Source organism: Delphinapterus leucas, chromosome 15 (assembly GCF_059928025.1).
Source record: "Delphinapterus leucas isolate spDelLeu-1000000601 "Yukka" chromosome 15, BTC_Dleu_Yukka2, whole genome shotgun sequence".
Classification (NCBI taxonomy): Eukaryota; Metazoa; Chordata; class Mammalia; order Artiodactyla; family Monodontidae; genus Delphinapterus; species Delphinapterus leucas.
Genome location: NC_143143.1, coordinates 23,453,099 through 23,741,456, shown reverse-complemented (window position 1 = coordinate 23,741,456; position 288,358 = coordinate 23,453,099). Strand labels below are relative to the sequence as shown.

The following is a 288,358-nucleotide window of genomic DNA, read 5'->3' as shown; positions in this document are numbered from 1 at the left end:
CCCAAATAATGAAAAAATCTGTCACTTCTTTAAGTGACCCTTACCATTAACATAGTCTACCTCCTAGATTTAAGGGGAGGGGGAAAGTCCTAGCTCTAAATTACTGGCATTTTACAATCTCAAGATACAGAATGGAAGGTCATTGGTTTTCATATTTATCTGGTTTTATGTAAAACAAAGGTACTTAAATGTGCTAACAGAAAAGCGTTCACTGATTTTTGATGTATACGAACAGAAGCTAACAAGGCTAATTGTAGATGCTTTCTTTAATATGAAAAGAATTGGGAGAAAAGAAGAACCAGCTTCTTTGATTTTAGTACTGCCAAAACAAGTAAGCCCCCAGAGTAATCACAAATATGTGGAGGAAAATAGGCCAGGAAGACTTTTCAATTCAAAGTACTGCCTATATCACCCCAAATTTAAAAGGACCTAAGATTGCACATCAACTCTAATATTTGGCTGCACTTGCATTGCCCTGCTTGGAATTTTTTAATGGCTCTTTCCTTAAATTTCACACATCAGAACAACCACAGTTAAAAACAAAAACAATGCAGATAACATCAAACACTGGACAATATAAAGAACACTACATACTAAGTTCAGGTAATAGAGGCAAGTGTTAAGGGCAGAAGTGATGGAAGTTCTCCTTTGTATTATAAACCCTCACCCTGAACCTGGGGTTTGGGCTCTAAGAAAGCAATTTAGGGAAGCAGATCAAGAGCTTGATTCTCAGTTCTCACACAGAAACCTCACATATCTCAAAAAACTCACAAGTGTCAGACACAAAAGAATCTTAATAACCATCTAGCAAACTATGTGAAGAATTTATGACCAGAAATAATGAAATACTGCAAGACACACCAAAGAAACAGAGTAAAAGAGAAATACAGACAGTACCATAAACTACTAAGCCTCCACAGCTTTACAGATAAATCAACTAAAACTCAGGCAATTCTAGAAAATTAAAGACAGCAAAACACTTAAGATAAACTTCAATTTCCAAGGGTCATAAGTTATTCTGTACCCCCTGAATCTTAGAGAGGGAAAAAGAGAGAGAGAGAGCACAACAGAGACAGGGGAAGGGGGTGCGGCGGGAGGGAGAGAGAGCAAGAGGAAGGGGAAGGGAGGGAGAGGGTGAGAGAGAAGGAGGGAGAGAAAGAGAGAAGCAGACCCCTGGTTTTCCACAGGTATTTCTGTATCATCAAAAATGCATGACTTCATAACCACAGCACTCTGAACTCTACATTATTTTACAAGATAATTACCAAAATATATCCCTGTCTTCTCAAACTGCTGTATCACCAAGGCCTCTGTACCTCTGATTAAATCTGACTGTTGAGTTCTCTTACAACAGGTCAAAATGATAAAGCTACTTGCCAAATGACTTCCCAGAAGAAGCCAAACTGTACAGACTGGGAGTCTTGTTGTCCAGAGTGCAGTGAAGAGCAAGCTTTGAAGTCCCCAGTTATTCCTATCTGCCCTACAACCAAACATGTATATGCCACACTATTCTCTGAGGGACCATTTTAAAGTAAAAGTGATGGACAATTTAGCAGAGACACATGTTTTTTATGTAAAGCTGTTTTGTTTTCGCTAGGATAAGGTGCCAGGTACCTCTGAAGCCTGAAATTCACAGGCAATAAAATTAACCTATTTCATTTATCTTCTTTACCAAAGAAGAAGCAATTTCTGAATACTACCTATAGGGACAAACTAGTGTGAACTTGTTTCATCACTGTGATAAAAGTTTTTCCTGTGACAAAGAATGTTGTTGAAAGACTGTTTAATCTTGAGAGAGAATAGAGGTAATCAAGTGATGAGTGCAATAGCCTCTAGGAAATAAAGCAGTGTGCAAAACACAATATGGCATTATTATTCCAGATAGGTTGTTTTGATTGTGAAAATAAGGTTCAAGATGAATGAAGAAAATAAAATTTGATGCACTAGGTTCCTTAACTTGCTATTAGACACATGGGGGTATTCAAAGATACCACCTTTCTTGTAATACCTGTCGAAGTATTAGAAGAGCACTGATACTGAAATGCATTCTCCCATGATATTTAAAGATTATATATTAACGTGGCAATGAGGATACAGGAAAGGCCAGAGCTATGTGGAATTTTTCCTTAATACCTTTCAAGTTTGTGAAGACTGGCAACTAGAAAGTGATCACAGTGCTAATCTCTAAAATGCAGGAAAAATGTACTCAATCCAGATTTTAATCATGTTCTACTTTGTGTTGATACGTGACTTTAGGAATCCTATTCTAGTCTGGATTTTTATTTTGGATCAACAATTGAGCTTACACAGTCAGTACTGAAATGCAATGCTAAATTTAAGGAAACCTTGATCATGAATTCACTACTGAACAGGAAACTTAAAATTGTGGAAAAAGTAAAGTACTTCACACACTAATAACTGAACTTAATAAAAGATGTTGGTGGTTCGCACTTTTGCTGATGTTTCATGTATATGTCCTAAAATGCCAGGTAAACTAAAGCACTTTTAATTTACACCTTGTAAATTGTAAATTAAAAGTACCAAATGAGAAAATTGAATTAAAAAAACATTTCACTCTACCTCCACCAGAACATCACTTTATTGTTAATCTGTCATCAACAATGTAAAACTCTAATAGGTACTCGATCCTGGTTTTTAAAAAGGTAAAAGATTACATTGGATTAGCTACTTTCTATGAAAGAAACTACAGCAATCACAGAAGAGGGAAAATTTGAATGACCTCCCAAAAATGTACACTGTAAGCGAAGGGGAGTGTACATTAAATCAAATGTCTGTTAGATTCATTACTTGTGAATGCACAGTGACAATTCTGGAAACTGTACATGATAGAATCACAGAAATGACTTAAATAATCAGAATTACATTTTGTATGTGATCACCAGACCTTTAAACAATCCTTGCATTTTCCACGTTACTGGTGGTTTTGGAAAAATTTCTGTTTATCACTCCAAATATAAGTTGTTAACAGCATTGAGATGGAAGAATATGAAGTATAAGGACTGAAATAAAAGTGAATGTGAAAGATGGCTAATCTACTAGATCAAGTAAAGGGGGATGGGCAGATGGTGGGGGCTGGGGAGGAGGAGGATGGGGTGGGTTTTTTCCCTTCATTTCAGAAGTTCTTCCAACGTAGTGTTATCTGTTACATAGCTCTCCTTCTTCAGTCCATTTCTGAAATTCATATCGCATAGCCTTTTTATACTTACTGGTCAACCCAACCAGTACTGTTGCCAAGCAACAAGTGTTATGCAAGAATCTGAATGCATCAAATCTTCCTTGGCTGTGTCGCGGCCCCAGTTTTCTCTGTTTCTGAGCGGGGTTTGATTTTTCCTGGATTGTACACACAGGGTCAGGTGGAATGGAGTTCCAAATCACTCTGTGCTCCGCGGCATCCCGATTTCTTTCTGCAGCTAACCTCCTGACACGTTTGCAGCTGTTCTGTGGCAGAAAGACAATCTCCGTGTTCAGGCGGTGAGCTTTCTTTCTTTCACCCTTGACCCTGGGGTTGCAGGCCATGGTGTTGGGCGTATCCCTGAGTGCAGCTGTCCTGCAGGATTCACTTCCTAGCGCACCGAGATTTCCTAGGTTTCCTCAGAATAAGCCCCCAGTTGCATCACCACCGACTGTGGTGTGGCTTTGGATGCCTGAGGCTGAGTTGATTCTGGTGGATGTCTGACCTCGCTTAACCAGACTCATCTACTGTCTTGCCATTCATACCCAGGCTGTCCAACCTTCATACAGCTGAGCCAAGTTATCTAGATTAGTCGCTTCCTTAATGACATAGTCAACCTGTAAAAATAGGCAGGATAGAATTAAAGCCATTTAAAACTTGAAAGAACATGGCTCATATATGAGTTATATGAACTGTTTAGGAGTAAGTTCCCCAATTAATTACCCAAAGATGTGTAGTTGTCATGGTGGGAAGAGAAGTTAAGTAATCTGAGCTTCCTTCATAATTCCATAACTTACAAATGTGTGTCTTGGGAAAGTCACAATCCCCTTTGAGCCTTATGAATCCTTTGATGAAGAGACAGCACCACTGACCCCACAGGTGCCCTTGGGATTAAACATGTGAATTCACTGGGCAAATGCTTAGGTGCATTAAAAAGTGCCCAGCAGATAGATTCTGAAACAGATTGGTACTCAGCAAATATCTATTGATTCTTCTTTTTTTTGGGGGGGGGTGGGGCACACTGTGTGGCATGTGGGATCTTAGTTCCCCAACCAGGGATCCAACCCACGCCCCCTGCAGTGGAAGCACAGAGCCTTAACCACTGGACTGCCAGGGAAGTCCCCGTATCTGTTGATTCTGACTCAGCTAAATTTTCTTTTATAGTAAGAGATATAATCGTTATCTCTATCCAGAGCACCCATCAGGGTCCAATTATATCGTAAATGCTCAAAATAAGGCTGCTCAATTGTAACCTACACCAAAAGTTGTATGCAAAGAACTCTATACTTACCCCACTCCTGTGAGCCCCTTAACTTTTTCATATAAAATTTAATAACTATCAGAATAAAAAGCACAATAGCCAAGCATCCTTTAAAAAGATGGACAGAGACCTAAGATGCACAGTCATGAAAGCACACAGCCCATTAACCTACCAAAAAGTTTCTGAAGTAAGGATACCCCTGGACCCAGAACACCGTCCATGGTTTTTGACAAACTTGACGAACTCTCTCTAAATAATGAGTCTTAACCAAGAAGAGCTTAAGCTTAGATCCTATACAGAGATGTAACAGTGTTTAAAAAAAAAAAAAAAAAAAACTTTCCTTGCTGATGTTAAATTTGAATTGTGGATGCCAAACCATTAAAAAAAATAGGACATTCACAAGTCTCAAATTTTTACCCCACAGAAGAAAAGGCATATGTGTAATGGAGAATTCAGGAGAACACTACCCTTGACCAAGTGATCTAACTTAACAACAAAGATAGCACAAACACACACATGCCCCCTGATGTAAGATTCTAAGAACACATCATTGGTGAAGTATTCTTGCGAAAAATGTTGATTCTGAATCTAATTATGAAGAAAATGTCAGACAAATACAAACTGAGACACATTCTGCAAACCAAGTAGTCTGGACACATCAAAAATATAAGTGTCATAAAAGAAAAGAAAGAAAAGGCTCAGGAACTGTTCTAGACATTAAAGGAGATTAAAAGTAGAACAAGTATATGAAATTCAAGATAAGCCTTGACTAAATCTTGTATGGGTTGGGGTGGGGTTGGGTTGGTGGTTAAGGAGAGGCAGGCTAAGTAATAAAGGACATTTGAAGATAACTGGAGAAATCTGAATACGGACTCAATGTTGGATAGAAGTCAATGGTTAACGTCAATGTTAAGTTTCCTGAGCTGATAATTACATAATTATATCATAGCTATATATTATTAAAATGTTTTGGTTAGGAGACAAAGTATTTAGGCATGAAGTGTTAGAATGTCTGCAACTAACTCTCAAATGTGGTTCTGAAAAACTGTGTGTATGAACACACATACACAGAAAGGTAAAGCGAACGTTAAGAAAGCATCAACAATTGGTCTACCAATTCTAGGTAAAGAGTATATGAGCATTCCTATATTTCTATAGGTTTGAAACTTTTCAAAATAAACAGCTATGGGGAAAAGAATTCATTCTTGAATTTATATATACAATTTTAGAAACACTAATGATAAAATTTCAGAGTAATAACTTCAGACAAACTGACACCCAAGAACACTTTATAGATACTACTTATTTATACATACTATGACACCCAAAATGTCATCCTCATTTCATTCAAAACCTTCACACAGCCCTCTCTAAAATGCAAATTAACGGTCTTCTGTTGGAGGAGAGGGGGTCAAGCCACACCCCAAATTTTTGTTAAAAGAGAACTGGGAAGAAAGGAAAGTGCTAATAGGGTAGAGTCAGAGTCAAATGCTGAATATTTGATAATCCTAGAACTGTGTCACTCAAAATCTTCTGAAGCCAATAAAATCAATTTAAGTTCCTTATTTCTTGATATATCACCAAAGGATAGGGGTGAGGGGATCTTTAAACCTATACTGTTTCAGCAGCATTAAAATGTGTAGCTCAAGTTTAAAAAATGGTCACCTGTTCAGCAACTGACATCCTCCTATTCGGATCAACATCTCGGCCCTCTAACTTGGCTTTCACTCTCTTCCACACGCTCACTGCATATGAGTTTCTCTCCTGCACAGCTGTGAAGCAATGGAAACGTGTAAGTCAAACCACCACTTAGTATTAATATTTAAGGTATCCTTATTCTGACTAATTACCTTTTCCAGTTTTAGGGTCTCTGACAGCCTTTTTAGGACTACAAGCAACACTCTTGCCAGTTCCTGGAACAGTGCTTGGTGGAGTATCTGCTGATGTAGCTAGATTTTTCTGAACCAGCTTTCTAGCATTCTGTGACATGACATCAGGCTGAGTCTTCTGGCCAGTGTTGCTCCGGACTGCTATAGAGAGAGAGTTGGTAGCTCAATTTACATGTACACAGAAAATGAAGGAGCAGGGCAGTGCTCTCTCAATCATCAACTACAAATGGACAGCCCTGATACTAGATATGATTTTACAACCTTAAAGTCCTTATCCCTTAAAATAAAAACTCTCCTCCTAAAAATATAGCCTAAACAGCTAGATATTCAGATATAAATTTGTACAATGATGCTCACGAGTTTGTTGTGGCATTAAAAAACTACAAATATCTTAACTGTCCAACAATTAATACGGTAAAGTCATAGAATGGCACATTAAATCTTGCCATTAAGTCATTTTTTAAAAGATTACTTAATGATAGGGAAATTATCTATTTAATAGTAAGTGGGAAAAGACAACAAAAGTTGCATTCACAGAATGATCCAACTTGTATATGTGTGTGCATGCATATAGGGAATTCAGCAAATACATAGTGGTTTTACCTCTAATTGGAATGGAACTATAGATTTTCCTATAATTATTTTTCTGTATTTTCCTAACAGAATATATTTTATAATCATAAAATAAATTATTTACAGAGTATCTGAACACACGGTATTTTTACTAACAATAAGTACTTTTAAAATTAAGCCAGAATTTGTTCAGTTTGAGATATGACAAGAGTTTATGGAAACCCTTTATTTATTTATTTCAAATAATTAATTTTTTAAATTGTAGTATAGTTATTTATAATGTTGTGTTAGTTCCTGTTGTACAGCAAAGTGAATCAGTTACACATATACATATATCCACTCTTTTTTAGATTCTATTCCCATATAGGTCATTACGGAGTACTGAGTAGAGTTCCCTGTGCTATACAGTAGGTCCCCATTAGTTATCTATTTTGTATATAGTATTATGTATATGTCAATCCCAATCTCCCAATTTATCCTTCCTCCCGCTCTCCCCCTTTCGACATTTGTGACTCAATTTGCTTTGTAAATAGGTTCATTAGGGAAACCCTTTAAAAAGGTGATGACTAGAAACATATCAGACACTCATTAAACATCTTAGCATCTATGTGTAGATTATTAACAGGTCAAGATTCAGGTTCTTCTGAAGTAGGGGAGTCTTACCTGCAGCAAAGGATGGCTGGTAAGTAGCAGATGACGTTGGACTCGAACATTCATTTGTTGCATCGGTGACTAAGGGTGATGCAAAACTCACTAAATTATTATAGACACTGAAATATAAAATAAAATGGCTCATTTATGATATGCTTTAGCAAATAGCTACTTATAAATATGAACAAAACTGAAAAAAAATTAAATGAATTAAATAAACAAAACTTACTCTACCAGATGTTTTGCTTATATTTTAAATTCAGGCCAGAAGGCATTCTTACCTCTGACTTTGTGTTTTCAGTTCTTTCAAGGTGGGAGTTATTTCCTGGAGCATTTCAACATGTTCTTGACTTCGAACCTGACCCATAGCTTGGACTAATGTAAACAGCACTGTCTGAATGTTGTCTTGCCATGATTTATATTCACCCAAGAACTGCCTAACACTGTTCTCATAGGGAACATCTTCACCATCTGCCAGAGCAGCTTCTTCATCCTAGAATTAGTATGTTAATGATCAAGAAAAATGGTATTTGCTTCAGTAATTACTCTTAAAACCATCACCTTTTGGATAACAGGTAATAAGTGTTTTTCAAATACCAATGTGTTTATAATATGCTTATTACAATTTAACTCCTTTTCTACCGGAATCTTGTTTCCAGCACAAATAAAAACTCCAATTAAAAACAAATCCAGGGGTGGGAGGGAGGGAGACGCAAGAGGGAAGAGATATGGGAACATATGTATATGTATAACTGATTCACTTTGTTATAAAGCAGAAACTAACACACCATTGTAAAGCAATTATACCCCAATAAAGATGTTAAAAAACAAACAAAAAAAGAAACAACAAAAAAAAACAAATCCAGGGAATGCCTTGGCGGTCCAGTGGTTAGGACTACACACTTCCACTGCAGGGGGCACGGGTTCGATCCCTAGTGGAGATCCCGCAAGCCACGTGATGTGGGGGGGAAAAAAAAAATCCAAAAAGGAAATGATTTACTGTTTTGTGATGATGAAGTAATGCAGCCTTTTCTGGGGATTCAGTTTCCTTACTATCTAGATTCTGTACGATACTAGAGGGAAGATATTTCATTTATTTTGGAAGCAAGCTATACAAGTTTGAGTAGGGAGGCGGAAGAGAGGTTAGAGATCTAAATACTCTGTGAGACTAGGTTCAAGTTTCAGCTCTACTATAAATTATATGACTTTGGATAAATCAATTTCTCTAAGCCCCGGTTTCTCTGTGAACAAAATCAGAATACTACTTATACTTACTACCTGCTTAAAAAAAAACAGTTGATGAAAACACAAGTTAACTCAGTGACAAACTGGAAATATGACCTGAGAGAAATTAGGGTTTTTTCTCATAAATAAAACTGTTTGTAATTTTATAAAAGGGGGGAGTAATTATGTGTCAATGGTATTAGTCTTACCTTGGCCATTGCTTTCAGGAGATGTTTGACATCTCCAAGCTGCCGGTTATGACCAGTGAGCACAGTCTTTATATTATCAACCAAATTCTGAATTGTTTCACAGACCGTTTCTATCTGTTGCTCTTTCTCTGTCTGAATTGCTCTCTGAGTAGACATATCCTGGGTCAGTTGTTTGTGTGCTGACAAAAGCCATTCAGAGCTGCCAATAGGATGTTCAAGACTCGTGTCCTAAATAGAATAAGCATTTGTTTGATTTTAAGTATCAGCCAGAATGATATAAGGTTCTTTTCTTCATCATCATCTCAAAAGACATTCGTAACTCAAGCCGCAACACAAAGAACCTCAGTTGCTGAGTCATGAATTAATTACCTACAAAACACTACTTGATAATAATAAACAATCTATAAAATACAGACTAAGATTTTTACCTTTTCTGCATAATCATACAGGGCATAAATGTTTAAAGTTTAAAACCTAAGAAAATATATCTGGAATAACAAAGATGATCCATATCCGGGAAACTAAACCCACTGTAAATCACTCTTTCTCACTGTTGTGGCCTCTCCCGTTGCGGAGCACAGGCTCCGGACGCGCAGGCTCAGTGGCCATGGCTCACGGGCCCAGCTGCTCCGCGGCATGTGGGATCTTTCCGGACCAGGGCAAGAACCCGTGTCCCCTGCATCAGCAGGCGGACTCTCAACCACTGCGCCACCAGGGAAGCCCTAAATCACTCTAAAATGAAACCAGAGTCTCATAATACATAGTCTAAAGCCTTCCCACAAAGTAGAAATGCCGAATTTATCAACCTGATAATCCAGCATTCATCTTCCACTAGCCCTCTGTCTGCTACCCTACTTCCAGTGCATCTGAGTCATTTGCTACACACCGTCTTTCTCCTCCCCTCCGAACCTCCACAGTACTTCCAGTTGTAACTCTGAGAGTTCTTTTCACTTTTTCATTCACTGTATTATTTGTGTAAATAAGTTCCTTGGGGGCTAAAAGCAAGATTTAATCATCACGGTACCCCTCATAACATCTCATATACAGTACATGCTCAATAAATGTAAACTAGTGAGCGAATGTATTAAATTGATTTTGAGGGCATACAGTTGGTCTTATTTTAATCACCCAATCTCTTCACTCCCACCAAGATTCAAGACTTACCACTCTCTGTAATAAACGAAGCTCTAACTCAGAGACCGAACTGTTAAACTGTGATGCAAATGAACACATTTGCTGACACCGTTTGATTAGTTCAAATAATGAGGCATCCAGGTTTAAGGCTTCTGCAGTTCTAGTACGTAAACTTTCAAAATGAATGATATTGCTGCAGAGGAAAGTGACCTGTGAAGACGAAAAAGAAGAGTGGAACCACCACAATGAGGAAAAAATTTGCAATTAATGAAAACAAAAAAATACTACCTATTGATTTCCAGAATTCAGGACCAGGTCCTGAAAATGTATGAATGTAGGACTTGTGGGAAACAGACCTACTCCTTATAAAAGCTAAATAAATGAACATTTTTTGGTTGATGCTGTTAAGACTGAGATGGCCAAAAGCACCTAAGGAGAATCAGGTAAATATTATCTTCTGCACGATTGTTTTTTAACTGAAATTTTACTCCATACTAAAACTGTTATCATATTCAGCTGCAATTTGTTTGTGCTGTGTCTGAATTCCAACCTGAAATGTTCCCCTTCTGCTTCTACTCCTGCCTAACTTTACCATAAAGATCAGAAAACACTAACTGGATATTTGACAATATTAAGCACATCTTTTAAGGTACAACAATAGTATTGTGACTGTGTTCCTAAATAGTTCTCTCTTTTTTTAAAAAAATAAATTTATTTATTTTTGGCTGCGTTGGGTCTTCGTTGCTGAGTATGGCCTTTCTCTAGCTGCGGTGAGCGGGGGCTACTCTTCGTTGCGGTGTGTAGGCTTCTCATTGCAGTGGCTTCTCTTGTTGTGGAGCATGGGCTGGTTCTAGGCATGCAGGCTCAGTAGTTGTGGCTCGCGGGCTCTAGAGCACAGGCTCAGCGGTTGTGGCACATGGACTTAGTTGCTCCGCAGCATGTGGGATCTTCCCGGACCAGGGCTCAAACCCGTGTCCCCCGCACTGGCAGGCAGATTCTTAACCACTGCACCACCAGGGAAGTCCCAATAGTTCTCATTTTTATACTTATTGAAATACTTACAGATAAAATGATATAATATTTGGGATTTCCTTAAATATGGGATGTGAAGGAGGAGTAGGAAGTATAGAGGAAATAAAGTAGGGCTTACGTTGATAATTATTAAATTTTGGTAATGGGTATACGGGATATGGGAATCATATTAGTCCAATTTTGCACCTGATTAAAAAGTACATAGTAGTTTTTGTTTGTTTGTTTTTTGCTCCCAGTCACAACAAAGTTAATCCACAACCTCTGGCAGTACACAAGGTCCTAAGACATTTTACTGCCATGTGGAAAAAATAACATTCAAATCTTCATAGTTGCATATAAGGAAATTCTTAGATAAATATGGAATTAAACTCTTTATTTTCGAAGAGGCTGGATCCACCTTATATTTAACTGCAAGGTAATAAGGGTCTAGGGAAATAACTGGCTGTGAGCTCAGCCTAAGGATGCCCCCTCTTTCTCCCCCAAGGCCTATCAGTCCTTCTTCCCAGTGCTGTAAACTAGAGAGTGGCTCTCAAGCTACTCCTAAGTATCCCACATGTAACTTCCAATCAATTATATAATCCTGTAACAGAAAACAAAATGGCACACATGAGTGCCTATACCTGACTTGCTCTTTGGCTCTCTTTAAGGACAAGATTTCTTCTTTCAGCTATTGTTGCTTCAAAATCTTGTAGTACAGGTGTCAGTGCAGGATTGGCACCTCCTGCCCACTTGAGTCGTTGTTCAATACTTGCTTCAAGTGCTGCCAGTTTCTCCTATAAAAGCCAGCAGAATCTCAGTGAAAACGACACTCTTCACTTCCTGTCTGTTGAGCATTTTATATAAATACAAGAGATTCAAAAGAAGTAGGATGGGGCATAAGTAAATTAGAAAACATCTTTAACAAACTGTCACCTTTTGGAATTAATCTTGATTTCACGTTGAATATTTAAGGCTAAACACGTTTTGGATAGGTAAGGATTGGCTTTCAGTTTATTGTCTTAAAATTTGCAGAAAGAAGTTTCATTTTTAAATAAAATAGTCCTTAAAACAAAACACCTGCTACACCAAATTCCCACTGCACTATATGTGCTATCTACAAGAAAATCCATTTATACTTCTGATTGTGAAAGATGAAAATCAGATTCCCACAAATGCAAAAATTTACGAATAATGGTAAAAATACAGCCAGGTTATCATGATGAGGAAGATTTTATATAACAAAGTTGCTTCATTATTTATTCAACGTTTTGAGCGGAGGAATTCACATTCATAGTCTCTCCCTTGCTCTCGCTCTCGCTCTCCCCTCCCTCCCCTATTTCTTTCTCTCACACATATACACCTCTAAAATCAGAAAGGGCATGAGTTCATTCTCCTAAATTGAAAACTAGGACTAACATGCTGTAGAGAAAAGGTATTTCAATCTTCAAAGAAGTGAGCTCCAGAAAAATTTTATTAAAAAAATTTAAAATATTATAAAAGTGATTATACTTGATTCTATACTAGTATTAATCTATAAAAATAACAGAAACATGTCAGTTACTACTGAGTGTACGAGATATAGGAATATTCACTATAGAGAGCTATATAAAGCCATCATCAAACCAGTTTTTCTTATTTAAAAAAGGAAAGCAAGATTAAATATTTTGCTGAAATGACCAAAAAACAGTCAATAAAAATGGCTTGGAAAAATATTCTGCTGCCTTTGACATCACAAAATTCCATTAAGTAACTGCACAATAGAAGTAAAGAAATGCCTAAGCTTCTTGGATATTAATAATAAGCCAAATATAACTGCTTTGTATACATTTCAGAAAATAAATTTGGTATTCGAGTTCTTCCCATTACCAAGGTCCCCTTAATGTATAAAAGCACGGTAATATCAAATTCATTAAAAACTTGTAATATTTAGTATATCTCTATTCTTGGTTCAAAATATACTGCTAAGATTCAGTTACTTCGGAGGGTAAGAAAAAAAGATATAAATTAAAAATAAAAGTGAAAAGGTATTATGTTTCTGTGGCTTAGAAGCCAAGGACAGACTGAACAACAGAGCACTAACACTTCACCACAGTGGAGGTCATTTCTAAAAGTAAGAGGTACCAGAAGGAGGATCTGACAAGACACACCTGAACTGTTGCAATTGAAGTTTCAATCTGGCTCAGAGTATGGAGTTTCTTTTTCATGCTGGTTAAGATGGCAGAACGAGGGGGAGGAGTGACCGACATGGCTTGTGGTCTGTTGATAAGGAGATCTTCATGCTGCCACTGTTCAAAGAAAAAGAAATGTAATAAAATAAGCAGGAAAAAGGCCTTTAGATAAACAAGGGAGGGGAGGTGTGATTTAGGACTGGGGGAAGAGGGAAAAAACCCAGCTGCAGCAAGGTGGGGTGAGCAGGGAAGAATAACAGAAACACAATAAAAGAATCAACCAGGTGGAAAATTTCCTGAGGTAGAGAATGGCTGATAAATTTCTGGGATCACTGATATGCAACATTTAAATAGTAATTCTGAAGATGTTTCCTAGTCTAAGTAAAAATCTGCTGCACAATCCCCCTAAAATATAATTTCCAGTTAAGAAGTTGGAACAGGCAAGGTAGGGGAAGAGTTCCCCAGCACGGAATTAACAAGTAACTGAAAGAAGCAATGGCAGCAGTCACAGAGGAAAGAATTCTCCAGAGAACCTACAAGCGACAGAAAGGCATAGGTAACTACTGACAGAGGATCAAGCCATCCTGTATGCTGTAAGGTGGCCCCAGAAGGCCCAAGGGACATTTGGGTTAAAATTTAAAAGTTACATTGTGCTTACAGCTTAAAATGTGTTCAGATGAACAAAACTGGATGGATTTTGATAATGTTTTCCATATAGTTGTCAATTTTTTAAGGGAATAAACTCTAAAATGTATTAAATAATAAAACTTTTCAACATTATATATATATGTATTTTTAAAATAAATTTATTTATTCATTTATTTAATTTTTGGCTGCACTGGGTCTTCACTGCTGCACGCAGACTTTCTCTAGTTGCAGTGAGCGAGGGCTACTCTTTGTTGCGGGGCGCAGGCTTCTCATTGTCTTGGCTTCTCTTGTTGCGGAGCACAGGCTCTAGGCACGTGGGCTTCAGTAGTTGTGGCACACGGGCTTCAGTAGTTGCGGCTCGCGGGCTCTCGAGCGCAGGCTCAGTAGTTGTGGCGCACGGGCTTAGTTGCTCCGCGGCATGTGGGATCTTCCCGGACCAGGGCTCGAACCCGTGTCCCCTGCATTGGCAGGTGGATTCTTAACTACTGCACCACCAGGGAAGCCCCTCAACATTGTATTTTTTAGAAGTAAAATAAATACCAAAATATCCCAATGTGCTAGAAGGACTGTTAATATATAATAAATGCAACTTCAGAATTTGAATAAATTACTTTTCCTATGAGGTAAGAACACAGCTAATGATAAAACTGCAAACAGAAGGAAATACACTGGTTCCATGCCCCACCAATTCCACTCTTGGGAAGTAGCTTCAATATAAATGAAGTTATTAACTGGTTTGTAACACTGCCAAATATAACTGCTTTATATACATTTCAGAAAACAAATTTGGTTACACAAAGTAACCAGTGTTTGTGCCAAAACAGATCCCAGGATAATGTAGTCCCCCAATATTACTCCATGAGTTACAACTTGTCTGAAGCTACTGACAATATTGAAGCCTATATTTGAAATAAAGAAAGAAGAAAAATAGCTATAATTTATACTGTGCTTAGTGTCTTACACAAATCATCATTTTTAACCTGCACAGTCATCAACATTTTAGAGAGATACTGTCCCCATTCTACAAGTAAGGAAATCAGACCTTAAGGGAAGTTAAACTTAAGTTCATATACCTGAATCCAAATCCATCTCACTCCCCCAAAGCCTGTCATACTGCCTCTAAATAAACAAGGACAAAAACAGGCTTCTAAAAAACAGTTCCCAAGTGATGACCAATGTATGCACAGAGCTTAGAGAATCAGGGAAACAGAAGTCACTTTAGAAATAATTATGTTAGACAGTACAGAAGGCATATCCACCTAACGAACACATTCAACTGTTAGAAATTACATTTACAAGTAATACTTAATGAAAACACTAACCATACAACTCTGATGGAAACTAATTCAAAGGACACAAACCATGAACACAAAATGATCTCAACTACGTAAAAGAGAAACAAGGAATAATTGGAAAGACAGCACCGGAATGCTAATGCATTTCGGTGTTTGCTCTGGGCTGGCACAATCCAGGAAGTTTAAAATTTTCTCTTCTTTATACTGTTCTGTATTAATTCCCGCAGTTTTTCAAATTCCTACATTGAGGAAAAACCCCTTTATAAAGAGAAATACTAACTTGAAACATGGCGATATGCAACTGAACGCGCTGTAGGCTTGTCTTACAGGAGGAGATACTCGTCTCCAGCCTGCGCACCAAGTCGTGCTTCTTCCAGGCAGTGTCGTAGGAGCTCGCCAGCACAGTCGCCCTGTTCATGACCAGCTGAGAGAACTTCCCAATCTGGATGTTGTGCTCCACTGCTTTTTTACACAGATCATCAACTGAAACTTTGCTTTCAGCACCAAAATCCTTTGCCTCCACTTGAGCAATAATGTCTACCCCTAGAGCACTGATGAAGCTGCACAGCGTGAGGCCCAAGGCTTGGTTCGGGAGTCCAATCAGGAGCTGCCGCACAAAGTCAGCTGTGAACGCTTTTATCGGTTTAGCCATCTGGTCTTCACTGAAACAAGAGTTTCTAAAAAGGGTTTTCACATTGACAATCTGTACAGGCCCATTTACAGTATTCTGATCTTCAAGTGAACTTGATCCTAAAAAAGGAAATTTTTCTTTCAGTATTTCATGCAACACTAAAATAAGGTAATAATGCTGCGTATTTAAAAACTTGAAGATTGCATGAACTTAGTATTTTAATTTAATTTACAATTAAATTAAGCCTACTCTATCCTGTCCCCCTCCAAAGTACTACACAACTAAACCCAGCTTGTTTAAGAGTGAAATATTACCTGACAAAGTTTTAGAAAAGGTACCACAGAGCCTGAAGAACTCCTTAATTGTCTGTAGTCGTTTTAGAAAGAAAATCTCTTCAAGCACCTGTCGGTGATTATCATCATCAAAAAAATTGACTTGGGTGCTCCTGGCTTCCCTTATAATGTCAATCTTTCGCCAAGCTATAGGAATTTCCATCTTATTTAGCTATGTAAATGAAAGAAAAGCAAGTTCACTTCTCCACTCTTCACACACTGAACAACTACTTTCCTACACTTGCATTATTCATAAAACCAGGTCAATATTTACCTTTTCAACTAATAAGCCAAAAGCAGTCTCAACTTGGGCAAACATGCCATCAAATGCTACCAAAAGCATCTGGCCAGCTGACATTTTTGGTGTTTCATCAACTGAACCATTTCTTGGTTGGATTAATTCACCATATTGAGCATGAAGTATTCTAGAGGAAAAGAAAGGGGAGTTAAAACCCTCGCTGAAGAGTATTAAATTTGGGGGAAAATGTAAGATCAACAAGTCTTACAGCTAGTGTGTGGAGTCTAGGGGAAAAGTCTCTGTATGAAGGAAGGAGTGTTATTAGCCATCATTAATGTGAGTAAATTTTATGCAAATTTGAACTATGACATTTTAAAAAGAACTATACATAAAGTATTACAGTCTCACTATTATACACAGAATGTAAAATAATATAAAATGCCAATTTTTTTTTAAATGTCGAGAATCACACCGTTCTAAAGCTGGTGGACCTAGCAAAAGTTGCCAAGTATGTTCACACTACTGTCACATGGCAGAGCCAGCTACAGACAGTAAATGGAAATACCTATCATTTTTGGCATGCTGAGTTTCGAATAATGCATAGCTTGAAGGTAGGTCTTCAGAAATTTGCCTTTCACATTATCATTAAATTAAGAACTTACGTAGTGTTTATGTATCCAAGCACTATTCTAAACATTTTATATAAAAAAGCAAAAATACAATTCCCAGTACCTATGACTACTATCAGTAAAACTAATGTTAACTAGATTTTCAACTTTATCACACACACATAAATAGCTATAAAACTATTAGGAATTATTAAGAGAATTTAAAATTTAGGCTACCCGAGAAATTTCTAATGGAAAAAGAGCTGCATGATGGTATAAAGTTTTACTTGAGATTACCAAAAAGTTTCTCTAATACAAGATACACACAGGCTGTAACAGAATCAAACATGAAGTCTGTAACCCAATGCATACATGGAAGGAAACATTCCACCATTTGACAGTAAAGGGAATTTGGATTAGATATTAAGGGAAAATAAGGGCTGAAATTTTGTGAGGAAGAAAAGTGTATAGATTTAGCATCTAAGTTTTAAAATAATGTTAGAAATTTTATGATAAAGCTCTTGTGCAAATAATCTAGATCACTATTTGGCTGGCATTTATGTTTATGCTATACTGATTACAGTTACTTTTTAAATTTTATGGTAAAACAACTACAAAGAAACAAGAAAATAGGAAAAATTTTAATGCAACATAAAAGAAAACATTAAGGAGTTGTTACCTTTTTTGGTGAAATAAGGCACCATAAATTAAGAAAAATAAGTTTACATTTTAGATATATACTTCCTGCAGTTTAAGAATGAAAAGGTATTTGCTTCAAAATAACTGGAGCAGTACAATTTAAATAAGATTAAACAGGTGCAAGAAAGAGAGAGAGAGATTAACCAGGTACAGATAATTACTGAAGCTGGTAAAATGGAGGTTCATTACTATTCTACTTTCTTGTATCTTGGAATTTTCCCATGGGAGGAAGTATGGTGGGTCAATTCATTTCTACTCTCTCAATTATACCTTCTGAAGGGAACTGGACATCAGAATGCCAAAGAAAGAGGCCTTGAGTCACGAAGCACAAAGGGTAGGGCTTAGCTTTGGGTACAGTGCATGGCTGGAGAAACTGCCCAACCTCTACAGGTTCCAAAGTCAAATTGTTACCCTAGATTTAAGAGTCAAGAAATACAATGTTCAATACCTAAAACAAACTTATAAAACTTAAGCTAACTTAAAAGTGTTCATCTGAAATGAGGTGTATACTCCACTAGCTAACTAAACTGGCTCAGATGCTTCCATGGAGTTCCAAGGGCTGGCTTAAAAAGTACCACACTCTACTTTGTGTGTGTGCACATGTATGGTGAAACTACAGCCCTAAAAGAATACATATATGTATGTGATAAAACTACACACACACACACACACACACACACACACACGAGTGCATGTGTAACTGGTGAAATCTGAGTAAGCTCTCTGGACTGTACCGATGTCAATTTCACGGTGTTGCTACTGTACCATAGGTATGCATGATGTTACACTGAAGGAGGAATGAAGGGTACACAAGACCTCCCTGCACACTTTTTTTTTTTTAACACAACTTCCTATGAGTCTGTAATTATTTCCAAATAAAAGGGTTTTTTGTTTTTTCTTTGTTTGTTTTGGCCCTGCCTCAAGGCTCACAGGGTCTTAGCTCCCAACCAGGGATTGAACCCGTGCCCTTAGCGCAGAGTACTAACCACTGGATCACCAGGGAATTCCCCCAAATAAAAGGTTTTTTTTAAAAGACATTACTTATAAGTGCTTATATATATATATATATATATATATATATATATATATCTCTGCTCTGAAAATTAAAAGTAAGCTTACAGTAAAATAAGAACTCAAAACTTTTATCTGGCTACCCATCTCTTTCACAAGAAAAGAGAACACAGCTTAGCATTCACTTGCCTGGCGACATCGATGTAATGCGCATGTGTTTCTTCCTCAAGTCCCATAGCTGCATTTCTTAAATAGGCTTGAAGAGATTCAACTAGAGTCTGCAGAGGAACACCATCAGTTGTCTGCTCAATAAGACTGTCCAGTTCATGAAGCATACTTTCTAATGTGTATTCTCCTTTCATTAAACATCTCAGTGCTTCTGGAAATATGATTTGCCGGAAATTTGAATTTAATTCCTATAAATATGTGAGAAACATATTTTAATGCTTTCTGAGTTTAGAGAAAGCAGCATTAAAAAGGGAGGAAGTCAAATCACTTTTCGGACCCAGAGATGAGAAACACAACGTTCAATACCTAAAACAAACTTCTAAAATTTAAGCTAATTTAGAAGTACTCACCTGAAGTGAGGTGTATACACCATTAGCTAAGTGAACTGCCTCAGATGCTTCCATGGGGTTAGGAATGTCTAAGTCTTGTGGCACTAGGTGACACTGCTTCAGTAACTGAACAAGGCATGTGACATTTCCACTCATACTGCAGAGCTCCTCCAAGAACCAGGCTCCATCCCGAGAAGTCAGATCAACCAGCTGCTCTCCAGCACTCGAAGCTGCACCTTCCATCATTAGGTTACGTCTAAAAAATGAGATAAATATTTGTACGGTGAAACTGACTTAGCTAAACACACATAAATGGGATACCTCAAAATCTGAAAGGAAATAAAGCAGTCTTACACCGAGCAAGACTAATGAAAGAAAAAGGATATCTTAAGTTTGGGATCAAACAAAAGACACATGAACTCTCCATAAGCATCAATGTTCGCAAGACAATGAAATGGTCTCACTACGTGGTCAGCTAACTCACCTTGTGAGGGTACAAAGGGCAGAAATAATAACACTTGCTAGACTCAAAGATCCTTCCTCTCCGTTCTCGTGAAGGAAAACTTTGATACAACGTTCAATTTCTTTCAACTGATCTTCACAAACAGGTACAGTGACAGCTTCCTGTTTCAAGCGTTCCACCTGTCTAATAAGACGGCTGTTTATGTCTGTTGCGTACCGCTGCAGGGTCATCTCAGTGGCAGTGATGAACTGACACACTGTTGGGGGTGGCTGAGGCGCATACTGCACTTCATATCTGTAAACAGAGAAAGAGGTGCTTGTAAAGAAAGTTCACGCCTTACAAAATACGAAAAAAGACAATATGGAATACTGCATTTGATCTTCAAACCTTGAAGAGTAGAAATCATTATTTCCATTTTACAGAAAAGGTCTCGAAAGCGAAAGTAACTTCCTAAGATAACTTGTTAGTGAGCGATAGAATCAATATTTGAATTCAGCTCTCTTTACCCTGATCCAACCATGCTTACACTGGGATACATTTTAATCAATTAGGAAAAACACACTGTCTTTTAAAGGAAAACATGAGCTCAAACCCTCTTAAAACCAAGAGAAAAGTGACTCCATTTAAATTCCATCTATCAACCATTTCTTTCAGAAAAATAAAATACTATGCAATTAAAAACATGAACACAACTTTGCTTCCAGTCCCAATGAGAAGTAAAGAAAATGGAGAGTGATCAAACTTACTTCCTGTAGAGATCCTGACAGCGCTCTACTGTGGTGTTACAGATGAGCTCTTCCATCCAGGTTTTCCATTGCTCAATTCGATGTTTCTGAAATATAGCCTTCGGATACTGCAGAGCTACGGTTGCATAGTGGTGCAGCTGCTCCAGACAGCCTCGCAGCACCGAGCGCCTCTGCTGCAGGAGGGTACCGACTTCCCCCTCCAGCTGCTCACACTGGCTGATCAAGTGGGCCTGACCAGCATTCTGCAGAAAGGCTGTTGCTGGCACATAGCTTGGAGGACCTTTGGGTAAAAGATGATCATTGATCACAATGAAACCATTTCAAATCAGCAGTTACTGAAAGGGAGTACAAACCAGAACTCCACACATGAACACAACAACAACAAAACCCACATGCTCACATGTATATCTAAAATAAGTCAGCCCATACCAAGGTCCATTTGTGTGCTTATCTCCTGAAGCAAACTTGCCAGCTGTGTTGCTTCTAAATTACTGAATGCAGCCTGATAATGTGTTATCCACTGTTCAAATTCATTCAGCTTCACCTGGATTGCTTCCTGAACAGCTCTTTGCTGAGTCTGTAGTTGAGTGTGTTCAGAATACCTAATGGAAGGAAAAATTTCTGATTGCTCTTCTTTCTTCTGTGTACTTTCATCACCCTGAAAGTACATTTTGCTTATACTTGGACTGCCTGGTAAGCTCCTTTTCAATCTTGAGGGCACTGCTCAAATGTCCTTTCCTTCTCTGTTTTTTCCTGACCCTACAGAGTTCCCTAACTACACTCAGAACATTTTAAATAAAATTCTACCACATTTGCCAGGGTTACGAGTTATTTGAAGTATGGAAGACTGAGACTTAATAGGTCTCCGTAATCTCAGCGTCTCCGGCAGTGTTTGGCACTTGTATATTTAACCACCCTTCACTGAGCTGGGTAGCCGCTCTGTGCAAGGTTCATTCACTTAGATCACTTTTAGTTTAATGCTCAAAAAAACTCAGCCAAGCAGACAAGATCCACTGTACAAATGAATAAGGATTCAGATACAAACTGCAGAGAGAAAACCAAACCCCAGGTTTTCTGAATCCAAGTTCAGTGTTCTAACCACCAAGTCCACCATCTCCCATAGTTACTCAAACATGTAAATTAAATATAATAAAGCAGAAAATTTAAGTGAATTCTGCTTTATTAACACTTTGAAAATGCAGTCCTTGGGAGAGCTTTATTTATCTGAGTTGCTGCAATAATTCTAATTCAAGTTGACAGTGTTTACACAAAAATATGAAAATTATCCTTAATGGCATATCTTTAGAAATAAAAGTTCAACACTTGTTTTAAACCTGTGTTGCAGAGTATGAGAAGGATGATCCACTCCTTCAGCTCCTTCTAGAAATTCTATTTCTTCCAACAGTTTGCCCTGCAGTTTTTCCACATCTGTTAGTTGCTCTTGCAAGCTCAGGTATTCATCTAAACTGCTGTCCAGCTTGGGAAGTACAACCAGCATCTCGTCCCGATTCTTAAACCAGTTCACCTGTAGAAAGACATTATTAGGAAGATTCTTATATAGGGCTGACTATGAGATATGATGATGTCTGTCAGAAGGATCATGTTAGAAGGACATTCTGCACATGTTACTCTACTTAAATCTCAACAAAGCCGGGGTGTGTGTGTGTGATGGCATCACCCATATTTTTACAAAGATAACGAATGTGGTCAATTCAAACAGCCATTAAATGAAGACTCAATTCCACAATAACACGCAGTTACCACCACAGCACACAAAACAAGATTAGCATCACTGGCTACCACGATATTAAAATCAAGAAGGAGGGAGGCTATCCAAGTAAAGAACACTTAAAACCGTCATTGGTAAACATTTTTCAGTCTATTAAGAAAGGTATAATTTTTTCAAATCATTAACCCACCTCCCATGTGTGAGAGTGACTGTGTGTCTTTGCATGGGAGCATTTCTTAGTGAAAGATCACAGCAAACTGCGTCTTACTTCGCTGTCATTTCAGTATTTATACACTACAGTCACATAAAACCAATTTTTAGAAAAAGTTTCACTCTTGGACTTCCCTGAGGGTGCAGTGGTTAAGAATCCACCTGCCAATGCAGGGGACACGGGTTTGAGCCCTGGTCCGGGAAGATCCCACATGCCATGGAGCAACTAAGCCCGTGTGCCACAACTACTGAGCCTGCGCTCTAGAGCCCGCGAGCCACAACTACTGAGCCCACGTGCCTAGAGCCCGTGCTCTGCAACAAGAGAAACCACCGCAATGAGAAGCCCGCGCACCGCAACGAAGAGTAGCCCTGCTCGCCGCAACTAGAGAAAGCCCGTGCACAGCAACAAAGACCTATGCAGCCAAAAATAAATAAATTAATTTTAAAAAAAAAAAGAAAAAGTTTCACTCAACTTTTTTATGGACATGTTAACTTTTTTTTTTTTTTTGGCCATGCCACACAACTTGTGGGATCTTAGTTCCCCGACCAGGGCTGGAACCCAGGCCCCAGCAGTGAAAGCGCCGAGTCCTAACCACTGCACTGCCACGGAATTCCCTGGACATGTTAACTATTTTTTTTTTTTTGGTTCCATCAAGTCTTAGTTGTGGCAGGCGGGCTCCTTAGTTGTGGCATGCATGTGGGATCTAGTTCCCGGACCAGGGGTCGAACCTAGGCCCCCTGAATTGGGAGAGCGGAGCCTTAACCACTGTGCCACCAGGGAAGTCCTGGACACGTTAACTATTAACCAAAAGATGACGATGACTTATTATCATTGGCCTCACCTTAATTTCAGCTACTCTTGAGGAAAAAAGGCTGCGAGTGATCTCTCGTTCCATCTCCCTCTTGCTCTGCTTGCTCTCGGCCTGCTGGCCCCCTCCACCATAGACGGCACCAGCAAACCCAGCCTCACCCCCAGCTGTCCAGTCCACCAGGGGGTCATACACAAAGGCTTCTAGCAGTGTCAGCAGAGTCTCTCTGCCACGCCGCATAATGTGTAGAACCTGTTTTCAGAAGACTTTTAATTAAGTTTTGCCACAAGTTTCCTCATTAAAATGCAGTTTTTCATTACAAAGGATTTGTTGATTTAAACAGGTACACTAAGAGGTGTAAGAGAAAAAAAACACATACCTGCTCACATGAAAGCCTAAAAACACCTTCTACTCCAGTTACACCCAGTGCTGTTTCAATGTTCTGTGTCATTCGAAAAGGTACTTTCTCAGGAACTCTAAGGCTTTTACCTTGAAAAGATAAATCATTATATTTTTGTCCTTTCACCAAAATAAATTCGACCCTCATATAAAAAGTCTTTAATTTTACCTTTTTCAAAGCAAACATTGTAATCTATGTGAACAACCTCTCCAGTCGTCATATCTATGAGAACATTATCCAGATGTCTATCTCCAAGGCCAATTATGTATCCGACCATAGACATGACTGCAGTAGATCTGGCATAAGACTAAAGAAGAGGGGATGGGGGAGCAAGTTAAGCATCATTAGCAAATTTCCTTCCAACATGGACTTGATTCTCTAAAATTTACAAACCTCCATAATCCTACTCCCTTATTTCTAAATAAACAGCTAGCGCTCTGCAGGGACGCTGCATGTAGTCACAGAAACTCTGCACTGAGCAACAGCATACGACACGGGTTGGTCCAACTTAATCACTATCAGAATGCAGGATTTAAAAAAACAGCCTCTCTAGTTTTTCCCTTTCTAAAGTTTTTATTCTCCTTTTCATTTCATCCATAATCCCCTCCATTCTGCCTTCACACAGTCATGGCTATGCCTCATAAAAATAAATGTAATATAAGATTCAAATGCAGGTCTCAAGCTACCAAGTCTGGAGGGAGGCAGGAGGAGGGTGAACAAGACAAGACAGGAAGCAGGCAAAGAAACAATAATACTCATGATAGTCTAAAACAAAACACATACCTGTGTGACTCTCCACCATTCATCAGGGGTGGTGCAAGATGACCAAAGCTCTTTAGCAAGGAGATTTGGGGGCGTGGCCTCCATTAACTCTTCTAATACTGCCTTCATCACATGAAGAGGCCAATCCCGTCGGGACACATCCAGACTAAGTCCAACTGCTTTCAAAGCAGGACTAATTTTACTATAATAAAGTTCACTAGGACGGGGTACAATTCCAGGATTCTGAGGAGTTTGGTAGGAATCTTGGGCCTTTAAAAAAATTTTTTTTAAGGAAAGATCAACTTTGTTTAAATAAGGATAAAGATTACCTTGAATATAAAGCAGTATTTTAAAAACTGGTTTTTCAGCGGAACTCTCTACTTAGCTAGCTAAATCTCATCCATCAAATAGCCAAGTCGTCTGGACTATGCATCTTTCTTACAATCTACATATCATTTTCTTAATTTGGTATTACTACTTTATTGAAAACTCTGTCTACTGTTATATTTTCTTGAGGTTCAATTCAAGCTCAACATCCAAGTTACATTCTTCTTTGTAACATATAATTCTGTTTAAAATTTATCACTCATTTATTGCACATATTTCATTCTTCGCCAATATGACTTAATCAATGTAAAATTAACAACAGATATTCAGAAACACCTTAGACAAAAATTTAAATAGCCCTTCTCTAATTCCACCTCCAATTCACCCCCTCAGTACCTGTTCTGTAGTCTCCTAGGCCTACCTAAAAAAATCTGAAGCCTTTCAAACTCTTGCTCCTTCCCATACCTACCCTACTTAGATTCATTTTATTTGTCTAGATGTTGGAACCTGAAGTTGTGACTTTAAAAATTTATCTTCTTATCTGTAGTACTTAGTACTACTCCTGTCATATACACTAAGCACTCATACTTAGCTAAAATGAATTCTAAAAAACTGTTCTAAATCGTAATAAATTTCACGGGTACAAAATAGGATGCCACAGTGATTAACTCCAAATTTAAAGTTGTGTCTATTCCTTCTTTAACTCTTATAAACTTGGAAAAAACCTCAAGGGCAGTAAGACTAGAAATATGTCACATATAACAGAGAACAGACTAATATATATACTTGTTTATTAACATTCAAATAAAAGCACATATATTAATTTTAATCAACCTTTTGTGCTTGTAAGGCAGCTTCCCGTTGTTGCCATCGTTTGTAAAGACCAAATAAGGGTGTGGCTCCATCCACCCACTGGATTAGGCCTGATCGAGTTCCTAGTGGTGTTACAGAATAGTGTCGAGCATGGAAACGGGGTGTTTCCTGGCGATTGATTGTAGCAAACATAGTATTTACAATAGACAGAAATTGCATTATTCTCTCATCCAGATGTAAATCCTCCAATCCTATGGAAACAAAATTAAAGTAGCTAGAGTAGGTGACCAGATGGGGTGAAGTGCAATGGGATGGGACTGGAAACATACCAGTTTTTTGTGTTCCTCTCAATTAGCAACAGCAGTCAAGAAGTGACAGCCAAAGAAGCACAATGAGAGCATTAGACAACATTCTATTGTCACAAGGTATTAGATACTAGAATTATTAGCTGTACCTCAGTTGCCCTGCTTCTATAGTTCATAAGCAAGAAGAGAGGAAGCAATGGAAAATCATACTACACAGCCTCCAACTACTTCTATCAAAATACAGGACACTCCAGGCTATTCACAACATATATTCACCTAAAACAATCCTAACACACACTCACACACACACACACACACACACTCACACACACAGTGTTAATAATAATCAGACTAATGTTCTTCTTTTAAATCTCACCTTTAAAAAGATAAGGATAGCTCTTCCCATCTGATCCGAGAAAGAGAAGCTTCTTTGGCTTGGTTTTGGTAGGTAAGATTGTGATGGTTCCACCCACACTGTGGATTGTGACAGTGTCTCTGGCTGAGACTTCTCCAGGAAGAGCAATTTCAGTGTTAGTCATGGCAGCCAGCCACGGGCTGATTTCTTCAAGACGCAAGATGTAACTTGCACGTTTCTGTGCTCTCTGTTGCAAACTCAGCATTATCTATATTTAAGATAGGAAAAGTTTACAATACCATTACAACACTTATTTTCTTCTACATTCAATCTGGCTTAAAGATAAATTTAAAATACAAACACCTCCTGTCTAGTTCTTACATTTAATTTGATGTTACATATTCGGGCCATCCTGGGAGGGGAAACACTGGTGTGCTGATATGCTCTAGGTGATTTCTACTTTGTTCAGACCTCTCCCACCTCCTCCGTACAAATACGCAATGAAATCATAGCAGATGGAAAGAAATCACTACTGTGATCACAAAATTCAAGGCTTATAGCAAATTCCCCACTGTTAAGCTATGTCCAATCAATGCCCAAACAAGTCACTTCAGTCCTTGCAGTAGAGCAAAAGATATAGCCAGCTATTGGCTGTCAGGTAGACACACCCTTAAGGAAGCCATCTGAAAATGTGGTAACAATTTAGAGCTCTGACTACTTTAAGTATGCAGAAAAACACACAATCTCTTCTAACTCACAGGAGTGGATCATGTATAGCTGTATCTCTACTTGTAGCTAACTCAATAATCTACACCTGATTTAATGAACTCTGGGCTCTGCTTTCATGTGAAAATGTTTAAATCAATCTTTTGCAACATTTGTTCATAAAAGGAAAAAGACAACTGGAAACACCTCAAGTATCCACTGACAGGACAAAGGATAAACTGTGGTATTGTCCCATAATCTATCAATGTTCAGCTGTATACAAAATATGGATGACATTAAAAAAAAAAAAAAAACCCTAATGCTGATCCATCAATTATGGAAGTGGTAAACACATGCATGTACATACAATATAATCTCATTTATATGAAATTCAAAAACAGGAGAAGCTAAACAATATACCATTTAGAAATGTATCAATAAAAACTGTTTAAGTAAGTAATGATTAATTCAAAATTCAGAGCAGTGGTTGTGGAAAGGGAGATATAATTATGGAGGGACATAGGACTTCTAAAAGTTTTCTCTATGACTTATTTCACACACACACACACACACACACACACGGGGTTTTTTAAAAGTACTCCCCCTGGGAAGGGGGTGGGGGAAGGACTGGGATCAGCAGATGGATGAACAACAAGGCCCTACTGTATAGCATCGGGAACTATATTCAATATCCTGGGATAAACCATAATGGAAAAGAATGTAAATCTATATATATAAAAGAGTCACTGTGCTGTACATCAGAAAGTAACGCCACATTATAAATCAACTATACTTCAATTAAAAAAAAAAGTATTCTCCTTGTCTCCTCCTCTGGATTTCTTGGTTGATTTACTGAGAAGAACACAAAGAAGCAAGAAACTACTGCTGGAACACGAGAAAACAAGTTTTGGCTAGGCCACACATAATAAACTTCATCCTTCATGTTAGTGCTCTTATCTTGTGCTTCTAAGGCATTTCCCCTGAATTTAGCATTTCCTCTAGTTTCCTCTACTTTGCATTTACTAGTTAAAGTCAGGTGTATTTTTTGTCTCTACACTGTATCTTTTAATAGTTTTTCCATTACTAAAGTTAATGAAATCAGTTAAGAGCAATATAGGAAAGGGATAGGAAAAGAAGGGATAAGAAAAAAAGCTACAAGGTAGCTTAAATAGACTCCCCTGGTGGCACAGTGGTTAAGAATCCTCCTGCCAATGCAGGGGACACGGGCTCGAGCCCTGGTCAGGGGAGATCCCACGTGCTGCGGAGCAACTAAGCCCGTGTGCCACAACTACTGAAGCCCGCGTGCCTAGAGCCTGTGCTCTGCAACAAGAGAAGCCACTGCAATGAGTAGCCTGCGCACCGCAACGAAGACCCAACACAGTCAAAAATAAAATAAATAAATTTAAAATAAATAAATAAACAGGCTCCCCCAACTAGTGCTGCTGTTGCTGAAACATGTGAAAACCAAAGAACATACAGAATTAAGGGGACCAAAACATAAAAGATAAGGATTCTCAAGTATTTAATTACACTAATCATCCCTCAAACAGGCTATGCAGAATTGCTGTCAAAGAATTCCTTATAAAAATTGATGTTGTTACGTGTGAATATTTTGTCTGTTAGAAATACTGAATACCACTCCACCGAGAAAAACTACATAGGTCCAAGATTAAATTTCTTAATCTTTTATGAGAAGAATATAGCAGGCAGGCAGTATTTAGCTCAAGGCCACAGCTCCCTCCTTGTCTAATTTCTTACAGTATATTCTTCCCTGGTGTGAACCCTCAGTAGATTAAAGTTTACCACCCTAGGCCCACTCACCCTCAAATTCTTAAAAATGAAGAAAACACCTTTCTCTATATTCTTTACAAGCAACTGACCACTGGCTGCCTTGCATGGGCTTAGAAAGTTCTCTTGTGTTCTAAGTAAAAAGAGTCCCCTTACTTAAATTTTTCATCTCAGGGAATTTCCTATTTCAGTAGCTTTCTTGAGATTTTTCTGTACCTCTTTAAATGGAATCCAGCTGCTTCCAGGCTTTGCAGGGTTTGATGGTGTCTTCAGCTTTTCTAGGGCATTTTCTATTGCATCACCGTAGTTATCCTGAAACCACTTTTCATGAGGTGTTTCTGCAGGGGCCGCCGTGATGCTCCTCACATGCTCCAAAGCAAACACGATGGGTTTCATCAAAGCCGTGTGCTTCTCCCGCATGATTGCAATTTTCTCTTCTCTGACCAGAAAGACGTAAAGAGTTCAATACAAACAAGGAACAATTTAATTGTCAAGTGTAAATAAACAGTATCAAAGAACAGTCGAAATAAAGTAATAAAATATAAGCAAGGTAACTGACTAAAAACAGCATTGCAAAAAATCCAGCATATAAAAGAGGCGCCTTCTCTTTTCAACAAGTGGTGCTGGGAAAGCTGGATATCTTTTTGCAAAAGAATGAAGCTGAACTCTTACCTTTTACTATATGTCAAAAAATAAGTCAAAATGGATCAAAGACCTTAACATAAAAGCTAAGGCTTTATTTAAAACTCTTAGAAGAAAACAAAAGAAAAAATTGATAAACTAGGCTACATCAAAACTAAAAAGTCATGTGCATCAAAAGACATTCTTTTTTGACTTCCCTGGTGGCGCAGTGGTTAAGAATCCGCCTGCCAATGCAGGGCACACAGGTTCGATCCCTGGTCCAGGAAGATCCCACATGCCACAGAGCAACTAACCCCATGTGCCACAACTACTGAGCCCACGTGCCACAACTACTGAAGCCCACGCTCTGCAACAAGACAAGCCACCGTGATGAGAAGCCCGCGTACCGCAACGAAGAGTAGCCCCTGCTCTCTGCAACTAGAGAAAGCCCGCGTGCAGCAAAGACCCAAAAGAGCCAGGAATAAATTTTTTTTAAAAAAGACTTTTTTTTTCACTCGAGAGTGAAAAAGACAATGCATAAAACAGGGGTAAAATATTTGCAAATCATGCATATGATAAGGGATTAATATCCAAAATATTTAGAGAGCCCCTAAAACTCAACAACAATAAAACAACCCAGTTCAAAAATGGGCAAAGGATTCAAATAGACACTTCTCCAAAGGAGATATACAAATGCATAAGCACATGAAAATATGCTCAACATTATTAGTCATTAGAGAAATGCAAATCAAAGCCACAAGATACCATTTCACACACATTAGGATGTTACTATCAAAAAGACAGAAAACAACAAATGTTGGCAAGGGTATGGAGAAATTGGAACCCAGTTTACCAGTTTCTCTACAAGTTAAACATAGAATTACTATCTGACCCAGCAAATCCACTGGCTCACACACAATTAAAAGCAGGGACTCAAACAGATATTTGTACGGTGATAGAAGCATTGTTTACAACAGCCAAAAGACAAGAGCAACTCAGGTGTCCATTGACAGATGAGTGCATAAATAAAACGTGGTATATCCATACGATGGAATGTTATTTAGCAATAAAAAGGAAGGAAATTCTGATACATGCTACAACATGGAATGAACCTTCAAAACATTATGATAAGTGAAATAAACCAGACACAAAAGGACAAATACTGTATGATACCAGTCACGTGAGGTACTCAGAATAGTCAAATTCATAAAGACAGAAAGCAAAATAGTGGTAACCAGGGGCTGGGGATAGGGGAGAAGGGAAGTACTATTAAATGGGTACGGAGCTGTTTGGGATGATGGATAAGTTCTGGAACTGGACATCACACTGTGAATGTACTTACCGCAACTGAATTGTACACTTAAAATTAGTTAAAATGACAAACTTCATATGTATTTTACATTAAAAAAAAAAAAAGAGGCAGCTATGTTTTTGGAGTGTAAGTATATGAAAACATACTTGCGTAAGGTATTGTTGTTCTGGACTCTCTTCACCTCATCTTCCAGCTGCTGAATTCGTCTCAGGACATACATGTGTTGCTGTAACAGAACTCCCAACCAGAGCTCATCCCAGAGAACAGTGACCCTGCGCAGCTCAGCCACGAGCATCTGAACCTGCACACACGGCACATCCAAATATGCTCATCTACAAATCTACACACAGCACAGTTCTGCAAACACTGGATATTGCAAGTGAAATGTGTGCATCTTGTTCATTAACCAATTAGAGAACCTTGATCAGTGATTCTATCAGTAAAGATTTATAAAACCAATTTTGGTTATTTTAAAAGCTTTACTCCTTGAATAATATTTCTGTAACAGTTTTATGGGTTTAGTTTTTAGGTGAGTTTTTTTGGGTGGGGGGGTGGTGACAATAAAAATTTATTTTAAAACATATGAGTTGGTTTTTTTTGTACCTGTAACACCATAGTTGGGTTTGCAGAGGACAGTTTATCTACAATTTTGCTGTAGCAATCCTGCATCATGGCTTGGTCTTCATTCAATCCACTTTTAGGCTCATCCTTATTGCTATCTTGAGAAGCAGGAGGACTTCCTCCCTCACATTCAGAAACTAGCAATTCTTCTCCTTGAATATTGCCAAGTAAAGTTGGAATTGCAGAGGAAAATTTATTTCCTAAAGTGAAATGGGAGAATAAGGTATAATTTGGATACTTCTCCATGTGCATATGTTGAGTTAGGAAAAACATCAATAATGTATTTGATCCCAGAGCACTCATTTAACTAATTTTGCCTTCTGTGCACTAAGCTGACCAAAGATCATGGATATTTTGCCTTTTTACAAGTTCAGCTTCTATATTTATTAATATTATAAGCTAATAAAAGATAAATGGGGGGGCTTCCCTGGTGGCGCAGTGGTTGAGAGTCCGCCTGCTGATGCAGGGGACACGGGTTTGTGCCCCGGTCTGGGAAGATCCCACATGCCGTGGAGCGGCTGGGCCTGTGAGCCATGGCCGCTGAGCCTGCGCGTCCGGAGCCTGTGCTCCGCAATGGGAGAGGCCACAACAGTAAGAGCCCCGCGTACCGGAAAAAAAAAAGATAAATGGGGGAAAATATAATAAATGAGTCTCAACAAATAAAGTGTTCCCCCAGCCAGAGTCCAGAACTTATTTTCCATCCTTGTCTGCCAGTTAATTCAGCTAGGTGAACCTGAGATTTCTCCAAGCCTTGGTGGGTTACTGTGAGACTGAAGATATCAAGTAAAGCACACATCCTACTGCCAGACATGGTAGTTACTCACTCAATAAATGGTGTTATTATTGTTACTATTATTATTATGGAAAAATTACAAACTCTATCAACTCTGGAACATAAAGCTCAAAAAAATTTACCTAACAAACGTTGTTTGCAAACTCATTTATACTTAAAGTAGCGGTATTTTAAAATTCCTTACCTGAAGCCTGTGATTCACTACTAAGCGATATGGTGCCCACTATTGCAGGATACAATATGAGATGTGGGGAATCTTGAGCCACACGGCAGAGAAGGTTACAAATACTTTGGCGCACATACACTTCAGGGTGGTTTAAGCGTGAGAAAAGTTGTGGAATAATTCCTTCAGGATAAGAAAGAAAAATACTTTAAAGTTATTAAAAACAGTCAACATGGCGGAGGCAAAAGGATAAAACTTGATATATGTCAGCATTAGTTCCAAGAACCTCAAATTTCTCCCTGTGATAGCAAAGAACCATACACAATAGTTCTTGATTTGCAAGTTTAGTTAGGGTACAGAGCTATAATCAAAATCCTAAGCAATTCAAAAATGTTATAGAGAAATATATTTTCGTGAGTGCCTGTAAAAGAAGGCAGAAACAGACAATTTTTTCAAAGGGTATATGAAAGTTTTTGAAACTTATTCTTACCACTCTCTCCAAAATTCCTTTTGTATATAAAAAGCTTCCGCCTCTCAGCCTTCCATTTCTCTGAAAGGTGGGAGGGAAGTGGTATAACAAGCAGTCCAGAGTGTCCTATGAACTAATATAGCTATTTCATAACACACTCAAATAGTAAACATAGAGGAACTTTTTTTTTTTGGCCACACCACTTGGCATGTGTGATCTTAGTTCCCTGACCCGCAATTGAACCCATGCCCCTCTGCAGTGGAAGCGCAGAGTCTTAACCACTGGACCTCCAGGGAAGTCCAGGGAACTTTATTTTTCAACAGTCTTATTATCTTCTACCCAGAAATAATTTTTCCTGAAACATTTAGACTATCACCTCTCCATGGCGCAGTAGGTGTTGTTTCCAAGCCATGTTCCAGATACTGCCTAAGCTCTCCAGCATGCTTCACAAGCAATCTGAGCAATCGCAACGTGGCCATCACAATCACGTCGTCCGTGCTCTGCTCTGCTCTGTGACTTAAATGTAGCCGAGGGTCATCTTCATCTAAAGGAATCTAAGGATGAAAAACAAAAGGAAAAAATAAGACAATTCAGAATAATGTTTCCATCTACGAGAAAAGAAATTTCAAATAAACTTTCCTAACAGAACACTGTGCTACCTACCTGACCAGCATTGAGTTTAAGGAAAGTAAAATATGCACTGCAAGATAGTTTGTACAGGCTGAAGATTCTATCTACAACTTTCCTCCACACTTTAATAACTCCTTCTGTTGCACTTTCATCAAGTTCTGAAAGCCATGGGCAGCTTGATATTAACTGACGCCAGATAACATCAACCATGTCATCTTCCTCATTATCTTCACTTTCTGTTATCTGAAGTGTTATATCTTCATCCTGAAGAAAAATAGGGCAAAAAAAGTTGCTATTTTTGGGCACAAATTAAAAAAGGGAGAAAGGTACGTGATTTTCCTAATATATGCAAGCATTTTCTCATTTATGAAAGACCAAAATACTCCACATTTAGTGTTATACATATTAAATCAATGTTACTATGCTTCTCTTTATGATATACTCACTAACATAGCTAATGATGAAGGATATAAGCATTTAGCAAAGATCAAAGATTTTGATTTGGGGAATTTAAATGCTTCAGAGTTACAACATAATACTCTGCCTGCAGAGAATTACCTTACTCTGTCTACAGTACTGCACATGTACTTAAACACCAGCTTTGACAGACACTGATATATGCTGAAGTCTAGAGCAAGAACTAAGTCAACACAGTTTTATCTCAGCAAATAAAACGCAAACTTCTAAAGTCTACAACTAAATACTTAATAGTTATAACATTCTAGAATTCATAGAACTTTGAGAGGGGAGGGAGTAAATGCTACAGACCATCTAGTCAGCTGGTTTTCAGCTATGGCTGTATATTTAGAATCACCTAGTAAAACTTCAATAAACCCTCCCATCCCCAAGACATACACAAACGTTCCATCCAGAATATGTGGAGAAGGGCTTAGACACTGGCATATTTTAAAAGCTTCCAAGCCAGTATTAAGAATTTCTGATCAGAAGAGCAATTAAAAGAGAAATCTACATAAAACAAACTTTGCCTTTTTTAACAGGACCCTAAGGAAATGACTTGATTTCTCAAGAAATCACACTATTCTTATTAGAAAAATACTTTAACTCACTTTCATCTTATCAAAGTTTCATTTGAAACAAAACATTTAATCAAGTATATGTGATTTAGAACAGTGAACTTGACACTATTTCCCCCAAACACTGTATCATGTTTTCCTTGCCTGAATCCCCGCTGGCCGACAAACAGCCTGACCAAGAATACCATATATTCTCTCTTTTTCTTCTTCGGTTATAGTGTCTGGGAGCAGATTCTGAACTTCAGCTTTTTCTCTAGGCAGCAGACGAACACCTTCTCCCTGACTATAAAAATAAAACAAATCATCAGTATTTCAGCAACCTAAACTTTGCCATGTCAGCAGAGATTTTAAATCTCTAGTTTGTGGGCTTCCCTGGTGGCGCAGTGGTTAAGAATCCGCCTGCCAATGCAGCGGACATGGGTTCAATCCCTGGTCCAGGAAGATCCCACATGCCGCAGAGCAACTAAGCCCGTGTGCCACAACTACTGAGCCTGCACTCTAGAGCCCACGAGCCACAACTACTAAGCCCATGTGCCACAATTACTGAAGCCCACACCTAGAGCCCGTGCTCCACAACAAGAGAAGCCACTGCAATGAGAAGCCCGCTCACCGCAACCAGAGAAAGCCCACGTGCAGCAACGAAGACCCAATGCAGCCAAAAATAAATAAATAAATAAAATAAATTTATAAAAAAAAATCTCTATTTTGCAATGCATTAAATAAATTACACATTTCAACATACATACCTAGCATTGTCAACCACCTTTCTGCCCCACCTGTAAGCCCAACTAGCCAACGCTGCCCAAGATTTGGCTACTTCAGGCGCCTGTACTGAAGATAGGTGATACAACTGTCCCAAAATGAAGTCAGGTTCTCCAACTCCAATATGTACTGCCGTAGTGGAGAAAAAAATAACAATGTCACATTCATAAATTTCTACTGGCATTCCCATTAACATTTTAGGATTTTACTATCTGCAAATAATAAGTTCTATAATGTTATATAGTACATAATTTGATAAAGCACACATTTGTATTATGCTTTTCTAAAAGGCTAATATGTTGAAATGAATCACTCAGCTTCCCAAGTAAGCTTAAATTATCACCCTGTAAAACACATCAATGTCTTTCATGATACTGAACTTTACGAACAGTTCAGGTGTCAGATGTGTTCTAGAATGTCTTGTATTTTGGATCTGACTGGCCATTTCCTCACAATTAGATTCAGCTTAAACATTCTGGCAAAAATGACAGATAGGTGATGAGTATACAATTTCATTCAATCAAAGATTCATGAGGTAAATATCTTTATTTCCAGTTTAGAAGTGAAGAAATCTCCTGCTATAGTGCCACTTGCCAATATGAAGATTTATAATGATCACAAGACATATCCCTTGTGAATAAAGATGCCTACAGTACATAGATTAGAATTACTTAGTAAGACCAATGTAAGTAACTACAATTCTAGGCTTCACAACAACAAAATGAATGACATGAACAAAATTCTCATGTTTCAGCAAAAAGGTTAGTTATCTCCCAATCTGTAAAACCTGGACAATGGTGCCTACCATAACAGGCACTCAAACACTGAATGAATTAACTATCCTATTTGTCGAGTACCCTTCTGTTACTAGCACTAGTGTCAGGATGTGAAACTTGAACCTTTCTGTAGTTTCTGTGCTCCACCAGTCAACGGGACCAGAGGCCACTATTCTGTAACTTTGTTGTTCCTCCTAGCATGAGGTAGAATTTTAGATATCACAGGCAGGACCTTACTGCCAGGAAAAACATCAAGGTCCATAAAAGCACCATGAACTGGGGAGATGGGAAGTATGGCCTGGGAGGCGGAGTTCAGTGACTTCCACAGTGGCATCAGATGCTAAAGAAATGTGCTTTAGTCACTTCTGGGCAACATAATATACTAAATTTCCACAGAGACAGTTTTTGTGGCCAATTATAGCCTGCCTAACACTGTGAACTTTAAAATAGGGGGAAATAACTTCTAAAATTAATATTTTAAAGCTAATCAAACAAATCCTACCTGTAGATTCGCTCTCGATCCGAGGATACTCTTCTTCCATTGTATTAACAGACGGTAGTTCAATTAGAGTGAGTATGTTTTTAGATAAAGTAGAAAGACCTGTCAAGTTCTGCTGTTGCTGAGCTCTGTAAACCTGTTTCAGCTGCCCTGAAATTTCCTTCCATTCTGCCTGGATCCATTTAGCCAATGTCAGAATTGACTTGGCAACAGCATGTTCAGCCTTGGCAGACTTGCAGAAAGATATGGCGCAGGAACTCAACATCTCCATTGCGTGTGTTGACTGGCCTATAAAAAATCAAAACACCAGCCCTTAGAAGCCTTAGAAGCAAACAAATGACATTCTTTCAGGATAAAGTAATATTTTAAATTCAGTGATAACCAATGATCTCTGGAAACATTTCCTACTTTAATAAACAATAACAAAATTACCTCTTTTAAAAGCACCAAATTGCAGAGGTAAGTCAATTACACATAACTTACTCTTCAGGACCCAAATTTTCTGCAACAGTTGAAAAAAATCAACTTTCCTATTATTGCCTTACACCATACACAGTAACATTCACACACATGATTTTTATTATAGTCGTGTATTAATCATAATTCATTTTACTAACCTGCTGTATATAGCAATTTGGTTTTTTCAATGTCAAGTTCAGGCCCCCATTTTTCATCCATTTGACCTTGAGTTGATAGTTTTTTAAAATGCTGGACCAAATCCTGCGCAGTGGTGGTCTTTCCCAGCTGAACCTCACTACACTGTGCCAGCAGTCTTGTTGCAAGTGACACATTCCCCCGTTTTCTAGCAAATTTTGCTGCTGTTAGACCTAATTCCATGAGATGGCTTCTAATTGGAATTGTTTGTTCTGGAGAGAAGAAAATGTTTTATTAGTCCTTGCCTGGTCTAATCCCAGATTGCAGAGAAACATGGCCAAAAAGTTGCTTCCCCAACTATTCCCTTCCCCACTACCTCCCTAAATAAAGATAATTCGTTTTTCATCATCTTTAAATCCCTAACAGCTAGCATAGTGCTTGGCATACAATAAACAATAAATGTTTGTTAAAATAAATGTATACAACAGAGTAGACAAAAGTAAAAATCGTTCAGTATAAGAAATTTAACTTTTGGGCTTCCCTGGTGGCGCAGTGGTTGAGAGTCTGCCTGCCGACACAGGGGACACGGGTTCGTGCCCCGGTCTGGGAGGATCCCGCATACCGCGGAGCGGCTGGGCCCGTGGGCCATGGCCGCTGAGCCTGCGCATCCAGAGCCTGTGCTCCGCAACGGGAGAGGCCACAGCAGTGAGAGGCCCGCGCACCGCAAAAAAAAAAAAAGAAATTTAACTTTTTAGCTTCTGAATCGTTTTAGTATAAAGAGCCTAAGCCAAAGGGTGAGGAATCAGGGTTAAGGCTACACCATCCCCCCTTCTTGAGTAAGTACCCTCTGCCCTTCTACCATGCCATTCTCTCCTGGTTTACTCCTACCTTTCTGAAGAATCTTTCTCAGTCTCCTTCTCATCCACTACCCATCCATTATAATTGGTGTTCCTCGGGGTCAGTCCTAGGCTCTCTACTCTACTCTGCATACTCTCCCTGGACAATACCATCTGCTCCTGTGGCTTCCATTACCATACAAATGCTGATGACTCTTGAATCTTTATCTCTAGCCCAGACCTGACATCTGAGTCCCACCTGCCTACCAGTCACCTATACTCAGGTATTTCAAAGGCACTTTAACCTGTGTTACATGGAATCCGTTTTCCACCACCCTCCAAAGCTACTTCCTTCTCTGTTTTCTCTTTCTCAGGTAAAGGCACATGATCAACTTGGCTACCTAAGCAGGTGCCTGGCAGTCATCTTAGCCTTTACTTTCAATCCTCATATCACATCTGCTCTTTTCTGTCCCTACTGCTACTACCTTGGTTGCCTTTAGCAGGGACTTCAGCCTAACTGGTCCCTCTGCCCCCAGCCTTAGCCTCTTCTAATTCATTCTCCAATCTGCAACTGAACTGATCGTACACAAAGGTAAATCTGAACACTTAACTTCCCTTTCAGGCCTTCCCACTGTCCTTCCGATAAAGCCCCAACTCTGAAATCTGGCTTAAGAGGCACTGATGCTTACACTGCATTCTAATCTCAATCTCACCCAGTTTCATCTCTTCCCATTCTCCCTTAGGTGAGAATTGAGAATTGAGTCATCTAAGAATATTTTACTACTGCTGCTGGACTTCACACATGATATTTTCTCTAACTAAACCAGTCTGCCTTCTTTCTCATCTCTACCCGCCCCTTGGTCTCAGCTTAAATGTTACTTCCTCCCCAAGTCCTTTCTGATTCCTAGGATTAAATCGGTGCCCTTGCTGTGCTATTTTAAGCACCATGCATGTGCACTTCCATTTAGCACACCATATTGCTGCTCCTTGCTTGATGACAATTTTCCCTGCTAGACTCCAGAATCTCTTTGGTCCTAGGAATGCAGAAAAAAGGCTTGTCTTGTTCACCATTACATCCCAACTTACAGCAAAGTACCTGGCACAAAGCACATATTTTGACAAACACTTGCTGAATAAAGAAAGAAAAATAAGGAGGAGTGAGGTTCTGTCTCCAAATGTAACTACTGGGTTACTGACTTTTTCTTCTCAGTTTTAAAACTTATTCAATATGGGAAGGATGGGAAAGGAGATGATATTTGTATTCCTATTATATGCCATGCTCTGTGCTAGGGCTTTTATATACCTTGTCTCATTTCCTATAATCCTTACAAGAATCTCATGAGTGGGGCAATCCCCATAACTGAAAAGCAAAGCGACTCAGAAGTTTAATGACTTGCCCTAAGGTCCCTCGATTTGCAAGTGTTGGGCTAAAGATCCAAACCCAGGTCTATCTGGCACTGAGGGTCCAAGTGAGTCACAGTTGCCAGTAATCACCCTGCACTACAAGTCCATATCCCAGCATTGGCTTACTTAAAATTTAATACTCAAATTTATTCGGTAACCCTAGCGACCACATTTTTGACTAATTCTACAGGATTCTGGCAACTTTTCTGTATTAGAGTGAAAAGGAAATTGCTAATATCCCTTTAATATGACATTTCTTTCTTAAATATGAGACTTATGAATATTGATACAAATACTAATTCTCTAACTATTCAATTGAAGCATTTAAAACATTCACGGTACATTGTATCTGACAAAGAATTTGAATCCAGAATATTTAAGTCTTATGACTTCATTAAAAATGGCTAAGAGTTGAACACTTATAAGATATACAATGGCCACTATTCAAATGAAAAGATGCTCAATATCATTAATCATCAGGAAAATACAAATAAAACCACAATGAGATACTACTGTATTCACTCCAGTGACTAAAATTAAAGAACCACTATAGCAAGTATGTAGATGTCAGAAGGAGTGTAAAATGTACAATCACTTTATAAGAAACTGCCGAACTACTTCAAAAGTTAAACCGTATGACCCAACAATTCCAATCCTAGGCATTTACTTAAGAGAAAGGCAAATATATATCCACCCAAAGACCTGTACATGAATTTCACAGCAGCTTTAGACATAATAGCCCAAATTTGAAAACAATTCAAATATCCATCAAAGGATCAACAGATAAACAAACTGTGGTATATTCATACAATGTATATTCATACGATGTATATTCATACAATGGATACTACTCAACTATAGGAAGGATGGCACTACTGACACATGGAACACAGGGAACCTTAAAAAATAAAATGCTGAGCAAGAGAAGCTAGACACAGAGCATACTGTACCATTTATAAAAAAAACTTTAGTAAAGATGAGTCTAATCTATAGTGATTGGAAGCAAATCAGCAGTTGCCCAAGACAGGACAGATGGGAGAAATGACTGGCAAGAAGCATAAGGAAACCTCTGGGGGTGAGATAAGTATGCTATATCTTGACTGAATTGGTGGCTACACAGGTGAAGAAATGTCAAAAATCATGAACTATACACTCAAAATGTGTAATTATATCTCAACAAAGCCATTTTTTTAAAAAAGCGAATTACCTTTTATTTTCTCCAACAAATGACTCTGGTACATGGTATATCTTAATGCCTGCATCCACGGCCTGACATCATGCTGTTTACATGAACGCAAAGCTTCACTGAAGAGTGGGATAAGACAGTCCTGCCAGAGAAAAACCAAAACTACTTAATGTAAACAGGCTCCTTATATGACCCCACAGGTCAGCTACTTCAGATCTACTCCAGATTTATCTATTAAACGCTCCCCTTTCTTCACTGTATCTTCTAATTATAAGAGAAAACAACACGCTAAAGAGAAAAACCTATGTTTTGCCAAAAGAAAAAACTTTTTTCAGAATATTAAGTCCAATTTATCATTGTACTTATCAATAAAGCAGTCACATTTTTATAAAAAAATAAACAGCTCATTTACTATAAAGCAGAAGCTAAGTTACAGAAAAACATAAAACTACTGCTTCATAAACAGATTCTCAAAGATTATTTCCTTTGGGAAGGGCCCATCTTTGGTTAAACTTTACCCTATTTGGAAGGAAGAGGCACAGTCTCTTCTTTTCAGTCAAATCTGAAATTTATATAATCTGGTATACATTTACGTAACCAACTCCTCTTCCAAAAAAATGGAGGGAGGGAGGGAGGGAGGGAGGGAGGGAGGGAGGGAGGAAGGAACGAAGGAAGGAAGGAAGGAAGGAAGGAAGGGAGGAAGGGAGGGAGGGAGGGAGGGAGGGAGGGAGGGAGGGAGGGAGGGAGGGAGGGAGGGAGAAAAAACCCTAAGCAACCAGCCATCCTTGAGATTATACATCTTAGGTTCCATCTTCCTCACATACTTCTCCAATAAAAATTTGCCTGAAAATAGAATTTTAGATTTCTGGATTTACTTACTAGCTTGTCCAAAAAATGCTACAAATGCTATTTTAAAAATGTGAAAAACAGCCTTTATTCCACACTAATGCCTATTAATGTTCAGAAGGATATCCTGGTTAAAAATACACATATACACACCTCTGTTGAAAGTCTGCTAGAAACTGTGTTCTCCAAAGCAGAAGAGCAATACAGCTGTAAGGTACTTAGAACTGGCAGAGACTGTGAAACCGTTAAAGTAGAAAGTCTCAGTGGCCCAATAGCTATGCGGCAGGTTTGCTTCAAGTACTTCACCACGTTTCTGAAAGAAAATATTTACTGCTAATTAATAAATAAGATTTTCCAACTTGTAACCACTAAAGGGATATGGCAGTGTGATAAGATGCTATTATACTGGCATCCAAAGTGGGGGAAGAAAAAGGAACTGCCTGCTCTTAAGTAAAATGACACAAGCAAGTCAAGATATCAATATTAGCTTTTGGGGATATAAAACTTTTAATTTTACTTAGTTTCAACCTCTGTATATTAGCAAGTGACATTCACATATCATATGACTTCTACAACTAAAATGAAGCTATCATGACTAGCGCTGCAGTGATCTGGTAACTGTCTCACCCCCACCAATCTACACACATTTACCATATGGTACACATAATGCATATTCACCTCCTTAGGCTTACACTTACTCAGTTATAGACTGCCACTTCTGATCTTGTTCTATGTGGTTTAAAGCAGTTGCCAAACAAACAGAACTTCTCAACAACTGAACTTCAATGGACTTCTGAAGTTCCCTTGGATCTGGACTTAACATGTTAGGAAGCAGTTTTTTCATATCTACAGAAATTGAATAAGTTCCACTAAGTTAATTTGCTTTTAACAAGGTACCTTGACAGTATTAAAAAACAATCACCAATGAATACCTCCTTTCATGTTTAAGTTCATATTTAAGTTCAGGCAGTTTCATATTAAGTTCAGATACTACGATTAAGCATTTCTGGTAGCTATATAAAAATACTTCACATAAAATAATACCTCAGACCTCTCAAAATGAGTTCAAAGACTCAAAAATCAGTAAGTCAACCTACTACTTAAAAGGGGCAAACACTGAATTTAGCAAGTCAATGTTAACACACAAAATATTCATAATACTAACTTCAGTACTACATTTTACAAAATGCTTCAGTTGTGACAAAGAAATTAATTAATGAACCACATCAAGATGTCAAGCAAGAAAAATATTTAAACACAACTTGCACTTTTTCAAAGAAAATGGCTAGATAAATCTCTAAGTGTTACAGTAGCCTTACTTAGTTTGCTTAATTTGAATTAAACTATTTTTCATTTGCTAAATCAAAGGTAAAGGGAACAGCCCTAATTTTTTGCTTCACACTCTGCCCCAAAAAATGTACAGAAAAACTTCCAGATTTTCCACTAAAATATACTAAGTCAAACATTTCAAACAACTTGTTCATTAAAATACTTAATTTTAAAATTATCTCAAATACCTATTTTTTCTTTTGATCCTCCAGCAAGTAGATTGATATTTTCTCCTGGTAACAATTCTAATTGCTCAGTACATTCAACAAACTCTCCAGATTCAAAACTGCTTAGTGATCTGTAATTAAAATATTGGTTAGCTTATTTTACACTCTATCCAGCCTGTGGAACCATTCAAAAATACAGAACAAATTCTAGAAAAAGAAAGCAGTTATACAGAATTCCTTTGATGGAAGTTCCTTCCACGTAGGCCACCATTTTATTTTTACTTTGAAGATGTGACTACCATCTTAATTAGAGTGGCAAACTGGAAAGTCATAGCTACAGACATTCAGTTTAGCATACTCAACCCTCCATGTTTCCTTCCTCTTTTTGCAGTCTGTTATCCTTGGGGGCCCGACCAAAACACTAACAGTAGAGCTCTGCAGGGCAACTTCAACATCTAGTTCTCCCCAAGTTACCACTAAATTCCCTGCATGGCCTCACTGCTCACCTAAAGCGCAAGCCCCAGTAGGTCTCCTATTCTATTAATCTCAATCTGATATCCTACTCCTGCCTTCTTTCATTGCTGGCCTCCCTCCTCCTCTCCCTTTTCCACTGTTTCCTGGAAGCTGTTTCTCTTCTTTCAAAGAATTTTTCCTTCCCTTCTCCTCACCTTACCTGAAAATGGTACACCTCTGGAACTCCTTCCGATAGTCTGTAGCTTCAATGCCAGGATGAGGGCCTTACCCTCCTAGCAACCCACTGCTACTTCCAGATCTTGCATTCTGTTCGCATTCCTATTACAGCTGTTCTCCAACCAACAAGATGACTTACAGTTTCTCAATTTCCCTCTTTTCCATTAATCTCTCATCTTTTCCTGTCCCTCTCACTATGTCACCTCCCTTACATTTCCAGCACTGAATATAGCACTGAAAGTGTACATCACTTGACTGTACCTGCTTCTACCTTAATAAACCCCAAGCTTGGATCAATGCAACCATCAGCTTCTCAGGTGAGCCATAATCACTTGGCACTGATGAACTGTCTCGGTGTGGTGACCAACACACTTATCATTTCTGCCACCACAGAAACGGCAGGTCTGCTGTGTCCCCACTATGCTCTACAATGCCCTTGCACTTTCAGCTAATGACTGACACCTCAGGAAAAAAACAAACACAGACTGTTTTCATTTTCTCTACCTTTACCCCCCAATCCACATGCACTCCCCAAACTGTATATATCCAACTTTAACTGCTTTCCTTGAGGCACAGGAAAGGTGGAGTCCAGTTAATCCTTCAATCACTCTTCTTTACCCTGCTTCTTCAACGTCTTCTTATGGCTCCTTCCCCAAGGCTTAAAAGAACATTTAATCTCTCCAACATTTATAATAAACACACAGTACTCTGTTCCAGCCACAGCGTTCCTTCCTTGACTTCATTACCCAATTAACCTAACTAAAACTTCATTTTCAAGTTTCTCCACCACTCCACAGTATTCAACCTGGCTGCTTCTCCTTCTCTCTCTACAAAGCTCTTCTTGCTCAGTCTATGAAGCTCCCTACAAGGATGATTATTCCTGTCTGGTTCTTCTGCATCTCTAACATTGCCTTCCTCAATGTCCTTGTGTTTTCTTCAGCGGCTTCTTCTCCCATCCCTTAACAAAGATGCTCAAAAGGACTCTCACCATGGCCCTCTTTCTTTTTCACTCACTCTTCTCCAGAGCATTATCTGTGGTTTGGTGGTTTATGAAGGCTCTGGAGTATAAAGAGTGAAAAAGAAAGAGGGCCTGTAAGTATCACCTATATACTAATGATTCCCCAAATCTCTCTCCAGCTTAGGGTTTTCACCTTAGTTCCAAATCCAATTCTTAACTGCTTACTAAAACAATCTTGTCTGCATATTTCACATACTTTAAACATACTTCATTGTTCGCTGTGTGTTCCTACTTCAATTAATAGCATCTGTTTTCCTCCCTCTACCTTTGCCCCACAGATCAATGGTCTACATGCGTCCACGCTGGCCCTTTACCTCCAGTCTCCTGACAACCCAGCAGAGTGAGCCAGTAAGTCAGATCATGATATGCCTCTCTTACTCAAATCCCACCTAAGATTTCCTACCTTATTGGGAGTCAAAGTCTTTTTCAGAGTTCCCACCTACTTCTCTACCCTTATCTATTATTCACTCTGCTCCAACCACAGTGGCTTCCCAGGCATTTCCAGAACACTCCAAGCCTATCATCCTTGCGTCAGGTCTGTTTCAAGTCTGTGCTCAAATGACATCCTGATGGCATTCCCCAACCTAGTCTGTGTGTCTCCTCCTCACTAGAAGGTTAGCTCCTCAAGGGTTAGAATTTGTGTCTGTCGTACACAGTGCTACACCCCAGTGGCTGGCACTCAGTACGTGCTCAATGCTGAAACTACCCATTAATTCATTTACTCACTACAAGCTGAGCTCCTTGATGGTGAGGACAGCTAATGACCCTTATCATCCCAGCGAAGTGTCTGGGACACAGCCTGTACTCAAATTTCAAATTAAGAGATTAATAAATGCAGAGAGGAATAAGGGAAAAACAAAAAAGGGAGTTTAATTTACAAATGTCATAAACTCTGACCTCTTTATAATAAATGTTTTTGATATATTCACACCTAATTTAGAAACAAAGCCATCAAACGTTATCCTTTCTAAAGCAGTGACAAATTTCTCTTTATATTCATCATGATTTTAGAACAGGCTCTGAGAATCAATACCAAATGACTGCTTCAACATAGAAATCTGTCTTCCCATTGCATGAATACCCACCTCACCTCTAATGTTGGTTTTTCATTGTAGTCATTTTTAGAATGGCAGTATTATTAGAACTATAACCATCGTGCCATAGTAAATATGGACAATTTTAATATTTTTCTGCCATAAAAGACGACTTTAAATTTACTGAAAATTTGTTTAATGGGGTAAGAAATCCTTACTTTATGTAGTTGAAATCAGCTTTTAGGTTGAGAGAAGTACTGCTGGTACTCTTTTTCAAGTCATGGATAGCATTCTGCCATTCCTGTACAGCAGTCCAATCAGCAATTGAAATGTAGCACTCACATGCTTTATTTCCCAAGTAATTTATAACCTCAGGAGAAGAGTCAGTTGGTTTGGACAGCACAGTTTTTCTGGATTCACCTGAGTGAAAGTATTTCATAAAATAGAGAGAGAGAGAGAGACCCAAAGCGGTTATAAATATTTCAAAGAGCAGAGAAATCTAAAAATATACAGTAAAATCATGAGCACAAACTATTTGACTACAACTTTTTATTTAAACCCTGAATGCTCACCATTCAAAGAATGTTTGGGGCTGGCACTGTTACGCCCAGCATTAGCCAATGTGAGAACAGATTTGTCGAAGCTGGAGATGCAGCAATCAACACCTGTCATGGCACACAGGTGCTCCTGGTATTCCACAGAGGCCTTTTCAAACCTTCAACACAAGTTCAAACAGTCTTATTTTTTAATTATCCACATATTTCATTTCTAAAAAACTGGAAAGAATGAGTTAATCAATTGAGCTGAGACAATGAGTTGATTATTCTGTGTGGGGCTGAGCAGGCACAAAATTAGATCTCTTCCTCACAAAAAATGAAAATAAGTTCAAAAATAGTTAAATGTTTAAGAGACAGTATAAAATAACTAACAGAATATATCAGTATTTAATCTCAATGTGTGCAAAGACTAAATAGAAAAACAAACACAAGAAAAAAAATACATAAAGTTAACAGATCTAATGACATCATAATTTGAAACTTCTGGGCATCCAAAAAAAAAAAGGGACTTCCCTGGTGGCACAGTGGTTAAGAATCTGCCTGCCAATGCAGGGGACACAGGTTGGAGCCCTGGTCGGGGAAGATCGCACATGCCGTGGAGCAACTAAGCCTGTGCTCTAGAGCCCGTGAGCCACAACTACTGAGCCTGCGTGCCACAACTACTGAAGCCTGCACACCTAGAGTCCGTGCTCCGCAACAAGAGAAGCCACTGCAATGAGAAGCCCGCGCACTGCAGCGAAGAGTAACCCCTGCTCACCGCAACAAGAAAAAGCCCCCACACAGCAACAAAGACCCAACACAGCCAAAAATAAAAATAAATAAATTTATTTTTAAAAAAACATGAACATTAAAAACAAATTACCAATCAAGAAGTTAGCATCAATAATCTTGGTGTATAATAAAATCTCACAGATCAATAATGAAAAAACCGAGAGGCCACAAAGACATAATCTATGTTTTTAAAAATCACAAATGGTCAATAACATATGGGGAAAGTTCTACTATTAATAAAGAAATGTAAATTAAACATTTTCACTAATATGGTGGCAGGGTTCTTGTTTCTCAGTAGCCCTCTGTATTCACAAACGTGCAGGGAAGAGGTGTTACTCTACTGTTAGAGATACAAATTGGAACCATCTTTTATGTAGGGTAAATTAGCAATAGTCTATATCATATGCCTTATGGTCTATAGCCTTTCTTCTAGTAAATCAACTTGTAGGAATGCATTCAAAGAAAACAAGAGCAAAGAATTAAGTACCATGGTGCATTAAGATTAGTAAAAACATCACAAATAACCTTGCTGTCCAACAATAAGGAACGTTAAATTATGGTGCATTCCCAAAAAAAAAAGAAAAAGGAATGTGTTGTTAAAAATCACATCGTAGAATATTTAACATGGCAAAATATTTTTTTAAATATTACTGAGTAGAAAAAGCAAAATCATGAGACCAGCAGAAATACTGCTATTCTGTGAAGAGGATAAAAAACTATATATAAGAGAAAAAAGAACTAGAAAGAAGGCATATATGTACACCAAAACTAAGAGTTGCCACTAAGAGATGGAATTATGAGCCATTCTTTTATTTTCCCTACATTTTCCAGATTTGGTAAAACTTACATAAGCATACATAGAGGCACTGAATGAGTTTACCTAGAGCGATGAGTTTGAACATTTAGTGCACAGAGCTAATGAGCAAGAACTCTGGCCATAAAGGGCAATTTGTATCAGACTCTTACATGAAAGGTTATCAATTAAGAATCAACATTAAGCGTAATTAACATTTAATTACAATGTTAGTCAGTAATACAAAAAAATTTAACATAGAGAAATCCTATCACCCATTTCCTTCCTTCCGACTTACCTCCCTTCAGCCTGTTGGGCCACTGAATTAATCCAGAGAAGATTTTTTCCAATGACCGAAGATGACCAGGCAGCAATTCCCTGGATAGCTTCAGGACAATGAAGTTCACACAGTGCTTCTACCACCATCATGATAGTTACTTCCAATTCATTCCCCTGAGAGTGGCATTCAGAAAAATCAATCACAGACCTCAATACCTTCAAAATCCAAATCTCTACTAAATTTATAACTACGGATCACAATCTAAAGCCTGAAGTCAAATTTATTTAACAATTATTTTTACAACAATGAAACTGCATTATTGGAATTACCTAAAATGTTACATATAATGTAGATACAAAGGGGGGTGGTGGTGATGGACCTTAATAGCACATGTGTGTCAGTCTTTACAAAACAAACTTACTTAAACATTTAAACCGTGGCATCTTTGGGAGTAACACGTGAAGTAAATATAAAACAAAAATTAAATAACCATGAATTAAAGAATGCTTAATTTTATGTCTTTGAATATTGCCTACTGACATTACCTTAACTAGTAAACATGTGCAATTTTTGGATTCCACTTACTTAGTGACCCTACTTACTAGCCAGCACATTTCCCTACATTATAACATTATTAGTACTATACTATTACATCTATTATAAAATTATTACTTTCTTATACTTATATAATCATTATAAATTGTTATAAAAATTCTTTCTTCTATACACAAATTTCTTAGAATTACCTTTAAAGTTCTAACCCTTAAGCATAAGTAATGAATATTTTCATTCTAAGTAAAAAATATGAATAGGTGACCCTGGAAGTTACTGCTTGTATAAAAATACTGGAACAAAAGCTTTAAAAATGAATAGAACCGGGCTTCCCTGGTGGCGCAGTGGTTGGGAATCCGCCTGCCAATGCAGGGTACACGGGTTCAAGCCCTGGTCCGGGAGGATCCTGCATGCTGTAGAGCAGCTAAGCCCATATGCCACAGCTGCTGAGCCTGCACTCTGGAGCCCACGAGCCACAACTACTGAAGCCCACGTGCCTAGAGCCCATGCTCCGCAACAGGAGAGGCTACCACAGCGAAGAGTGGCCGCCGCTCTCAGCAACTAGAGAGGACCCGCATACAGCAGCGAAGACCCAATGCAGCCAAAAATTAAATAAATGAATAAATATATTTTTTTTAAAGTTCATTAAAAAAAAAACGGGGGCTTCCCCGGTGGCACAGTGGTTGAGAATCGGCCTGCCAATGCAGGGGACACGGGTTCGAGCCCTGGTCTGGGAAGATCCCACATGCCGCGGAGCAACTGGACCCATGAGCCACAACTACTGAGCCTGCCTATCTGGAGCATGTGCTCCGCAGCAAGAGAGGCCGCAACAGTTAGAGGCCCGCGCACTGCAATGAAGAGTGGCCCCCGCTCGCTGCAACTAGAGAAAGCCCTTGCACAGAAACGAAGATCCAACAGAGCCAAAAATAATTAATAAATAAATAAAATTATATTTAAAAAAAATGAATAGAACCTTTAACTTCTTTTATCCATAGATTAGATCATACCAAAGGAATTAAGCCCAAATTTTTCTAATTAACAGATTTAATTAACTCCACACACACACCACTTTACCTGAGATGAATTTGTCTTCATTTCTGTAAGTAAGTCGAAGCCATGTCTCACTGTCACAGCAGGCTGTCCTGCCAACAATCCAACCCTCATGATGGAGAGTCGGATCCGAGTCAGCCAGTCTTGACAAGTTTGGCGATTGGTATAGAAAAAAGTCCTAATGACCTTTAGACGAGAAAGAAGAGCTCAGGACTGGTTCAAATTACAGGCAGAGATGTCTCAAATACACATAAAGCATATACATAGGTCCACTGCGATTTCAGCTCTGCACACACACACTGCCAGGTTTGACCACGAAACTGACCAAGCAACATTCAGCCCACTGAAACCAACCTTGGGAGGTGATGTTAATGCATTGGCACATCCCTCATATGCATTATACATTAACTTCTCCAGGTTTTCCAGATACTGCAGAAGAAGCACAAGTCTAAGCTGGTTGCTACTGTGGCCTTCATCATTGTCTGCAGTTGTCCACTGACTAACATCTTGATCGGGGTTTAATGTGTGAGCTGCAAGACTTCTAATGATACCTAAAACCAAAAACAGCATTCCAAATTTAAAAGGAATCTTCAAAGATTCTAGAAGTTCTTAGAGATAATTTCACAAATTCACATTTATCAAGTATCCTCTGTATATTCATCATTTAGAAACAAAAGTCCCAACAAGATCTTTTCATTTTTAGAGGAAAAAAACATCTTCTCCACACAAATCCCCTAAATTTGTGAACAAAAACACATACAACATGATTATTTAGTAAAAGTTTATTCTAACAAACATATCTAAAAGATTAACTGATAAAGTACTAAAGAAAAAAGTCGTATACTCTCAAATTTTTGCTTTAACAAGATAAGAAATCCATTATTTCTTAATGTAAGCTTGAAAGTATTTACATCACAAAGTTTGAAACAATGCAGAGTCAATTACCTTCAATTGTCTGGAAGGTATCCTGAGCTCTGCCCAGTGGGGTTCTCAACTTAGAAAGGACAGTGAACTGTGCTGCTTCCCAAATAGCCCACTGCCAAAGGACAGCATCTGTCTTTAGTAGATTGCGGGGAATTGTTGATTGGTCACGTTTATCCAGTCTCTGGCAGCTATAGAACAATCTTTCTAACCAATTGTCCTTCCTGGGAAAAGCAGTTTCATATTTAACAGACAATGATAACTTCGTTAAAAAAAAAAAAAAAAAAAAGACAAAAACAAAAAACAAACTGCAAGGGAAATGGGAGTAGGGGACTACAATCTTCCCTACTTGAAAAAGGCAAACATGTAAAATTGGGAAGCATTGTCCCCACCTCTCATTTTAAAGAGGTCTTTTAGAGTTGAAATAGGATGGGGTATGGTATAGACAGATTATTAGGGTAAAAGGCTCATGACAATTTGGCTATCAGGATAAAACATTCATTGCAACTAAAAATCTCCAGAATGCCTATGCCCCCAGGCCCCTCTGCAAAGCACTGATGACTAGGTCAGATCAGTTAATTGTCAACTACATTTCACCATCACTGTCAGTTGCAAAGCCCATTTTTATTTCTTCAGATGCCATCTTCAAAGCAATTCCTCCTACTACTGAAAACTTAAAACAACCCATTTGAGAAGAATATTACTTTCTACTCTGCCACCCCTGACATATTTTCTCCTCAAAACTGGGCACAGGGTTAAGACATTCATGTATATTTAAATTACTTTTCCCAGATGAAAGAGTCAAAGAAATAATCTTACCCTGTTCTATGAGAGTTCCCATACAAAATAAAGCTAATAACATCAGAGAAATCTTGTGGGTGGAATGTGTTACTTGGCGCTTTACTCATGTGACTTCTTAATGCTAAAGAAATTTCTTGAATTTCTGTGTGGTTGTTATTGCTGTAGACAGAAAATAAAATCATTGTTATGCAAAATGTTTTCGTTAAAAAGTTAGTTCATACTGGAAATGAATCATTTCCCTGCCAACTAAATTTGAAAGTAAAAACTGATAAAATTAAGACTTAAAAAATACATACAGAAATGTTACAACTTTGAAATTTAAGGTTCTTAAAGCACCAAAATTGACCTAATTTAAAACTATAAAAGAATACAATTTAGTTTTATGAATAATAACTACTGAGAAACATATTTTGACATTATAAGTATTATTCTGTAGCAATTATCATCTCTTCAGTCACTGAGAAGTGCCATACAAGATGTGATATTAATTCACTAATAGGCAACTTGTCTTTTCCTGAACTAAACATTGTGGGATGTCTTTGCACCAACATACCTCAAGACAACATCTAAAGGAATTGACTTCAATAGCTTTCCAAATGCTTGTCGAATACGAGTTCCACTATGGACTAGTTGAACACGGCAAACATCAACACACCTACAAAAAATGAAACAGATAATACAAGTGTGGAATATTTCCAAGGATCAAAAGGGCCAGGGTCAAAATATTGGATCTTTAATCCATACCTCTGTAAAAGATCGTCTGGTAAGGAAGAGGACAAAGCATGTAGACTGCTGCATGCTTGTAGACAGATATTCACATCTTCGACAAGAGCTATTAAAAATTTAAAGACACTTTCAGCTTGCCAGAAGAAATTATATGCCACTATGTCATAATTTTCTGAATCCATTCATTTCAATAAACAATGAGTGCCTACTATGGATGAGGGGCTGCTCCTGCCTGGAACCATCACTGGCAGTAACATTTGGGAAAATGATACTCTCAACAAAACCCACTCAGGGTGACTAGTCTTCACCCAAACCTTTCTCTGAAGGAAACTTTAAAAGTACATGGAATGTATAAACAATCACATAAGCTTAAAAATGTGACAATCACTTAAAAACAACTTGTTTTTCACATATTAAGAATGGCAAAAAAATTAAGACAGATTATGCATTTGTCATTAAAATGGGGATGATACATCTCCAGTCATGAAAAGCACTCAAGTGACTATCTTTCTGCCATTAACAAAGATCTCTTTTAAGCACTGATTAACAAAATTAAATAATCTCAGATTCTTACTGTTGGCTAAAAGGCCTTTGCAAAATTTATGGAAAGATGGAAGAGAGAATAAAGGTGCGTATGTTTCAGACTTCCTCATTAAAACAGCCACTTCCAAAGCCCAGGTCATTAATAGTTTCCTGAAACACAAAATATACAGTTGATTTCACATTAAAAAAAAATAGAAAAACACCTTGAAAGACCTATTCTTTTTACATTAGTTTTCTTTTGGTCTTTTAAATACCTCAAGCGATAAGAAACAAATATTAAAACTAGAGAAATTCCTTTGCCAAAACTGTCTTTTAAGAAAATCTCCCCAAACTAGCATAAATCGTAGCAAAAAATATTTTTAAATCTCTATAAATATATTCATCTATAAAATATTGCAGGAGGGGGAGGTTTTATGTAATTCTTTCAGGAAAGAACAAGAAATTCTAGATTAAATAATAAAACAAAAATTTAAAGTGTTTCATAATGAAGACGTTGCTCTACCCATTCAAATGACAGTCTTCATTTCTTTTTCTCAAATTATGAAGCCAAATTAACAAAAGTTAGAAACAATATTATAAGTATTAGTTACCTTGTGTCCTGGTTAAGATTATCTTTCTTAAGCAATATTCCCAGGAGATTTAATATAATTGAGAAATGTTTTTTTGTAGCTGTAGTTACAGTACTAATCACCGCTCCATCAAACAAGGATGGGGACGAGGAACTAAGACTGCTAGATATAAAGTGGTCATGCCTGGAAGACAAAATTTGGATCATCTTTTCATCTCTCATGTTTAAAAAAAAGGCAATTCCAAAGTTAAGTCAATACACATTTTAAAAAATGTACTCTAGGGACTTCCTTGGTGGCGCAGTGGTTAAGAATCCGCCTGCCAATGCAGGGGACATGGTTCGATCCCTGGTCGGGGAAGATCCCACATGCCACAGAGCAACTAAGCCCTTGCGCCACAACTACTGAGCCTGCGCTCTAGAGCCCGCGAGCCACAACTACTGAGCCCGAGTGCCACAACTTCTGAAGCCCATGCTCCACAACAAGAGAAGCCACCGCAATGAGAAGCCCACTCACAACGAAGAGTAGCTCCCGCTCGCCACTAGAGAAAGCCCGCACACAGCAATGAAGACCCAATACAGCCGAAAATAAATTTATAAAATAAAATAAACTTATAAAATAAATGTATACTCTAAAGGACCCATCTTCCCTTTAAAAAAAAAATTTTTTTTTCTTAAGAGGTATATGTAAATACATTACCTGGTACAATGAGAATACAATGTGTAGAGCACTGCGTACTGAATGGCAGGGAAGTGAACAGCCAGGTCGCCATGCACAACCATCAGATTCTTACTAAGGAGTGCAAAGACAGTTGGAGACAGCGCCCACATCTGATGACATACAAAAGAAAGTAAACGTATGGCTCCTACAAGACATACATGAGCATACAAAAAGTTTATCCTTCAAAATATGTCTACACATTTTTAAAAATTAAAATTGACAGATTTAAATTTGGAAACAAGCTAGTACACTAAACCTGGGATCAACAAATATCTCTTGTGAAGATGAGAGTAAATATCTCAGCCTTTGCAGGCCACATGACACCTCTGGTACAACGTCCAACTCCTCAACTCTGCCACTGCAGAGAGAAAAGTTACAGACAAAAAAACAGGAATAAAAGTGGCTATGTTCCAATAAAAATTCTTTACAGAAAGAGGTGATGTTTGGTGATGGTTGCACAATTCTGTGAGTATACTAAAAGTCAATGAATTGCATACTTTAAATGAGTATTATAATGTATGTGAATTATATCTCAATATTTTTTTAAGAAAGAAAAAAAAAACACGTAGTGGGCTAGATTTGGTCCATGGACTGTAATTTGCTGATCCTTCATCTAAACAAAGCCCTTGCACCCTTCAGTGTAGTAGATCGTATTTCCTCAGTTTTCCATGTACTTCAAATGGCAAGTTGCCCTGTCCAGTGAGGAAAAAAGGCACACTCTGCCACTCTAAGCCTTTTCCATCCTTCCCTTTCTTTCCATTGCTAAGATACTCCTTTCCATCTGACTGCCCGGTCCCGACTCCCTCTCATTTCCAGAGTGCAGGATGTAAACCTCAAATCTGAGCACAATGTGAATTTCTCAACAACCAAATTTTAGAATGCAAAGAATAGAAGAGTCTACCGCAGCCTAGCAGTGAGGGAAAGAGCAGCTATGGAGGGACACAGGGCAGTCTGATCTAACAATATGGAAAGCATGCAAATATAAACATCAAATCTTGACTCTTCCCTCCCTTCTCTCTTAGACTACATTATCCCCTTAATAATATCCCATTACTTTTCATTATAAATCATGTTTTTCAATCCTGCAAGGTCCAATAGGAGGGAGGAATATACTAACCACAGCAATAATTATAAATGAAAAGCATGGTCACTTCAAATTTCTTACAGGAAATCTTTATTCTTTCTCCAAAAGAACATATGAATGTTCCTAGAGAAAAGTAGTTAGTCAAAAAATAAGGACCATATGGAAGCACTAACTCTAGTGGGAAGAAGGAAAAGAGTACCAGGGGAAGAAGGGGTTGCATATTAAAAGAACTATACAAACTTGTCCTGTGGAAAATGTTGACAATTTTTCTAAAAGCATGCTAGAGTAAATAGGAGAAAACATTAAAATACATTTTGTAAAAAATAAAACAAATATAAAAAACTTATCAAGGAAAGCAAGAGCTAAACATAATGGCAAGAAAATATTCCTGTCAATTTTAATTATCCAGGCATGTCCAAAATATGGCCGTTTGATCTATGTGATTCTGTAGACACACTGCCTTGATAGGTAAATGAAATATGTAAACATGCAATAAGAAGAGGCTGAAATGGGATAAAACAAAGACATTACAAGTAAATACTCACCCCAATCAGTGAGTTTTTAGCATTTCCAATTGTAGTCAGAGCACTGAGGTCAAATATAACTACAAATTTTGCATTGTCTACATTGAATACATGATTCTTAAAAGCCTCATGTTTTATTTCGGAACAGGCATCAGGAAGTTGTAGACTATGTAACAGGTTGTTTAGGGCACAAGTCATTTCTCCCAAAATCAATTTATAGGCAGTCTCCAGAACAGGAATATTCTTCAGGCTGAGCACTGCTTGATAAACAGCATGGGCTACAGCAACAACCTTAAAACAAGAATTCAGGAAAGTGATAATTAAATGGAAAGTATATTACTATCTGCATAATGGTGATGATGCACATCAGTTTAAGACGGATACATTTACTGTCCAAAACACCAAAGACCTTAATTTTTAAAAAAGCAATTTAGGAAACCTACATAGTATCAGTAAGCATTTTAAAATTTATAAAGCTTTATTTAAAAAAGGGTCCTCTAAATTAAAAATGAAAATGTGAAATTTCTTAAAACTCCTTTTTTTTTTCCAAGCCAGTATCAAAACACATACAAACAGCATTTTATTAAGATAGGTTTTCCTACATCTACTTAGAAAGTCTATAGTGGCTTTGACTGGGAGTCAGTTAGGAAGCTAACAATGAAGTATTATTTACAACATACACATCACATTTTAATAAAACAAATTTAATAAAACTATCTGCATATCACTCACCAAAGTATACAGTATGAAAATCAAATATTAAGTGAATCATTATAATTTCTATATTCTAAATCAAATATTTATCATTTCGATTTCATTTATGTAGCCTACTAAGGAACAGGAGTCAAACTCTTCAATGACCTAAGTTGATCAAAAGTCTGATCAATGAATCACTCACCTCTTTTTCTTTATGATAACGCAAAAATAGTAGTTTAGATGATGGTATAAATAGTTTTTCTACAAATGATGATGGCAGTTTTGTATTTATCTGTTCAACAATCTAAAAGAATAAAATAAGAAATGAGCTATCAATTCACAAAAGAACATGGAGGAATCTTAAATGCATATTTCTAAGGGAAAAAAAAAACAATATGAAAAGGCTGCATACTGTATGATTCTAACTATAAGACACTCTGGAAGAGGCAAAACTATAGGGGCTTCCCTGGTGGCGCAGTGGTTAAGAATCCACCTGCCAATGCAGGGGACGTGGGTTCGAGCCCTGGTCCGGGAAGATGCCGCCGAGCAACTAAGCCCGTGCGCCACAACTACTGAGCCTGCACTCTAGAGCCCACGAGTCACAACTATTGAGCCCACGTGCCACAACTACTGAAGCCCGCGTGCCTAGAGTCCATGCTCCACAACAAGACAAGCCACCACAATGAGAAGCCCGCGCACAGCAACGAAGACCCAGTGCAGCCAAAAATAAATAAATTCAAACAAACAAACAAACAAACAAAAACTATAGAGACAGTAAAAAGATCAGTGGTTGCCAGCCAGAAGAGGGGAGAGAATAGGTGGAACACAAGGGATTTTTAGGGCACTGAAACCCTTCTGCATGATACTGTAATGGTGAATACATGGCATTATACATTTGTCAAACCCATAGAATGTACAATACAGAGAGTGAACCCTAAAGTAAACTATGGACTTTAATTAATAATGATGTCTCAATTTGGCTCATCAGTTGTAATAAAAGTACCACACTAAAACTAAAGATATTAGTAATAGAGGAAACTACTGGGGGAAGAGGTTATATGGGAACTTTGTACATTCTGCTTAATTTTTCTGTAAACCTAAAAACTGCTCTGAAAAATAATCTATTAAAGAAAAAAGTAATATATCTAAGCTATATGTTTAGGCCTTAACATTGTGACATTAAAATGTTTAGATACCGAAATAGTATACATGTATTTACACTTAAACATGGTTTTTTTTTTCACATTGGCAAAGGGAAGTGTAACTATGGCAGAAATGTTTAGCAGAATGTCATCTAGAATTTGCTTTGAAATAATCCAGTTGGGGATGCAGGGATGGCAAGGAGGAGGCAGAGCGTAGGAGGCCTAGATGAAACCAGATGGGCCATGTGCTTCTAATTATAGAAACAGTATTAAGTATGCAGAGATTCATTATACTACTCTACTTTTTTTAAATATACTTCAAAAGGTCCATAATAAAAGGCGGAGAGTGGGGGGATATTTATGATTAAGAAAATAATAAGAACTATCAAAGAAGTTTTCATGTTTCAGAGACAAAACATAACAGGGTCTTTCAAAATAGCTATCAAGTACCTTCTCTACACAGTATTTATCAGGAGTGCTAGATAGTCTCATGTGAAGGATGATATTTCATCCAAAAAAAAAAGTAAAGCTACACTGAGATGAGCTCTCAAATACTAAAAGTACACAGATACTAGAGCAAAAACAAACTAGATTATATAGATAAGACTAATTAATGCAAAAAAACACAAACAAACAAGGGCTTAACGTCTTCCGCATCAATTTAAATTTAAGGGCCTGAATAAAACATATTAAACAAAAAAGAATTCACATACCAATGTGAGTAAATTCAAGACTGAGATGATATAATCTGTACCACAAGTCCGGCAATTCTCCAGTTGATCTAATCCATATGTAATAACCATGTCACAATGTATAGTCATGCTAGGATCCAAGCTGCCGAGCAAAACACCAACACACTCATTAGCAGCTGTCAACACAGCCTCAGAAAAAAACACCTGGTTTGCAGCCGTCACACATCTCATTACTCTGTACAGAACCTGCAATGGGGAAAACAAGCAGCTTTAAAAAAAACTCATATTCTTCCACAGAGCAAGAAATATTTTCTATTTAATGCAGTTTCTATTGAAAATTAACTGCCTGCCTTGTCAGTAGTCTCTTAATATTCTAGTTCTCAGTGGCTGAATAATAATAAGGGTATCTCTGGTACAACACACAAAAAGGATATTGCCTAAGTATTCTAAAGTACTATTGTGAGAGGAATGGAATTTGCCATACTCTATTTCCCTTATACCCAATTCCTATCCCCCCACCAAAGTCACTAAATGGTTGAAGTTCAGAATCTTCATAATAATCATGAAATACACCAGAATTTAGAACAGTAACAGTATTAACAACATGGGAGTAACCTGCCGTGAGAATAACTTTCCATAATCTAGCACTTGGACTTTTAATCAATCTTTTAAAACTAAATATCCAAGATAGCTTTAGCTTATGAAAGTTCATGTACTGATGGTCTCTATGTAAAGATAAATATAAATATTCTCATTCATAACATATAATACCTATTTGAGGATTATGAAAATCTTATCATTTCCAGCCCCAAAAAACCCCAGTAAACTATAGTAGTCAACGTACTACATTTCTAATAAAACTAACTTAGGAAAAAACAAGTACAGAAAAACAGACACAGAAAAGATTGATACAGAAAAATATTTCTCAAATTTTTCTGTAATATTCAACAACCACTACACATAGGGGTTTTCTGTAAACCTGCATGTAGATTTAAAAGGCCTAAAAGACCATTTTTGGCAAAAACCTAAAAGACCTTCATAAAAGAGTACATTTAATATAGAACTATCCTGGAAAATGATACATTCCTGTCCTTTTGTTTTACAGACATAAATAAATAGATATAATAAACTGCTTTTATTTCAACACTGACAAAGTCATCAACCACCCATCTTTTAGACAGTAAAAATAAAAATATTAAACCACTTGGATCAGTTTCAAAATATTAACATGCTGGTTTTAATTATCTTCAGGACATTTCTGCTCAAATACACAATTAACTTACCAAGAATTACATATATAATGTCCTATTTTATCTAGCAAAGCGTTCAACAAAAGTAAATGCTCATAAAAGCTAGAATTTTACACTAGCAGTAAAATTTTAATCATTTAGGTTAAATCTTTTGACTATCACACAGGTTTCTTCTCCCTTCTTATTCAAGCAGAATATAATGATGGCGGTTCATTTCTCACATTCATTACACTGAACCACTCATCACTGGACTGTAATACGGTGCAGCTGATGACTGGGGCTGCTGAAATGTGGCAATCTAGCTACTTCTTATAATTGGTCTCAGGCTATTACATAGTTTAAGTTCTTATATCTTTATATCCTTTGATGTCAGGCTATCAAGTTGTTTCATCCTGTCATGCTTAGAGAAAATTACTTTTCGAGGCCTTCTCTGTTAAGAGTTATTCTTAGTATGTTGAAAAACTAAAAGGAGACACAATAATTTTAAAGCAAAACTCAGTATTATTAAAAAACTAAAGAATAAGATTTTAAAATTCATATTAAAAACAAGAATAAATGAACCTACAGAGAATCTCCTAAAAGAAAAGTTCATAGGCATTTAAAAATTCAGAGTGGACTTTTTTTCATCAGGTTGGGGGGTGAGGGGAGTGAGATATAGAATTCCCTACTTTTCTGGCCATTTAAGAAAGTGGTCAGACACCTACACACATGCTAAACAAATGAGGGATTAATAACATAGCTCACTAGATAAACAGAAGCATTTAAAAGAAAAGGCAATTTTTGCTGAATGATACTAAAGACTACTAAAACTTACATCTGTTACGTATGCCTCAGTAATTGGAGGACCCCGAATTGGGCTGAAACGTTCCCCAATGCTCCTCACCACAGTACTGAATACCCGGAGAAGCGCTGCCAACTTTGGTAAGGACACGGATGGAGGTGGAACATCTTCATCCACTGACTCCCCAGAGGCCACATGGCTGAGGTCCTAGATGTGAATTCAACACCATTCTTATTTAAGTAAGACATTGTTTAAAAAACAAAAAACAACTCCCAATTTTTAAATCAATTAACTTTATAATACATTTTTACAAATAAGGAGGAATTTTGGCTTATGAGAAAAGGAAACATGAATCTAAGTATAAAAGTAGATTTTGCTTCTCTAATTATTTAAATAAGCAAATATTAACCTCAATAGATTCTTTGAGCCACTCAAGTCAACAGTATACTAAGCCAATATTATTCACATGAAGAGCAAGGGGGGTTGGGGGAGTTTAGAGGAGGTTGGTTTAAAAAATTATAAGACCTTAGAAGACCTAGCCTACAGATTTATAAGCTAGCTGAGGAAATTAGACATACTCAAAGGAAAAGATTAGCAAAAAATGGGGTACTACAACCAACATATACCTACACATAAGTAAGCACCAAAATAATCAAAGAGAATTCAATCTTAGGGATAGCAAAGGGAAGTCTCTACAAACTAGAATGGGTGGCTTATCAGAAGCAGATCAGCTTTAAAGGTGTGCTAGGAACCAAGACATCCTAGGCATAGGGGTAAAGAAACATGTGGAAGCAAAATATTCCCTCACTTTTCTCTGAAAGGGAACAGATAGATTGGTACAGTTAAAAGTAGTGAAGTAACTGTTTGCTAGAAGTAGCAAAAGTATAAAGAAAAGATGAAGCTAAATCTTCACGGAAGCCTTGACCACCAAACAAGAATCTTGGTAATTACCAACTGAGTAGGGAAGAAACACTAAGATGGCAGGTTTAAGTCAGGACAGTGGCCAGGAAATCCAAGAACCAATAACAGACACTTCAACAGCAGTATTAAAGGTACCATACTCAAAGGTGGCTGAAGCCAAGCCTTGTCCTCCAAAGCATGATCCAAGATTGCCAATAGAAGTAAGAGAAAAAAGCCTTTAGGGGCTTTTATACAATATCAATTCACCTTTTTCATAACAAAAAATAAGAAACAACTGAAGAAAATGTCTTCAGGAAACTACCAGCCACCAAGATTATTTCAAGCTTTGGGAAATTAGGCCTGCAATTTTTCTATCTTTCTGGTAATTCTGCTGGCAACTTAAAAACATCTAAAAATAATTAAAATATTGCAATGGTCTCATAATTTTTGCTTAAATGTCAGGTGATCTGAATTGTTTTAAAATAAATCTAGCACTGCTTTAGATTTTTGTTTTTGCTTTTTTCTTACCTGAAATTTTAGGAAATAACTTCATTTTTTATATACTCACCTCAGCATATGCCTCCATGTCCTCTAGAAACTGACCAAGAAGAGTGGTAGAAAATGCAAGATCAGCTACCCAGAATGGCTCCAAACTCTGCAACCACCCTAGGAATCATACAAGAAATTTTGGAAGAGTAGAAAAAAATTTTAAGTCCAAGTTAAAAAAATATTTAAGAGAATTCTTTTAAAAGGTATCTGGTTTTCAAGTTGCCCACTCTTGAAACATGCCCTATATCATAAAATTAGGACTGTAAACTGTTTTTTGTTTGTTTGGGGCCGTGCTGCGTGCTGCGCGGCTTGCAGGATATTATTTTCCCGACCAGGAACTGAACCCGGGCCCCCGCAATGGAAGTGCATAGTCCTACGCACTGGACCACCAGGGAATTCCCTGTAAACCGTTTAATATACTAATGATTAACCACTACCTCTTTTAACGCTACAGAAATGAAAATTCTCCAGAAATTAAAATATAATCTCATGTCCTTTTTTTTTAATAAGTAGATTCAGTATCCATACTGTCACTACACACAGGACTTAGACTAAAATGTGCCGATCTATGGCCACCTTGGCTTTCTTCTCCAGGGCCACACGTGGTCACCAAAAGTGTACACTCATCCCCCCAGGAGAAATGGGACCACTTGCCAGTGGAATTGAGAGAACTACTCTCACCTGTATATCTTAATTTCAGAAGTTTATTTCACCAAATAAGCTATGAGAAACTACAGCACCTGGAACAAGTTGAAATGTCCAAGTGAGTCATATCAGTCATTCATTTAACACGGAAAAAAAATTTTTTCTTTATCATTTATGACAATCCTCCAAATTAATCCATTTGTTTAATCAACAGAAAAACAATAAATCAAGAATATCCAGGATCTTCCTTTCTACCCTTCAGGGTACTGCTACTGTGGTATCTCCTACCAGCACACGCAGCAAATGACTTGAGATAAAGTCCTTACTCACAGGTGCAACACTACAATCTGCATTTACTCTCCCTACCTACTACAAAACTACACATTTTTCCTTTTAAAAGATAAATTTAGCTAACAAGTAATCTTCACCAAAATATCCTCTGAAGCCATTATTTTTCTTGCATTATCAAAAAAGTAGTGTTAACAGCTGGTCTTTGAGAAATGAACACTCCTTCCCACAATATTTAAACGACTGGTATATGCTGAACGACTCACCAGACACCTGCTGTGTAAGCGAAGGTTTCTGAGTATGATCTATATGCCATCCGACTAATATGTCAACTGTATCCTGGATGGAGACAGAGAAGGGGACTAATCATTTTAAGGTCTTATTGCTATTCCAACCTGTGGAACATTTCAGAGTAAGAGAACCTAGAACATCTTATGTCCCACCTTCTTGACATTATACATTAAAGCGGGGTTGGGAGGGGCAGGGCAGGAGAATAATGGAACTTTCTTTATGATACTGATGAAATATTTCTTTAAGTATGTTAAGGTATTAGTGTTAGCAAGTACAGATAGTATTTTTTATAAAACTACATTATTGCATCATTCAATCCTGGACCTTAAAACCAATTATACTCAAAGGAGCAGAAACTTTGTTTTCTATCTAATTCCCCAGGTCCTCATACATGCAGCCAATCCCTTACCCCATCATCTGGAAAGAGGGGGCGGGGAACTCACCCTAAAATTAGTGCTGAAAATATGAGGGTAACATCGAGCTACCAAAAGAATGCACTTAACACATTTGCAAAGTAATTCTGGTGTATCCACATTTTCAAGAATGGACTGCAGGCTGGTCATTACAAGCTAAAAAATAAAAGTTACAAACCGTGAACATTTAATAAAATAGGGAGAAAACAAGCAAATTAGGTTCATTATTTAATAGTGACTATAGCCAAAACTGACTATATCAAAGAAAATAAATTCTATAGTTTTAGTTCCCAAAAAAGTTAAAAACATTTCAATCCACTGTTTTCCCCTCATTTAACATCTGTTAACGTTATTTCCTAAGTAACATGTTTACATTGTTCCTAAGTGCTATCTTCAAAACCATGGGTGTGATTAAAATTTCAAGTAGAAAAACTAAGATGTGCTTGGGAAACTTGTCTTTAAAGGTACCAGAATTATTTTCCAATTCAAAACATAGAGCAGATGTTGTACGACTTATACTTTAAGATATTAGTACTTGCTTCAAATTGGAATGATTTAAAGAAGGTTAGCATGGCCCCAACACAAGAATGACACAACAGGCTCATGTTACCACTATATATATTTTTGAAATAAATATATGGCATACTACCTATAGAATATTTTGCAGCTAAAATTATTTTTGTTAAAATCAATTTTTTCCCCAAAAGGAAAGTTCTTCTCTACAAAAGAATGATGTTATAAGTATAGAAGAAATGCTACAATTAGAAAACCACCATTTTGCAACAGCCAATGCTATAATCTATACAATGCACAGAATATGAATGAATGCTAAAATCAAGTGAAATATTATGAAAAAACCAGGATATTCAGGAGGTCTCACAGTATCATGCCCACATTACTCACTAATTACAAAGGGAGAAAAATAAGCCTTCACAATGGAAAGATCTGGTTGGTCATCACCTTAACCAAGTGATGAAACTCTTTATCTAAGAGTTACGTGAACCTGAAGTTAAATGCCTGCTAGTGTGATACAACACTAAGTATGAACCCATGAAGTATTCGTGACCAAAATATTTGAACTGAATCTAAACAGGAAGGAATAATCAGACAAGCCCAAAACATAGAACATTCTACAAAATAAGGGGGACAAAAAAGGGCGCAGAGAATTGTTCTACTTAAGAGGTTAAAGAGGCACACCACCATCTTCAAGAGATTAAAGATTCATCAATACATGAACCCTGATGGGATCCTGGGTTAAGACAAAAGTTATAGACATCTTAGTGGCAGCTGCAAAATTTGAACATGGATTGTCTTATGTGACAAAATTAATTTTCTTAGGTATGATTATAATGTTAATATGAGATTAGCCTTAACCTTAGGAGAGGCATGCTGAAGTATCACAGCATAAACCATCATGATGTGTGGAATTTATTTTCAAATAGTTCAACAAAAAATCGTGTCTCTGTGTGTGTCTGTGTCTGTGTGTGTGTAGAAACAAAACAACTGCAGCAAAATGTTAATAAGTGACAGATCTAGGTAAAAGATATATGGGTGTTTAATGTACCAGCCCATCTGTTTTCCTGTGGATTTAAAAATTTTCAAAATAAATACTTGGGGAAATGTTCATATTATGAAAACTGTATGCAGAATAAGCCAAATTTGGTGTTATGCTGGTTAGTTACAAATTATTTTCTGCATCTTTTCCAAAATTTTGTCACAACCTCTATAATCAAATAAAAATAAAATTTTTAAAGACAGAATAGATTTCTCATGTTTTTTAAAATTAACCAAAATAAAACATACCATGAATTGTTTAATAAAAAAAGCAAATTAAATAAAGATATCAAATATTCTAAAGACACCACATCCTAAATTTTTAAAAACATTAGCTCAACAAAAATTTAATTACTTATAAGTTTGCTCAAAATTAAATTGGGAATGATCTTTTAATAATTCAGATACAGGGACTTCCCTAGTGATGCAGTGGTTAAGAATCCACCTGCCAATGCAGGGAACACAGGTTTGATCCGTGATTCAGGAAGATCCCACGTGCCGCAGAACAACTAAGCCCATGTGCCACAACTACTGAGCCTGCGCTCTAGAGCCCACGCACCCCCCACAAACCACAACTACTGAAGCCCGCGCACCTAGAGCCAGTGCTCCTCAACAAGAGAAGCCACTGCAATGAGAAGCCCGCGCACCGCAACAAAGAGTAGCCCCAGCTCGCCGCAGCTGCAGCAACGAAGACCCAACACAGCCAAAAAAATAATAGTAATTCAGACACACAATTATTTATTTTATATCACTAGGAATAAGAATTTTTGACATATTATCAAAACTTTAGGCCCAAAATAAGTTGTGGTGTTTAGTTTCTATCTCCCTCAAAAAATGTGAAGCCCCCTTCTACGTGGCTTTCCTCATGGAGCTTCTATTTTCAAATCTGTAAGTGATTCTAGTACTACGCAAATTCAAAAGAAAGCTTCTAAAAAGCAAAAAGACAAAATTTTTAAAATAACTTACTTTAAATCTACCTTCAGTGTGTATCATTTACTCTAATTCAGAAACACGAGTTTTATTTACATCATATATCAATCAGTATATAACCCCTATTCTAAGTTTCCTTTCTTCAAGCTCCCCTTCAAGGATGTGTGTTAAGGACAACTTTCTTCCCAAGCGCATCATCATTCCCCCCAACCCTCCAGAAATTCTTACCTGCATTACGGATGAAAAGGCTTTCTTTTCTCCTACAGTCTCTAGTGCTTTGTAGGTGGCACATAAGTAGAGGAGTTTAACTTCATCTTTTGCAGATGAGCTAAATTTGCTAAAAATCCATTTGAAGATCTTCTCAGCCTCATAGCTCAGAGAAGCACAAAGAAGGCCAAGACAGCAAGCTCCCTCCTGTCTCAACTCCTGAAGCAATTTGCTACTGTGTTTATTTTAATGCAAACAAAACAAAATACACAAAAAGCTTAAGCTTTCAAAGATGACAAGAATGACACATCTTACAACAGAATGTCTTAAATGATTTTATAATTTTTATTCAAACTACACAAAAGGTTGAAATTTTATCCACTTTAAACATTCTCTCTATTCTGTCTCCTGCCATGCCAAAAGTACCTTTGTTAAGACTTTAGATTTTCTTTTATAGAATGAATTATTTACGAACAGTAAGGAAAGGCTTAGAAATACTAAAATTCAGACTTCAAATTCCATCTCAAACTACATTAACTGATTTGCAGAAAAGGGCAGCAACAAGTGATCAGATAAAACACACTATATAATTATATACTTGGTAATATTCAATATGTAAGGACTATAAAATAGGAAATGGTAATAGTTAAATACAGTAAACTTAAAGGACAACACTGATTTAAGTATTATATTATGAGAAACTATATAAAATAAAACCATCAAAAAGCAGTAAGGTTTGTGATCTGCTGAGATGAGTTTTGGATGCTTTCCAACACTGCAATTCTTTGGGAATCACCATATGAAGAAATGACTGCACACCTTTGGAGAGCCCCAGTAGCCTCAGAGGATAGATGGCCTGAATCCACTGTTGCCCAAAGAAGGAAGCTCCCTTTCACCTCTACTCTCTAAGCAGTTTCCAAATGCTCTAGTTTACAAAAGTTAATTGCATTCATTCACACTTGCATTAAGCGTTTATGTCATTCTACAAGTCAATGCTCAATTATTCAGTCATGTTGACAAATTAAAAAAAAAGAATGGCTCTCCCTTTCAAGTGGATTCGTTTGTATTCAGTGGTAATTACTGTTTAAATACTTTTACACAAATAAAAATGACAAGAGAACCCAGTTAAACATTAAGTAGATGTTCATAAATGAAGCCAATGGGTTTATCTTCTTGTACACTTTTTAATAGTTTCTAAAAATATATTTTAGTCTTTTTAATTACTTACCTTTCATTAAGCACATCATGTACAGCAACCAAGATATTATCCAATTGTTTAACTAGTACCTTAAAAAAAAAACACATTAATAAAAACTTCAGACTCCTATACTTTTAAGAATAACACTGTGTACTTTTTTTTTTTTAACTTGTGTTTCCCTCCAAATTATAACTGGACCACACCTTACTTTTCTTATTATTCCCAGGTCCCAGTTATATCATAAGTTAAGAGTGTCATAAGTTTCCTTTCAGACTCTGAAAGAAATTTACCCATAGGAAATATACAGCCATGATCATCAATGGGGGGAAAAAAAAACTTAAAAAGCTTGTTTCATTTACTCTGAAATGCATTTTTAAAACAAAAGATGGACTGATGGATAGAGGAAGAGGTAGAGATATATGATAAAGTCATACGATAAAGTGTTAATGACAGAGCTTAGACACTATGATATTCACTGTAAAATTCTCTCAATTTGCTGTGTATTTGAAATTTTTCATAATAAAATGGGGAGGAGGGTTGGAGGAAGCTTGCTTTGAACCAAATGTTATTTGACTCACTATACCATTTCATTAATTTTCTCCGGTTCTATATCAAGTTCTTTTTTAAATTATTTATTTATTTATGGCTGTGTTGGGACTTTGTTGCTGTGTGCGGGCTTTCTCTAGTTGCGGCAAGCGGGGGCTACTCTTCTTTGCTGTGCGTGGGTTTCTCATTGTGGTGGCTTCTCCTGTTGCAAAGTACGGGCTCTAGGCACTTGGGCTTCAGCAGTTCTGGCACGCAGGCTCAGTAGTTGTGGCTCGGAGGCTCTAGAGCGCAGGCTCAGTAGCTGTGGCGCATGGGCTTAGTTGCTCCACGACATGTGGGATGTTCCCAGACCAGGGCTCGAACCCATGTCCCCTGCATTGGCAGGCAGATTCTTAACCACTGCCACCAGGGAAGCCCTATAGCAAGTTCTTAATTTAACATTAGGAGACTTACTTGGAGGATAAAGAAATTTGTAACTGCTCCTGTATTTTATTTTTTTTGTTGGCCGGGCCACACGGCTTGTGGAATCTCAGCTCCCTGACCAGGGATTGAACCCGGGCCACGGCAGTGAAAGCCCGGAATCCTAACCACTAGGCAACCAGGGAACTCCCTCCTGTACTTTTACTCTTTAAAGTGTTTTTCCATTTATTTAGCCCAGGCCACCAAACTTACCCATGAACAAAATATGTACCTCCTACCCCAATTTCACATACGAAAAACAGAGATATTCTGTCCTGGAACACAGAAAAAAAATTCCGAGGACAACAGAATAAATGTGTAAAAGGTCAAAAGCACTTTATAGCAGAAGGAACCAATGTGGATCTAACATTTGTATAGATAAATTATACATTAGGGGCATTAAGTTCTAGACCATCATAATACAGGCCAAATCAATCTGGAATAAGGAATCCCTATTATTTTTCCTTGGAAGCAAAACTTTTCCCTTCTTAAAACCACTCTAGGTAACATTATCTACTGAACTATGGAAAAATGAAACTTATCAACATTTCCAAACATACTATACTGACCAGCTTATTTTCTGGTTGCTGAATAAATTCTTTCAACTGCTTTACAGTAGCCAGTCTTCGGTCTCTGTCGTCTTCCCGGGTGATCCTCCGAAGAAGATTCGACAGTCGAGACTCATCAGAATAAGACATCGATCGCTCTGTGAATATAAACATTGAGTATGAATCAGCACAGAAATTTACAGCCCAAATATTTTAAAGTATATTAAAAATCACAGTCCACCAGACAATAAAAGCTCAATGAATGTAGGTCCTTTAACACTTCTGTTCATCACTATAAACCCAGCCCCAGCAGACTGCGGGCACACAGCAGACCCTCAAAAAGGATACGCAAACACCTCATTCCAGAGGACCAACTGACAGAGAAAAAAGAAAGGCTTAGAAATTATTCTCTTCAAATCTGTTCCAAACTGTTTTCAACATCTAGGTAAAGAGCATAGGTAAGAAACTTCAACAGGTTAGGGATAAAGTCTCTATCAGGCAGAAACAGGATACATGCTTCTATTTCTCACCTAGGTCTCCCACTGGAGGGGAGCCTCTTGTTCACATCATCATCATTTTCCTAGGACAAAGTTTTGGTGAATGGCAATCACATATTCAGTTCAACAAATGTCTAATTACCACCTGCCATGTGCAAGTATGCTGCCACAAGGAAAGTGGCAAATCAAAACTTTTCTTCCCTTTTTTAATGACAAGAACAAGAAGGAGTACTCAAAATGCTGAACACTACTAATAAAGATGGCTTTAAGTACTAAATTTTTCTTTTTAAATTTTCAGCTGCACAATTTATCATCATTAACCCATGTACATTAACACAAACCACATTAAAGGGTCTGACAGTTTCATTTCTAATGAATGAAAGGAAAATAGATAATAAAAGAAATTACAACATCTGAGAGAAGGAATAAGATTTTTAAAAATTCCTAGTCTATTTTCAGTAAGGATGACTGCTAAAAATGTATTTAGGTTACTAGTCAGGAAATCTAGGCTCTATTTACAATTCTGCCCCTAGCAAACTGCATAACTCTGAGCTTGCAAGGGGGATCTAAACTAAATAAGCTTTAGAGTCACTTTCTAACTCTATCATACCTAAATCTAAGACTTCAAACACTGGTGGGTTTTTTTTTTTTTGGCCGCACCACTCGGCATGCAGGATCTTAGTTCCCTGGTCAGGGATTGAACCCGTGCCCCCTGCAATGAAAGCTCAGAGTCCCAACCACTTGACCACGAAGGAAGTCCCTTCAAACTTCAAACACTTTTATGAGACAGTATAGGCTTTGACTAGTCATTCCACTTTAGAAAATTTATCGAAATTTTTTTAAAACTGCATGCAAAAAACTATAAACACAAAGATGTTCACCAAGATACACACAACACACACACAAAGCCCTCACTGGGAAAAAATGGTCATAAACTTAATGTCCAAAGAGTAATTATATCCAACAAAGTGTATAAATCAGAAATCTTGATTTCTTAAGCAGCTTTACCAATACAATAAATTTCTCTTTTAGAAAAAAAAAAGATCGTTACCTTTAATCCTATGAATTTTCGAGACACTTTACCTATAGAGTGAGGCTTGTGTTATAAAGCAAGAAGCAGTAACTGTGTATTTAACTTTAGAAAAGGGCCCAGTCCATGTATACCCCTACCCTCACCTTAGAGTTCAAGGACTTGCTGCAGTAAGAGTCCACTATACATTCAGTATCCACTATAATCAGGAAAATCCTTTCTTTAAAATCTTACCCAGTCTTCTAATCTTATTTTAAGAGAAATCTCCTTTAAAAAGTATTAAAAACCTTCTTGTGGTAATTCATGGTAGGGAACAGTTCACAGGAAAAGGAATGCAAACAATTATCACCTGCACATGTTTCTCAACTCAGTAAGCTAACCAACTCACACAGGTGCAAGGCACTGGTACAGAAAGAGGCATTTAGGAGATGTCTCAGCAGAGGCTTGTGTTTGTCCCCAGTTTACCCAGCCTTACCCTGTGATTTCCTCATGTCTTTGATGGCTAACGCACGACTGCCATGCTGAATACTGGTGAACTCAGGGCTGGTCACATTGTTAACCCTCAGCTCTTGCCCCAACGACTTCCGACCATAAGTATTTTCCCCAGATCCTCCATTGACACTGTAGCCACCTAAAAACAGCAACATTTACATTATTTCAATAGGGCTCTTTGTTTCACTCAATTCCTGATAGTTCAGGTTCTTCTGACCCAATCTGCAGTTCAACCAGCCTTGGCTTCTACTCTTTCCCTGTGATGCATGCATTGATTTCATTTTGTTATCTTCAGTGGAAGATAAGAAGAGAAATGGAAACTAAATTAACTCAGATTTTGCACTTTAAAACTTTTCAGAAGTCTAGAAGAGAGACAGTAGTCAGGAAAGCCTTGGTGATAATATTGCATTTTGGGGGCAAGGAAACTGCATTTATGTATTGCGTGTGTGAAAAGTACATTTAAATATTTTTTTAATTAAGGGGGTAAACTTAAGAAGTTTCAAGAACAGCACTGTGTGTAATATTTATATTTTAAACATATTAGAAGAGAGAGGTGAGGGAGCGAGAGACAGGCAAGGAGGAAGAAAGGGAGAGGCAGCTAGGTTAAAAAAAAACAAACGCACAAAAAACATGCCTCTAGCAGCAAGGAAATATATATACCCTTTTCGTCATTCTGTATGTCAGCGTGGATTCTGGTATCATCGTGCCTTTGCCGAGACACCACAGCTGAATTTGAAGGTTGCAGTCCATAAGAGGAAGACCCACCCCTATCTCTGGATGAAGAATATTTTAAATTATCTGGGTCGGCTGATGCACTATCAGTTCTGCAAAGAGAGAAGAGTATAAGGTTACAACTTTAAACAAACACTTTGATAACCCAAATCATCAATCTTTCTTTCATACATGCCTCTCTCTTCTCATTACTATTATACATAAGCGCTCCAATGTGTAATAAGAAGTCTTTCAACTGGGAAGGGATTGTCAATGGATGAAATACCAGCTTTTCAGCCCCTCCTGCTATCTAAGCACCCATACAGAAATATAAATAACTACCAGGACTAGGGTGGCCAACGCAAAACTTAACAGGTTTTAGCACTGAAAGTTCCATGTCTTAAGTACTCCCTCAGTCCCAGGCAAACTGAGACAGTTGGTCACCCTGGTCCCAGGATTCTTTTCACATGACTTGATAAAAGGAATAGTTCTTCCTAAATCTCCTCCTCCCAGAAGAGGGTTTTAACCACTGGAAAAATTACAATCTTCCCAGTCATAAAAATAAAAAAAACACTGGCAACATATCAGGCAGGGGCAATGTGTTACCAAATTATTTTTAAAGTACTGCCTCATGGCAATGTGGCTCTCTCCCTCTCTCACCTAAATTTGTAACTTGACTATTTGGTGGGAAAATAAATTATAGAATGAAATTTGAAAGCAAGCTCAATAGGATATTAGGAAAGAACACATTAGCTGCAAAGATAGTTTTAATGCATGGCAATACTGAGGACTTCACTGAAGATTCCTCATATAAAGAATATCTATTAAAATTATAAAAAGTGAGGAAAATAAAAGCAAGGTGTCAGGAATCCAATAAAGCTGAAGGTTGCAGTCCATAATCTATTTAAAATTCAAGTACCGCCTAGAATAATCCGAGATACCTGATATTAACAAGCTGCTCAGCCCCAGGATAAAATTAGTACCCTTATCTAAGGATCATCTCTATGCCTCAATGTCCCCATCAGTAAAATAGGGAGCTAAACTTTATAATTTCTCATGAGCCTTATTCTTCCATCAACCATAAGGTATCAAGAAATAAGAAAACACTAACTACCCTATGGCAGCATATGAAAAATACCAAGAAAAAAGTTCCTCTGCTATTGATATTTCTTCTGAGAGGAACAATCTTCTGGAAAAAAATCACTTTTATGATACTTACTAAAACACCTGCTGCACCCATAATTATCTGGAAAAGTTAAGGACACTGGCAAGAGCAGAAACTGAGCTATTCCTCAACCCCCATGGCCCTCCCCTATGTGTAAAAAAAAGTGTCTGTGTATTTCATTTCGAGTTTATCATCCTTTCGTTGCCCCCCCCAAGAACACTAAATATGAAAAGGTGCATAGGCTCAGACACCCTGATCTGTACCTACTGCAATCACTGTTAATATAGAATGTAGACAAATAGGTTCAATTAAACTTGGATACCTATGTGGCACCAATCTAAATTATTCCTAAAGGCTCTCAATCTGAAACTTGATAAAAATCCATAACCCTAGCATACTTTGCATACAACTAAGGTTCCATAGTGAAGTATCTTCTTCAAACATTCAGAGTTCACTTGTTGACAAAGCTCAGAACTTCCAACATATGAAAAATAAAATCTATGGAATTTCAAAAAAAATGTATTAGGATATTTTCTTAGCATACTAAGTATAAGCATTTAAATACCTTTACCACTAAATGGAGCATGAGAACTTTTAAAACTAACATAATGATCTACCCCCATGTATCTAAAATAGCACACTAAATGAGCACCTATAATAAACCATAACATATCATTAATTTCTAAAAGGGAACTGAAAAATAAAAGAGAACTTATGAGCTTTTCTGGCAGATTTTGAACCTGTCTATACATATAGCATCTAACACAACTTAGAAAAGGAAGCTGTTAGTAAATGAATGAATAAAATAATTCTAAAACATCAAGATAACTTAAGTCTATCAATATTTAAATTAATATCTAAATAATCTGAATTTCTAATTTTCATTATGCTTATGCATCACATATACTACTCTTACCATTGAGAGTTAAATATTTGTATCTTTTTCTGGTGACATACCAGTAAACACAAGGCAATAGCGAATATGGGTTAAAAAAAGATCTGGGCTCAAATCCCAGCTCTAGCACTGAAAAGGTATGTGTGATTCTGCACAAGGAACTTAATTTCCAAGCCTCAGTTGTCTTTTGCATAAAATGGGGATAATACCTATCTATTATGTAATGTTATTGTGAGGCTTAAGAAAGATAAGTTCTTAAGAAATACTTAGCTTACAAGGTACACTTGAAGTTATTATGACCATAATAGTAAATATACTCAAGGTTTTCAGTCTAAACAAATGAATATAAATAGTTCATAAACATATGAATATGATCAAAACAAGTTTTTATACTCAATATACAATAGCTGATTTTAACTTCTTCACTAAAGAAATTAAGCAATCTACTGCTACCAACAAATCCACTGCTAACTAGGAAGCACTGATTTCAAACTAAACTGAAAAAAAACAGGAACAACCTCCCAATTTGTTAGAAATACACGTTTTTAAATCTCATTAGTAATAAACACCAAGTTTTTTTTTTTTTTTTCAGAATTTGGGTTTTCAGAAATATAGCAAAAAATTCACTAGGGTAGAACTACTGTCTCAGAACTGTCTAAAAACTCCCTGGTTGCTAAGTTCTTCTAATATAAACTGATCAAAATATTTCTAACCAGAATTCAAGTTATAGGTATTCTGAACCCAAAAGCACAAAATAGTTCAGCATTTATATGAAATCTCTATTTTTATAATATCTAGACAGCTTAGTTCTCAAAAAGTCAATATCAGGCAGTTAGCACCAACAAGATCATCCCAGTCCAATAAATAGAAAACTGTTAAGAACGGAAATGAGCACTTAAAATGAGGCAATCAAAGGCACAAAATAGAAAATGCAGATTTGAACTCAAAGAGGCAGGCATAAATGTTAAGCTAGTTATAAGGGCTGAAAAAGCTATCATCTGCCAGAATTAGTGTCTCAATTTAGTGATAAAAAGAAAATGTATCTGTTAAGACGAAGTATCCTAGCAAGAATCCAAAAATACCTCCACAGCCCCTTTAATACTCTAAAAATATTATGGAGAGAGAGAGGGAAAAAAAAGAAATGCATAAATTCCCCAAAATGATTAAACTGAAGTTAAAGCCTGATGTACATGCCACATGAGAGGTAAGTTTCTAAAGCTCATACCTCAAAAATCGCATACTGTATAATATGGAGCCTTTGTGATGTTTTTGCATCAAGTCAATCTGTAAGACAGTAGTTACAATATTAGTGAAGACAGTGGGTTAAAACATTTGTTGTTCAAACATGAAGCAAATATCATTTATGGGTTAGGTGCTTTTAATTGCACTATGGCCCTCTAGGGTTCATATGTTGAAGCAAAAACTGAGATGGCACATGCCACTCTATGCCTTAGAGAACAGAGGCTTAAGGTGGCAACAAAAAAATTTTTAGTACAAAAGAATTTAAATGTTAACTATAACATACAAATCACATGCAAATATAGTTACCGCTCATTTTAGTCACCTATTCTCAATATACAGAAAATGTAATAAACCTGAGAGGTTATTCATTTTCAATGACCCAAGCCCTCAGACCTCACGTCAACAACCTACCACGTGTTAGGGGATAGTTAAGTATCTCCTGGCTAAGTGTGGTCTTGTGGTCCAGTTCTTAAGGGGGAAAAGTCAGCCTGGAAATGTGAAGTCAGGGAATTCCCTATCAGAAAACATTTCCATAAAGCACCTGGAAATGACTTGATGCAAACACCACACCTAGTGGTGCCACCGGAATAAGCATCATATTGCTTCAAGCTGTTTTTAACTAGGCTTATTAAGGGATTTCGTTCTCATGGTGAGATCTAATTTGTAATGGATATCAACTAGGAAATGATATTTGCACTAAAGCCAATGAGGTGGGAATGCATTTATTCTCTAAAGCAATGGTACTCAAAGATGCATAGCATCACTGTCACAAAGCAGTTGTAGGATATGCTGTGAGTTTTTCATACTAACAGTTAATACCACTAAAACTGATTTACTTTTTAAAAATAAATTCAAGGGCTTCCCTGGTGGCGCAGTGGTTGAGAGCCCGCCTGCCGATGCAGAGGACACGGGTTCGTGCCCCGGTCCGGGAATATCCCACATGCCGCAGAGCAGCTGGGCCCGTGAGCCATGGCCGCTGGGCCTGCACGTCCGGAGCCTGTGCTCCGCAACGGGAGAGGCCCGCGTACCGCAAAAATACATAAATAAATAAATAAATTCAAGGTTATCTCTGTGATATCTCTTACTCACCTGGATTCAGACATACTTTCAAAAAAGTATAAGAGAAAAGGTGAAACTATGCATAACTCTGAGGCTTGTGTACTTTCACATTAGAGACATTGCTCTAAAATATGAGTCTATGGCTAAAGAATTCACTTGGGAGGCTCAGGGACTTCATTATATGAAACTGTTTCCACAGGAGAAAACAGTAAGTTCAAATTTAATGTAACAGAATTGAACCATCATGCCAAAATTATGTTTACCTCAATTTTACTATAAATATTAACAGCTAGTATTTCTTAATGAAACTTCCTTAGCTACTTAAGTATTTAGTGTCTACGATACCAAACCCATACAATTTATGGGTTCTTTATTACCAACTTTTAATCATCAATCAAACATCAACTAATTAGTTTGTGCAGCCTCAAAATATAAAAATATATTTAACGACTGTTGTAAAACTGTAAAGAACTTTACCTTGCCCAAAGAGAGATCTGGCCTTAACCGTTGGCTTCTGGAAGGTAATCTCTAAACTCTTGGAATATAATGCCTAATAAGAGTGCCCTTGGGCTTCCCCCGTGGCACAGTGGTTAAGAATCTGCCTGCCAATGCAGGAGACATGGATTCGAGCCCTGGTCCAGGAAGATCCCACATGCCGTGGGGCAACTAAGCCGGTGCGCCACAACTGCTGAGCCTGCGCTCCAGAGCCCGCAAGCCACAACTACTGAAGCCCGTGAGCCTAGAGCCAGTGCTCCGCAGCTAGAGAAACCACTGCAATGAGAAGCCCACGCATCCCAACGAAGAGGAACCCCTACTCGCTGCAACTAGAGAAAGCCCGCAGGCAGCAATTAAGACCCAAAAGAGCCAAAAATAAATAATTTTTTTAAAAAAGGAGTGCCCTCGTCCACCTGGGAACTTTGGGTCACACTAGAAAGTATAACAATGTGATCTATGTACGGTGGGGCCTTTGAGTCACACGATCAACTCAACCTCTAGTAGGGCTGGAAACTAAGTTCGTGCATGTGGGCAGTCAATCATGGAGCCCAAATAAGAACTCTGGACACCAAGGCTGGGCTGGGCTTCCATAGCTGGTAATACTCCATACGTATTATCACCCATCAATACCAGGAAAGTAACACTGCTCACTACTCCACGGGGAGAAGCTCCACATTTGGAACTGTCGTAAACTCTGCCCTATGCACCTTTACCCTTGGTTGATTTTAATCTGTATCGTATAGCTGTAATAAACTGTAACCACGAGTATAACAGCTTTCAATGAGTCCTATAAGTCCTCTCGGTGAATTATCCAACCCAGGAATGGTCTTGGGGACCCCCAAACTTGCAACTATCAGAAGTAAGGGTGGTCTTACAGACATGCTCTCTCTAACTCTGCACCTATATGACTGAATATACTCTAACCCAAAATTTAAAGGGTTGTAAATTTTGTTTTTATATAATATCTTTAAGCAAAACATAGAAAAGATTCAACTTCAGTATAGTTTATATCCCTCCCAAGGAATCTCAAACAGCCTCTATTGACAGACCTCTAATCATATTAACCACAAAGGACAAACAAAGTAACGAGGAGGGTACTACATTAGATTTTAACCTTTGCTTCATGTGCACAAGTGTCTTCAGTGTAAAGGCTGGTGAATACACCACTCCCTTCAATGCTGCCCGTGACTCCCTAGCCAGGGTTTTCTGCTTTCCAAAACAGCTTCCAAACTTTCTGCACTTTTCTCCTTCCCCCAGCACTACCACTGATAACCTTACAGACTCTTGCTATATTAGAAATACAAGTTTTTCTACAGCACTCTGAATAGTAAGAACTAAATTCTGAGCTCATAATAAAGTCTGGTAGGCAACCTCCCCAAGCAGTTTACATACATTTATCACCTCATTTAATCTTCAACATAATCCTATTGTGATTACTGAAGATGGTAAGTTACCTTCTTACAGATGAGGTAACAAAGATTCCATAACTTACCTAAAGCAGCACAGCTAATTAAAGGCAGAGCAAGAACTCAAACTCAGTTCTAACTTTCAAGTTCTTCAACACTCCACCACTGCCTGCCAACCTCCTTCCAGCAATCTACAAATTTACCTATGTCTGCACACAGAACATTTCTTCCCATCACACTCACATAATGGAACAAGTAAACCTCCTATCTGCAGTAACCCTTTGGATTCATACATTCCCCTACCTTCTGGAGTATGCCTTGCATCTGACTTTCCCAATGCTCATCACAACATCAACATATGAACACATTCAGGTCTTTCCCCTAAAAAAACAAAAACAAAAACCTTAATTCTCTCCTTCTAAAGTTAATTGTCTAGATAGATTCTTCACAGCCAAACCTCTTGAAAATTTCTTTTCCTTGCCTTCACTCACTTTCCAACTCACTGTAACCAGGGTCCCACCCTCAGCACTCCACAGAAACTGCTCCTGCCCCAGTAGCAACTCTACTGGTGGCTTACTTGTCTCTAAAATCCCACAAGCCCTTTTCAGTTCTTCTTGCTCAATGCCCCCAATGACTTGCTTTGCTTTTGACAACTCCTCTACTACTCACACTTTCTCAATACCACTCTAAAGGTTTTTTTAGTAACTTTAATTCCAGTGATTCTCTCTACTTTTTTCCAATCCAAGTACTTTCTTTCTTCTTAACTTCCTTCTTTAACCAGTTTTTCATGGTTTATCATTTCAGTAACTCTTGCCAATTCCCTTAACCTGCCTTAACATTTCCCTCACACCAATCTGGCAAAATCCCAACCCTGCATAAACCCAATTATCAATTCCATCATCCATCAGTGCCAAGCACCACATCCCCAGGTCCTCCAATGTTCATCTCCCACATGCACTATCCAGACATTCCCCATTCTCTTCAGATTCCAAAATACTCTCCTAAATCCCTGACAAATTCTCTCTTTCTACTTAACCAAGGGGGAAAAAAAAAAAAAAAAGATACCATAACACACCTGCACCCAACTCTAGGCCTTGATTAGGATTCTATGTCTACCTTCTCATAACTTTTCACAAATAGTCTTTCTCCTAGGGAGTCTACCTTTCCCACCAAACTGAATGCTCTCCTTAAACATGTAAAATTTTCTAATATCTCCAATGTAAGAATACAAAAACATATTTTAAAAAAACACCCAGGGGGCTTCCCTGGTGGCGCAGCGGTTGAGAGTCCGCCTGCCGATGCAGGGGACATGGGTCGTGCCCCAGTCCAGGAAGATCCCACATGCCGTGGAGCGGCTGGGCCCGTGAGCCATGGCCACTGGGCCTGTGAGTCCAGAGCCTGTGCTCCGCAGCAGGAGAGGCCACAACAGTGAGAGGCCGGCGTATCGAAAAAAAATTAAAATATTAAAAAAAATAAAAAAACACCCAGGGCTTCCCTGGTGGCACAGTGGTTGAGACTCTGCCTGCCGATGCAGGGGACGCGAGTTCGTGCCCTGGTCCGGGAAGATCCCACAAGCTGCGGAGTGGCTGGGCCCGTAAGCCATGGCCGCTGAGCCTGCACGTCCAGAGCCTGTGCTCCGCAACGGGAAAGGCCCGCGTATCGCAAAAAAAAAAAACCTCCCAAAAAACAGAAAAAGTCCATCAATTCCACGTCCCTCCAACCAAACAATCTGCCTTTGCTCTTTGCAGTCAAACTAAGAATTGTCTCTACTCGCTGTATCATTTCTTTACCTCCACTAGCTCCTCCAGCTACACCAATCCAACTTCTGCCCTATCACTTTTGGCAAAACCAACTAAGACCTCCAGGTTGATAAAAGCAAGATATATTCCAGGCTGCTTCTTACTCATCCTCTCATAGCAGGTTTTCACAGGGCTTCTGAGCAGGGTTGAGCAGGCTGTGGCCTACACAAAGGTGCCTTACAGAGGAATGAGGTGGGATGAATGAAAACTTCTTTTTAAAATCCTTACGATAACTTGGGCTCAGATCCTGAGAATTCAAAGTAACCAGATTCTTCCCTTCCTTTGGCTTATAGTATGTTATAGTCTGTATTTCTTGCTGCCTCTCTGGTTCTGCTTTTTCAGGAACCTTTGAAGGCTTGCTCAGCCTCCTCTACCAAATACTAAATCTTGGAGTTTCTCAAAGCTTGACCACAGGCCCTCTATGCATCTCACTTTGTACTCTCTCCCGCAATCCATGCCGATGGCAGTACTTATCACCTATATGACATCGACTCCCAAATCCAGGCCTCCATCATAGATGTCCACTCTGAGGTCCAGAGCTATAAACCCAACTGTTTAAAAAAACAATCTTAATGTTCTAATGCCTCAAACACAACTGGCTCCTTTCTTCCTGGAACCCCCATTTTAATAAATGGCACCATCATCAGGTATTTTCCAATAAATGGCACTATTTGGCCAGTCAGACACAGTATGTTTCCCACCTCCAATTCTCACCTCTCTCTCACTTCTCCTCCACAGTGCAACAAAAATAATTCTTATGAAACACAAATCTGATGTCCTCCCACTGCCCTTTATCATCTTATGTACCTTACTTCCCTTTTCAGCTAACTCTCCACACTCTTGTAATCCTTTTACATTCTATGCTCCATCCATCCCAATCTTTCAGTCACCTTGCTCAGCTCGTCTGCCTGGAACAGCCTTGTCCTCAGCACTCGCCGACCCTAGCTAATTTTTCAATGTCCTTCAAGCTTCAGCTTTCCTTCGCAAAGTTTCTGATTCCCCTGAGGGTGACTAGGAGTCCCTGCTATATAAGTGCTTCCAGAGAACCTAATAGTTCCCTTAGCTCTTACACCATTTGAGAAGCTTATTTAACTGTGTTCTGCCAGGAGACTGTAAATTCCAAAAGGGCAAGAGCCTGTTAGCGTTGCTTATCATTGTACCCCTCATTGCCTTGATGGCACACAAATTAGTTGTTGACTAAATGATTGCCTATTCTCACAATTGAGGCCTTTCTCTTGACACTGGAATGCAGTCCCCTAACCTAACCCAACACTAAGTTTTCTTCAACATTCAACCTAGAACCCATACTCCCTAATCAACAATATTTTCTTGGTTATGTTCTACAACAAGAGCACTAACTAGGAGTAATGACTCCAAAAGGCGAACTAAGTAAGATAGTTCCAACCCTCTAAGAATTTACAATCTATAATAAAAAGAACTGTTAGTATAAGTTCCAATTAGGAGTATAAAATGTTCTGTGCTTTCAGAAAAAAAAATAAAATAAAAATCCCATCATTCAGCCCCTTCTTCAAACTCTTACAACACTCAAAGAGAGAACCACACTAGCTTGCACTTTAGTAGTTATATACTAGCTTCAATTTGCCCACTAGTTTGAAAAGATGCTAGTATTGAAGGCAGAGGTACTGTATTATCTAATACCACACACCTTTCATAGCGAAAGGAAAACAGTATAGTGGTTGCTGCATGGAGAGGGGTGGGGAACTGAGTAGAAGATGACCTTGGATCAAAATCCATTGTGATTAAGTAAAAATTTTGTCTTCTAAGGTAAAACTTTATATAACTAAAATATGGTCTATGCGTATGATCTTAAGAATAACTTCTCTGAACACAAAAAAGAAGCCAGTAATATAGAAAGGGATGGCTTCGGTAATATATTTAAATGATTCCAAATTTTAAAATTCTACTTAATATGCATTTTAGAAGTCTTATTTATTTTTGTGCAAAGGACACTATCAAATGAAAAGACCACTCATAAAACCAGAGAAAATACTTGCAAATCATATACCTCATAAGAGAAGTGTCTAATATCCAAAATATACAAAGAACTCCTATAACTCAACAAAAAGACAAACAATCCAATTTAAAAATGGGCAAAAGACCTGAATTGATACATCTCAACTTCATTAGTGAATAGGAAAATGCAAATCAAAACCACAAACAGAAACCACACCCACTAGAATAGCCAAAAAAATTTTAATGGAAAATGTTGTGAGAGGTGGAGAAATTGGAACTCTTGTACATCACTGATAAGAATGTAAAATGGTACAAAGGACTTCAGAAAACAGTTTGGCAGTTCCTCAAAAAGTTAAACATAGAATTACCACATGATCCAGCAAATCCACTCCCAGGTATATATATGCCCAAAAGAACTGAAAACAAATGTTCAAACAAAAACTTATAGGTGTATGTTCACAATACTATTCACAATAGCCAAAAGATAGAAACTCAAATGCCCATCAAAGGATGAATGGATAAACAAAATGTGGTATACAACAGATGACTATTCAGCCATACCTACTATAATAAGTCAAAGAGGTCTGACACAAAAGGTTACATATTACATGATTCCATTTATATGAAATATCCAGAATAGGCAAATCCACAGAGGAAATAGATTTGTGGTTGCCAGGTGCTGGGAAGAGGGGAAAATGGGGAGTGACCGCTTAATTGATACTGGGTTTCCACTTGGGGTGATAAAAAGTTCTGGAACTAGATTGTGGTCACGGTTGCACATGTTATGAATGTACGTAATACCACTGAATTGTAAAATGGTAAATTTTATGTGTATTTTACAACAACTTTTTAAAACCTTATTTATGACATTCTTGAAAAGACAAAATTATAGGGGAAAAAAGACCAGTTACCAAGGGCTGGGAGAAGTTGACTACAAAAGGGAGCAAGGAAACTTGGGGTGGGGGAAGGGAAGATATGATGGAACTATTTACAGAGTGATTGTGGTGCTCATGGTTACAATACTATCTGCATTCCTCAAAACTCAAAGAACTCTACAGCATATAAACTAAACCTCAATAAATCTGACATATAGGAAAGAGTACATTTCTTTACAGTAAAGGTATAAAAGTAAAAGAACATTGATTTATTTTTAATAATTCGGATATTTCATGTCTTATATTGCCTGCCATATTTTGTAGCCATTCTCAATGGAAAAGCAAAAATGTAGCACTGGATGCTCTCCAATGAAACCAAAGACTGTCAGTGTCTGAATTAATCAGGCATCAGAGCTGGAACTTTAAGCTAGGGAAGGATTAACCTAGCCAAGGTACAGAAAGAAACAAAACAGTGCACTTAAACCAGTAAAAGACAACTGTTACCTAGACTAATAGTAAAAAAGTTCCAAATTTCTAGCAAGATAGTAATTTTACTCTTTAGCAATGCTTGAGAAATGCCTGAGATAAGTCCTTATAGCACTTTATTTTTTTTAAAAAGAAACACCCTGTAAATTCCTAATATTTTATTGCCTACCCATTTTGATAGCTTTCAAAAAAAATTTAAAGAGTCAAAGCACTGTCGCTGGCAAAATCAGAAAAATCATTGCCTGAGAGACAGGCAGTCCACTTCTAATTTATTTCACATATTTAAGTATTATGAGGTTCTGTACCTCATCTGGCATAAATTCATTTCTTACTAGGCATTAAGAATATTGATAAAAGGTGGTATGCTTTTAATCTCCAATACAGATGTGAATTCAATTTTCAGCATTTAACAAAAAAAACAATTTTGTTAATGCTAAATAATCTTCACCTGAAGGCTTCCGAATCTAAGGCACCACGTGAACTGGACTCACTTTCTTCTGACCTTTATTTATTCATTTATTTATTTTGCGGTACGCGGGTCTCTCACTGTTGTGGCCTCTCCAGTTGCGGAGCACAGGCTCCGACGTGCAGGCTTAGCGGCCATGGCTCACGGGCCCAGCCGCTCCGCGGCATGTGGGATCTTCCCAGACCGGGGCACGAACCCGTGTCCCCTGCATCGGCAGGCAGACTCTCAACCACTGCACCACCAGGGAAGCCCTGACCTTTATTTTTAACCCAAGCTAGTTTACAGCCTTAAATAAAACCCTGCTTCAGCTACCATTTGCATCCCTTATCTTCCTCTTTTGTCAGCAAGTCCTGGAAGTACTTTAGAAACATCCCATTCAGCCTGGGAAATTGCCAAGATTGAAAGGAAATCTCTTACTGCGTGACCTCCCTAGCAAAGGAAGGACAAAAAGACTGAAAGTCTACCAAGAAACATGTCCCACCCCTCACCCTCACGCAGACTCTCCAGTTATATGCCAAACGTAGCCACTTAGGACACAGAATATTAAGAATCACTAAGAGTTAAACACTAAAGAAATCCTAAAACGAAGTCTTGAGACCAGAGGGGGGACTCTAATCAAGGACAGGGCAGAGTGTTTCATAATATAAGAAATGTGGCGACCATCTTTTAAAAAGTCCTGGGGACTTCCCTGATGGTCCAGTGACTAAAGCTCTGCACTCCCAATGCAGGGGGCCGGGGTTTGATCCCTGGTCAGGGAACTAGATTCCACATTCCGCAACTAAGAGTTTGCATGCCGCAACTAAGAGTTTGCATGCCGCAACTGAAGATCCTGCAGCCGCATCTAAAAGATTCCACACGCTGCAACGAAGATCCCGCCACAACCAAATAAATAAATATTTAAAAACATAAAAAGTCCTGAAAACTGGGGTGGGGGGGGCCAAAACAAACAAATAAGTAAATAAAAATCAAAAGTCCTGAAAACAGGCAAATAACGACTGTAGAGTTATTCTGATAAAGTTCCTCTAATAGACTCAAGCATATACCCAAGGGACTAACATGCTTGTGAGATTCTCTAACAATTACATATTTTAAATTTTTCCTTTAAAAATAATCCCAAAAAGCACTGTGGTACAAAAATGTACTGTGTAACAGATAACATCATTACCACTTTTTTTTTTTTTTTTACAGGTCAAGAAAAATGATGTGGCTGCCAAAAATCACTTGTAACACATCAAGAAAAAGTAAATACTAGGCAATTTAGACACAGGTATTTTTAAAGAAAACTATTACCAAGTTAGGCTCTACTGCCACAATGGTATGGTATACCCTACAAATCCTGGGCAGAGTCAAGGACGTGGGCATCGAAAAAGCAATATTCTAACATGCACCCCTTAACATGTAACACATCTTAAATATAATGGCAAGTATGGAAAAGATACTGATTTTCATATTCCACACATGATTCTCAACAGAGGAAGACATTACCAGAAGTATCTTTAGGCCATTCTCAAATCAGACACATGACCCCCAACCCCAACCCTCTTAAACAAATAAATACACCTTAGAGAGAAATCTAAAACACCTTGGTTCTATTTCTAACTTTACCAACATAATTATACGAAGACAGCAAGTGGATTTTTAAATGGACTCTGACTCCTTTCAACATGTCCAGTAACTCCTTTAGGACCTATCTCCTTAGGTATCCTGGGGTAGGAAATAACACTATTAAACACCAAACTGGTAAAGAAACATACTACCTGTAATCAGTGGTATCATGGTAAAGTACGTATGGTAAACCCTCCTACTTAAGCATTGGAACCTCTTTTTCAGAGGTGATCTTGAACAGCCATATCCTCCCCTACTTAAACATAAACAAATAAAAATGTCTCATAGATAAATCTCAAAAGACATGGGCTCCTAAATCAAATAGTTGGAAAACGAAGATATTTTCCACAAAAACCAGATTACCCTTCTAACTGCAGAAATATTTATTAAATGAAGACAGTTTGGGGTAGTTATTGAAATATTCTAGTAAGCAGCAATCAAGCGCCAAGAAACAGCACTCCAACTGTGCTCAGCAGTGGCCAGAAATACACTGAGGTATTTAAAGTATTTAGCTATAAGTTTGAGAAAGCTATGAAACAGTTCAAAATCATCACTTAAGCCACTTTAAACTCAAAAGGCCTATACAAACTCAAAAGGCCTATACAAACCCTATCTCTTTCTTTTGTTACATTTTACACTAAACACACTTGTATCAGATCGATTTAAGTGGTATAAAATAAAAACTTTACAACGAAAGAGAAAAATCAATGTTTCTAGATATGAAGTTCCTTAGGAGACAGTATTTACACATTTTGAGTGAATTTATAGTGCTATAATGTAAAATAGTACCAAAATCTCATGAAAGCTTAATACTGTATATACACTACATGATGATACAAAATTTCATTAATTCCTATCTGTTTAGAAGATGTATGTGGTTCTTCTTTTTTTATGTATTTCAAACTATTACACTGCCAGAGTCTATCCTTTCCATGATTCCATGATTTCCCTACTCCCTTTAAAACAAACATACATACGTACTAGAGTAGGGGAGAAAACGCAATGCAGCATTCAACTGATGTTCTTATAAGAATCAGTTCTTAAATTCCAACTGTATAATGAAAGTTAAGCAAGGTACAAGCTACCTTTTAACCTACCCTGTCTCTATTTAATTCCATTTGCACCTGCCCTACAATAAATGCAGTCAGAAAGATTAGATTATTTTTGCTGTCTCACAATTTCAACTGGTATCAAGTTCTTAAAGTGTGAATTATAAGATATATAGAAAAAATAAAGAATGATACAGTCAAATTCCTCATTGGCCAACTTGAAACAGGATGATAGTCTAATGGAAATTTTCATTCCAGAAGCCTATAAGTAGAAAATGTAAAAAGAAAAGCCACTACTATACTAAGGATGGCAAATGCCATACCTAATAGAAATTTAACAATTATATGAGCTTCCAGTCATATATCCTCTAAGACACTTGACATAAATGCCCTTCATGAAACTTTTAGAAGTTACCACACACACATACAGACACACACACTCTAGTACTTAGAGTTCTAGAAGAGAAAAATGAAATTTGAACTAGAGTGTGGGTGCATGTGTGTAGTAAATTCTAACTTTTTGAGGAAGAGATAAAAGAGGGAGGTTCTTTAAAATTCCAAATTTGATTCAGATGTGACAACATAAATATCATTTGTATAGCATTTTACAGTTTTGAAAGTAATTTCCCAAACTTTATCTTTAACCCTCACAACCCTGCATCTTAGGGAATGCATCCCTCCTCAGAGGGACAGCTGGTAACGTCAGTACAAAAGACCTCTGTCTTCCCATTCTTAGTCCATTGCTATTTTCATGACACCAGCCTCTCCTAAGACAAATATTTGTAAAGGATCAAAACTAAAAATGCACACATTCTTAAAAATAAATATACCTTAGAGAAGAATCTAAAACACTCTGGTTCTAACTTCCCCAATGTAATTATACTAAGACAAGTGGATTTTTAAATGGACTAAAAGAGCAGGGAGAAGAGCACTGTGGTGTAATTTTCACATCTTCAATAAGATTACAATAAAAACATAGGGAATACTAGCATTATAGTAACTATACAAGATAGGCCACTTAAATTAAATAAAAGGCTGCTTTTACAAAACTTTGTCTTATAGTCAGTCAATTGATTACCACCCCCCCAACACACTTTTATTAAGCATAAGTTCATCTTTAGTTTCAGTATTTTCAAAAAGGAACAAGATACCACATATGAAAATTACGTCAATATTTCAAATAATGACAATTAATCATTTATAACAGAATTCCAACTCAAGTCCTGCAAAAACAATACAAACTGTACCTCAAGGTAGATTCCTCTAAACCAGACTAATGAACAGACACTAAATCTCAAGGTTCATTGTCTTACTTCTGGAAAACGATTTTCATTTTTCTTCACATTTATCAAAAGAATATAAGGACAGGAAGAAAAACAATCAATCTTTTTAGGAAAGAAAATCCAGGATGTGTTTTCTTTCCAATTAAATATGCATTAATTCATCTGTACAATACTATGTGATACTGGTGATCATCTTTGGATCTTTTTAATCATCAAATCAGAAGAGAGTCCCATTCTATAGAGAACAGACAAAAAGTTCGACATTTTCCCTCAAATTAATAGATTTTTCTGCCTAATTTCTGGCAAACTGCAGGAAGTCAACATACACTCTGTCATTAGGGCAATGAGTCTGAATTTCCAGTGTCAGAATCAAAGCAAAGAGACTGGAAATAAAGTGATATATTTCAGACAAGGATTCCAGGGTTCATATTACTAGGAATATAAACTAGGGAGACCCTTAAGAGGCAGGATAGCGAGAGTCATGGGTTGCTTCAAAGAACTAAATATTCCAAGATGAAAGTTAAAATTTCAAACACACACACTGACACACACACTCCATATACACACATCTTTTTAAATCAGAAGATTAAAATGCTAAAGAGGAGACAGTAAAGATAATTTTTCAATTAAATTTAAATAAGAGGGAAAATTTTAATTCAAAGAACTTCAGTAAAAAACAAGATTGTTGCCAATGCTGTCATATACAGAGGAAAAACTAATACATGTCACTATATAGTCCAAGACATGCTTATTAATGAAGGGTTTTGCCTAATCAGCAAAAGGTATTAATATATTAGATGCCACCCAAAAATGAAAATCTAGTAAATACTAAGTTCAACAATTTTTTTTAAAAAATCTGCAGACATACACATATAATTACCTTAGGCCACTGCAGAGCTTGTAATAATTTTCTTGTAGACCTATAAGAGCACTGCTGAGGTGCTTTATTGATGATAAAAAGGGTAAAGGAAAAAAGTAGTGCCTTTCCTTATAAACAAAGAAATAGCAGAATTTAGTAAGTTCCATACCAAAAAGCAATCTACAATTCTGATACCAGAAACTCTTTTTTTTTAATTTATTTATTTTATTTTATTTATTCTTGGCTGCATTGGGGCTTCGTTGCTGTGCGCGGGTTTTTGTCTAGTTGCAGCACACGGGACTCTCATTGCGGTGGTTTCTCTTGTTGCGGTGCACCGGCTCTAGGCACCACGGCTTCAGTAGTTGTGGCTCACGAGCTCTAGAGCGCAGGCTCAGCAGTTGTGGCACATGGGCTTAGTTGCTCCGTGGCATGTGGGATCTTCCAGGACTGGGCTCAGATCCGTGTCCCCTGCATTGGCAGGCGGATTCTTAACCCACTGCACCACCAGGGAAGCCAGAAACTCCTCTTTTTTGGGGGGCGGGGGAGGTGGGGGGGCTGTGTGGTTTGTAGGATCTTAGTTCCCCCTCCAGGGATCGAACCCAGGCCCTGGCAGTGAAAGCGCCAAACCACTGGACTGCCAGGGAATTCCCCAGAAACTCCTCTTTTGAAAAAGATTTTTAAGTAATAAACACAAAAAGTCCGTAACAGGTTTTTAAATAATAAACATGAGATCCTAGACATGCTATGAGTAGCAACATTAACTTCCTAAGGAATGATTTCTAACAGGAATACAATCTCCTTTTTTCAAAGGGTATGAAGATTAATATGAAAGAAGTAATTCACTATGAAAGAAACCTGTTGATTCTGGAAAATTTGGATTTCAGTCATTCCCCAATCAGCAGGCATACAACTGGCAAGAGGTTTGTTTCCTCAGGCCTTCTAATGGAATGTCAAAAGAGGCTCAACCCACCCAGTGCTTAACTTTTTGGTGATCAGACTGTTTAAATACTGTACAAATAGATACAACAGATATGGGATAAACTGTCAATGTGTAAATTAACTTTATGTGAGCAGAGTATTTCTTCAAGATGGATAAAACCTATGAATCTTAAATGGCCACAGTCTGATCTGGCCACCTCAGTCCACTAGAACATTGTCCCTTTGAACCTGTACAATCACCTTACTTAAGTTGCTGCCTCCGGCTAACCAAGCTGCTGTACAAGGAACAGTTCCTCTCAAAATGCCTCCTACAGTTACAGTGTTCTAAGCCCTGCAGTTAACTCTAAACACAAAAACAAACTTGCAGAATTCCATTTTCATGTATTTACTTGAGAAAGGACACTCAAATTTAGAGTGTTTACTATTTATTGATGCACTGGTAGGGAAGAAGGGATACAGAAGTAAAACCATTATACAAGATGCATGCATACATAAAGGTTATGTCTTACTGGGGAAGACACAAAAAAACTCAGATAGTGAGTGTTATTAGAGAAGCCTGGTGCTTCTCACTGAGGGGGTGCACTTAGGCTGAGATAGCATGAAAACACCCAGGTCAAGCACTCTGAGAAGAACAATCTATGCAGTAGCTACACAGCAAGAACAGGCCTTGCAAAGGCCCTTAAGACAGAAATGAGTTTGGGGAGTGCTTTAGGGCAAGTACACAGAACAGTAGAGAAAATGACAGGCTCAGCCTTCAGGGACAAACTAGTTGGGAGAACAAAAAAAGGTTGAAGTGGTAAGCACAGTTACCTTTCATTGTAGATCTGTACCAAGATTTGGAAAGGATCACAGAGGGCAGAGGTAGGGTAAGGATCTTAAGGGAAGTGCAATGTTTAGGTTGGGGAGAGGACAAAAAACAGAGCTACCAATGGTAGGTTCAAGAGGGAAGAGAAAAGTCCGTGAACCTGTAGCTCACAGGAATAAATTTAGCCAACAAACTTAGGAGAGCTCCTCTGTGTTCCAGGACTCAAATGCCTGAAAAGGTTAACAGTGGATCCACCATCTGAAACTGTTTTCACAAGGATCTTCAGATATTCCAAGTTTGTTTATAGCAAAAGAGGAATAACAGAACTATGTTGAAGATGACGAGGTTATCAATCTTCAGAAACCATAAGTTGGTAATAAATCATAAGATAATATTCAAAAATTTCCTGTCTATAATAACTTTTAAGGTAAGATCCACACATACACTCTGCCAGGGTTTTTGTTTTTTTTTTGGGGGGGGTGCAGTGGGAAGGGAAGTTATCCAACTGCAAAGTCATTGTGTATCTGTATCTTGATCAGGGTTATGGTTACACAGGTGTATACATTTGTCAAAAATCACTCAACTTAAGACCTATACATGGATAAATTTTATCTCAAAAAAGTAACAAGTTCAAAAAACAATTCAACTAAGAGAGAAAAAGTACCGTCAACTAATACAAGATGGAGCAGAACATAATAAAAACATATACATATACCTGAAACTAATATGTTGTATTTCAGTTATACCTCAATTTAAAAAAAAGAAAAACACAAATGTCTCCCTAAAAATTTAATAGGTTACATTCTACATTTAAAAAAGTAATAAGCTGGAGTATTTCATACAGGAATTAAACCACAAAATGTCTGCAACTTCCACTGTTAGACCTCTAAACAAGAGGGGATGTGTTTTATTTTCTAGTCCCCAAAATAAAATGGATTCTGAGAAAACTTTAAGATAGCCAAAGACAGGTAACCAGAAAACAATATGAAGAGACACCAAACAAATGACAGCTTGTGTGAATCTATAAAGGGAGGTCCACTGAAAGCCGCCTCAGGGATTTATTTTAGGTGATTAGGATTGGGAAAGAAAATCAAGTAAGCAAGTGCCAAGCAGTGAAAGCAGGAAAGCCTAAATTTAAAAGTTGTGAGAACTCAGTGTTCACAAAAAAAAAAAAAAACAAACCATCAACCACACTCCATTTTGTGTATATGATCATCCTATATAATGTAAGTGTCCTAACCTGAATTGAAGTGTGAGCAGATAAAAAGTATCACTTTAGTGATCACCCTCAATCAACACCAGATAACAAATAAGGGGCTCTTGCTTATGGAAATTCCATATATTGAGCTGAATACTTTTGTCTGAATTTAAACCATGAATTATAAACAATATTCAGGTCCTCAACAGTCTCTTGTCTAGACTGTTCCAACTGCCTCCTACTGTGGTTACACACACACACACACACACACACAAACACACACCTAATTTTAATCTTCCTCAATTATGCCACTTCCATGCTGGTAAAACTTCAGTAGTTCCCTAAAGTCATTCCAAACACATCCAGTATGATTCAAGACCTACAATACAGCCCCACTCCAGCTCTTAAGCTTCATCTCTTATTTGTATCACACCTCACAAATACCCCATCCTTCTAATCAAACTGGTAACATTTTACCAAGGACAACTTGCATTTTGCCATTTCCCTGCTTTCTTCTATTTTTTGATCCCCCCCCCAAATTTACTGTCAAAATAGAACAGATCAATTTCATGGTCCCACTGCCCCCTACTCAACTGTACAGCTTTCCCTCCTCTGACTCTCCAAGTTTTAAACTGTAAACCACATATAAAAAGAATTTTACCAAGAATTATATCACAATTAATATCCATATACTGCTTTACCTTTTACATAGCCCTTTCTTATCCCCCATACTAACCGATAATCTCCTTAAAGACAGTAGCTCTATTAGTCATAAAAATCCCTACAGGATCACTATTTCCTGAATTAGAATATTTTCATTGAATTAGAATATTTCACAATCTCCTATTATTTAAAAAACCCTTCAGTTATACTCCCAACTTAAAAAGGAACCACAACAGAAGGGGGAAAAGGGTTCAATTTAAAGATAAAATTGCCATATGTTTCATAAGGAATATATTTTATTCTATAATGGAAAAAATAAACTTTCCCCCCAAATTAAACACCCATACACAATTATCTGGAACTCCTTAATGTACATGAAAATCTGTGGTACAGAATTGGCAACCATTAAATTCTGTTTAACTAAAGCTCTATTTATAGTTATAAAATATGTAACTCCACTTAATTTCACCCTTTAGGTATTTCACTATATTATGCACCTATGGACATCAGACAGTACAGACTCATAAAAGGCTGAATAGACAACTCTAGTTTCAAAAATCCAGTTTCTCACAATGTCAGACATACTAGTTTTTGGCTTTTCTATCTTCACAGCCCTCTTCCCCATCTTTTGGTCTGTGACAATGGAGAATGAAGGTATTTGTACTTGTGAGAACTTCAATCTGTCTACATTTTACCAAAAATAGAAGCTGTCTTTAATATACAGTTTCATCCTTTTAGAACTGTAGAAAGATCTTAACACTGGGCACAGTAAGATACCCAAGATATATCTGTTAAACGAATAAAGTCTTAAGATGCCCAAGTGTGGAAGTAAAATTATGCGTTTTCATTTGACAACGCTCCCTCTTGCTTGTTGAACTAATCTATATTTGACTCCAATGTCAAATCAGTCTTGTCATCTTGGAGAATTAAAATGAACAATATAACAAATTACACACTTTTTTTTCTTTTTGCTTCACCGCCTGGCATGCAGGATCTTAGTTCGCCAAACAGGGATCAAACCCGCGCTCCCTGCAGTGGAAGCCCAGGAGTCTTAACCACTAGACCACCAGGGAAGTCCCATATACACTTAATTTTAAAACAAATCATTCTGATCTCTATCTTGATTGGTGCACCCAGAAGATTACTCCCCAAAATAAAGTCAAGAAAAGGAGAGACTGGTTAGTGCCAATAATAAAACCACTCATTTGCCTAATCATTCTTAAATGTTAATGGAGGGGCTGCGCTGGTGGCGCAGCAGTTAAGAATCCCCCTGCCAATGCAGGGGACATGGGTTCGAGCCCTGGTCCGCGAAGATCCCACATACCGCAGAGCAACTAAGCCCGTGCGCCACAACTACTGAGCCTGCACTCTGGAGCCCGCGAGCCACAACTACTGAGCCTGCGCGCCTAGAGCCTGTGCGCCTAGAGCCTGTGCTGTGCAACAAGAGAAGCCACTGCAATGAGAAGGCCACGCACCGCAACGAAGAGTAGCCCCCACTCGCTGCAACTAGAGAAAGCCCTCGCACAGCAACGAAGACCCAACGCAGCCAAAAATTCATAAATAAAATAAATTTATTAAAAAAAAAGTTAATGGAGAGTACAGTGAATGAAAACGAAGAAAATGCTTTCTGCTAGAGGTATGCTTTTAGCAAAGGTGGGCTTGCTCTGTTGCCACATGACACTAGTCTATTTAGCCACCTGGAACACTTCCTGTCAATACGTGTGAAGTAACAGGTGTGGCCATCATTGACTCAACAGTCGGTTTCCAGACTAACTGACAAACTAACACTAAAAGAAACCAACCAAAAATTGCTTTTTTAAATCCTACTTTTCAAAAAGACTAAATCTAGTAAAATAGAACCCAAAAAATCAGACAAGGACTGGTACAGAAAGGCAAAAAAAATTTTTTTTAAACCAAAATGACTCTGATGAACCATACGGAATCTGCCTGCATTTGAAGATGTTTAGAAAAGCAAACCCCCATTTAAGCAAGGGGAAAAATCGAGCTCCATTCTGTCAGTTAACTGGAGTGTGTCACCTTTCTAAAGTGAAGAGGGTACAGAATAACAACCTCAAATTTAACTCATGAAAATTTATGACTTGGCAAACACCTGAAGTTTTTTATTGGCTATTTAACAAAACAATTAGGCAACAGTGCAAAGAAATCAAGTTTTGCTATGGCGTACTGTCCATACTTTTCTATTCCCTCCTCTACAAAAAAGTCAAGTATTTCCAACATCCTAATCAACTGTTACTCCATGTAACCAAGGGTATCTCACAGTATCTGTCTACCTAGGCAATAAGTTCTGAGACTGTGAAACAGCACAGCTTCCAAGAATGCATACATCCTCCCCCACACACAGCCAAGAAATAAAGTACTTGAAGAAAAACAGACAATACTAATAACCCACGTACATATTCCACAACTATATAAGCCATTCTGCTTCATACCTGTCAAATTAAGCCAGGTGATCTCAACCCATAGCTGCAACTGGGCTACTCCATTTATTTAGAAACACAAGCTACAACTTATTCTTTTCCAGAAGCTCCAGGACTATTTGTGAAAGGCACTTTACTTAGTCCTCTAAAGGGATACTGTGTACATTCTTTTACATATGCTGACCACAGTACTGAAAAATAATGGAAAATCTACTGTCAAAGAGCTCTCAAATGTCAAATTCAAGCTCATTTATCATCTAATTCATTAGATGCAAAAAAAAATCAAATTTCACACATTTCAATGAACATACAAAAGAATGTCAATTACAGATAAAAATACCAAAACTAGTTAACTGATTTTATGTAAAGCAGGCATAACCCCTAAGTGGTAAAGAACAAGTAAAACTATGCTTTCAAAACATTTTTTTTTAACTACTTATCTCAATTCTAGGCTCAGGCATTAACTTTTAAAGTCACCTAGTTATATACACCCGATCTCAACAGACACAGGATTTGGGAAGGCATATTAAACAGAATGAGATGTGTACCACTCAGCAGCCAAAAGAGCATTTTGATTTTTCTATCAAGTATTAAAGTGTTACCTTCGAACATCTTACCAAATTATTTCCAAACACTGCTGGAATTACATGAAACCATCAAGAAGCAAAAGTCATCCCAACAACGTGTGTTTGTCTAACATTTATTTGGCCAGTCCCTGGACAATCATATGGCAAGTGTGCTTCAAAGTATGAGAACTCCATGAATCAACTAACCGCAAAATATTATATACGTTTAGGAAGTTCTTCTAGGCACTGGGCTAAGTTCCAAGATAGTCTGAGTATTACAAGCACTTATTCAGTAAGAGAGATAAGAATAAATTAGTCCTAAATTAGGTACAACTGCCCCATGATTAATCAGAAAGACACGAAAATTAATTTTTAAGAACTCGATGCTCCGCAGGGAGTTTCCCGGTGGCCTTGTGGTTAGGATTCCGTGTTTCCACTACCGAGGCCCAGGTTCCATCCCTGGTTGGGCAACTGAGATCCTGCAATCGGCCCGGGGTGGCCAAAAAGTGGTGGTGGTGGGGGGGGGGGGGAGAACAAAACTCGATTCTCCTCATATACTCATTTCCAACTAGGCCCCAAACCTGTCTGAAATCAAATCAAATTCTCTACTCCTCTAAGCAACTGTCCGTACAAGTGTCCGGGTATGAATTGCTCTCCGCCAGAGTAACTGCCCCTGCACTTGGGGAAAACTTCATTTCCTAGTACCAGGGTCGGTCGGCCCCATTAACACAGTCACAATCTAGTCTCATGCTCCACAACTACGCTGTTGTCAGAGTAATGCCTTGGAGTGCTGGGTTTTGTTTTGTTTTTTTAAATATTAACACGTGGGGGTCACAGAAGGGATCCCAATTAAGGAAATCTTTCACGTGGGGACTCAAAGGGTTAAAGATCAGGGAAGTTAATGGGTAACAGAGAGGGTCCCGTACTCTCAGGATCCCCCAACTCATATCCCAACTTAAGGGCAAGGTGGCAAGTAAAAAGTGCCCCCACCGCCAGGTCCCCCTTCCTTCACCCAACTCCTAGGCCAGTGCCTTCTCCCGGCGCCCTGGCTCTCGGCTCCAGCCCCCGAGTTGAAATGCAGGGAGAGGGGAGGCATTTAGGCCTCGCCTCCCAGCGGCCTTCCTCCCCCGGCCGGGGCGGGAGGGGACCCAGGAAGCCGCGCCTGGTTCCCCGGGGCGGGGGATGGGGTGGGGGGAGGAGGGTGGAGAGCCTAGGCCGCGCCTCCCACCCCGGCGGTCCTAGGCCTCGGCCCGCCCGAGGCGGGGCCCGGGGTCGGGTCGGCGGGCTGGGCGCCGGCTCACCCACCTGGGTTGCCAGTCATTCCAGCTCCGCGGGTACTTGGTGCCGCCGCCGCCGCTGCTCAGCCGAGACCCCGGGGCTCTGCGGCTCATTACCTTCCCCGACACGACATGGCCAAGCGCCGCCGCCCGAAGAAGCGCGAGTCGCCGCCCGAACCGGCCGCCGCCGACACTCCGCTCCGGCCCGGGGCTGAGGAGGAAGCCGAGCAGGAGGAGGAGGCGGCGGAGGGCGGGGGAGGCAGACGGTCGTTCCGGGTTCCGCCTGAGCCCACAGCGCAGGACTGGGAGGCGGGAGCGGCGCGGTGAGAGGGAGGCGGAGGAAGGGGAGGCGACGTCTCTTACGGGGCCGTACGCGGCCGGCGACGCCGGGGCGCAGGAGGAGGAGAACAGCGAGGAGGAGGCGGTGGCGGCGGATCCTCAAGCTCACACAGCCACGGCTACCCCACCTCCCGACTCCGCCCGCCGCGCCGCCGCTGCCGCACGGCATGCTGGGAGCGAGGGGCGGGGCCGGCACCCGCCGGGCCAGGGGAGAGGGGCGGGGCCGAATCGGAAGGGCGGGGCCTGGGGGCGGGGCCGGGCTCAGCGAGCGGACGATCCTCCCGCGCCCTGCGGTATTCTGCACTATCCGCGGACCTCGCCGAGGTCTGGCCCCGCCGCAGGGGATCACGGGAGAGGGGAATCTCCGCCAGCACTCCCACACGCACACCCTCCCACATAAGCCCGGGAAAACACCTGACCCTCTGAGGGCCGGTCAGTAAGGTGTAAACAAGCATCCAATTAAGAACCTGGGGTGTCCTTGCTGGGGGGGGGGCGCGCGCGCACACACACACACACACACAGACACACACACACACGGAGGCGTGCCTTTAGGGTTCACGTGCCTCCACGTTCCTCACCTTCTACGGTGAAAAGTGGAAATTAAAAAAAAAAAAGAGGGTGGGTATCTATTTACCCAGCCAACACCTGAAATGCCCATGGAGTCCTGACACCTTGACCATTTCTTCACATTGCAAAAAACTAAATACAGAAAGCGGAGTACTCTCGAGCACCAGACCCGATTCCCTGCAATGTGAAATATGCTCTGAAATCCTCTCACCGTTACACTTGCCCACCTTCCCCTCCAAAAACAGTCGGGGGGCTGGGGGGCAAACCTGAGCACTCTCTCCCCCACAGCGACAGTCTGCCAGAAAGACTTCACTAAAGCATCTGATACATGATGTGAATGCCATCCATATACATTGAGAAAAGGTCAGCAAGATGCGCATCGAACAGGTAACAGGAGTTACCTTTGGGGAGGATAGTAAAAAGGATCTTACCCTTGTCTGCACAGAGGGTCTTAACCTATTTTATGTTGCAAGAAGAAAGTCTTTATATGTTGCTTGTGTGATTTAAAATGGTTACCAAAAGTACTTGAGATTATGAGGTGTTACACACTCATCCTGCTTCAACCCTGGGCTCCTTTCTTGTGCCCAGCAACCCCTCATAAAAGTATGATCCTGCCAGCTCTAGAGGATAGAAAGTTAGATTTTCAAAAGCACTTTTCTCCCCTCTCCCCTCCACCCATTCAGGAAAAAAGAAACTCCTCTGAACTGGGGCTATTTGACTCAACACAGAAATTCCCACTAGGTCAGACCCAAGCATGGTCACCCACATGTGTAAAAAAAAATTTTTTTTAATAAAATACCTGAGTGAAGAGAGATACATCTGGAAGGTACACACTCTACCCTGAAATTTGCCCTGGGTTCCCCTGCACTTGCTGTGAGGAAGGATCCCACCAGTTGTAAACGGGGCCCTACAAGAGGTATCTTTTCTTCCCTACTCTCTGATGAAGAGAAAAAGTCCCTCTTGAACCGAGTCCCAAGATTAGGGTCCCCTCACTCAGTATGGTTCTCTCTGGAAAATTGTTAATCCTGCCACAAGTTATTTTGGTTTGTTTGTAGTTAATGTCTAATTACATAAGCAACAGTGAACATATTGTCCTCAAGTATGTTTTTAATGTGCAGCCTAATCATGATTTATTCTTTCATTCAACATTCAGCAAAATTTATTGATCATCTACAAACCAAGCAGTTGGGGACAGGGACAGAGATCCAGACTCAATCCTTGTCCTTAAGCAACTCTGGGAGTAGGGGTCAGAGAGATAGATCTATTATTAGAAATGTCTGGAATTGTTATGTTTGCTCAATCTCCCCTCTCTCCACCATCCTGCAAGCCTGTCTTGCAATCTGACTAAAAAGGCCCCTTCCCCCAAAGCCTTTTCTTAATTCTAAGTTTTGACGATTCTTGGACCTGTCTTCCTCAGATCCTTTTCTTTTTGTGCTCCAGGTAAGTTGATGCTCTCTTCCTCTTTGGGACCCTCAGACCCATGAGCAAATGGCTGATATAGCCAATTAATCATTTTGACTTGCTTCAACAGTTGATTGCAACAAAGGTGCAGTGATGACCAAATTATGTCAATTGTTCAGATTCCAAAATGATTCCCAACAGAATAATCAGAACCTTAGACCCCTGAGAAAAATGTCAGGAGTCCTTTAACCTTTTCAAATTACAGAACAACAGCAGAGTACTTCAAGGAAGGGCTCTGGGTTCAAATTCCAACTCCACTTAAGAGCTGAGGGAGCATCAGCAAAGCTCCTGACTCTCGCAGTGCCCCAGGTTCTCATCTGTAAAATGAAGATGATAATATTAGCACTGACCTCTTGAGGAGGTTGAGAGGATTAATAGCGATCTTGCATGTAAAGTGTTTTTCACAGTGCCTTCCACATGGTAAGCAATCAAAAAAAATTACCTAAAAATCAGATTCACCACTTCTCTGAAGCACGTGGCTATTTGGATAATATTTGACCAATGAAGAAAAAGACTAAAAAAGAAAAGTAGCTGGCAGGGGTTGTGCCCAGTTGCTCAAACAATTCCTTCTTATTTATCATTGTTTTTTCTACTTCTTTCATGGAAATGATTAACCCTCAAAAACAGTGTTGGCACAGGGGAGGTGTGAGGACATAGGAGGTGGGTGAGTGTCATTTGGCAGCAACTTCCTGGAAAGCAATTTAAGAGTGTGTATCCAAAGACTTAAAATTAACGCCCTTTCCCCCACTAATTCTTCTCCTGGGAAACTATCCTAAGGAAATATGCCACATTACAGACAAAGTGATTTTCTTAAAATAAAAATCAGATCATGTGAACATCCTACTTAAAATGCACCAATGGCTTCCCATTCTTAGGATAAAATCCAGACTCATCATTACTAAGAGCCTGTAAAAGCTGGCTTCTCCTGCATTGCAAACATCCCAGGGCTGCTCATACCCAAAACAGGATCCTAACAATGGTTCTAAAGTTTGTCCTTAGAGTAAAATGCCCTCATGTAGGCTGTACCCCAATTAAATCAGGATCTCTCAGTGTAGACTCAGGCATCAATACTTTTGACATCCCCAGGGGATTCTAATATGCAGCCAAGATTGAGTAACACCACTTTTGAGCACCTAAGCACTGAAAAAGTTATTGGGGACCCCACCACATCCTCACCTCCCAATACATGTGGACTATAAAGACAATTCTAAACCACTGAGAAGAAAGAATTAAAAGCCCGGTTTTTCCCATGATGACTACTTGGATACTTAAAAATATATACACATCAAATATGATCAACTCTGAAAACTTTCCAAAATTTTTTCTCACTTCTTTTAGTAGTTTTGCTTCACTGGTTCCATTAGCACTCCAGTAATAGAGACAGAATTTCAGTTCCTGAAACACACTTAGCCTCTCCAGCCCCTGCACTTTTTTGTACTTGCTGTTCCCTCTGCCTGGAATGCCTTTCCTACCTTTACTCCCATCAAGATTGGTACTGGGGTAAAGAGTGGAGTGCCTCTGGGGCCAAATTTAAGGAGCCACTCACTCTTGAGGTTGTCCAAGTGCCAACCCTGCACTTGCACCAGCCTGCGAGTGAGTGCCTCCTGCGAGTGAGTGACCTCTTTTGTCTCGCCCTAGTCCTGGCCGTCTTTTCCTGGCCCATCTCAAGTCTTTTTTTTTTTTTTTAACATCTTTACTGGAGTATAATTACTTTACAATGGTGTGTTAGTTTCTGCTGTATAACAAAGTGAATCAGCTATATGTATACATATATCCCCTCCCTCTTGCGTCTCCCTCCCACCCTCCCTATCCCACTCCTCTAGGTGGTCACAGAGCACTGAGCTGATCTCCCTGTGCTATGCAGCTGCTTCCCACTAGCTATCTGTTTTACATTTGGTAGTGTACATATGGCCATGCCACTCTCTCACTTCATCCCAGCTTACCCTTCCCCTCCCGGTGTCCTTAAGTCCATTCTCTACGTCTGCATCTTTATTCCTGTCCTGCCCCTAGGTTCTTCAGAAACTTGTTTTTTTTTTTTCAGATTCCATATATATGTGTTAGCGTACGATATTTGTTTTTCTCTGACTTACTTCACTCTGTATGACAGTCTCTAGGTCCATCCACCTGACTACAAATAACTCAATTTTGTTTCTTTTTATGGCTGAGTAATATTCCATTGTATATATGTGCCACATCTTCTTTATCCATTCATCTGTTGATGGACACTTAGGTTGCTTCCATGTCCTGGCTATTGTAAATAGAGCTTCAATGAACACTGTAGTACATGACTCTTTTTGAATGATGGTTTTCTCAGGGTATACCATCTCAAGTCTTCTGAGAGGTTTTCCCTGACCTCCCTGCTCAAAAAAGCTGGCCAGTGCCCTTTCCAGATGTGTTCTATCACACACCCTATTTCTTTCCTTGGTAACACCCATCACCATCTGCAAGTATTGTGTCTCTTTGCATATTTATTATCTGTCTCACCCTTAGGATATGAGCTCTGTGAGATTCAAGTCCATACCTGTCTCACCTTTACCGCCTCCATCCCCAGCACACAGCACAGCACCTGACTCAGAGTAAGCACTCAAAAAATAGTTGTTAGTGGAAGGAATGAAATGGAAATTAACTAAGATATGGACCAAGATTGATACAGAAGTATTGGTCTCAGTTTTACTTATAAATAGCACACACAAAAAAAGGGGAGGCATTATTTCAGTGTCCAACAGTAGGAAACATTAGGAGACAGTCCATTCGTACTTGTAATTTTCTTCAGATTATTAAAAATTATAATTATGAAGATTTTAATGGAATCGGGAAGATATTATGCTTACATGTTTAAAAAAGAACATGAAATAGAGAAATGCAAATCAAAACTGTAATGAGGGGCTTCCCTGGTGGCGCAGTGGTTGAGAGTCTGCCTGCCGATGCAGGGGACATGGGTTCGTGTCCCGGTCCAGGAAGATCCCACATGCCACGGAGCAGCTGGGCCCATGAGCCATGGCCGCTGAGCCTGCGCGTCCAGAGCCTGTGCTCCACAACGGGAGAGGCCACAGCAGTGAGAGGCCCGCGTACCGCAAAAAAAAAAAAAAAACAAAACAAAAAAAAACTGCAATGAGGTATCACCTCACACCAGTCAGAATGGCCATCATCAAAATATCTACAAACAGGGGGACTTCCCTGGTGGCTCAGTGGTTAAGACTCCGTGATCCCAGTGCAGGGGGCCCAGGTTCAATACCTGGTTAGGAAACTAGATGCCACATGCATGCTGCAACCAAGAGTTCACATGTCGCAACCAAGGAGCCAGCAAGTTGCAACTTTGTGCTTCGGTCCGGGAAGATCCCACGTGCCGCGGAGTGGCTGGGCCCGTGAGCCATGGCCGCTGAGCCTGTGCGTCTGGAGCCTGTGCTCCGCAACGGGAGAGGCCACAACAGTGAGAGGCCCGCGTACAGAAAAAAAAAAAAAAAAAAAATACATGCACCCCAATGTTCATAGCAGCACTATTTATAATAGCCAAGACATGGAAGCAACCTAAATGTCCATCAACAGAGGAATGGAGGGGACTTCCCTGGTAGCACAGTGGTTAAGAATCCACCTGCCAATGCAGGGGACACGGATTTGAGCCCTGGTCTGGGAAAATCCCACATGCCGCAGAGCAACTAAGCCTGTGTGCCACAACTACTGGGCCCGCGTGCCTAGAGCCTGTGCTGCACAAGAGAAGCCACCTCATTGAGAAGCCTGCACACCACAACGAAGAGTAGCCCCCCACTCACCGCAACTAGAGAAAGCTCACGCGCAGCAACAAAGACCCAACGCAGCCAAAAATAAAATATAAATTAATTAATTAATTTTAAAATGAAAAAATAAAAAACAGAGGAATGGATAAAGAAGATGTGGTATATATATACAATGGAATGTTACTAAGCCATTAAAAAGAATGAAATAATGCCGATTGCAGCAACATGGATGGACTTAGAGATTGTCATACTAAGTGAGGTAAGTCAGACAAAGAGAAACATTGTATAATATCACTTATATGCAGAATCTAAAAAGAAATGATACAAGTGAAGTTATTTACAAAACAGAAACAGACTCACAGACTTAGAGAAGGAACTTCTGGTTACTGGGGGGAAGGGTAGGGGAAAGGAATAGTTAGGAAGTTTGGGATTGACATGTACACACTGCTATATTTAAAATGGATAACCAACAAGGACCTACTGTATAGCACAGGGAACTCTGCTCAATATTATGTAAAACCTAAATAGGAAAACAATTTGAAAAAGAATAGATACATTTATATGTAAAATAAAGCAAAATAAAATAAAATAGTGGCAGAACCAAAAAAAAAAAATGTGGTACATATATACAATGGAATACTACTCAGCCATTAAAAAGAATCAAATCATGCCATTTGCAGCAACATGGATGGACCTAAAGATTATCATACTAAGTGAAGTCAGACAGAGAAAGACAAATATCATATGATATCATTTATATGTGGAATCTAAAAAAAATGATACAAATGAACTTATTTAGAAAACAGAAACAGACTCACAGTTTCGAAAACAGACTTATGGTTACCAAAGGGGAAAGGTGGAGGGGAGGGATAAATTAGGAGTTTGGGATTAACAGATACACACTATTATATATAAAATAGATAATCAACAAGGACCTACTGTATAGCACAGGGAACTCTATTCAATATTCTGTAATAACCTATATGGGAAAAGAATCTGAAAAATAATGGATACATGTATATGTGTAACTGAACCACTTTGCTGTACACCTGAAATTACCACAATATTGTAAATCAACTATACTCTAATATAAAATAAAAATTAAATTAAAAAGTAAAAAATAAATTAAAAAGAGCATGAGATCCAAATGTGAACATGTGCTATGACCTCAGCTCAGTTAAAAAAGGGAGAGGAAGGTTTTATAGAAAAAAGATTAGAAAAAATGTATTAAATTTACTTAATATTGATATCCTGTGATAAGTGGGATCACGGGTGATTTTTTCCCCTGCTTATTGCTCGTTTTCTAATTAAAATATAGAAATAGTATTTGAAAACACAATTTTTTTTTTTTGAGGTACGCGGGCCTCTCACTGTTGCGGCCTCTCCCGTTGCGGAGCACAGGCTCCGGACGCGCAGGCTCAGCGGCCCTGGCTCACGGGCCCAGCCGCTCCACGCCATGTGGGATCTTCCTGGACCGGGGCACGAACCCGTGTACCCTGCATCGGCAGGCGGACTCTCAACCACTGCACCACCAGGGAAGCCCTGAAAACACAATTTTAAGGAACTTCCCTGGTGGCACAGTGGTTAAGAATCCGCCTGCCAATGTAGGCCACACGGGTTCGAGCCCTGGTCCAGGAATGATCCCACATGCCACGGAGCAACAAAGCCCTTGCACCACAACTACTGAGCCTGCACTCCAGAGCCACAACTACTGAGCCTGCGAGCTGCAACTACTGAAGCCCACGCACCTAGAACCCGTGCTCTGCAACAAGAGAAGCCACCGCAATGAGAAGCCTGCGCACTGCAAGGAAGAGTAGCCCACGCTCGCCACAGCTAGAGAAAGTCCTCGCACAGCAATGAAGATCCAACGCAGACAAAAATTAATTAATTAATTAAAAAGAAACACACAATTTTTAAAAAGCTAAAGCATTTGATAAATACGTGTTGAATGAACGAACAGAGAAACAATACTCTTATGTGGCAGTGACCGACATAGAACAATTAAATAAACTTTGGCCAAGGCATAGAGTGTTAGCTCTAATAATGGTGACCAACTCTAGCTAATATTTATTGAGCATTTGCTAATGCCTATTTTACTAATTTACTTCATGGAATTCTCCAAAACCATGCTATGCGGTAGGTATCTCTGATGCCAAGAGTAACTGAGCAGCCTGTCCAAAATCACCCAGCTGGTAGCAGGCAGGGGACTGTCATAGGCAGGAACAGAAGGGACATTTGGTTCCGCGCCTGACTTCACATTCATCAAGGTTTCAGATTTAGACCTTTGACGTTATTGCCTAATGAGGCTATACACAAAGTCCCAAAAACACACTGACAAGGAAGTAGCCTGGATTTTAAAAATTGTGTCCCCTTACCAGCCCACACACCTGGAGGGGCTGTGCATTTACCCTTTATAATTGTATTACATTATTCACCTGTTGAATAGGTAATCCTTTTGCATTGTAGTTTCTTCCCTCTTGTGTTAAAAGTGGTCAGTTGTAAAAAGAAAACTGTTAAGATATACCATAAATGCTGTGTCCTGTTTGCTACTTCGTAATTTTTTAATACACTCAGAAACTCCAAAACTATAAGTTGACCTGAGCCTTTAACTTCTGAAAGACCCTGGCATCAGGATTTGAACACAGGCACCAGGATTTTCCTAGATAGATCTTCCAAATTTCCTAGACAGACACTCAAATGTATAACCTGAGTAAACAAATCTGGGGATCTATAATCCCCAGATCTGGTGCAGGATTAACCCCAATTCGTCTCCAAAAATCAAGGGACGTCATTCTCAAACAGGAGACTGGAGTACAAGAGGGATTTTTAAAAAGTAAACCCACATCATAGAGACATTAAAGCAGATTTTTTGAAAAGAAAAACAGCAGCCCTCATATTCCTGCTCCCAGCTAGGAAAGCTTTGTCACAGGTCAGGCTCCCTCAGTAAGGGCTATTTTTATAGCCAGTTTTCAAGTTGGTGCTGAAGGAATTTGGCTGGGAAACCTCTTGACACATTTGAAATCTCCCCTCAGGCTGCCTCAGCTTGAGGCAAGGCCAAGCTTCTGTGAATCAGGGCACAAGATGTGCTGCCCAGTGACTCGTGCACACTCCAGACAATAAAATAGGAGGACAATGATGCCCATCCAAAGCTGTTTGTGACATAAAGTGCAGGAAACATGAGGGTGAGATTCCCCCATGCTTGGCTCTGAGGTGCCCAGGAAGTTATATGATGATTCTAAAGGAGCCAGCTACTTTGCTTTTTAAGATTTAAGCAATATCAGGCACATATGTAAATAAAATGCAGATTATGTAAATAAAATTTCCCCAGCAAGTCATTGCCATCTATTGTTTGTAGAGTCACCTTTTAACATTTTAAAAAGGTGCCCTGTGTTGGACTTCCCTGGTAGCGCAGTGGTTAAGAATCCGCCTGCCAATGCAGGGGACACGGGTTCGAGCCCTGGTCAGGGAAGATCCCACATGCCGCGGAGGAGCTAAGCCCATGTACCACAACTACTGAGCCTGTGCTCTAGAACCCGCGAGCCGCAACTACTGAAGCTCACGTGCCTAGAGCCCGTGCTCCGCCACAAGAGAAGCCACCGCAATGAGAAACCCGCACACGGCAACAAAGAGTAGACCTCGCTCGCCGCAACTAGAGAAAGCCCGTGCGCAGCAACCAAGACCCAATGCAGCCAAAAATAAATAAAAATAAATAAAATTTTAAAATAAATAAAAAGATGTCCTGTGTATATCTCCTTCTTGTACCTAGTATATGTCTTTCTGAAGAACTGGATTGTAGGGGAGCAAAACTTTTTTTTCCAATGCTAATCGTTAAGTATTGTCCGGCCAAAGATAGTTTATCTTCCTTTCTCGCAGGCCTTTAGTAGAAGCTCCTACCAGTGTAGACTTTGGTTTTTCCTCCTTTTTTAATCTGTGACTTCTAGTGTCGTTTCCTGGTCTCTTATCCACCTTCAGCCTTCTGAAACGTTTTGCCTGAAGTCAGGGCCCACCAGGATTGGGTTGAAGAGAAAGGATATTAATGTGTTGGGGGTGGGAAGAGGAGGTGTAGAGATGGAAGTTAACCCAGGGCAAAGAAGAGTGGTGCCTTTAGTACTTGTTGTCGCTGCCTGGAAGTCACCCAAGTCTGATATGATGATGATAACCATAGCTGACATTTACTGGGCTTTTGCTCCTCCCCAGTCATGGTACAAAGGCTCTACAATAACTAGCTCATCGTTCATGGAACCCTCAAGATGATCACATAAGATTGATCGCTCTTCTTATTCCTCTTTTACAGATGACGCAGAGGCTTATAGTGGACACAACTCGCCCAAGGTGACATGGGAAGCATACAGTAGAGCTGAAGCTTAAATTCACATGCCTGTCCCCATGTTGCCCGGATAATTTACTTTACCCAACAATTGACTTAATGCATCAATGTCTATGAGTAGCCATTTTTAAAAAAGCAAACAGGTGTTGCAAATTTAATTCACTATAGTTAAAGAGCCTACCAAATAAGGGAGGGATAAATATTTCCCTGCAGAGCTTCTCGCTGAAATAGAACTCTTTGACCTCTTTAGTGCACTGCTATATGCGTTACTGAAACTGAAACGATCCCTTCATCCCATGCCAAGGAGGCAAACGCAGGCTTATTCTGGAAGGTCTTCTGTGCTACAATGATTTGAAGGTCACTCTGCTTGGCCTGGGTGTTTGGAACATCCCCCAGGCATACCACCTCTCAGGGGACCCTCCTGCTGGGCCTTGGAAGAAGCTTCTCAGTAAAAGCATGACTTGAGGCGACTTTTGGATGCAGGGGAAGCAGATGGCCGAGTATGACATCACCTGGGGTAAGGGAAACAGAAATATGAAAATAATAGGATTGTAGGAAAATAATAGCCTAATCTCCAAATCACTGGCTAGTGTTTGGGAAGTGTTTATTCCTAGCAAATACCAGGGATGGAAGAGAACTAATAAAAGACAAAGCCTGGCCTTGAGCTCCCCAATTTAAACTCAGAAACCACCTTTTTCACCATTTTGTTAAAATAATAGTGACTACTTACTGGGAATTTTAATTATATTTATTTCTAACTGCCACCATTCCTCAAACGCTGGGAGGTAAATATTATCAAATCCTGATTTTTACATAGGAGGAAACTGTACTCAGAAAGTTTAGTGAGTAACTTGCCCCAGACCACCCAGCTGGTAAGTAGCAGAACCTGGTTTTAAACCCTGGGCTATCTGATGTCAAAGAAAACCTGAAAACCACTTGAGGGGCATGTAATGGAGGAATATTTTTTCTGGTCAGTCCATAAAGTACCAAAGTGATGTGCCTCTAAGGACACTATCAACAGGGTGAAAAGGAGAAAATATCTGCAAATCATATATCTGAAAAGGATATCCAGAACATATAAAGACCTCCTACAACCCAACACCGGCAACAGCAAAATAAACAAGTCAATTAAAAAAATGGGCAAAGGACTTGAAGAGACACTTCTCCAAAGAAGATACACAAATGGCCAATAAGCACATGAAAAGATGCTCAACATCACTAATCATTAAGAAAGTTCAAAACAAAATCACAATAGGATACCACTTTACACCAATTAGGACAGCTGTTATAAACAAACAAACAGAAACTAACAAGTGTTGGCCAGGAAGTGGAGAAAATAGAACCCTTGTAAGTTGCTGATGGGCATGTAAAATAGTGCAGACACTGTGAAAAACAGTATGGGGGGTCCTCAAAAAATTAAAAAATAGAATTACCATATGATTCAGCCATTCCACTTCTGGGTATATGCCCAAAAGAATTGAAAGCAGGAACTCAAACAGGTATTTGCGCACCCATGTTCATGGTAGCATTATTCACATAGCCAAAGATAGAAGCAATCCAAGTGTCCGTTGATGGATGAATGGATAAATAAAATGTGGTAAATCCATACGATGGCATATTATTCACCCTTAAAAAGAAAGGAAATTCTGACGTATGCTACAATATAGATGAACTTGCCAGGCGTTATACTATGTGAAAGAAACTATACACAAAAAACAAATACTGTATGATTCTACTTATAGGAGGAACTTAGAGTAATCAAATTCATAGGGACAGAAAGTAGAATGGTGGTTGCCAGGGCCTAGGAGGAGGGGAGAATGGGGAGTTACTGTTTAATAGGTGTAGGAAAAAAAAATAGGTGTAGAGTTTCAGTATGGGAGGATGATGAGTTTCTGGAGATGGATGGTGGTGATGGTGGAACAACAGTGTGAATGTACTTAATGCCACTGAACTATACACATAAATGGTAAATTTTATGTTGTGTATATTTTACATCAATTTTAAAATGGTAAAAAAAAAAAAAGTAGAGAAAGAACAAGTCGTAGGAACTATTACTGTTCTCTACCTAATAACTCTGCCTTCCTAATGTTAACACGAAGCAAAAATAACAATCTCTAACTTAAAAAATAATAATTTAAATTATTTTTAAAGTAATGAATAATGGATTTTTCTTATGTGCTATTTATAGAAATACTTTTTAGATTAAAAAATATTGCTGGGCTTCCCTAGTGGCACAGTGGTTGAGAGTCCACCTGCCGATGCAGGGGACACGGGTTCATGCCCCCGTCCGGGAAGATCCCACATGCTGTGGAGTGGCTAGGCCCATGAGCCATGGCCGCTGAGCCTGTGCGTCCGGAGCCTGTGCTCCACAACGGGAGAGGCCACAGCAGTGAGAGGCCCACATACCGCAAAAAAAAAAAAAAAATATTGCTAAAACCAGCGTCAGAATAGAGTTTGGGAAAACTGCTGGAACCAAATTAACCGTATTCAAACTTTCTGGAAGACAGAACATATGAATAAGAGTGGTAGTTTATACTACATTGTCCAACATGGTAGCCACTAGCCACTTGGGGCTATTGAGCGCTTGAAATGTGGCTGGTTCCCATTGAGATATGATGTAAGTAAAATATACACCAGCTTTCAAAGACTTATTACCAAAAATAGAGTGTAAACTATCTCATTAATAATTTTTCCATTGATTGTATGAAGTGATAATATTTTGGATATATTGGGTTAAATAAACTATATTGTTAAAATTAATTTCACCTGTTTCTCTTTACTTTTTCTTTGTTTTGTTTTGTTTTTTGGCCGCACTGTGTAGCTTGTGGGATCTTAGTTCCCCGACCAGAGACTGAACCCAGGCCCTGGGCAGTGAAAGCATGGATTCCTATCCACTGGACCACCAGGGAATTCTCTCTACTTTTTAAATGTGGTTATTTTCTCTTTACTTTTTAAAAGTTTCAAATTATATACGTGGCTCAAATTCTATTTCTATTGGACAGAGCTGTGCTAGATAAAGGATAAGAATGAACCTTTATTAAGCACTGTCTAAGGGATGCTGACACTGTATCTGGGCAGCTCTAGAGATGCAAGCTATTCCTGGGGCCTTGGCAGCTCATCTGCAATCTCTGCTGAGAATTACCTCCCAGGGTCTCCTCACAAGACCCAACCTTTCTAACCTTCAAGGCCCAAATGAGATCTTGCATTCAATTTATCTTTAAGACCTGACCCTATAGAATTATCTTAACCATTCCTTTTGACACCTAAGTGTATTAAGTCTTAACTCCCCTATCAAGCCGATGTGGGTAGTTTGTAAGATTTTTGGTGAGGAAACACACAACAAGCACCCTATGTCTTCTACTAGTCTATACACACAACAGACATCAACAATCAATCACAGCACTATACCCACAAGAGACATTAAGAATCAATCACATGGGCTTCCCTGGTGGCACAGTGGTTAAGAATCCACCAGCCAATGCAGGGGACACAGGTTCAATCCCTGGTCCAGGAAGAGTCCACATGCTGTGGAGCAACTAAGCCCGTGCACTACAACTACTGAGCCCTCGTACCACAACTACTGAAGCTCATGTGCTCTAGGGCCTGTGTGCTGCAACTACAGAAGCCCTTGCACCTAGAGCCCGTGCTCTGCCACAAGAGAGGCCACCGCAGTGAGAAGCCCGTGTGCCGCAACTAGAGAAAGCCCTTGCACAGCAATGAAGACCCAATGCAGCCAAAAGTAAACACATTAAATAAAAAAATCAATCACAGCATATTTGCCCTCTAAGCCCTTTCAAGGTCTTATTATTGTTTTTAATACAGAGCTCTAGGCAGCCACTACCCATTGATCAAAATTGTCATGAGAGAAAAAAACCTATTTGTCAACCCTGTAATAGAGTCTTAGTGAATAAGATCGGCAGAGTAAATTCAGCAAAGAAGCATATGTTTAAAGTCTTCTCTCTTTGCATCATAGGCTATATAACAAAAAAGTGAGACCAATAAGTAGATTTTATTAATAGTGTGTCTTTAGCATGCTATTGTTGCCTGACACCAGGTATATGGGTAATGCCCATGTGTCTACTGAAGACCGGGGAAGTTGTAAAACATGTTGTCTGTCTTTTTGGGGATTCTTTTTATCAGGTCCCTCATTCCCTCTCCAAGTAGGTACTGAACAAAAGGTACTGGCATTATGTACCACGCCAGGATCTCCAAAAGTGAGTCTCACAGAACACTAGTTCTGTAATTCTTAGGATGCTAATACATATTCAATGAAGAATGAATTCTCTAGTCAAATAAGTGAGAAGCATTGGGTTTATAAAACGTTAAAATGATTTATTGTTACTCTCCAAAAAGAGGATCTAGTATGCTCCCCAATTTTTCTGATGTAGAGTCCCATTTTCACATCTTGAGGAGCTACGTTCTAAGAAACATATTTTAGGAAATACTGTTCCAAAGATCAGCGCTGATGCTTTGTTTTTGAAATGGCTCAGGAGAGGGTGGGAGGGAGGAACACTGATGCTAAGAATCACTGTAGTCTTTCCTTTATTTTCAAATTTATTTCTTCGAACCCGGGCATTTGTTGCCATCATTTAATTGATGGTTAACCGGTGATAGATGAATCATCATGGTTATTTAGAGTGGAAGACAAATAAGCCATGGCCTGATCCACCCCCTTGAGTTTGCTGATGAAGAAACTGAGGCTCAGGGAGATTAAGTGCCCTAGCCAAAGTCACGAAGCGTATCAGTGTCTGACAAATTAGAAAGCTAAAAAAAAAAAAGGGGGGGGTAGTTAAAATATGAAGTGGCCCAGAACTATCACCTCCATAATCTCCTGTCTCTTAGACTACCCTCATCTTTCATTGGTTTACTTGGTTTACTTGCAAGAGAAAATTACATTTTGTGGGAGGTCTGTGAATGCGGACACACTCCTTTCATCCAACAGAAATAAAGAAGAGACTTATTGCAGCAGAAAGTGGGAGAGAGACTCAGCTCTGTCAGCCTCCCTGGGGAAAGCGGGCAAAGTGAGTATTCATGTTAGAGTTCTTTCTACTCATGACGATACCGTTCAAAGAGCTTCTCTGGCTTGGTTTCTAGAGTTCTGGACATAACTTTACTGTTCTGAATGCACAGTGTCCTCCAAACGTGGGCCCAGTGACAAGTAATGGTTAATGGTTGGAGCTGGCCTCTCAGCGGAGAGCTTTGCAGAATTTGACAACTCAGCCGACCTCGGCAATTCAGCCATCCCACACATTTCATGGCTTCTACTCTTGTGCAGCCCAAACAATTTTCCCCCTGGCAAATCTAATCAACACTGACCTTGACTAGCTCAGGGTTTCTCAACCTTAGCACTGTTGGCATCTGGAGCCAGATAATTACCTGCTGCGGGGGGCTGTCCTTTGCAGGACGTTTAGCAGCTTCCCTGGCCTCTACTCACCGGATGCCAGTGGCATCCCCTAACTTGTAACAATCAAATATAGGTCCAGACATCAACAAATGCCCCTTGGGGAGCAAAACTGCCCCTGGCTGAGAACCATGGTTAGATGAACCCAAGGAGGATGACCACCACTTCCAACAGACAGTGAGCTTCTCAGACAAGGGACTCAGGAAACATGTGTTAATCGTCTTTGTATCTCTCTCCCTGGCACATAGTAGGTGTTCACTCACCAATTCATTCCACAAATATTTGTTAAGCACCTATTATGTCCTAGGCACTCTTGCAGGAGGTAGGAATACAGCACTGAACATCAGGTAATCCCTGGCTTCAAGGAGTTTATATTCCAGAGGGGGCAAGATATTAAAAATATAGATAAAAGTATAAATAAATATAGAGGGTAATTTTAGGCACTAAGGGCTTTGAAGAAAAATTGCAGATAAATATGAAAGAGGGCTGCCTTAGACAGAGTAGTCTATCAGTTGGAATTAAGTTGGTAACAGGATCCAAAATAACTGTGACTTCAACAAAAGTTTGTTTCTCTCTCAAGTAGAAGTCCAAAAGCAAGTAATCCAGGGCTGTTATGGCAGTTCTGCTCCATGAAGTCCTCAGTGATCCGGCTCCTTCCATTCTGTTGCTCTGCCGTGCTTGGCCTCCATTTCCAAAGTTACCTCATGGTCTGAGGTGGCTGCTCCAGCTCCAGCCATCAGCTCATGTTCCAGCCAGCAGAATGAATAAATGGGGAGAAGAAGCTAAAGGCATGTACCAATGATTTTTTAAGGCTGGTTCTTGGATACTGCCACATGATATTTCTGTTTATATTGCATTGGATAGAACTTGGTCATGTAGCCATAACCAGTTTAAGGGAGACTGGCCAATTACGGACTCAGCTAAAAATAGGAGGTTCCATTTCTTTGGAAAAGGGGAAGAGTGGATACTGGGGGACGGCTAGAAGTCTGTGAAAGAGATGGTCAGGGAAGGCCTTTCTAAGGAAGAGACGATGAGAAGGAAGGCTGTCATGAAAGAACTTACTGGCAGGAGATGCAGATGTGCAAGCGACCTCAGTTGCCAGTAAGGGGGAAAACAGGTGGAGGCTAGATCACATAAGACTTCTGGGGCATGGTTAACAGTCTGGATTTTTATTCCACTTGCAATGAAAAGCCTTTGGAGGGTTTTGAGCCAAAAAGAGATGTTATTTATGGTTTCAGAAGATCACCCTGGCTGCTGTGTTAGGTCAGAAGTGGGAGAGGCAGAGAGATGGGTTAGCAGGCTGTTGGAGTAGAGAAAATGATGGCTTGAATTGACCTATACAGTGCACAAGGTGAGGAGTGATCCCATTTTTCATATAATGCCATGGAATATCGGAGTCAAAGTGCACAGGGCTACCTGAGGGATTGGATATGGGGTGTGATAGGAATAAGAAAAAATTAGAATGTTTTCCAGGATTTGACATATGGCATTGTCATTTATTGATATAGGAAAGGCTTGGGAGGAGGCAAATTTGGGTCAAGCGATCTGTTTTGACCAAGTCAGATCTAAGATACATATGAGATCTCCAACTAGAGATGCCAAGCCGAGAGCCGGAGATGCAAATTTGAGAGTCATCAGCCTAAAGATGGTGCCTTAAGGGTAAGTGTGAATACAATGTTAGAGATAATTGGCTCAAACAAAAGGAAAGCTATATGTTTTTAAGCGCAATCAAACAAATTAAAAAACCTAGAATCATCCATCTTAAAGGCCCTCCCTACAAGCCCACTTCGGAATCACCAAGTATGCAACTCTTTGCTCTTGGTCTTCCAGTTAAACCTGGCTTAGCATGTTTAACTAGAAGCACCACTCACAATAAGCCAAAAGCCTTTAACTTTGTTAAAAAGAACCCCAAAGGGCTTCTTCTGTTGTATTTGCATCACATCAATGGGGTTTTCTGATTTTTTAAAAAATTGCAGTTGTGCAATATTTAGGCCACCCTATAGTTTATTATTCTTTTTAATTTTTAGATATTTATTTATTTGGCTGTGCTGGGTCTTAATTGCAGCACGCGGGATCTTCATTGCTGCTTGCGGGATCTTCGTTGAGGTGCGTGGGATCTTGTGGCATGAGGAATCTGGTTGCCTGACCAGGGATTGAACCTGGGCTCCCGGCGTTGGGAGCGCAGAATCTTAACCTCTGGACCACCAGGGAAGTCCCCATCCTATAGTTTAAATAGGCTTTTTTGGGTTTGCTTGGGGAAGTAACCAACTGATGCCATCTCTACAGGAAAACAAACTTGAAGGTATACATTTGGGAACACAACCAGCTGCTTCCAAGTTAAGAACTGCCATCACATGATTTCCATCAGACCCAATGCCTAACACCTAGGAGTTTATAATGTAACAATAAAAGTAGTAGCGCTAGATAGCATTATTTATTGAGCATCATCTATATGCCAAGTACGTTACAGACAGAATTCTAATCTTCACGCAGGCTTGATGGGGAGGTATTATTCTCCCCCATTTTACAGATGAAAATACCAAGCCTCAAAAAGATTGTGTGTCTGACTAAAGAACCAGATCTGCCTTTCCTTAGACTTTTCAAAAAGCCTAATTATTCACTGAGCCTTATTATTTATTGGAGTATCTCACTTAGCTTTCCCATTTGCTCACCTAAAAGTAGAAGCCCCATCTCATTCTTTTTCTTTTTCCAATCAACTATGGTTTCTGGCTTATAATGGTTAATCAAATATTTTTTGAAAGAATAAACTAGAGACAAAAATATGACTACACAAAAAACAACAAATTCATTAAAGGGGTAGAATTGGAATTCTTAAAGAGTGCTGAGATATCACTGAGGCTGGAGGACATTACTTAGCTAGCCCTGGTGGACTATGGCCTCAGGAGTGTTTGGTGTGGTTTCCAAATTCTGGGGGAAATTTTCTATTAGTTACCAATATTCAAAAACTGAGAAATTGCAAACAAAAAAGTCCAGATTTTCTTTTCTTGCTTCCTTTGAAATCTGGCAGCATTGGACCCACATTTTCACAGGTTAATAAGGAGAGAGGGGGGCTGCCCTTGCCCCATTTAGATTTCTACCTAGGCCCCTGGAGGTATCTGAATCTGCAAACGCAACTGTAAACTCCCTTACTGTAGAAGCAAGAAAACTGAGGTCCAGCACAGCAAAGTGACTTGCTGTGAAGGACACTTACCCCCAGCTGAAGGCTCTTTCTACACCCTGCTGCCCAGGATACACAGGCATCCTGAAAATTCATATTTGTCATGACAACACACAAACACACATATACAGAGATGAGGAAAAAAGCTGACTATGTGGGTTGGGTTAATAAAAAAGATCTTATAGGTTAAAAAAATTGCAAGGCAATAAAATTTCTATTGCCTTTGGTCACAGCGTCGGCCTATTTTAATCTGGACCTCCTTCCACTTCTTTAATAGTAAGTTGTGGTTAATATTTATTCCAATTCTGAATCAGCCTTAGTTTCACTTTCTAAATCATTCAGTAGTGGTCCGGTAAGATGTTGAGAAATAATGAAATAAGAAATTGGAGGGTGGGGTGGAGAGAGAGAGAGAGAAAGAAACAGCTGGTTTATGGGGAGGCCTCCTGGGAGTTGCTATTGGACAGTGGTGATTAATAATATGGTGAACAGAATATGGCCAGAATACACCCAAATGGTAACTAAAGTGTTTCTTCCTCCCTTACTCGCTCTGTAGGGCCCCCTTGAGGTGCTTTTTGAATTTATTTCCTTTCCCCCAGGTGCTCTCCCCTCCCCCATTGAAGGAGGGAGGGGGAGTGTCACCAGAGAACCAGAAAAACAAAATCAGCAACCTCTGGACCCGGTTCAGTAAATCATTGATCTATAAGTCAGAAAGTTTGAGACATGCACTTCAGATTGCGTTTTTTGTACCCCAGGCCCGTGCTTGTCACATTTTAATGTGCTTATGAGTCACTTGGGATCTTGTTAAAGTGCAGACTGATTCAGCAGGTCTGGGCTGGGGCCTGAGATCTGACAGTTCTAGCAAGCCCCCAGGTGATGCCAATGGATGCTGCAGGTCCGGAGACCACACTATTGAGCAGTGAGGCCCTAGATAGAGCAGTGGTTTTCAAACTCGCTTGCCCATTTTGAATTACCCTGGGGGATCTTTAAGAACTCCTGATGCCCAAGTCTCATTGCCAGATTCTGACTGAATTAGTGTGGGTGAAGCCTGGGCATTAGGATTTTCAAAGCTTCCCAAGAGAGTGTAGTACGAAGCACAGCTGGGGAAGCACTGCCCTAGACTAGAGCCGTAGTTCTCAAACTTCAGTGCACATCAGGGTCACCTGGAGGGTTTGTTAAGACATTCAGGTTGCTGGACCCCACCCTGAAGGGTTTCAGTTGGTCTGGGTGGGGACTGACCGAGAATCTGCTTTTCTAACAAAGCACTATCGATGCTGTTGGTCTGGGGATTACACTTTGAGAGCCACTGTTTGTGCGCTGAGAAGGAACACAGAGCTGTGTCACTAAGGGAAGACATCAATCTTCACTTAAGTAAGCACTTAAGGAAGCATAAATTACCAGTGCTTGGAAGTTGCATTGACTGTCCTTCTCTTGCCACCTGGAGAGGACTGTCCACCCATTACATCCAGCCTATGGCCCCTGCTTCATGGCACAAGACTTGCCAGCTCTCCAATCTGTCCAGTCTATGTGGATGACCCCCTTTGCCGTAGTTCAGGCCAGTTGTAACCCTCTAGAGTAGAGGGTGGTGGCGTCATCCTCAGAGAGGTGATGCTGATGCGGGGGACGAATGCTGCACCTGTGCAAGCTGCAGATCGCCCACCAAGTCCAGACAGTGGTAGAACATCCACCTTTGCCTCAGGAAAAGCCCATGATCCCATTCCACAGAGATGGTTTAGCTAGCCTGGTTCTTATGTAAAGAGTGGAAGAGCTCAGTTATAACCACAGGGATGCTGAGATGTGGCGGAAGAAGAGAGAATTCTCCTATGGGGACCATAAGGGAGAATGTTCAACGTCCAGGACTGTCCCCGAAAACACTGAGCTCCTTACTCCAAAGAGTTGTTTTCCAAATTTAATGTTTTCTCCAGCTTTTTAAATTAAAAAAGGAAGAAAGAAAGAAGCATGCTATAGATTTATAGCTAAGCTTCAAGATAGAGCAGAGGTAAGGCCCAGCAGCTCTTTTTAAATATTCACTTTTATCTTCCCCAAAGAAAATTCCTTTACTTACTTATCTATTTTCTTTCAGGGACATTTTCATAATCAGTAGTCTGAGTTAAATAGCACTTAAAAAAAAAATTAAGATATATTTGATATATAACATTATGTACATTTAAGGTGTACAACATATTGATTTGATACATTTAGGTATTGTGATATGATCGCTATTGTAGCAGTAATTAGCACATCACACAGTTATCATTTCCTTTTAGTGGTTGGAACAATTAAGATCCAGTCTCTTAGCCAGTCTGGTGATCATAACACAGTGTTGTTGTCTACATTCACTATACTATGCATTAGATCTCTAGGATTTATTTACTACTTATTGCAAGTTTGCTTACTCCTTAGAAGAAAATATCCCTAGGGATGTGGGAAGGAAAGTATCATTTATTAAGCATGCACTATGTCTCAGGGATTCCACAAACCTCTTTGTGTTCGTTGGCTCATGTACTACAGTAGAAAGCTCTGCTATCACTGGGATTATGATTGTCTGGAATTTTTGGAAAAAAATTTTTGAGCAAACTAAAGATAAAGTATTCTTTCTCACAGAGAAAATGATGTAGACATTAAAGAAGCACGTAGAGCTCTGAATGTATGTGGGCCATTATGCCACAGAAACTTTCTGGACCTTGTATGATGAGCATTAAAATTCCTTCTGAGAGCCAGTTATTTAATCACATCACAAACAAAGTTTTAGCAGTTGCTTTCAATGGTTTTTCCAAGTCTATGGGGTCTCCCAGAGTTAGTGGGTGGTATGGCTAATTTTTGCCTCCTGGCAGAAACTTTAAGTATTGTATTTTTTGTTGCTCTGTATAATAAATTATAATAAATTATACTGTGTCGACCATAAATTGTATAGCAAAATGAAGCCATGTATTAGGCAAGGGACCTATTTTTTTTCTCTAAAATACTATATCAAACATTGGCCTTGAAAATGACTATGTTCTTTCATTTAATAGATATGTTTTGGGAGCTACAACACACCAGGCACTGGGTTTACACTGAAGAACAAAATAGACACGATCCCTGTCCTCAGAGAGCTTCAGAGCTGGCACAAGAAAGAGATGTTACAAGTAAATATACACCCCAAGCTGTGTGTTGAGACTTGTCTCTTTGTTGTATGTATACATCCTCAAGTTGTATATAAGAGAAAAATAACGGGAAGATAATTTATATTGGAAGTCCAGGGAAAATGACTTTAGCTTGACTCTAAAGGATGAGGAAAAAGGAGCTAGGCAAGGAGGTGGTGAGGGGAATAATATTTCAGCTAGAAGTAAAAGGTCCTTGAGGTGGGAAAGATCTTGGAGACTTCTGGGAAATGAAAGAAGAGTGATATAGAAAAGAGGATGTATTAGGGTCCTCCAGAGAAAGAGAACAAATTATATATATATATATATATATATATATATATATATATATATATGAAGAGAGAGAGATAGAAAGAGAGATTTATTATAAGGAATTGGCTCATGCAATTATGGAGGCTGAAAAGTCCCACAATCTGCTGGAAGCCCATGAAAGCTGGTGGTGTGGTTCCAGTCCGTCCTGAAGGCCTGAGAACCAGCAGAGTCAATGGTGTAAGTCCCAGGTGAAGGGCAGGAGAAGATTGATGCCTCAGATTAAGCAGCCAGGTAGGGATCAAGAATTTTCCCTTCTTCCGGGACTTCCTTGGTGGTCCAGTGGGTAAGACTCCACTCTCCCAATGCAGGTGGCCCAGGTTCGATCCCTGGTCAAGGAACTAGATCTCACATGCCACAACTAAGAGTCTTCATGCTGTAACTAAAAGATCCTACATGCCGCAACTAAAGATCCTGCATGCTGCAATGAAGATCGAAGATCACACATGCTGCAACTAAGACCTGGTGCAGCCTAATAAATAAATATTTTAAAAAAATAAAGGATTGTTTAAAAACAAAAGGAATTCTCCCTTCTTCCATCTTTTGTTCTATTCAAGCCCTCAACTGATTAGATGAGGCCCACCCACACTGGGGAGGGCAATCTGCTTTGCTCAGTCTACCCATTCAAATGCTAATCTCTCCCAGAAACACCCTCACAGATACTGCCAAAATAATGTCTAACTAGGTATCTGGGCATCTTGTGGCCCAGTCAACACTTAAGATGAACCATCACAGAGGATGATGGCAAGAAGAGGCAAGAAAGGTGGGCAGGGATGTGTGGTTTATATTGTGTCAACTTGACTCAGCTGGAAATGTTTCCTAGACTCCTCTTCCCTTTAAGACTTGGCAGAAAGAGGCAAGTGCAAGTGCAGCGATCACCATCACTGAAAGTCACTATGGTCGGATGCAGTGGCTGATAAGATGCAGAGATGCCCAGAGGTTCCATCTGAGCTTGCTCTCCTCTGCTCTGCCTCCTGCTCTGTCCCAGCAGGTGTTTGGTGGTGGCACTGACAGAGGCACAACTTGCCGGAGGGCCTTCCCTTGGCTGTCCTACTTTGGTGACTGAATGTGCTTGGCTTCCCAGAGGGACTGGCTAGTGCCTCCTTTGATCCTGCATTTTCCCTCCTGGACTGTCCCCTCCCCGCTCCTCCTATAGCTCTGTAAGGTCTAATCCCTAGGATGAATCTCCTATCCCATGACCCATTGTGTTTCTGTGTTGAACCCTGACTGATACAGTGGACCAGACCACCTGGGCCAAGGTGAAGAACAAAGGAAGCTATCAAAGGCCTCTGAGACAGGCAGTGGCCTACATCTGCGAGTGGGGCTCCTGTGACTGTAGCCAGGGTTCAAGGCCCCTGGGCTTCTAAACAGAGCAGGGCACTGTGCAGAAAAAATTGCCATCAGACTATTTCCCAAGTCAGCCCCACGCCTGGTGCCCTGTGTCCTCCTGCTTCACTGGCCGGGGGTCACTATCACTTGACCCCTCAGTCCTGACAAGAAGAGCTGGTGTTTGTATCTAACAAGTAGAAGGATTAATGTGCAAGGGAAAAGAACTCCAGTCCTTTATGGCAGTGATGTTTATATGCAGCAGCTTTGGGGCAACCACAGGAGTAGGTTAAATGGGGTGACTTTTCACCAAGAGCAGCTGTAAATCTGCCTTCCTCCAGGATGGATGTACAGGGCTCTGGGGAGGAGAACGTGTAATTGGCTGAAGGAGGCATTAGTGGCTACATTTCAGAATCAGCTGGGGTGCTTTAAAAATATCCAGTTGCCCCACTGCAGACCATTTAAATCCAATTTCTGGGGGTGAGGCCCAGACATCTTGGTGGTGGTTTTATTTTTAGTCCAAAGTGATTCCCAAGAGTAGCCAGTGTGGAGAATCCAATCACAGTGAAGAGGTTGCAATAAAGGGGACCTGTGGGCCATATCTTTATTTATTTGTTTGTTTGTTTGTTTATTTATTTTGGCTGCACTGGGTCTTAGTTGTGACACACGGGACCTTTAGTTGTGGCCTGCAGGATCTTTTTTTTTTTTTTTAGTTGCAGCATGTGGGCTCTTAGTTGTGGCATGTGGACTTCTTAGTTGCAACATGTGGACCCTTAGTTGTGGCATGAATGTGGGATCTAGTGCCCTGACCAGGGACTGAACTGGGCTGCCTGCATTGGGAGTGTGGAGTCTTACCCACTGGACCACCAGAGGTCTTACCCACTGGACCACCAAGTCCTGTGGGCCATATCTGATTGACGACACTATTTTCTTTCAGAAATTTGAATTTACTGCTAATACTGAAACAGGGAGATTGCAAACACAAACTTAAATTTCCAGCTTCTTTCCTTTGAAAACCCGGAAGCAATAGCAATACTGGGCCACGGTCCCCTCTAACCCCTAATGTCTTGCCCAGCCTTTTTCACTCACTTTATTATCTCCCTGTCCACTGCAGACATTGGATTTGGGGACCTTGCAGGGATTAAGAGCAGGTGTCAGTGAACTATAGCTCTTGGGCCCAATCTGGCTCGCTGCCTGTATTTGTATGGCCTGTAAAGCTAAGAATGGTTTTTACATTTTGAAACTGGCGGGGGAAAAGTGAAAGAAGAATATTTCATGACACATGAAAAATTAAATAAAATTCAAATTTCAGTGCCATATTGGAACATGGATCATGGCCATGCTTATTTGCTTATGTGCTGTATGTGGCTACGTTTGTGCCACAACAGCAGACTGTGTGGTCACAAAGCCTCAGATATTTACTACCTGTCACTTGTTACAAGTTTGTTGATTAAGAGAATAAGATTTAGAATCAAAGAAAGCTAAGTTTGAACCCTGTATCTATTATTAGCTATCAGGGAGAATTTGGGCAAATTCTATCACCTCTCTGTAAAATGCAGAGAAGAAATCTTATCCTGCAGGGGACTGTGATGATGTCTACTAGGTGACTATGTTCAGCCTCCAGCCTAGTGCTGAGAAAGCTCACGATACATTGTACCCAACAGAAAAGGGAGACTGAAAATCACCCTCTTTGAGATTGATAGTGTTTTTCAATGAATAACAGAAAAAGAGCCAGGGGTCCTTAACTATAAAAAAAAAAGTTCATTGCTCTTCTCCTAAAGAGGTTACATTACTATGTCATTAAAATCACTTTGCGGCAATTCAAGTGGAGTTATTGTTCTACATTAGATATCTTTTAAGTGTAAAAACTGCAATATTTATCAAATACAAAATCACCTTTTTACTCGACACTATTATTGGCTTTGTTATCGTATAAAAGCCTTGGAAATAATTACCCATTTAGCATTAATAATAATTTAGTTTGATTAGAAAGTGAACTGTCCATACAGAGTGAAAACTGTCTTTTCTAGGATATCACTTTATGTTTTACACTGGAAGTTTATTAATTATCTAGAAGCTGATATTGTCAATTTCCCCCCAAAATGAATTTTCCTCTGTTTGATCAAAGTTGGCCAAATAAAAGACTTGGCTGTACGTATTTATAATCTAATTAAATCATCAGAACTGATCATACACTTAAAATACACATAACTTAACATTTACCATTTTAACCATTTTAAAGTGTACCGTTGTGTGGCATTAAGTACCATTCACAATGTTGTACCGCCATAACCACTATCTGGTTCCAGAACTTTTCCATCATCCCCAAAAGAAACCTGGTACCCACTAAGCACTCATTTCCAATTCTCCCCCTCACCCCATTGCCTAGCAACCACTAATTGGCTTTTTCTCTCCATGAATTTGCCTATTCTGGGTATTTCATTCAAGTGACATCATATAGTATGTGGCCTTGTGTACCTGGCTTCTTTCACTTAGCATAGTGTTTTCAAGGTTCATCTGTGTTGTACTGTAGCATGTATCAGTACTTCATTTTTTTTTGTGGCTAAATAATATTTCATTGTATGGATATCCCATGTTTTGTTTATTCATTCATCCACCGATAGACATTTGGGTTTTAGGGCTAGTGTGATCAGTGCGGTGATGAACATTCATGTACATGAAAATCTGTCAGGAGTTCTAGTATCAAGACGCTTTCAGACAGTGCTAAGTGTCTGAAAAAAAATGAGCTGGATGGACAGTAAAAGGACTGAGACCTGGATGAAAAGGGTCTTGATAATGCATTTGCTTGCTTGCATAATACCTGTCTTACCTCCTTGAATGCAAGGGCCATGAGGGCCAGGACTGTAGGTATGTTCACTGCTGTACCTTAAGAGATTGAATATACAAACAGACAATGCCCAGACCACGTATAAAAATAGAACTCTGACTCACAATCTGCAGCAACCAGCCCAGGAAACCAACCCATTATCACAAGTAACCAGCCTAGGAAGCCGGCCTGCTCTCTCTAAGTCCGACTTGGAGGACCACCATCCTCAGCAGCCAGCCCAGAAGCCAAATAATAACCCCTGTACCATCCGCCCCAAATGACCAGGGCTTGATTCATAACTGACAGCTTCCCTAATTTTTGTCCCCGCTTCTAACTGGAGGGACCAACCAGAGAAAGCCAAACGTTCACGCTTAACCAATCACACAGGATGCCCTGCTTCTAGCTAGCCTACCTCCAGCTTCCCTGTGCCAACAGCCTCCAATCGGACATACCTGGCTCCTTCTCTCATCTCCCTTTCTTTAACTATAAAGCTTTCCCACTCCTCTGCCTGCCTCTGAGTCTCTGCCAAAAGGCAAATGATGAGGGCTGACTCCCTTGCTCTAGCAAGCTCTGAATACATAGCTTGAGTATGTTCTCCTTTGGATGGTCTTTGTCTATTTCCACAACCTCCATCTCCTGGACAGGGCCTGGCACACAGAGGGGGCCTGGTCAGTAACTGCTGACGGTGTGAACACACATTGCTGAGGAAGGGCCTGTGTGGTCCTATCACAGTCCCCTGCCTGGATACTCAAGCCCACAGCACACTCTCTGGTCTTATCCCAGCCCCACTCTCTCTTTAGAACTCCAGACCTGCTGACATGCCATCTCTGCCTGGACATCCACAGACCCCTGGGACTCAATGTGTCCCACATCTACTGGCCACCTCCCCCCCTTCCTTCTACAGCTCTTCACCTGGTTTTATCGCCCAGGGTCCCCCTAGTGCCCAGCCTGGAATGTGGGAGTCAGCCTACCTCCTTCTCATTCTCCCCAACCAATAATCTGTCAGTAAGTTCTGTTGGTTCTACTCCAGAATGCCTGGTGAATCCACCCCTTCTTCTGGCTCCATTCCTGGGACAGGCCCTCGTTGCAGCAACAGCCCAGAACTGGTCTAGCTGCCTTCAGTCTGGTCTCCTCCAAAACAGCCAGGGGACACTCCCCTAAACAACCCATTTCTGACCAGGAGATGCCCCTGCAGAGTGACCTTCCAGCCACCCTCAGATTAGAGTCTAAACCTAAGAGAAGGGAATTCCCTGGCTATCCAGGGGTTAAGACTCTGCGCTCCCAGTGCAGGGGGCACAGGGTTCCATCCCTGGTTGGGGAACTAAGATCCCGCTCACCACATCACGCGGCCAAAATAAATAAATAATAAACCTACGAGAAGAGTTTTTCTGGAGCCTCCCAGACCTGGTCCCTGCCCACCTTCCCAGCTTTAAATCTGGTCCAGCCTATACTCTAACCATGAACACATCAGGCAACGGCACTCTTTGCTCTCCCTCCCTCCCCTCGCTTAACTTGGCAGGTAGCTCCTCTTCTTCAAGCCTCAGTGAGTCACTGCCTGGGTGGGGAAGCCTCGTCCTGACTGCCATGATCCCCTCCTCTTACCGGATCAATTATTCTGGGCTCCTTACACTAGGGTGAGATTTGCTGGTCAGTTCCCCATCCCCCACCCCATTGTGTAAATTCCTTGAGGGCAGAAATTTTAGTTTTTAACCTTTGTCATCTCAGAACCAAATACAACGCCTGACACTTGGCAGATATCAAAATGTCAATACATGTTGAGCAAATAAATGTTTGCGCAAGAAAAGAACCGTATCGGGGCTGGATTACCCAATGGACCTTAGGGCTGGTAGTGAAAGAGGGGAACCACCCCCAAATTATTTGGAAAGATTTTGATATGTGATAGTTGAATAAAAGCAATAAGGTCATCATTCTGAGAAAATAGTGGAAATGAGGATTTTGTTGGACTTCCTAACGTTCCTCTTGCTGTCTAGGTTTTTTATTTCCTATTTTATTTTATATTTATTTATTTTTTTAGAAGAATTTAGAAGAATTTTTTTAAAACATTTTTTATTTCTTTAATGTTGTATCTATTTTATTTATTTATTTTTGGCTGTGTTGGGTCTCTGCTGCTGCGCGCGGGCTTTCTCTAGTTGCAGTGAGCGGGGGCCACTCTTCGTTTTGGTGCGCGGGCCTCTCATTGCGGTGGCTTCTCTTGTTGCAGAGCATGGGCTCTAGGCACGTGGGCTTCAGTAGTTGTGGCACGCAGGCTCAGTAGTTGAGGCACACGGACTTAGTTGCTCTGTGGTATGTGGGATCTTCCCGGACCAGGGCTTGAACCAGTGTCCCCTGCATTGGCAGGCGGATTCTTAACCACGGGACCACCAGGGAAGCCTATATTTCCTCTTTTATTTATTTATTTTTTGTCATTTCATTTTCTTCCAGTTTTATTGAGATGTAATTGACATACAGTACTGTACAAGTTTAAGGTGTACAGCATAATGATTCGACTAATGTACATCATGAAGTGATTATCACAGTAAGCTTAGTGAACATCCATCATCTCATATAGATACAAAAGTAAAGAAATAGAAAAAAAGTATCTTTTCCTTGTGGTGAGAACTCGGGATTTACTCTCTTAACTTTCAAACATAACACACAGCAATGTTCATTACATTTATCATGTTGTACATTACACCCCTAGTGCTCCTTTATCTTACAACCGTCTAGAGTTTTTATTATTATTATGTTCTCAATTGTATTTGTAATACTTGACACATGAAACTTGCTTTTGAATAAATTTTAGGAATACTGAGGATATGAACAATTATATAACTCGTTATTAGCTTTTTAAAAATTTTTATTTATTTATTTTTGACTGCGATGGGTCTTCGCTGCTGTGCGCGGGCTTTCTCTCGTTGTGGCGAGCGGGGGCTACTCTTCTTTGCAGTGTGTGGGCTTCTCATTAAGGTGGCTTCTCTTGTGGAGCACAGACTCTAGGGTCGCGTGCTTCAGTAGTTGTGGTTCGTGGGCTCTAAAGCGCAGGCTCAGTAGTTGTGGCGCACGGGCTTAGTTGCTCTGCGGCATGTGGGATCTTCCCCAACCAGGGCTTGAACCCGTGTCCCCTGCATTGGCAGGCGGATTCTTAACCACTGCACTACCAGGGAAGCCCTCATTATTAACTTTTAAAAAATTAGGATCTGCAGGAAAGATTTCTTTCATAGTTCTTCCCTTCCTTCCAAATACAATCTTAACCTCTATTGAGCAGATGTATGTTTTTAAATTTTGTCTCCCTCTTTGCCTAGCTTCCATGAAGGTCTGCACTGAATTTGTGGCCCATATTTTATAATTATGCAATACTTTTCTGACTACTAACTTCTCAGATTATTATTTAACCTTCATTTTTCTTTTTTATTACTTTACTTTTCAAGCTTAACTGTACCATGGTTGTTGCTGCTTTTTCAGTTAACAAACTATTTTTTATAGCAGTTTTACAGAAACAGTAGGTTTATAGAAAAATTGAGCAGAAAGCACAGAGAGTTTCCATATATTCTCTCTTCCTTAAGTTTCCCCTGTTATTAAAAACTGGCATTGGGTGCTCGCTTCAGCAGCACATATACTAAAATTGGAACGATACAGAGAAGATTAGCATGGCCCTTGTGCAAGGATGACACACCAATTCGTGAAACGTTCTATATTTTTAAGAGAAATGAGTTTCAAGCATTTTTGTTGGAAGCATTTTTGCTGAAGACATTAAAACTGACTCTGGGCCTTACACAACTAAATTAGCTGGAGAAGATAGAATGATCTTTTCGTATTTTTATTCGTTGTTAAGTATTAACCAGCAAGCAAATTTTAAGACCAGAAATTATTGACCGCATAATTCTACCCTTTTAATAAAATTTAATTCAATAAAAATTTTAATTTTTTCAAAAAAGAAACTGGCATTGGTGTAATACATTTGATACAGCTGATGACCCCATATCGGTACGTTATTATTAACTAAAGTTCATAACTCATTTTAGGGTTCACTCTTTGAGGTGTACAGTTCTATCGGTTTTGACAAATGTATAACATCATGTATCCAACATTTCAGTATCACACAGAAGAGTTTCACTGCCTTAAAAATCCCTGGTGCTTTCCGCTGACCCCCATCCCCACCTCCACACTTTGCTGTCTTTGCTGTTAGTTTTGTTTCCATTTTGAATTACATAAGAAAAAGGACAGAGAGGAATCACAATCATTTTATCCTATCATCTTATTATGGAAACTTTCAAACATCCCTAAAGGTGCAATGAATGATCACCAGTATACCTTCCACCTGGATTCAACAATCATTAACATTTTGTCTATTTTATTCTCTATTGTTTATTTATTTTCCTTTATTTTACATATTTTTCCGAAACATTTGCAAGTAAGTTGCAGACACTGTGGACAGTTGATCTCTAAATACTTCAGCATACATCTGTAAGAATAAAGACATTCACCTATACAATGTCAATGCCATTATCATAGCCAAAGAAATTAACTGTAATTCTATACTGTCGTCTAATATTCAGTCCACATTCAAATTTCCCCAGGTGTCTTCAGAATGTCTTTTATGACTGTTTTGTTTTCTCAAACCAGGATTCCATTAAAATTCAAGTTTGGCCTGTATTGTCTTTTTAGTCCCTTTTTATTCAAAACTGTCCATTCATCTCTTTCCATCTTTTTTTTAATTGACATTCACTTTAAAAAATTTTTGTACAATATACATAGCATAAATTTTTCCATCTTAACCTTTTTTTTTTTTTTTTGGCCATGTCTTGCAGCATGCAGGATCTTAGTTCCCTGATCAGGGGTCGAACACATGCCCCCTGCAGTAGAAGCGTGGAGTCTTACCCACTGGACCACCAGGGAAGTCCCAGTGACATTGACTCTTAAAAGCCTCAAGCCAGTTGTCTTCAAATATGTCCCACCTTCTGAATTTTCTTGCTTCTTCCTGATGGTGACTTCCTACCCTGTCTTTCTGACAAACTGGAAGTTAGTTCTAGAGGCTTGGTTGGATTCAGGCTAATTTTTTTGGGGCAAGAACCCTTCAGAGGTGGTATGCCCATCAGAGTGCATCACCTCAGGAGGACACACAGCATTGCATGCCGCAGTATAGGAAGGGCTTAATCCAGCCTTGAGTTGAATGAAATCTGTGCTCCTCTGGTCCCACTTAAGTGTCTTCAAGTTGATGTCCCTACACTCTCTATAGCTGTCTCCAGCAAACTTCATGCTGAGTTTTCTCCCAGCCACTGTGTCCTGCCTTTAAAAAACAACTTTAATCTTTAGCAGCCAAGGATAGGAAGGAAATACTCAAGTAAATTAGCTGCAAATGTTCTCCCCCACCCCACTCTCCTCTTCCGTATTCAGAAGACTGCTTTAATCTCAAGATGCATTTTTATCCTTTACTTTTTTTTTAAATCAATAAATGGATATGAATTTCTTTGCTTTGATTTTATCATTTTGGTGCATTTTCCTTCCAAAGGTGTTGAAGTAGGCAATTTCAGAAAAGTTCAAAAAGCCACTTTAAGATCTGGCTCCAGTTTCAATCATTATCTCTGGTTCATTAATCAGAAATATAGATGTCTAAATTGACTTAAAATTGTAGAAGGAAAGACAAGTGGAAAACACTCAGATGCTTCTGAAGAAGTTTGCAAAGGTTGGAGTAGGGGACTGGTAATAATGATTATAAAAATAGCTACTATTTACCGAACACCTGTCACATACCTTGCTGCCTGGTGTTCTTTCCAACACGTTTTCTGATTCTCTGACATGAACTGGGTGTCCAACAATTCAGTTCCCTTTGAACACTACCTGCATCAGATCCCACAACTTAAAGGGCTCAGTCCCACAAGACTGCCCACACTTCAGATGGCAGCCACAAGGCCTGGGCCACCCATACTTCTCACCAATGGCTACAAATTTGGGGGTTCTCACAATTCCCTCCTCAAGTTCAATAATTTGCTAGGATGGCTCACAGAACTTGAAACCATGTAACTAAGATTGGACTTGAACCCACACGCCGGGACTCAAACCCAGCCAAAACCCAGACTCCCAGACTGGTACTTGAACCCATGGTCTTTTAACTGAGATCACACACTTGGTCTCAGGACTTAATGAAGCTCAGGTTCTTGATGCCTTATCGCAGAAAGAATTCAGTGAGAGACAAAGTGATAGGTAAGAAGTGGATTTATTCAAAGAGAAACACACTCCACAGACAGAACGTGGGCCATCTCTGGAGGTGAGAAAGGCACCAGGAGTTGTCAGCTTTCAGAGCAGTGGGTAATTTCATAGGTTAATGAGGGGGAAGATTATTCCAACTATTTTGTGGGAGGGGTGGAGATTTCCAGGAATTGGGCCACTGCCCACTTTTTGATCTTTGATGGTCAACCTCAGAACTGTCATTGCATTGGTGGGTGTGTCACTTAGCTTATGCTAATGTATTACAATGAGTGTATAAAGAGGCTCAAGGTCCACTGGGAGTCAAATCTTCTGCCATCTTGAATCTAGTTAGTTCTTACCAGTTCTTGTCGTGTCCTATACATATGTCATTCTTTTAAAGGTTGTGCCCTGCCCCCTTCCCTCCTGTTTCAAACTCAGGAATACACTTCATTATATTTACCAATTTATTGTAAAAGATAAAACTCAGGAACAGACACATGGAAGAGAAGCATAGGCAAGGTTTGAGGGGAGGGCAGCACAGAGCTTCCATGCCCTCTCTGGGCGAATCACCCTCCCAGCACCTTGGTGTGTTCACCAACCCAGAAACTCATGGAATCTCAATCTTATTGTAAAAGTCTTTATACAGCTCATCTCCAGCTCCTCCTCCCCTCCCTGGAGGTCCGTAGGTGGGGCTGAAAGTTCTCACCCTCTAATCACAGATAGTCAGTCCTCATCCTTGGGTTCAGAATGCTTAGATTCAACCAACTGAGGATCAAAAATATTTTTTAAAAAAATCTAGAAGTTTCCAAGAAGCAAAACTTGAACTTGCTTGTTCTGGCAACTATTTACATATCATTTACATTGTATTTACAACTATTTATATAGCATTTGCATTGTATTAGGTATTATAAGTAATCCAGAGATGATTTAAAGCATATGGGAGGATGTGCATAGGTTATATGCAAATACTACACCATTTTATATAAGGGGCTTGAGCATCTGTGGATTTTGGTATCTGAGGGGGCCCTCGAACTAATCCCCCATGGATACCACGGGTTGAATATGTTTTTTCGTTTGGGTAACGAGCCCCACCCTGAGGCTATCTAAAGACCCCATCCTAAATCATCTCATTAGCATACACTCAGATGTGAGGAAATGAGCTTGTTAACGAATAGCAAAAGACTCCTATCACTCAGGAGATTCGAAGGATTTTAGTAATCCAGGACGAAGATCCAATATATTTCTTATTATTATGTCACACTAGTACATATTTTCTGATTGTCTACTCTATGCCAGAGACTGGGTCAAGGGCTGGAGGTGCAGTGGACCTGGAGGGTGGGGTGGGAGGGGAGGGGGGGACAAGAAATGCATGGTTCCCGCCTTCACTGAGCTTGAAATTTAGTTGGGGAGACAGATAACTAAACAGGCAATTACAATTCAAGTTTATAAGTGGTATTGAGACAGGAGGAAAGGGGGTGAGGCACAACCATTAAAAGAAAGATACAGCCATTGAAGATACAACAAAAATTGGTTAGAACATACTAGGCCCAAGATGGTAGAAGATTCAACTTCCAGTAGACCTTGAGGTTCATTATATGCTCATTGTACTACCTTAGCATGTAATACACAGGCGCCATGACAGTTCCGAGGCTGACGTAAAAGGCCAAAAAGCGGGCTGTGGCCCAATTTCTGAAAATGCCCACCCTTTCCCCAAAATAGTTGGAATAATCCTCCCACTATGAAATTGCCCAGCCCATAAAAACTAATCATCCCAGCACCCCAGGGCTGCTCTTGCCTTCTGAGATCGACTGCATTCTGCCTATGAATGTGTATTTCTCTAAATAAACCTGCTTTCACTTTACCATGGCTCACTCTTGAATCCTTTCTTGTGCGAAGCCAAGGACCCTCACTTGGGGGCCCACCTCAGGGACTTACCCCAGACCTGGGGCATGACCATCCTGTTGCACCCCATTTTCCTGCAACAGTATGAAAGAGATATAAAAAGAGTGTTGGAGTGCAGAGGAAGGTACTGAATGTGGAGAGTGGGGGTAAGGGTAAGGACAGAACACTTTATACTGTGCTGACTGAAAACAGAATTTCACATGCAGAAGAATGAGGTTGAATCCTTATTTAATATCATAATAAGATTAACACAAGATGCATTAATATAAGAACTAAAATTATAAAACTCTTAGAAGAAAACTCTTAGAAGAAAACATAGGACAAAAGCTTCATGACATCAGATTGATTTCTTGGATATGACACCAAGAAAGCACAGGCAAAAAGAGAAAACAGACAAATTGGACTTAATGAAAATTAAAATTTTTTGTGTATCAAAAGGCACTATCAACAGAGTGAAAAGATAATTCACAGAATGGGAGAAAATATTTGCAAATATATACTTGATAAGGGAGTCATATCCAGAATATGTAGAGAACTCCTATAATTCAATAATAACAAAACAACCCAATTCAAAAATGGACAAAGGACTTGAATAGACATTTCTCTAAAGAAGACATACACATGGCCAATAAGCACATGAAAAGATACTCAACATCGCTAATCATTAGGGAAATGCAAATCAAACCTCAATGAGATACCACCTCATTACAATTGCTATTACTGGAAAACAAACAAAAACCGAAAAAAACAAGGGTTGGTGGGGATGTAGAGAAATTGTTACGTTTGTGCATTGATGGTGGGAATGTAAAATGGTGCAGTGATTATGGAAAACAGTATGGTGGTTCCTTAAAAAAATTAAACATAGAATTACCAAAAGAGCCAGAAATTCCACTTTTGAAATTCTGAATTTCAATTATTTCAAAGAATGGAAAGCAAGGTCTCTAAGAGACATTTGTACACCCATGTTTAGCTATCACAATAGCTAAAATGTGGACACAGCCCAAGTGGCTGTCCATGGATGAATGGATAAACACAATGTGGTACATGCACACAATGGAATACTATTCAGCCTTAAAAAGGAAGGAGATTCTGACACATACTGCAGCATGGTTGAACCTTGAATTCAGTACGCTAAATGAAATGTCAGACACACACACACAAAAACAAATACTATATAATTCCACTAATATGAGGTACCTAGAGTAGTCAAAATCATAGAGACAAAATGTAGATTGGTGGTTGCCAGGGGTCGGGCAGAGGGAAATGGGGAGTTATTGATTAATGGGCATGGAATTTCAGTTTTGCAAGATGAAAACATCCAAGGATGGATGGTGGTGATGGTTGCATAACAATATAAATGTACTTAATACCACTGAACTGTACACTGAAAAAGAGTTAAAATGGTAAATTTTATGTTATATATATATTTACCCACAATTTTTAAAAAAAGACAATAACAAGTGTTGGCGAGGATGTGGAGAAACCCTCAAACACTGCTGTGGGATTGTAAAATGGTGCAGCTAGTTTGGGAACAGTCTGGCAATTGTACAAAAGTTTAAATATACAGTCACCATGTGATCCAGAAAATCCACGCCTAGATATATGCTCCGAAGAAGTGGAAACATATGTCTACATAAAAACTTGTACACAACGTTATTCATAATAGCCAAGATGTGGAAACAGCCCCAATGTCCATCAACTGATGAATGGATGAAAAAATGTTATACATACAATGGAATATCATTCATCCATAAAAAAGAATGAAGTATTGATTTATGCTACAACATGGAAGAACCTTGAAAAGATTCATCTAACCCTTCTAATCCTTCATCTAACCCTTCCAAGGGTTAGAAGCCAGACCAAAAAAGCCACAGAATGTTTGACTCCATGTTTGTGACATGTCCAGAGTAGGCAAATCCATAGAGTAGTTGACAGGGACTGGGGGAGGGGGCAGTGGGGAATGACTGCTAATGGGAGTGATGTTTGTTTGGGGGCAATGAAAACATTCTGGAATTAGATAGTGGAGATGGATGCACATCTTTTCGAATATACTAAAAACCACAGAATCGTACATTTTAAAAGTGTGAACTTATGTGAATTATATCTCAATTTTTAAAATGAAAAAAAAAAGACTCACTTGGAGATCTTGTTAAAATGCAGATTCTGAGTCAGTAGGGCTGGGGCTGCTCCTGTGATTCTGCATTTCTAACCTGTTCCCAGGTGATGCAGATGCTGCTGGTCCTTGGACCATACTAAGTAGCAAGTTGAGGCTCTAGCCTGCTTTTGACTTAGCAGTTCAGCTTACACAAACACAACAGCTCTATCTCTGGAGCTCCTGAAAGGGCAGCTGCCCAGGAACAGGACCCTGAAGTCAAGTGTACTTCAGCCCCCTCAGTCACCTAGTATAATAGGCACAGTCACAGTAACTGGACAGTGTCAAGAGATCAATGTCTCCTGCTATGAGAATAATCTCTGTGGCTTGGCCTGGGCATTCACAAGCAGCAAGAGACCATTACATAGCAGTCACCTTGTATTATGGTCTCAGTACACACATAAAAGTTACAAATAAAATAAAATAAATGAGAAAGTTCACAGGCTGATTTAAGTTATTGCTTCTCATGACTGAAAAAAAGTCAGCATTTTGATGCTTTCCGTAAATCTTCTGGCTGTAGGTATTAATCCCATCCCAGAAATCTTGGTTCTTTGAATTTTAAGTCCATGGCCCATGTTGCTGAGGGTTTGTTTTAATTTATTTTTTGAAGTCTGGAATAATGTTATATTGGAAAAATAAACACAATAGAAATAGTTGAATCGGAGGTGAAAACCCACTGAAAGAGCCACAGACCAAAACTAAAGGCCAACTAACACTCAAAGAAATTTCTTCCTTTTCCAGAAATGATACTGTGTGGAAAGTAAAAAGAAAACAACTGATCTTTATTAAACATCCAATAGGTACCTGGCATTCTTCATGTATTGCCTTGTTTATATTTGTTAAGAATGCTTTTGGGTATGAGTAAGAGAATATTTGACTGGGATGTATTCATCAGTTATTGCTGGATAACAAACAATCCCGGAATCTCAGTGGCCTTATGATAGTAAACATTTTTTTTTTCTTGCTCATACATCTGTGGATTGGCTGGAGTTGACTGTTCTAGGTTGGGCTTAGCACCAGTTCATGAGTTTGGTTAAATCCTGCTTCCCACATCTCTTCTGAGACAAGCAGGTTTCTTGAGGCACGCACATTCTTCCAAGGAGATGTCAGAGGCTTAAGAGGGCAAGCCCAGCTACACAAGCATGCATTTCATTGGTCAATATCTGACCAATATCTGACCAAGCCCAAACTTAAGACATGGGGAGGGATGCCCTTCATGAGGCCAAGAGTGTAGATGGTTAATTTCACCACAGAACAGGAAATAATTGGGACCAACCTGCCAATATACCTCTATAGGTTAGCTAAATGGGGATTTTTTTTTTCTCCCATAGGAAGTCTAGAAGCAGGCAGCCCATGGCTGGTGAGGCTGTTCAATGACAGTGCCACCCCAGGCCTTTTCTCATTCCTCTTCACCATCTTCAGCATGTTCGAGCCTGCCTGTGTGCATAAGTTTCCCTGACTGGGACGTGGCTACTCACTTCCAGCCCTACATCTGCATCGTCTGCAGGAACAAGCGGGAAGCAGGAAGGGACAGAGCCTGATTTCATAAGGCAAAAGCTTTCCCAGAAACCCTCAGCTTATTAGTCATTGACAGAAACTGTGTCACTTCCATTATTGAGATGAGCATGCTTACAAAGGCCCATTGCTGCCCCCAAACAAAATCGGGGTCCTTTCAGGAAGGAGAGGTAATGGACATTGGGTAGGCAGCCTGCAGTGTCTGCCATGCTGTTGAAATCTCACAAAAATTCTCTGTGATAAGCAATATTCCCATTTCAAAAATGAGGAAATCCTGGCTCCAAAAAGTTAAATTAACTCATCCAAGTTGCCTCAGCCAGGATATAAGGATATAACAGGATTGAGATTTGGACATAATACATTCATTTCACAACAACTCACTCCTTCCCACTAAGCTGGGGCCCAAGACACCTGGGTTCTTGTCTTTCTCTCTGCCACTAATGCAAATGTGTGACTTTGGATGTATCAACCAATATGAGTGAGTCTCAATTTCTGCATTTTTCCAATGTCCAGGTGGCAGTAGAATAACTTTATGAGTTCTTTTTCAAGCTTGAATATTCTGTGACTTTATGTGCTACTTCTAATATAAACTATGAAGATATATACCCTTCCTTCCTGCAGTGTTTTCAGTCATTTATTATACATTTGAGGTTGAAGAGTAAGTTGATCCACCAGGTTTGTTAATTTCATATTTCAAGTTTATTAACTTTCAAGAGTGTTTCTTTCAACTCTATTCAATTACTTGGCAATCTATCGAAACTAATACTATAGAAAAATTGGTGTTTAGATCAATACAGACATCATATTTTCCCTCAGAGCATATAAACCTAGTGAATTACTTCTCTCTAGTCTTAAAAAAAAAAACCCAAACTAAGGTTCTTTTTAGCGAAACCAAAAGAAATTAAAATTTACCCATGGTTCCAATCACTCAATGATAATAAATGCTTCTAGAGTATTTTATACACATGTATAAAAATAAATACATGAAATATGTATAATATATATTATTTTGGATCTGCTTTGCTTTCAATTTATATTTTATCATAAGGATTTTTCCACGACAATAAATATACATTATATCATCACTTGCAATGCCTGCTAACATTCCTTTGATTTATACAAATATACTACAATTTGTTTAACTGTTGCTGTTGTTTCCAACTTTTTGATGTTGAAAAGCAGTAATTTCCCATAAGGTGATACAAGTAACTGGAGTAATGCAATGTGATTTTGGATAGTACATTGATGAATTCTTAAACACTTAAATAGTTATATATTTATTTGTATACATATTATATATATTTGCTTATATTATATATTTATTAGAAACAGTGTAACTAGCCTTTTGGTAGTCATGTAATGTTTAATTTTAAAATAAAATTAATTTAACTAAATGTCCTGGGTCAGTTAGAAGAATAAGAAAAGAGTAGGATGGGCTTCCCTGGTGGCGCAGTGGTTGAGAGTCCGACTGCCAATACAGGGGACACGGGTTCGTGCCCCGATCCGGGAAGATCCCACATGCCGCGGAGCGGCTGGGCCCGTGAGCCATGGCCGCTGAGCCTGCGCGTCTGGAGCCTGTGCTCCGCAATGGGAGAGGCCACAACATTGAAAGGCCCGCGTACCACAAAAAAAAAAAAAAAAAAAAAAGAGTAGGATGGTATGGTATGTGGATATAACACAGACCATGAGCACAGTGCTTGAATGAGACAAGTTTAGAAAACTCTGCCGCAAGCAGTGCTATGATAAATATCCCTGGGTACATACCTCTGTGTGTACTTGTCTGATGCTTTCCTTAGGATAAATTCTTACAATTGCTCAAGAGGTGGGCACATTTTTTTTTTTTAATTCTCTTCCTTTTAGTTCTTTATTTAAATACATTTTTTTTTAGCATCTTCATTGGGGTATAATTGCCTTACAATGGTGTGTTAGTTTCTGCTTTATAACAAAGTGAATCAGTTATACTGGGCACATTTTAAAGTTTTTAAATATGTTCGGCCAAACTGCTCTGCATAAAGGATGCCCAATTTATTCTCCCACATTCCATCCCATTGGAATAGAAGCTTCAGAATAGACCCAATATTTACAATAGTACTTAGAAAAGAGTAGGTTCTCAATAAAAAATCTGCTAGATGGATTTGTCAAGGACTTTGAAGGGCCTGAGACATTATTCTACTTGCAAGTGAACAAGGTGGCCTGCCACAGCTTCATGGATGCTGGCAGAGCAAACAGGACTCCCGGCTCAGAGACAAAGGACCTTACCACTCACTGCAATAGCAGTGGTTGGTGTACAGTACTTGTGCCAGTTCCCCAAGCCCCAATTTCCCAAGGGTGATGCAAAAGGGAGAGGGGATACCGGCACACACAATAGGATGTGTTGCAGGTAAGGAAGCTTGAGCTTAGAGACCGCTTATCTTTTATAATGGGCAACAAGCCTGCCTGAACTTTGCCCAGAGGGAGACGTTACTTTCTTTTTCTTCTCCTTTTTTCTCCTTCTCCTTCTTCCCCTTCTCCTCCTCCTTCTCTTTCTTCTTCTTTTTTGAGACATTACCTTCTTATACTGGACAGTAAACTGATTTGCCCTTTGCTCCAGAGAGAGATACTATCTCAATCTTCCAAGGCTGTTTGTTATACAAACATTCTTAAAAAGACAGTCCTGAAAAGTTCTGTTCATAAAACATGCAGAAACACGAGACTCATGGAGAATTGTCTCCCAACAACACCCATCCTTCATTTCTATACTGTCTTGGCTTTAGGCAAATTCTCCTGTGAGTATGCCACTCCACTGGCCACGTCATTTCATCTAACCGACAAAGGCTAGAACCAAGTCCATTCACTTTGTCTCATACAGCACTTAATTAAGGCTACTCTCAATAGGACTCCAACCAATAGTATTGTCCTTGGCAATTCCTCCACCCATGGTCCTGGACTCAGTCGGCTGAACAAATCCCATAAACCATCTGGGTCACCCTTAGAAAGCCAGGTGGCTTTCTCCTTAAATTGTTGTGCTGACCTTTCCTCTTGGCCCAAGGAATTGGTTCAGATACAGCAGGAGGTACTAGAGGTTGCACAGATTCCACTGTGACCGGCAGAAAAGAAGCCTACGGCAATCACATCATCCATAACAACCCTGGCCAGTGAGATGAGGCTGACCTGAATGTCTCCCAGGGATGAGGACGTATCACCGATCAGTTTAGCTAAAGTCAGGGACTGGTTTCATACCATCTATTCCAATTGGATGACTTCCTTCTTGGGGATAATTGTGAAAAGTAATAAGTGTGAAAAACAATGAGCCAGGTATCATTCTGGAATAGCCTCATTTTGGAGAGATCCCTGCAGTTGTGCCAGTATTTTCTTAAATACTTGAAGATCTTTTATGACCATCCCTATGGTGCAAGTCATGGTGTTTTCAGGAGGGAGACAAGTCAATGCCTGACTTAAACACAAGAAGTACAGTCCCAGGGTTGCCCATGGTGCTCCTGGAAAGAGAGTGTTGTTTACAATTGTTGGGGCCTCCCAAGTGGGACGTACATCAGTCAGAGGGGGCAGGTGACAAACTGGTAGGCCTAAAGATGCCAGTTCAGTTTGAGTAATTAACAAACTGCCTGAGGGCAACCTGTCTTGCCCATCCATGCCACCAACTGGGGCATTCACCCAAATTACTGAGCAATGGCTATGGGAATGGAGATAGACAAGAGGTTGACCCTGGGAGGTACAGGAGCTGGGGCCAATCCCTGCTGTTCCCAATAGACTTCTCTGTAAGGTTAAGGAGGCCAGTGATCAAATCACGGTTAGAGCCAGCTAGTGGGGGATGGCAGACCAGCTGACAGATTTAAGGCATTTGCAGCAGTTTGAGATCAGGGCACTTTCCTTTGTAAGGAAAGCTCTAGAGGTGGCTCTGCAAGACAAAAGATTGCTAACGGCCTTTCCTTCTCCATACCTTCTGGAGACCAAGGTGCTCCCTCCCTGGTGCCTGGGCTGACCTTCTTCCTCCACTGCCACGAATCACTGTGCGCCTTCCAGGAGCTATAACCTCACCTTTTCCAGTCACCCCCTGCTCACACCCAGACCTCTGTCTGAAAGGCTGGTGCAAGGACAAGGATGGTTTTATCAAACTTATAGAGAACCATTATGGCCCTCGCTTTAGGGGGCTACTAGTGGGCGACTCAGTGAGCAGGGTACTCAATGAAGCATTCATTACCCTTATGATCTAGGACCATATTAATCCAACAAGAGAGTCCAGGTGGCTAAAGCAGAATTAAGTGTGAATCTCCTAGGCCCCCTTTAGCCAGGTTTCTATCTTGTAATAATTAATTTTATATGTCAGCTTGACTGGGCCACTGGGGTACCCAGACAATTGGTCAAATATTATACTGGTGTGTCTGTGCTGGTGTCTCTGGATGAGACTGTCCGACTATCTTCCAGCTGGGACATCAGTCTTCTGTCTTTGGACTTGGACCCGCACTGGAACTCACATCGTTGGCCCTCGTGGTTCTCAGGCCTTCAGACTCAGACTAGAACAATCCCATCACCAGCGGCTCTCCTGGGTTTCCAGCTTCATGACCGCAGATCTTGGACCTCAGCCTCCATAGTAATGTGAGCCATTCCCTTACAGTGATCTCTCTTGTGTATATCATCTATCATCTATCATCTATATCTATATATCTCTATCTATCTATCTATGTTTGCATGTATGTATTTCCTGCTGTTTCTGTTTCTCTGGAGAAGCCTCACTAATATATTCCAGGAGAAGATAACTTGGGTTGCAATTAGCCCAGAAATGGTTAAGATGAGATTCTGATTTTTTTTTTTTGGTATGTGGGCCTCTCACTGTTGAGGCCTCTCCCGTTGCGGAGCACAGGCTCCAGACGCACAGGCTCAGCGGCCATGGCTCACGGGCCCAGCCACTCCGCGGCATGTGGGATCTTTCCGGACCGGGGCACGAACCCGCGTCCCCTGAATCGGCAGGTCGACTCTCAACCACTGCGCCACCAGGGAAGCCCGAGATTCTGATTTTTAAAACAAATCACCCCTACCCCTTTCATGTTGAACATTACTCAAGGAGTGGCCAAGAGGAGATGATCCCTTTCCAGGGACATCAGTGTTCAGTGGCCTGTCTGCCTAACTAAGGTGCTTGGACCAGGAGGAGGTGAGAGAGGGAGAGTCAGAAATCTTTCTGAGTTGGTTTTTTAGGACTTAATTCTACCAGATGCTTATGGATGGTAGGGAGGGTTATGGGCAGAATTGTGTCTCTCCAAAATTCATATGTTGAAGTCCTAACTCCTAGTATCTCACTCAGAGTGTGACATTATTTGGAGATAGGACCTTTAAAGAGGTAATTATGGGACTTCCCTGGTGGCGCAGCAGTTGAGAATCCGCCTGCCAGTGCAGGGGACACGGGTTTGAGCCCTGGTCCACGAAGATCCCACATGCCGTGGAGCAACTAAGTCCATGCGCCACAAATACTGAGCCCACGTGCCACAACTACTGAAGCCTGTGTGCCTGGAGCCCGTGCTCCACAACAAGAGAAGCCACCACTCTTCACAATTAGAGAAAGCTCGCGCACAGCAACGAAGACCCAAAGCAGCCAAAAATAAATTAATTAATTTTTTTTAAAAAAAGAGGTAATGATGGTAAAATGAGGTCATGAGGGTGAGCCCTAATTCAGCTTATATATAACATATATTTATACACACATATAACCTACCCCTATGCCACAACAGCCACGTAGTTTCAGCAAGCAGGACCAACCACTGTTTATTGTTGCCCCGTGCCCTAGAATAAACCAGGGTGAAGGTTGCAGCAGGGTTGGACTTGCACATCTTCTGTGTCCCTACCGACTAGCAGGTTGCTCTCCAGCAGGTCCTGCCCAGGGTTCTTCATTGGCCTCTGAGCATCAGCTGTGGCTTGAGATTCACAGTCAAGTCACTCAAACCAATGCCTCCAAGTCCCGTAAAGAAGCAGAGACCAGGAAGGTGAGAATTCTCAGGGTCCAGCCAAATGAGTTCCCTTTCTGTTTTCTCTCTCTGCATCCTGCAGATAAACAAGCTCTACTGCTTCTCACAAACCCCAGTGCCCTCTGACTCCCCGAGTAACATCACTCAACAGAGGTATCAGATTGTGACTGGTTAAAACAGGACTTAAGACTTTGGAAATGGAGAGAGACAATGGATGCATCCAGAAAGGACAGAATGACTTGGGAGCTTCCAGCATCTCTGTAGATTCAGTGTATCTCATGTGAGTGAATAAATTAATAAAGACACATGACCTGCGCAAGGTCATACAGCCAGTTGGCCAGGGCTGGGACTCAACCCCAGGGTGCCATCTGAGGCCACTGGAAACTTCTGTAGAACTCAACCCCAGGGTGCAGTATCGTCACTTGGAATTTCTTCCTTCCCTTAGCATGTGTCAGCCAGGGCATTGCTCACACTAGAATGAAAGGATTTGTTGTGTGTCTCTCCCACATGACTCCAAGATCATGTGACATATTATCTATTTACCTGTTGGTTTATTTTCAATCAACTCCCATTAGGATGCAAACGCTATAAGGGCTGGGCTTTTTTCTTTTCAAATGACATGAAATTCACATAACATAAAGTTAACCTTTATAAAGTGTATACAATTCAGTGGCGTTAAGTACATTCACAGTGTTGTGCAACCATCACCTCTCTCCAGTTCCAAAACATTGTAATCATCTTAAAGGAGACCCTGTACCCATTAAGCAGTCCCTCCCCATCAATCCCTCTAGCCAGCCCCTGGCAACCACTAATCTACTTTCTGCCTCTAAGGATTTGCCTGTTGTAGACATTTCATATAAATGAAGTCATACAATACGTGTCTGGCCTCTTTCACTTAGCATGATGTTTTCGAGATTTATCCGCAATGTAGCATGTATCAGTACTTCATTTCTTTTTATGGCTGAATAATATTCCATTGTATGGATAGGCTGCATTTTGTTTATCCATTCATTTGTTAACAGTTTTTGGTGATTGTGAACAGGTAGGGTTGTTTTTTTTTTTTTTGTCCACTCCTATCCCCCAATGCCTAGAACTGAGGAATAAAGAGTGGGCCAGGTGTTATTCATTCTATCCTCCCCAGTAGATAACGGGCATTACTAGAAGGCTTGTAGATCCGAGATCAAAAGAATAAATGACCAGAGAGGCAGTAACAGTGGAAGCCACTGTGAGGGAGGAAGGGAGGGGCCCAACTGGAGAAAAGCTTTCTATTTTCTACCTTTTGAACTTGAAAAAGTGAATCATGATGGCCACAGAGAGACATCTTTATATACCCAGTTCTGAGGAAGGAGGTTATTTATCATCAGACAGCAAAAGCAAAATGATGCATTAAGATGTTGGCAGATTCACAGTAAGTCAACAAGTAGGCAGAGAAGGCAGATTCTACCTACCAGGCCAGCTCTAGGGAGAAAGTCATTGAAGTCCAATTGTCTGCCCACAAAGGACTTCATTAAATTGCTGAAATGACCAGGAGCCTATTGCAAAAAAAAAAAAAAAAATAGAAAGGGCAAGGGGAGTAATTTCTCTTTAATTGTTGATGCAATTTAGAAGAAATTAAATTGCAATTATGTTCGTTTACTTAGGAGGAGACCGACTGTGAACACCCGGTGGGGACCCCTATCAGCCTTTTGAGAATAAGATGGCTTTTTAGCTCGTGATGGTTCCCAGGGGCCCGCCCGGTTCCTTAGCGAGTTTGGCTACTTCGGCGCGCCCTCTCGTGGCCATGTGTGGAAGGTTCGGCAATTGTCCTCCGTTCTCCAGCGTAGTGTGCAAGAGCAAGGGGCCAATTTCAGCCACACTTAATTTGTCACACTTAAACCGGAAAGTCCGTCTCAGCATGTGCCACATGGGGGGGGGGGGAGGAAGGGCTGTAGGAAGGGCTGTCTAGATCAACTGACTTCAAAAAATTGTAATTATAAAGTTAATTATGATTATGGTTATAATTTCAAATAGTTTCGAAGGTCATAATGTAAAAGGCCAGTTTCCGCGACCAACTTTCTCACATCCCAAATAGTATCACATGTTATTTCAGAAAATTCCAGAATTTTCCTCTGCATATACACGCGTGTCAAGTGTGTCCCCATCTTCCCTTCCCCCCCATAAACGGGATCACATTATACACACTGTTTGGCACTTTGCTTCTTCTTCAAGCCCTCCTCTTAAGAGTATACGTTGGAGGGCTTCCCTGGTGGCGCAGTGGTTGAGAGTCCGCCTGCCGATGCAGGGGACACGGGTTCGTGCCCCGATCCGCGAAGATCCCACATGCCGTGGAGCGGCTGCGCCCGTGAGCCATGGCCGCTGAGCCTGCGCGTCCGGAGCCTGTGCTCCGCAACGGGAGAAGCCTTAACAGTGAGAGGCCCGTGTACCGCATAAAAAAACCCCCAAAAAACAAAACAAAACAAAAAAAACAGTATACGTTGGAGAGAGTCTCATGTGAGCACATGCAGATCCAGTTTATATTTTCTAAAGGCTGTATCATCTTCCATGTCATGGATGTACCATACTTTTTTAACCAGTCCCCTACTGATGAACACATAGATTGTTGCAGCTGCTTCTCTTTAATTACAACAGAGCAGCACTGGATATCTTTGTATTTTTGCATATCTGTGCACATATTCCTGGCAGTGGGCACATTACTGTTGAAATGATAAAGCTGAAATGGCTGTTGAGGACCTTGTTGTTACCTCTCCCCGCTCCCCCCGCCCCAATCCCCTTCCTTTCACAAGCATTCACTGAGCACCTCCTGATTGCTGGACTGGGAGCTGAGGGTACATAGATCCATAAGCCATGCCCCTCCCTAAGCTGTCCACAGTGTATTTGGGCAGATGGACCAGTCAGCAAACAAACATCTGTAATATAATAAGCACCTGTATAATACAGTCCACGGTCTACATAAGAGGTAGAATGGAATGTACTGTGGACACAAAAAAAGGCTGTGATCAAGCTTGGGAGAAGTCAGGAAGGCATCCTAGAAGAGGCCATAACACTTAGGTGTCATAAGAACTTTCTAGGATGGGGCGCGGAGGGGCGATACGGGTTGGAGAAAAGAGAAAGAGGAAAAAAAATTCTTTGCGCATGCGCAGAGGTCAGATGCCCCAGGAGTCCTACATCAATATGGCTGAGCGATGGGAGGAGCTAGTCAGGAAAGGGGCGGGGCCAGGTAATCAGGGGCTTTGTCAATCACTCCAGGGAGCCTGGGTCTCATCTTGTAGGACAAGGTTTCTCGGAGTGGGCTCTGGAGACCACCAATTTCAGAATCCTCTATGGGAGGAGGATGTCTTTATTTAAAAATGGAGATTTCCAGGACCCACCTAGATCTGCTGACGCATGCTCTCTGGAGACAGATCTTTGGAATCTATGTTTTTTAAATCAACTCTCTGGGCCATTTTTAGATTTATTAAAACCTGAGAACCTTGCTGTTGGCAGTCATAAATACACAATTGTTCATTAGCAGGTGTCAATGTTTATTTAAGTCACTACCAGCCAGAAGCCAAAAATGCTGATCTGAAGAGTATTTGAGGGACAAAGTTTACATATCAGTCAGGGGAAAAAAAATGCAAGAAATAAGATTGCTAAGTTAGATAAAAGAACGGCTAGTTTTCTAAAAGGCAAAAACGAAAAATCATGTTTGGGGTTGACTTTGTTACTGGGCTGTAAAATTATAGCTGAGCATACTCTTATAGGAGAGTAAAGGGACTGCGTTTGATCAATTGTGCATTGTTCATCAAAATCTTGTGACAGAAAAAGCTATATTTTCCAAAGTGTCTGATGAGGGACAAGAAAGCTATTTAATTAGTAAATGCTCTAATTCAGGGATCAATCACATCTTTTCTGTAAAGGGCCAGATGGTAAATAATTTAAGCTTTCTGGGTCAAACATCTGTCTGATTACCCAACTCTGTCTTTTGTAGGAATGCAGTCATAGGTAATATGTAAATGAATGGACATGGCTATGTCCCAATAAAATTTTATTTACAAAAAACAGGTAACAGGCCATATTTGGCCTGTTAACCTCTACTAGGACTTCAGCTCCAGGAGCTGTGCCCTCAACCACCGAGTGCACTGCCTCAAGTGCATAGCTCTGGAGCGGTTATGGAAATTCCAGGTGAGAGGTCTACTTTCAAGGGAAAGCACCAAGCACTCACTGCCATTCAAGAACCTTCTTTTCTCACCAGAAGATGCCAAACTATGGAACCATAGAATAGTTCTTTGTAGCAAATGATCTCAAGTTACGTGGGAATAATTACTGACTGATTAGGTTTGCATTTTACAGTCAGAACGGCAGGCATGGCAGAAACTCCAGGTCAACTCGAGCTTTGGGTATTTTCACTTAAGAAAGTCCTTGCTGATGACGGTTGCATCAACTGGAACCCCAAATAATTTGACATGATTGGAGATTCCCACCCCACTGCTGAATTCTAGGGGCCTAGGATGCAAGTGAACAAATATGTCCCAAACACAGACGTTGCTAAACAGCTTCGTGCTTCAGCAGACTTACCAGAAGTTGTCATGTGGCTGAGGGGAATCAGCCTCCCAGGGAGGCTCACTCATCTGGCTCTGGGTTGGAGGCCTCGGTTTCCCACCACAGGGACACTTCTACAGAGCTCTTTGAGTGACCTCACAACAAGAGGGCTGACTTTCCTCCAGCGAGACTCAAGACAGAGCAAGGAGGAGGGCACCTCCACTAGGAAGTCACATCCTACCATTTCCCCACCATCCTACTGGTTCCACAGCCCTGCTCAACGTGAGCACCAGGAGATGACACTCACTGGGGCCGTCTTGGAGGCTGGCCACCACAGTCACATTCTAGGGGAGAAGCTGAGTCTGGTAGAAGTATAGCGCATCTGGGGCAGATGTAGCAGGAATTGTGGATGGAAAGGCAGCTTGGGGCTAGGGTTCTGAAGCCTATCAAAGCCAAGTCTAACAGTTTTAACTGGGAACCAACAAACGTAATTATTACAGGGATGTGACATGATCAGTTTGCATTTAGGATGCTGGTGCTGCTGGTAATATCTCCTGAAGATACAGAGAGAAGTGAGGGATTAGAGGCAGCAGATCCATTTGGGAGCTATTGTAATAGTGTAAATGGAGAGAGAGTAAATGATTAAGAGACAGGTAGGCTGCTGTAACAAAGAAACCTTAGAATACGATGTTTTTTTTCTCTCTCACATAACAGTCCATGTTGGAGATCTAGGGCTGGAATTGCGGCATGAAAGGGTTGGGGACCCAGGCTTCTTCCATCTTCTTGTTTTGCATTCTCAACACCTGCTTCCACCTTATGATCTAAGATCCTGCCAGCATGCCTACATTGCAGCCAGAGAGAAGACGGAAAGGTGACAGTGGAGGACAAGCTCCTGGCCTTTAGAAGCACAACCCAGAAACTGCATGCATCACCTCTGCTCCACACTTCATAGGTCAGAACTTATAATTCTAGAAGTACTACAGTGTGGTCATAGTCACATGGCCACACCAGCAGCAAAGGAGGCTGGGAAATGTAGTCTTTATTTTGGTTGGCCATGTGTTTAGGGAGGAAGAAGGTGAGATTAGTCATGCAGGACAACTAGCCCTCTCTATCCAGGAGTGACAATGGTGAGGGAGACAAGGCGCCAGAATCAAGGGCTCTTTCTGAGGGAAATATAACAGAATTCAGTGATTGAATGAAGGAGGGAAAGGGAAGCACCTCAGATGACAGTGAGGTTTCTTGTTGTCCTTTAAGCAGACGCCTTGCCTGGGGGTTTGGAACATGCACTCCCCCTCAGCCACCGATACGTACTTCTCCTTCCTCGGAAAATGTGAGCCTTCTGACGAGTCTCCTCTTCTTCCAGCTCACTCGGGATGCTCTCCACCCCCAAATGTACTACCAGCTGCTGTTTACTTAGGAAATGAAAACTAGTTTTAGTGTTATAGCTTTAGCACAACCTAACCTCGGCGCAAATCGGCTGCTGCCATTGAATAAGTACAAGGGACTTCAGAGTTAAATAGAAAAAAACTTCTGACTTACAGGCTCTATGAAGTTATCTACACCACAGCACAGCTCTACTATGGAGGTAAAAATGACCATTTTCCTGCTGAATTCTGAAAATACCATCTTCATTATATTTGCTTTTTCCTCCACCTGGGATGCTCTTCCTTTAAGGTCTCTGCTCAAATGTCACCTTACCAGTGACAGGTGGTGACCACGCTGTGTAAACCAGCACCCACTCCATCGTGCTCAGAGTCAACACCCTTGACCACTCTAGTGCTCATCAGAGCCCCTGTCACCATCTGACAAATGGTATATATACCTGTCAAGCAGTTTATTATATTTCCTCAGCCCTTTCCTAGATTACAAGCTCCTTGAGGACAGCGGCTTGTGCCTGCTCGTCACTGCTGTCTCTCTGGTGCCCAGAGCCGTGGAAAATCTTGACAGCCATTTGCATAAGGGCCATTGCCAGCAAAAGTGGAAGGTAGGAGAAATGGACCCTTCAAGCAAACTCCTGGTGGCAATGTTATTCAAAACCAGTTTTCTAGAAAACGATTTGGCTTGACTCTTTATGTGTTTATCCTAAGGTTACATTCAACAATGTAGACAAATGTTTAGAACGGAGGTTGACAAATCTTTTCTGTAAAGACCCAGATCACGAATATTTGATGCTTCGTGGGACATATAGTCTCTGTTGCAAGTACTCAACTCTGCTGTGATAGCAGCAGTAGACAATATGGAAATGAATGGGTGTGGCTGTGTGCCAATAAAATTTTATTTACAAACACAGGCCGAGGGCTGGATTTGGCTCATCAGGCCAGAGTTTGTTATTTAAATTTAGAACAAAATGTTATTTATATTGGCATATATTGAGAATATTCTAAATATTCAACAGTTGGGAATTATTTAAATTATACTACATCCATAAGATGAAAATGATGTAGCCATTAAAAATGGTGTCTTCGAAGAAATCATAATGTACTGGGGCTGTGTTTAAAGCATAGTCATGTAGATGAGAATCAGGTTAGCCACTCATTAAGAGCTTGAACGCTGGAGTCAAAGAAAGCTAAGCTTGATTCCAAACTTGGGCATTTACTGGCCATTTGACCCTGGGCAAATTGCTTAATTTTTGGTAAATCTTGGTTTTTTCATTTGAAAAATGGAGACAAAAGAATTCCTTATCTTGTACGGTTGTTGAGACATATAGCATACTTCTCAGAGTGTAATACGTGCTTAGCAAGTAATTGTTCTCGTGTGGAAATTCAAAAGGGATTTATTTTTATAGTTTCATGGATTGTGTGTGGAGCTGCGAGGAAACATTGAGGGGCAAGCCTCTCAAAGTAGGTGCTCAGCAAAAGTATCCCAGCCTCAATTTCCACAAGGCTAAGGAAGGACAGTGATTGGATCATTTTTGAATCACATGACAACACCTTGGACCAATCAGTGTGTCAGAAAGTCAAAGTGCTGCTGGATTGGCTCAGACTTGCTCACGCACCTGCGCCTGCAGCAGGGAGGGTGGTAGTACAACCTGGACACGCAGTGGGTCTTTTCTATGAACACCCTTGTGTGGCGTACTATAGAAAGTGGCTGGTGGGTCCCTGCCCTGCGGGAGTTTACAGTCTAGTGTGGTCTTGGGGAACTTGCTAGCCTTTGGCATAATAGAGTAGAGAAATTTCCAAAATACATATCTTGGAGCTCACTTCCTGTTAACGCCCCTATGTTCCAGTGGGTGCCGAAGTTATGGTTACTGTTTTGATCCTTTGGGCCCTTATAATATATACACGATACGGTGATTTACAGTAGTAGGGGTTGAGTAACCTGGTGTGGTTTTCAAGTAGTGAGGGACTGTGTTTTTGCAGATCTAATTTTTCTCTTGCTTTTTCTCTCCCTCCTCTCCCTGCACATAAAACTCCATTCTCTGATTTGTACTTTGTGCTCTGTTTTACTTCTCTGACTCTATCTTTGTCTCTTCAAAATACTCTACAACTTTCTCTAATTATAACTGCCCTCCTACCCTGATGATTTCCACCTGACATCTTTGCTTAACTCAGATTTTTACTCTTGGCACGTTTAAAATCAAATTCAGTTTTCAAAGTTCCCTTTACACCTAACCCTTCCAAAAGTAATCTAAGGTGTCCATATTTATCTGTGCATTAAAAATCTTGTTGGATGTTAGTAGAAAATACAGATGTTCTCTGGGTCCCACCCGAGGCCTATGGACTCAGATCTCTGGGAGTGAGTTTTTGTAAAGGTTATTCTAACAAGATTTTCACAGGGGATTTAATGAATAGCTAGGTTGTCACTACTGAATTTATTACACTTGTCATTTTACATGAATTATATGTGGATGAATGTCTGTCTCCTCTGCAAGATCTTGAGCCTTATGGACATAAGACTGTGTCCAGCACACACTGCATGTTTAATACTGTGTGTTTGTGGAAAAAATGAACTGGCCTCCTGAACAGGGTGTGGTGGTGAAGCTCTCTCAGTCAACCAGCAGGTGGCGCAAGAGGCTAGGCCACGGTTGAGAATTACAAACCCGTGTTCCCATTCATTTAGGTCGCGGGTGGGTTTCCATTTTAAAAAATTGTTTTTACGAACAATTCCACAAATTTATGGAATAATTTCTGTTCACAGCACATTAAAATCCTCTCGGGGATCCTTTAAAAATTCAGTTAAAAATGGAAATGTTAAATGAATATCCCTAGAAGAGGAATGAATTTCTGTCCTCTGACAATCTCCTCTAAGTATTTTCGAAAAGTACTCGGTATATTTAAAAAATAAAAATATGGTGGTACTGCCTACACTTTCCTTGGCCTCTGTCCTTCCTTCTGTAAAATGGAGGAGAAAAGATGGTTTCCAAAGTCCCTTTCTAGGCATATGTGGGGATCTTGGGTGGGCTAGGGGCGCTTAAAAATTTGTTTCTTGAACTGGGGGCTTGTTATATAGGTGTGCTCAAATTGTGAAAGTGTATAAAGATGTATGCTTATAATGTGTACACTTTTATAATATATCTATTCTTTTTCGTATTCTTTTTCATTATAGGTTATTGCAAGATATTGAACGTGGTACCCTGTGCTATACAGTAGGTCCTTGCTGTTTATCTGGTTTATATATAGTAGCGTGTATCTGTTAATCCCAAACTCCTAATTTATCCCTCCCCCTCCTTCTCCCCTTTGGTAACCATAAGTTTGTTTTCTATGTCTGTGAGTCAAAATAGGTGTACTTTTATGTGTGTATGTTATACTTCAAAAAAGTTAAAAAAAAAAAAAGCAAAACCAATAAAGGTCCGCTATGAGTTTCCTATCACTGCCTTAACAAATTAAACGCAACACAAATTTATGGTGCAGTAGCTATGGAAAACAGTATGTAGGTTCCTTAAAAAATTATATATAGAATTATCATATGATCCAGCAATCCCATTTCTGGGTATATATTTAAAATAATTGAAAACAGGATCTTGAAGAGGTATTTGCACACTCATATTAATTGCAGCATTATTCACAACAGCCAAGTGGTGGAAGCAACTTGAATGTGCATAAACTGATAAATGGATAAACAAAATGTGGTCTCAACACAATGGAATATTATTCAGCCTTAAAAAGGGAAGGGGGCTTCCCTGGTGGCGCAGTGGTTGAGAGTCCGCCTGCCGATGCAGGGGACACGGGTTCGTGCCCCGGTCCGGAAAGATCCCACATGCCGCGGAGCAGCTGGGCCCGTGGGTCGTGGCCGCTGAGCCTAAGCGTCTGGAGCCTGTGCTCCGCAATGGGAGAGGCCACAGCAGTGAGAGGCCCGCATACCAAAAAAAGAAAATAAATAAAATAAAATAAATAATAATTTATAGACATATGTTAGTATGTGCATAGGAAAAAAACACTGGAGGAATATATACCAAACTGTCAGCAGCAGCTATCCATATATTTTAGATTTCTGTATTTGAATTTTTACAAGTTCTGAGTCAAGATTCCCTCTGCTCTGGGCTGGATCTGTTTCATCTGTCATTTGGCATCTAGACTGGATTATGCAAACTGGCTTTCCTCTTGGATGGATTTGACAATCTCCAAGGTTAAGTCTGGAGGCAAACACGTGGACTTGTTAAGTGGGGACAGGTTAATAAATAAGGCAATTTGAGCAGGTTTCCTGGAACTTCTTCCAAGCCCATCAAAAACACAGAATGTAATTAGTACTCATCTTAATTCCCAGTGTAAACAACGGTGATTACAAACTGATGAAGACTTAGATGGTTCCTGCACCACCATTTGTCCCTTATGACTCTTGGATAATTATTTTCACAGAGCAGTTTTAACAACATGGAGGAAACAGGTTGGGAGTGAGGGGTTTGTCTCATTTGTCTTTAAATCCTCAGTACCTGGCTCTGGGTTGGCCCAGGGTAGGTATTCAATTAATGTGATTCAGAAAATATATGTTTTCAATAATAATAATTATCATTTATTTATTTATTTATTTATTTTTTGCGGTATGCGGGCCTCTCACTGCTGTGGTCTCTCCCGTTGCGGAGCACAGACTCCGGCCACGCAGGCTCAGCGGCCATGGCTCACGGGCCCAGCCGCTCCGCGGCATGTGGGATCTTCCCAGACCGGGGCACGAACCCGTGTCCCCTGCCTCGGCAGGCGGACTCTCAACCACTGTGCCACCAGGGAAGCCCAATAATTATTTTTTAAATACTTATTTTATTAAAAAATTATCATACATTAAAATTGACTTTTTGGTGTACAGATCTATGAATTTTAACACATGTATAGATTTCTATAACCACCATCACAAACAGAATACAGAACCATTTCATCACCCCCAGAAACCCCGTTGTGCTTTTCTTTTGTAATTACATTCTCCCCCAGCCCTAACTCCTGACAAGCACTGATATGTTCTGTGTCACTACAGATTTATCTTCTCAAGAATCTCATGTAGATGTCACCTTCTATAGATGATCTTTGGAGACTGGCCTCTGTCGCTCAGTTTTTTATTACCGAATAGTGGTCTTCAATAACATTGTATTTTGAGCACCCTACTATGTACCAGGCACTGAGCTAGGTATTTGGGACAAAACAAAAGATAGGGCAGATATGGATCCTATAGGTTTAGAGCTTAGAGACATCCACAGTAGATTCATAGAATGTCAGAGTCCTAAGGGGGCTCTGAGCTAATCTAATTTCTAGATACTCGAAGTGTGGTCTGTGCACCAGGATCATCAGCCTCCCCCTGAGAACCTGTTAAAAATGCAGAACCTCGGGAATTCCCTGGTGGCACAGTGGTTTAGAATCAGCCTGCCAATGCAGGGGACACAGGTTTGAGCCCTGGTCCGGGAAGATCCCACATGCCATGGAGCAACTAAGCCCGTGTGCCACAACTACTGAGCCTGCACTCTAGAGCCCACGAGCCACAACTACTGAGCCCATGTGCCACAACTACTGAAGCCCACGTGCCTAGAGCCTGTTCTCTGCAACAAGAGAAGCCACCGCAATGAGAAACCCGTGCACTGCAATGAAGAGTAGCCCCCGCTCGCCACAACTAGAGAAAGCCAGCGCGCAGCAACAAAGACCTAATGCAGCAAAAAATTAAAAAAGAAAAAAAACCTGCAGAACCTCAGGCCCCACCCCAAACTAACTGAATCAGTCTATACAGTAACAAGATTCTCAAGTGATTCCTCTGCAACATTCACAGAGCGCAGAAATTCCTACATCCCTGCCCAATACCCATCTAGTCTTGGTGTGAATACCTTCAGTCACAGGGTCTTATTCTGTGCTTCAGCAGCCAGCCCCTTCCATGATGAGCAGCTCAAATTATTTGCGGTTTTTCTTAGCCTAAAGGGAAACTTGCTTTTGTATAAATTCCACACGACAGCTCTAGTTCTGACTTTTGGATCAATCCAAAACACACATATTCTTCTTTCATCTAATATCCCTTTGGTTATTTACAGACTTCATGTGCTTTTCTCCAGGTGAAACACCTCCAGATGCTACAATCATTCTTTATATTCATTTATCCATCCACTTTGTATGTTTTTACTGGTACCTACTACATGCAGTTACCAAATCTGACTTATCTCAAAAAAATTTTGACAGAGTTAAAATGGGTTAACTGGATGTTAAAGTGCTGAGTATTTTTGATAAGATATAACTGAAGAAAAGTTTTAAAGGAAACATTTAATACGGACAGCTAGGACTGGAAGACACAAGCCCAAGTGCCGCTTAGGTAACTACAAGGCACCACTTAAAGGGAGGTTTTTGCTGCTATTCAGCCCCACTATGGCATAATCTCCTCATTTTTCAAGACAAGTCAGAAATGTGGATTTTGATGTGAATTTTCTGATTTTTAGATATGTGCAATTATACCATCAGGGTTACCAACCGCTAACAGAATCTTCTCAAGATGGCTTAGCAGAAAAAGGGTTTATGGGAAAGGTATATTAGGTGGCTCAGAAAATTAACTGCAAGGTGGGGAACGGGACTCAGGAAATGGGCAACATCCACGAGAGGCCCAGCAGCTGGGAACTCAGCCAGGTCACGTGAGGGGAGCAGGCTGGGAGAAAGCTAACATTGGCACCCCTGCCATGGGACATTGAGCAACGCCCCCCTAGACCAACAATCCCATTGCCTTTGGCATCTTCCAACTGCCCCCCACGTTCAGAATACTGGGTGTGATCTTCAACTGGCAGCACCTGGTTTGCATGTCCCAGCACCCTGGATTCCAGGGAACTGAGAGAGGGAATATCTGCCCTTTCTAATTCTTTGAAAAAGGGTAAGGATTTATTTGTGGAGTTTAAATAAAAAGAGTTGAGCACAGCAACTGTATTAGGAATGCTTTTGGCTGCAAGTTACTATGAAGAGCTTAAAACCCAAGGACACAAGAAACCAGAGACTGGGAGTCACAGAGCTGACTCAGTAATTCCTCAGTGTAATCAAGGACCAGGCTCTTTCTCTTTACACACACATCCTTCAAATACTGGCTTTTTTTGCACTTAGTCTTGTTGTCTCATGATCATAATATGGTTATCAGAGCTCAAACATCACATCTGCATTCCAGCTGTGGAATGCAGAAGAAGATGGGATAGCATCCTTAAGTGTTCCTCATGAGGGTCAACAAAAGCCCAGCAGGTCTTGACTTATAGTTCACGGGCCAAACTTTGGTCACATGACCACATTTAGCTTCAAGGTGGGCTAGGACAGTGAGTATCTCACTTTTTTCCTTTTCTGTTTCTTAAAAAAATTTTTTCTTACTTTTGGTAACTTTATTTTGAAATAATTTCAAACACAGCAAAGTTGCAAGAATAATATAAAGAACAACCATATATCCTTCACCCACATTCTCCAATTAACTTTTTGCCACATTTGCTTTACTATTCTCTATTTTTTTGAATTATTTAAAAATAAGTTGCAGAGTGCGCTTTACCTCTACGTATTTCACAGTGTGTTTCCCAAGTACAAGTTTATTCTTATATAAAACCACAGTAGAATAATCAAAATCAGGAAATGACACATAAACACAAGTATCTGGCTTTTTTCAATCTCTGTAGTGGATATGGGCAGAGAGAAGGGAGTTGGGAAGTCATCAGGGTAACAAACCATAGCAACTAATTATTTAAAAAGTTTCCAGTGGAATTCCCTGGCGGTCCAGTGGTTAGGACTCGGTGATTTCACTGCCGTGGGCCCGGGTTTGATCCCTAGTGGGGTGAACTAAGATCCCACAAACTGTGCAGGGCAGCCAAAAAAAAAAAGTTCCCACTATACAAAACAAACTGTGTCTATGAACCAAATCCAGCCTGAAAGGCACCAAATTGCCTTAACTGCTTTAAACTTCTTGCTGAACTATCTTCCTTCTGATTAGAATAGTGAGAATATTTGTACAGTATACATTTCCACTTTTCATGCTGATGTCATTTACTCTCTAAATGGTGTTGGAAAGAATCTGTCGGAGATAACAGGCAAGTCTGGTTAAAGAATATTATTCTCTCCAAATTTTCGCTAACTAGATAAAAAATGGACATTTTTTTTCTTTAATTCCCTTTTAATGTCAATTTCCTGAAAACATCCCTGAATGATACAATTATACTGCTTTAATTCTCACAATTTATAATGAAATCAGAGGATAAAAGAGGGATATTGAGAGTTCTTCCTTTTCTCCCAGCAAAATTAAATTCAAATTGTGCTGGAGAGATAGGAGGCAGGACACGTGGAGTAATATTTTTATATTATCCTTTTTAATGAAATTGAAGATAGAAAGTGTTCTTTAAAAAGTGGGTGCAACAGGGGCCCGGCCTCTGGTCTGTTTGGGGGTGTGGGAAAAGCTGTGTGTGACCGGCTAACGGGAGAGTCAGAGATGGGCGAGCAGTTAGGAAGGAGTGAGGGGGCTGGCAGTGAGTTTTCAAACGGGGAGAAGAAGAGATTTTTTTTTTTTTTTTTTTGCGGTACGCGGGCCTCTCACTGTTGTGGCCTCTCCCGTTGCGGGGCACAGGCTCCGGATACGCAGGCTCAGCGGCCATGGCTCACGGGCCCAGCCGCTCCGCAGCATTTGGGATCTTCCCGGACCGGGGCACGAACCCGTGTCCCCTGCATTGGCAGGCGGACTCTCAACCACTGCGCCACCAGGGAAGCCCAAGAAGAGATATTTTGACCGTGTGCAGCCCTTTGCTCACCTAAAACTGCTCCCCCTCCTGCCATTGCTTTCCTAGATCTGTGAGAGCTTCTGAGCTAAATATTTAAGCATGGAATATGAAAGAATGGGATAGAATACAGCTGGTTCCTCCACCCTGACAGGGAGGAGATCTTATCAGAAGTGTGGTCTCAGAGGTCTGGCAGACCTGAGCAGCCTTTTTGCCTACAGAGGGGTAGGTACCACAACCAGGTTCCCAGAGCGCCGAGCAGAAAAAGTGCATCAAGAACTGGGTGCACGACAAGGGCTTAATTCCCAAAATATACAAACAGCTCATACAACTCAACAACAAAAAACAAACAACCCAATCGAAAAGTAAGCAGAAGGCCTACATAGACATTTCTCCAAAGAAGAAATACAGATGGCCAATAGGCACATGAAAAGTTGCTCAACATCACTGGTTATTAGAGAAATGCAAATCAAAAGTACAATGAGGTACTACCTCACACTGGTCAGAATGGTCATCATTAAAAAGTCTACAAATAACAGGGGTTTCCCTGGTGGCGCAGTCGTTGAGAATCTGCCTGCTAATGCAGGGGACGCGGATTTGAGCCCTGGTCTGGGAGGATCCCACATGCTGCAGAGCAACTAGGCCCGTGAGCCACAACTACTGAGCCTGCGCGTCTGGAGCCGATGCTCCGCAACGAGAGGCCGCGATAGTGAGAGGCCTGCGCACCGCGATGAAGAGTGGCCCCCGCTTGCCACAACTAGAGAAAACCCTCGCACAGAAACGAAGACCCAACACACAAAAAATTAATTAATTAATTAATAAACTCCTACCCCCAACACCTAAAAAAAAAAAAAAAGTCTACAAATAACAAATGCTGGAGAGGGTGTGGAGAAAAGGGAACCCTCCTACACTGTTGATGGGAATGTAAGTTGGTGCAGCCACGATGGAAAACAGTATGGAGGGTCCTCAGAAAAAAGTAGAATTGCCATATGATCCAGCAATCCCTCCCCTGGGCATATTTTTAGACAAAAGTCTAATTTGAAAAGATACATGCACCCCTATGTTCATAGCAGCACTATTCATAATAGCCAAGACATGGAGAAAACCTAAATGTGCATCGATAGATGAATGGATAAAGATGTGGTACATATACACAATGGAATACTACTCAGCCATAAAAGACAATGAAATAATGCCATTTGTAGCAACATGGATGGACCCAGAGATTATCATACTAAGTGAAGTCAGAAAGAGAAAGACAAATACCATATGATATCACTTATATGTGGAATCTAAAATATGACTCAAATGAACTTATTTACAAAACAGAAACAGACTCATAGACATAGAAGAAACAAACTTATGGCTACCAAAGGGGAAAGGTCGGGAAAGGGATAAATTAGGAGTTTGGGATTAGCAGATACAAACTACTATGTATAAAACAGATAAACAACAAGGACCTACTGTATAGCACAGGGAACTATATTCAATATCCTATGATAAGCCATAACGGAAAAGAATATTAAAAAAAGAACGTATAACTGAATTACTTTGCTGTACAGCAGAAATTAACACAACATTTTAAATCAACTATACTTCAAAAAAAAAAAAAAAGAATTGGGATCAAAGAGTGACATGCAGCTGGCAAGAAGAAAAATTGGCAGTCTCAGAGTTGGAAGTCAGGAAAGTCCAGAATTTATCGTCTGTGAGTGAAAGGCAAGTTGAGGCAAATACTACAGGACCAAGATCACGTAGGATGTGTGGTTGCTGGAGGCCTGTGGATGAGTTGCAGGTTGTGGGGTGATGGTGGGGTGGGAGTTGGGGAAGAGGGCTTGTCAGATTAAAGAAATGAAGGAAAGCCTCCCTCCTCCCTATTCCATTGTTTCTGCCTTCCAAGACTATTCTTATTTGTGATGACATGGGCAGAAACTTCAAGGGGATTATTGGACGAGTTAATCTCTAAAAAAGTCAAGCTGAGCATAGGCATTTGGGACCAGATGATTAAAAAAAAAAGAAAAAAGAAATCTAATTTAGAGGTTAAAGAAGATGGGATTGGGGGCTCAGGTATAAAATAAAAGCATAAAAATTATAAACAAAGAAGTAAAACTGTCTCTATTTGAGATGACATGATTATTTACATAGAAAAGCCTAAAGAATCTACAAAACAACTGCTAGAACTAATAAGTGAGTTTAACAAGGTTGCAGAATCCAAGGTCAATATACAAAATAACATAACAAGATGCCTCATGAGGGGAGGGATCCCAGTGGCTCAACAATATCATCAAAGACGTAAGTTCAGGTAGACCCCTGAGCCCCCAATTTATAAAAACATACTTGTGAATGGAAGAATTTTTTTTTTTTATCATTCAGGAATATATAAATAGCTGAAGGGTTTTTCTGGTTGAGATGAAACTCAGAAAGGGTCTGTATACCACCCCCAGGAAATAGACACCAGTGCCCACAGAAGATAAAATCTCATAAATGACCAGCTTGGAGCCACCCAGCGGCTTCATTTCTGGAAATTGTGTGGGATATTATGGCAGATACTGTTGGTTCCTTACCTGGTAACTATTTTTACTTTTTTATTCATCAGTCAAATTCTGGTTTTGTCAGATATCCTGTGGCCATGAGCTTTAAGGAATGCAGTGCCTCTCCCCAGCCCCACTGAATAGGGAGGGTGAATACTGAATATTTCGAGACAATCATGGTAATTCTGCTACCTTTGCCAGCAACTGGTCCGTAAATGGGCACGTGATATCATTCTGGCTAATGAAGGAAAGCCTGGAGGGTGGGGCTCTGTGAAAATTTTCTCATCTCATAAATGTACACATTTGGATATTGTTTTGTGGGGATGTGATGTTTGGAGCTGTGTCAGTTATCTCACAACCATGAAGATCAATGTTATATTTGGCAATGTGGAAAGCTAGAAGGAACTTAGGTCTTTAATGATACTATTGAGCCACTGGGACCCCTCCCCTCGTGAGGCATCTTGTTATGTTATTTTGTATATTGACCTTGGATTCTGCAACCTTGTTAAACTCACTTATTAGTTCTAGCAGTTGTTTTGTAGATTCTTTAGGCTTTTCTATGTAAATAATCATGTCATCTGCAAATAGAGACAGTTTTACTTCTTTGTTTATAATTTTTATGCTTTTATTTCTTTTTCTTATGTTGGTGCAATGGCTAGAACTGCCAGTACAATGTTGAATAGAAGTAGTGAGAATAAGCATTCTTGCCTTATTTATGATTTCGTATTGTTTATATTTATTTATTTGGTTGTGTCGGGTCTCAGTTGCAGCAGGCAGGCTCCTTAGTTGTGGCATGCGAACTCTTAGTTGTGGCATGCATGTGAGTTCTAGTTCCCTGACCAGGGATCGAACCCAGGCCCCCTGCATTGGGGCATGGAGTCTTAACCATTGCACCACCAGGGAAGTCCCATGATTTCATATTGTTATATGAGATTATATGTTTATCATTGTTTTTGTTTTGCGGTACGCGGGCCTCTCACTGTTGTGGCCTCTCGCGTTGCGGAGCACGGGCTCCGGACGCGCAGGCTCAGCGGCCATGGCTCACGGGCCCAGCAGCTCCGCGGCATGTGGGATCTTCCCGGACCGGGGCACGAACCCGAGTCCCCTGCATCGGCAGGCGGACTCTCAACCACTGTGCCACCAGGGAAGCCCCTATCATTGTTTTAAGTCAGTTGAAATGGGTTTTCTGCAAGCTTTAATGCTTCCAGATGAAAGCACTGTAGCTGACACTGTGATTAAAGAAAAGATTGATCCAAGAAGACTTGGTTATATACAGCTTAGAGTTATCAGTGATACAGTTAAAATATTAACATCCCAAGTTACTTCCAGTTGCAGATATGTTGGGTTCCATGTGAGAATTACAGCTTCTTTGCTCCTGGGAGGTCCCTGATGTTCCCAGAGATACTGAGAGCTAGAGATTGAAGGGAGGTGGCCTGATGAGGCCTAAGATTTATATCTCCCGGAGAACCAGGAGCCTGGCTACATCCCCTACAGAATCAAGAAAGTATTTTTACTGCCATGTATTACTCAGGCTCCCCAGTCTCTCAGGAAAAAGGCTGGAATTTGTTGAGCTCACTGATGCCAATTATCCAAAGAGGATTCAGTCCAGAAGCAAGAAAAGGATCAATAGGACTCAGCTGGGATTTGCCTTCTCCAAGTGGAAGGAATAAAACCTGTGATTAGCTCTGAAAATAAAAACTAAACAAAATCTCAGGCAATCACAGACACAGTTCTTTGCTATCTATAAGATTTTTTTAAAAATTTAAACAGTGCTAGGATTTTCCTGTGTGGACCTCAGAGTCCAACTTTCACACTGAAACCCACCATCACATTCAAAGCACCTGCTACCCATATGTGCTCCAGGGGGGCTTTGGGAGTGTCAGGTGGTGCTGCTGGGCATGTTTGATTCCTACCTGCTACCACATGAATGCTCCAGGCTCGTGGACCACTAGTGTTTCTCTGAGAAGAAACCTTGCCAAAATGTAATGATGCCAAGTAAGATGAACAGAGGGCATTTTGCCTGTAATGGCCAACTTTCAGACACCTGAGGTTTGGGGTCCTCAGTTCCAAAAGCCATGGGGCAGCTCTTAACCAGGAGAGAAGGTCCATGAGATAAGTTGCATTCTTCCAAAGTTGTTGTTTCAGATAACTGGGTTGTTGTCGTTCTTTTTTGCGGCACGCGGGCCTCTCACTGTTGTGGCCTCTCCCGTCGCGGAGCACAGGCTCCGGACGTGCAGGCTCAGCGGCCATGGCTCACAGGCCCAGCCGCTCCGCGGCATGTGGGATCTTCCCGGACCAGGGCACGAACCCGCGTCCCCTGCATCGGCAGGCAGACTCTCAACCACTGCGCCACCAGGGAAGCCCCCTGGGTAACTGGGTTTTAAATAAACTGGGTTTCAACTGGTGCCTGTCATATCCTTTCCAGCCTGATGTTCTGGCAGAGGCGTGTTTAACTTCATAAATTTATGGTATATTGTGAACCACAGAGAATCATTAAGAAAACGGATTCTAAAGGGCTATTCCCATGGCCCTGAAACACGCTTGCAATGATGCTTGGAGGGGGCTGTGAACAGTTACGCCTTTTGCGGCTGGCCCTGGATCCGAACAGAGCCGAGCTCTCCTGGGCTGCGTTTACTTACGATCCCACTGTCAGTCAGTAAGGCACATTCACCAGACCGCAGGCTGGGAAAACTTCTCTCATAGCAGAGGGAACAGTTCCACTTGTTCAAATATCACTGTATGGCCAGCAATATCCTTTGAATAAAATAATACTATAACCCAAAGATCAGTCAACATCTGTCCGAAATAGTCCAGACTTTGTGACATGGCTAGGATGAACAAATGAATGGGTAGAATACTTTAAAAATTGTGGTAAAATACATATAACATAAAATTTACCATTTTATACTAAATACCACTGAATTGTACACAATATCCACTCTATTACTGATTGCCTTGCTGTAATAAGACCTTGGTTAAAATGAGTCCATTTGGCAGAATCTTAATATCCATCTGCCAAAGCCAAGGTCAAGGTTGAAATGGACATGTAGTGTTTCTGCTATCATGATTTTTTTTTTGCTATCATGATTTTAAGTAACGTTATATTTAGTTTGCAGTGGTGTCCTAAACTTTTATATATTTTAACTAATTAAAGCGTGGGCAGGACTTCCCTGGTGGTCCAGTGGTAAAGAATCCTCCTTACAATGCAGGGGACATGGGTTCGATCCCTGGTCAGGGAACTAAGATCCCACATGACGCGGGGCAATTAAGCCCGCACGGCACAAGTACTGAGCTTGCGTGCCTCAACGAGAGAGCCTGCATGCCGCAACTAGAGAAGCCTGAGCGCCACAATGAAGAGTCTGCGCGCCACAACGAAAAGACCCCTCATGCCTCAATGAAGACCCGACACAGCCAAAAACGATAAATTAAATAATAATAAATCTTAAAAAAAATAAAGTGTGGGTATTAATAGTATCCCCACTTTACAGATGACTGTATAGAGGACTATATAGCTTTGAACCCAGATGGGCTCTAAAGTCTGTGTACTTAACGAATAGGATTACTGCAACAATTACTGCTGTGTCACTTCTGCCACTGTCATTGATTGAGGGCTGACCATATGCCTTTATCATGAGGGAACATATATATACACCTCTCTAGGCCAGTTCTAAACAGTCAGCAAGGTAGGCATCATCAATGCCTTTTTTTCAGGCAAGGAAACTGAAGTTCAGGGAGTTAAGTGCTCAAGGCCATAGGCAGCAGCAAAGCTGGAACTTGAACTTGGCTGCTCTGCTCTGGCTCCTCAGCCCACACTGCCTCTGTTGATGGAATTAACTAATGGAAAGTAGCACCCTGAGCCCTGCAGGAGAAGCAGGAAGATGCAGGTCAGGAAGATGGCTAGGCCTGCTCTGAAACCCAGCATCACTACTCACTTGGGGACCAATTCAAAACCAATTCCAGAGAAAGATGTTGACCGACTTACTGTTTTTTGTTTTGTTTTGTTTTTTGGAGTGATTTATTCATCTTAGGAAAAAAGTGATCTTTAATATAGGGATTTCTCTTTTGGGAAACCTTTCCATTTTAATCATTTAATCCTAGAGAACTTGCCCCTGAAAGCTGTGTCCAATTTGTGATGCAGAGAGAATGAAAGCAAATGGGGAAGAAAAGAGCTGCCAAGAATGGATTTGTTCTTCAGGCCATTGCTCAGTTCCTCTTGACTCACCAAAGAGAAACATTTTAGCTGTCATCTCTGTTTAGGAAACTGTGCTGTGCTTCTGAAACTCTTTAACCCTAGTCACAGTCTGAAATAGGAAGTCTCTTAAAGACTTTGGGAAATACCAGGATGGCTTTTTTTCCCCGACTTACTGTTTTTCCTTCTATGGGTGCTATAATCAGGGTTGGACCAAGATGTGTGGACACCTGGTCAGGCTAATGATTTGGTGTCCTATTGAGTCAGGTGGTCAGGATTAAAACTCTGGCTCCATCACCTACCAGGTTTGTGGCTTTGAGCAAGTGACTGGAACATCGTGCCTCACTTTCCCCATGTGTAAAAAGGCAATAATAAATGATGCCTACCTTGTAGAGCTGTAATGAAGATTAAATCATCTCTCCATGTAGTAGGAGTCCTGTAAGTCACTGTAAAAAATAATGACAATTTTCTCTATCTGGTTAGATTTCTAGGGATGTTTTAGCACCATCCCTGTGGTTTGGCACCAAATGTCCCATCCCTTAATCCAGTTCAGGCTGCAGCCTGGATCATTTCCAAGCCCAGCCGCTTTGCTAATCAGGATCTTATCACATCTCAGACTGGGCTCTCCCAGACCAGGCAGGGAGCCCCTGGGTCCTGCCAGCCTGCCGCCACCGTCTGGGTGGCTCTTAGCTGGGGAGACAGAAACCAAATCCTTCCCAAAGATGCTGGGAAATTAGTTTAGCATCGTCTGCCAGTGTGCAGTGACTCAGAGACTGCCTGCCCAGCGGGGCTCCCAAGCTCTGGGGTTGGAACAAGATTGATGTTGTCGTGAATGCAAAGCAGGGCGAGAGAACTGTGGGGCTGGGAGGCAGTCTCCCTGCTGTTTGTCTCTTGCTCCCCTTCCACGTGAGCTGAGGTTTCAGGCAGCAGGACCGCCTCAGCTGCTCACCGTGATGGAGAGGCGGTAGGGAGTAGGGGAAAGCCAGCAGCTGGTTGGACTAATGTGAGGTGGGCATCCTGACCTGGTCACTTACTGTGTGACCTTGGGCAAGTAGCTTAACTTCTCTGAGCCCCCATTTCCTTGTCGGTCAAACGGATATCATAGCGACTGGGGTTGTTGTGAGGATGATGGATGTAACGTGCTTAGCTTAGCACAGCACCTGGAACACAGCAAGTGCTCAGTAATTGTGAGCAATTAATAAGATCAGACTTACGAGCTCCCTAACCCTTCCTTTTGTTAAACATCCTCATCCCTTCAAGCCCTTCCAAACAACTCTCTGAAAGCAAACATTCACCAAAAGGTGGGGGAAGGAAAGGATTGAGGGGAGGTGTTGTGAGTGTGTGTGTGTATGCGTGTGTGTGTAAGTGTAAGAAAGAGAGACAGACAGAGAGGGGGGAGAGACACACACAAAGAAAAAAGGAGAGGGACAGACAGACATGCACACACAGAGACGTGCACATGAGCATAGAGAGGTACAAACACAGAGACAGAGAGAGAAATAGGAGAGGCAGACAGCAGGGTCTGAACCCTGGCTCTGCCGCTCACTAACTGTGTGACCAGTCTCTTAACCTCTTGGTGCCTGGCCTTGCTCACGTGTGCAATGGGAAAAGCAATAGTTCCTCCTTCATGGGATTGATGTGTAGGTTAAATGAGTACAATAAAGCAGTTGGTAGAGAGACTGGTAAATGCTCGATAAATTTGGCAGGCGGAATTCTAAGATGGCTCCCAAGACTGGCGCCCCCTGGTGTACACTCCCGGTACAGTCCCCTCCCCCTTGAGCGTGGGTGGGTCCTGTGAATACTTGGGACCTCACCGCTTAAGTTACATTATATGGCAAAGGTGAAAGGATTTCGCAAATGTCACTAGGGTCCCTAAATCTGTTGACTTTCAGTTAATCAAAAGGGAGATTATCCTGAGTAGGTCTGAATTAACCACAGGAACCCTTAGAATCTGGTTCTAGAGGTCAGAGTCAGAGGAAGGCAAGAAATTCAAGCCTCGCTGATGTTCTCCAGATGACCTTGAAGAAGCCAACTGCCATGTGTGGAGAGTGCCATGTGGCAGAGAGCAGTGGGCAGCCTCCAGGAGCTGAGGGCCTCACACCTACAGCTACAAGGAGCTCTGTCAACAACCAGTAAAGGTGGGAAGAGGACCCGAGCCTCAGTGAGACCACAGCCCAGCTGACACCTTGATTTCAGCCAGATGAGACCCAGAGCCACATGTGGACTTTTGAACCACAGAAGCTGTGAGATAACAAATTTGTTTTGGCTTAAGCCCCTACATTCGTGGTAATTTGTCGTGCAGCATAGAAAATTGTTACTCAGTTTTTTCAAATTGTGCTTAAAAATACTGTAATAAATATGTAATAATAATATACAATTTAAATTGTAACAAAGATAGCATGAAAGTCATTATCTATGAACTAAAACAAAAAACAAAACAAGAACCATTTATTATCTCACGTTTCTGCAGGTTAGAGAAGTCGGGCAGGCTTGGCTGGATTTACTGCTTAGAGTCTCACAAGGTTGAAATCAAGATGCCGGCTGGGCTGAGGTTTTTTCTGGAGGCCCTGGTGAAGCTCATTCAGGTGGGTTGGGTAATTCACTTCCCTGTAGTTATAGGACCGATCCCAGCCTCCTGCTGGCCATCAGCCGGGGCCACTCTCACCTCTGAGCGTCCCCTCCTTCTCCAAAACCAGTAATGGTGCATCAAATACTTCTTACACTGGGAGTCTCTCTGAGTTCCTCTTCCGCTATGAGCCAGAGAAAACTCTGCTTTTAAAGAGCTCATGTGACTAGATTAGCCCCACCTGGATAATCTCCCTTTTTAGGAACCCAGAGTCAACTTATTAGAAACCTTAATTACATCTGCAAAATCAATTTTGCTATATAACATAACATAATCATCAATGTGCTATCTTAGCAAATTCACAGATTCCACCCACATTCAAGGGGAGGAGAATGTGGGGGTCATTCTTAGAATTCTACCTACCACACTGAGACTGTGCCTGTCCTCTTCAAGTCTTGTCTCTCCCATTTTTCATTCCTTCCCGTGAGATATTCTGTATACTTTCCATAAATTTTTGCTTCTTTGTTTAAGGTAGCGATTGTTGGCCCCAAACTCTAACTCCAAACCCTAATCCATCTCCATTTGCCAAGACTTCCATGTGTACATGTTGTAAGTCTGAGGTGAGGCCTGGAGTCTTATGACCTCAGAACCTTCTAGGTCAGTTCAGCTGGCCTTAGATGTGGTGGCTGAGAGGATCACTGAGGGAAGTCTGCTTGTGGATGGGCTAAGGGCTGTCTCACTCAGAGGGAGGAGGCCCCTGGGAGGGGTGCAGCAGTGGGGGCAGCATCTGGCCACCCATCTAGGAGACTAGACATGGTGTGTGAGCCCCTCAGACCCAATCCAGGGCAATTTGGGAATGGCTTGGTTAAGAAACAGGAATTTGGGCTTCCCTGGTGGCGCAGTGGTTGAGAGTCTACCTGCCGATGCAGGGGACACGGGTTTGTGCCCCGGTCCGGGAAGATCCCACATGCTGCGGAGCGGCTGGGCCCGTGAGCCATGGCCGCTGAGCCTGCACGTCCGGAGCCTGTGCTCCGCAGCGGGAGAGGCCACAACAGTGAGAGGCCCGCGTACCGCAAAAAAAAAAAAAAAAAAAAAAGAAACAGGAATTTACTTCCCCAAGGTCAGACCCCAGGGTGGCTTCTACACAAACTGAGAGGCCATGAGAATCCAGTGAAACGAACTGGGACTGAATCCCGTTCAAATCGGCACAGCCTCAGGCTCTGCTTCCCCAACCAGCAGGTCTCTGCTGAGTGCCAACTCCTTCCTCAGGTGCTTTACATGCAAGAGTATAATCTTGAAGCTCCAGGGCAGGCTTTTATAGAAAGACACTTACACCCATTTTTCAGATGGAGATCCTGAGGCACAAAGCATTAAACTAGCTGCCTGTGTGAATTCCACCACACGGTTGGCACTGGAAGTCTGAGCAGGCTTCTCTTGAGATTTAGAGGGAGCAATAACTTTTTGGGGGGTTACACTAGAGCAGGAGTCAGCCAACTTTCTCTGTCAAAATCCAGATAAGATGCTATTTTAGGCTTTGTGGGGCGGGTGGTCTCTGCCACAATTACCCAGCCCTGATGTAGTTCAGTAGTAGGAACACAACATGTAAACAAGGGGCATGGCCATGTGCCAATACAACTTGATTTACAAAAACAGGGGCTACGCCAGATTTGGCCTGTGGCTCATAGTTTGCTCCCTGCACTGGATGGTAATCATGAGACAGGGGCCGGAGTTAGTGACATTTTAAAACCTTTTCAGGACTTCCCTGGTGGTGCAGTGGTTGAGAATCCGCCTGCCAATGCAGGGGACACGGGTTCAAGCCCTAGTCCGGGAAGATCTCACATGCCGCGGAGCAACTAATCCCGTGCGCCACAACTACTGAGCCTGCGCTCTAGAGCCCGCAAGCCACAACTACTGAGCCCACGTGCCACAGCTGCTGAAGCCCACACGCCCAGAGCCTGTGCTCCGCAACAAGAGAAGCCACCGCAATGAGAAGCCCGTGCATCACAACGAAGAGTAGCCCCCGCTCGCCGCAACTAGAGGAAGCCCGCGCGCAGCAACGAAGACCCAACGCAGCCAAAAAATAATTTTTTTTTTTTTTTTGCGGTACGCGGGCCTCTCACTGTTGTGGCCTCTCCTGCTGCGGAGCACAGGCTCCGGACGCGCAGGCTCAGCGGCCATGGCTCACGGGCCCAGCCGCTCCGCGGCATGTGGGATCTTCCCGGACCGGGGCACAAACCGTGTCCCCTGCATCGGCAGGCGGACTCTCAACCACTGTGCCATCAGGGAAGCCCGCAAGGACTCTTGATGGGGCAAGATGCGGTCCTGCCCTTCTCTAAGAAGACTCTCCTGAGGCTGCAGTTACTCTTCCATGTTTTCAACCCTCCCCCCGAGTTTGAAATTTAAAGTTGGCTCCTCCTTGCCTTCTTGTAACTGAGATATTTTGTTTTGTTTTCAACATGACTTTCAACATTAGCTCTCTTTTGATAAAATAGCACCTCCAATTCCTTTTGGGAAGCCATCTCTCCCCAGCTCTCAGCCTTGATTGCACAGAGCCTGATTGGCTAAAGCAATCAGGCTTGTCTTCTGGCCAGAGTGATTGGTTAAAAGTTGGCCAAGTAACTTGGTACAGCCAGTGAGGCAAGAGGAGGTGACTGCAAGGGCTTCTGGGAAAGAAAGGCCCCTCATTCTCTTGAAGGGTGTAAGATTTAGAATTACCCTGGCCATTTTTGCTTCCCTAAGGGGAGAGACTGGAGCTTCAGGATCAAGCCAACAGCATGGAGGCAGAGCATGGACACAAATGTCTTTGGCGATATCACTTAAATTCCTGGATCAAGCTGAGCCTGAAGGTAGATACCTCTGGACTTTTCAAGTCTATGAGTAAATAAAAGCCCTTTTGTGTTTAAGGCAGTTTGGGTTGGGTTTTCTGTCACCAGCAATTAAATCAGTCTCAGTGATGCATTTGCCGACAGAATGCCCCTGAGGGTTGCCAAGGGAGTGGAAGGAGTGTCCACCTGCTCATTGGAGGTTCAATTTGAAGGTGGGACCAATGTGTTGGCAAAAGTGCAGGTGAAGAGGGGCTCTCCTACAATGCAGGTGGAGTGTAAATTAGGGCAGACTTCTGGGAGGGCCGTCTGAATATACTGTATGTATTAATCTGGGTCCTTAGAGAAGCAGGTGCCAAGGTAAATTAAGTATATGCAAAGATTTTATTAGAGGAAATGCCTGTGTGAAAGAAAACAGGAAGGGAGCCGGGGAAGGCTGGTAAAGTCGTCAGACTTGGATGCAAGTCTGACTCCCAGTGAAGGAGAGAACGTGGAGGCGTCCTAGACTGTCCTGCAGTCTAAGGCGAGTTCTCTCTCTCTCTCTCTCTCTCTTCTCCCTCAAATTATTCTCAGGCCTGGTTGCCTGGCTTCCCAGCCCACAGCATCTCAGCAGCAACAACCTAGAAAAGATGGGGGATTCTGTGGGTTGTTAGAGACTGGCACAGTGACACCCAGATATGATAAGAGGAGACAAAAATACCTGAAGCTGATGCAGCCCACATGACCCTGAGTCATCAAGAAAAGACTAATCCCCTCGAGTAGCTTCTGTTTAAGGAAGCAGGAGAATGTATAACACGGTTTAGAAAGATTTCTATCCAAAGTGGAAAAAGTAGAGGTAGTTGTGGTGCTTGAGGAGTGAACTTTAGTTTTCTGGAAACGTCACCTATGCAGAGCCCTTCATTTCCCAAAGCTGCCTGATAAATCAGTTAGAGCTGGAAGGGACTGTGTCTCCATTTTACAAAGGAGAAAACTGAAACTCAAGAGAGGTTAAACCACTTCCGTGAGATCACATGGTAAGTGGCAATGGTGAGATTTGAACCAAATGTCTTTTTTTTAAAAAGATTTATTTATTATCTATTTAATTTATTTTTGGCTGTGTCGGGTCTTAGTTGTGCACCCAGGATCTTCATTGAGGCATGTGGGATCTTTCGTTGTGGCGCGTGGGCTGCTCTCTAGTTGTGGCCTGCGGGTTTTTCTCTTCTCTAGTTGTGGTGCGCAGGCTGTAGAGCGTGTGGGCTCTGTAGTTTGCAGCACGCAGGCTCTCTAGCTGAGGCGTGCGAGCTCAGTAGTTGTGGCAAATAAGCCACCAGGGAAGTCTGAACCCCATGTCTTTCTGATTCCAGATGTGGTAACACTGAGATATACCACCCAGATCCTCACCTTCAAGGAAGGGGGCAGAGTGGCTTCCAGCTGTCAGCTCCTACAGGGTCAGCCTCAGCTGCAGAGAGCTGCCTTAATCAAAGTCAATTCCTTGGGACTTCCCTGGTGGCGCAGTGGTTAAGAATCTGCCTGCCAATGCAGGGGATATGGGTTCGAGCGCCGGTCCGGGAAGATTCCCACATGCTGCAAAGCAACTAAGCCCGCGAGCCACAACTACTGAGCCTGTGCTCTAGAGCCCGCGAGCCACAACTACTGAGCCTGTGCTCTAGAGCCTGCGAGCCACAACTACTGAGCCTGCGCTCTAGAGCCCGCGAGCCACAACTACTGAGCCTGCACGCTGCAACTACTGAAGCCAGCTCAACTACTGAGCCCATGAGCCGCAACTACTGAAGCCCGCGCACTCTAGGGCCCGAGTGCCACAACTACCGAGCCTGTGTGCCTAGAGCCCGTGCTCTGCAACAAGAGAAGCCACGGCAATGAGAAGCCCATGCACGGCAACAAATAGACCCTGCTCACCACAACTAGAGAAAGCCCATGCAGCAATGAAGACCCAACACAGCCAAGAAAAAAAAAAAAAGAAAAAAGAAAGAAAAGTCAACTCCTTTCCAGGGGAGCCCACATCAGTGACTGAGTGGAGTATGCGGCTAAAGGCCTGGCCATTTCAGTCCTATGTGGTCCACTCTGATCGCCTCTATTTGCCCCAGATCTCCCTGCCAGGTGGACCGATAATTTGTCAGGCTGCATCTCAATTCCCCTTCTTCCTCTGCCTTCCCTTCACAGGTACTTATCCCTAATAAACATCTTTTACAAACCCTGTCTCAGCAACTGCTTCCAGAGAACCCAGTCGGGAGCAGTCGAGGAAGCAAGTGACAAGATGGGGCTTAGAAGCTGGATCGCTTACCTCCAAACTGGTGATCAGTGGTGGTGTGTGGAACAGACAGCCCCTGGCACGAGGTGGTCTTCAACTGTTCAAACTTCCATGGAGTGAACTGGGAGGGTTTACGGGAAGGGGATGCACTAGTAGGAGTGAGGTAGCAGGTAGTTGATGAGCAGAGAAGAGTACCTATAAGCATAACTAGACTGTGGCTACTGCTAAGACTTTGATGTTCTACAGAAAGATAATAAACAGCCGAGGGGCTTCCCTGGTGGCACAGTGGTTAAGAATCCGCCTGCTAATATAGGGGACATGGGTTCAATCCCTGGTCCAGGAAGATCCCACGTGCCGTGGAGCAACTAAAGTCCGTGCGCCACAACTACTGAGCCTGTGCTCTAGAGCCCGCGAGCCACAACTACTGAGCCCGCGAGCCACAACTACTGAAGCCTGTGCGCCTAGAGCCCGTGCTCCACAACGAGAAGCCACTGCATTGAGAAGCCCGCACACCGCAACGAAGGGTAGCCCCCGCTCACCGCAGCTAGAGAAAGCCAGTGGGCAGCAACGAAGACCCAACACAGCCCCCCCCCAAAATATATATATATGATAATAATAATAAAATAAACAGCCGAGGACAAGTAACAGGTTCTTGCTCCAAGAGTGAAAGCCAAAGAGCCTCTTCGGTTGCAGACAAAGAAGTTCTCATCTCTTGTGGCAGGAGGCAGATCAAGCCTGGGACTCAGAGTGTCCGAACTTCAAAGGGAGTTGAGCTCTCAACCAAGCCAGCGTGTTATGCTACCGTCAAGGCCCTGGTTGGGATCCTGACCATGGGATGGGGTCATCTGGGTGGTGCCCCCAAAGATGTTTCCACTTTGGGGGCCATTATGAGTAATGCTACTATGACCATTCATATTTGAATACCTGTTATCAGTTCTCTTGGGTGTATACCCAGAATTGGAATTGCTGGGACCATATGGTATTTCTGTGTTTAACTTTTTGAACAAGTGCCAAACTGGTTTCCAGAATGGCTTTACCGTTTGACATTCCCACCAGCAATGTACGAGTTTGGTGGTATTCTCCTTTTCCTTGGGGAACCACCTTCCTCCTTGGGCCCATGTGGTTCAGGTGATGTTGACCCCACCCCTCCTGCCCAGCCATGTGCATCTAAGCAGGGTCTAGCCGACCAGCATATGCCAAAGAGATTGCTTCAAGAATGGGCATGTGCCCTGAGCCAGGCCAGTGAGATTCAACTCAATCTAGAACAAGCCCTGGACTGTTATTACTTGGACCAATAAATCCACCATCCTTTATTTATCAAGCCAGCTGAGTTGGTTTTCCTGTCACTCGTCACCAAGGGATCACTCTGTATCTTAAGATTTGCTTGTATAAAATCTCTGTCTGGGAGATTTGTCTCCTCTGTGTGTTTTACATTTATTGAGTGTCGACTTTACATTAGGTACATCTACAAGTCGATGCTGGAGTTGGGCTTGCTCCGAGAGGGCGAGACTGGATCAGTGAATGGTCAGAGCTGCGATCTTGCAGACAAAGGGGAACTTTCGGCTGCAGGTGTTATCATTCCATGACCTCAGAGCTGTGATGGGAAAAAGCAGAGACTCTGCGTGAAGGTCCATCCATCACAGTAAAAGTCACCCCGCCACCCCACCAGAGTAAAAGTCCTCTCCCGTAGGCCTGGGTCTCCACGGGCATTCCTTTCTTGCAGATGCGTAGTGAGGCTGCCGTCCAGCCTTACTCTCTCATAAGGCTAGTGTTGACTTGTCACTGTGGAGGAACAGGACAAGCCTCACCCAGAGGCTTCGCCCAGCTCTGGCTCCCAGGATAGCAAGTCGCTGTTCCATGCCTCCCTCCCGTAATCAGAAAAAGAAAAAGGAGCAAAGTAGGAATGGCAGCAGTTCAGCACTTGCTTCTGGAGTAGATATAGGTTTGAAACCCAGCTCCATATCTGCTTGCTGGACAAACTTGAATAAATCACTTAACTTCTCTGAGTCCTGATTTCTTCATCTGCAAAATGGAAATATTAATAGTTTTTACTTCTTAAGGTTGGCGTGAGCAGTGACGTTGTTGTTCACGATGATGGTGGTGATTGCTGATACCACATGCAAACCATTGCAGTCACTTTATGTCTCTTATCTTCTTTTTCCTTCACATCAACCCTGTGAGTTGTGTCATTAGCCCCATTCTGCAGATGAAGAATCTGAGGCACCAAGAGGTTAAGGCACTTACTTTGGGCTACACAGTTCACAAGTGGTTGAGCTGGGGTTCAGACAAGGACATTCAGCTCCAGAGCCCATGCTCTTACCACTGTGCTGTATCAACTATATCACCTTCAATGCTCAGAACAGCCCTGTGGGTAGCAACGATTATTAAACCCATTTTACAGAAGAGAAAAGGGAATCTCAGAGAGAATAAGTAATTGCCTGCAAGGGCACAGAACTAGAAAGCAACAGGGCCAGTACTTGTACCCATCTGGGTACTCTTTTCACTACTACACCTGGGCGCTCCTCCAGGCATCCCTTCGTTCTAATGTCCAGGAGCACGAGCCACCTCTGGTGCATTGGTGAGATGACATAGAAGCACCATCCTTTGGTCTCTATACAAGTTTCCTTTTTCATGCTTCTATCTCTAATGTCTTTTCATCCAAATCACAGTTTGCATGTCAACAACGCACCATTAAACATTGTTTAAACTGGGCATATACCCTGAGAAAACCATAATTCAAAAAGAGTCATGTACCAAAATGTTCATTGCAGCTCTATTTACAATAGCCCGGAGATGGAAACAACCTAAGTGTCCATCATCGGATGAATGGATAAAGAAGATGTGGCACATATATACAATGGAATATTACTCAGCCATAAAAAGAAACGAAATTGAGCTATTTGTAATGAGGTGGACACACCTAGAGTCTGTCATACAGAGTGAAGTAAGTCAGAAAGAAAAAGACAAATACCGTATGCTAACACATATATATGGAATTTAAGGAAAAAAAATGTCATGAAGAACCTAGGGGTAAGACAGGAATAAAGACACAGACCTACTAAAGAATGGACTTGAGGATATGGGGAGGGGGAAGGGTAAGCTGTGACAAAGCGAGAGAGAGGCATGGACATATATACACTACCAAGCGTAAGGTAGATAGCTAGTGGGAAGCAGCCGCATAGCACAGGGATATCAGCTCGGTGCTTTGTGACCGCCTGGAGGGGTGGGATAGGGAGGGTGGGAGGGAGGGAGACGCAAGAGGGAAGAGATATGGGAACATATGTATATGTATAACTGATTCACTTTGTTATAAAGCAGAAACTAACACACCATTGTAAAGCAATTATACTCTAATAAAGATGTAAAAAAAAAAGCTAAAAAAAAAGAGAAAAACAAGAAAAAAACAAACAAAAAATGCATCCACCATAGGGAACTGCCACGCCCCTAACACCCCCCCCACCCAGTGACCTCTGGTCACTCTCCAAGGTGTTGAATAATTCACAGTTTCCTGGCTACCCCTGGCACCTCCCCAGCACCCCTGCAAGAGCCCTGGTCTCGAGGGCACCCACCGCTGGTGGGTCGGTACCATATTTGCACGCAATCCTCCTCTTCTGGGTCCGCGTGGATGCCATCGTCCGGCTGGCTCCCATCCCAGTAGCTATAGTCATAGGATGAGCCGTCTGTCCATTCAAACTGCCCTTCCTGGGGGGGTTGCACCCAGAGGAAAGGAAGCAAGCCAAGGAGAGAAAGGTCAGGCATTTGAGCCAGCTCCAGCTTGGGGCAACATTCTAATACCTCCATATCTAACAGTGCAGAAGCCCTCACTTTTATCTGATATACTATTATTAACCACCATTACTGAAACTGAGCAGGACCCTACAGGGCCCTCCCAGGTGCAAAAGCCCCTCCATGTTCCCTGCCTCTTGTTTGCAGAAAAGCTATAGTCTCCCAGACCTTCCCTGAGTCACAAAAAGGCAGGCTCAAACAGTTAAAGATTAGGACAATAGAGTCACAGAATCTTTAGTTCCTTCCTGAAAGATATAGATCACAGTGTCCTATGCACATTCCTGAGTAGTTTTGCAGATATTATGACTGCCGCCAGAAGGAAAAAGCTAACTGCCTGACCAGCCGTGACATAAGCTGCTCCACCTTGAGCAGTACTGAATCTATGGCTAGCTCAGTGCCAAGAACTGGCACTGTGAGAACAAACTGACCCTGGAGTTGAAGATTATGCCTAAAACAATCAAGATGATGCTGATCCAACCACCGCATGACCAGTTTCGAGGTGACTGTCGGAGCTGGCTGTGCTGTTCTGCTCGTAGCCCCCCTGCCTGTGCACCCCTGAAACTCCCCTTTAAAACCTTTGTCTCCTAACCAGCAACCGGGAGATGGTTTGGGGGATGCGAGTCCGTCATCTCCCCAGGTTGCCGGCTTCTGGAATAAAGCATCTTTCTTGTTCTACCAACCCTGTCTCTTGAACATTGTCTTTTGAGCAATGAGCAGCCAAACTTGAGTGTGGTTCTGGCTCCGGCTGGTAACATTACAAGCTGCCGTTTGTTGAGGGCTTATTATGTACCATGCCAGGTGTGCTTTACTCATTTTATCCTCACCATCCTGCAAAGCAGGCGTTGTCATCTCCATTTTACAGACGAGAAAACTGAGACTCAGATTAGTCTACCCAAATTCACACAGTTAATAAAGCATTAGTGCTAGGATTCAAACCCGGGTCTATCTGACTCCAGTACTCAAGACCCTAACTACCATATTAAAAAGAAAATGTTTTTTACCAGTGGGTGGGAGTCACCCTTCATCTCTTTTCTTTCTGTCCAAATAGTGTGTATTTTTTTTGCCTGCTGTGGAACTAGTCTGTCCAATTACAAGAAAAGTCTTGCTGGGAATTTGACAGGTGTTGCAATAAATGTGCAAATTAACTATGGAAAGAACTACTTCTTTGCAATGTCCTGGAACAAAAGTCATTTCTCCATTTATTCAAGTTTTTAGAGAAGTGTCTCCCAAAGCACTGATGATTTTGGAGGCCATGTCATATAATGGAAACTGCATGCTCCTTCTGGGAGAGACTAGAGCCTGGGACTCCAGCTCCATCCACTTCCTAGCTCTGCAATCTGGACAAGTTACTTAACTTCTCTGAGCCTCAGTTTCCACAACTATAAAATAGAGCTAATATTTCCCTCAGAGAATTATTGAGAGAAGTGAATGAATTAAAAGCATTAAGAGACTTAGCTAGTGCCTGGCATTCGGTGCCTAGGATTGAAAACTATAAAAAGAAGTCCTGGGCTTCCCTGGTGGCGCAGTGGTTGAGAGTCCACCTGCCGATGCAGGGGACACGGGTTCGTGCCCCGGTCCGGGAAGATCCCACATGCCGCAGAGCGGCTGGACCCGTGGGCCATGGCCGCTGAGCCTGCGCGTCCGGAGCCTGTGCTCCGTGGCAGTGGAGGCCACAGTAGTGAGAGGCCCGCGTACCGCAAACAACAAACAAACAAACAAAACAAGTCATTTTACTGTATCATTTGTTATTATTATTCTTAGGTCTTGTTATACAAGTTCCTTAACTCTAAGTATATTCATAAGCCAATTTTAAAGTTACTATTATAATGGGACATTTTGGTTTTTTAATGTTACAACTTCTATACAAGTTTTTGCCAGATGAATTCTATTGATTTTTTAAAATATCTATACTGAGTTTGGCCACTATTGATACTTCTGCTACTTCTTTTTTTTTTAAATATTTGTTTATTTGGCTGCACCAGGTCTTAGTTATGGCAGGCAGGATCTTCATTGCGGCATGCAGGATCTTTAGTTGTGGCATGCAGAATCTTTTAGCTGCGGCATGCAGGCTTTTAGTTGCAGCATACATGCGGGATCTAGTTCCCTGACCAGGGATCGAAACCCAGGCCCCCTGCATTGGGAGCGCGGAGTCTTAGCCACTGGACCACCAGGGAAGTCCCACTTCTGCTACTTTGACAGCAACTTCAACCACCCTTAATGAGCTCTCACAGTGTGCCGAGCACAGGCTAAGTCCTTTACATACCTTGGCCCATTTACTTTTTACAACCAGGCACTATTAATTACTGTCATCCCATTTTATAGCTGAGGAAACTGAAGCTCAGAGACACACACACACACACACACACAAAAGTCCCAGTAACCTACCATTCAGTAAGTGGCAGAACAGGAGCTGGAACTGGAACCCTATCTGAGGCAGGGCTGGAGGCATACATGCAGGAGAGATGCTCAGGATACAACTTGTCCATGGAAAGTGTGGAGACCAAATCTCCAGGTGGAGTGTGCCGTGATATTGCCAGGTATGAGATCTGGCCCAAGCCAGCCTCTTTGGCCTTATTCTCCACCGTTATTCCACTCACCCCTGCGCCACTCTGCATCCCAGACACACTAGTCTTTAATGTCCTTGAGTGTGCCGTGATGTCTCCCACCTCAGGACCTTTGCCCATGCTGTGCCCTCTACCTGGAATGCTCTTCCTCTGGCTGATTCCTATTTATCCACTAGACGTTAGCTTAGGACCAGCTGAGGGAGCATGGCTGACTGAAAGCCCCTTGGACCCAGGACTGTATTCACAGTGAGACTGTGCTTCCTCCATGCTGTTCCCAGTTAGTGACTTAGCATGTCAGGGGTATTAGTGCTGGCTTCCTCCTGCCCAAGGTGGGACTCCTGGAATGGGCATCCTTTGCCTGGGGACACCCCACTGGCTTAGCTAAGACTTTCCAGGGTGAGCTGTGATCTAAGGCTCTCCCCACTCAGTCGTTCCCTCTGCCTCTTCTTTCACAGGGCTCAGACCCACATCATGGCCTGAAGGTCTTCTCTGCCTCTTCAACCCTCCCGTCTTTTTTCCTTCGCCAGTGTTTTCCCTCAAAAGCCTCTTACCCATCCAATCACGTTTTTGTGTCTGCTTTTTGGAGAACCCAAACCTAAACAGAGGCCGTCCCTGGCCATCCAATATGTTCCCATAATACCCTCTTTCAAAACGATTATCATATTCTAACTGGGGCATCATCATGTCTGATCTCTCTGTGTGCTGGGCACATAGCAGTGACCTGGCACCCAGGTTCCATGTGAAAGGTTGATTAAATCAAAATGGAATCTTGGCTGGAACTTCCAAAAGGTCAGCACTTCCTCACCTGCCTGTGATCGTGAAGCCCTGTCCAGATGTCAGCTGGTATCCCAGGAACACAGCTGTTCACGAGGTCATACACAAAGACATTCTCCTCCCAGCTGCGAAGGTAAGAAACCCGGTAGCCTGTTACTCATCGCCTCTTGCCATAGGATTGAGTTGAAAATGGACAGAAGTCTTTGTTAGCCCTCCCAGACCAAAGTAAATAGAGGATGTGATGTGGTCCTGCTTTCTCTTTTTCCTTTTTTAACTAAGGCACCCATAGGTGTTGTCCTCTCAGGGGCATCTCTGGATTTGGTCCAAAGCAGGACTCAGCACACACTGTTACTCATCCTAGAAATGTAAAAACACTAGCAAACAAGGTGGATTATATTGAAGACACAAAGAAAGGAGCTGACTTTGCATTGTACACATCAAATAACGAACATCTCCACTGGATGTTTTTGGTCTTTCTCAAAAGCCCTCCTTACGGCGCCAGTCCTTACATAGCCTCCTCTCTCCTAATCCTTTCTCACAGAACATCTTCAAAATCTTTTGTTTTGCTGGAAAATTCAGCTTGAGGCCTGAACCTGCATAGACGACTCAGCAAAACCAAATCCTGCAATTATCAGTCCACCCTCTTCAGCAGGTATCTTAGGCCATTCAGGCTGCTACAATAGAATACCACATACTGGGTGGCTTATGAACTACAGGAATTTATTTCTCACAGTTCTGGAGGCTGGGAAATGAAAAATCAGGGTGCCAGCATGGTCAGGTGAGGGCCCCTTCTGGGTGCAGACTTCTTGCTGTGCCCCCATATGGCAGAAGGGGGCAGGGGAGCTCTGTGGGGCCTCTTTTATAAGGGCACTAACCTTATTCATCAGGGCTTCACCCTCAGAACTTAAGCATTTCCCCAAGGCCCCATCTCCTAATACCATCACATTGGGCATTAGGATTTCAACATATGAATCTTGGGGGGCACACAAACATTCAAACCATAGCAGAAGGCATTGGTGTCTTCTTGGGGGATTCTCACCTCCTATTTTAAAGAGCTTATAAAGTAATTCACCCAACAAAAGAAATTGATGGAGGACCCTGGAGGCAGTCTGCTGCCAAAAACAACAGAGAAATAGGGATGGATGAATGGATAGATAGATAGATAGATAGGAACACAGCGATTTTTTTCTTCAGGTCATTAAAATGTTTCTTGAGCACTGATTTCATGCCAGGTACCATGCCAAATGTTTTATATACATGAACTCATTTCACCCTCACCTCAAGCAGGCACAGTGGCAGATGCTACAGGTTCCCTGCCTCACGGTCATTCCTAATCCTTTTGCCCGTTGCCTACAACCAAATTTAGGAAGGCCAGATTTCACTTTCTCAGCCTCCTTTGCAGCTAACATTGGCCATCTGACCAAGTTCAGCCAATTAGATGTATGGGGGAATTGGTAGAGGACGTCTTGGAAACATTCTCCTCCCCTATAAATGGAGAGTGGTGTGTGGAAAAGGTCCCAGTTTCCACCACTGCCTCCCTTCCTGGGGTTGTAGCTGTGTGTGGACATGATACTTGGAGCTGCTGCATTGGAGGCCCTGGAGGGGGGGCCAAGGTAACCACTCACCTAGTGCCCCAATATCCATGAACCTGGGGAATGTCATTTGCAGAGATGAGAAGGGTGGGCAAGGGATGTGACAGAAAACGAACAACTAACAGGCACAGTTCACTCAAGCAGCTCACAGACCCAGAGGGACAGATCCCACTGGACAAGGGATTCCACATTTTTGGCTTCCACATGACACTAAAAGGTGAACATTGGTGTGTTGAAGAAGTCATTACGTAGTAATAATAATCAGCCCCAGACTTAACAAACACCTAACCAATAACTCACTTCAAAACAGGACTATGGGGCTTCCCTGGTGGCGCAGTGGTTGAGAGTCCGCCTGCTGATGCAGGGGACGCGGGTTCGTGCCCCGGTCCGGGAAGATCCCACATGCCGCAGAGCGCCTGGGCCCGTGAGCCATGGCCTCTGAGCCTGCGCGTCCGGAGCCTGTGCTCCTCAACGGGAGAGGCCACAACAGTGAGAGGCCCGCGTACCGCAAAAAAAACAAAACAAAAAACAGGACTATGTTGAGGTACCCTTTACGTTACAACGGTGTATATCTGCTCCCATTGGCGTCTTCTAAATCTGGGGTCTCCAACCCCCGGGCCGTGGACTAGTAGCAGTCCACTGCCTGTTAGGAACCGGGCCGCACAGCAGGAGGTGAGCGGCGGGCCAGCGAGCAAAGCTTCATCTGCCGCTTCCCATCGCCCGCATTACCGCCCCAACCATCACCCCCGCAACCCCCGCCCTGGTCCGCGGAAAAATTGTCTTCCACGAAACTGGTCCCTGGTGCCAAAAAGGTTGGAGACTGCTGTTCTAAATGACCGCTCTCTACAGGCTGCCACCTTGTCTAGAACACCCACCAATAGATTTCCTTTTGCTTGAGACGCTGGTGGCAAGTCAAAGCACACATAGCTACTCTCCTTAATTTTGTGTTTGTGGAAGACATTCTTAATCCATCCCAGAAACACTCAGAATTCTGGCTCTCAGAATCCTTCTCAACGCAGTGCTCTAGGCAGTCACATGCTGGGCATTGCTAAACAAATATTGTTATGAACTGAATGTTAGTTCCCTGCCCCCACAATTCATATGTCGAAATCCTAACCCCTAATGTGATGGTGTTAGGAGGTGGGGGCCCTTGGGGGTGATTAGTTCATGAAAGTGGAGTCCTGTGAATGGGACTAACGCCCTTATAAAAGAGGCCCCAGAGAGATCCCTTGCCGCTTCTGCCATGTGAGGACACAGCACGAAGATGACCATCTGTAAGCCAGGGAGCGAGCCCTCACCAGAACCTGACCATGACGGAGCCTGATCTTGGACTCCAGCCTCTAGAACGGTGAGAAATGGATTTCTATTGTCTATCAGCCGCCCAGTCTGTGATATTTTTGTTATAGCAGCCTAAATGGACGAAGACAGATATTATTAGAGGCAATGGAAAGGAAACAGGGCGGGTGAGTAAAGGCTTACTTGCCCTCCGAAAGATGATCTGACGTGCATACGCTAAGTAAGCACTGACGTGCGTACGCTAAGTAAGCACTGACCTCTTACGAGACACTCATAATTATAATTAATAAAAATAATAACAGCTCCCACCACGGAGCATTGAGTTACCCGAGCACTTGTGTAAGAACTTCAGATCCATTTTTATCTCCTCTAAAGCCCCTCAACCTTAAAGTCAGTGTGACTACTTCTATTTCCCAGCTGAGGACTCTGGCTCAGAGAGTTTATGGGACTTGGGCGAGGTCGCCCAGGTGGGAAGTGGTGGAGTGGGGACTAGCTCAGGGCTGACTGACTCTAATGCCCTCAATCAATGCACATAACATTGCACAGGTTTCTTCCTTTAGAACATCTGCTGCCCCCATTCCCTAAGCTTCCCAAGCCTTGATCCGGGACTAGTTCTTCCAGGAAACCTTCCGTGAGCACCCTCTATCCAATTCTTGCCCACCTGTAGCACAAAGTTGCCATGCTCCCCAGGGCAGGCTGGTTGGTTTAGTTTTCTATTTCTGATGGGCTGGTCTCCCCAAAGAGAGAGACCAACACAGACCCACACGACGCCTTTTTTCTATTTGACATCTTATCTCACACCATCACCAGGCTCTATTCAGTGCCGATGTTCCAAGACAGTGTGTTCTGTCTAATATCAGAGTGGTAGATTTCTGGGGACAAAGTGCTCTCCAGTCCAATGGGTCTTTGCCATTGGTCCTACCCAGTGAGGCACTGGCATCCCCAAGTGCCCCTCTCATGCGCAATTTGGGGTGTCCTACAGCAACTGCTGAACATGCATGGTGAGCGGTCATCTGGGGGAGTGGCTGCCCAGCCCTGTTAGCACTAGTGCCGTCTTTGTTCGGCGGCACCTGCTCAGGAAACTATTTCAATATTTTATTGCATTTTCCCCATATCTGTTCAAAATAACTGGGACATAGAAAGGCCCAAGGTGCTACTGCAAGTAGTAAGCAGAGATCAAATGAACTTAATTCAATTCAAATGTCACTTGAAGCAAAGATGGAAATTATTAGGTAAGCTGAAAGTACGAAAACCTTAACCTTTAATCAATTGCTCCATGAACATAAGTTGATAGCGTGCTTAATTACGAAGGAAAGGAACACACTTACAAAGCATGAAAAAATGCCAGAATTAGAAAGTTGGATTGTGTCTCAAAGACAAGATGTAATTAGAGATTTTATAATATCGTCTGGCTTTATGGGAACTGAACTTATAACAGATGAATGCGTTGTGCAAATTCAACTTTTCTACATGTCTTTGGGAAAGTATTATATACCAAAGTGGAAAACTCCCTGTATAAGAGAGGAAATGCTGGTATAACATTTGGGAAACGTTAGTATAAGAGAGAAAAAGAGGGATGTCAGGACTTGAGAAAAGAGGAAGGAGGTAAGTTTAGGCAGAAAGGAACAGGATCTGGGTCAGGGGCTGTTGGAAAACCCCTGAATTTGCCTGGAATCCTTTCTAATGCCTATTAAACCAAGGGATAGATTACAAGCACCATGAGGCAGGCTGAGCCGTCCTTCCTGCGGACTGGCCAAAGGGAAATCTTCATTTGGAATCACTTTTAAATTTACTGTTTATTACATATATTTCATTTTCCTCTATAGGCTGGTTATTTTTGAGAACTTATTTTATCCATCTTTATAAATGCCAGACATGTGCTGTGCTCTGTATCACAGGGGATTTGACCCCCGAAGATTGCCTTTCCCAGGCTTCCATGTCAGCTGCCCTCCATGTGATGGGAGGCACTGATGGGAAGGATGGGAGGGAGAGAGAAGCCAGGGTATTTCTTTCCCTCTCTGCCTGGGGAGGTGCTGGCAGGGGCTGCCTGCCTTCTGTGACTCTAGCTCCCATAGGACTGGCCCGCCCTCCAGTTAGGGGTGGAGTTGGCTTCCTGCTAGTGTGGATCTCTGGATACACTACTGCTTCTTTAAGTTCTCAGAGTCCATCACTTGTGTATGTATGAAAGTCTCTCTGTGTTAAATGTTTGTAGTGCTTCCTGTTTTCCTGGTCAGACCCTGACTACCTCACTATATTCTTCAGCACCACCAAGGATGCAGTAGGTGCCCAATAAATCTGCTGGATGAGTTGATGCAAGGATTCAAGACTTCTCTGGAAACTAAGATTGAGGACCCCTTCCCCACTCTTAACAAAACTCAGTGACTGTAAAGCATAAAGAACCAACCGTCATTGTAATTTCAAGTCTCTGAGATTCTTGAAAAATGAGGTAAGATTGTAAATTTGTAGTTTAGTGGCAATGGAACACATCACACCTGGCTTCAAAGAACCCACGAATCAGCAAGGAAGACAGATGTGAAAAGAAGTCACTAAAGTGATGAAGAAAGTGCTCCTGAGAGGTGGGTGGTGAGTGCAGTCAGGTGCCATCGAGTCAGGGGTGACTTCGGTGGAAAGATGGCAGAACTGAGTCTGGAAGGTTAAGGAAGTGTCTCCCTGGAGGAGAAGATAGGGATGGGAATTCCCAGTGGAGGGAACAGAATGTGCAAAGTATGCAGGCGTAAATGGGCTGGACCACTTTGGAGAACTTCGAGATGGTGAGCATGGCTGGGGCTTAGGAGGCATGGAGGAACACTGAAGGAGGCCTTGGTGGGTGGGCTATGGAACCCAACTGCTCAGGTTCAAATCCCAGCTCCACCACTTTATAGCAAGTTGCCTTCTTGGAGCCTCAGGTTCCGTATCTGTGAAATGAGGATACTTACCTAGTATGGTTTGAGGGAACTTGATGCTTATAAACTCTTAGCAAATAAATATCAGTTATTATGTCTTACGTTATGTTCTTTACATACATATTATGTGAGTTATATCATAGGGTCAAACCCCCTGTGATACAGAACAGGGCACAGCACAAGATCGGCACTTATAAAAATGGACCTTCCAGCCTGCTGTTTGCTACCCTTGCTAAATGCTTTGTCCTCTACTGCCAAGGCCAGTTTCAATGAGAAATTGGGCTGAATAAAAGCTGCAATTACCAAAGAGAAACGCCAGTGGGACACAGCATTCTTCACACCCCTTTCCAGAGGGGGCGTTTGGTTGGGCTACAGAGGACAGAGGAGTCTACTCACCTGTGGATGGAGGCCAGTTTGGCGGACTTCCTGCCGATGGAGAACTCAGAGCAGTAGAAGTCAGCCTCAGCCCAGGTCTTATTGAGAGGGAAAAATCTATAGCAGTGGCCCTTGAACTCCATCCAGAACAGTGGGCACAGGGAAGCCTGGGGCAGCTCTGGCATGGCTGGGGGCAGAGAGAATACGGATTGGGAAGATGATCGGCCGTGCAAACGTTGATGCTACAGCTTATGACATCTTTTTAAGAACGAGGGTAAAAAGTGTCGCCTTATGGTTAACGCATACCTAAAGTTTACAAAATAATAAAAGTAATATGTGCTCATTATAGAATCCTTGGAAAACGTTACTACATTAGAGTGTTTTTCTTCTTGTCATGTTGAATGCAAAGATTTTTTTAAAAATGCAATTGTGATTTTATTGACCATACACCCCTGTCAGTATTCTGATTTCTAGAAATTAAGAGTATAAGCATTTCCCCTCATGTCATTATACATTTTTGTAAACATTGTTTCACATAGCTCTTTAATATTCCCTAGTGGCCCCCCTAGAGTTTATTTAATCATTCCCCAATTTTGGGATAATCAGATCGTTTTCTCTTTTTAAAAAACAATTAGAAATAATCCCGAGATGAAAAGCCTTGCGCATAAAGCTTTTGCAGCATTTCTGATGAGTTTCTGGGGATAGATTTTTAAGGCTTTGATACAATTTGCTAAATTGCCTCCTGAAAGCAATTTATACTCCCACGGTGATGTCTGAGAGTGCCCATCTCACAGCGCCCTTGCCTGTGCTGAGTGTTACCACTTTAATGGCAATCTTTGCAAATTTTATAGGCAAAAAAATGGCATCTTATTTCAATCTGCACTTCTGGGCTGTCTGGCCAAGGTATATATTTCCCTACTGTAGTCAAGACTACTTATATCTTTAGCCCGTGGAGCTACTGGGGTTCAGGACGTGTTCTTAATTCTGAAAAGGGACAAACAAAAACCCCATGTTTGAGACACTAAAGTTCTCCAAAGTCTCAGCCCCTCTGGAGGCCCGTTAGCATATACTTTTTTTGGAAACCACGATTGAAGATGACTGACTGGGGGAGAAAGGCATGCTGAGAACCTGCCTGGAACTCAGTTGGGTGGCTCATCTGTGAGAGCAGGCACCGGGCAGTGGTGAACTTGTTAGACTGGGATCCAGAAGCCCGGGTCCCAGCTCCAGCTCTGCACCTGACATGCCATGTGATGCTGGCACATTCCTTCCCTTCTCAGCTGTCCGACTGGAAGATCTTTGGGGTCCCTTTTGTGATGCCCAGGGGTGTGAAATCTTGCCTTCAAAGCCTCTGTAATAGCTGGCTGGGCTCATGAATAAGGAAGTAGTGGACCACCTTTACTGAGCATTTATGATGTGTCAAGCACGTAGAGGGAAACTGAGACTTAGACAGGTTAAGTGACTTGCCCAAGATCATCCTGCTGGTAGTAGGCAGAGTAGGGATTTGAACCCAGGCCTCCTGACACCAAAGTCTTTGATTTTAAAATCCACATGATACTTCATCATGGGAAACCAATAGGGCTGAGCATGGTTAATCATGTGTTAGCCCCGACTTCATCAGGTTGCTAGGCCAACTGATTGGGTCAAATAAAGTCACCGAGTGCTTGGCATGGCATGTACGGATGCTCCATAATAGTATAATTATCAACGATTAGCTCAGGGTTTCATCACTGAGGTTAATGGGCTTCAGGGGTCCAGTGAATCCCTCGAAATTAAATGCAAAATCAAGTTTGTATGCATGTATGTGCACACACACGCATCTATATGAATTTTTCTGGGGAAGGAACGGGACAGTTGCTTTAGTCACTAGAGCTATGCTGGGACTTCCCTGGTGGTCCAGTGGTTGAGAATCCGCCTTCCAATGCAGGGGATGAGGGTTTGATCCCTGGTCGGGGAACTAAGATCCCACATGCCGCGGGGCAACTAAGCCCGCGTGCCACAACGAAAGATTCCGCATGCCGCAATGAAGATCCCACATACCGCAGCTAAGACCTGAGGCAGCCAAATAAATAAATAGATAGAATTTACTTTAAATAAATAAATAAAGCTTTTAAAGAAAAATAGAGCTATGCTAAGCAGGCAGCTTCCATCTGGGCTACCTGTCCCTGGTGAGAGCCATTGGGCTTTCCTGTTTGATCAGAACCAGCCCTTCCCCCATCCTAGGCAGCTGCGCTGGTCAGTCCTGCCTTGTCCTACCTCTCCCCACCAGTCCCGGCCAACCGTCTTTCAGTGTGTGCCAGTATCCAAACTGGAGCCAGCTGATTCAGAATTTGCTCTCTTAACCCTCCCTTACATGGCAAAGGGAGAGAACTCTTGCTTATGGAGTTAGAGGGCTCAGGACCTCGGCCCTTCCCTGCCCCTCCCCGTACTTCAGTCTCCTCCTTCCTCAGTTGAGAGCATTGGTCTAGGAGGACATTGCCTTGATGCTGAGAGGGCTGAAGGACCCCTTGTGATGCTGGGCATTGCTGAGCTCCCTGTGGGGACTTTTGCCCATTCCTTCCACACAAAGAGATTCGGCTGAATCATTCCCAGGGGTCTGTTTTGGAGCAGTTCCCCCTTTGCATGGATGAGAAGCAGAAAATCATTTCCATCTGCTTTCCACCCATCACTTGTAACCCAGGACACTCATTGGTGAGAAAGTGGCCACGTCTGTCAGGTGTTGGCTGGAACAGTTAGCCCAAGAGTATGATACTTGCTGGTGCTAAACCACTTTCCCCACTCTCGCCCATCCTATAATTATTTTGCACCCTAACTATTCATATTAGAGATGGAAGTAGGGGATGTAACCACCCCAGTTTGCCCAGGACTGTCCCAGTTCTAAATCTGAAAGTGCCACATCCCAGGCCCCCCTAAGTCGATCACCCTGGAGCACTGGTTCTCAACCAGGGGTGATTTTGATTCTCAGGGGACATTAAACAATGCCTAGAGACATTCTTGGTTGTCAAAAGTAGAAGTGGTGGTGCTATTAGCATCCAATGGGTAGAAGCCAGAAATGCTGCTAAACATCCTACAATGACCAGGACAGCCCCACAGCAAAGGGTTTTCTAACCCCAAATGTCAATAGAATCCTCGCCCTAGATGGAAGGCAGAACTCCAAAATGTAAAATAACCCCACAGGGCAGCAACACAAAACATCACAGCAAACGTCCACATTTCTCAGCCTATCTGTAGTTTCTTTAACAAAAATTAAGCCACACAACCGATTAGAAGTAGAGTTTGTGTTATTTTTCTAATTTTGGAGTTAAAATATATAACTGTTATAAACCCATGGCTTAAAAGCCCCGGGGCATTGCTAGAACACTGTGTTTAAATTTAATGGTACAGACTTCACCAAAGGATGCTGCAGAGGGGAAGTCTTGCATTTCCTCCCTGAGTTTGGGATGAAGCTGACAAACTTCTTCATCGTCTCTCTGACAGAGGGAGGACTGCCCCCTCCCCACTCGGCGCATCCTTTCCTGTAAGGTGGGACTCTTCATGGGTCTCCTCTCTGTGAGAGGGTCCGAGTCTCATCACTCCCTCCCCGGTGTGGATGTGAAGCCCGAGCTTCTGTATTAGGGAGGCTGACACCGCACCCAGTGCTCTGCCGCGCATGTGCCCACTGCTTTGGTTTCCATCTCTAACTTTGTTTCCCGCCCCTGGTCACCCTCCTCACTTTTTTGGAAGCCCAGCTTAATTTTCAAAGGATGTTTGTAAAGTTTATCTGTATTTCTGGATGTCTATAGTGGAGACGTTTTCTGTTCTCTAATTTACCATAAGGTCTGATCTGGAAGTTTCCACCCTCGTTGTCCTCTATCTCATTTTCTTTTCCTTCACTTAAAAAAAACGAAACTTTTTATTTTCGAATAAATTTAGATTTACAGAAAAGTTGCAAAAATATTATACAGAGTCCCTGAATAACCTTCATCCAGTTTCCCCTGATGTTAACATCCCACATTCCCACAGTACATTTGTCATAACTAAGAAATTAATATGGGTACATACTCTTCAGTAAACTACAGGCTTTATTCAGATTTCACTTCGCCAGTTTTTTCTTTTTCTGTTCCCAAGATCCAACCTAGGATACCCCATTACATTTGCTCTACCTTTGTGATTTATTTGATATCAAATATTATAGTATAGCTGTCTTGATTAAAGCTACTGCTTTCTTTCCCCAGAAAAATGCACAGTGTACACACACACACACACACACACACACACACACACACACACACATGGCATGCGGGATCTTAGTTACAGACCAGGGATCGAACCCGTGTCCCTGCAGTGGAAGCGTGGAGTCTTAACCACTGGACCACCCGGGAAGTCCCATACACACACAGTTTTGATTAGACAAAACTGACAAGAATTGGCTGGAACTGACCAGAATTGTCTAGCATTGTTGGATATTTGCCCCAAATCATCTTTACCTCCTCTCTTTCCCTCTATGCACATCGAATCAATTTTTAAGTCTTATTTATTCCATCTCCCAGCACCTTTCCAATTCCTTCCTTTCTTCTTTCCTTCCTGTCTTCCTCCCTCCCTCCCTCCCCCTCCCCCACTTCTGTCTCTGTCTCTTTCCCTTCCACATTCTTCCTCCCCCTGTCGTCTCTCACAGAGACCTCCTCAATTGGCTGTTCTTCCTGCCTTATCTCACCTTCCAAATCCAGAGGGATCCTTCCAACACCCTGATCTCATCTCACCGAAGCCCTCCAGGAGTGCCCATCACCCTCGGGAACAGGGCTCCCACCTGCCCCTGCAGCTTATCCCCTGTCGCTCACAACATGCTCCAGATTTGCTTCAGCTCTTGCCATTTCTCAAAGTGTGTCCAGATCTTTGCAGATACTTCCCTTGGCCTGTCTTCGGCCAATTCGAGTTTCTTCTTTGAGTCTCAGCCACGTGGTGGCTTCTTTAGGGAAGACGAGGTAGGAGCCTCTCTAAGAGCTCCTAGAGCCCCTCATCCCTCCTTTCACACATCTCCGTGAATTCTTGTTCAGTCTGGCCTCCCCATGCACAAGGTCTGCCATGATCATCTCTCTCCCCAGTGCCTGGCACATAGTAGGTGTGCAATAACTAGTTTTGAATGAATAAATGCATGCTAGGAAATCAAATGCTGCTTCTTTGGGTCAACTGCCCCTTTTGGGGGACAGTGGTGAGAAGGGTGTGGGCACCGCCCATGTGCCCTGATGCCTCCAACCTGCTGTATCTTGACTCTAGGATGGCGTGCCTGGACTTTTCTAACTCAGCACTGAAGGCAGTTGACTGACCCTGGTTTTCCAGATTACTTAGCACAATGACTGCTGTTTGGAGCAATACCAGCATCACCAGGGAGCTTGTTAGCAATGGAGAATCTCAGCCCCCACCTTCCCGCCCTTCTCCCCACTCCTGGTCCCTTTGATTTTCTCCACTGAGCAAGTGGTGGTTATGGATGCCTGGGGTGAAACATACCAGAAAATGGGGCTGTGACAGGTCACTGCTCAATTACTCCCTTTTCCACCTGGGCAGGCAAAGGCTTTTAATTGGGAGGATCTGGGAGGCAAAAAGGAGCCACTCGCTTGCACTGGGATGATAATGAACTCCACCCTGCCTGGCAACCCCCTACCTCCTTTACCTCTGGGATTTTAGAAACAAGGATTAGATTTAGGACTTTTTTCTTTTTTCTTTCTGTTTTTTTAAAAAAATATTTATTTATTTATTTGTTTGTGCTAGGTCTTAGTTGCAGCACGCAGGATCTAGGTTCCCTAACCAGAGATCGAACCCGGGCCCCCTGCATTGGGAGCGTGGAGTCTTAATCGCTGGACCACCAGGGAAGTCCCTTAAAGGACTTTCATCAACCTGGAACCCAGAGTAGCCTTTGCTAACTTGTGTCTCTCTGGTGAAGAGATCTCTATAGCTTTATAGCTTGACACTCAGGTAGTGATGGTGACATTACAACCAGGGCCAACCCTACTGAGCTTCCGTCTGAGCCAGGTGTTGGGTCAGGTGCTTTGTACATATCAATTCATTTGGTCTTCATACATCCTACAAGGTAGGTACCACGATCATCCCCCTTTATAGATGAAGAAACCAAAGCACAGAAAGGTTGAGTAACTTGCCTGAGGTCACACAGCTACTAAGTGGCAGAGCTGGGTTTTGAAGCCAGGCTGTGTGGCTCCAGACCTAATTTAGAGATTCCTGCTGCATTTAAGCCCATTTCCTTTTGTCTCAATCTTGATGGTCTGGTTCTTCATTCATCCCCTTATTCATTCAACAAGTCTTATTTGAGCACCTACTTGGTCTCAGGTAGTTGGCTATGTGCTGGAGATACTGTGGCACACTACACAGAGGTGACCTCTGACCTCATGGATCTTACACTCTCTGGAGGCTGACATTAAGAAAAATAAGCACAGAAATAAAATGTCATTAATATGCAATTAATATGGATTTCTGTCATGCAGGCAAAAACTTGAGGGAGCAGCGCTCAAATTATTTTGGAAACTGGTCATTTGTTTGCCCCTTTTCTCTCCCTAGTTGAACTGGTGGCCACCCCAACCCTCCCTTCAGGATGTCCACTGGTGATTAAGACAGGACACCAGAGTGAGTCCCCTTCCGGATGGGGAAAATAAAGGTGTTGCCACAGGAGCACCTAAAAGTGGCACATAACCCAGATTTGGAGATCCAGGAGGCTTCCTGGAGGGGGTGATGTGAGACCCCCCACTGAGAACTGAAGGAGGAGGAAGAGTCAGAGGAAGAGTGTTCCAAGTGGAGGGCACAGCACGTGCAAAGGCCCAGAGGCATGAGAGAGAAGGGAGCATTTGGAGAATTGCAAAAGGTTCAGCCTGGCTGGGAATTTGAGGGAGGGATGAGGCTGGAGGTGACGGAGGGGAGGGGTGGAAGTGGGGGAGGGATGCACAAAGCTTGTTGCTCTGGAAACAAAGAGGCCAAAATACATGGTATTTTACTTCAATTAGCAGCACCAAAGGCCCCCAAGGTCTCCCAGCTGGGGTGGGAGTCAAAGCCTTTGGAAGCTCTGAGCTTGTTAAGGAAAGAGGACATGCCACCGGAGTTCAGGACTTGTTTTTTTAATCTCTCTCTTTTTAAAAGAATAAATTGTCACCTTCCCACACAATCTGGCTGCTCGCTCCCCTGGCCCCAGTCCAGCTGCCCACAAACACACTACCCTGCCTCCTCCTGCCCAGATCAGCCTTGAGAGCCAGCTGGGAGTGGAGGAGGAGGCTCTGGGGGCCACACTGGCGGCCTCCCCGCCCCGCCGTCACTACTGGGCCCCAGATGTCCCAGGGGGTCGGAAGTGTCTCCCAGTGTCTGGGAAGGTGGCCACTGGGAGGTCTCAGTCACCTTCATTGCCTGCTGTCTCCCTGGTCCACACATCCCACCCTCAGTGGGCCCTTCCCTGTGAGCCCTGGCTCTGGGGTGCAGAACTGCTGATCCTAGGCCTCTCATGCCTCAGCTTTGCTTTCCCTCCTTCCAGGCTGCTTTTGTGGTCACGTGATACAGAGGAGACAGCACTGGGTGATTTTTTATATTGCTCATAACAGTGGCCATTCATTGCGTGGTTAATATAACCGTCGAGACCAAACTGGGAGGGGTATCTGTATCATCCCCATGTTATAGGTGCAGAAACTGAGGCTCAAAGATGTTAAGTCACTCACTCCCACAGCTAGCAAGTGGCAGTGTCAGGATGAGATTAAGGTCTGATGGACTTGAATTTTCCTAAGCACTACAGTGCCTCCAGAAAACATCTTTTTCTGGTCTTGGTTTTCTCATTTGGCAAGACAAATATATTAAACACCCAATTTAACAGCATTATGGACTGAATGTTTGTGTGTCCCCCTCCAGTTCATATGTTGAAGCCCTACCCCCCAGTGTGATGGTATTTGGAGCTGGGGCCTTCAGGAAATTAGGGTTATATGATGTCATAAGGGTGGACCCACATGATGGGGTTAGTGCCATTAGGAGAAGAGGAGAGACCAGAGCTCTCCTTTCTGTGGCCATGTGCAAGCCAGGAAAAGAGCTCTCATCAGGAACTGAATTGGTCAACACCTTAATTTCGGAGTTCCCAGGCTTTAGAACTGTGAGAAATAAATTCCTGTGGTTTAAGCCTCCCAGTCTATGGTATTTTGTGATAGCAGCCTGAGCTAACTAAGACCAACATAATTAAGTAATAATTCAGTGTTTCCTGGGTGCTTATTTGGCTTGAGGTCTGTGCCCTCAAGTTGCTCACAGTCTGGAGGGAGGAATGCATAGCACACATGGCAATGAGTCCTCATATACTAAGGAACATTCTAGAAATATGCAGAGGGCTCTGTGACCATAGAGGAGGGGTAGGGAATGGGTTAGAGTGTCCAGGCGGGGGTACGCTAGGATCTGACTCTATGATACAGACTGGTGGGTGGGGAAGGGTGTACTCTAGGAAGTAGGGACACCAAGTTGCCCAAGCCTCTGTGCTCCAGCCTCAGAGCTTAGACTCTGGAGTTAGATGACTCCAGTTAGAAACTCACCTCTTTGTGCCTCAGTTTCCTCATCTGTAAAATGGGCATGATGATAGAGCCTACTTCACAGGGAAGCCTGTGCCTGGCTTATAGTAGCTGTTCTAGTAAACATGAGATATTACAACAGAAACAGCCTGGGCCCTGGAATAATCCTGGTGCTGAGTGCACAATGCCAGTTCCTTGGAGGGGAGAGGAAGAAGCTATGGAACTTGACTGATTCTCCCTTCCCACCCCTGAAGCCCTGCAGAAGCAGACCCTGAGCATCAAAACGCTTTGCTAGAATTTCCTTTGCTGTGGAAAGTTCTTGGGCTCAGGAGCCACGGAAAGGAAACTTTTCATGGTTATGGTTGAAGAATCATAACAGCAAATATTTATGTAGCGTTTACCAGGTGCCAGGCCCTCTTTTAATCACTGAATATTTGTTAATCCGTGTAACCAAAGTGATCAAAGCCAGGTTCAGAGAAGGGTTTTAGGAAAAGGATCTAGTCTGGCTAAATCCTTCCCAGTCTTTCAGAAGTGTCTAAAGGTTTGTTTCCAAAGCAGATCTAAGGGTATGGCTGGGTTGCACTGTTTGCGTATATTTGCATGTTCATGAAAGGTCCAGAGCAGTGGGATGAAGGATGGAATGACCCTGTTCTGTTTTGTACCTAAAGGCTCGGGATGCAGGAGAGGAAGAAGAACCAGGCCCACTTTCAGTATGGAGGGCTGTGGTTGTACACCCACCTTCATGGTCTGCCAACGGCTCACCAAGACCCCAGATAAGGCTTCCCTAGTCACACATCAACACGCACACTCACACACACACACGCTTGACACACGCACACACACTTAACTCACACATTCTCTTCTGCACTGAAATCACTTTCCTCTAGCAGATTTATCCACTCAGGCTTGAACTGGGCTTTCTGCTGGACTGGATGGATGATGACCTTGGCCAGATTATTTGGCCTCTGTAGGCCTCAGTTTCCACAGCTGTATTGTGGAAGGATTGGGCCAAGTGGATTTCCGGGACCCTTCATTCCAACTCCAACTCTGAGGTCTCCAAAGTTGCTGGGTTGGAAGGGATCTCAGTCTCCACATCTGTAGAGTGGGACTGAGGCATGGGGCTAGATGTCTGGAAGCTCCTTTATGAAGGCATTTTGTCACAGCAGAAAACTGTGTCTCCTGGTCAATTCTATCATAACATCAACCACAGTGGCAGAAGTAGTAAGGTAACAAGCCATTTTTCAAGTGCTTTCTATGTGTTAAGTGCTTCACTTGCATGACCTCATTGAAGATTCCCCAAAACGTTTGACGGACACCATTATCATCCTCACTTTCCACAGGAGGAAACCTGAAGCTCAGAGAAAGGTCCCATGGTCACAAGCTAGTGAGAGAGAGAGGACCCCCCATCGCTCCCACTCTCAAACTCAGCCTCAGGACTTTCCTCTTATGCTGGGCAGAAAGGCAAGATCTTGGAACACACAAGTATCTTTCAAGGATATTTTGTCCAACTTCTCTCCTGCTCACCCATTGCACGGATGAGGATATTGAGGCACAAGAGCAAGCAGGCAAAGACACTGTTATGGACTGAATGTTTGTGTGCCCCCCAGATTCCCATGTTGAAGCCCCAACACCCAATGTGATGGTGTTTTCATGGGGTCTTTGGGAGGTGATTAGGGTTAGATGGAGTCATGGGGCCCCCATGATGGGATTAGTGCCCTTGTAAGAAGAGGAAGAGAGACAAGAGCACTCTCTCTCTCCACCATGTGGCTACTTGCAAGCCGGGAAGAGGGCCCTCACCAGGTAACGGATCAGGTGGCATCTTGATCTTGGACTTGTAGCCTCCAGAGCTCTTCCTGTTGTTGAAGCCACCCAGTCTGCGGTATTTTGTTATGGCAGCCCGAGCTGACTAATACAGACACTCAGAGAGTTTATGGCAGACCAGAGCCCCTGATGCTTGCCCAAATGAACGGACCACCCTTTATCTCCCATCACTAGGGTTACCAGATTAAAAAAAAAAAAAAGAATTCCCAGTTAAATTTGAATTTCAGATAAACAATAAATAATTTTTAGCATAAGGTATGTCCCATGCAATATTCGAGACACTTACAGTAAAAAATGATTTGTTTATCTGAAATTCAAATTTACCTGGACATCAGGTATTTTATCTTTCAATCTTATCACCCCACTATTTAAATTCCCCTCAACACTGTAACTGCCCAATAACATGGCTTTATGGGGATCTTACAGATGCTTTATTACAGTGTTAGTTTTATTTTAATGGGGATAGAAATAGTATCTCTGCCATAGAGTTATTGTGAGGATTAAATAAATCCATATGTAAAAAGTGTTTAAAACAGTGCCTGGCATATAGTGAGGGCTACAAAAGTATCACTTGTTGTTATTGGTATTATTATTATAGCTTTTAAACCATGTTTGGAAAGAACCCTCCTGGTAGAGGTGACAGGCAAGATCTTCCACCTTGAAGGGATTGAAGGACTCAGGATTCTTCCTACCCCAGAGTCAGCACCCTAGCCTCCCTATTGCAAGGGTGAAGAAATTGAGCTCATTTGAAGCCCCGCGTCCTCCAAGTGGGACACTGGGAGGCCACATGCCCGAGGCTGATGGATCCCAATCCCTGGGGACACTGAATATCCGCAGAGCTGGGTGTCACTGGGCCAGGCCGCCAGGGAGGTCACTAGAGGGACAACGATGTCCTCCTGTGTGCCCAGCTCCCTGGGAACAGCTGTCACAGCCAAGGTGGGACCGCGGAGCCCAGATACCAAACCCCTAACAAAAATACCATCTTCAGATCTTCCTGTGGCACCAGGCACTTTCCCCAGATGATCTCATCTCCCTTGCACAGTAGCCCCAGAGGGTGCCATTGTGACCACCGTTTTCTGAAGGAAACTGAGGCTCAGAGAGGTTAAGAAACTTGTGCCAGGTCACACAGCTTTTAAGATGCAAAGCTGGGATTTATCACCAGGTCTCTTTGCGTCTGGCCCTAGCACAATGCGCATGAGCTGGAGGGAGAGCAGCTGGAGGGGCTGTCAGGAGGCTCAGCTTGGCCCCCCAGCATTCCTTGGGTCAGGCAGGCCTGCAGCCCAGGCAGCGAGGCCTCACTGACAGCTCAAGCATTTGCGGGGTGTCCTCCTCTCCTCCCGGCCCTGGCCCCGTGCTCACCTGGGCTGATATTGATGTCCGTTTGCGGAAAGGCCTGTGCGGAGAGGAGGGTCAGGACGGCCGCGGCCCACAGTCCCCACCTCTGCATCCTGGGCCCCGAGAAAGCCACCTCACGGCCTGAGCAGAGGAGAGAGGCCCTGCCGTGGGAGCTCGGGTCCGGACGGCTCTCCTGCCCAGAGCTCAGGAGGACTGAGTAGACCCCAGTCTCCTCCCCCGCCCCTCCCCTGACTCCTGTTTCCTCCCTGCACGGCAGCGGCCAGCTCAGAGTGACAGCCTGAAAGCCGCCCCTGGCCGGCCCCCTTCGGAGAACTCAGAGGAAGTGCAGCCCTGCTTCCGAGCCACCGAGTGGCCTTGGGCACGTGCTTGCCTCCCTTGAGACTCTGTAAGATGGGACAGTAGCGGCGCGCACGTCCCCGCCTGGCACAGCAGATAAAGCATCTCGGAGCCCTAGGAGGAAATAGTACCAGAAGGTAAAAATACAAGTCAGCATCTAGGGCAGAGGCCTCCTGGGCCAAAGCGAGCTCACCGGTGGATGTGATGTGTTGGGTCCATGCTGTGTTTTAAAATTTCTAAAACTTCGTTGTCAGGGTGTAAGATCAGGAGATTTTAAGTATAAGTCGAGATTTCTGCCTCTGCTACGAATCTGAAGATCTGACAAGAATTGGGCCTCCTTTGCACATGGGAACATTACGTGGAGCTGAGACAGGGCTCCCCCTGCAGGCGGGGCCTCAGTGCTTTGGCTCAGCGGGGCCCCAACGTGTCGGCCCAGCTCCAGGGCATTGGATTCCCCGCAGCGAGGAGGAAGGGCAGGCCCGTCATCTCCTGCAGGGTCTCTTGGAGGTTAAAGGATGTGCCGGTAGAAGGTTCTCGACACAGAGGAAGTGTTCACCAAAAAGAAGCAAACGTTATCATTAGTGTACAGTTCTAGCGTGTTCAAACTTAAAATAGATCCACTGGTGTTTCATTGGAATCTCACTGCATTTATGAATTGATACCTCTAAAAACCAGTCTTTGTGTATCGTCTGCCTTTCTGAGCCTCACTTTCCTCCTTTATAAAATAGGGGATAATAACAGTACCTACCTCAAAAAGATTAAATGTAATAATTTGTAATGCTTAGCATAGAAGCTGGCTAGTAGTAGGTGTTGAATACCTGACAGCAAATTTTGCTATGATTGTCATTGATCCAGTGCAGGTCTTTTCCTGGCTTTCCCTGCACACTCCCTCCTTTCTCTCCCGAAGTGCTCAGCCAGGTGCCCTGACACTTCGTGTGGCTGGCATTCACAAGGGCTCAAGCGTGTCCCAGTCGCTCACTTTCTCTCTGGAACACCTGCCGCTGTGCCTGTGAGGAATAAAACTCGTGCCCACACAGCGTGTTTTGCCGGCCCACACGGGGCTGAAAGCCTGCCAAGGCCTGACTCAGGCTACGAGCACAGCCCAGGCCCAGTTTCAGCCATGGCGTAACTCACGTCTACCCGTTGTCTCAAAGCTTTGTGATGAGGCACCCCAGAGCATGCACACTTATTTATAAATGACATATGTTTATTATATAAGTGATGTGCATCATGTCTGTTATAAAACAGCCCTCCCCCAAACTGACTTTTTAAAAAAGTTGATACAAACTATAAAAATGGAAGAAAGTTGGAAGGCTTTCTCCCCACTCCCCATCATCTGGTGTGCTGACTGTACTTTAGAGGCCCCTGCTGTCATGGAAATCAAACACCCTCTGCGTGAATGAACCAGGGGGAAAAGGAGGGTCGTCAGACACAGGCCGCTGGAAATACTTTTGAAAAGTGGAGGAGCCTTTGATTTGGCAAATAAACCTCCTAAATGACCTGTGTTGATAATACAATATGTGATGGCTGGAGGTTTGGGTAAGTTGGTTCATGCCCCCTCTCTGGATGGAAACATGTAAAGTATTTGTGACACGCTCATTCCCAAGTGTGGTCCACGGACCAGCAGCATCGGCATCTCCTCGGAGCTCGTTAAAAATGCAGAACCTCGGGCCCCACCCCAGGCCTGCTGAATCGGAATCTGCATTTTGACTAGATCCCCAGGGAGTCATATGTACATTAGTGTTATGAAGCATTGCTCTAGGTGGGGGTAGGCAAACTTTCTAAAAAATTCTCTTTTTTAAGAAAAATTGTTTGTATTTAAGGCGTACAACATGATGATGTGATATACATATATATAGTGAAATGATACCACAGTCAAACTAATTAACATATTATCTCCTCACAGGGTTACTTTTGTGTGTGGTGAGTGCACGTGAAACCTACCCCTTAGGAAACCTCCAGGGTTCAGTACAGTGTGATGAACTACAGTCATTATGCTGTACCTTACATCTCCAGACTTATGCATCCTACACAGCAGTAGCTTTAAATTTTTTTCTGTAAAGAGCCAGATAGTAGTGGCTTTGCAGCCCACGTGGTCTCTGCCACAACTCTGTGAAAGACTTTAGGAATGGGTCTGGCCAGGTTCCAATAAAACTTTATTTACAAAAACGAGCAGTGGGCTGGATTTGGCCCACGGGCCATAGCTTGCCACCCCTTGCTCTAGACCTCAAGTTTACTGGCTAGGAAATAGACAATTTATTCACTTAACAAATAGGATCTTTGCTGCCATTTGGAGGTTGTAGAGGTCTCTCTGTAACACAGTATATATTTTCTGGGTTCTTAAAGACATTACTCTCCCCCCCCACCACCCGGGCCCATGCGTACACACACGCATACACACACTGTGCTCATGGTGGCCTGGGGGTTCGGTGAAGATCTATTTCTTTCTTCCTATCATCTGTTTGCCTATCTATCTATCTATCTCCTTTAGTTTCTTAGCTTTTTAAAATTGTCATTTATTTACCAGTAAGTAAAACAAAGTTCCCTTCCCCTCACCACCATTATAAAAGGGACAGTAGAGCCTAGTTTATTTCACGCCTTTCAATCCAGGCACATCTGTATCTGTGTTCAAATTCCAGACCTGCTTCTGTGTGACCACACACTGATTAGTTAATCCATCTTAGCTTCAGTTTCCTCATCCGAAAAATGGGGACAAATCAATACTTTTCCTCATACAAGTGCTTAGAACAATGCCTGACCCATAAATGCTCAATATATGTTAACTACAATTACATCACTATGGAACCTTCAAAAAAACTGAATAGGAAGGTATAAAATTGAGAAGCAAAACCACTTCCCAAAAGTTAACCCCTGCAACCTTCAGGGCAATGTCTTCCAGTCTCTTTTCTAGACATAAGTTTTAAATTTTTACTTAGTGGTGCTCATTCCTGGATTCTTTTAAATGGTATTTTTGACCATGAAAAAAGAAAAGGTATCCCACTGGCGGTGGAAGACAGGCCACCCAGAAAGGAAAGGAACTCTTCCTCTTTCCCTGCAGTGATTCCCAGCTTTCTGGGAGTAAAGTATCAGTACCCAAAACAGCTGTTCCTGGTGCCCTGGGAACCAGCACATCTGGGCAGGGCTGGGCAGAGGTCATAGCTTCTGTCAAGTCCCAGGGGGTAGACTGGAGTCCTGAGGGGATCTGGAGTCCCCAGAGATGAGACAGCTCAAGATGGGCCCTGGGAAAATAGATGCAGATTTAAAACTTGACACCACCGCTTCTCCTCTACCTCCTTCCTTTGAACTCAGGTCCCCGCACCCCAAAAAGGGTGTGTAGGTGGCCCATGCATCTCCTTTCTCACCTCCTGGCTGAGGAGAAGGAGGATGCTAATTACACCGGGCAGGTGGCCCACAATAAGGCACCTGGGGTCCAGGTTTCTATAGAAACCAAGTCATTTCTTCACCTTTCAACACATTTCCCTCATCTCCTGACAAACTACCCTTGGAGACATGGATGGCTCTGACATCTGTGCTTCTGCTGTTCCCTCCAGTCACTCAGCAAACATTGCCTGATGTGTGCCCAGTAGGAATAGCCATCAAGTGCTGTGTGTTAAGCCTTTGCAGGCATTTATCCCGGCTAACCCTCACATCACGTACAACCCTATGGGGTAAAAACGGTCATCCTATTTTCAGATGAAACAGCCCAGCAGAGCGGTCAGCCACACCAGCTCTATATGAGTTTGTTAGGGCTGCCGTAACAAAGGACCACAAACTGGGTGGCTTAAATAACAGAGCTTCATAGCCTCATAGTTCTGGAGGCCGGAAGTCTGAAGTCCAGGTGTTGGCAGAGTTGCTTCCTTCTGAGGCTGGGAAGGAAGGAGCTCTCCTTGGCCTGGGTCTCCAGGCCTCCCTCCTTGCTTGTAGATGCCGTCTTCCCTCTGTGTGTCTGTCTCTGCGTCCTAATTTCCCCTTAATATAAGGACACCAGTCGTATTGAATTAGGGCCCACCCTGATGACCTCATTTAATCTTAATTGCCTTTAAGGAGCCTACCTCCCAATACAGTCACACGCTGAGGTACTGGGGGTTAAGGCTTCATGAAGCGTGTGAGTTTGGGGGGAGATACAGTTTAGCCCATACCAGGCTCTAGAGTCAGCTGGGCCTGGGCTGGCATTCTAGCTCTAATGCTCGCTTGCCACTCAATCCCAGGAAACCTCGGCTTCCTCATTTATAAAAGAGGAATAATAACACCTCTCACGTGGGGTGCTGCATGAGGACTAAATGAGATGCTTAGCACTTGGCACGGTGCTTAGTCAGCCCTGTGGTTATTGTAAATCAGGGGAGCAGATGCTGGGGATGCCCCACTCCCAGCCCTCGGCCACCTGAGTTCCCCGGATGCTGAGGTGGGCTGGGCCATGCAGAGGGACAGCTCACTTGCTCAGGCACATGCCCCTCATTCTCTGCCCGGGGAGTTCTCGGTGCTACCCAAGCTGGCTCAGCCCACACAGGACAGTCCTAAATTGCCAATCCTTGAACGCCTCCGGGGTTTACCCTCAGACCCTGAGAGACGAGGGGGCAGTAGTTAAATAGTCCAGCTTCCCCACAACGATCATTCTCAAGCGTATTCTACGTGGGCCCCCAGCACGACTGAGCCCCAGCTGCCCACAATGCCAGTTAAAGCAGCCTCTGCGTTTCTCCTTCCCCTGACTTATCCTTCCATTTATGCTTCCTGGGCTCACCTCCCAAATAAACCATTGGCAGCCGAGTCCTTGCCTCAACGTCGGCTTCTGAAGTGCCCAATGTAAGGTAATGAGGAAACAGGCCCAGAGCAGCTCCGCGGCTTGTGTGAGGGCACAGGTAGGGTGTGCTGGGCCTGGGGTTTGAACCATGGCCTCTCTGGCTCCAAAACCCACGGGCCCAATCACCATATAGCCTCATCTCTGGTCCTGAATGCCTGTCCTGTTTCTGTCTTTCCTCATTCTGTTTGTTCTCTCGTATTTTTATCCTCTTCTGTACAACCACGGGAAGGAAGCCATTTTATAGAGAGGGAAAAGTTTCTCCTTTCGTCTCCTAACAAACATAACCTAACTCAACCTCCCAGCCTTTCCCCCTTGACCTTCATGCCATCTCCACTCCAGAGTGAGAGACACCAGAGGGACCCACGAGGGGACCCTGCAATGCCCAATGCGGCCAGAAGGGGTGAAGCCATCTCAGCCCACAGTGGGTTACCTAGGTCAAGCCCCTTTTATTGGGCATGGCCAATAGAAAGCTAAGTAGCCATGGCTCTTGCCCTGAACAAGCAAATAGTTTTATAGAGAAAAGCGTTACTTCCCTCCCCTGGAAAATGGGGATAATAACAGCGTCTTCGTCAAAAGGTTGTTGTGAGAACTAAACAAGGCTGTGCAGGTATTGGGCTTAGCACACAGTAAGGCCCCAAGAGTTAAATAGAAATATAAGCTTCTGGTGGGGAGGACAGGAAGCAGCTGCCATTTCTGTCTTGGAAAATCAGGGAGTGGTAGTTTGAGCTGGGTCTTGATGATAAGTACGAGTCGGAACTTAAGCTGCTGGTAGCCATGACGCTCACCGAACGGGGAGAGCCTGTCCAGGAGATAGCATGATCAACAAAGCCCTGATCACTTCATTTGAGCCCCTGGATCCAGCTAGGCCTGAAGCCAGGACTTCCTTCGTTGCTTAAACTATTTTGTGTTAATTTCCTGTTGCTTGCAATGGGAGGGACCTAACATAAATCCTCGTCTTCTCTTTGCACGGGTTCTCCTGTCAGTCGTCAGATGAATATATCTTAACGTTTCGACTGTTCTTCCTTCCCAGACCACACACTAATCTTACCAACAATGTCCAGCGTGACCGGTTGTCTGGTTATACCCACTGTGGCCCTCGAGTCTTCCAGCTGAGGCCGTAGGTCTCATGGGACAGAGACAAGCCATCCCTGTGTCTGGTCTCAATTCTGGAGCCACAAAATCTGTGAGCATAATAAATACCAGTGCTTTGAGTCGTGGGGATGATTTGTTACACAGTGGTAGGAACTGAAACACCCTCCTACCCTCCATGCCCATGTTCATGAAGAAAAAGATAACTCAAATGCGTGGCACAAATAGATAATCTTTAATGTCAATAAATAGCTCCCCATTATACCAGACAATACGCTGTGGGAAAAGATACAGAAGCATCCAACAGAGAGAGAGATCTATTCTAACTAACTAATTTCTTAGCACGAGAGAAATGACTTTGGTTCACACACAAACACAGAGCGATCCTCAGGGTGTGACGAGGAGGGGTATCGTCTTGGATGGGGGGGTGCAGCAGCCGTGGTGGCCATTTTATTCCCTGTAACTGTCCTTTGCCGGTCTTCTGTGAGTCGCAGTCGCCATGATTCGGTCAAAAAAACGTTACTTCTGCTCTATCGTATTTTATTTACTTGACTTACACACACGCTACTGTTACTGAAGGTGGGGTCTTCACAGACAGGGGGGCGCTGGGTGAAACTTCACTGACGGGCGAGGCAGAGAGAAGGGAGTACTCAGGACTGAGGTCCCGGCCCAGCACCTTGCTCACTAAGGGGACACACAGGCACACACACGTGCTCACCTGAGGGCACACACACCAGAACATCCACATACATACCCACAGGGAGTCCCCAGAAGAAAAGTTAACACAAGGACGAGTTCAATTAAGCCAGGAGAGCCTTCTTACACTGGAATATTTTTTGTTGCCGTTTGGTTTCTCCAAATAGTCTAATCTATTTATCACATCCACTAAAGAGAAGACAGAGTACTTGACACTTCTGGGGAAAGGTACCAGGTTTGAAGAACCCCTAGGAACAGCAGCCCATTCAGAAGTCACCCAGTGGGTGTGCATTTTGGGCATATGGGGGTCAGGCCTCCCAACACTGGCCAAACTCTTAGAAAATTTTGTCTCAATGGAGGTTGGCACCTTTGGGGAGGCCCTTTCTCTGGCCTGAGGTTGAAAGTGCATTTTGGGGCAGGGGGATCCACAAGAGCAAGCACTGCCCGTAAGTCTCAGAGCAGAGCCCACTCAGCTCATGACCTATGGATGGGACTTCTGGAAAGTTCTCAGGCCTCGCTCCTTGAGGGAGGACAGTTTGTGATCAATAGCTTCCTTTCAGTTCTGAGAGGAGCTGTGTGTGTGGTGGTGAGTGTGTGTGCATATGTGGATGTAATAGTATACATATATGGCATATTTTTTGTCCTAAGTTTCCTTCCTTTTTTCACAAATGAAAGCTGCCTTCCCCGCAGCCCTCAGGTCACCTCCAGCGAGGCAGGGGACACACGGTCACACTCGGCCCGGGACCGCAGGCTGTGCCACTGCTCCACGGCCGTGCGGTGGGCACTGAGCATCCGCCGCCAGTGGTTGGATTCTGAGGGGCCCGAAGAGTACTGGCCGATGACGATCCTCCCGATGAAGTCGTTGCTGCTCTTCATGTTGTGGCCGAACACTAGCCAGAGGGGCGAGAGGAGGAGGGGGCAGGACAGGAGGCAGGAGCAAGACAGAGGCGTTAGTCTCCATACTCCTCAACTGCAGATGCGAGGACCTTGTTTTCAGGACACTGTTACTTTTAACCGTGAGAATTCCCTGATTCCCTCATCATCCTCCCATGAGTCCCTTGGCTGCAAATTTAAGCTTCTGACTCGTAGACTCACCACACTGTCCTCAGGGCACTACAGCCGGACAGTCCTGGTGGAACTGCCAGCCACCACTGGAGTCCAGCTGAGCACTTAAACCAGGCTTCTCAAGCCCGGCACTGTTGACACTGGGGCCTGGATAATTCTTTGTGGGGCATCCTGTGCACTGTAGGATGTCCAGCAGCACCTCGGGCCTCTACCCACCAGATCCCAGTAGCACCCACCGCCCCCAGCTGTCACAACCCCCGAGTCTCCAAACATGGCCTGGTATCCCCAGGGGGCCAGTTCATCCCAGATAAGAACCACTGGGCCATGGGGCCAGACATCCTAGGTGAATCCTGGCTCTGTCATTCAACAGCTCTGAGACCCTGAGACAAGCAAAGGAGCCCCTCTGGCACTCAGTTTCCTCCTCGGTTACACAGGAATCTTAACAGTACTTTGAGAGCTTTCAGTGAGATAATGCACACTGTGCCTGGCACTCAGTAAGTGCTCAATAAACACTACACTGCTCTTTCGAGCCTCAATTTCTACCTCTTGACCTTTTACAAACGGGACTTAGGCAACAGAGGCAAGTTTCCTGAGAGAAAGGGCTCCAGCAATTTCTCCTCCCCTTGTTGCACTGCATGACTCTTTGGAAGGCTGTTAATTCCCATGCAAGCTTAATTTGTGTCTTTCAAGCCTAATGAGATAGTTAGCTTGATTTATCTTTCCAGCCGAGTTCTGCCTAATTCCTTATCTGCATGTGGGTAGTCCAGGCATGCCATCTCACTAACGGGGAAGCAGGCTGTGTCTGTGTTACAAATGAAAGACTACAGGATGGGGACCATCACAAATTCACCCAGCGTGAGCAGAGCACAGGCAGGCTGGATCCCAGGAGGGATGCCCATTATCAAACAAACCAGCTAAAATATGCAGCCCAAAACAGAGCTTGAATGCTAACAAATCTCTATTTCCCCCTGTGGGGCTCACATCAAGAATTCCAAACGTAAAAATATGGGGAAAAAAAGAAAAGTGGAAAAACAAAAACAAAAATCCCATCCATTGTCTTTAAACCCAAAAAAGACCTAGAGTGAACCAGGCTAAGTGAAACGCTGTGCCATCTCCATCAAGAGTGTCCCGTACCTGTCAGCTCCATGAACAAAAATTGGACCATGTATATTTTTTGTACATTTGGTAAAGTGTTCACTATGCATAGGTAGACCTTATTTATATGAAAATCCCTTACGGAAGAGAAAAATTAGGAAAAGAATCTTTGCTTAATAAAGGAAATTGCTGAGAAGCTCTCTGATGCATCTTAAAAAAAAAAAATCTTTTTTGAATAGGTAACATTCAGGACTCTTGAACTACACCTAGTGGGCAATGTAAGGTTTAATTTTCACCAAATGAAAACAAGTTACCAGAGTCCCCTTCCCCGTGGGCCTCAAATCTAAAGTAAGACATTAGGAGACCATTTCAGGCCCCATTTGGTTTTCTTTCCTGGGGGCAAAATGTTCTGTCTTCCTCTGCCTCTCCAAAGCTCAAGAATGAAAATGCACAAACATCCTAGTCAATAGGTGTAGGTTTTGCTTCCTTGGCAAGTGGTTCTAAGAAAGGAAATCTCAAAGGTTCTCAGGCACTGTTGGTGAAAGAGGAAGCACGTTCAACTTTTGGGGGAGGTTCGCAGTATCTGCTCAAAATAAGAAGGTCATTACTCCAGATCCAGCAATTCTACTTCTAGGGATCTGTCCCATAGAATTATCTGCACAAATGGACAAAGATAAACACCCAAGAATTATCCACTGTAGCAGGGGCTGGCAAATTAGAGCCCTCAAGCTAAATCTGGTCTGTACCGGTTTTTTGTAAATAAAGTTTTACTGGAACCCAGTCAAACCCATTTATTTACATAATGCCCGCAGCTGCTTTTGTGCTACAGCAGCAGGGTTGAGTAGCTGCAGCAGAGACTGTGTGGCCTGCAAAGCTGAAAATATTTGCTAGCTGGCCCTTTACAAAGCGGTTCACCAACCCCTGCTCTAGAACATCATTTGTGAGAATGAAAAATGGAAATAACAAAAACACTTCATGATGAAGTGTGGCTGAGGCTTGTTGGTACCCTGCCTGCCCCCTCAGCCCACCCCAGAGGCTGCCCATGGCTTCTGTTGCTGGCATCCTACCATGAGCGCCCGGTGCTCTCTGCCTGGGACGTGCCAGTGTATGCTGACAATGTGACTTTCGGTAGGGGCCTTGGACCACTCAATAGAAACTTGACCTCTGAAAAGGCTGGGGACTAGGGTCAATCCAAATCCTAGACACCAAGCCTTCAGTGCTCTTCCCTGGTTGGTGATCCTCCGAGCATGCTGCCACACATCGTTACTGGGAGAATTAAGTGCTGTCCATACACAACTGGAAACTCATGGCTGGTCTCTCCTGGACTCTGCCTTCTGCTGATTTGGGTCTGTATCCTTTCACTTCAATAAACCATAACCAGGAGTATAACAGCTTTTCTGAGTTCTGTGAGCCCTTCTAGAGAATCACTGAACCTGACGGTGGTCCTGGGGCCCTCCCGAGCTGCAGTTACCCACGCATCAATCGTCCTTGACTGGGGGCTTCCCTGGTGGCGCAGTGATTAAGAATCCGCCTGCCAATGCAGGGGACACGGGTTCAAGCCCTGGTCTGGGAAGATCCCACGTGCCGTGGAGTAACTAAGCCCGTGCGCCACAACTACTGAGCCTGCGCTCTAGAGCCCGCGAGCCACAACTACTGAGCCTGTGTGCCACAACTCCTGAAGCCCGCGTGCCTAGAGCCTGTGCTCCGCAACAAGAGAAGTCACAACAATGAGACGCCCACACACCACAATGAAGAGTAGCCCCCGCTCGCCACAGCTAGAGAAAGCCCGTGCACATCAACAAAGACCCAACACAGCCAAAAATAAATAAATAAATAAATAAATTAAATAAATAAATTAAGAAAAAAATCGTCCTTGATTGGCCTGCCTCCCTTCCTGGTCTCACTTCCCCAGCCTCTTGTTGGTGTTTCCTGGGATCACCTTCCTAGTAGCCTGCTTGCACCCACGTCCTTGTCTTAGGATCAGATTTGGGAGCACCCAAACTAAGACTGGAGAGGACTAATTATGAGTTTTCTTTTTTTGCGGTACGCGGGCCTCTCACTGTTGTGGCCTCTCCCGTTGCGGAGCACAGGCTCCGGACGCGCAGGCCCAGCGGCCATGGCTCACGGGCCCAGCCGCTCCGCGGCATGTGGGTTCCTCCCGGACCGAGGCACGAACCCATGTCCTCTGCATCGGCAGGCAGACTCTCAACCACTGCGCCACCAGGGAAGCCCAAGAGGACTAATTAAATAATTTCTGATGTGACAACACCATGGAAACCAGAACCATGGTAAAAAATGAGACAGACCTATATATACAAGATGGAAACATCTCCAAGACATATTGCTAGGAGACAAAATCAAGTTGCAAAACAGTATATGTAAACACAATCTCTTTTTGCTTAAGAAAACGTTAACATATAGAATAGAAAATAGTATCTGGAAGAATATTCACAAAATTGTTAAGAGTAGCTCTCTCTAGAGAGAGGAAACAGAGAACTTGACACTTTTTCTAATTATTATATAAGTATGTACAGTTTGAACTTCTTACTAGAATATATTATTTTGGAAAGAAAACAAAGGAAAAAATAAGTTCATATTAGAGAATTAACATCGAAATTACCAGAAGGGCAGAAGGATGAATGGAAATCTGATAGCCTACATTCCTTATCCCAAGGTGCAAAGTAACTTGGCTTGGTAAATCACTCAGCACTTGAAAGGTGGTCGCTCCTCAGTGATTCAGCCCTTCTGATGGGAAGCAGTTGCTGCTATGGCCATCTGACCTAATTGGCAGGCTTTGGGACTTGCAAATCACTTGGTAAAGTTATGGCAATCTTAACAGTCTTTTAAAAAACATACATTTAAAATGCAAATTATAACAAGCGGAATAAAACTAATGACTTCTATCATAAAATTTGCCTGGGAGGGTATCAAGATTTGCCATCATTGTAAATGCTAGGGAGTGTGAGAATAGGGAATTAAGACTGGATATTTATTGAATCCAGAAAGGGGCTCAGAGACAGGAGACCAGATACCCCTGACCACTCCACTTTGTAGACAGGGAAGCCAAGTCACTAAGCAAGCTGGTGAGACACTTGCAGCATTTGCAGCAAAAAACCTGTAAAGGAAGCAAATTCCTCATAACTAGATCCCTACATTTCTCCTCTTTAGAAACAATAACATCCAGGAATTTTGTTGTGAGGCACCCCAAATATCCACACTGGCTGTTACGGGGGACTCGTCTTACTGCAGTCAACAGTATATACCTGCAAGATGTATAGGCTCTAATTTCCCCTCATCATCTGGAGAGAACTTCAAAACAACCTTTACAAACCAGAGAGTGACAAAAAGGCATAGACGTCAGCAAGGACCTACCGTACAGCACAGGGATCTGTGCTCAATATCTTGTAATAACCCATAATGGAAAAGAATCTGAAAAAGAATGTGTGTGTGTGTGTAACTGAATCACTTGGCTGTACACTTGAAACTAATACAACATTGTAAATTAACTATACTTCAATTTAAAAAAAAAGGCATAGATGTCACAAAGCCCATGCACCACAAAACCTGTGAAGAGGGCACCTCGCATTTCCTCTTAGATCCTATTTACTCTTCATGGCTTTAGACATAATTCAAGTAAACTTGGTCATGTGCTTTCCCCATCTGGAGTAATTAAAATTAATCTGGTAGATTGTGACTACCAGACAGATACCAGAACTTAAAAAAGTACAACAGAACCAGGGTTATTTGGTGAAGGGGCAAACAACCCTTTTCTCCTTCATAGAGCCCGGGGAAATTCACTGTGTGATCATTTATTTTTATAATTAAGATTCTGAATCAGTGAGAAAGCTCAACGTCCTGGTTAATGGGTCAAAGGAAGTACAAACAGTTTTCTATCAAACAGTTAAAACTTTAAAGCCTTTTTAAAAAAAAAATCAATTTATTTATTTATTTTTGGCTGCATTGGGTCTTCATTGCTGCCCGCTGGCTTTCTCTAGTTGTGGCGAGCGGGGGCTACTCTTCGTTGCGGTGCGCGGGCTTCTTATTGTGGTGGCTTCTCCTGTTGCGGAGCACAGGCTCTAGGTACACAGGCTTCAGTAGTTGTGGCACACAGGCTCTAGAGCGCAGGCTCAGTAGTTGTGGCGCACGGACTTAGTTGCTCTGCAGCATGTGGGATCTTCCTGGACCAGGGCTCAAATCTGAGTCTCCTGCATTGGCAGGTGGATTCTTAGCCACTGCGTCATCAGGGAAGTCCCTGAAGCCTTTTTTAAAGTTTAAGGGGAACGCGTTTGGCGAGTAGAAAATTTACTCACACAAAATCCCTTTAGTGCCCCTCCCCCAGTGATCAGAGTACAGCACCAGGCATGCCAGGAACGTGCTCTGTGCCCTGTCACACTGTTCTCTCTCTAACCTCGACAAACCTCATGCACTCTGACGGCTACAGTCTCCAAGGATCACCCTCTGTGTGGGCCAGTGAGTCACTGAAGTCCAGCTCTATCCTCAGATGGGGCGTGGACACACCTGGCATATTCTACTTTTTGAAATTTATCTCTAAAGAATCACCAACATATTGAAACCATGTACAAGCCCCTGCCTCCTTGTCATGTTGTAGCAAAAATAGAAATGAGGTTTTTTTCTTTTCTGACAAACAAGGAAAATAAAGGAACAATGGGTAGGCTAGGGAAACAACATAAAACTGGCCTGAAAGAGTTAAGCAATCCTAGTTTCGCTTTAACTGTTACTTGTCCTTCACAAAGCTAACTCCTTAAACACTCTCTGACTCATGTGAATTACATCCTGCACCTAGTCTTTACATCCCCTACACTCCCTTGTAACAATTTACCCCTTGTAGCACTCTTCATTTCAGAAAGGTCACCAGCCATAACCCACAGATGAACAGACCTAATTACTGGGTTGCCTGACGCCAGCTGTGACTGTTTTAACTTTTTGAAAAAAAAAAAAAAAGAATACAAGGCTGTCACTGCTTTGATCCTTATCATCTATCCCAGATCTCAGACTATAAGACCTCTCCTGGGACTCCACTGGTGGTACAGTGGCTAAGACTCCGTGCTCCCAATGCAGGGGGCCCAGGGTTCGATCCTTGGTCAGGGAACTAGATCCCACATGCATGCCACAACTGAGAGTTCCCATGCCACAACTAAGGAGCCTGCCTGCTGCAACTAAGACCCAGAGCAACCAAATAAATAAAGTGTCGAAGAGAAATGCACACTTCGACATACATCCCAAGGAGGGGAAAGAAAAAAGATCTCTCCTAATTCCCTGAAGAGGGGGGCACAGTTCTTGAGGCGCTAGCCTGCTGTGTTCCCTTTTTGTCCGGCAAAGAATAAAGCTCTTTCTCCTCCAAAACTCTGTCTCCATATCTTATTTCAGCATCCGTGTAAAAAGAGCCCATATTTTGACATCAATATCTGTCTGCTTCTGTGGTGATGATTGCCATGGCAATTCAGGTTAGGGAAACACAACCGGCAAAACAAAAGCATGATGAGAGGCACCGATGGGCTCAAGGCTCTGAAGGAACATGGAGAGCACCACTGCTTTATGAAGCACCTACTATGTGTGTGGCCCAGGGCTAGGCATATCACATGGATTAACTCAATCTTCATATCAACCCACTAGAATGGGGTTTCTCACCCTCAGCAGTGCTGACATTTGGGGCCAGATCGTTCTGTGTTATGGGGGCTGATCTGAGCACTGCAGGATGTCCAGTAGCACCCCTGGCCTCTGCCCACTGGATGCCATTAGCAGTGCTCTCCCCAGCTGTGACAACCCAAAGTATCTCCAGACATTGCCAAACATAATCCACCCCCTCCCCTTCCACTGCTCTAAGGCAGCTGCTGTCACTGGCCCATTTTACAGCTGGGCAGCCGGAGGCCCAGAGGTGCGGGGAGATCCCTGCTCCAGTCAACATCCACGTGCCCCGAGTAAGTCAGGGGCAAGTTGAGGCTTTCACGTGTTGATATGTGCTGTAAAAATGATTTTGTTCTTTCCCACAAGAGCTAAACTCCTTTGGTTGCTAATTTAGTTTGCCAAGGCAGACGGTTCTGGAAGGGAAGCTGGACGACTTAGAGTGTGGGTGTGATAAACACTGCAAATGAAAAGGAAAGGAAATCTTGATCTTTACCAGTGGGAGCAGACTTGGCAGCTGCCCAGTTTGCAGGTTCGGTTCACAAGGTGATGCCCCCACCTGCACAGAGACCCCCGCCTCATGGAACCCCACCTCGTCGCTGTCCCCTGCAGTCCACCTCTTGGGTGCTGGATTGAGCATGCTCCCGCATTTCTGAAAAAGCTGCACTAAGCTACCAAAACCCATCCTAGCTGTTTCACAGTCCTCTTGAACTTGTCACTCTGGAGGGATCCCCACACTTCAGCAGGCTGTTCGGGAGTGATGTCAGCCCTTGGAGGAGCCCAAAGCAGTCTACACGCCCCTGCTTCCTCCCCTTCCCCCTCCCCACAGGCCACTCCACAAACGCACCCATTCTCTTTTCAACTTTTGCAAAACTTCCTCAAATTACCGTTGGTCCCCTGCATCCGTAGACATGGAGGTCATTTCATATAAGGGACGTGAGCATCCACGGAGTTTGGGATCCAAGGTGGGTCTGGAACCAACTGCCCGCAAGTACCTCTTTTTTCTTCTCTCTGGAACCTAGAAGCTGTTTCAGGTTTTTCTTTAAAACCAGATAGATCATATCACTTCCCTGGGCCTCGGTTTCCCCATTTACACAATGAGTGGGTTTATGTAGAATTTAAGGTCCCTTTCAGCTCTGAGATTTCTTCAGTTCCAGTTTCATCCATGATTTAAGGGTGACGTTGTTCATGCTTTCTTGGCTCATTCTGTGATTCACAGCAGCTGCATGGACGGAATTTTTTCTCCATGTTTTTCCTTCTAATAGTCATCGTGACAATTTAGATAGCAGTATTACAATAATTTAAAATCAGCAATGCCGAATCCTGACATCTTTTTACTAGGCACTGAGCAAAGTACTTTATATACATTTTTGACTTAATCAACACCACCATCCTATTAGGGAAGGTGCTATTTATACACCCATTTTGCAGATGGGGAATTAGAGGCTCAGAGGGCTTAGGAGGTTGAGTGTCCAACGTCACACAGCCAGCATGGGCATAGAACAAATTGAAATTCAAAGCTCAGCATCATTTCTCCTCCTGTCTCAGAAAGAAGAGACTTCTCACCCATTCCCCCCTTCCACTGACCCTGACACAAGACAAAGGCAAGATTAGGAACAGAAATATACACAACAGGTCCTCAAGTCAGCATGTCAAGGAGAATGGCCCTAAAACCCCCTCATGACAGTGCCGTGTTGGAGACCTTTACACCATCTCTCTGGGGTCCAGCAAGGTCAGGTTAACCTCCAACATCTGAATGGATGGCTGCTTCTTCAGGGGCGCAGCAGACAAGGAAGTTGTCTTATGTTTAGGGATACTGATATGAAAAGTATAATAATACCAGCTAACATTTATATAGAGCTTACCATGTGCCAACCCTGTTCCATGGACTTTGGATACACTAAATTATTTAGTCCACACAACTCTATTTACAAAGAGAGTACTATTATTATTATCTCCTTGGGCCTAGAGGTCACACACTGGCATCATGGTCTGCCTCCCTGAAGATGGACCTGGAGAAAACCCTAAGCAGGCTTCGGTCATTTGGGTGAAAAATTCTGGGATCCCAGTACTCAGAGGTGACCTGGAAAGGAAGATGTGGGCTCCAGGTGGGCACATCTCCTTGTCTCCCTGGACTCCTTGCCTTTAGACCCCCTCAACCCATTTAAAGTACAAGGCCCAGGAACACCTAAATAGACATTTCTCCAAAGAAGACATACAGATGGCCAAGAGCACATGAAAAGATGCTCAACATCACGAATTATTAGAGAAATGCAAATCAAAACTACAATGAGGTATCACCTCACACCAGTTAGAATGGGCATCATCAGGAAATCTACAAACAACAAATGCTGGAGAGGGTGTGGAGAAAAGGGAACCCTCTTGCACTGTTGGTGGGAATGTAAATTGATACAGCCACTATGGAGAACAGTATGGAGGTTCCTTAAAAAACTAAAAATAGAATTACCATATGACCCAGCAATCCCACTACTGGGCATATACCCACAGAAAATCATAATTCAAAAAGACACATGCACCCCAATGTCCACTGCAGCACTATTTACAATAGCCGCGTCATGGAAGCAACCTAAATGCCCATGGACAGATGAACTCATAAAGAAGATGTGGCACATATATACAATGGGATATTATTCAGCCATAAAAAGGAATGAAATTGGGTCATTTGTAGAGACATGGATGGACGTAGAGACTGTCATACAGAGTGAAATAAGTCAGAAAGAGAAAAACAAATATCGTATATTAATGCATGTGTGTGGAACCTAGAAAAATGGTACAGATGAACTGGTTTGCAGGGCAGAAATAGAGACACAGATGTAGAGAACAAACATATGGACACCAAGCGGGGAAAGGGGGTGGTGGTGGTGGGATGAATTGGGAGATTGGGGCTGACATATATACACTAATATGTATAAAATAGATAACTAATTAAAAAAGAAGACCTCTTTAAGTAATAGAAGACATGAAGAGATGAAAAATAAATAAATAAAATAAAAAATTAAAGTACAAGACCCAGGGTAGAGGCCCCTTTTGCCCAGGTCTGCAGGCAATGATGGCTTAAAGTGTTGGGTTCCTTTAATCCAGTGGTTCTCAGCTAGGGCCAATTCTGCCCCCAAGCTTGGCAATGTCAGGAGACATCTGGATTGTCACACTGCAGATGGGGGGTTACTACCGGCATCTAGCGTGTAGAGGCCAGGGATGTTCCTAACCATCTTACACTGCACAGGACAGCGCCACGACAAAGAATTATCTGACCCCAAATGTCCACAAGTGCCAAGGTTAAAAATCCTGCCTTAAGGGAAAAGCACGCATTTGGGGGTTTCCCTTCATTAACACCCAATCCATTGTCATCAAAGGAAAGTCCCTGTGACCCAAGTGGCTACAAAGATCTGCAGGGAAAAAGAGCTGCAGGGGGAGGGAGAGAAGTCACCTCTCTGAGATAAAGAGGGTTTGGGAGCTCAACAGAGAAGAAATTCCAGAGCAAATTCAGGGCAAGAGGAAACGGGGAGTGGGGGGAGGGACTGCTGAGAATGTCGCTGTGGCTTATGAATCAGATCTTCCTCCTTGCCCAAGAGAAAGAACTCAAGATTGCAATCTGTTTTAAAATTCCTTCGGACCACGGCCGGACTACTTCTTTGTGTCTGTGTGGAAACTGAGCCATGTGGAGCCTGCGTTTACAGGGATGACATATGGGTTGAAGAATCATGTTCAGATCTGTGTGTGGATCACACTGTCTAGGAGGAAGCATTTAAAAGTGTGACTGTAATGTAATGTGCTTGCTTTTACATGAACAACTGAAACTTACACGTCTGAATGAGGATCATCTTTGTAATATTTGTTTAAGAGATGCTGGCATTGCTTTGGGAGAGAATGTTCACTGCAAACTGTCTTCTGAGCTAGTTATACGACACCCACTTGAGCTTTAGAAGATGCCCCTCGTCTTCTAAAATAACTGAGAAAATAAAGGAGAGAGACCACGAACGTGAGAATCACTTGGAAGACTTTTAAAAGTATCAGTGCCGGGGCCTCACCCCAAGAGATTCTGTTGATTGGTTTAGGGGTGGGGGACTGGATGTCCATGTTTTTCAACAGTTCCCCAGGTGAGTCTCATGTGTGGTCAGGTTAGACACACTGTATTAGAAGCAGATCAAAATATCCACTGGAAAAAAAAAAAAATATCCACTGGACTGGTAGCTTAGCTGGGGAAAAACCCACACGTTTGGTGTCAGAAATGTTGTGAGTAGAGAAAAACAGACAGATTTTTCTTTTCACTGTGTTCCAATAAAACGTTATTTATAAAAACAGGGAGTGGGCCAGATTTAGCCCATGGGCTGTGATCTGCCAATCCCTGATCTATCTAGGGCAGTGATGTCCAAAGTATAGACCCCAGAACACCAGCTTCAGCATCACCTAGAGCCTATTAGAAATGCAAGTTCTCAGGTGCCATCAAGGATCTACTGAATCTACTGGAGATCTACTTGTCCTATATAATTTTTCCTTATTCCCCAACAGAGTCTCTTTCTTAACCTTCAATGTGGGTCAATGCAGCAACTGTCTTGAATCCTAGCTCAAGACGAGGTGTCAAATCCTAGTGATAGGTGGAGGACCAGCTGGGATCCAGCCAGAGTGACAGTGGTAGAGCTGGGGTTGAGCTCAGGTCCTGATGACCTCCTGGGTCCCTACTCTTAACCTCTCTTGGCATTTGCAGCATTCTAAATCATGCTTTGAAAGAAATGCTGCTCATTTGGATGGGCACATTCTAGTATGTTTAAATATCACCCTACTTTTAGAATAGATACATAAATTGTTGTATAGTTACACACTGAAATACTATATTAAAAATGTGATGAAAGGGGACTTCCCTGGTGGTCCAGTGGTGAAGACTTCGCCTTCCAATGCAGGGGGTGTGGGTCTGATGCCTGGTCAGGGAGCTAAGATCCCACATGTCTCGCGGCCAAAAAACCAAAACATAAAAAACAGAAGCAATACTGTAACAAATTCAATAAAGACTTTAAAAAAAACGTGATGAAAAACCACAAAGACACATAATTATATGAATAAATTTCATAAGGATGACGGTGAGTGAAGGAAGTGGTATGATTCCACTTACACAAAGGTCAAAAAGAGACAAGATGAATGTACGATAAGAAAAGTCAGCACAGTGCCCCCTGGGGGAGGGAGCAGTAACTGAAAAGGGCACAAGGAAGTTTCTGGGAACGCTCTTGTTCTTGATCTGAGTGCATGGGTGTGTTCGTTTTATAAAAATTCATGAATTGTATCTTTAAGACTGATGCACTTTTCTATATGTATATTACACTGCAACAAAAAGTCAACTTTAAAAAACAAACGAATGCGACTAATGTCTACAACTGAGCTTGAAATGCACAGGAAAAAAAATGAATCAAGAGATAAATAGAGAGATGGAGAGACGTGTGATAAAGCAAGTGGGAAATGTTCATTGCAGAATCTAAGTGGTGGGAATACAGATGCTGACAGAACCATTCTTTCAAAAAATTTTTAAAGTTTCTCAATAAAATGTTGGGATTAAAAAAAAACACAAACAGCTTAATTGTCCTACTTGTATATTTTATAGCTTTCGCTTGCTTCTTTATACCATAGAAATGTCAATTTCCAGGTCTGTGCGCCCATTCAGTTCCCAGGCTGGTCACAGGGCTGTTGGATCCTGCAGTAGGTAGGCAACTTGGTGAATCATCAGGGACACAGGAGCGAGCAGGACAAGACTCTCTGGGGAGACGGTGCAGACCTCCCAGTGGGTCCTGCCAGCTTATCCCAATGACCACAATAACCAGACCACACATGGCCAGACACACAGTCCTGCGCCTGAACTGAGGGGTCTCACACCCTGATGATCTGTCTACTCACAACACCAAACCAAAGGTTCAAGTTGACTGTGGACCACTGACTACAGAGCAAACCCCTGCCTTCAATGCCTTCCTCCTTCCACATGATCTACACCACAGGTCATTGGGGAAATGCAAATTAAAATCACAACCAGTTGTTTCATTAAAAAAAACCTTACCTACATAGGATAAAATCCATCCATTTTTAAGTATACAAAGTTTTCTCCCTAGTACTTAACATCATTTCTACTCGACATAACTCAGCTCTTTTGTTTACTGCCTGTTCTGTTTACAACATTCAAGCACTCACCCGATGAAACTGGGATTTTTGTCTCATTCCTTCACTGACGTATGTACAGAGCCTGACTCACAAGAGGTACTCAACGAATATTTGAGTTGAATGAATATATACATTAATATGGAAAAATATCCAAGATATATTATGTGAAAAGAGTAAGTTGCATGAAAGTATATTTATATATTTTGGATGTTAACAACAGAGGCTGGAGATCTATGCACACACATGTGCACACATGTCACACATACACACACACACACAGGTGCGTACATTCCTGGAAAGAAGGCTACAATAAGTTGTTAAGAGTAGTTACCTTTAAGTAGGGGGACTTAGGGATTTTTACTTTTTATTCTACTCTCTCCTTTATGTTTGTATCATACACACATATGTATTATACATACATATATGAATATACATTTACATGTACATATAATAACAACATAAAAAAGCCTCCAGTACTCCTTGTCCCATGTAACCCCTTCACGTCACCACATGCAGGAGACATGCACCCATAAACCACAATGTGGGGTGGAGTAGAGACCTGATTGAAAAATACTCTGCTCATCTTCCCAGGAGGGTTGCCCAGCCCTGTCTCCCACTGAGCCAGGCCACAGTGCATCTGCCCAGGCCACACTACCTGGGACATGGGGCTTGTTTGCAGAGCAAGATGTTTCTGTCTGGCCCAGTGATTATGGGCAGAAACAGGGAAGCCGTTTGAAACCCTGCACAGATGGGCACGAATTCAGCCAACAGGCTCTGCCCCGGAACTCTTCACACTTAGGCAGCTAAAGTGAAACTGCTGGGAACAATGAGAGGTTAAAATGCCATAAAGAGGGCTTCCCTGGTGGCACAGTGGTTGGGAGTCCGCCTGCCGATGCAGGGGACGCGGGTTCGTGCCCCGGTCCGGGAGGATTCCACATGCTGTGGGGCGGCTGGGCCCGTGGGCCATGGCCGCTGGGCCTGCGCGTCCGGTGCCCATGCTCCACAGCGAGAGAGGCCACGGCAGTGAGAGGCTCGCGTACCGCAAAAAAAAAAAAAAAAAAGCCATAAAGAGAAGAAACATGCCCCAAACAGTCACATTACATGAGCAGACCGGCTCTGAGCCCACACCAACCTGCCCTTCACAGCTCCTGGTGGAGGCCACCACCTCACCTGCAAACTCCAAGGAGACCAGCAGAGCTGCTACTACATCTCAGGGGGTCCCAACCTCAGCATCCCTGACATTCTCCTCTGTCTTGTGCAGTGTAGGATGTTTAGCAGCATCCCTGGCCTCTATCCACGAGATGCCAATAGCTTCCCCCAAGTTGTGACAACCAAAAATACCTCCAGACATTGCCAGATGTCCCCTAGGTGACAAAAATCAGCTCAGCTGAGAACCACTCATCTAACAGCTTTTCTACTTGAGTAGGTGCCCGGGGCTTGCCAGCCAAAAGGTATTTGGTGAGTACACTGCAAGGACTTCTCTTGTTAGGCTGAATTCCCCAAGCTTGGAATTTGGTGGTGTGGGATCGCCCATTGACACTGATCACGAACTCAGGTAACAGGTGCTCAGAGAGGCAGTGGAGCAAGCTGGTTCAGGGTCCAGCCTGGCTCCTTTGTTTGCCTCTTGGGTGCCTGTGGCAGAGACAATCGTGTGGTCTCCAAAGCCTTTTCTTCCTGGACAAGCAGCTGGACTACATTTCCCTGCCTCCCCTGCAGGGAGCTTTAGCCAAAAGTGTCTGAGTGGAAGCAGAAGTGATATTCATAACTTCCAGGCCTGCCCCATAAAAACTTCCCAGGCAACACACAATCCTCAACTATCTCTCTCTCTCCCCCATTCATCAGCTAGAGATGAAACCCTCCAAGGCCTGAGAAGATGGCAGAGCCACAAGATGGAAGGGGCCCGGGTCACTGAATCACCAAGTGGAAGGCCACTTGTGAGAAGACCCACAAAGGATCAGTGTGCAAGAAATAAGGGCCACGACTCCCTCTTGCAAGAGCACCGGAATCACAACTAACTGCTGAATAATCATCAACAGGAAGACACTGGAACTCAGAAAAAAGATACCCCACATCCAAAGACAAAGCAGAAGCCACAATCAGACAGTAGGAGGGGCGCAATCACAATAAAATCAAAACCCATAACTGCTGGGTGGGTGACACACAAACTGGAGAATGCTTATATCACAGAAGTCCACCCACTGGAGTGAAGGTTCTGAGCCCCATGTCAGGCTTCCCAACCTGGAGGTCCAGCAATGGGAGGAAGAATTCCTAGAGAATCAGACTTTGAAGGCTAGTGGGAGTTGATTGCAGGACTTTGACAAGACAGGGGGAAACAGAGACTCCCCTCTTGGAGGGCACACACAAAGCAGTGTGCGCATCAGGACCCAGAGGGAAGGAGCAGTGACCCCAGGGGAGACTGAACCAGACCTACCTGCTAGTGTTGGAGGGTCTCCTGCAGAGGCGAGGGGTGGCTGTGGCTCACCGTGGGGACAAGGACACCGGCAGCAGAAGTTCTGGAAAGTACTCCTTGGTGTGAGCCCTTCCAGAGTCTGCCATTAGCCCCACCAAAGAGCCAGGTAGGCTCCAGTGCTGGGTCGCCTCAGGCCAAACAACCAAAAGGGAGGAAACCCAGCCCCACCCATCAGCAGACAAATGGATTAAAGTTTTACTGAGCTCTGCCCACCAGAGCAACACCCAGCTCTACCCACCACCAGTCCCTCCCATCAGGAAGCTTGCACAAGTCTCTTAGATAGCCTCATCCACCAGAGGGCAGACAGCAGAAGCAAGAAAAACTACAATCCTGCAGCCTGTGGAAGGAAAACCACATTCACAGAAAGACAAAATGAAAAGGCGGAGGACTTTGCACCAGATGAAGGAACAAGATAAAACCCCAGAAAAACAACTAAATGAAGTGGAGATAGGAAACCTTCCAGAAAAAGAATTCAGAATAATGATAGTGAAGATGATCCAGGACCTCAGGAAAAGAATGGAGGCAAAGATCGAGAAGATGCAAGAAATGTTTAACAAAGACCTAGAAGAATTAAAGAACAAATACCTAGAAGAATTAAAGAACAAACACACAGAGATGAACAATACAATAACTCAAATGAAAAATACACCACAAGGAATCAATAGCAGAATAACTGAGGCAGAATAACAGATGAGTGACCTGGAAGACAGAATGGTGGAATTCACTGCCATGGAACAGAATAAAGAAAAAAGAATGAAAAGAAATGAAGACAGCCTACGAGACCTCTGGGACAACATTAAACACAACAACATTTGCATTATAGGGGTCCCAGAAGGAGAAGAGAGAGAGAAAGGACCCGAGGAAATATTTGAAGAGATAATAGTCAAAAACTTCCCTAACATTGGAAAAGAAATAGCCACCCAAGTCCAGGAAGTGCAGAGAGTCCCAGGCAGGATAAACCCAAGGAGAAACACGAGACACATAGTAATTAAATTGACAAAAATTAAAGACAGAGAAAAATTATTGAAAGTAACAAGGGAAAAACAACAAATTACATACAAGGGAACTCCCATAAGGTTAACAGCTGAATCTCAGCAGAAACTGTACAAGCCAGAAGGAAGTGGCATGATATACTTAAAGAGATGAAAGGGAAGAACCTACAACCAAGACTACTCTACCCGGCACATATCTCATTCAGATTCGATGGATAAATCAAAAGCTTTACAGACAAGCAAAAGCTAAGAGAATTCAGCACCACCAAACCAGTTTTACAACAAATGCTGAAGGAACTTCTCTAAGTGGGAAACACAAGAGAAGAAAAGGACCTACATAAACAAATCCATAACGATTAAGAAAATGGTAACAGGAACATACATATCGAAAATTACCTTAAATGTGAATGGATTAAATGCTCCAACCAAAAGACACAGGCTCGCTGAATGGATACAAAAATAAGACCCATATATATGCTGTCTACAAGAGACCCACTTCAGACGTAAGGACACATACAGACTGAAAGTGAAGGGATGGAAAAAGATATTCCATGCAAATGGAAATCAAAAGAAAGCTGGAGTAGCAATATTCATATCAGATAAAATAGACTTTAAAGAATGTTACAAGAGACAAGGAAGGACACTACATAATGATCAAGGGATCAATCCAAGAAGAAGATATAACAATTATAAATATATATGCACCCAACACAGGAGCACCTCAGTACATAAGGCAACTGCTAACAGCTATAAAAGAGGAAATCGACAGTAACACAGTAACAGTGGGGGACTTCAACACCCCACCTTCACCAATGGACAGATCATCCAGATAGAAAATTAATAAGGAAACACAAGCTTTAAATGACACAATAGACCAGATAGATTTAATTGATATTTATAGGACATTCCATCCAAAAACAGATTACACTTTCTTCTCAAGTGCACACAGAACATTCTCCAGGATAGATCACATCTTGGGTCACAAATCAAGCCTCAGTAAATTTAATAAAATTGAAATCAGGGACTTCCCTGGTGGCACAGTGGTTAAGAATCCACCTGCCAATGCAGGGGACGTGGGTTTGATCCCTGGTTCAGGAAGATCCCACATGCCACAGAGCAACTAAGCCCGCATGCCACAACTACTGAAGCCCGCCCGCCTAGAGCTAGTGCTGCACCACAAGAGAAGCCACAGCAACGAAAAGCCTGTGCAACACAATGAAGAGCAGCCCCTCCACAACTGGAGAAGGCCCATGCACAGCAACGAAGACCCAACACAGTCAGAAAAAAAAAAAAAAAACTACCTTAAAAAATAAATAAATAAATAAAATTGAAGTCATACGAAGCATCTTTTCCAACCATGATGCTATGAGATTAGAAATCAATTACAGGGAAAAAAACCCGTAAAAAACACAAACACATGGAGGCTAAACAATACGTTACTAAATAACCAAGAGATCACTGAGGAAATCAAAGAGGAAATAAAAAAATACCTAGAGACAAATTACGATGAGAACACGATGATCCAAAACCTATGGGACGCAGCAAAAGCAGTTCTAAGAGGGAAGTTTACAGCAATACAATCCTACCTCAAGAAACAAGAAAAATCTCAAATAACAATCTAACCTTACACCTAAAGGAACTAGAGAAAGAAGAACAAACAAAACCCAAAGTTAGTAGAACGAAAGAAATCATAAAGATCAGAGCAGAAATAAATGAAATAGAAACAAAGAAAACAATAGCAAAGATCAATAAAACTAAACAGTGGTTCTTTGAGAAGATAAACAAAATTGATAAACCTTTAGCCAGACTCACCAAGAAAAAGAGGGAGAGGACTCAAATCAATAAAGTTAGAAATGAAAAAGGAGAAGTTACAACAGACACTGCAGAAATACAAAGCATCATAAGAGCCTACTACAAGCAACTCTATGCCAATAAAATGGACAACCTGGAAGAAAGGGACAAATTCTTAGAAAGGTATAACCTTCCAAGACTGAACCAGGAAGAAATAGAAAATATGAACAGACCAATCACAACTAATGAAATTGAAACTGTGATTAAAAATCTTCCAACAAACAAAAGTCCAGGACCAGATGGCTTCACAGGTGAATTCCATCAAACATTTAGAGAAGAGCTAACACCCATCCTTCTCAAACTCTTCCAAAAAATTGCAGAGGAAGGAACACTCCCAAACACATTCTATGAGGCCCCCATCACCCTGATACCAAAACCAGACAAAGATACTACAAAAAAAGTAAATTACGGACCAATATCACTGATGAATATAGATAGAAAATACTAGCAAACAGAATCCAACAACACATTAAAAGGATCATACACCATGACCAAGTAGGATTTATCCCAGGGATGCAAGGATTCTTCAATATACGCAAATCCATCAATGTGATATACCATATTAACAAACTGAAGGAGAAAAACCTTATGATCATCTCAATAGATGCTGAAATAGCTTTTGACAAAATTCAACACCCATTTATGATAAAAACGCTCCAGAAAGTGGGCACAGAGGGAACCTACCTCAACATAATAAAGGCCAAATACGACAAACCCACAGCAAACATCATTCTCAATGGTGAAAAACTGAAAGCATTTCCTCTAAGATCAGGAGCAAGACAAAGATGTCCACTCTCGCCACTATTATTCAACATAGTTTTGGAAGTCCTAGCCACGGCAACCAGGGAAGAAAAAGAAATAAAAGGAAAATTGTAAAAGAAGAAGTAAAACTCTCACTGTTTGCAGATGACATGATACCATACATAGAGAATCCTAAAGATGCCACCAGAAAACTACTAGAGCTAATCAATGAATTTGGTAAAGTTGCAGGATACAAAATTAATGCACAGAAATCTCTTGCATTCCTATACACTAACAACGAAAGATCAGAAAGAGAAATTAAGGAAACAATCCCATTCACCATTGCAACAAAAAGAATAAAATACCTAGGAATAAACCTACCTATGGAGGTAAAAGACCTGTACTCAGAAAACTATAAGACACTGATGAAAGAAATCAGAGATGACACAAACAGATGGAGAGATATACCATGTTCTTGGATTGGAAGAATGAATATTGTGAAAATGACTATACTACCCAAAGAAATCTACAGATTCAATGTGATCCCTATCAAATTACCAGTGGCACTTTTTACAGAACTAGAACAAAAAAATCTTAAAATTTGTATGGAGACACAAAAGACCCCAAATAGCCAAAGCAATCTTGAGGGGAAAAAAATGGAGCTGGAGGAATCAGACTCCCTGAGTTCAGACTATACTACAAAGCTACAGTAATCAAGACAATATAGTACTGGCAAAAAAACAGAAATATAGGTCAATGGAACAGTATAGAAAGCCCAGAGATAAACCCACACACATATGGTCACCTTATCTTTGATAAAGGAGGCAAGAATATACAATGGAGAAAAGACAGCCTCTTCAATAAGTGATGCTGGGAAAACTGGACAGCTACATGTAAAAGAATGAAATTAGAACACTCCCTAACACCATACACAAAAATAAACTCAAAACGATTAAAGACCTAAATGTAAGGCCAGACACTATAAAACTCTTAGAGGAAAACATAGGCAGAACACTCTATGACATACATCACACCAAGATCCTTTTTGACCCACCTCCTAGAGAAATGTAAATAAAAACAAAAATAAATCAGTGGGACCTAATGAAACTTAAAAGCTTTTGCACAGCAAGGAAAACCGTAAACAAGATGAAAAGACAACCCTCAGAATGGGAGAAAATGTTTACAAAAGAAGCAACTGACAAAGGATTAATCTCCAAAATATACAGGTAGCTCATGCAGCTCAACATCAAAACAACAAACAACCCAATCCAAAAATGGGCAGAAGATCTAAATAGACATTTCTCCAAAGAAGACATACAGATGGCCAACAAACACATGAAAGGATGCTCAACATCACTAATCATTAGAGAAATGCAAATCAAGACTACATGAGGTATCACCTCACGCCAGTTAGAATGGGCATCATCAGAAAATCTACAAACAACAAATGCTGGAGAGGGTGTGGAGAAAAGGGAACCCTCTTGCACTGTTGGTGGGAATGTAAATTGATACAGCCACTATGGAGAACAGTATGGAGGTTCCTTAAAAAACTAAAAATAGAATTACCATATGAACCAGCAATCCCACCACTGGGCATATACCCAGAGAAAACCATAATTCAAAAAGACACATGCACCCCAATGTTCACTGCAGCACTAGTTACAACAGCCAGGTCATGGAAGCAACCTAAATGCCCATCGACAGACGACTGGTAAAGAAGATGTGGTACATATATACAATGGAATATTACTCAGCCATAAAAAGGAATGAAATTGGGTCATTTGTAGAGACGTGGATGGCCAGAGAGACTGTCATACAGAGTGATATAAGTCAGAAAGAGAAAAACAAATATCGTATATTAACACATATATGTGGAACCTAGAAAAATGGTATAGATGAACAGGTTTGCAGGGCAGAAATAGAGACACAGATGTAGAGAACAAACGTATGGACACCAAGGGGGGAAAGCGGGGTGGTGGTGGTGGTGGTGGGATGAATTGGGAGATTGGGATTGACATGTATACACTAATATGTATAAAATGGATAACTAATAAGAACCTGCTGTATAAAAAAATAAAATAAAATTCAAAAATTCAAAAAAAGAAGGGCCACAAAACCTCAGCATTTGATCTATTACAGCTGCTCGCCTTACCTTAACTAATACAGTGCCTTCTGAGCAGGTCACTTGAGCTCTCTGAGTTTCCTCCTCTGTAAAATGGGACTAACACTAGTACGTCCCTCACTTGGTGGTTGTGAGGATCAATTGAGAGAGTGCTTGGGACAGTGCCTGGAACACACTGAGCCTTGACAAAGGCTGGCTATTATGATTAGTGGGGAGAAGAGCTACAACTGAATTCCTGCCCCTCCCATTATCTCTTCTGTGAATTCGTCCAAGTCACACTCAGTAACCTGGAGAAGAATGATTTGCTGCTGTCCTGAAATGCCTTAGGGACACACTGGGATTGTAGGGATACTTCTTGTAATGAGGCTAGGGACCCTCATTTTATCACGCGGTTGTCCAGGCATCTCTTAAGTATCCTGGCCTCTCCGTACCAAAGAGGCCACTGAGAAGCCAACGTGACCCTGCACAAGGATGGAAGAGGACCCCACCCACGAATCATCCACAGGCTGTCTCTCCTCTGCTTCTCCAGCCCCGATGAAATGAAGTAGAATAAAATCTGAAAGCAGACACATAATGGGAAGTTTGGCACCAAGCCAGTGGATACTCTTCCCGGATGCTGTAACTCAGGATCCTAAAGGGAGTGGCTGAGAGTTAAGCCCCCAAAGACCCTCCCTTCCCGGCCAGCGTGGGCCCCAGCTCCAAGAGACAGAGGGAAGGATGAGCCCTTCCGCCCACTCTGCTTATTCTTCACCCACTTGTATGCTTTGTTGTCGTTTTTTTTTTTTCTGGTAAATTATGCCCTTGCCTAAGGCCATCTCTAGAAATAATTGCCAAAAGCCAACTACATTCTGTCCTGATTTAATGCAGGGGGCGGGGGTCAGGCAGACACCCAGGGAAGCAGTTTTCATGTCAACTTACAAACAGGGAAAGAGAAAATTACACCCACTGAGCATCTGTTGTGTGCTAAGGGCCCTGCACTCACGTCAGCTCACCCATCCTTCGTGAAGGCAGAGCCACATCTGCCTTCCTCATTTCCGTTTCTCCGGTGCCAAACAGTCCTAGGCACATGGGAGGTTATCACCTAAGCTCCTGACCATGGCCCCTACTTATCACTCTGACCTCACTGCATAAGTCGCTCCCCTCATTAACTATGCTCTCGCCACTGAACCATCTTTCTTTTCTTTGAACAAAACAAGCTCATTCTTACCTCAGGGCCTTTGCATTTGCCATTTCCTCTGCCTAGAATGTCCCTCTCTCCCATCTTTGCAGGGCTGCTCCTTTCTCAGCTTACGTTACCCAGTTTAAAGTAATGCTCCAGGCCCTCTCTGTTGCCTTACTTTACTCATCTTTAGGTGCTTATTTATTTCTTGTTTGTCTCACCCCAACTAGAATCGTGAAAGGATGGATTACTTCTGTCTTTCTGCTATCTCTCCAGCAACTAAGCACAGCACCTCAACATAGCAGAGGCTTGATAAATATTTGAAGCCGTTAAAACCCAGCGATTGAGAGCCCAGATTCTGGATCGAGATGACCCGAGGCGGAATCCTGGCTCCAGGATCTTGAACCAGATGTTCATCCTATTGCTGCCTCAGTTTCTTCATTCCTCACTAAAATGATGACGATGCCCATGTCACAGTGTTTCTATGAGGATTAAATAAGTTAATTCACGTGAAAACAGTTGGAGTAGTTCCTGGCATGTAGGAGACGCTGTATATGTATTTGCTATTATTATTGTTAAAAACTGAATGAACAGGGTCGGGGAGGGGAGGGGGGAGAGGAAGAAAGAAGTCAGAAGGTACAAACTTCCAATTATAAGATACAGAAGTACTAGGGATACAATGTACAACATGATGACCACAGTTAACATAGTATGATACGCAGGGAAGTTGTTAAGAGAGTAGATCCTAAGAGTTCTCACCACAAGGGGAAATGTTTTTTCTTTTCTTTTTATTGTATCTATATGAGATGATGGATGTTAATTAAACCTATTGTGGTGATTTCACAATATATGTAAATTAAACCATCATGCTATATGTCTTAAACACATACACTGATATAGGTCAATTATTTCTCAATGAAACTGGGAAAAAAAGAAACCTAAAATAAAAAACCAGGAAAAACAACTGAACAACCCCAAGGTAGATTCTATGTGCATCTGAAAGATGGAGAATGGAGGCTCAAAGATATTAAAAGGTCCTTCACGACGTGATACAGCAACGAAGCTCTGGAATCTGGTTTTCTGATTTCTAAGCCACATCCATTTCCATGACGGTGAAAGCTCTCCTCGAAATATAGAGAGACAGGTAACACTACAGCTTGTGCCCTGCACGCCCCGGCATTTTAAAGGTTAAGCCTTCTCCAGCTGACTGGCGGCTCTCGGTTGGTGAAGTCAGGTCAAAGCAATGGACAGAAGGGAGATCTGGAAAGGATACTTTCGATTTCTGATTTTACTTCACGCACAAGCCTTCACCTCAACCGCCCCCTGGCCTTGGCTGCCAGGCCTGACTGCTTGCAGCCAGCACTGAGGCACAGGCGAGGCTGAACCTGGCCTTCACTGGCGCCCCCTTCTCACTCCATGTAGCTCAGGCCCTGCAGGCACACATATGGCTGGATAAATTCCCAGCCCCCTGATGGTCTCCCCCATGGGGACTTGCCTGGAACAAGGCTTCATCAAAAGGCACCAAAATCACTTAAAAAAACCATGCAAATGGAATAAAAATCCCCAAGAACCCTGGCAGCTGGCCTGGTCTTCAAAGGCTGCCACTGGAACCCACAATGAAGGTTTAAGATCCAGCCAAGTTTTACCACCTGAGTGGACTCTGGCAGCCTCCAGGAGCTCTCTGGAGAAGAGGCTAAAGTGCGGGTGCCACTGCGGGTTCTGTGCTCTGACAGGGGAGCCCCAGGGTGACGGGTCTCAGCTTCCCTCTCCTGATGACTTGGCTGGAGTTCTGCGTCTGCGCACATCCAAGGTCAAAGCCACGATCTGCAGAGCCCTCACCAAGCAGTGCGCTAAGCATGTTACATACAGGATTTCCTTTTGTCCCTGCAACACTCCACTCTGTGAGGTGGCAACTGAGACGTACAGATAAGGAAATCGTGGTTCAGACTTAAGTAACTTGCTGAGATAGAGGATGGCCCTTTACATCTAATCCACCGGCACGTTCTGTTGACTCTGCCTATGTAGTTACATCCTACCACGTTACTTCTCTGAAACCCTTCTGCCACCTCCCTGGTCCAAGCCACCATCACCTCTCCCCTGTACCAGCACCACAGCCTCGCACATGGTGGGGAGCAGCCTCGCTCCCCCCTCCTGCTCTCCTTCAACCCAGCTCAACAGCTGGAATGATACTTTAAAACGTTATCCAAATCCTATCAGTTCCCGGTCAAAACCCCTCCAAATGTGTCTCGAAGCACTTAGAAAACAATTACAAGCTTCTTGCCCTACAGGCTCTATTTGATCTGTCCTCTGCTAATTCTCCAAACTCATATTGGCTTCCTTGCTCTTAGATGTATTGGGGTAACATGGGAGAACAGAGGAAAGGTCTTCTTGCTATTCAAACTGTGGGCCTCACACCAGCACTGGGGTCATCCAGAGCTTATTAGAAATACAGATGCTCAGGTCCCATCTCAGACTTACTGATTCAGAACCTGCATTTTAACAAGATCCCCAGGTGATTCATACACACCTAAGTGTACGATGAACAGTCAGGAAGGCTTTGGAATGAAACAGATTGAGTGGGAAGCTCAGCTCAACCACTCACCAGCTGGGTGACTTGGCACAAGTGACTAGTTACTTGCTGTGCAGTGAAGAATTCACCTACCCAAAACGAGGGGTGGTCAATGTCCTTGGCTCCTGGGAGGTGATCTCCAGGCCCCTGGAATGTCCTGCAGAGTGCCTTTGTGTGTCTCAGGGCTCTGGCCATGGGACTAACAACGTGATTTATGATGGGAGCTTTTGGCCTCGCAGTTCAGTTCAGACCCCTGGAGAAAGTGATGACTAAGACACGAGCTGGACCTCCGGGAGGCGCTAGAGGCGGAAGGTCAGCCACCAGACAGCGTGTGATCAAGCCCCAGTCAGAACGCTGGACATCAAAGGCTCGGTAAGCCTCCCTGGTTGGCAATACTCTGTGCACACTGTCACCCTTAGTGACCAGGAGGAGGTACCGCTCGCTGCCCATGACTCCACAGAGAGAAGATGACGGGATCCCCTGGACTCTGCCCTGTGCGTCTCTTTCCTGGGCTGATTTTAATTTGTACCCTTTAGCTATCATAAAACTGTAGTCATAAGTAGTGCTTTCCTGAGTTCTGTGTGTCATTCTGGTAAATTATTAAACCTGAGGGTGGTCACAGGGACTGCGAACTTGTAGCCAACTGGCATGAAGTGAGGGTGGTCCTGGGGACCCCTGAGCTGGGGACCACTGAGCCTGAAGCGAGGACAGTCTTGTGGGGATGTTCTCTCAGGTTCTGCAGTTGACTCAATTCATTGTACTTCCCTGCTCTGAGCTTCAGTTTCCCCAACTGAAAAATGGCCATCAAAGAGATCACACCTTATATGGTTGTTGAAAGATTCAATGAGATACTGAGTACATAGGAGCCTCACGATAACTACAAGTATCAGTATTACTGTTCCCATTGTTCAGACAAGGAAACTGAGGCTCAGAGACGTAAAGCAACTTGCCCAGAATCACACAGAGTGTGAAGCCAGGTCTGGCTGACTTTGTCCACAATGCAATACTGTCTACTCGTGACTTGCTGATGTGTTCTGGGAAGGGAAGGACAGTAGTGGTCCTGCTGAGCTGGGGTCGTCCACCCTCATCCCAATGCTCCCCACTGTTTCTCTTCTCTCCTTCTGGGATTCATGTGACATAAATATTAGACTTCTTAATATTTCTCCATAGGTCTTTTTTCCCCTTCTTTTCGTCTTCCCCCAGCCCCCAGAGATCTTTTTTTTTTCTCTGTTGTTCAGATTACCTAATTTCGCTTGATCTCTCTTCAAGTTCCCCAACTCTTCCCTCTGTTTTCTCCAGTCTGTTATTGAGTCCATCCAGTGAATATCTCATTTCAGTGATTGTACTTTTCAGTTCTAAAGTTTCCATTTGGGTTTTTTCTTTTGTATCTTCTATGTCTACATCTGTTGATCTGCTGTCTTTTCTATCTTATGGTTCTTTTTAAGAGGGTTCACTCTTACTTCCTGAAGCATGGTTGTAACGGCTGCTTTCATGTCTTTGTCTGATCATTCCAGTGCCTGGTCATCTTGCGGTTGGTGTCTGCTGAATATATTTGCTCTAGGAACTTGCCAGATTTTCTGGTTCTTCGTAAACCAGGTAATTTGTATCCTGGACACTTCGATCTTGTGTTATGAGAGTCTAGGTCTTGTCGAAATCCTATTGAATATGTTGATTTTTTTAGCCGTAGCAGGCAACTGATCAAAGATCAGGTTCAGGCTGCAAGTTCTAACCTGCCCTCATGTGCTGTCATTCCGATGCCAGTTCAGTTTGCAAAGCCTTTGCAGTGCCATCCCTATGTGTGCCTCATGTGTGTCCCCCAGGGGTCTACCCTGTGATTCAGTTCTCAAAGTCTCTGACACACTGTGTAGGGCCATCTCCACTCACGTGCAGCTTGGGATGAGCTCAGGAGTTTATACATAAGCTTATGGGATCCCTCCTGGAGCGCCTCCTCTCTGCAATCTTTCTCATTCTGGCTTCCAGGGGCCCACTTTCAAGGCCCTCTGGCTAGAAAGTGGAGGCTTTAGTCTTCCCACTCTGCCGCTCACTGCCCGTGACTGGGTCTGGAGCCAAGTGCCTACTGCCAGCCCCGCACACACTGCCAAACCCAGGGCACTGAAGGCAGCACAAGCCGGCCTGGTCCTGTGGCTGAGTCCACACAGCGTCTGTGTCCATCCCTGGCTCCTGGACGCTGTGCCAGCTGGCAGCTTTGGGGTGACGGTGATTAGGTGAGGGAGACAACCACAGGCAGCTGGGCTGAGCTAGTAACCTCAAAAGTGCCAGTGTCTCAACTCACACACACTGCGATTATTAAAACAGCAGGTATGGGTTTCTAAGCGGTCACTTCTGGGATGGACAGGTCCACATGATGATCTGCCTTTAATTCCCGTAATAGGAATGATTTGCTAGATTTTACACAAGAGAAAGTTGGGACTCAGAGAGGTGAAGTCATTTGCTTGAAGTCACACAGCTGGTTAACAGTGAGGCCAAGATTCAAACCCAAGTCTGTGTAATTCCAGGGTCCACTCCTCTATGGCAGCGTCCATTAATCTCACCATCATCATCAATCTGGTATCTCTCTCTTTTTTTTTATAGATTTATTGATTGGCTGCATTAGTTCTTCTGTTGCTGCGCACGGGCTTTCTCTAGCTGCCGCGAGCGGGGGTCACTTCGCTGCGGCGCGAGGGCCTCCCATTGCGCTGGCTTCTCTTGCTGTGGAGCACGGGCTCTAGGCGCGAGGGCTTCAGTAGCTGTGGCTCAAAGACTCTAGAGCGCAGGCTCAGTAGTTGTGGCGCACGGGCCTAGCTGCTCCACAGCAATGTGGGATCTTCCCAGACCAGGGCTCGAACCTGTGTCCCCTGCATGGGCCCGCGGATTCTTAACCACTGCGCCACCAGAGAAACCCAATCTGGTATTTCTTGAGCACTAACTATGTACAAGGCACTGCCTAAAGCTCTTTTTTTTTTTTTTTTTTTTTTTGCGGTACGCGGGCCTCTGACTGCTGTGGCCTCTCCCGCTGCGGAGCACAGGCTCCGGACGCCCAGGCTCAGCGGCCATGGCTCACGGGCCCAGCCGCTCCGCAGCCTGTGGGATCTTCCCGGACCGGGGCACGAACCCGTGTCTCCTGCATCGGCAGGCGGACTCTCAACCACTGCGCCACCAGGGAAGCCCCTAAAGCTCTTTATATGAATTGTTGAGACTGGAATGTTATAACAGGGGAGGAAACTGAGGCTCAGAAGAGGGATATCAATTACCCAAGGTCACAGGCACTTGCTGAGTGGTAAAGGTGACATCTGAACCAAATTGCATCTCACTTCCATCCATACTCTGAGTGGCCATGCGACCATCTCTCCAGGAGGCAGAGCTAGGCCTGGTACCGAGTGAGCAGGGCTGGGAGAAGTCAGAGCCTGTGGAGGCTGCAGAAAGGGGGCAGGGCATAGGTGGGCCGAGGCCAGATGCTGGGGAACATCTGTGCCCCAGAACGAACCCACAGCATCTTGATCTCAACGGCGTTTCTGGCTCTCACAGAATGGCTATGCCCCTCTCAGACTGGCTTGCCTTCTCTCCTCGGCTAGAAACCCACTGCTCCACTTCTCAAACCCCGACACTTTTCCAGCATGTCCTCTGTTGCCCATTCAACCCTGAGGTCTTTCCAGGTAAGAGGCCGGCACACTGTGCTCCAGACCTCCCCTCTCGTTCTCCTCCACGCCTCCCACTCGTCTCATCTCACCAGCAGATACAATTAACCAATTTGATGCTACAGCTGCAGAAAGCCAAGCAATTATGGAAAACAGACCAGGTGCCTTGGAACTCGCTCTCACAGGGGGCCCTGGGAAGCCTCCAAGCAGACAGTGGGGTCGGGAGGGAGGAAGAACAGGACGGGCAGACGCTTGCCAACCCAGGCTGTGCAAGAGATCCACCTGGGAAGCTTTGATAAATACACACACACACATCCACACACACCCCAGATACAAATGCCCTGGCCGATTCAGCTGCTCTAGGCCAGGGCCTGGGCATCAGGATCTTTTTAAGTCCCCACGTAACAACGAATGTACAGATGGGGTTAAGAATCTAATGATGTGCAGAGGTGAGGATCACAGCTGGAGAGTCTGATTCTTTCTAACACAGGCAGAAAGGCCGTCACTCACCCTGAAGCACTTTCTGGGTCTCTCCATATCTGCTCCCCAAAGCATGGTCTGCAGACCTGCGGCATCAGCACACCCGGCTGCTGTTAGAAATGCAGAATCCCAGGCCCCGCCCCAGACGGAGTCAGAATCTGCATTTTAACAATTCCCTGGGGAACGCCTTTGCATGTGAAGGTTTGAGGTGCCATGTTCTCTAGTCCTAGCTAGAGACACTAAGAGTAGGAGTGTCATTCATTGCCTGGGTTCCCTTCCCCGGTGTTCTGCAGCCGCCCGGCACTGGTTATCACTGACAGGCCCCCTTCGAAGCCTATGCCCAGGCCAATTCCTACAGCAGCTGCCTTGAGAAATTATAACAGGACGGGAGGGCAGCAGGGCATGGGTTAGCATGTGAAGTCAGCCTCGATTTCTCCTCCAGCCCTGCCTGATCTCCTCTCCCTCCCTACACCCTTCAGCTCCCAGCTCACATGTCACCTCCTCTCACTCCCCAGACTGGCTCGGGCACTTCTACAATAGGCCCTGCTTCTCTGCTTCATAACCCTTAGGCCAACTCACAAGTACATCGCTTTGCTGTGGCATTTGATTGATGTCTCCCTCCAGAAGAATGCTCCATGAGAACACGTGTCAGGAATGTCTGGTTGTCTACTGAATGAGGAGCATCTAGCACAGTGCCAGGCACATAGTAGGTGCTCAAAAAAATTCATTTGGTGGGGACGGACACCTGGTTAGCTCCTGTCTTGGGCAGCTGGACCCTGCCCGCCCCCAGCTCTGCCATCAGAGGCCACCTGTAGGCAGCAGGTCCCCACTCCTGCTGCCCCCAGGCATTGGGAACCTTTTCTAAGCTAAGTGCCTCCTGACTAAGGTCACCAGATGACTAAGAGCTTTGAATGCTTTTCAGAAGGCCAGGAAGCCCAGGGTACTTAGGGGAAACAGACAGAGGCATAGGGCCAGAGGAGCATGACATAAACTTTAGTTCCTTCTAACCTAGCGATCTCCCCCAAACTTCACCTCCAAGCAGACAGAGGGTCTTCCTCTGACACTCAGAAGGAGAGGGACAGGAAGATGAGACAATACTCCACCCAGGTAAGTCTGTAAAATAAGTCCTTTCCTTTTTGGACTTTCCACAGAATCTCAGACCCTAAATTGACAAAGTGGGTAGAACATATTATTTATTTATGTATAATTACCTGTCTTCTTTCAGAAGCTTTAAGATGGCATCTGGCTGCATAAATCTGGTGTCTATCAAGTAGCAATAATAGTAGCTAATACTGAAGGAGCACTTTCTCTGAGCCAAGCACCATTCTAAGCCTTCACATATATTAACTCATTTCGGGCTTGACAACATCTACTGAAGTAAGGGCCACTGTCCCCATTTTACAGATGAGGAAGCTGAGGCAAAGAGAGGCCAAGGAAAGTGCCAAGATCACGGAGTGAACCCTGGGCATCTGGCTCAAGGGTCTGGCCCCTAACCACTGCATTTACCCCCTCAGGGAGGACAGCCTGCAAGGGTCTGGCCTCAGCATCCAGGAACTACGCTGAACCACTGGGGTTCTGCGGAGCTCAAGCTACATTTCTTGTCTCTCTCCTTTTTTAAAATTGTGGTAAAATACATGTAACATAAAATTTACCATTTTAAGGTATACGGTGGCGTTAAGACAATTCACATTGTGCAGCCATCCATCACCACCATCCATCTCCAGAATCTTTTCATCCTCTCAAACTAAAACTCTGTACCCATTAAATACTAACTCCCCATTCTCCCCTCCCCTCTGCCCCTGGTAACTCTATTCTACTTTCTGTCCCTATCAATTTGATTACTCTAAGTACGTCATATAAAGGGAATGACACACTATTTGTCCTTTTATATCTGGCTTATTACTTAGCATAATGTCCTCTAGGTTCATCCATGTAGGAGCATGCGTCAGTTTCCTTCCTTTTAAGGCTGAATAACATGCCACTGTATAGACACACCACATTTGTTTACCCATTTATGCATCCAGCAGTGCACACTTGGGTTGCCTGCTCCCATCCCCGCTCTTTTTAGCTGTTGTGAATAAGGCTGCTTTGAACACGAGTGTACAAATATGTCTGAGTTCTGCTTTCAATTCTTTTGGGCATATGCCCAGAAGTAGAATTGCTGGATCATATGGCAATTCTATTTTTAATTTTTCGAAGAGCTGTTATCAAGCTACGTTTCCTTTTTTCTTTCTTTTCTTTTTTCCTCCTACTTCCAATAACAGCCCAATAAGCCCAGTGACCAACTCCACTTGACTACCTGGAAGGCCTCTGGACCTCAGGCTACTGTTTCAGGAGTCAAAAAGCAATTTTTCCCCTCTTTTCTTTTAAACGTAAGCTGCAGAAATCACCTGATTGCAAACTGCAGAAGAACCCTCATCCCACACAGGAAAGGAACTGTTCAGAAAGCCCAGCCCACCAGCTAATTACAGGCTTTTACCAGGATTCTCCACAAATGCTTCAATTGCAGATCAACCTCCCTTTTGTTAGGAAGTGTTTGGAAACATGCTAATGGACTGGCTTTCAGATGCTTAGCCTAGAGGTGACAGCTCTTTCCCCCAGTTGATAAATAAAGCAAGTTAGAACCTTATTTGAATTCAGGAGAATCACAGCTTTGCCTAGATAGATACCAGCTTAATCCACATTTCTTTATTATTCCAGCCAGTGGCCTTTATGTAAAATGCCACCCCAGCTGGGATTTCCACTCAAAGCTGTGGCTCGGAAAGCTGACTGAGCATTAGAAATATCTGGGGGGGCTTTAAAAATATAGATATTTATAGAGAGCCCAGGACCCCAGCTTAGCCCAGCTGAATCAGAGTCTCTGAGGTGGCATCTGGCCACTGGTAGCAGTTTAAAGCTCCCAGCTGATTCTAAAGTACAGCCAGGCTTGAGAATCCCTTGCTTAAGGGGGCACAGAGGCCTGCAATCCTTCCTGCTCTACAAAGAATATTTTCAATGGGCTTTTAGCCTGAGGAGAGAAACCGGAGCTAGGGGCCTGAAACGCCAACCTTTAAAGGAGAGAAGCAGGTCTTCCACAAATGGAGAGCACAGGCCTTGCTGATGGCCACAGCTGACAACTGCCCCCTAAAGTTGGGGGAGGGGGGATGTCAAATGAGAGATGCACGTTGGGGAGGTGGGGCTGGGAGCGCCACTCCGGTTTGAGGCTTCTGCCGTATTGGCCTCACATATGGGATTCAAGGGGTTCAAAACACCTCTGAACTGTGTGCAAAATTTTCTGTCCTAGTGTGTATTTTTCTGGGGAGGGTACTCCAGAGTTCCTATCACATGCTCTGAAGCTCTGTCATACACTCCTACCTCTGCCCCCAGAATGAGTAACCTTGGCTTTTTATCACAGTATACCACGTGATGGTATATAATGCAGTTATTAAAAACAAAGAGTTAGATCCATTCATATTTGCATTGACCTGGAGGGACTGAACACATTCATTGTTAATGAAACAGAAGCAAGTTTCAGAGTGACGTTCACAGAATGGTCCAGAAACATCCACCAGAGCAGGGGCCGCTTAATACCCAGTTCTGGAATTAATGAATAACTTTTTAAAAGAACTGACTCTTCCATAGGTGGATGACGTTTGTGTGAACAAGGGGAAAAGTGCGGAGTGAGACACACCAGGACGTTAAAGGTGGCGACTTCAGGGAGAAGGGCCTGGAAGGAGGGTGAGGAAGAGAGTAAAGTTTCCTTTTAATAATAGTTAACAGTTAGCTGAGGGCTTGCTTTGTGCCTGGCACAGTGCTCAGCATTGATTATGAATGGATCTCATTTAATCTACATAACAGTCCTTTGAGGTTTCCTTGTATGGTTATCCCTGTTTTACAGATGAGAAAACCAAAGCACACAGATCTTGCCCAAGGCCACAAAGTCAGCACCCAGGCTATGCAATGAACCCCTCTGTTCTTCTGATTCTCCATCCATACACATCCTTCGGTTGTATCACTCACAAGCATGTGCTACTTTTGTCATAAAATTTTAAGTAAAATACAAAAGTGTCAGGACTTTCCATGCAGGCTCTCTCAATGCAACCCGCCCCCTGCCCGAACCCCTTCCTGATCTAAAGGTGCAACGTTAAGTCCTTTATTCTCAGGAGGGATGTAGGAATCGATATTCCATACTTGGATCCAGTCTCGGTTCAATATGGTTCCCACTGCCTGCTGGCTACTTTTAAGGAGTCAGTGGAATCACTGTCTTGTCTTGACCTGAAACCTTCCAGGGAGTGGGGTCCTTGTCTGTTGGTAACTCAATCTGGACAGAAGCCATCACAGGCTCTATCAGAAATCATTACATCTGCTAGGGCAGGTGGCCCTGATTAGATGCAGACTCTCTGGGTGACAGGTCTTGAGAAAGCCCAGAACCAGACTGCCTCGGAGGGGTCTTGGAGCACGGAACATTAGTAGTCTTGGGGATGAGAAGCAATGAGCTTGTGCAGCGGAAGGATTGCATGCAAGGATTTTTCAGCCATGGCCTGCTTTCTTGGGACACCTGCACCAAGGATTCTAGACTGGATCTAAACAGATGAAGGTTTCCAATTACTCTGGAGCAGGACTCCTCAAAGTATGATGTCAGATCCCTAATGCCAGCACTACTCGGGTGCTTGAGGAAATGCAGATCCCTTGATTTTAGGAGCTAGCAAGACCAGAGCTTGAATCCTGACTCTTACCAGCTTGAGACCCTGGGTGGATTGGATGGCTTGTATCTTAGGCCTCAGGCCCCTGCCCTGTAAATGGACGAGGATGATGTTGACTTGACAGGGTGTACTATGATGAATATTAGCAATCACACAGGTGACGTCTATGAAAAGGACACAGGAAATAATAACCATTACTTCTACTAACTACCCTGTGTGGGGGTGGGGGCAGCTTCTAAAATGGCTCCAATGATCCCTGCCTTCCAGTATCCACACCCTTGTATCCTCCCCTCCCCTTGAATGTGAGCTGGACCTAGCAAGTTGCTCACACCCTGTATCATCCCCTCCCTTTGAATGTGAGCTGGACCTAGTGAGTTGCTCACACCCTTGTATCATCCCCTTCCTTTGAATGTGAGCTGGACCTAGCGAGTTGCTTCTAATGAGTGGAATATGGCAAAAGTGATAGGACGTCACTTCCAAGACTGAGTTACAAAAAGACTCGAGCTTCCGTCTTGCTTACCCTCTCTTACTCCCTCACTTGCCCACTCTAATGGAAGCCATCTGCCATGTTGTGCACTGCCCTATGAAGCAGCCCATGTGGGCAAGGTCACTGGCTAACACCCAGGAAGGAACTGAGGTCTCAAGCCAACATTTTGCAAGGAACAATCCCTGCCAACAACTATGTGAGAGGTCTTGAAAACAGATCCCCACCCTACCTCCAGTCGAGCCTTCAGAGGAGACTGCAGCCCTCGCCAATACCTTAATTGCAGCCTTGCCAAAGAACCTCAGCCAGAAGCACCCAGCAAATCTATGACTGGATTCTTGACCTACAGGAACTATGAGATAATAAGTGTTGATTATTTTAAGCCACTAAAGTTTGGGGTGATAACTAATACACTCTGGAAACAGTAGATTAAATTACACGCTGGAAACAACAGATTCAGCCAGAGTGTGGCACCTGAAGCCTCTACTTAAATACCATGTCCTCTTGGAAGCCTTTCAAAATCCTCCTCTCGGAGTTAGGTGATCCTATTTTCTCATGTTTCCCTATTAGACCATAAGCCGCTTGAATCATCATATTGTCAAAGCTAACACAGCACTGACTGTTATCTCAAAGACACAATTTACTTAATCTTCACGACAAACCTATGAAGCAAGTACTATTATTGCTCACGTTTTATAGATGGAAGAAACTGAGGCTCAGAGAGGCTAAGTCAGCGGTCCCCAACCTTTTTGGCACCAGGGACCGGTTTCGTGGAAGACAATTTTTCCACAGACGGAGGTTGGGGGTGGAACGGTTGTTCAGGCGATAATACGAGCGATAGGGGCGATGGTTCAGGCAGTAATGCGAACAATGGGGAGCAGCAGATGAAGCTTTGCTCACTTCCCCACTGCTCACCTCCAGCTGTGCAGCCTGGTTCCTAACAGGCCACAGACCAGTACCAGTCCGCAAACTGGGGGTTGGAAGCCCCTGGGCTAAGTAACTTGCCCAAGACTTTAGCAATTATGTGGAAGTGCCAGGAAATTTGGCTCCAAAATTTATATTTGTAACAATTATACTTTGTGGTTCTATGAATCTTTTCCAAGTCCACAAATGGTGAGTTCAAACCCAGGTAGCTGAATACCAGATGCGAAGTTCTTAAACATCACCCTCTCTAGATCACCTTCTATCCCTAGGACAATACACTGAATATGCCTCACCTGCAGTTCATCAATGTCTGGAACACTACCTACCTGTAAACACTAGGCTAGCATTTTCCAGTTCTTCTTGGGGAACTTTGAAGCTAAAGGATTCATTGTAGAAAGGATCAATTGTGCCTCTTAAGAAGGATGTCTTCTTTGTTTTCACAAGCTTGAGTCCATGTACCAGCTGGATTTTCACAAAGGGATCTGAGAATTGGATGCAGAATCATAGCGTTGGAGATCAGGAAACCCAATCCATCCATCCATCCATCCATCTATCCATCCATCCACCCATCCACTTATCCATCCAACTTCCCATCCATTTGACAGCCCAACCACTGACCCATCCTTTCGTTTCTCATCAGTCCATCCATTCCAGGTTTCCACTCCTCCTTTCATTCATCCATTTTCCCATCTATCCACCTATTATATATTCTTCCTTTTTCCCATCCAGCTGCTTTTCTGCTCACCCCTTTCTCTCTTACTCTAGCCATCCAAAATTTATTGAGCTCCTCCCGTGTGTCAGGCATTGTGTTCATTTTACAGATGAAGAAACTGAGGGCTCAAGACAGGAAATGATTTGCTTAAGATCAGGCTAGTGGAAGAAGAGCTAGACCCAGAGCCTGTTCTAGTTTTCTGCCCTTAGAGACTCATTAACATGTCAGTGAGCCCATAGCCCGTACAGGGAAAAACAGAATTATAACTGTCATTCTCAGATCACTTTATGGTTTACAAAGAGATTCATGTACATTATCTAATCTTGTATTTGTTTAAACAACCCAGTGAGATGAATACTGTTATTATCTCAATTTTTCAGATGGAGAAATTGAGGCTTATAGAGGTTACAAGTATATATACTTATATAACTTATATATGGGGAAGTATATATAACTTCCCCAAGCCCACATTATTTATAAGCAGTAGAACTAGGCTTTGGTTCCAGGCAGTTTGACTCCGGAGCCTTTAATCATTTTATCATACTGACTCTCCCACTGTGGTGATTCTGAAACTCTCCAGTCTTAATACCATTCCCTCTACTGGTCCCTTCAAAACCTGTTTTCATAATGTGTGTGTTTTTTGTTTTTTTTTTTTCTGTACGCGGGCCTCTCACTGTTGTGGCCTCTCCCGTTGCGGAGCACAGGCTCCGGACGCACAGGCTCAGCGGCCATGGCTCACGGGCCCAGCCGCTCCGTGGCATGTGGGATCTTCCCAGACCGGGGTAAGAACCCGTGTCCCCTGCATCGGCAGGCGGACTCTCAACCACTGCGCCACCAGGGAAGCCCTATAATGTGGTTTTTGAGAATACAAGTTGTCTTCTAAATTCAGCTGTCACTTTATAGCAAAAGTAATTTATTTTAGCTATGGCACTTAGAGAAGACTGTACTTCCACTACTGAGCAACCATGGCTGCTTTCATGATAATATCCTTTGCTGTCATGGGAAAGCTACATACAAATGGAATGTAATCTGTTCTATTTCATTAAAAGTCACGTTTGAATTGGTGTGTTATAGGCACTTTAAATACAACAGTCTTTTCAGAGCTGGGATTTATAAAGACTTATGCTACTCTTGAAAAGAGCTGGGAAAAGAACCTCAGGGTGTGTCCACTGTTCTCACAGATTAGAATGCATGGTCAGTGCACGCTACCGCCACCTGGAGCATGGTGTCTCCATTACATGCATAGCATCTGGAAAGGCAAGTTAACTTCTTTGGGGCTGCATGTGTACAAAGAGGATCTAGATTTCAGTAGTTATCACACCTGGTCTCGGTCAAACCCCTGCTTCAAATGGAGTAACTGGAATGGTATCACTTACCTGCCTCATCCTAAGAAACAACCGATCGTTTATTCTTCCTCTTGAACTAACATCCTAGATATGGATGCTATTTCACCCTCAAAGGGTCGCGTTAATTAATAGTATCCAGGATGCAGAAAAAGAAAATCAGGTCCCTTGTGTCAAACAAACATAGATGGCTTGTTAAAGAAATGGGGGAAGGAGAGGCCACACAGTACCTGAACCTTGGCTCACATCTGTCTGAAGAAGTTGCTTGGCTCGAATGACATCAACGTTCAGTCTCCCAGCACTCGGGAGATAATTCAGTGACAGAAGCAGCTCCCCCAATTCTACCTCATTCTGCGGAGGAAGGATATGGTCAGGAAGGTGCATTTTTTTTTTGTATTCTTTTTGTACCTATCATGCAGGAAACTGATTCTAGCAGCTCACAAATGGACTTCTGTGGGTAGATCAGCTAACAGTAAGTGCCTCTTTCTTTGACTTCTTTTAGCCTCTGTCGCCACGTATTTTCTTCCATCTATTTCAGAAAGTTTGTTCTGCTCTTAGAATGTTTCAGAGCAGTCACAATATAGTAAGAACAAAAGCATCAATAATGAGAATAAATAAATGCTACATGTCGAACTCTGTGCTAAGTACTTAACATGTAATTATTAGTTCAATCTTCATAACGAGTCTGTGAGATATGAGTGTTACATTTAATAAGAGAGGAAACTGAGGCTCCGAGGAAACAGAGGCTCAGAAACATGTCCAAGGCTACACACAGCTAGAAAGTGGTAGTGCTGGCACCTGGAGCCAGGGAGGCTGATTCCAGATTCTCTGACCATTGTGCTATTCTGCCTCCCTGCAGGGTAACAGGGAGGAAAACCACCCTGCAGGGAAACCATCCAGGTGAGAAATCTGTTCTCAACCTGCAGGCTGAGTCCACAATAGAGCCCATGCTTCTTGCCTCACAAAGGCAAGCTCAGACTGTGACATCCCTTGTTAAAGAGTACCCATTCCTCTGCTGTCAACACTACCGCACTCATGGGAAATTCACATACGCACCCAGTGTATGACTCCATACTTCCAAAAGTACCTAGAAACAAGAGGCCCCCACCTCTCTATCCCTTTAAACATTTTTTTAACTGTAGAAAATTTCAACCGTATACAAATTAAACACGCCAGTTCAATGAATCTCCATATACCCATCACCCAATTGTACCAATTATCAACATTTTGCTGAAGGATGTTTCATCTTGTCTTAGTCCATACAGGCTGCTATAATAACAAAATACCACAGACAGGGTAGCTTATAAACAACAGAAATTTATTTTTCACAGCTCTGGAAGCTGGGACATCAGGGTGCCTACATGGTCGGGTGAGGGCCCTCTTCAGGGTTGCGGACTTCTCACTGTATCCTCAGCAGAGGGCTGGGAAGCTCTCTGGAGTTTTAGTAAGGGCACTAATCCCATTCAAGGGGGGCTCCACCTTCATGACCTAATCACCCTCCCGAAGGCTCCACCTTCTAACACCATCATACTGGGTGTCAGGATTCCAACATGCAAATTTGTAGGTGGTGGGGAGGGGAACACAAACATTCAGATCATAGCACATCTATACCCTGACTTGTGAAAAATTTTAGCTGAATATTTTAAACCAAGTCCCAGACATGACGTCATTTTACCTATATCTCTTTCAGAGTGCATTTCTAACTGATAAGGACATTAAAACAAATATTTTTAGTATGGGAAATTTCCAATCATATTCAAAAGAAGGCAGAAGAGTATAAGGAACCTCCTCATAGCCACCATCACTCAGCTTCAACAATTATCATCACATGGCCAATCCTGATTCACCTATCCCCTCGTTCAACTCCCTGTATTATTCTGAAGTAATTCCCAAACATCACATTATTTCATCTGCAATATTTTAGCATGTATCTCTAAAAGATCAGATTGATCTATCTGCCTATCCATCTATCCATCCATTCTTCATCCACCAACCCACTCACACACCCATAATCTCTATCCCTTTTGGTGTCAGTCATTTGAGCAAATTAATGCCAAGTGGCAGCTCTAGAACAATGCTCCGTAGATACTCAATAAAGATTTGTTGACTAGATGAAGAGCCAAATGAAAAGATTTCTGAACCGAGCGACTTAGTCCCCAAACAAGAGACAACCTTGTAAATTAACTCAGAGGTTGCAGACTGGCAGCCTGTAGATGCGTTTTGTTTGGTTCACATCATGTTTAAACAAATAATTCCTCGCTAATAATTATAAAATTTAAGAATCAAGATTTTTCACACTAAAAAAGTCTGGATTTCTTGTCTTTCTTGAAAAACAGGAAGGTCTGGCAAGGCTGGGCCCACATTCCCACCTGGCAACATCTGGCCACAATGCAGTGCCCTCTAGATGGGACCTGCCTCTTCACGTCACTGGGTCTCCACCTGTCCTCCTTCACCCTTTAGGTTCCTGCTGTCCAGCTCTGGGCACATAAGCTTGCAGATTTTTCAAGAAAGAAACGGCCAACTCAGTGTCCTGAGTAATCAAAGAAGTTCAGAGCCCTTTACGCATTTGCTAGGGGTTTCATTCTTGCTCTTGAAGGCCTGGAAGATGCCGCATCTTCAGAGCATGACCCTGAAGACATATTTGTCCTCAGGCAAAGAATGCTGTGAATTATGCTGGTGACCAGGCCATGGAGAAGCCATTCATGTCCTGTGGACTTTTTGTTCCTCCCAGGTTTATAAGTCAGAGTGATGCCTTCCCTGCTTCTAAAACAAACCAGCATCTCCTTTGATGATGTAGCTGTAAAGACAGTGATCAGGACTTGTAATTCAGTCAGCTGAGCTGCATAAACAGGGCAAAAAATGGATTCAACCAATCCAGTCGTCGAGGGTAGTTTGTTTAGGGATGGGCTCAACTGAGGAACAATTTAGGATGGCAAGAAATTAGCCCATGTACACAGACCAGTGGTTCTCAACTGGGGACATTTGCCAATGTCTGGAGACATTCTGGTTGTTACAACTGGGGTCAGGGATGCTCCTGGAACTCTTCCCTTTGTAGGATACCCAAATCTAGTGTAAGTCCTAGACCCCAAAGAATGATCCAGCCCCAAATGGCAACAGTGCTGAGGTTGAGAAACCCTGGATAGACAAGAGAAAGGGGGGTAGATGTCTCTTTTGTGATAACAGGAGAAGAGTAAATATTCTTTAACCCAATAGTTCCATTCCCAGCAACTTACCCCACAGATATCCTCAGACATGTGTGTCGGGATGTGTACACACAGGATAATGAAGACAATATCATGGCTTCCATAGACTGCTTGTGGGCCTAGTATGTGCCTGGACTAGGAATGGGATACGGTCCCTGCCTTTGTAGAACATACACTCTGGCGGTGAAGACAGACAGGAAACAGACTAAAAAAGTCATGAATGAGGTGATTTCAGATAATGTTGAGTACCAGGAAGAAAACTCCTGCAGGGTACGGGAGGTGAGGGGCCTTTCTGGGGATATGGAAATATTCTGTATCTTGATTGTGGTAGTGGTTACACAGGTGCATTTGCCCCCAAATCAATAAACTATATATTTAAAATGTATGTATTTACTGTATGTGAATTATGCTTCGATAAAGTTGATTAAAAGGAAAGATCTAAAGTAAGCAAGTAGCGCAGAGCATTAGCCCTTGTCAAGCCTGGGAGATGGGCACATGGGTGTTCGTTTTATTGTTTTATGTTAGAAATATTTCATTTAAAAACACAAAATAGGGCTTCCCTGGTGGCGCAGTGGTTGAGAGTCCGCCTGCCGATGCAGGGGACGCGGGTTCGTGCCCCGGTCCGGGAAGATCCCACCGCGGAGCGGCTGGGCCCGTGAGCCATGGCCGCTGAGCCTGCGCGTCTGGAGCCTGTGCTCCGCAACGGGAGAGGCCACAACAGTGAGAGGCCCACGTACCACAAATAAAGAAATAAAAATAAAAACAGAAAATAAATATTAAAAAAGAAAGCAAGAAAAGTCAGGCAAGAGAGTGGTGACCGATGGGGCACACGTGGGGACCCCTATGTGAGCCAGGGTGGTCGGAGGGCGAGGCCTCTCTGTGAGGTGAGCTTGGAGGCGGGGGACACGCCAGGCAGAGAGAACAGCAAGTGAAAAGAGGGAGAAACCAAGCCGGTGTGTTCAAGAACAGAGGAAAGGCCAGTGTGGCTGGAGGGTGAGAAGAGGTGGATTCTGGAAGCGTCCCCAGAGCCAGAGAAAGCTGCCCAGCGGCTGACCGGGTGGGAGCCTGCACACCCCGAGTTGCCAGTTCAAGAGATGGATGGAGAGAGAGGGGCCTGAGGCCAGCTCCTGAGACCTCAGCACCTAAGAGGCCCTCAAGCCCTCTCTAAGTGGAGAGTGCTTTCCGGAGTGGAGAGAGCTAGAGAGCTGCTCTTTCCCCGCCCTGAGGCCATTGACTGAACCCTCAACGAGGCAGCTTCCTGGTGTCATCACCTTTCTAAGAAGGCTGTTTGTCATCTAAGAGCTTCTTTTAGTCTTCCTTCCCTTAATAGGACACAAGCTCCCTGTGCCCTCCTGGTGTTCCACCCCCAACACAAGCATATCAAGGTTTTCATGTTATATTTTTCCAGGGAAGCCGTTCCATTGATCGAGCCACTCTTTCTCTCTGTCTTGGGAGTGATCAGTTTGCAAGACAGCTGTCTGGGATTTGGGGAACAGTTGGTAGAAATAGAAAAGAAGGCTAATTGAGCAATATCGAAGGGCTGATTCATTTAACAAACATTTATTCAAGTTACTGGGGCCTGGGCCTGGAAAGTTATGAACATGGTTAATTACAGCAAACCTTTATGGAGAAATCACCCTAGGCCAGGCACTGACCCCGGCAAGTTAAGGCTCAATCTCATTTCTTCCCCTCAATAGCCCTAGAAATTTCCATTTTACAGACGAAGGGATTCCAGCTCAGAGAAGCCAAGTGACTCAAGAAATCATAAAGTAGGACAAGATGCAAGCTCGGCCCCTGCATTAACTCTCACACCATGTTGCTGCCAATTAAAGCATAATCCCAGCCATCAACAAGTCAGTCTGTTGGGGAAGACTAGGGAAGGTATAAAAAAATAAAAATTCCAGGGGCCTCATGCTCACTAGGATGGTTATTAAAAAACCAAACAGAAAATAACAAGTGTTGGCACAGATGTGGAGAAATTGGAAACCTGTACATTGCTGGTGGGCATGTAAAATGGTACAGCTGCTCTGCTGTAAACTCTAAACAGTCTGGCCATTCCATGAAAGGCTAAACATACAGATACCATATGATCCAGCAATTTCACTCCTAGGTATATACTCAAGAGAACAGAAATATGTGCACATGAATTTCACAGCTGCAGTATTCACAGTAGCCAAAAGGTGGAAACAGCCCAAATGTCCATCAGTGGATGAAAAGATGAACAGAATGCGGTCCAGCCATACAATGGAATATTATTCAGTCATAAAAAGGAATGAAGTACTGATACATGCTACAATGTTGTGTAGATGAACCTCAAAAACATAATGCTAGGTGAAAGAAGCCAGACACAAAACCACATCTTGTGTAATTCCATTCATGAGATATGCAGAATCGGTAAATCCACAGGGACAAAAAGCAGATTAGTGGTTGCCAGGATCTGGGAGGAGGGGCAAATGGGGAGTGACCGCTTAGTGGGTACAGCGTCTCCTTTGGAGTGATAGAAATGTCCTGGAAGTAGAGAGAGGTGATGGTCACACAACGTTGAGAATGTACTAGATGCCACTGAATTGTACACTTTCAAATGGTTAAATTGATGTTATGTGAATTTCACTTCAATTAAAAAAATGTTATAGGTCCTGTTAATGAGCCATATGAACCAGACCTAGTGCAAGACTGAAGCACAACCCACTCTTGGGAGGGGGCATGATTAGGGAAGGCTTCACTCAGGATGCATTTGCGTTAATCCCTAACAGGTAGATAGGATGTGTTAACTAAGCTGATCGTGGTAGTCACTTCAAAATGTACACATCTATATATGTCATCACACTGTACCCCTTAAACTTACACAATGTTCTGTATCAATTATATCTCAATAAAGCTAGAAAAAAGAAAGATAAGTAGGATTTTGTCCAGCAAATATTGCAGGGAGGCACACTCCACACAGATGGAACAGAATGAGGGAACCCTTCACTGCAGCCCTGACACCTTTTGCCGCTCTGATCCTGAAGGTTCTTGATTTCATAACATAAAGTCCCGAGTAACTTGCTACTAATAATAAAGTAGCCAAAGAGGGTTAATAATTTGGATTTCTAAAACAAATTAGTGAGGACTCTCCTTACAAATAAAGTCTCTAGACATTGCCAAAGGTCCCCTCAGTGTAAAAGCACCCAGTTGAGAACCACTTGTCTACCAGGATCTAAATAATCTGACCCCTGCTTACGTCTCAGACGTCATCCAGCTGCCACCTCTGCCTTCTATCCCTTGAAAACAGAAGACCGCTCCTACCCCAAGGCTTGCTGTTCCCTTAGCCTGGGAATCTCAACTCAAATGTCACCACTTCTAGGCTTTCCATGACCCCCCAGTGGAGAAGAGCCCCCTGCCTCCATCACTTTCTATCACATCACCTTGTTTTATTTCTTTCATGGCACTTGTCCTTGTCGGATGTTTTCCTGTTCTCCATAAAGGCAAAGACAGTGTCTGTCTCTCCACCACTATATTCCGAGCATGTGGAAGAACTACAATCCAGGGGCCACGAGAACAAGCTATGCGGCCCCAACGTGGAGGCTTCCTGCACCACATCCTGGTCCGAGAGGGGTCATCAGCACAGTGTCTGTCGCCTGTCCTACCCAACCTCCAGTGAATTGAAGCTGAGGTGGGAGAAGGACCTGGGTGACTGGTGACACTTCTACCTTTTCCCGTTTCAAGACAATGTCACAAATAGGCCTCGCTTCCTTTTTAAGAGCCTGATAAGCTTCATTTGGTTGAATCACGTGGAGTGGGCTTGGGAGAACTGAAATAGACCGCCCGTAAGTTACTCAGATGAATCCAGAACCACCCTGCCAGCCCCCCAGCAGCTGGCTTGTGCAAATACTGCTCCACTCTCCACCCAGAGAAAACTTCGGTCTCTCTGCAGCCTCTGAACACAGCTAAGTTCTAATCAATAAAAAGGAAATCAAAGAAAACCATTTGGGACAAAAGACACGTTCTGGGGAAAATAACAGCCCAGCTCTCCTCCTGACATACTTCCTTTGAAGTGCTTCTAATGGCACCCTGGCTCCTGCTCCCCTAGCAGAGGGGGTTTCGGATGTGTGCACGTACTTTGAACGATGCCAAACATAGCTGCTGTGCGCCCACCATCTTTGTCCCCGTGGGTCAGGAGAAACCTTTTGTCTCTTAATTTACTGCACAAACAACCTTAAAATAGGAACAGATTTTTTAAAAAGCGAAATCCAACCACAATCGCATCATGTTACACATTTCATCAAATGCTTTCTTTTCTCCACTGCCCCGCTTTCAGACTCTTTTCCAGTCCTTGTCAATAATCAAAACAATATTCGCATAGCTGCACTGACAGCACAGGTGAATTCCGAAATACCACCCCCGACCATTTTAAAACTTAAATAAACAGACACACACATTTTCCAAGTTATTACCCAGACATCACAAGTATCATTCGTAATGTCTACTTAGAATATTCCATTAGGTTGAAATACTGCAATTTATTTTAACCATTTTCCTATTGCTAGGTACTTAGGTTATTTTTAATGGTCTAAAATAGGGCACTTTTCTTCTTTTAGATTACATCCCTCTAATAAAACCCAGGGGTGAGATCAAAACATATCAAAAATATCCAGATATTTTTCTGTCATTCAGTAATGAACTGCCAGACTGTTTGTTAAAAGGGCTGAACTAGGGCTTCCCTGGTGGCGCAGTGGTTGGGAGTCCGCCTGCCGATGCAGGGGACACGGGTTCGTGCCCCGGTCTGGGAAGATCCCACATGCCGTGGAGCGGCTGGGCCCGTGAGCCATGGCCGCTGAGCCTGCGCGTCCGGAGCCTGTGCTCCGCAGCGGAAGAGGCCACAACAGTGAGGAGCCCGCATACCGCAAAAAAAAAAAGGGCTGAACTAACCTCACAGCCATCAGGAGAGGGAGAGGACAGGAGTGTCACCACAACATCACCAGCACTGGGTATTAACATTTTGACAAATGGGGGTGGGATCAGTGTGGTTGCATTTCTTTGATTGAATATCTAGCCATATATCAATTTAATTACATTTACTCTTTTACGTGGAAACACTGACTTTCTGTGTGAGTTCAATGCCCCTCCTCGATATATGCCCATGCTGTGGTCAACAATACACACTTCGCACTGGATTGTATGTGTCTGTTGCTGTCAGGCTTTCTAATTATTCCTGTCCACTGGATATCTTACTGTGGATTTAGTTTGTATTTCCCTGACTGCTAAAACGACTGAGTATCAGCTATTCATTTTTTTCTCTTCTATGAAAACCCTGTTCATTTCTTTTGGCCTTTTTTTTTTAAAAAAAAAGAAAACTAGGTGTCTCTCTTTTATTTATTTATTTAGTTAGTTATTTGGTTGTACCAGGTCTCTCAGTTGCGGCAGGTGGGCTCCTTAGTTGTGGCATGCGGATTCTCAGTTGTGGCATGCATGTGGAATCTAGTTTCCTGAGCAGGGATCGAATCTGGGCCCCCTGCATTGGAAGCGTGGTGTCTTAACTGCTGGGCCACCAGGGAAGTCCCTTTTGGCCCATTTTTCTATTGGCCATCTACTGATTTAGAAGAAGGCCTTTAAATATTATGGCTATGAAATTACTCACCAGTTATATGTTATGGGTTAAACTGTGCCCTTCCCCAAATTCGTACGTTTAAGTCCCATTCCTGAGTGCCTGAGAATGTGACATTATTTGAAAATAGGGTTGTTGCAGATGTAATTAGTTAAGATGAGGTCATAGTGGAGTAGGGCGGGCCTTTAATCCAATTAGAGGGAGAAATTTGGACACTGACATACACACAAGGAGAACGCCATGTGAAGACTGGAGTCAGGCTGCCACAAGCCAAGGAACTACTAGAAACCAGCAGAGAGGCCTGGAATAGACCCTTCCTAGAACCTTCAGAGAAAGCATGGCCCTGTCAACATGTGGATCTCCAGAACTGTGCAACAGTAAATTGCTGTTGTTTATGCCAGTTTGTGGAATTTTGTTACAACAGCCCTAACAAACTAATACATGTGTATAGTTTTCCCAGTCTGTGGCTTGTTTTTACATTTTTTTTTACCATGTTTTCTGATGAGCAGAAGTTTATAGTTTTTTTTTTTTTTTTTTGCGGTACGCGGGCCTCTCACTGTTGTGGCCTCTCCCATTGCGGAGCACAGGCTCCGGATGCGCAGGCTCAGCGGCCATGGCTCACGGGCCCAGCCGCTCCGTGGCATGTGGGATCTTCCCGGACCGGGGCACGAACCCGTGTTCCCTGCATCGGCAGGCGGACTCTCAACCACTGCGCCACCAGGGAAGCCCAGTTTATAGTTTTAAAGTGGTAGAATGCATTTATCTTTTTCCTCTATGGTTCATACTTTATGACATTTTCCAGAAATGCTTTGCTATTCTTAGGTCACAAAGATATTCTCCTTTTTTCCCTTCTAAAACTTAAAGTTTGGCTTTTCAAAAAGTCCTTGGACCACCTGGACTTGGTTTTGGTGTATGATGTGAGGTAAGGCTCTGTTTTCATTTCTGAGGTAGTGACCCTCTTTTCTCCTATCTTTCTGCCCATGAGGCTGTCAAGGGTAGTGATTTTATGTTACCTCCGTCCATCTTCCCAGGTATAGAACAGATCCTGGGTGAATGTTGGCCAAGAGAAACGTTTGTTTATATCCTGTGTATGAAGCTAAACCTTCCAGGGAAGATGGGAGAGAGGCTCAATCTTCTCACGTCTGAGAGTTTATGTCTAGTGCTCACTGGCTGTCCAAATTAGATCAACCTACTTCAGATCCACTCAAGCATCTTGAAAGAGTGAGATACTGACTCTATTCTAAATTGGGCCCCCAGTGAGCATCTTGTAGCAAAGACAGCTGTTCTAGCAGAGATGCCGCCATAATATGCAACACTATCAACCCAAACCTGAATGGCAGACATGAAGCCCTGTCTCCAGCTACCCAGTGTCCATAATGAAGGACCAACAGTGGACAGTTAGGGAGAGTCCCCTTTAGTAGAAGCAGCAGCAGCAGCAGCTTCCAGGATGGGCCAGGGCACTTGCAGGGAAGTGGCTGGGAGAAGCTCTGCCAGCCAAGGGAGGGCTTTTGAGTCAGCGGGGTCCAGCCCCAGACCTTTCTTTCGTCTGCTCATCCCACTTCTGCACAGAAAGCCCCCCTCTGCTTCTCTGTGTCTTAGTCACCTAATTAGACCACCCCCTACCCAATCATCCAGTCCACAGATATTTATAGAGTGTCTACCACATGTCAGGCACAGGGCTAGCATACCGTAGGTGCTCAATAATTATCTGTTGACTGGGCAGTCATGCTAGACACAAAGGACACAGCAGTAAGCAAGACGGTCAAGGTCGCTGTAATGCAGTTCCTGATAGTAAACATTATTTAATGAATTACTATGCAGAACTAATTAATAATGAGATGATTTAATTAGCACTGTGGTGTGTGCTATGAAGAATAACAGGGTGCTGCGGCAACCGACTTTCCTAAGACGCCCCTGCAGAAGTAGGGACAGGAGTTAGAGGGCCAAGGAGTTAGAGGTCCAAGGAGCAGGTCCACTGAACAGCGGAAAAGGCCTATATGGACAAGTAAAGGGGGAAGGGCTGGGGTAGGGCAAGGTGCAGAGCTGAGGCTGGGGGAAAAAGCAGGTCAGCTCATGCCTTGCAGCCAGGTAAGGAGTTTGGACTTATCCTGAGGAATAGGGAGCCACAGAAGGCTTTAGACGGAATCACCTAATTCAACGTGCATTTTTAAAAGATCTCTCTGGCTGCACGTCCTTCCTCTTCCGATGGAAGCTGTTTCTCCTTCTGATTCCCTCTTCCACTCATGTTGTAACTATTCACTTCTCTGCACCTCTTGTAACAATCTCTTTTATGAGGCTATTTTACTTTTTCATGTACTATCATTTCTCCAGGGCAGGGGCTGCACCTTCTATGTTCGCCCTCACCTCTCTTTCCTACCCCAGTATTTGGAGGTAGGGTGGTTGGTATGCGTTGAATTGTGTCCCTCAAAAAGATCATGGAACCAAACCTCCCTCAAGGCCTCCAGAAGGAACCCGACGCTGCCGACACCTTGATTTTGGACTTCCAGCCTCCAGAACTGGGAGAGAACACTTTCCTGTCGTTTTAAGCCACCCGATCTGTGGTCACTTGTTACAGCAGCCATAGGAAACTGATACAGTGGTGGTATAAGTAGGACTGAGTCACAGCCCTACAACCCAATGCCAGCTCCACCACGTACTCACTGTGTGGCCTTGGACATGCTGCTGAACCCCCCGAGCCTCTTTTCCTCTCCTCCTGGGGAAAACGGGGGGCATAATAAGACACCCCACGAAGTCGTAGTGGAGACCAGCTCTTCTTGCAGTTCTGTCGCCACGCACGACAGGGTTCTCACCTACCTTCCCTCTCCCTCTAGCTTCTGTTTCCTGGTCTTCATAGTTCCTAATCCTTCTCCCCTGCCCTTAAATGCAGTTTTCCCCAGAATTCAACTCATGGTCACCTTTTCTTCTTACATTAAACAGTGTTTCTTGGTAAATGCTGTTGATGCCTAGGGTTTCAACTATCATATTTTCTGTGTGTCCCAAACATGCTGATTTCTTTCGAGTTCTAGTCCTGCCTAAGCCTTATATGTTTTCTTTCCTCCTTCTCCTTTCCTTTCTTCCTTACTTGCTTCTCTTCCATAAATATTTTTATTGAACATCTATTATGTACCAGGCACTGGAGGACCAGCAGTGAACAAGACAGAAAAAAATCCCCATCCCCTTGACCTTCACATTGTAGTGGAAGGAAGAGATAATAAAGAAATCAGTTTGCAAAGTCTGCTAGTGGTAAGTACTGTGAAGAAAAATAAAGCTGCCTAAGGGGATAGAAAGTGATGGGGCTGCTCTTAAAGAGGGAAGTCAAGGAAGGCCTCTCTGAGGGCAGACCTAAATGAAGAAAGGAGGGAGCCATGCAGGTATCTGGAGGGAGAGCATTCCAGGCAGAGATAGCAAGTGCAAAGGCCCTGAGGCAGGACCATGCTTGGTGTGTTTGAGAAACCCAACAAAGTTGGTATGGCTGGAGCAGAGTGAGGGAGGCCACCAACAGGGAAAAACAGGTTGGAGGGAGAAGGGATTGGATCTTGTTTAGATTTTATCTTGAATGAGATGGGAAACCACCGGAAAGTTGAAAGCAGGAGGAAGACCTGAGCCGATATTCATTTTACTAGATTCCCTGGCTGCCGTGTTGAGAATATATTGAGGTAGGCAAACGGATGAAGCAGGGAGACCCATAGGAGAGTTACGATAATCCAGGTGAGAGGTGAAGGTGGCCTGGACCAGACAGTCGGAGTGGAGGAAACTGGAAGTGGCTGGTAGGGGTGGCATGGTTTGCTGATGGTTGAAGGATAAGACTCCTAGGTTTAGGGGTAAATGCTGATACCACTGATGGATATGGACAACATGTGTGGAGGAGCAATCTGGGGAGAAATCAACAGTTCAGTCTTGAACGTATTATGAGTGAGGTGTCGGCCATCCATCCAGGCAGGGGACAGGCCTAGGCTTACAAAGTTCCATGTTTCCATAGCTTCCCTCATCAGAAGCATCCCTGGGGGATTTATGGGGCCTCCCCAAACCTACTTGATCAGATTCTTCATAGGAGGGGCCTGGAAATTCGTATTTTAAACAAGTGCCCCAGAAAAACTGATAACACAGGTGTTTCAAGTGATGGGATCAGACACAATCACTTAGGGAGTTTAACTTCAGTCCACAGGAAATCTCCACATGGATGCTTCACCGTCATCCTCAACCCCAGCATCCCAAAATGAACTATTCATCACCACCCCCACTCATCCCCACCTGTTCCTCACTGCCCAGCTCCCCCAGCCAGCAAGCCCCTCAAACTGAACAAGATCCTGGAGGCCTCCTTCACCCTCGTCCCTCGTGTCACTTCCAACAACTAAACACCCTCGACTCCGAGCCCACCCCTGCCCTCAGTCACAGCAGAACGCCTCGCCCACTAGTTACAGGCCACCCGCCTCTGCTCTCACACTTCTCTCAACGAGTGCTTCTCAGCCAGGCTATGTGCCCCCAGGGGACATTTGGCAGTGCCTGCAGACAGTTTTGGTTGTCACAACTGTGGTAGGAGGTGCTACTGGCATCTCGTGGGTAGAGACCAGAGATGCTGTTAATAATACTCAGTCCCGCCTAAAAGAGAATAATCTGGCCCAAGATCAGTAGTGTTGAGGGTGAGCTCTAACCTATCTGGTCTAAACACCCCAGAGGATTAGCCTAAAATGCAACCCTGACCAGGTTTCTCTGCTACTTATCATCTTTCAGTGGGTCCTGCCCCCATGCCCCCCTCAGGATAAACGCCATCTATGAGGTTCTTCACTCCCCAGCTTCAGTTTCCCTCCATCTCATGCTGTGAAATTCCTTCTAGGGTCCGACTATGTGCCAGGCAAACGGAACATCCCAGACCACCCAAGCTCCCTCCATGCTCCCACCCCACCCCCAAGTGGGGACAGGGGCCCCTCCCACAGGCCTCAGACTCTCAGAGGAAATGCTACCAACAGGTCATTCATTCCACAAACAGAAGCTCTGCTCTGAGCCAGGCGCTGGCACAGCACTGGACATAGGGCAGTGAACATGTCCCCCCAGGAACCTCAGCCCAGGGAGGTACCGGTGCAGAGCACAACTTAGGACACTGGGTTCTAACTGTCTAGACCTTCTGTCTAGACTGAGAGTCTGCACTAGAGCTGGCACGTGGGAAACCCTGCAAACAAGTTCGCTAAATAAATGAACAACCGCAGTAGAAAATATTGACGGAATACTTCTGTACCACACGTGGGGTGGAGCAAGTGGCACGTGTTATCTCATGCAGTTCTCAAAAGAACCCGTTGATAATGACGCCCATGATGATGACGGTGATTATGTTGACGTTGATGATGCTGATAACCAACACGACTGAGAACACACCACATGCCAGGCCCTGAGTTCTGAGCCCTTTCCTTTATTTTCCCATTTAATCTTTACTACAACCCTCTGGGAGAGGGACTATTATTATCCTCATTGCACATACGAGTAAACCGAGACACTGGGAGGTTAAGACTTGCGCCTGACCTTACATAGTGAGCAGGGAGCAGAGCCAAGGTGTGATACAATGGGAAACACATATTTGGTCGTTGTCCCCAGGTCCTGGCATACATCTCCTAAAACTCCTGGGATCTCTGAAGTGATGAGTATCTTCTGGATGCTAACAAGATAACTGATTTAGGCTGGGGGTCCCAAAATAGCTTCAAGATGGAGGCTGGTCACCAGAAAGACCAAGGCAAGATTAGAGGGTTGGAACTCTCAGCCACAACCCCCATCGTCTGGGAAGGGGAGAGGGTTTATAACAGGGTTTAGAGAACTTCTGAGTTGGTGAACACACTGAGGTACTGGGAACGTGGTACCCCTGGAGAGGGCATGGACGCTCTCCCCCCTCAACCCACCCAATACCTTGCCTTAAGTGTCTCTTCCATTTGGCCATTCTGAGTTGTATTCTTTATAATAAACTGATAATAGTAGGGGCCTTCCTGAGTTTTGTGAGCCATTTTAGCAAATTATGGAACCTGAGGAAGAGGTCGTGAGAACCCTGATTTACAGCTGGGTGGGTCAGAAGTATGGCTGACAACCTGGGACTTGTACTGGGCATCTGAAGTGGGAGCAGTCTTATGGGACTGAGCCCTTAACCTGTGGGGTCTGAGCTAACTCCAAGCAGTTAGTATCAGAATCAAACAGACTTGCAGGACTCCCAGTTGGTGTCTAGAGAAATGGAGAATTTGCTGGTGTGGAGAAAAAAACCCACACATTTGGTGTCAGAAGTGTTATGAGTAAAAGCAGTTTACGGCGTATGAACCCAAGGAGGCTCACTCCAGATTTCGCCTTCTTGACAACTATGCTCTCGGGCTTTTATCCCCATTTCCCCCACTGAAAACTAAGGCTCAGAAGAGTCAAGTAACTTTCCCAAGGCCACATAGCAAGTGGTCCCTATGACAACACTAGTGCCCTAAGTGCTCAGTAAATGTTTATTGAATAGATGAAGGCATACTTACACTTGGTCAAGTTTGGATTAGAACTCAGGTCTTTCAGATGTAAGTCTAATACATCTATTGATGGAAGGAAGGAAGGGAGGGAGGGAGGGAGGAAGGAGGGAGGGAGGAAGGAGGAAGGAGGGAGGGAGGAAGGAGGAAGGAGGGAGGGAGGAAGGAGGAAGGAAGGAAAGAAAGGAAGAAAGAAAGGAAGGGAGGAAAAAAGGAGGGAGGGAGGGAGGGAGGAAGGAAGGAAGGAAGGGCATTTCCTTTCTTACACCTGCTGCCCTTAAAAGCCCTCACTTATGAAAATCCACACTTTCTCTCAGTCTTAGGTTTTGGAGGGGCCCTATAGGATGCATCTGTTATTTCTGCCTATTTAGCATCCCTCCCACTTATCAGAACCTCTTTGGCTGTGGTTTGGGTGGGGCTAACCCTGGGCATTTGACACCCGCCCCCCCACTAGAGTAACTCCTCCTCTCGCTGGCCAGGTGACGGGCTCAGAGATGGCCATGTGACCAAATCACCCAGTCAGAGTCCTCCCCCATGGGGGATGTGGGAGATCCAATTCTAAGATGGTCCCCAAGACTGGTGCACACCCCCCCACACAGATTACCCTCCCTGAACAATCAATCCCCTCCCCTTGAGTGGGTGGGACCTGTGCAGAGGATCCCTCGTCACTCTCATGATTAGGTTACATTAATGAAAACGTAAAGGGAGTCTGCAGATGTAATTAAGTCCCTCATCAGTTACTCTGAGTTCACCAAAAGGGAGATTATCCTGGGTGGGCCTGACCTCATCAGGCGAGCCATTTAAAAAAGGGGATTTCAAAGTCAGAGATAAGGAGCACCAGCAGACACTCTCCAGTTCAGGCTCAAGCTGACCCTGAAGAAAGTGCCCTCTGTAGAGAAAGCCACAAGGCAGGAACTGCAGGAGGCCTCTAGGAGCTGAGGGCTCAGTCTACAACCACACAAAACCGAATTCTGCCAATAACCAGGGAGTCTGAACGAGGACGCCAAGCCTCAGATGAGATCAAAGTCCCAGCCAACACCTTGATTTTAACTTGGTGGGACCCCGAGCACCCAGCTCAGCCGTACCTGGAAAGTGTGAGATAAGGAAGGCGTGTTGTTTTAAGCTGCTAAATTTGTGGTTGTTACGGAGCAATAGAAAGTGAATACAGGGTGCCAGGCTGTGAGCTGGCTGGTGGCTGTCTAATGACAGAGTCTATCTGAGGGATGGAGAAAGAGAGAAAGGTGGCCCTGAGAAGAAGGCTCGAGCCTCTGGATCCAGCTGTGCCTGAAGCTCGGGAAACTCCAGGGGTTCTTAGTTCCCTGAGCCAGCATCTCTCCTCCCATCTCCTATAAAGGAAGCCTGAGTCGGGGTTGTGTCCCCGGTGGCCCAAAGGGTCCCGACACACTTCACAAATGTCACAGGAGGCAAGTCCCAGCCCCCATTCCCGCCAGGAGATGAGGGGCGGCCGGCCTCTCCGTGCTGCAGATAGGCAGCCTCTGTTAGCACCCTGCTGCCACACAGAAACCAACTTCCTCTATCACACAAGCTTGAAATGCAGGTAGTGTAGCCACCTGGACCATCCAGGGGTGGCCGGGGCCTCAGCAGGGCCTGGTGCTGAAGGGGACCTCTGCCACGGGCCTTGAGAACGTGTGAGGGGCCGTCGAGAGAGCCCTGGATGGTGGGGAGTTGCAGCTGTTCCCCAGCGGGTTCCCCCACTAGGATGCACAGCCTTTCTTCCAGATGTGTCTGCAAGCTGATCTGACCTTCAGCCTCCGTGCACCGACCTGTCTGCCTAGTTTAATTCCTGTGCCAGTTCAGAGGGGCAGCTGAGCCAAGGAAGCTGGCAGAGTCACCAGCGTGGGCAGAAACACTTCAGGAACTGAATCGGCATCTCATCTCTCCCTCTCTCCTTGCCCCCAGCACTGGGATTACACACATCCTGAGGCCAAAGCCAACTGAAGTTAACTGTTCAGATCAAACAGGGCCACGCCTTCTGCGGGTGACTGACAGCACCTGCCCAAGACCCCCAGACCAAGGTTCGGGCCCACTGGATTCCCTGTGTCCTGGAAATTTGAAACTGGAATGGAGAGAGAGAAAGAAAGCAACCCCACGTCCTTGGATCCAAGTCAATCCCTCTTCTCGCTCTAGTGCTGCGCTGTCAGAACAGACACCACCAGCCTCCCGTGGCCACTGAGCTCCTGAACTATGGCTACTCCAACCTGAGCTGTGCTGTAAGCACGAAATAGACAATGGAGGCCACGATCTAGTGTGGAAAGAAGATGTAAAATCTCACACTAAAAAAAAAAAATTTTCACACTAATAATTTCTGATGATCACACATGGAAATAACATTTTAGTTAGATTAGATTAAATAAAATAGTACAGAATAAATTTCATCTGGTTCCTTTTAGTTTTTTTAAATGTGGCCACTAGGCGATTTCAGATGACGTAAGTGGCTCACGTTATACTTCTGCTCCAAAGGATCCCAGAGCTGCCTGGGAGCCTTCAGGGTTCAATTCTTCCTTTGCTTTTATGAACTACTCCACTACCCTTTCTATACTGCCCTCTTTTTCTCCCAGAGAGCCTGGTATGAAGCCTGGCTCTGCCATTTACTGTGTGACCTTGGGCAGGTTCGCTAACTCCCTGACATCCGTTTTCTCATCTGTACATAGGGACAGTAAGAGCACCTGTCATATATAATTGATGAAAGAATTAAATGGATTAATATATGGGAAGGGCTTAGAGCCCAGCATTTAGTAAGTGGATCTATTATTTTATTTATCATTTCCCTTAAGGTGGCCACAGTCAGATCTGCTGCTGCTTGAAATGAACAGACCGTTCTCCTTTGGTCCCACTAATTTTCACCTTGTATCATAGTTACTGATGGCCCTGACTTGTTTCTCAGAGGCACTTCCAGGTAATGAGGAAGGACTGAGCTCCGGAGTCACCTAAGTTCAAATCCCGGCTCCAATATTTATTCCTTGAACACCGAGGCAAGTCACTCACCGACTTGAACCTCAGTTTACTCCCGTGTAACATGATCACGGTACCTCACAGGCTCGTATGATTCAACAGGATCATGTGTGGAAAATGCTGCGTGCAGTGTTAGGAAACAGGGAGCACTGACAAATGCTTACTATTGTTACACAGTCGTTCCTTGGTATCTGCAAGGGACTGGTTCCAGGACCCCCTCAGATACCAGAATCCACGGATGCTCAAGTCCCTTATACAAAATGGTGCAGTACAGTTTGTCTTCTGTTCCGCATCCGTGGATTCAACCAACTGGATCTGGATTCAGAACTCCTGTATACGGAGGGCCGACTGTATTACGGTGAGAATCTTAAAGGAAGGGATCAGGTCTCACTCATGTTGGTAGCCCCAGAACCTGCCCTCTGCGTGTGCTCAAGCAATCGGGACAGCCCGCGGAAATTTTCAACCTCTCCCTCTTTGAAGAGAGCCCCGGCATCCTCTCTGGGGTGCACCGCCAGATGCCTGGACCAACCAGCCTGCCAGCCACTCAGAGTGACAGCCTCATCTTCTCAACCCCAGCTGGAGTGGATGAATGGCTCGGCTGGCAAATGTTGCTTTAAGCTCCTTGGTCAAACTGAGTTGCGGTCCCTCGGCTGGGAAGATTTTAGTGCAATCATCATGGTAACGATTGACAGTGACATTTACTCAGCGCTTACCAGCAGTAAGCGCACGTCAGCTGAGGCCCTGCCACGTGCAGGGCCTGTGTGAACAGCACAGGCGTTATCACATCCCACCCTAACCACAGCCTTTGAGGTCAGGGTTGCTATTCCTGCCATCTTCCAAAGAAGGAAGATGAACCTCAACGAGACAGGGCGGTGGCCAAGAGCAGATGCTGGGATTTGAACGGAGCCTCCTTCCTTCACTGACTGCATGGCCTTCGGCAAGTTACTCAAATTTTCTGTCTCACTTTCTTTAACTGTAAAATGGGGAGAATGACAGTCCCTGGTGGTTTTCTGACTTACACGGAAAGCCCCAGAACAGTACCGGGTCTATGGGAAGCACTCAGGAAGAGTCCGCAATTTCCATTATTACCAGTGACCTTGAGTAACTGCCCAAGGTCACACCGCTGGAAGTGGCTGGACTGACTCTGGCCTGAAGATTTTGGGACTGCTGGGTCATGCTCTTGACCACGACATGGCACCACTGTATACACGTGTCAGGCTCTGCTCTGCGGGGGGGGGGGGGGGGGGGGGGGCCAGAAGGTGGAGGCTCTGATTACAAATGCTACAGCATCTGTCAATTTCATACACAGTGGCTGATTTTCAATCTGCCAGTGTGAAGTCAGCGGGTTTGTGAAATTCCTGAAAATAACAATTGACTCTACAGGCCAGTTCAAGCTGGTTCCAGCACACCACATGATTCCCATTTTATAGACAAAGAAAACTGAGGCTTAGAAATGATAAAGTTAACTTTCCTGGACCCACATCTGTAGAAGGTGGCAAAGCTGGGACTTGAACCCAGGTCTGTATGACTCTAGGGCCTGTGCTCTTAGCCACTATAGATCCCTTCCCTTGTGGGGTAAAGCAGTATGTGCCAGGAGTAAGACCTCCTGCCTTCTGATCAGGTGACCTAACTCTAGTCTCCTTTCTGTCACTGAAAGCTGTGTGACCTTGGATAAGTCACTCAACATCTCTGTGCTGCAGTTTTCTCATCTATAAAATAGGATTGGTTCAAATCATCTCTGGTTCCCCTTCCAGTTCACATTATAAACTAGGAATCAAAAGCTCACTTTAAGGCCTGAAATGTAAACTACATTTGTATTTTAGGAGGAAGAAACAAGAAGGACCACATAGAAAGAACCTTCTAGTTAATGCTGCCTTGTAAGGTTCTGGTCTGCGCCCAGCCCTGGCTGCATAGTTGTGCCAACACTGCTGTTCACCAAACTTGGGCAGGAAACCCTTTTAACTAACACACGCAGAGGACAGGTTTCTGCCGAGAGGGTCAAGGCTGACAACAGCTCAGGACAAGTTAAAGACGGCTTCTCATTAAAAAACTGACATATGCCTTGTCAAGGGCCTTGACTATTTAGGTATCAGGTGGTCAGTGATCACCACATACAGTATGCAGCCAGGAGAGGCTGGGGCGTGTACGGCCCCAGGCAGATTCCAGGTACTAGGCCGAATCAGCACACGCCTCTGGGTACCTCAAATCATCACCATTTTTGCTATTAAAAAATGTCCTAAATTCCTTCTAACTTCATTTGCCTGGGGCACGGTTAAGACCAAAGTAGCACATATTGAAACACGAATCGGATTCTAAGGCCAGTTCCTCATGGCTCAATCTCAATTGCTCCCCAACCTCTCCTCCCTCTTTTTTTTCCCTCCTCCCTCCTCAGTTCCCTCCCCAACCTCCTGGTGCCTGAGCTCCTGGTCACCACTATTCAGTGCATATTATACGCCAGGTGCTTTGCGTGCCAGATCTTGGTTCATCAAGAGGCAATGTAGTGCAGTAGAGTGGCTAAGTGCACAGCCCTGGAGCTGGACTAGCCTGGGTTCAAATCCCAATTTTGTGGCCTTAGGCATGTTACTTAATGCATGCCTCAGTTTCCCCATCCATAAAATGGGATGCTGATAGTAGTGAATACAATAGAAGCCTTAGCACCATGCCTGGCACATGGTGAGTGCTATGTAAGTCAGATGTTGCTATTGTTATCTTCACAATGTTCCCCCAGCTCTCCACGCAGTAAGCATTATTATCCCTAATTTAAAGGTGAGGAGTTGAACCCAAGTTCATTCAGCAGTAAATGGTGAAGCCAGGACCTTAACCAGGTCAGTCTAACTCAAAAGCTAACACTCTTTACACAATGATATTTATTTAATTCAAAAAACACCTATCAAGTTCCTTCTAAGTGCCAACGATACAGAGAATAAATAACAAAAGCTGAGGTTATGGCGGGTCTGGCAAAGCCTTTAGCTGTGCATGGACAGAATGTGGAGGGGACTTTTCCTGTTATGCCAGAACTGGCTGCCTGGGCCCAAAGCTGGGGACTAGAGAGAGGCAGCAAGGGGCTGGCAAAAGCTGGGCCCAACACCTCCCTCCGGGATTTTTAAGAGGCAGAGACCTGGTCCTGCAGTTTTCAAAACCATCCTCCTTTCCCACCTCTATAAGCAGAGGGGAGGTACTGGCCGAGCGGGGAGAGCTGGGGATTTTCCCTGCCCACCCACTCAAAACCGAGAGAGACGGCTGCCAAGAGGGTCACTTGCAAACACCAGGCGCCTCCTGAGGAAGGGGAGACCGGCGCCTTTTTCCCCATGGGCATCCACTTAGCCAGGGGTCTTGCTCATCTGCTTTGCACCTTCCTGCCCAGAGGAAAGAAGAATGGAGAGGGAAGGGGGAACGTGGAAGATCCTGCACTCGGAGCCTTCGACATGGCAAGGTTAAGTGTGGCGATGTTGAGGGTGCACCCCAGCCCCCGGCCCTGACCAGCCCTCAGACTCTCTGCCCACAGAGTCTCAGGCCACCTGGGTCCTCTTAAAACCCAGTCCCCCTAAAACTGAGTTCCTCTTCTGAGTTTATGATTAACTCTCTCTATCCAAAACTTTACTCCCTTTCTTTTCCTGAACCTGTTCCCCTCAAGATTGAGGACTACCAAAGAAAAGGGGGGATGGGAACCATATACAAGCCCCTTTGAAGTAAAAGCCTTTTGCTTTAGTTTCCCAGGCCTCCCTTTGATTCTCTAAAGGTTGGCTCAAGGCTTCATGATTAGGAAACGTGAAGATGTAGAAACAGAATAGCTATTTGGCCGGGACACTGGTACCAATTTAGACTATAAATCCGCCACACAGCAGGATCACCCAACTCCCAGTTCCCTGAAAGACACAGATACAGGCCTGACACACAGTCCTAAGTTGTTTTTGTAGAAAGCTGACCCCCTCAGATGGAAACTGCTGATCGCAAGAACGCAGACCCTAGGCTGGTTGAAACCAGAAGGCTGATGTTGCTTGAAACTTCACCTTGATGCCGACCAATCCGAGAATTGTGCACGAGCTGATCACACACCCTGCAGCCCCCTCCCTCCCACTGCCTTTAAAACCCCTTCTCTGAAAGCCATTGGGCGTTTGGGTCTTTTGACCATGAGTTGCCTGTTCTCCTTGCTTGGTGCCCTGCAATAAATGTTGTACTTTCCTTCACTACAACCCAGTGTCAGTGGGTTGGCTTTACTGTACGCAGGCGAGTCGACCCTGGTTTGGTTTGGTAACACTCTCTCCTCAGATGCATAAGGCAGGCTGGAGGAGCCTGGGGAATTAAGCGCTTCTGGGAACATCCTTCAACCTGTGCCTGCTGGGAGTTGGGGAACACATGCCCCAGCGCCCCCCACCCCTGGGGAAGCCTACACCGAGAGCCCAGGAGGGTCGCGATCCACATGCCCACAGTGGGGACTTGCCTGATAATACTGGTTCTTCTTGGCATCACCCCCCAAATAAAATACTTGCACTCAAATCTTGATCTCAGGGTCTATTTCTAGGGGAGCTCAACCTAGGCCAATAGAGGACTCTCTCAGGGGGCAGTGAGCCCTAGAGAAGGGAGCTGGGATTGGACCATCTGACTAGGGCCCACCATCCCAGGCTGCTCCTCTCTGAAGGGACCCCAACAGTAAGAGGCCATGGGAGACACTCCCAGGGCTAGGAGTCCACCCACCCACCGCCAGGACGTTCCAAATAGTTGACACATGCCTGCCACCAGGGCCAGCTCTTGAACCCTGCCTGCCAAGTTCTTCCGTGGGGACATTAGCCAGAGAAGCTTCAGCAATAAAAACTGTGGCCATGGCAGTGAAATGAGGAGACAGTCATGCTTCCTTCTCTGAAACTGCACTCCTTCCCACTTCAAGGCCTCCAGTGGTTGTGAAAAGCCACGCTCCACTGTGCATGAGGACGGCAGGATGAGGGGGGCCAGGCCCCTGAGAATCCTCCCTGGGACTTCTGGAACTTTCAGGAAAGAGGATCTCTCTTTCCACTGGTGTGGCCCAGCTGGCAGGAGGTAAGCCCGGGTTTTGCTTCCCTGGGGAAAGGGTCTTCCTGAGAAGAAAGGCAACGGATGAAGGCGGCGCTGAGGAACATTCCAGCTGAGAGATTCCCAGGATACAACCTGGACCCCAGACTCAGTGGAGCCTGGAGCCCACACAACCGCAGACTTTCCTCTTTGACCAAAGCCAGTCTGTGATGGGTTCTGTCGGCTGTAACCAGCATGTTCGGAGCCACCTAAGAAAGTAAATCTCTTACTTCAGACTCATGCAATTTTTCTTCTATTGCTCAATCAGAACAGCAGTCCCCACACTGACAATCAACTTGGTTACCAAATCAGACTGTCCTTTGGCCGCTGCCAAAGATCCAATCAGTTTGGTGCTCCTGAAGAAGGCCACCAGCTCACCCCTCAGACTCTGAAGGCTCTCCTAAGGCGCTCCAAGCAAACACAGAAATCCTCTGAATGGCTCCAAAGGTGGAAAGAAGCAAGATACACACTGATATAAAAATCTGGGTATACTTATGAGAAATACAGTCTTATCACATCCAAGTTACACGGGGTAAGTCAATTTACAAAGTCCTCATCCAGGACTTCCTCCTAAATAGATTATTTCATAGAGGTTATGGATATGGGCTTGCAGTCAGTCTCAGGTTCAAGTCCCTACTCCAGCTGTGCAATTTTGGGTAAGTTTCTTAACCTTCCTGAGGATCTATAAAATGCAGGTGCCAGTGCCATCCATCTGGTGGGGAATCGTTAAGTATTACACCGAGCCCAGGGTCTAGTACGTGGTGAGAACCAGAACATGCTTATTGCCACCACCTCTGACTCTTACGCAGCAAAGGCAACACACACAGACTTCACTTCCTAAGCCACGGGGCCCTGAATTATAGGCACTGAAGGTCTAAAAGGCGTTCCTTTGGACAAAGCAAATCTCACATTAAAGCAGTTTTCAGAAACATAAATATCCAGTAGCCAGATGTGCAAATATCACTTTTGACTAAAGCACATTTTCTTTTTCTGGGCTCAAATCAAACATTGTCCCTCAGCAGGCAATGTGGCTTTGTAATAAGAGATACTACACCCCACATGACTCCGAATTATCCCCCAAGAACATCTAAGAGCACGCTACCCGGAGCCTGCCCCTTTCCCAGATGGCTCCATAAAATACCATCCTAATGGCAGCCTAGATCGGGCTTGCAGGCAGCCAGGCCAGCTCGCTAAACCAACACAGCAGCCGACCAGCGAGACCACATCTCCGACCTGTCTGTCCCGCTGCAACAGCCCAGCCCCTTCAGCATTCCACTGGCCACCCAAGTGCCTCCCAGAATGAGGTCCGCAGTTCACTTACGTCAGACTCTCCCAGCACATTCACTCAAGTGCAGGTTCACCCAAGACTTAAGAAATCGGAATCCAGGAGGCTGAGGTCTGGGAACCCCACAGGCACAGCTCCTGGCTGATTCTGGTGCTTGGGAAGTAAGACAACAGCAGCATCCCCTGTTTGAGAATCCCCCCTCTGTTTGAGAGCCCTCATTTACAGCACCCCTGAAGCTGGAGTGTAAAGGCTAAGGGCTGGCTCTGGGGATCAAAGACGCTGCCTTCAAACTGTCTCCCAAGCTGGGCACTTGTCCGCTCCCCTTCCCACCCGGAAGCCCGCAGCGTATTACTCCTAACTGGCGTTCCCCAACATTTTCTTATGAACGTTATCAAATACAGAGAAGCTGAAATAACTGTACACTGAACCCCTTTAAATATATCACCGAGCTCGTACAATGAACAGTTATTACTTCTGCAACTAATATTTTGAAAATATGCTATATTTGCTTTATCGCATATCTATCAATCTTTTTCTGAGAGCATTTTAAAGTAAGCTGCAGGCACTAGTGACCTGAACACTTCAGCAGGCATATCATTAACCAGAATTTGAGGTTTACGGCTCTTTTATTTTTCAGATAAAATTTATATGCAATGAAATGTGCAAACCTTACGTGATGAGTTTGACAAATGCATACACCTGTGTGTCCAACGCCCTATCACTATTAGTCTAGAAACTTCCCTTTGGCTCCTTTCCAGTCAATCCCCTTCCCCAGTCACAACCACTGTTTTGATTAGTTTTGTCGTTTCTTGAACTTTATATATATGCAATCATCTATATGGGCTCTCTTGGGTCTAACTTCTATTTCTCATAATGATTGTCAGCAGGATATCCTACTCAGCATAACGTCTGTGACATTCACCCACGCTGTATCAGTCCTTTTTCCTTCTTATTGCTGAATAATGTTCCATTACATGAATATACCATAGTTTGTTAGCCTTTATCCTGTTGATGGACGCCTGGGCAATTTCTAGTCTGGGGCTATTACATGTAGAGCTTCTCTGAATATGCATGTACAAGTTTTTGTGTAGACAGAACATTTTCATTTCTCTTGGGAGTGGCACTGCTGGATCGTGGGGTAGATATCGGTTTAGTTTTACAAGAAACCACTAGAATTTCTTCCTAAGGGGTTACATCACATGATATACCCACAGCACTGCCTGAGAGTTCCAGTGGCTCCACATCTTCACCAACATTGGATGTTGTCAGTCTTCGTGATTTTAGGCATTCTGGTAGGTGGGTTGTAGTGGTATCTCACTAAGGTTTTAACCTGCATTTCTCTGATGGATGATGAAGTTGAGCACTTTCCTATGTGCTTTTAGACCATTTGCATGAGTCTTCTGCTGTGAAACACCTGTTCAAAATTGTTGCCCATTTAAGAATTGGATTTTGTCTTGTATTTTTGAGTCATTGGAGGTTTTTTTTTCTTTTGCTTTTTTTAAAATTGGGGTATAGTTGCTTTACAATGTTACGTTAGTTGGAGTTCTTTATATATTTTGGAAATAAGTACTTGTGGGTCCCTCAGGAAGAGTTCTCTCCAGGCAGACTGGCTGGGTCACCCCTCCTTCTCAAAATACTCCAAGGCTTCCCGTCACCCATAGGAATAAAATCCAAGCCTTTACCTCAGCCTACAAGATCAATGTGATGGGGCCTTTTAAGCCAGTTCAACCTCAACTCCTGCTGCTCTCCCCTCACTCACTCTCCTCCAGCCTTCAACACACTCTGCCTTAGGGCCTTTGCACTTCCTGTGCTCACTGTTTGGAATGCTCTCCCCCTGGACCTCCTCCAGGCTCACTCCCTCAACCCTTCCAGCTCTCTACTTAAATGCCATCTCCTCACCCACCTGGAACAGCTTCCCCACTCTCACCATTCAGCCACCCCTCTCCAGCTCCTTATCCTGCTTTCTTTTTCCTCCTGGCAGAGACAATGCCAACAGGCATGATGTGTTAATTCATTCACTGAGTATCTACGTCCACTGGAATGTAAGCTCCATGAGGGCAGGGGCTCTGTTTTACTTGCTGTAGAGAGCCAGTCTAGTGTCTTGGTTATGGTACATCACTTTTTAAGCCAAAGAGCCTCAGCTCTACCACTCAGCACAGAAAGATTACTTAACTTCTCTCTGCCCAGTTTCTCCACTTCGTAAAATGGGCCCTTGTGAAGATAGACAAGTGAGCACATGTAGAACATTGCTTGGCTCATGGTAGACACTCAGGAAACTCAGAGCGAAATTAGTAGCCTCAGCCCCTAGAGCATGACAATCACCTAACAAATATTCATTGACTAAATAAACAGATAGTTTATATATGTACAATATTTTTATTGTATATTTATAATGTACAGTATATTTATAATTTTCCTCAATTCGAGGCACTTTCACAGCCAGAAGCTACTTTCTCCTGAGAAGAGTTTATAGCCCTAGAGATGCACTGCAACGGAGCGGGCAGCAGGTACCATGTCTCCACTTGACATGAGCAAACCAAGACCTACAAGGTTACGTGACTCCAGTCACAAGGGAACTAGTGAAAGGGCTGGAACAAGAACTCTGGTTCCTCCTAATGCTCTGTGAGGTTCTGGCATGCCCACAGGACCTCTGCTCTTTCCACCTCCCTCCCCCTTCCTTCCCCAAACCACATGATCTCAAGAGAAAACGAACGTCCTTCATCCCAAATATTTTTCTGGCTCAAAAAAAGGTTGAAGAAATAACTGCACACCCCTGTTCATAGCAGCATTATTCACAATAACCAAAACATGGAAGCAACCAAGCATCCATCAATGGATGCATGAAAAACAAACAAAACGTGGTCTATCCACACAATGGAATATTACACAGCCTTCAAAAGGAAATCCTGCCACATGCTACAACATGGATGAACCTTGAGGACATTAGGCTAAGTGAAATAAACCAGCCCCAAAGAGACAAATATTGTGTCATTCCACTTATATGAGGTACCCAAAGTAGTCAAACAGAAAGTAGAGTGGTGGTTGCCAGGGGCTGGGGCCAGTGGGGTATGGGGAGCTATTGTTTAATGGGAACAGAGTTTCATTTCTTGCAAGATGAAAAGAGTTCTGGATATGGGTGGGGGGGGTGATGACGAGTGTGTATGTACTCAATACCACTGAAAGATGGTTAATTTTATGTTATGTGTGTTTTGTCACAATTATTAATAATTTTTAAAAAGAGTTGAGACTACATGGATTTCACCTCTAAATGGCCAAAGTATCAATTCACTTCAATCCACTTGGATGAGAGAATTTCTCTCAGAGGCCACTATAACTTCATACCACATCAATCACACCACACACTTCGGTATTTCTATGTCTTCATTTCCATTATCTTTTGGCCCAGCGTTCTCAATGTGACCAAAAAATCTGCAGTAGATCCATTAGCTGCTAATTTCCTGAATGTCAAGATCAAAGACACAATGTTCAAAGGCACAAAACAACTGGGACATTCTGCCGTGAGCCAGAAGATGCCTATATGCTGGCCCTACAAGCCAGCAATCTATACGCCCCCACGGGGTCTCCACGGCAGAGACTGTAGAACTAATAAACCCTCAGAGTCGCTCTGACCCACATACCACGAAGTCAGGCTGAAAACGAGAAACTGCTTCCACCCCCCGCCCACGCAGCTGCATCTTCTGAGCGCTCTGGTGAAGGCAGACGCCTGCCTCCAGTGGAAATCAGCGGTGATGGCCAACCTAACCGCCTGGGCGCACTGCGTGAGGATTTCGTTTTCTGTCTCCAGTGCAGGTCTATTTTGCTTCATATGGATTTTTGTTCAAAACCGGTATCTCCTTTTTCACATTTGGAATGAAAACCACAGCAGCTACCTGGAGATCTACCCCTCACATCATCTTCCCCTTGGCCCGACCCCGACCCCTGACAACTGTCTCTCCCTGGAAAACCCTCCTTCCCCAACAGGGAACAGCCCAGCTCCCGTCTTGCCTGTCATGGCAGACCCTGCTCCGTCCCCCCAACCTCCATCCTCCCCTTCACCCCACAGCACTACGGACATCTTGGGCCAGATCATTCTGTGTTGTAGGGTCTATCCTGTGCGTTGCGGGATGTTTAACAGCATCTCTAGTCTCTACCCGCCAGGGGCCAGCAGCACTCTCCCATCCACCTAACCCAAAATGTCTCCCAGCACTGACAAATGTCCTGGGACCAAAACTGTCCCTGTTCAGAACCACTGTTCCATACTATAGAGGCTTCAGGAAGGCCCAAGCCTGCCCGGCTGAAAATCGGATTTCCCAGTACGGTCCCCGCCAATGACTGAAAATGTGGGCTGGCTGGCTCCCTTGTCTGAAGGAGGAAATGCTGCAATGAGATCCAGGACCCAGAGTGCCCTCCCCACCACACACCAGGCTGGGGCTCAGCCTTGCTTGGTTGTCACCCTTCACCTAGACCACTTCACACCCACCCCTGCAGGGTTTTCTCTTGCATCCCATTTTGGATTGAATTGTATCCCCCAAAGGTGTGTTGACCTCCTAGCCCTCAGTACCTCAGAATGTGACCTCATTTGGAAATAGGGTCGTTCCAGATGGGATTATTGAAGATGAGGTCATCCTGGAGTAGGGTGGGCCCCTAATCCAACATGACTGATGTTCTTACAAGAAAAGACACAGACACACACAGAGAGAAGGCAGGCTAAGTGAGGGGGAGGCAGAGATGAGAGCGATGCAGCTATAAGCCAAGACCGCCAACAACCAGAAGCTAGAAATAGGCAAGGAAGGATCCCCTCTGGGTTTCAGAGGAAGCACGGCTCTGACAGCACCTTGCTCTTTGACTTAAAGCCTCCAAACTCTGAGACTATAAATTTCTGTAGTTTTTTTTTTTTTGTTGTTGTTGCGGTACGCGGGCCTCTCACTGCTGTGGCCTCTCCCATTGCGGAGCACAGGCTCTGGACGCGCAGGCTCAGCGACCATGGCTCACGGGCCCAGCCGCTCCGCGGCATGTGGGATCTTCCTGGACCGGGGCACGAACCCGTGTCCCCTGCATCGGCAGGCGGACTCTCAACCACTGCGCCACCGGGGAAGCCCCAAATTTCTGTAGTTTTAAACCACCCAATTTGTGGTGCTTTGTCACAGCAGCCCTAAGGAAACTAATCCACACTGAAATCCTATCTCAAGCTCTGCTTCTCGGGACCCCAACCGCAGACAGCTGACCTTCCCACTCAAAGAGTATAAATTCCAGAGCAAGTTTGAGATGGCAGATATGAGTCCATTCTTCCCTCAATATCCACGAGCCTTTCTTTACATGAGAAAGAAGAAGAAGAAGGAAAGGAGGAAGGGGGGAGGGAGAGGAGAAGGAAATTTACTTTGGGGATCCTTCCTTCCTCCATCCTCCACTCATTCAATAAATATTGCTGAGCACTACCACATGCCAGGCACTGTTCCAGGAGCAGGTGAGAGAGCGGTGAATGAATAGACAAAAGCCACTGCCCTCCCAGGTTCACATACTAGCAGGGGAGACAGACCATAAAATGTACGGTCTACGGGATGATGACAAGTGCCATAGAGAAAACTAAAGCAGGAGAAGCGGGCAGGGAGCGCCCAGGGCGGGGGCTGCCTCTGGCGTCTGATACAAATGCTCCCATGGTCCTGTAGGGCAAGGTCTCAGCTCAGGCAGAGGGCAGCACACCTGGTGCACACCAGCACACTTGGGCTTCTTCTCTTTTCTGCCCTAGCCCTTCTGTGAGGTTTCGGGAGCCCACCTGGCCAGTGTGCTAGGACGGGCTCCATGCCCGTCCCAGTGCCAGAATGGCGACCTTCAGAACCACCACTGACTCTGACGATCCCTCCTTCCCCGTCTCCTCCTCAGCTCTCACTCCTGCTTCTTGGGATCACCTCCTAAATTCACGATCTGCACCCAGGCCCCTGCCTTGGCCTCAGCTTCCAGGAGAACCAAACCAGGGCAGGTGGGCCAGGAAGACTTTGCATTTCAGGCAAGGTAACCTTTCATCCAAGACCTACAAGAGCCAGGTATGGGGATGTCCGGATTCTCTACCTCCGGGGCCTTCCACTGATGTGAAGAGAGGAGCTGGCAAATCTGGAATTTATTTTGTCAGGTGGGCCTCCCTCTTTCAACATAATTTTCTTGACAGTTGAAAGCCGAGTGATATCAAATATCGAGGAGGATACACAGAAAGCACCAAATATATCCTGATCGTGTGACGGAAAAGAGGATTTGGGATTATAGCAGGCATTGCCAACATCGTGCCCACCTTCTCCTGACCGTGACCACTTCAGCCTGCCAGCTCCTGCACTTTTTTTGCATTTGTGGATGTCAAAAGTCTCTGTACCGGGCTTCCCTGGTGGCGCAGTGGTTGAGAGTCCGCCTGCCGATGCAGGGGACGCGGGTTCGTGCCCTGGTCCGGGAAGATCCCACATGCCGCGAGGCGGCTGGGCCCGTGAGCCGTGGCCGCTGAGCCTGCACGTCCGGAGTCTGTGCTCCGCAACGGGAGAGGCCACAACAGTGAGTGGCCCGCGTACCGCAAAAAACAAAAACAACAACAACAACAATAAAAGTCTCTGTACCTGCCAGCGTAACAGGACAGAAATAGCAGGAAATGAACCTCCCCATCCCCCCAGCCCTCATTCAGTGGCTGATAGCAGGTGCTGTACAAAGACCCCGGCTCCCTCACCGCTCAGGTGGAAAGGCTCTTAGGTGTGTGTCTGACACCGGCACCCAGTTCCCCCAGCAGGTTTCAGCTCGTCACCCACAGTGGTGGTCGGCTCAGTAACTGCACCCTTCATGCGACTTTCCCACCCCCTCCTGGTGTTTCCTCTGGTGTCACCTCCCTATTAAATGACTTCCCCTGCCTCAGGGTCTTCTTTTTCTTGGGGAATATAAACTAAGAGAGTGATAGCTTTGAAGATGTGTACACACACACGCACACACACACAGTGGAACAGCCCCTCCAGTCCTCATGTTTAACACCTGCACCCCAAATGTGATGCTAGCTCATCAACTCCCTGGCCAGTAGACCTCAGCTTTAGAAGCACCTTGATGTATTTGATGCAAAATAATCCCATCTGCATTACACGGGATCACTGTCCCCGCGTGGATGGTCTAGACCAGCCTCCAACTGGTGGGGTTTTTTCCTTCCCATACACTCCCCACATATCTTTCCACCCACAGTGGGGGCAGTGCTGTCCTCCAGCCCACAGAATGCCCAAGGGAGGGACCCTAAAAGCCCACTGGTGAGGCAGCCTGGTCCATGGGTGGCTCCCCAAGCAGCCAGTTGCTCTTCCCTGGGCTGGAAGAGGAAAGGAAGCTAATCTCACAATTTGCCTGATAAACATCCATCTATCACCCCGTTCTTCAGCCTTCGTTTCATTTTTCCCAAATCAATTTCTGAAAGTCAAAATGACTGACAGCTTCATACCCAGGACAATCACTCTCCTTAGTAAATAACCCAGCATCAATGACAAAGAGCTCCCAGGGCAGTGGTGGCCACATGAACCCACACACATGGTAAAATTGCATAGGGTCTGTAGTTTAGTTACCCACATCCGTTTTCTGGTATCACTAATGCACCCGGATCGTATCAGATTTATCACTGGGGAAGCTGGATGAAGAATACACAGGACTCTCTGTACTGTTCTTGCAACTCCTTGGGAGTCAAAAATTATTTTAAAAACCAGAGGTTTTAAAAATGCAAAAAAAAAAAAAAATTAACTACTGAGATAAAAATAATCATTTTTTAAAAAGCTCCCAAGAGGAGACGCTGCCAACCCATCCCTTACCTGAGAACTGGGAATCAGCGCCTTCCACCAGTGTCCACCTTTCACCAAGTCGACCTCGCACAAAGGCACGGCCACCTTGCCGATGACACAGTGGCGTGAGAACTTATCAAAGTCCAGCACAGTCAGCAGCAGGGTCCTCCTCTGCGCCTCCAGGAAGGGGATCTCAAAGGTGTAGCGCTCCTCGAACACGGGCTTCTGGGTCTTGCGTTTGACCCCGGTCTGCTTGGAGTTCTTCTGGTCCGGCAGGAGGCAGATCTTGACGTAGGGGTTGGAGTGCGCCATGTCCTGGCGCGCGCCGTCGTGGGAGATGGGAGGTGGCAGGTCCCTGGCCTCGATCACGCGCACCGTCAAGTGGTTGTGCAGTAGGTCGTACTGGGTGCTGAAGTGCAGCATGCCCAGCTGGTACTTGGACAGGATCTCTGCGTCCGTCAGAAAGTCCACGTCGTCGCTGTTGGAGCCGAGGGAGTACAGGCGGGGCTCGAACTTTCTGAAATAGTCATCTGGGGTATAGGTCCGTCTAAGCACCGAGGGCTGGATGGGCTCCTTCTTGGCGCTGAGAACGCCGAACTCGATGGGTTTAATATCGATGAGTGGGGAGCTGGGTCGTCTGGAATCGAGACCTACACACCCATCAGAAATAACAATGAACACCACACCAAGTACCAGACCAGACCTGGGCCGATCTGTGAGACTGACGACATCTCCCGGATCCTCACACCTGTTCGCTCTGCTTCATGATGCGCTTTGCCAGGTGCTCTCCACTCCCGGAAATCCTCTTATTTACTCTATGGGAGGCAGCCTGGCGGCCATCCCCATCGCCATCATCACGGCAGCTAAGTGCCAGGCAATGCCCTAACTGCACTGCGTATATCCAGTTATCTAATCTTCACAAGGTATTAGCCAGTGACTGTTATCTCCACTTTACAGATGAGGAAACAGAAACTTTAAGTCACTCACCAAAGGTCACACAACTAGTAAGAGGAGGAGCCGGGAGTCAAGCCCCACCTGTCTGGCCCCAGAGTCTGGCTCTAACCATTACCCTATACTGCCTCCACTTTCACAGAGTAGGCTCTGGGGCCAGAGTGCCTGGGTCAAATTCCAACCCGGCTGCTTCCCAGTGAGTGTGAATCTCTAGTAATGAGCCATGTGACTCCAGGCACATTTTACACACTCGGTTTTCCCATCTGAAACATGGAGTCCATCACAGCACCCATCTCAGGGACTGTGGTGAAGAGTCACTGAGCAATGCACAGAGAGGGCTCAGCACAGAGCACGCACATGGTTAAGAGGCACTAAATGGGAGCTGTTGCCCATCTTCAAGGATCACATTCACACCTCGTCACTTACGGGGTGCCTCTCCCCGGCAAGCAGCAGAGTTCACTGCTCCCAGGTTCATCATTCCAATCTCTGCTCCTCCCTCTATTCTAGCAATGAGCTCATGGCATTCTTTCTTCATTTTTAAAGCACTTAATTGAGGCATGATTGACATACAAAAACCTGTCTATATTTAATATACACAACTTGATGAGTTTGGAGATAAGTTTGCACCCATGAAACCGTCACCACAACCTATACCATAAACGTATCCATCACCTTCAAAAGTTTCCTCCTGCTTTCTTTCTTTATTTAATTTTATGTGTGTGGTAAGAACATAAGAGCTACCCTCTTTTTTAAGTACTCCATACAGCACTGTTAATTTTATGCACTCTGCTGGACAGTGAATCTCTAGAACTTACTCATCTGGCATAAGTGAAACCAACACCTGCCTGGTTCCAGCTCCCCCGGTAACCATATTCTACTCTCTGGGCCTAGGAGTTCGATTATGAGATGCCTCGTATTAATAGGATTGGTATTTGTCCTTTCATGGCATCTTGTTAATTGCCCAAAGCCTGTCTTGCTGGCTAAAATCACGAGCCTTTGCCGGTGCGTGGCTGCACTCTTTGATAAATGTGTGCTGGATGCAGTCATCTCTGTAGAGAGCTGGGCACGAGATTTAGGAATCATCTAGACTAGCGCCATCCAAGAGAAAATAAATGCGAGCCAGATACAGATGTACCAGCTACAAAGGTAACTTAAAATTTTCTGGTAGCCACAAGTTTTTAAAACTACAAAGAAACAGGTGAAATCAATTTTAATATCCGATATATCCCAAATATAATCATTTCAATATGCACTCAATGTAAAAACATTTTAGTGAGACACTGTAAATTCTCTTTTTTCACACTGGCTTCAAAATCCATTGGGTATGTAACAGGTGCGGGGCATCTCAGCTCAGCCACATGGGTGGTGGCCGCTGTGACCAGCGCGGGGCAGGTCAGCCCTCTCATTCTACAGATGGAAAGACTGAGGCTACAGAAGCCCGACATCCCCTCGGTTTCACTATCTCAAGCCCTTGAACTTTACTTCCTTCTTCTTCCCCACACAGTCCCAGGAAAGATCAGACATCAGTCATTTCCAGCTGAGTGGATTAGTTTCATGAATTTAAGCTTTTTCCCTGCTAAGTGAATTTCAGACATCAGCTGAATGAGACAGAGGAGACCCATTTGGGGAGTGACAGGAGGTTGGGAGTCTCTGGGCTTTCTCCTTCCCACCCAAATCATGCCATCTGGTCAAACACACAGGCTATACATCAGAATGGACAAACTGAGTGTCCTCAGGGCCACATTCAACCCAGAGATACATTCTGTTTGGGTTTAAAAGTAAAGAAGTTTCATATAAAAACCCAGACTGCCAGTTTCTCTTTCCAAAGATCAGGCAATGCAATCCCACATGGCAAGAGCTGAGTAGTAGCTGGCCCCTTTCAATGAGACGTTAGCTTCCTAACTGGCCCCAATCCCTACCCTGCCCTAGTACAAGGCCAAGAGTCGGCTGCCATTTGTCACTGCATTAGGGTGATAGTTATCTCTCTCCAACCCTCTGCACTCAGTCACTGACACAATCCATTTGGCCCCTGAAGTCACTTGAATTTGCAAGCCCTGCTACGTAACATGGTAACTAGCACTTGCCTTTCGGGGTCCGAAATGATAATATGCTGACAATGTCATCAACTGAGCCAATTCAATGAAACTTGCGATCAATACTACAAAAATCAATCAAAATGATCGCTTCTTACTGAACTTGGAAGAAATCAGGTGCAATGCCCTCCTTTGTCACACTGCCATGATCTCTGTCATCTTGTCTCCTGGACTGTCACACCACTCCACCCCCTCCCCAGAGATGACCCTGTCCTTCACGTCTTTCCCGGGGATGCTCCTGAGTGTCTGGGAATGCCAGCTTTCTCCATTTGTCCTGGGGACCCAGAGAGCGGGGGTGTACTTCACGGACTCTGAGTGGCAGCTGAGCAGCAAGGCTTGCTCGAGCCAGGACCCCTGACCGTCACGGCAGAGACGCTTACTTGAAATCCTCCGGGTCAGGCTGTATGTAGACTTAGATGTGTCCGAAGACGAGCATCTCCGATCTGGGGAGTTGGTCCGTGGGGTCAGCGGGACTTCACTGGCTGTGTGGACAGAGTTCCCGTCCTTGTCACTGCTCCGGCTGGCCAACCTGTAGGAGAGAAGAGGTCTCGGTGGTTGTCAGAGAATCCCCAGGGATTGGCATCTCTGTCCTGTGGGAGATAGACCCATGACGAAACTGCTCTCAGACCCAGTTTATGCAACTTGGAATAATGCAAATTTGAAATAAACTCTCAACAGCCGTTAACTCTCAATAACATCTTGCTTGTTGTACAAAATGTGAAATGATATAAATGAGTATTTCCCAATTTAGAACAATCTGCCAAGAATTTGCATAATTTCAAAGCTGAGGCTGGGGTGGGGGGAGGGATATGTAAACTTATTCAGGATATGGCCACACGGAGGGGGCCACTTTGACTAAACCAAGACAAGACCTGTCAATCTTCAGTCTGGAAGGGAGAATGTGGCTGTTTATATGCATCAGAACTTCTGCAAGTGGCTTTTGGTAAGAAGTGTCCCACTATTTCAACAGTCACTGTGTCTATAACATCTTTAAAGAATATCCTATAACAATGTCACTCAAAGTTCCTTTGAATGGCAAGGCTATAGCTACAAAATGGCCCTGAGAATCAATGATTTAAGAGCAACATTTTGAAGTGTAGAAACAGCTGCGAATTAGCAGCAGCCACAACTCAATGTGCTCCCAATAAGGATGAGAAATGCTGAAAAAATAGAAAGCACTTCGGGGGGCAGCAGTACAAGGTAGTAATCAAGAGCTAGCTCAAGGCAAGTCCCTCCCTCTCTCTGTGCCTCCGTCTCCCCATCTGTAAAATGGGACTAATAATAGTACCTGCCTTACCCAGTTGCTGTGAACACTGAGTTAACAATATAAAATGCTCAGAACAGTGGTTGGTATGTTGCAGGTAAGTGCTCAATACATTTTAATTGACGTTACTATAGCAGAGGTGGCTTTAAGATCCCCCAATACTCACACAGCTACTAAGGACGCTGGGAGGGGAAAGGAGCGGGGAGACAGCTTGCAAAGTGGCCATGAGATTGATGCTGCTGACAGCAAGCCCCTCAGCCATACCTTCAAGACTGCATCCCCCAACTTGACATTTAAAGCTGAGGTGAAACTAGTCTTAAAAAATGCAACTTTCAAATTCTATAAGGTCTGCAGATGCAGCCTGAGCATGACATGAGACTGATCTGATGTTCCTCCAAAGCTAGAGTCACAGCCAGGACGAATGGGCACGTTACGGGGCGAAACTCCCAGTGCTTGCCTCCTGCTCCTGGTCTGTAAAAGGAGAATGGAGGGGCTTCCCTGGTGGCGCAGTGGTTGGGAGTCTGCCTGCCGATGCAGGGGACACAGGTTCGTGCCCTGGTCCGGGAAGATCCCACATGCCGTGGAGCAGCTAAGCCTGTGAGCCATGGCCGCTGGGCCTGCGCGTCCGGAGCCTGTGCTCCGCAGCGGGAGAGCCCACAACAGTGAGAGGCCCGCGTACCACAAAAAAAAAAAAAAGAGAATGGAGCAGATGGAATGTGGGGCATGGAAGGGGGCAGACGAGGGCAGAGATGCGATCGTACTAGGTCAATCCTTCTCTCTCTCCTGTAAATGAAGCAGCAGCACCTCCCAAGGAAGGCAGGACCAAAATGTGACGCGGCCACTGGGGCCCCTCCGCCTGCATGGCCTGTTTCCCGGCTGTCATACCTCACCGAGGCCGCTGCCTCCACCTGTGAAGTCCCATCAGCCTTCAAGGATCAGCTTAAATGCCATTGCTTCCTGAAGCTTTGGTTGAGTCCTCTCAGACACGGTAGCAGTGTATGCCCAGCCCACCCCTGTCCCTTTGGCGACCATCAAGCCTCCATGCCCTCTGTTCCTTCCGCCTGGAATGCTCTTCCTGCCCCCCGTCACCTGTCTTGTTCCTCCTCATTGTTCAGATCTCAGCTGCAACAGCAGCTCCTCAGAGAGGCCCCACCCTGTCCCGTCACCTCCTCCCACCCCGTCACTCCTTATCCCGGCACCTTCTTTTTCCCCCTTCAGCACGTAACTCTTCTTCAGTGTGGTCTGCCTGCCTATCTTCTGCGTCTCACACTAAGCCACAGCTCCACGCGGGCAGGGGCAGTATCTGCCTTACTCACCACTGCCCTCCTTGCCCTAGCACGGCACCTGGCACGTCTGGGGTGCTCGGATTTATTTTTTTCAGTGAATGGGTGAATGAATACACCTTGCCAGTGGTTCTTATCTGACTTATCTTGTGTCACTCTGATCTGAGTGCACGCCTTGTCACTCCTCCCATAACAGGGTACAGATCTTAATGGTGGGGTCTGTATTTACTATGATCAAAAGTACCAGGTGCTGAGCACCTACTGTGTGCCAGGCACTGTGCTAAATGCTCTGTAGGAACCATCATTTCATCCTTGAATCAATACAGGAGTTAGTCATTATGAACCACCCCCACCCCCTTTACAGACAGGGAAATGGAGGCCCCAATCGGGTGGAGGGAGGGGTGGAGAACTGACCTGCACCACTGTGAGATGGCAGAACCCCAGTGGAATGCAGCAGTACCAGACTCCGGATCACATGCCCCACGCTACAGAGCTGGGTATCCCCTGGGAGGCCTGTAAGAGCCCTGCGCTTAGTAGGTACTCAACACATGCTTGTCGGACAAAGAAATAACCTAATTCACTCTTCAGTGAGGGTCCTTCTGGCACTGCCCCAAAAGGAGCCAGTCGGATTGTACCGTTTTTCTGACCCTCACCAGCCCAGCCCAGCCCAGCCCAGCCCAAGAAAGCTGGGGGGACCCACGTGATGGAAGCATATGTGACAATTAATGGTGTGTCCCCCCCAAATCACACACACAAAGGGCCAGCTCATCTGCCACATGCCACCCCACAGAGAGGCATGTTCTGTGGTTCTTGGTTCTAATGTCACAGTAGGAAAGCACTACAAGGCCTGTACACTCGACATTCCTATTCCCTGCCTGTTTGATAACATGCAACTGCCTGCCTGGTAAATAAATGTGAGGGAAGCACAAGCACTAACTTCTCTTTCTGAAGGATTTAACCGGCCTCCCCTTTACAGATTTCTCTTAATATTATGCATGATATTGACAGTCAAAAATGTACTCAGTGTGCCCAGGATTCAAGGAAGACCTGGGTCATCTTAGGAAGCACGAAGGTCATGTACAGCTGCTCAGACTGTACACTGCAGTAACTCTAGGTGGTCCCATTCATAATGACCACCACGTGAAGGGCACCTCCTGAAGCTGTGTGGTGTGCCGGCTCTGCTGGAAGGTTCCAGCCCACTTCTCTGCTTGTGGCATAACCAAAACAAGTGTCTTCCCTGAGGGTCCCACCCCAGAAGAAATCCCCTGCTTGTACAAAGGGTCAGCAGCCTGGGCAAAGCAAAACTATCCTCCAACCCAGTGGCCGTGCATCTGTAACACTCTGCATCTGGGGCAAACAGATACCAGGCTGTGATTTTCAATGTCTACCAGGGGTCTACTCTGGTTCAGAAGAAAATCCAAATTCCTTAATCTGGCATTTGAGACCCTACACGACCTGAGCTCGCAGGCCCGTTTTCTACGATCCCCCCGATTCGTGGCGTTTGTCCACCCTGGATCCAGTCACAGCACCCAAATTGTTTATTACCCGTAATAGGTCTGCAAACTACAGGGCCAAATCCACTGCCTAATTTTGTAGAAGTGTTATCGGAGCACAGCTATGCCCATTCACTAATGAACCGTCTATGGTTGCTTTTGTGCTACAAGGATAGAAGTGAGTAGCTGCAACAGAAACTAAGCCCATGAGGCTAAAATATTTACTAACTAGCCCTTTACCGGAAAAGTTTGCCAACCCCTGTTCGACTAGCTTATTATTTCTTGTGTTTCAGGTGGAATAACCCTTTCCCTGGTTCCAGGATGGTCAGGAAACCCAGGAATGATCCCAGCACTTTTTCCTCCAAGCAAAAGTGATTACATCAAGTGATTGGCACACGACCCGAGCCAGGGCAATGAGAGCCTTTCCTGATATATTTGTTGCTGTTAAAAATGAGGCAGAGGGGCTTCCCTGGTGGCGCAGTGGTTGAGAATCTGCCTGCCAATACAGGGGACGCGGGTTCGAGCCCTGGTCTGGGAGGATCCCACATGCCGTGGAGCAACTGGGCCCGTGAGCCACAGCTACTGAGCCTGCGCGTCTGGAGCCCGTGCTCCGCAACAAGAGAGGCCACGATAGTGAGAGGCCCGCGCACTGCGATGAAGAGTGGCCCCCACTGGCCACAGCTAGAGAAAGCCCTCGCACAGAAACGAAGGCGCAACACAGCAAAAATAAATTAATTAATTAAAGTCTTAAAAAAAAAAAAATGAGGCAGAGAAAAACAAAGCTTAAGAATGAGGCCAGGGCTTCCCTGGTGGCGCAGTGGTTGAGAGTCCGCCTGCCGATGCAGGGCATGCGGGTTCGTGCCCCGGTCCGGGAAGATCCCACATGCCGCGGAGCGGCTGGGCCCGTGAGCCATGGCCGCTGAGCCTGCGCATCCGGAGCCTGTGCTCCGCAACGGGAGAGGCCACAACAGTGAGAGGCCCGCGTACCGCAAAAAAAAAAAAAAAAAAAAATGAGGCCAAAACAGAAGAAACATAAAGAAAGAGAGTGAGAGCATGTACATGCACGCCCATGACATCATATGAGCCCCTGGATCCAGCTATGACTGCAGTCATTCTCCCAGGATTTTTCCATAACAAAACTCTATGCAAGACCGTCGTTCGGGTGTGCAGGGTGTGAATACACAAACTGAACTCATACACCTGCTGTATCTCCTATACTAGAGTTTAAATGCCCTGAGCATGGGAACAGGACTCTATCTAGCCTTGTAGGGCAACCTCAAGAGAAAAACTACCAAAGAAACTGAGACTAACTTTTCAATGGCATGACTGCCACTTTCAGGACTCGATTTCTGCCTGCAGGTTAGTCAGCTGGTCAACGGCCATTTTTTGGAATGAACAAGATAGCCCTGCCACAGCAGAGCTGGAGTTCTTCTGAGCATGGCTTTAAAGACACCAGATGGGCTGAGCCAACCTCTGTCACTGGAAAATGGGAATGATCCCTTGATTAACGAGTTGGTTTCACCAAACATCTCAACTCTATGCACACCTGCAGGATTCAGGCTACAACCTGTGAGTAATGGGAAGTTCCTTAACATTATCTCTATCAGTTGAAAGAATCTCTATCTATACCTAATAATAATAGAGATGAATACTTACGGCTGTGCTCAGCACGTTACGTGCATCTCTCATTACGCTTAACAGCGACCCTATAAAGTAAGTTCTATTACTTGTCCTACTTTACAGATGGGGAAACCCAGAATAGGGTAAAAAGAATCACTTAACGTCTATGATTACCAACAAGGTATCAAGCAGCCTCAGGTACTTTTCCATACACTAATTCATGCAATCACCACAACCACCCTATAAGATAAATACTATTCTTTTTATCATCCCCATTTGACAGATGGGAAATCAAGGCACAGAGTGATCAAGCAACTTGTCCAAGGGAACAGAACTAGAAAAAAGTAGGAGAAACAGGATTTGAACTCACAGAGCCTGACACAGAGCCATTTGGCTATGGAAATATGTGATACTTGCTTCTAAGAAAATAAGAGGACTGAGGCATGACCCCCAACTTGGAGGGAAAGATGGGGCGCCAGAGGCTTCTGGAATGTTAGCCCAAGGGTTTAGCTGAGACAGCACTGGATCCCCACTGAGGCTCCAGCTGTGGGCCCTCACACTGTCTTCTCAACTCTCTGAGCCTCCCCTCTGTATCATGAGAAGTGACACTTGACGATTCCCAGGCCCTGGCCCTCTAGACTCAACCCAGACTCTCCGGCCACATTCCTCTCCCAGCCACAGAGAGGTGGACCAGACACGTGGCTGAGAAGCTTCAAAACTGCGTTCCCAAAATATCTGAGCGACTGGCAGATGGAGATGTTGTATGCGGGCGCGGGAGGAAAACGAATTGGAAATAAAACGAAAGACGCCAGAGAGAATATAAACAGCGAAGGAGGACACGATGGCGACTGGAGGTGCTTTTCTGCTCCCCTGTTTCTGAAGTTCCTGCTCAAACCAGCAGAGAGGCACTTGTTTGTTCATGCTATCCACACCAAATACTCCTTGAGCATCTAGCATGAGCCAGGCACGGGCCAGGTGCTAGGACAGTTTGTCGTACTGACTTGGATTGAAACCTTTAGAATTTGGACATCCCTGGAAGAATACAGATGCTCACAGATCTCTTTTTCTGCTTGGAACGACACTCAACGTGAGTAAACGCGCCCACATGCTTAGCGTTACACAGTTCATATCTCAGAAGCCCGATGTGAAACCAGCTAAACTGAAGCCCCACCCCCAGCTGGTCTCACCAGCTTGCCGAACGCAACGAGGCACAGAGCACATCCCATCAGCAGCTAAGAGGTCGATGGAAACTCAGCCTTTCCCACTTTCATACCCCAAATCCTCCTTCCCGTGCCCCAAACCCCCTCGCAGAAACGGAGAAAAGAAAGGTCTTAAGATTGCCTTCCAGGAAGTTCGGAGCAGTTTTACTTACAGCCAGGGAGGAGTCTGGGCAGGGAAAGGTCCCAGAATTTCAACTTCATCCTCACTTGACTGGCAACAGCTGGATTCATAGCACTTCTGACAGCAGTGCCGGCAAGTCCATCTGCAGAGCAGCAGATCGGAGATTCTAGAAAGAAAACCCTGAGGCCATGGGGGGAGGTGGGTAGTGAAGAGGGGTAGAGGGGAGGTGGAAAGGGTGGGGAGGAAAAAGAGGAAAAACACCCAAAATTACAAGCAGCTGATCCCTGATGAGAAATAACGACATTCAGGAGGTCCGTCTCCGCCACTGATCACTCAGAACAAAATGTTTTCCATTTCTATTTACCAACTGCAGGCACAAAGATATGGCAAACACCAACCCGCTCGAGCCATTAATAGCGAGCAAAATGTCTGCAGGTTATTTTCTTTTGCAGTTTATGTGAACGTCTTTCTTGACGTGGGGGTGGTTTAGTCAACATCGTGAGGGCTATGCAATATGTTCTCAAAACACAATGAATATTACTTTGTCTTCTTGAAAGCAAAGCAAAAATATTTTAAAAAAATAATCTCATGACATGAGAGTAAACAGAGATAATCAAATGGCAATAAGTAGGGGGTGGGAAGGAAAACTTATCTCATCAACTAGTGTCTTTCCACCGGGATCTCCCTTCCGTAGAAGGGGATGGAAACTGTGCCGTTATCAACATCCGGTTGCTGTTTAATATTCAATATCCCCGCAGCCCCACATAAGGCTCCAAAATGACAAGCAAGCATTTCTTGATTAGAAGCCAGACCAAACGAATCGCCGAATTAACTCACCTCGTTTAAAGGTTCCAACTGCCCTTTTAGAGATCCACGTGAAGCCAAGGGGCGCAGAGGGCGAGGGGGGCGACAGAGAGAGAGAGACAAGACCAGTTTAGCAATATTCCAGCAACCCAAAAAAAAAAAAAAAAAAAAAAAAAGCCCTGCTTCTTTCCACTTACCATCCTGGGAAGGGAGCTGACCTCCTAACAAGGTGTTGCTACCTTCAGGGTTGCTGGTAGCCTCCTGGCTAACCAACACCGAATAAATGGGAAACTTTAGCATTTCGATTTGATTTGCACCGTATGCTGTTATGAATCAGAGCGGGTGGATAGATAGTCGTGCTATCCAATGCAGCCACACTTCAGGAGAGGAGCAAACCTTCCTATACAGAAATAGCCATGAAGCCAACCCAAAAGGACATGATTAGCTAACATGCAGGCAGGCACAGCGTGGATGTGACTTGGCTCCCCCGCCCTCCCCGAGGCCCTACCTTCCAATTCTGCTCCAATGGTGGGGAGCTTCACATGACCACCCACAAACAGAGGGAGCCAAAGAAAAGAAAGCCATAGTCTGGTCCTCGGGAAGAAGGGAGGGAGCCCCTCCCTTCTTCAGCCCCACCTCCACCCCAGTTTCTTCTCTCCGGTTCCCAAGGCACAGGCTCCCACCACCCCCTTCCGGGAGAGAGTCTTAATGGCTTTCCAAACGGGCCAAGTAAACCAGGTAGGTTAGGAGGAGTCTCCCATAGAACTCAGAACTTTGAGTCAAGAGGGAGAAAGTTAACTGTCTTTTTCAATTCTCTTGCAAGGAGGAGAAAGTCTTAATTTGGTACCATTGTATGTGACATTTTTCTAACAGTTGCAAATCCCATCCCCACCTTCCTTTTTAAACAGAGAGCAGACCCCAGCTCAGAGCCTTGGAGACAGCCTACCCATCTAGAATCCGAGAATGTGGCATTATTCTCATGGTGTTTATTTTTCCTGTTGCCTTCTGTTTATATCACGTGACCCTGGTTTTCTATTATGGTAATGACATAAAGTTTCCTTTTCATACTATATTTTAAAGTTAAAATAAAGTGCAAGTCCATTTATAGAAAAAAAATTAAGTGAATAACAGCACAGGTGGTTCGCAGCTCATGAAAAACTCAAAATCCTTGAAGTGATAAGCGATTTACTGCAGCTTGGGAAACGAAGTCTTCGGCACTAATCACACTGAGGCGGGTGAGGAGAAGGGTATGAAACTGAGTGAAGAAGCGCTAGTCCTGGCCTCACCAGTGGCCAATCATGTGACTTGGGCAAGTAGGAGTGGTGGTGGGGGGGCACTCTGAGCCTCAGTTAACCTCTTCTCTTTAGTGGAAGGGCTAAGCTAGGACACTATGAAAATGCTTTGTCCTGCCCAGCTGCACAATATCTGAACCCCTTCTGTGGCTTATGAGAACCAGACGGTTTGTCAAGTCCAGTTGGAACCTGCTAGGCACCGGGGACTGTTCTGGCCAATACAGCGGTGAGGTGAACAATGCAGCAAACAGCTATGCCCTCGTGGGGCTTACATGAGAAAGTGCTTTAAAATGCTTACGGTAAAGTGCAAGGATAAAGTGATGCTTTTTCACAACAAGCCAGGCTCACAGGGAAGTGTTTCTTGGGTATGTAGTGATCCAAACAGAACCATTTCTAAAACCATGATGAACAGAGGCAAGGCCACCTCAGGGGCCCCAATGAGGTACAACCACGCAGCTTTCTCAAGGCCCAGGTGCAAGGTGACTGTCAGGGCAGCAAAGAGAAACAAGGAAAATGAAGAAAGAGGAAAGGGGAGATGCTCTGAGGCTCCCAGGAATGCCAAGTCTTTGAGGCTCAGTTTCATGTGTTTGACCCAATGGAGGAGAACTGATTCGAGCCAGGAAAAAAAGGAGGAAGGAGGAGAACTCAGATATTCTAGAACAGGGGGTGCAAGCTATGGCTAGCAGACCAAATCCAGCCTGCAGCCTGTTTTTCCATGGCCCTCCAGCTAAGAATGGTTTGTATATTTTTATTTGGTTGAAAAAGAAATTTAAAGATTAATACTTCTTGACTCATACAAAGTATATGAAATTCAGTTTCAGTGTCCACAGACTTTTATTTAGACATAGCCATGCCCATTAATTTACTACTGTCTATGGTTGTTTAGTCGTGCCAGAGTCAAGAGGTTGTGACACAGACCATGAAGCCCTCCAAGAAAAAAGAAGTATTTACTATCTAGCCCTTTACAGAAAAAGTTTAACACCTTGTTCTAGGAGGAAAGTCAACATCACCGGGCCATCCTCATACCAGATGCTTAACAAATCCCCCACCGATCCCCACCAGCCCCCCTTTTAGGCCTCACCACGACCCCTAAGCACCTGTATGGCCTTGGGCAAGTCACTTAATTACTCTGTGCTTGAAGGCAGTCATTAAGACCCGTAAAAGCGTTGTTCCTTTCTCACTGCACTGTGCATTCTGAGGGGCAGGGACCTGCTGCTTTCTCAGCTGTGTCCCCACTGCCCATACATAGTAGGTGATTAGCCAAGTGTCTCTTGAGCAACTGTCGAACACCGCCCCGCCCGACAACATCCACACAGTAGGTGAACAGTAAATGTGACCTTCATTGAACTTGAAAAGATGACCTAGGGATTCCATGAGAGAGAAGTCAATGGAGCGAATCTAAGGATTGGGATGTGAAGGCTATGGCCTAGGTGGCAGAGCAGAGCTCCTGGCAGGTGGAAAAGCCTAAAGACATGACAAGGGGATGCGTGAGCCAAAGGGGGACGAGGGGACCAGCAGCAACCCCAGCTGTAGCCGAGGGGAGACGTGAGCCCAGATGCACCCTGACCGTGGGAGCCTGGAGGCTTCTCTGCCAGGCTGAGGAGCCAACCCCAGAAGCAAGCAGCTCAGCGGGTCTGACTGCATGACCTTGGCGCTGACCCGTCGCCACTTCCCCCCCATGTATTGAGAAGAAAGGTCTTTCAGTCAAGCAGCGCCCCCTCACCGCCCCCTAAAGAAGGTGCTTGTAAATTATTTCAGCCTAAGGATTCTTGGGGGGTGTCCCCAAGATGATGGTGGTCCACAACTCCCAGACCCCAATGCAATGGCCCAAAGTAATCGGCTGCCCCCCAACACCACCAGCGCGCCTCTGGTGTGTCCCCCACCGCTCAACACCCAGTGCCCGGGAAAGACGACGTCCTTGTCCCTCCTGGCCGGAACAGGCTCCCTCCGCCGGCCAATTAGCCGGAGCCGTCACCAAGACAACGGCAGCTGGCGGGCCGGGCGGCTGGCGCGCCCCGGACCGCCCTGCCCGCGGCCCCTCCCCTGGGGAGGGTGCACGAGGGAGGAGGTGGGGGAAGGGAGAAGAAAAGTCCGCCCCACCCCCATTCCTTCCCCAGGAGGTGAGGGCGCGCGTGAAGAGTCCGCTTAGGGCCTTTCGTCACGCGGTGCGGGGGTCCCCAGCCTCTTCTCCTGGGGCGCACCCCCCACTGCTGCACAGGTAGCCTGCGCTCAGACACCCTTTTTCTCCAGGCAAGTTTGTGGCAGCGCAGCCGTCTGCCCTCCCTCCCGCGCGCTCACAGTCGCAGGGGGCGCGGCACCCCTCACCCACACCGCGGACCTGGCCCCCCGGCCTCAGCCCTACCTGAATGTACGCCATTTTCGCCCGCGCGCACTCACTCCGGCCCGGGCATGGCGCCGCCACGGCCACTTTGCCCTCGCCAACCCGAGAGAGGGGAGAAAGCAAAGGGGGAAAGAAAGAAAAAGGCAGCCGGGTGGCCCCAGACGTGACTGGCGTGGCTGATGAGCGGCTCCCGCCCTCCGTCGGCCGCCCCGTCCTTGCCTTCCCCTGCGTTCCGGCTCCCGGAATCGGGGCCGCCTCCCAGGTTGGGAGAGCTCGGGCGCCCAGGGCCTCCGCCTTGGCCTCCCTCGCTGTCCCGCGCTCCCCCCGAGGCGCTCCCCAGGCTTGATTAAGGCCGGGACGCCTGGGGAGGGAGCCCGGGGCAACCACGGAGACTGCAGCGACCCCGGCGCGGGCGGGGCCGGAGACGCTGGGGCCAGTGCGCGCCAGAGGCGGGGGAGGGGACCGCGAAGGGGAACAGGGTGGGAGGGAGCGGTGCGCGGGTCAGCCCATCCGGTCGGCACCGATGCTGGCACCTACGAAGAGCGGGGCCTCAGAGGCGGCCGTGAAGCCGAAGGGGCACGGTCCAGCCCACCTTGTAGTCTGGAGCTGGGAGAGTCCTCCCCATCCAGCCCTCTCCCAGACCAGGTTGGAAAAACTTTATTCCCGCCCCGCCCATCCCGACGCGCCTAGAACTGTTGCGGTGAGGAACGCAAAGGCCAAACGAATGGGAGCCTCAAGTTAAGGTGGGGCCTTGGGCTCCCCGAGGGAGATACAGCGGCCAGGGTGGCAGGGGCGCGCGGAGAGATCGGCGCGTCCCTCTACCCTAAAGCTGCCGGACTTGCGCCCTGGGCGCAACAGGTCTGGCGCGGGACGGCCCAGCAGCGCCACCCAGCGTCGCGCCCAGCGTCCTGCGTCTCTGCCCTCTCGAAGCTCCGCGCCAGCGAGCGTGCGCCCCCGGGCGTGTCCACCGCCAGCCTGCCAGCCCTCGTGGCTGGGACGCTCTGGGCCTGGAGGCCTCCCCCAAACCGATCCTCCCACCCCAAGGCCACAGAGCTGAGGCTGGGTCTCCACTGAGGGATATGAAGTGGAACACTGCCCTTCGCTGGTTCTCTTTTTTAAATGCCCAGCCATCTCCAGTTGCCAGTCACCTCCAGTTGCCCGTCACCAGTTTACCCGCTTTTTTAATCTCCCACTGCCTCTGTCTTTTCATCAGTAAAAATGGCATAAAATCTCTGCCCTGCCTTTCCTCCAGGGCTGTCTTGTGGGAGTAAATGAGAAAATTAATGCGGAAGTTATAAACAAAAGGTGTAATATACATATGTGTACACATGTTGAGCGATTATAATTCTGCAGGCACCGTGCTCAACCCTTCACAAGCATTTCATTTTGTCCTCCTCTGCCTTGCGTACTCCTATACATCTAGCAGAGTGCTTGACTCCTCTTAACTTTATGAGGGAGCTGCTGCAACTATCCCCAGTTTACAGATGGGGAAACTGAGGTGCACAGAGGTAAAGCCACTCTACCAAGTCATGACAGCTGCCAGTTGGTCGCACTGGCATTTGAACCCACCATGGTCTGTACTCCTAACAACTTCATGGTATGTATCCACAATGTTTCTTTAACACTGATGGGAAGTGTGCTTGGTCGGGAGTGGGCTTCACAGAGGAGGGGTGCCCACTGGGGTAGGTGCTCCTTGGGGGGACTTGAGGGAGGTGGAGGGGTTTGCCAGGTGTTCCCATGAGGAATAGCTAAGTTGTGTTTTGTTTTTTTTGTGTGTGTGGTACGCGGGCCTCTCACTGTTGTGGCGTCTCCCGTTGCGGAGCACAGGCTCCGGACGCGCAGGCTCAGCGGCCATGGCTCACGGGGCCAGCCGCTCCGCGGCATGTGGGATCTTCCCGGACCGGGGCGCGAACCCGTGTCCCCTGCATTGGCAGGCGGACTCTCAACCACTGCGCCACCAGGGAAGCCCTAGCTAAGCTTTTTGAGACTGTGCCAGGCAGGGCTTTAAACCTTTTAAAACCTTTTACAGCAAATTCAATATTTTAATTCTCTGATATGCTTGAGGTGGGCACTATTACTGTCCCACTCTTCAAATGAGAAAAAAAGGAGGCACAAAGCAGTGAAGTTGCCCAGGGGCTATATATACAGCGTCGAAGAGCTGGAAATCAAACCTAGACCCCTTAAACGGAAATCCTTCCCTAGCCACTGCCCCACGTTGCTGCATAGTGCCGGATATTGGGGGTAGGGGGATGAAATCCTTAGGGTTAGTTTGGTACCTTAATCCGTAAAGACTTAAAACTGCCTCAGAATACCAAGCACCCCTCCTCCAATGAAGGGGGTTATTTTAAATGGGGATAATAGAACCTACCTCTGGGATTATCAAATACTTTCATTTATGTCAAGCACCAGCATGCAATGGGTGCT

The 288,358-nt window shown here is 43.3% G+C and overlaps 3 protein-coding genes and 2 non-coding genes across 16 annotated transcripts in view; 2 read left to right on the top strand and 3 right to left on the bottom strand.

The window, feature by feature from the left end:
* Positions 1-96,135, bottom strand: part of SMG1 (SMG1 nonsense mediated mRNA decay associated PI3K related kinase) — a 96,960-nt gene extending 825 nt beyond the window's left edge. Inside the window, exons 1-65 of one of the 12 annotated variants that reach the window (XM_089896086.1) lie at positions 95,808-95,897; positions 77,801-77,878; positions 74,521-74,579; positions 71,185-71,348; positions 70,508-70,663; positions 68,527-68,663; positions 66,983-67,041; positions 65,776-65,989; positions 63,094-63,219; positions 62,626-62,698; positions 61,446-61,543; positions 60,011-60,184; positions 57,968-58,192; positions 56,315-56,416; positions 55,438-55,707; positions 53,788-53,918; positions 53,113-53,274; positions 52,554-52,672; positions 51,998-52,085; positions 51,807-51,908; positions 51,272-51,412; positions 50,477-50,676; positions 49,886-50,082; positions 49,556-49,717; positions 47,948-48,102; positions 46,101-46,243; positions 45,747-45,948; positions 42,808-42,917; positions 41,989-42,136; positions 41,444-41,603; positions 40,466-40,586; positions 37,042-37,290; positions 36,428-36,712; positions 35,134-35,278; positions 34,532-34,670; positions 33,387-33,617; positions 33,100-33,277; positions 32,276-32,437; positions 31,281-31,498; positions 30,824-30,978; positions 28,961-29,183; positions 26,273-26,519; positions 25,613-25,842; positions 24,473-24,721; positions 23,858-23,996; positions 23,669-23,778; positions 23,323-23,541; positions 21,876-22,066; positions 20,971-21,143; positions 20,542-20,821; positions 19,817-20,089; positions 19,354-19,588; positions 18,965-19,191; positions 16,494-16,644; positions 16,202-16,391; positions 15,537-16,006; positions 13,293-13,430; positions 11,787-11,939; positions 10,165-10,344; positions 9,001-9,228; positions 7,849-8,060; positions 7,580-7,686; positions 6,305-6,484; positions 6,120-6,226; positions 1-3,810 (exon numbers count right to left, since the gene is read on the bottom strand). The exon at positions 1-3,810 is cut by the window's left edge and continues 825 nt beyond it. In XM_089896086.1, the coding sequence (XP_089752212.1) occupies positions 3,733-3,810; positions 6,120-6,226; positions 6,305-6,484; positions 7,580-7,686; positions 7,849-8,060; positions 9,001-9,228; positions 10,165-10,344; positions 11,787-11,939; positions 13,293-13,430; positions 15,537-16,006; positions 16,202-16,391; positions 16,494-16,644; positions 18,965-19,191; positions 19,354-19,588; positions 19,817-20,089; positions 20,542-20,821; positions 20,971-21,143; positions 21,876-22,066; positions 23,323-23,541; positions 23,669-23,778; positions 23,858-23,996; positions 24,473-24,721; positions 25,613-25,842; positions 26,273-26,519; positions 28,961-29,183; positions 30,824-30,978; positions 31,281-31,498; positions 32,276-32,437; positions 33,100-33,277; positions 33,387-33,617; positions 34,532-34,670; positions 35,134-35,278; positions 36,428-36,712; positions 37,042-37,290; positions 40,466-40,586; positions 41,444-41,603; positions 41,989-42,136; positions 42,808-42,917; positions 45,747-45,948; positions 46,101-46,243; positions 47,948-48,102; positions 49,556-49,717; positions 49,886-50,082; positions 50,477-50,676; positions 51,272-51,412; positions 51,807-51,908; positions 51,998-52,085; positions 52,554-52,672; positions 53,113-53,274; positions 53,788-53,918; positions 55,438-55,707; positions 56,315-56,416; positions 57,968-58,192; positions 60,011-60,184; positions 61,446-61,543; positions 62,626-62,698; positions 63,094-63,219; positions 65,776-65,989; positions 66,983-67,041; positions 68,527-68,663; positions 70,508-70,663; positions 71,185-71,348; positions 74,521-74,579; positions 77,801-77,821 (10,971 nt within the window). In that variant the 5' untranslated portion in view covers positions 77,822-77,878; positions 95,808-95,897 and the 3' untranslated portion in view covers positions 1-3,732. Of the gene's footprint in view, positions 3,811-6,119; positions 6,227-6,304; positions 6,485-7,579; positions 7,687-7,848; positions 8,061-9,000; positions 9,229-10,164; positions 10,345-11,786; positions 11,990-13,292; positions 13,431-15,536; positions 16,007-16,201; positions 16,392-16,493; positions 16,645-18,964; positions 19,192-19,353; positions 19,589-19,816; positions 20,090-20,541; positions 20,822-20,970; positions 21,144-21,875; positions 22,067-23,322; positions 23,542-23,668; positions 23,779-23,857; positions 23,997-24,472; positions 24,722-25,612; positions 25,843-26,272; positions 26,520-28,960; positions 29,184-30,823; positions 30,979-31,280; positions 31,499-32,275; positions 32,438-33,099; positions 33,278-33,386; positions 33,618-34,531; positions 34,671-35,133; positions 35,279-36,427; positions 36,713-37,041; positions 37,291-40,465; positions 40,587-41,443; positions 41,604-41,988; positions 42,137-42,807; positions 42,918-45,746; positions 45,949-46,100; positions 46,244-47,947; positions 48,103-49,555; positions 49,718-49,885; positions 50,083-50,476; positions 50,677-51,271; positions 51,413-51,806; positions 51,909-51,997; positions 52,086-52,553; positions 52,673-53,112; positions 53,275-53,787; positions 53,919-55,437; positions 55,708-56,314; positions 56,417-57,967; positions 58,193-60,010; positions 60,185-61,445; positions 61,544-62,625; positions 62,699-63,093; positions 63,220-65,775; positions 65,990-66,982; positions 67,042-68,526; positions 68,664-70,507; positions 70,664-71,184; positions 71,349-74,520; positions 74,580-77,800; positions 77,879-87,914; positions 95,770-95,807 lie in introns of those variants that run through there. The other 11 variants (XM_022552305.3, XM_089896088.1, XM_022552301.3 and 8 more) reach the window with 11 other exon arrangements.
* Positions 63,580-63,689, top strand: LOC115803799 (U6 spliceosomal RNA). Its single transcript, XR_004024591.1, has one exon. It is a non-coding gene; the product is annotated as a U6 spliceosomal RNA (small nuclear RNA).
* Positions 96,136-125,980: 29,845 nt separating the features above from the next.
* Positions 125,981-126,087, top strand: LOC115803782 (U6 spliceosomal RNA). The gene has a single exon (XR_004024576.1). It is a non-coding gene; the product is annotated as a U6 spliceosomal RNA (small nuclear RNA).
* A 38,976-nt stretch (positions 126,088-165,063) lies between these two features.
* CLEC19A (C-type lectin domain containing 19A) lies at positions 165,064-237,375 on the bottom strand. The gene is given in 7 exon segments (XM_089896085.1): positions 165,064-170,682; positions 172,658-172,790; positions 176,244-176,424; positions 177,252-177,254; positions 182,400-182,565; positions 194,066-200,377; positions 217,375-237,375. Coding segments are annotated over 6 exon segments (651 nt in total). The 5' UTR covers positions 194,154-200,377; positions 217,375-237,375; the 3' UTR covers positions 165,064-170,602.
* SYT17 (synaptotagmin 17) lies at positions 200,388-285,660 on the bottom strand. Its single transcript, XM_022552384.2, has 8 exons — positions 282,499-285,660; positions 282,335-282,357; positions 281,529-281,677; positions 274,877-275,025; positions 271,483-272,102; positions 239,338-239,458; positions 237,379-237,534; positions 200,388-201,871 (listed from the first exon to the last, which is right to left on the bottom strand). Exons 1-8 carry the CDS (start codon positions 282,599-282,601, stop codon positions 201,675-201,677), a joined length of 1,518 nt encoding a protein of 505 aa, XP_022408092.1. The 5' UTR covers positions 282,602-285,660; the 3' UTR covers positions 200,388-201,674.
* Positions 285,661-288,358: the final 2,698 nt, after the last annotated feature.

Excerpts from the sequence above, each read along its gene's own strand:
- SYT17 (XM_022552384.2), bottom strand. The coding sequence starts at position 282,601 with ATGCTAAAGTTTCCCATTTATTCGGTGTTGGTTAGCCAGGAGGCTACC. Across the intron at positions 282,358-282,498 it reads TCAGCTCCCTTCCCAGGATG|GGCAGTTGGAACCTTTAAAC; the intron begins GTAAGTGGAAAG and ends GATCTCTAAAAG. Across the intron at positions 239,459-271,482 it reads CGCTGATTCCCAGTTCTCAG|AATGAGGTAGAATTGGGGGA; the intron begins GTAAGGGATGGG and ends CTTCCTCCGCAG.